The 266039-nt window shown below is 38.4% G+C and overlaps 2 protein-coding genes and 1 non-coding gene across 12 annotated transcripts; 1 reads left to right on the forward strand and 2 right to left on the reverse strand.

Moving 5' to 3' along the window:
- Positions 1 to 1560: 1560 nt before the first annotated feature.
- GAB1 (GRB2 associated binding protein 1) lies at positions 1561 to 142392 on the reverse strand. Of its 10 annotated transcripts, XM_023582652.3 has the most exons (13): positions 141522 to 142392; positions 48316 to 48610; positions 32655 to 32880; positions 32278 to 32358; positions 28400 to 29001; positions 27035 to 27120; positions 26542 to 26845; positions 18144 to 18275; positions 15553 to 15642; positions 13451 to 13544; positions 12389 to 12512; positions 6215 to 6322; positions 1561 to 5044 (listed from the first exon to the last, which is right to left on the reverse strand). In XM_023582652.3, exons 1-13 carry the CDS (start codon positions 141591 to 141593, stop codon positions 4886 to 4888), a joined length of 2373 nt encoding a protein of 790 aa, XP_023438420.2. In that variant the 5' UTR covers positions 141594 to 142392; the 3' UTR covers positions 1561 to 4885. The 10 variants fall into 10 exon arrangements, with proteins under 10 accessions (XP_023438420.2, XP_023438421.2, XP_004471979.2 ...); XM_023582653.3 differs by lacking the exon at positions 32278 to 32358; XM_004471922.4 differs by lacking the exon at positions 18144 to 18275.
- Positions 92534 to 92639, forward strand: LOC111758785 (U6 spliceosomal RNA). The gene has a single exon (XR_002792941.1). It is a non-coding gene; the product is annotated as a U6 spliceosomal RNA (small nuclear RNA).
- A 95569-nt stretch (positions 142393 to 237961) lies between the features above and the next one.
- LOC101432069 (small ribosomal subunit protein uS10-like) lies at positions 237962 to 238294 on the reverse strand. The gene has a single exon (XM_058286897.2). It carries the CDS (start codon positions 238292 to 238294, stop codon positions 237962 to 237964), a length of 333 nt encoding a protein of 110 aa, XP_058142880.1.
- Between the last annotated feature and the right edge of the window lie 27745 nt (positions 238295 to 266039).

The following is a 266039-nucleotide window of genomic DNA, read 5'->3' on the forward strand; positions in this document are numbered from 1 at the left end:
ATAAATTTCCAACTGACAATTTCAGTATATAAATTATCCATTTAAGGTCTTAAAACCCAACTGTCTGAAAAATTTTATTTGGTAGCAGAAAATATCTACAACTGGATCTTTAAAAAAGATGTGCAAGAGGAGAGAAATTTATAAATTTATACCTAAGACTTTGCTGTTGAAATTTGGTGTTTATCAAACAACCCATTTAGGTTATTAAAAATTCATACAAAACCATATGCCTTATTATCTAAAGGAAGCAGAAACCATGTTTATCCCCCCACTAATCAGTTTGTTGAATCTCATGATAGAGACTACACTGAAACTAAAAAAAAAGGAATATTTTCAGTTATTTCAAACTGTGGTAATAGATAAACATATTTAGACAGACTAAATGAGCAATTTTTTCAACAATCATTACAAGTGATTTCTCATCATAACAAGTGCATGATGTCTACAATATTATTTACACCATGGCCTTTCATATCATAGCTGTCAGTTTTTAAAACTATGCACAAATTTACGTAACATACTAGATGTTACTGACAGTAATTATAATAGGATATATGTCTGTGTCCACTTGATTTGGTTGTAAGTACGATCTCTGTCACTGACTTGATTGCATATATGACACTGGAGAACAAGACCTACTAGAATGACCCAAAGGTAGGAAATAGGAAGGATCGGCCCATCTCATTGTTTTCAGAACTCTAAAGGACTTGTACTCATTCCAATCACTGATATCAACACTTCCCAAGGACCAAAATTAAGAGGCACCCAAGAGTGTTTGGGAAGACCCAAGAATTATGGTGTCTATTATAAAATGTATATAATGCACAGGTATTTAACATTTCAACAAAGTATTACAAATACTGTTTTCCCTAAAGAGGGAAAGCAGACGAATTTCCCTTAGTAGAAAAAGTGAAACAAACCCTGGTGTTCAAAAACAATTTTCGGTTTAAATACAGCTATGAAGAATCCAGAAGAAATTATAACTTATAACCTGAATGTACAAGTATAGAAGTATTTCCCTAACAGTATTAGTCTATGATTTAATACAATGTTTTATATATATTATATATGTACAAACACACACACACACTCATAGTACCTTTATGGGATTTTCCAAAATGCTCACAGTCACTTGTATGGTATTTTTTTTTTTTTTTTACCATTTCCCCCTTTTATTCAAGGTCTTTTAAAAACAGTATTGAAGACATATTTGATAATTCAAATGCACAATGCCAAAGTGAAGCTTTACATATCCAGTATAAAACAGGAGGTTGTTTTTAAATTATTAGTACCCACTTGAATGATTAACAGACTTTACTATGTGCTAGGCAATGTTTTAAGTGCTGTATAAATATTAACTTATTTAGAGGTATTAGTTTACTAATTTTCCTTAAATTTTAATATAAAGAAATTTAAATAATGTGTTTTTATAAAGATTAGTTTTCCCCCTCCTCCACCTCCACCCCCACCCTGTTTTTTTTTCCTTTCTGTGTCCATTCACTGTGTGATCTTCTGTATCTATACTTGTATGGTATTGATAAAAATAACGATAAAAACTTATAGAGTCCATAAAAACATCTTTATTAGCTTACTAAGTGATATACCCTAGGGGTTAAATTAACTTAAACTTTTCAAGTTTGAATTTTGAAAGCAGAACTTTGCTTTGGTATTTAAACCTTCATAAAATTTTAGTTTTTCATAAAAAGGTATAAAAGTTAGAGAACATTAAACGTGGGGGGAAATACTTCTAATCTGTCTAACATCATACCGTCACGTGGTTAAGAAGTGGTTTTCAACCCTTGCCCTACTGAAACCTACCTTCATCTTCTAAGGGGAGTTAGGGGCATATTAAAAGGATATGATTAAAATTTTGTTTTTATAAGCGCATATTTTAAAAACTTAATAAAAGTGCATATTCTAATGTGTTACATACCTTTTACTATACTGGGGACTAGTGATGTATTGACTTGCATTATTAGGATAATTTATTCTTGTATAGTCCTTGGAGAACAATCTCATCTATCTTTACCAAGGTATGTATTTAAAACCTGTTACTATTGGCAATTATATCTGTGAGAATCAAAATTTTCTTGATATTATGCAAACAAAATAAGGTACAGAATAAATTACTGAGGTTTCACCAACTAGGTGTAACACCAATTTCACATTTATGTTATTCAGAACTCTTACTATTCTTAGTAATGGATTCAGATAAGTAAACATAAATATGTACTCAAAATACATTTATCCTGGGAGCAGATGTGGCTCAAGCAGTTGGATGCCTGCCTCCCAACATGGGAGGTTCGGGTTTGGTTCCCAGTGACTTCTAAGAGAAAGTGAGCAGACAGACGAGGGAGCCGCTTGCGGGGAGGGGGCGATACACATCCTGATAAAATGGACTTTTTAGGCTTTATGTATTAGAGTTACATGTAAAATTTCATTTATGAAATGATTCTCCTGATAAAAATTATTTGGAAAATACACTATAAGAAATTGACTTTTAATTATTTATGCATATAATGTTTAATGTGATTTAGTTTTCTAAAGCAAACTTTCTTTCCAATACATTTCAATTCTCAAATTATCCAGCAAAATGAGAATATTCTACAAACTGGTGTTCTGCAGCTCTTCAGAAAATGGTGAGTAACATAAAAAATTAAGGCAAAATCACGTCCAAAATATGGCGCCGCCCACACTTCCCGTGCCGCTGACGACAACAGAAGCGGACAAAGAAACAAGACGCAGCAAATAGACACCAAGAACAGACAACCAGGGGAGGGGGGGGGGAGTTAAAATAAATAAATAAATCTTAAAAAAAAAACAAAACAAAATACTCATTATTGGTTTAGTTCTTTCTGACAGGCAATTTTAAGACACAGTTTTTTCTTTTGAATTTATCATATAATTATTTTTGTGTCTTCAACCTCAAAAAATGTTCATGCTCCAGGCAACACAACTTAGTATCTGTACATAAACTGTGTTGTGTGTTTTAATAGTTTAGGCAAATTTCAATGACTTTAATTTTTATTTTGTGGTTTCATTATAAAACAGCTTATACACCAAACTCAAACAATCTTTTTTATTTAAAAATCCACCTCAAAATTCATTTCTGGGTTTTAGTTTTTGTTTAAAAGAAGCAAACATTAAATGCATCAAATGTTACTAGTCTACAATTCATCTTGCTACGAACATTTTTAGTTTGTGGATTGGGGAAATAAACCCACTAGACTGATTAGGCACAGTACTCTGGTCCAACAGGCCAGAAATCAGGGCATGTCTGTGTACTCAGGCAACATTCAGAGGTCTGATCTGAGGGAGTCACACCTCTGCTGGGGGCATTCAACTCTGTGGCCCCTCCAAAACGTATAAGCACTAGGTCAATGCAGAAGAGATCCTATGTAACAAAGCAAAAGAGAACAACTACACTTGCTTTCTAAATTACACTGCAAAGCCAAAACAGATGAACAAAATTGTAGCCTCACTCTAATTTATGGTTTTGCTACCCATACGTCACAGGACCATGCTATAGGTGAGAAAGAATTATAAGATTCCTTTGGTGGTTTCAGAAATACGGTTGGAAGGGGCCCATGACTATAAGATTTCACATTATACCAAGGCTCCAATGTTTGTTGAATTGGGGCAGTGAATATAATCACAGTACAAAATCCTTAATTTTTTTACTGGAAAAGCAACAGGTGCTACATATAAGAATCACTTATATAACCTCTATTTTTTCCAAAAAGGAAGATATAAAGTATTAATTGCATAGGGATTTAAATATAAGGCCAAGAAGAATATTAAGTAAAAAAAAAAAGATCACAAAAAGGGCACTATGGTGTCAAAAGAGAATTTTCATTGTTATAGTAATAAATCTGAATTACTGCCTAATTAAAAATCACAGTATGTTGCTGTAACTAACAGTGAATGCCAACTGTTTCCTTAATTCCAAATTGGAAACCAATATTAGGACTAACAAGAACACAACTAAAGCTCATTGTCTAAACCTGATCAGTGTATTAGCACATTGAGTGCCTGGTACGTACCTGATTAGTTATATAATCTACCTTTTGTAAATATAAAGCTTAATACATGTTAACAAGTGTGAAAGCATATCATCACTGCATGCCAGCAGTGATTTATAGGCTTACTGGATAGTTTAACTCTTCAGCCTTTAAAGAGTGCAAGATCCCACCCGGCAGAATCTTCACCCAATGAACCAAAAACACTGTAATTAACAAAATATAATAAAATTCCACCATTAAAACCTAAATGTACACGAACCAGAGAGCTAGGTCCTGAAATCAGTACATTATCCTCAGCAATGCATGACAAGTCCAACTATACTCTCTGTATTTTCAGCTACCCAATGTTTCAGGTAGAAAGTTCAATTGTAAATCCACTTCTCATTTAATGTTAAACTGTAGTTTAAACAACAATTTCCAAATCTAAAAGTAGCTTAATTAACTTATTATTGTTATAGAGAGTAGTGTGAGGAGAAGCAGTACTCCCAAAGGAATTATGTTAAGGTACATTGGAAATACCCAAACCAATATTTTAAATGAAAAAGTGCATAAATACAGTAATAATAGTACAAATGTGTTAAATGGGCAACAAATGTTTCTCTGGGAGCTAAACAATACTATTTTTGTACATTATATACATGTTATGAATTGTTCAGATACCACATAGCACCATTTAGCATCGCTGCTGCTTGATTATGTCTCCAAGGTCCTTTGACTTCAACTCTACTCATTTGAGGATCTACCTAGAGTAGAAGTCTCAAGTCACCTTCAGTCAAACACTGCTATGGATGTGGTTCTGTTATCAGGATTTTTTTTTTTAACAATTCTGTTCTCTGGTATTAAGAAATGGTAAAGAAATAGTTTCATTTCAAGCTCTTGGTTGGTGTTTCAGATTCGGTGGACTGTCTCCCATCAGTCCAGGCTTCCCGGGTGCTTTTTAGTGCCAGGGTCTTCTGTTGGTCAACCACAACATAATCCACTCTCTCATCTGCTACACTGCTGCTGGAGCCACTGCTCTTTTGCTAAAAAGCAAAGGAAAAGAAGTTCCATATGTAAAGGAGTATTTCTGAGTGAAAATCAGTTCTTAAACACACAGGGAACACTCTTGAAATTCTACTGAGTGACAAAAAAATAACTATCTCCATTCAACCACGTTGTCTCTTCCAACTATACACTATTTTTTTTCCTTTAATTTAAAATTATTTGTATTTTAAGTATTCAAACTAATGAACCATTCACAGATGGAATTCATATAATCTCAGCATATATGTTAGCATACCCCTAGTTCATCTTAAGATACAAAGCCTGCATCTCCTTTTAGGCTTTAGCTTAAGATTGGCTTTTTTTTTTTTTTAAGAAGTGAGAAATATTTACTTTCAGAGCTAAATAATCTCTTTTGAAAAACAATAGTTCAAGAATGGGAAACTGATAGGCTGAAGGGCCTGCTTCTTACTAGCTAACTTAAATATAATTATTGTTGCATTCATTATTGGGCTCACTAGAAAGTGAGGGCAATACCCACAATGTAAGGGAAACAGAGGGAACAGTGAGCTTATAAATGATACAGACAGGGTTGTTTTTAGGACAGATGCCAATTTCAGTAACTTGATCAGGAGACTGGGCCTTTGGGCCCTAGTTAGGAGGGGTTGCTGAATCTGTGATCAAGTGGTCCCAGGGGTAACACCTACTAACAGAAGCAAATGCAAATCCTTTTGAGAGCAAATTTAGATCCTTAAAATTCCCACAGATATGTTCAACAAAAACAAATTCATAATAAAAACTTATACAACAAACAAGGAAACAAGACACCAAGAGCTTAAGTTAGCAGAAATAGACAAAGATCCCTGCCCTTATGGAGTTTATATTCTAGTGGTGGAAGAGAGATAATAAATGATGACTATAATACGTAAGTAAATAATTCAGACCCCCAAAGACTTCAGATATTGAAATCACTGCATACATGGAATAAAGTATATATGTATAAAATGTTTAAAGGCATTAAAAAATAAAAGTAATAAAGTAACAAGGAATAAGAAACTATTAAAATCAGCAAGATATTATTTGAAAAACAGCCAAGCAGAACTTCATTATAGAAATGAGAAAGAATTGAAGTTAAAAACTAAACAAATTGATTAAACTTAAGAGTTGAGATATGTGAGCTAACTGTATTTATAGAACAAGGTTTCACTTACCGTGGATTTCCCAGAATCTAAATCTAAATCTAGGTATTCCACTTGTTTGTCTTTGGGCTTTATCATAGGACTGCTTCCTCCATCCTGACTATTACTGCCAAAAAGATTCTGTAAACATAAGACACATAAAAAATCAACCTGTGAAAAAACATGAGACATACTGCTCAGTTCTTTGCCATTTACTGAAGCTTAAATATTTATTTTCAAGAGGGTACCACTGGAAGAAATTTCTGCTTAGAAAGTTAAACACCCTTTGAGGATTGGGTAAGAATGAAGTAATATTTCAAAAAAATGATTAAAACTCAGTTTTTGTTAAGTATAGAACTACCATATGACCTGGCAATTCCACTTCTAGGTATATACACAAAAGATTTGAAAGCAGGGACTTGAACAGATATTTGTACTCTGAAGTTCATAGTGGCATTATTCACAATAGTCCAAAGATGGAAGCAACCTCAGTGTCCCTCAACTGATACATGTATTTTATACACACACACACACACACAATGGAATATTATTTAGCCACAAAAAGGAATGAAGTCCTGATATGTGTGACAACATGGATGTATCTTAAAGACATCATGTTAAGTAAAATAAGCCAGATACAAAGGATAAATATCATATGAACTAACTGATTTGAGACTAGACTAACCAAACTCAGAGAGTCAGAATCTAGAATATAGGTTACCCAAAGGACAGGGTGGGGATAGGGAAAGGGAAGTTAAGGGTTAATCATTCCTATTAAGATTTATTTGGAATGATGGAAATATTTAGGTAATGGATGGCTGGATGGTGTGATGGTAGGACAACATTGTGAATATGATTAACAGCAATGAAATATTTATCTGACTGATTAAGAGGGGAAGTATTATGTTGCGTATATGGTAACAGAATTTTTTTTTAATCTACAGAACTATACTACACATATAGTGAACCATAATTTAAATTCTGGACTTCTGTTTATGTATAATATATAAAGATGTGCTGCTGTCAATTGTAACAAATGTTCTACGTCAATACAAGGTGCTGGTAGTGGGGTGGTGTATAAGAATCCTGTATATTATGTATGATTTTTCTGTAAACCTACAACTTCTCTAATTAAGAAAAAAATGATAAAAAAAATAAAATTTGGCTCCTTAGATGAAGCTAAGTTCAAAAATTAAAAATTACTTTCAAAGTAAGATGCTATGGTTAGTTATGATAGCTTAACTGGAACATTATTAAAAATGGTATCTGTACTTGATTGTATTTTTTGCTACAGTATTCTTATACTCCTTGATTTAAAAAAAAAAGAACCTTCTGTATTTTACTGAAAATCTTTCAAAATAAAATTAAGCTAGAGTCAGTATGTTAAGATTATGTATAATGATTGTACTGGCTAAACCTACTTTGTTTCAACCGTCTGGAATTTTTACCACTTAATGGCTTCTGTCTTTTCTTAGCCTGATCCCTTCCCTCCTAATAGAAATTTTACAATAGAAGGATTTCTCTTACTAAAAAAAAAAAAAAAGATGAACTAGGTTAACCGGAACACAAAGACCATAGCTCAATAAAAATGAAAGTAAGCGATGCACTTGCATCCCAAGTACCCCCACTAACTATGTCAGTCTAAAAGTGCTTCAACAAAAGTGCTTCCATTCTATGACTAGTTGCTGGTAACCTCATCTAGAAATGTTCCTAGTCCTCTCAGGGAAGATTGGCTATTCATTGGAGACTCTCACTCTTGAGCTCTCTACCATGTTGCTATTACTATTCTTCCTCTGTTATCGCAGATACTTTTGAAGAAAATCGTAATGTAAAAAATTTTAAATTTTATAGGAACAAAACAAAATTTGAAATCTGGATACATCTAGTTCTATTGATTCTTTTATACTGTTATTCTATTTCTTTTTTTCAGATAATACAGAATAAGCTGTGTTTTGGTAAAGGACATTCACTGGAAAAACACTGAGCCTATTTCCTCACTGATGTTGCCCATATGAAATCTTTTTGTGAACTAGGTAAAAGTGCTCCTTTCTCTGGGAAGACACAGCTCTGTGCCAGGGCACATAACTTGGCGACTGGGAACTGGTCTAGAGCTCATGAACTTTCATACTCTCAGTGCAGTAAAAAAACAGCACACTGAATGTGATCACCCTATTTGAAGAAACAGAGTTTTAAAACCAAATTCAACTACTGCTAGTAAAACATGAAAAAATATTGTCAAGAACATGTAAGGCACAACAAATACAAGCAGGTTTTGGTGCTTATGTTGAACCATGCCACCCTATGATCCCCCACTTTTTTTTTCTTAATTCATAAAAACATGAAGAAGCTGGAATCACCATCGAATTTCTGAATGATTTCATATTTTGCTCTCATAGAATATCATGCAGCTGTGAGTATGTGTGTGTATGTGAGATTCTTTATTTACATGTGATCCGTGAAAGAAACCTATAACCCACATTGCCCTGGACAGTAACGCTAAGAAGTGTTCACAGTATTATGAAGTTAAATAAGGAACCCATGCGTTTCTATGACTTGCACGTAAAATTCCAATAACTTGTTCCTAAAGAGAATTTCTCAGAATTACTAAATTATTTTAGTCTCTTTATTACTTAGAACTGGAAAATTTTCAACTTTCAGTGTTGTTAAAATGTGTGCCTATAATGAAGTCTCTTTTGCTCTTGACCTAATCTCAAATGGGAATAGCTTGTCTCTTGCCTTTGACCCAGTGTTTCCCAAAAACAGTTCAGACAAACTCTAGGATTCTAGTTATTATAACTGTTCTGTGCATTAAAAAAAAAACATTCTGGGAAGTGGATGTGGCTCAACCAGTTTGGTGCCTGCCTACCACATGGGAGGTACCAGGTTTGGTCCTGGTACCTCGTAAAGAAGATGAGCAGACACCACACCTGCCACAATGAGCTAGACGCCGAACCTGCTGCAAATGAGCAGACGCCTAAACGAGCAGATGTCTCAATCCAGGAGACGCCACAGCCCACAGGGAGTGGATGTGGCTCAGGCCATTAGGCACTCGCCTCCCATGTGGGAGGTCCTGGGTTCAGTTCCCCGTGCCTTCTGGAGAAGGTGAGAAAAAAAATGAGCAGACAGATAAGAGAACCATCTGGGAGGGGGGAGGATAAATTAAAAAAAAAAAAAAAGTAAACAAATCTTTAAAAAAAGCCCAACATATGTTAATGCTATTTTTTCCTAAAAAGAAAATACATAAAGTTTTTGAAAGTAATTTGTTATTTTCATGTAAGAATATTTATGTCTTTAGCAACAGTATACTATAACTCAAATTTCAGGTGTCAAATTAAGAGTTTACTTGTTGAATGCATGACTTCTAGTCATTGCACAAGTGACTAGGCAACATTTACCAATTTACAGTTACACTATACATTGCACCTACCGCATGATCACTAGTCTAGAAAATGTATCACGCTTTAAAATGTCTATTTACAGAATTTAATATTCATTGTATGTATATAAATTAGATGTGTCAGATCCTGTTTCAGCTTCTCTGGCACTTTTTTTAACTGACTTTATCATTCTAAGCACACTTTAGAATTTGTGAACATCTGTGGTATGGTATTCCACCAATATATTAATTCCTCAAATCAAGGTGGTTTGGAAATATTGCTATAATTATTACATTATTTTAAAAAAAAACTTATATGGGTTACAATGAGCCCCTGCCATTGGCAGCATGTGGTGAGGGAAACGGCACAGTTGACTTTTCTAGTGTACATGGTAGGTGGATATTTTCACCTTGCTCATTTTTGCTTATTTTTTAACACCTGGACACCCAGAGTTTAAGTACTTCAGAAATTCATCAGCTTGTGCTTATTTAGTCTCCTCTACTGGGCAGATAAAAGTACTTGTCTGACTTTCTGTCAATTATAAAAGAACTGATATTTTTATTTCCTTTGATTTTCTGACTGTAATTTTTTTTCCTTTCACCTAAACACCCATGATGAATCATATTTTTAAGCTTTTCTATAATATGTCCTTTTCAAGATTTTTATGGTTATTTACTATATTTGACAAAGGATAAACTCTTCAATACCTCACAAAAGACTAATTACTTTTGTAATAAGAAAAAAATTTAATTCAATTACCTAAGAATGAAAACTGGTGACAATATCTACTCTGGTATAGCATTTAGGCTTTACTTAGATCCTTACTAGAGACTACTGACTATAATGAAGAAAAATATAAAGTTAATAAAGATAATAAGATACCATTTATCAAGTCGAGAAAGCAAGAGAGCCAATTAATTATTAATTGCCTAATCAAATTTGCTCTGCTGTAAAAACTTAGTGAAAACATTATTGACATTGTTTGATGATGATATAAATATTTATTTTGTAAAGATTTATTTTATTTATATCTCTCCCCTTTCCCACTGTTGTCTGGTCTCTGTGTCTATTCACTGTGTGTTCTTCTGCATCCACTTGCATTATCCGGTGGCACTGGGAAACTGCGTCTCTTTTTTTGTTGTGTCATCTTGCTGTGTCAGCTCTCCATGTGGGCACTGCCGCTCCTGGACGGGCTGCACTTTTTTCATGGGGGGCAGCTCTCCTTGCAGGGTGCACCCCTTGAGCGTGGAGCACCCCTATGCAGAGGCACCCCTGCGTGCCACAGCACTCCTTGCGCGCATCAGCACTGCACACGGGCCAGCTCCACACGGGTCAAGGAGGCCCTGGGGATCGAACCCTGGACCCTCCATATGGTAGATGGACTATCAGTTGAGCCACATCTGCTTCCCCTGATATAAATTCTTTAAATCCTATTATTCATTTTTGAACACTTTATAATTTTGTATTTTAAAGTTAACTAGTTTAAGCACCAAATAAAGCTTTTCATAGCATTTCATTATGTTTCCTGACAATGTACAGTTGTGAGGAACCTGTTTTTTTTGCCTAAAGTCTATTAAAGATGAAAAACAAATCCACTGATAGAACTGGCTGGGTTTTATATTTTTGAATCTTTAAACAGAATTGAAGAAAATAAATCCACTAAAATGTCACTCATTTCAAATTTTGACATTAGATATTTGCCTGTCTTGACAGATAGTACCTTGTCCCCTCTGTACCTGCTTTCCCCTCTTCCACATGAATGGGAATTTTAGCTGGGCCCACTGGCCCTCAAAACAAAGGCTATGTTTCCCAGCCCTTTTTTTTTTTTTTTTAAATCTAAGTGTGGGTGCATGCAGACTAAGTTCTGGTCAACAGTCTGTAAATTGCTGGCAACCTTCTTTAGGAGGCAGTTGGCCTGCACCCTTTGCTGCTGCTTCTCCCTTCCCTCCATTCTCTAGCTCAGAATGTGGATTTGTTGTCTGGAGTGTCATCATGTTCTAGGACCACGTGGGGCGCATCCAGGAGATGGTGGATGGGAGAGCTGGAGGAGGCCTGTCTCCCTAGGGACTCTGCAGTCGAGGCTAGCACAAACAGCTTGGATTGCCTCTAGACTTTTACATGAGACAGTAATAAAGGTCTGCTTTACATCACTGTTCTTGATTATTTTCTATTACAGCTGAACCTAATCCTGAGTGATACATTTATCTACTAAAATAAAAATAACAGGACAAGATTTAGAGTTCATTTCAGGGAAAGCAAAAGCAAAACGCTAAAAAAATTAAAACTGGTTGTTTTCTTAAACATCTCAAGTATTTTTTGGCAACTATACGATTTCTAAAAAAAAAAAAACACAGTATTTCCTATGATTACCAAAATACTTGTGTTTTGTGGGAATACAGCCAATCTGAAACAAATTATGTTTCTAATCAGGTCTTACTGAACCTTTAAGCCTTATTTAATGGTGCATTATTGAAGGATTATCAAATGACCTTTTGTAAAAGATGATTTGACCATAAGGGTGCCATGACATAGACCTGGAGAACTGCATTAGAAAATGATTCCAGAATAGAGTCATCTCTTAAACAGCACCAAAGATCAAGCATATCTTGAAATAAATATGACTGGAAAACTTCTTTGATTTTTAACTAATTTAAACCTAGTTTACAGATATTGATATTACACTTTGATTATTGGTTTTGGATTTTGCAATGCTATTTTTCTCTTAAACACAAAGAAAGATATAAGGATAAGCTTTATAGCTTGGAAGAAAGGTGCTAATGATTTAAAAGGGCTGCTCAGAAAGAGAGAAGTTAATGAAGAGTTTACATACTGCGTCTTCACCAGTCAGGTTTGGGTTCATGGGAACATAATTCTCTTCACTGTCATGTGAGTCACTGCTTGAAGTTGTACTATGCACTGAATCTGGTCGGGGGGACAGCGGAAACCTAGAGGCACTAATTATCAGAAGTTAGTGTTTCAAATATAAACCTTGGTGAAAACGTTTAAATTCTCTTTGAAAAACTGTATGATATTTTACTTTCAGAACTATCATTTAGTTTTTTAACCATTTATTATACACATTTATTGTAACATTATAACACAATGTATTGTACACACTCCAGTGCACAACTTTTATAGCTATAGTACAAAAGTATATTCTTGAGCACCAAATTATCTTGTGTAAAACCAAATTAAAAAGTATTACTAGTGACCTGATGATAAGTAGGAAGTCATAGATATAAAATTCCTGTAAAAAGCGTAGTTGATGTGATCACATATTCACACATGTATTCAATACAGGTTTGTAATTTCATGTATTCTTCTCAGTTATATATATAAATTTAAATAAGTATAGTTTAAAGAACCTTGCTCTCCAAATCTTATTACCCCTGTGCTTCCCCTGCCCAACACACATAAGAAACCAACATAATTTCCAGATTAGTGGGTCTCAAACATTTCTGATCTTAAGAACGCTTTTACACTTAAAAACTTCAGAACTTGACAAACTTTAGTTTATGTGGGTTATATATGTATTTATATTTAATGTATCTAATATGAATGTATTAGATAATATATCTATTTTTAATGTATTAGAAATTAAAACAAAAATTTAACATGCAGTATACAAGCATAAATTCTAGAAGGGGTTACAATGTTGATGTCATTACATACGCATAGCCTCTGGAAAACTCAACAGTATCCTTATGAGGAAATAAGAGTGGAAAAGGCAAGTAGCAACTCAGTATTTTTAATAAAAATAGTTTTGATTTCATAGAACCCCAAAAAGGGCAATTCTCCAGTCCATCCTTTGAGAACCACTATAAATATATTCTGTGATAATGAATAATTTTAGATAGTTAATTAAAAAAACACTATATTTTTAAACACTTACTCTCGTGCAAAACTCCTAGTGATGGGAGATCTAACTGGAGCTTGTAATTCTTCCCACTCTGGCAAAGGTTTTATTTCTAAAGGTGCTGGCTTGGCTGTACAGGAGAGAGATAAAGAGAAAGAGAAAGAGATTTTTACCCTAAAGAACTTTGGAAAACAAACATGACCCTCTCTCTATCTCTAGATTTACATTTTATAGCCAGATTCCTCTAAGACCACCTATTTCACAGGGACTTCATTTCACCAGTAAAATGATGGTCATGGATGTTATGTGACTTTCCCAAAGTGACATAGCTAAATAATGAATAAGTGGCAAAAGCAAAATCAGACATTTCATGACAGCTGACTCCACGTCTCAAACTCTGTTACAATATGTTCCTTCTAAATTTAGGTAAATATTTTACGCATATAAACTATTCGAGAACAAGAAAGAGCAATACGAGATAATCCCTTCACAGTTTTTGATTTATACTTTTCATTATTTTGTGAATTCATTTTTTCACTAATTTTATCCTTAACTGTGGAGATTCAATCTTATATGTAAAAATATTTCTATTATTTAATATTGAAGCATCAGTTAAGCATTTATACATATAAAATAATGCATAGAAATGTTAAAAAGGTTTTTTTTTGTAATGGAGGTGGGGACAGTAGCACAACATTATGAATGTATTTAACACTATGGAATTGCATACTTCAAAGTGGTTCAGATGGGAAATTTTATGCTGTATATAAATAACCAGAATAAAAATTTTAAAAAGTCAAATATAAAACTGCACAGAGTGAACCCTAATGTAAACTATGTACTAGTTAGTAGTATAATTATAATACTATTGTTCCATCAATTGTAACAAAGTTACCAGACTAATACAAAACAAACTAAACTTTGCTAAAAACAAACCAAACAAATTAACAGCCAAATCTTTAAAAATAATTCATGTCCAGTCTTGAAACAAAGAAAACAAAATAATTATATTTTTAGACTCAAACTCTGCTCTGAGAAAAGGCTAGAATTATTTTAAACAAATTATCTCATATTTTTAGCTTAGTTTAACCATTTTCTTTATCAAATTAAATAGAATTAACTCTAATATCTTTTATTAGCTTTATTTATAAGTGGCCATTATTTATTTAGGTCATTCTTAAAAGAGACAATTACTAGTACATATCACAGAGTTATTAGTCCTTTTTCTTAAGAGTCAAGACTAAAACATATTTTTCAGAAATTTACGGGTGAGCAAAGAACTAAAATAATGCCATTTATTAATATTAATTATATTTCAGGAGACTAAACATATGAGGTAAATATTTTAGTCACATTTAATCTCATCATTCTAAAGAAAACATTTCATTTTTCCAGGTTCCCTTCTAGTCTTTGTCCGTACTTGCTTAAATTTTAATCATATAATTATAATTACCACGGAACTACAATATAATTGGTTATTTAAAAGGATGATACAGATTCATTGAGGTTTTTAACAGTATTTTTGCCAGCTCGAATATGAAATGTGTAATGTAATTTTCTGAGGACTAAATTGATTTATTATACTGTGTAAAAACAATAAAAACAATTTTGCTTATCTATATATTTAAGATAGACTTGTAGAGAATGTCTTGACTAAAAGTGTTTCTTTAACTCTTAATGCTTTATTTTTCTGAAACCTAAAGGCTAAGAGCAGTTTAGCTGTCAAATTTTAAATAATGGCATAAAGTAATTAATCCATGGAAATGATTCTATATACTGTCTCAGAACAGAATACATAACATTACATTAAATATAAAAATAGGAGATATTTGAAACTCACAAGCAGTTTTCACAAGATTAAAGAAAACAATGTATTGATACCCAAAAGTTATAAGAATAACACAAAAGGACAGGACTGAATATCATAATTAAATTTTTAACATGCTACTGTTAATGGCATAACAAGGAGACTCATATATTTGGAAAGCATTCACTTTAAAATAATGTGCTGGGAAGCTTTATTTACAACAGAAATAGTATTTAAGCGCTTCTTTACTTAAAAACAAAACAAAACAGACAAACATTATGAAGTATAAATTCCCATAGTCCCACATAGCATGCGTTGCTAAAGTACATACCCTTTCTTCTTGTAGCAAAGTCACCTATGGTTTGTGAATCAGTTCGCTCTAAACCATGGGGTTTGGGTCTTAAAATTTTAGGACTTTGACCTAATTGGTAAAAAGAAGACTCTCTTAATATAATGTTATTTTTTAATTGGAAAAATGGATTCTTCAAAAAAAAAAAAGGGCGACAGAGTCCTATGTAGAAATATTGCATTGCAAAAGCATTAATAAAAGCTTACTTGTTGAGAGTTTTTCAGATCTTGCTACATACCATTCATGCTTAACACAATGGAAAGGAAGATACTGCATGCAACAATATAATATGCAGAACACAAAAGATAGGTTTTTAGTGGGATAACCAACCTAGTTAGTTATTTGGGAAGAAAGGAAAATCATGTGCCATGTTAGTTTTTCTTCTAACATGTCTTAGAAAACCAAATAAAGTAAAAAAACTACAAAATTCCTCAGTCACATCTCAATTACAATTTTTTCTTTGAACCTTAATCTGCCTATCTGCCCACCTCTCCACCAAGGCTTTCCAGAGAAGCACGTGGACACTACAATATTTGCGAATTCAAGACCAAAACCAAAACCAATATTTATTTGTTTTCCCACTGAATTCTCAGTGGCTTCCCAGTGACATCACCTTCCAAGGATAAGATGTCTAGATTCTGGCATTGCTGATTATCTAAGCTTCGATTTAAATACTTAAAAAAGAATAAATTCAGTTGCCATCACTTTTCTTTCATTTAATCTTTACCACATACATGTACTGCTGAAAAGCCCTAAGAAAAGTACTGGTAGTACTACTAGTAGTACCAGTAGTTGGCCTCAGGTCTTTTCCCAAAGGAAGCCTAGCTGCCAGAGTAGTAGCACTGCTTGAGTGAGTAATTTCAGCTACCCTATTCTCAGAATTTCTTTTATCTTGAAATCTACAAAGTTGAGCTGACATCTGTTAGCTGGCAAGATTATAATTTGCTGGTTAAAAGCTTATATCTAGGGACCTTATCTACTGAAACCCAAAAGTTTCTTAAAATGCGATACTCTAGGTTAAAAGAAATGAAAACACCAAAATTAGCCAATTTTATAAGTTAGATAATTAATATATTATGCTTAATCAGAAAGAAGGCAGGTCTAAATGTGAGTACCACAATTTGGGACCATGATCCACATTGTACCCCTAATATTTGACCTATCCATGGCATTGTTATGAAAAGAATGGAAAATGCAGCTTTTTAAACTCTCCAAAATGGGTCTTACCCCTTCTAAAAAAAATAAGAGGCAGAGGGTAAGTTTTACAATTAGACAAATACATCTATTTTTAGAGCTGAAAGGTCCTTCAAGATCAAATGCAACCACCTTCGACTTAGGGATGAGCTATCCCCCGAGAACTGAACAGCCTGCGACTCACTAAGGCGACGGTGTTACCCAGAGGTGGAGATAAGGTTGCCTTTAGCCTTCTACCTGCTGAAGGAGTAGTCTACTATACTACATTGTCTTTGTCTCTTTACCTCTTTTGAGAAATAGAGGTTTTACCAGAGACTCAGTGTTTAGAGTAGGAATGTTTGCCTGTTGTTCATGTGTAGCTCCCAGTTTTGAGATCTGACATTCTCTGCTATACAGCCCCTAAGAAATTCAATTAGAAAAAAGAAGAAATGCACTTATTACTACACCAACATATACAGCTGGTAATACTTTGAGTTTGTCTGTTGTTTAGAGCACTGCATCTACCTGAATGCCACAAATGGTTGATAAATGAGTGACGTGATGTTTAATAATTACAATATGCTTTTAGAGCTACTTTTGGTTTGTTGGTGTTCATCCAGTGTGTCCCCTCTCCTCCTTTTCTGAAAGACTCACATTCATTAGCTCTTCAGCATCCTCCTAAATTTTCACTGTGTCTCCTAATTGTCAGACTTTGCATATCTCAGCTTTACACCCTTAGTATCTTTATTTACATTCATGGTGAAATTAGAACATGTAACTATAGAATCTATCTAGTGATAGTTTCTCACTTTTTTTTTTTTCAGGTCCACGCTTCTAGTTGCCTGACATGTCATTGCTAATTATCCTTCCAATATTTGAACCTGAACTTCTAATATTTGAACCTGAACTTCCAATATTTGAACATCTCTCCTCTGAATGAAGGCAACTTCTTACCACTGAAAGCCTCAGTAATAGCACCATTTCCTGGATCCTTAGGCAGAAAAACTCAGAGTTACTTTTAATAGTCCATCTTCTTTGATCATCTGCATTGCCTTCAAATGCTAATAATCTGCCAAGATGGCAACAAAAAGAGCTTTCAAAATGAGAAGCACTAAGTGGAAGGAGTAGACCATTAAGGTCAAAAAGAAAGTTATCCAAGCCTGTATGAATGTTGGCTAGGTGATCAGAGGCATGAAAAATAACAAAGCAGGCTCTTTAAAAAGCTATGCTTAAAGGACTAAAAACAAGGTAAGAACAAACCCGCTGTTTAGAAAGGTAGCGCATAACCTCAATAGCTAACCAAGAGTCACTCAATTTAGTCTTCTCCATCTAGGAGAACAATCTTCAAGCTGAAAAGGATAGAAGAAACAACAATAAGGAGCAATTTAAAGCCAGGTTACCTGAGAAGAGCGCAACAGTGTATCCAGGTACTTTCAAGTTTCTATTCAATGAATTATAATCCAAGAAGCTAAATGATTTTACAGACATGAACACAGAATCCGCATTCTTAATTTTGGAGAAGTCATGGAGATCTGAAAGGTGCCACAAGACTAAGCTATAGGTGCTTTTTGAGTTTTACATATTTTACTGAATTGCCCTCTGCTATGCTATGGTCAGTCCATTCTTTTATCTATTCCCCATGTACAAATTTATCATTTCAAACCCTGTGCCACTTTTTTCCATTCTTCACCATCAGTATGCATAATTTCTTCATCAATCACTGTCTATAATTTTTATAATTGTAATACATTCGCTAAGACTTCTTGAGATATTATGCTTAGATTAATGATTCAAAGGTAAAATTTATTGAGGGTGCTAAAAACTTGTTTAAATCCTCTCAATGATCACAAGGGATGTACAATTTAAAAGAAATTTTAATATTTTATACCAAAGAAGAGGTTAGGGCTTAGTGAGATTAAGTAATTTGCCCAAAGTCACACACATGTTGAGTGGCAGAGCTGGAATTTGAATCCAGGCAGAGTTCATGCCTTGGTCTACATTTTTATTCCAACCTGGAATGCTTATTGTAGTTTTCCTCAGAAGAACATTTCTACTGTTCTGCTTTTGTTTTGTGTACTAATTATGTCCTCCCAACTAAATTTTAAGTACTTCACAAACAGGGAGATGAAGATCTTCTGTGTTACCCATTGTTCCCATTATAGTGAGAGATACAGGGCAAGTCCTCAATAAAGGTCCCCTGAATTATATAAATAGATATGCAAAGTTATTACATTTCCATCATGATGGGTATTTTCTTGTTGGTCACAATGAAAACAAAACATAAAACATGAATGTGTGGTGATGCATATGATGGGGAGTAAGTAATTTTCAAAGAAGTCACATGATGTAAGGAGACACTTATCTACAATGAGTCAAAAAGTAGATGTAGAGAATCAGTGACTCAGATATTACTTTCCCTGCTGTCTTTCTCTCAAATTCTTCCTCATCTCTGTTATCTTTTTCCAAGGTAGTAAAGATCCTCCTTGGTTTTCTTCATAGAAAAAGATCATATTAAGTGAGATTTTAAAAATACATTCAGGGAAGTGGATGTGGTTCAAGTAGTTCGGTGCCTACTTACAACATGGGAGATCCTGGGTTCGGGTCCCAGTGCCTCCTAAAAAAAACTAGGAAGACAGCAAGCTAATGCAACGAGATGACAACGCAACAGGATGATGATCCAACAAGAGGAAACACAACAAGTAGGTAGCAGAGGTGGCTCAAGTGAATGGGTACCTCCTTCCCACATGGGAGGTCCTGGGTTTGGTTCCCAGTACCTCCCAAAAAGAAGACAAGCAGACAGTTAGAGCAAAAACAATGAGGGTTGGTAGGAAGAAATACATAATTAAAAATAAATCTGAAAAAAAAATAAAAGGTTATATATAAAAAAAAGTGCGCTAAAATTCATGTGTATTTTCTACTCCTCAGAAAATTTTAAGGTTCATTTTAGCGCAAAAGTCACAATGTAGAAATGTTACACTGAAATGTTATTGTGTTGCTTAGGCATTTTTTATTAGTTTTATTTCTTTATGTCTTTTCAAACTCAATTCTGCATTTATTTTGCAGACAGAATTGGCCTCTCCCCACTCAGGTCACCAACCACTGGGTACATGAAAAGTCAAGCGAAAATCCCTTGGTCTTTAACTTTAGCTGCTGCTTTCTGGAAACTCTGCAGAGCTTCAGGTTCAGGCTGTCCAGCCTATGGCTGTTTCCTTTTAGTTTCCATGCCTCTTCTTCCACCCTCCTTTAAATTTACCCTTTAATCCCTTTAAGGGTTAAGACATAATGGATTATAGTCAATGTCTAGACTATGTGATCTGCTAATGTAACCTGGAGAACAACCTAGTAAATCTTAATCTCTGATCCAAATCTTTCTCCCATGTTCCTGATCTAGGTATCTAATAGCCTATAGGACACCCCACTTGGGTGTACCACAGGCACCCAAACTAATTGTACAAAACTGATTTCCTATATTACCACATAGTAGATTTCTTAGGAGTCATTCTAGATTCCATTTTCTCTCTTACCTCCTCATATCAACTTTACTTTGTAATGAAAATATAACATAAAATTTTGTTTTCATTACAAAGAAAGCAACTCCCAGGAAGAAAATGGAACTTTAATCTTAGTATCTTCATTATCTAACACCATGGCTCAAAAACACTAGGCATTCAAAGAGATGTTCTTTAAATGAATGAAACAGACCAAAAATCTTAAAAAGCAGCAGACTTTTGATAATTATTTTAAGTTTAATTGTTTGAAAATATCAAGCAATACTTTTAAGAATAAAAAAAAAAAGCTTACATTTTATTTTGAAATGACTAAGGCAAAAGTTTCAAATATAAGACTTATAGACAGACTAAAACTAGATATGGGCTCATCAAATTTCCATTTAGCAAAGTAAGCATACTTACTAATTAGATGTTTTTTTAAACCAGGCTTCTCAATTATCTGACTTTATGATAATTTTATGATCAATTATCAATTATCTCAATTTTCACTTAATAAATTTTTATTAAACACATTTTACAATAAAAGGTCAGAAAGTATAAAGGTGAGGTGGTTCCTACTAATTATTATAAGAAGCTTAAATTAATATGCACTTTGATGGCATGACATGTATAAAACAACCCAGGTATAAATTTGGCAATAATTTTATCTCTTTCATGAATTTATCTTCTTTCACTGTATCACAGAATTACAGAATTTTAAAACTGAAGAGTATTCTAGTTATATAATTTTAAAGCAAGTCTAAACTAACCTTGTATTTTAAAATAAGAAAACTACTTCAAAGAGAAGTTAACTGATTAATCCATTGCCACTGAACTTGGACATGATGAAAACGAGTCTCGGTTAATGGTAGAAAGAGAAGTTAATTCTAGACTTTTGGATTCTTGGTGTGATGTTTTTCTACTATGTATTCTGTAACATCACTGTAACCTATTTTAGTGGCTTTTTAAAACAACAACCAAAAAGAACAACACTATTAACTAGGGAGTGTTTGTTATTTGAATCAAGAGCTCTCAACACATGATCCATAAGCCTTCTCTTGCTTTGATCTCTTACACCATTTGTGTTCTCACAGAGAACATTTGCAATGTCTCAAAAATCAAAGCCCAAGAAAAACAGCGAGTTGATTTTTATTCCAAGGAATTACCTCCATATACGTCAAAAAAAACAGCCTTGCAAACAGCACAAGTACTTCGGTACATGTAATCTCAATGCAAAAAGAGCCCCAGTGCGGCATCACCACTCACGGAACCATAAGCAGCAGAGCAGCACAGAGCAGGGTGCTCTTTTTAAAGAGAAGGCGTTGACATGCTTTAGACATTCACCCCAGAAAATAAAAAATCTGCACGTCAAAATACTGTTTCTCTAAAAGCATGACTATTCCCTCAGAATAAAGTCCAAAATCATCAGCATGGCTTATAAGACTCTAAGGATCCGGTACATGTGTGCCATCATCCCTGTCTGTCCATCCCTCCCACCACTCCCCTCTCCTCTCTTTTTTATATAATCTGAGTACCCTGCTTGTTCTGACTAGAAGATCCATTTTCATTCTGCCCTCCTCTACCATCATTTAATTGCACTCACTCTCTCAGACTTTCCTCAGGGGAGTCTTCCTAATAGTGCCAAGAGCTTACCCCAACCACAGCCCCTTCCACACTAATTGCAATAATGTGTTTACTGGTTTACCTCCTCCAATAGCTTCTTCAGAAAAGTGACCTCTCCTTCTTGTTTTTGGAGACTCAAGGCCTGGCAAAAGGTATACCCTATAACTGGTAGGAACTTAAATATGTATTGAATGAATATTAATGAACTGCCTTTCTCTCAAAGCTGATGGTGTCTCGTCCCACAAATGCTATAAATTTAGAGTACTTTTGCCTGTCCTTTAAGAGGAAAAAGGGAATAAGTGAATGTTGTTTCAAAAGTTGGTCATTTCTAATACGATTCAATGCAGTCAAGCAAGGTGAGGTCATGTTTTGAATAAGCAGATACAATCCTTTTCTGCAAAGTCTACACAGTTATCAAGCATTATTTTCACAGGCACTACTTACAGAAACTCTACTCAAAGTGGAAAATTTATTTTCCGTATTATTTCAGGTTTAGCTTAGCCTACACTATTTGCTCTTCCAAAAGTTTTACAAATTATGCTGTTTTAATAGTCTCATTGCCTATAAAGAGGAATACAATAATGTAATCATAATTATACTTAAAGGTCAAGAAAATTTAGGAACTCCCTGCTGCGTGTTAAGGGCATGCTGTAAAAAGGCACTCCATATTTAAACTATAATACTGACCCCAGAACCTAATTTCATTTGAAGCTTTCTTTAACACTTGTTTATTAAAATCTTAACTACATTTACTGGTGTCATTCATCCATCCTCCAATCATTTATTATAGTATAAAGATCATTTTAATAAAGCACAAATTAAAAAACTTCTTTAAAATAAGTTCTCTTGATGAAACATTTAGATCAAATTTGACTGTGCCCAAAAGACCTACTTGGGGAAACTCCCCTGGAATTTCCTTGTTCCCTACACCAAGGAAAGGATGAAGACTTAAAGACTTCTGAACCAAACTAATATGCAAAAGCACCTTAACAATCTTGCACTGATTTTTTTTAAGAGCAACACAATAACTAATGGCCAGAACTAGTGCAGAAAAAGGCATGAATGGATATGCACAAATAAAACAAATTCAGCATTTTTAGTCCAAACAGCTACTACATCATATTAGGAGACTGAATCGGAGGGAAGGGGGATTCTAGGTAAGTCTGGAGAATAAGAATGGTAGATTCATTTAATGACTGACTTTAAGAGAAGCCACAATAGATATGTTATGGAAATGTTCCAAACTCCAAAAAATTACTCTATTAAAAATGTAGAAGGTTTTAATTGAAGCAACTGAAACATAATTTGACCTGAATTTCTCATTACTCATGTTTTCCCAATATTTAATACAACATGCTCAAATTATGTTTTTCTATTTTATTTAAATAAACAAAACTGTGTTGAAACAGATATTACGGTAACAGAAATAGAATGGGTTAAAATATAGTCACCAAGAGTTGGGTGATGGGCAAAGGGTCTGTGATAATACATTAAGTGTGTGTGTGTTTAGGGCATCTATATATTTCTGCAGCTTCAATTACTCAAAAGTATTCTAAAAACTCATCTGTACTGCAAACTACAGCAGCTGATATCTATAATTGGGGGTATAAACAAGACCAGAATGTCACACATTTACTGTAGACCCTTACAAAGAAGATGATCACAGAAACTGGTCATATTGGACTTTTAACTACTTCTATTGTACTTTGAATCTAATTAAGGTTTACTGAATAGAATTATGTTTGCTTAATGTGACTTCTGGTGCACAAGAGATACTGGAAATAATAGATTAAATCATGTATTTGATGTCACAAAATTTGAAATTAAAATAGACTCATAAGGTACTAAGAATGAGAAGAATTTCATGATCAAATAAGACATTTGTTTTAGAATCTATAATTTTAAGAATAAACTTTGCTACAAGATTGGAATTAGGGTTTTCAAATGTATTTTTCTTGAGGAGTTTTAACTTTGTATAGTCAGATGAAAAAGTTTGCTCTCCAATGTTAAATATTTTCTCCTGCTTCCTCTTGTATTATATTTTTTAAAAAAAGTAGAAGAGACTAAAAAAGAACAAAAAATTACTATTATTTTAGTAACCTCTTTACTGTTTTGCTAAACCTATTCTCCTTTATTTCTCCAAAAATTACTTGGGTACTTCATTCTGGGTATGCTTTCTCTGTTCATTTTGTTTCTAAGCAAATATACTAAATAAATAACCTGGTCAATGAGCTAAGGATTGCCTCTCAATAATTGAGTTAATTTTTAAAAAGACTGGACACAATCTTCAAAAATAACTATGTACTATCTACTCTGTTATGTTCTACTGTAAGATTATTTAAGGTTGGTTTAAAAAGCTAAGATAATTTCTCATGAACTAGAATACATTATGCTTTAATTAGGTGATATAATTATACATATACATACATGTGCTATATATGATACACAGTAGTATACATGCCATATTATACTATATATATATATAATGTAATTCTAGTGATATGGAATACATAGACTATCTCAGATCTACATGATACTAAATGAAACAAACATATCTTTAGGATTCTAAAACTTTTATAACATATAAATACGGATCTTCTCTAATTCTGTATTATGCTTACCATATGGGATCATTAACTATGACCTATAACAGGAATTTTCAAACTGTGTTCAGCAGAGGCTAAGGATGGAACAGGGAGAGGAGCAAAGCATGTAGGTCTTAAGAGTTCCATATCCTTACCGAAACTTACAATACCTCCACATTTATGTAGGACCTCAAAATATAAAACAGTTAAGCTTGGGTTAAAATGTAAAGTGGACAACATATACCAATTACAGAAAAATAAGGAAAGCACCAGTTTAGCACTAAAATAGGTATTTCAATATTTCCAGGAGTTCATGCCCACTTGTATCTTAATTCTTCAGTGATCCATGAACTTGATTACAAATCTATACATATCCAAACATACCTTTGCATATTGGATGCAAAGAAAATGACTAATAATGTTTAAAATGGATTTAGAGACAAATGAAGACAAAAGGAAAAAAATCAAATAAGAAGCCTGTAACACGCATATACCTTCTAAGAGAAACTGTTTTGCTGCCTGGGCGCCTTGAGTGTATGCATGACCATCTGCCCAGCTCTCCAGACCAATGGTGGACCTGACCCAATGGCAGCCAAACTACGGGCTGGCCTACGATCCATCATGTGACCCAGTGTGAAAAGACAAATTAGACCAGCCAAACCTCTCTGAACCATCTGAAGTGAGTAAATAATGAATGAGGCACTTAGCAGCAGGAATCGAAGCTGCTAGACCAAGAGCACATGAAAAGGAGCCGGAAGCAGAATCACAGCCAAGGGGGCATTCACTGCAGGCTTAAGCTCTCGAGTAAGCAGAAATGGTTTTAAAGTAGAGCTTACAGAGAAAAAAAGAGTGAAGAGGGAAAGAATGTACAAGCAGGTGGTGAGAAAACAAAGCAGATGCAAAGACTTGCCAGACAGAATGCAGAGAGAAAGCAGGGCACAGACACAGTCCCCCAGAACCACCTTAGTTCTGATAACTTTCTAGCTCTAACCCAGGGAATCTTTACTTCAAATCAAACCAAACCAACCCTTTTTCTTAAGATACTCAGAGTGAGTCTCAGCCTCTGTTCCCCACAGCTGGAATGCAATTAGAATGAATATTAATGATCTATGCCCAGGTTAATGAGAAATTTACACACAGATTACATGTTCTTTAAAAAAAGGCATACATATAGCACCTGTGGCTTCAAATGTGCTGAAATCCCCTGTGCTAAGTCAGAAATTGAGCCACTCATCACAGAGCCCATTTGCTAACTTATTTGATTCTCAAGTTAAAGTCATACCAATAGCAGGTTGCAACATAACAAGGAGTGTGTGGTTTAACCACTCAAATCCAAATTTTTAAAAACATGGGTAGATATTACCAGTTTGGCTGAAAAGTTTCTTTCACACTGAGTTCTTAATAAACCATGCCAGTTTAGAGTTTAATGTTACTTAAGAAGGCCAGTATGAAAGAATAGACCAGACATGCTTATTTATGCCACAGCACAGGCAGAATAATTTTTAAGAACTTGTTACACTGACAGAATGGAAAGATTATAAAGGCAACCTCATACTCTTAAAGAATTATACCAAGTACGTTGGTCATTTTAAGTCTGATGTGGTACTGTGGACTCTGGAGAAGAGGTTACAAAAAAACAGCTGAAGGTTATGTCTAGCTTGCAGAAGTATTTGGTTTAGTCTATAACACTTTTTAAAAAATTACATTAGTGGACAGAACTTAAAAACTAAGCGATAACGCATATACAAATCTGTATTTCTGGCTTCTCTTGAAACACTAGAAGATCTGCCTGTACCAGCCCTTGTTTTCACAAGTCAACAAAGAACTAGAGTCGAGTAGCAGTCACTCCACTCAGATGGGGCAATGTGTTTCAGTTTCTCCTGTCTCCTGCTGCCAGCTGATCCATGTGGGCAACTTAGTTTGTAACCTCTGCTCAAGAGCTAAGAAACGCATAAATCTCACCTGGGCATCAACTATAATATAATTATTAATCTATAAATCAAAGCACAGTTTTACTCAAATACACTGATGGCTAAGTAATATGAAAGACTTCAGAATTTCTAATATCAATGCTGTTTTCACTATGCCATTGCCCTTTTTACCTTTTCTGTCTGGCTTGAGGTTCCTGTCCACGGGCGGTGGTTCACAGTCTGCAACGGGAACGGGCCTTCGGGGAGGGGTCTTTGGGCTGGACCTGAAGCCCATATGAGCAGGAGGGGGAACTTGCATCCCAAATGAAGAAAAGTCAAATGTCCCTGGTGTCATTGGCACATAATTTTCTTCCTGGATTCGTTCTGTAAAACTGCTGGAATGTTGTCGTGGTGGAGAGTTGGGATTCATGGGGACATAATTTTCATCCAGTTCTTCATTTGACACACTTCCCACTGTGAACACATTTTTGATTTTCTAAAACACACACACACAAATTTTTTAATAAAAAGCATTGTCAAATGTGGAAACACAACTGTAAGTCAAACTTATTCATACAGAAATGAAGGTACTGTTATTCCGTGATCTTGTTTAGTCTCAAAGCAGTAAGTGTGAAGGTTTTGACAATGAAATACACTCGATGATGCCAAGGGCAATTATACTTACAAAGTGGTTATGGAAGCCTTCAAGTGAACTAGATCTGTCACTTGGAAATGTTCGTGGAATATCGTAGAAGTCTTGAGAACTAGTATCTAAAACAAAGAACAAACTATCAACATTTCTTCCCATCTTTACCAGTTCTTGGAGTAATCAGTATTGACCTGTTTTCTCTCTCTCTATCCACACATATACACACACATGCATAAACAAGTGTGCACATACATAGAATTTTAAAAAGATGCTCAGGGAATAACAACATCTTGAATTGGTAAATTAAAACACTAAAAATGCAGAAAACTCATATGCTATCAACACCAATATGTAATTATGACATTGAGTGAATGTCTAAGCCTAGAATGTGATGGGGATATCTGAAGAGGCAGAAGAGAAATTCTTCTCTTAATACTTTCTCATCTTTTGCACCACTCTGGGACTAACTTAGATCTTACTCTTAACCATGTTTTTCACTTGCTTCACGAAGGAATTTAGAAACTGTTACTAAATGGTTAAATACTGTTTTAAGTACTAGTCATGATTCATTAAACTTCTATTTCCTTAATATAGCTGTATAACTCTACCAGAGTACACAGGAAATTTAGCACATAGTTTTTTAGGGTATGTGCATTTAAAACTTAAGCTTTCTATTTTTAGGAAGTTAAGAATCTCCGAGAATAACCCAGATCCACTTTTCTCTTCTCAAGGCATGTAACTTTTGGTGGCAAGCTCTAGGAGATGGTAGAGGAAAAGTATATTCAACTAGCAACAAGAAAGTGGCTAGGGATAAGGATAGAGAAGATTCAGTGCACTCAAAAACAACAACAAAAAACAAATCGTAAACTCAAACGAAAGGCATAATAGCTTGGTTGGAACCAAACATCACCTGTTAGACACAACGTAGAAGTTGCTTTTATAGGAAGGAAGGAAACGGAGCCCAGCAGATGTGACAGAGAAGCAGCCATAATGGCACAAAAATACAGGAAAGAATATGACTCGGAGATGCTTTGTGGCTGGCTTATTTCCTGTTCCTCTGCCCCAAAAGGGGTCTACCCACCCAGGATATAGAGAAAGCGGGAGAGAGGAGTGCACACTTCCTGAGGCAGGAAGGCATTGCCAGGGCCAGACTTCTTCAGGGATGAAAAACCCCAACGTTTTCTCCCTTCCAGCAGAGCATGCAAACAGGCTCATACGCACACAGATCCTTCCACAGATCTACTGAAACTCTGTTATCTTGGCTATATGAGTGGGTAACTGCATAGCTGGAGAAAAAAAAAGACTGCCATTTAACAGCACAGCTTGCTTAAAAGAACAAATAGTCACATAAACATCTTCTATCATTAATCTCTGCTACAATGGGAGCCAACGAGAGCTGACCTTTTCGCAATTTGTTCAGATCCACAGTGGAAATGGTATTGCTACGCGATGGAGGGATTCCTGCTGTAGGTATACAGTAACTACTGTCAGTGTCTGAGGACGTGCGTTTGATACTACACGTTTCCACAGGAGATCGGTCATGAGCTGGATGTGGTTTCGGTGGCCGAGGTGGAGGAATATCTGGAATAGTCTCTAGCTTTGACGTCTGTCCCAAGGTTCCTTCTGGAAATGTTCGTGGAACCTGGTAAGTATTACCAGGTATTGGAGGAATGTCGTAACTAATAGACACATGCCTCACTTGAGTCTCTACACTCGATGTGCCAGATGGGGTATTAAAAACATAGAGTTCTCCATCTGCTTCAGTATTCGATGGCGATACTTTCGGTAAAACATCGTGAGAGTAACTTCTGGGCAGGTTATACAGGTTGGCGTCTACAGAAATAGATGCAGCACGTGATGGTGGAGAGTCATACATCATTTGCTGCTGAAAAAAGCCATTCACTCCTTGTTTGCTCAGGGAGGAAACAGGATTTTTATGAGAAGGGACGTTATCATTGCAGTCTGTTTCAGAAGAGGTGGATTTTGCAGAATCAGCATGTGTTCTAAATAAATATTATTAACGACAGAAAAAGATGTTAATATGATAAAGACTTATGATCTATTTTAATAAATATATTTATAGCTTAGCAATCAAAATGCATGGTTCTTTTCATTGGATTTTTTTGTGTGACCCATAAGATTTAAAGCACATTCTTTAATTTTGTACGATTATAAACCAGACAAAAAAATGCCACCACAAAACCACCAAAAGCATTTGCTTTAATTCATGTCCTGTACCTGAATTAAGGTGTACCTCCAACTCCACCTATTAAATCCACACATAAAACCACAATCCCTTTAGTACTGGAGTTAGATAGGCACAAACCTCTGAGAAAGGTAAAGGATTAAGGCATAGACACAAGAAATAGCTTTTCCTGTGAAGAGCATGCAAAAACTCAGTGGCCAGACAGTTCATAAAGCTGACTGACTGCTCTTTAAACCACCTGTGGGGGAAGCAGACTTGGCTCAACAGATAGGGAGGTCTGCGGTTCAAATCCCGGGCCTCCTTGATCCCACATGCAAGGAGTGTGCTCCGTAAGGAGAGCCGCCCAACGAGAAAGAAAGTGCAGCCTGCCCAGGAATGGTGCCGCACACACGGAGAGCTGACACAACAAAAAGAAACACAGATTAACACACAGCGAATGGACACAGACAGCAGACAACTGGGGGAGGGGGAAGGAAAGAGAAATAAATAAAAAAATAAATCTTTAAACCACCTGTGGGCACACTCCTTGCGCGGGGGACACCCCTGCCTGGCAGGGCACTCCCTGCGCTGCGTGGGCCAGCTCACCACACGAGTCAGGAGGCCCTGGGTTTGAACTCTGTAACTCCCATGTGGTAGTTGGACGCTCTATCCATTGAGCCAAATCCATTCCCCACCCCTGATTTCTGACAATACCCATCTTCTCACCAAACTATGAGTCCCATATTTTTTAATTGCTCAAAAGATATTTCAACTTAATTATCTCTCTATCACCTTTAGTGTGTCCCAAACCCAATTCAATTTACTTCTCAATTGATAGTTCTTCCTGACTTGCATGAAATGTCTTTATCCAGATTCCTAGGCTCAAAACTCGGGCAGCTTTGATTCCTTCTCTTTCATCCCCACCGTCACTCAGGCACAAAGTCCTTCTTTCTGCCCAAGTTTCTCTTCCCCTGCTCTATGCCCACTCTCACCACCCCAAGTTCTGGCTGGCATCTCTGGCGAGATCTACATTAATGAACCCTCCTAACTGGACTTCTTTCCAATCTATCCATGGGTCCAAGACTTCTACTCTCCTGTAAGATCAATATTTTCAAAACACAGTTTTTACTTACTCAGAGAAAAACCTAAAAAAGTTTCCTACAGGCTGTGGAACACTATGAAAGCTACAAACTACTCCACCAGGCTTTGAGACTACCAATAACCTGGCTCCATTCCGTGTGCACTATCTCCTGTCCTACTAGTCCCCAAATCAAACCCTTTACTCCAGGCAGGGTCTCCTCTTTAAAACCCAACACACATACACACACACACACTATCATTCTCACCTCTCCTTTTGCTCATTTCATTTTTGCACAATTTTTTTATCAGTTTCCTCTTCTCCTATCAACCATGGGTAGTTCAAATCTTACTCCACTTCTGAAGCTTCTCGTTATATCACTTCCTTTTTAAAAACCCTTGCACTTTTTCTTCTTAGAATGTTAATGCCCCTAAACATATCCTAACATTTGTACTACATTTAGTTTAAACATGTGAGTGAAAAGCATTTAGGGGTACGAAGAATAATAAAGTTCCCTCCCTGCCCTTGACTAGCTTATAGTTTAGTGGAGAATACATAAAAATATCAAGCTATTTCCAATGCTGTGATAAAACAGAGAGATGGAGGCACAACTAGGATGCCATGGAAACCCAAAGAAACAAATTTAATACAACCTGAGAGTTTGGGGGAGGTTTCCTTGAGGAGCACATTCATGTCTTGGCTGAATCTGCAAGCTTTGCCAAGGCAATTTTTGTATATTATCTTAGCCTATAAATACTTAATGTGTGTATGCTTTGACTTCTTAACAAGCATTACCTGTACACTATGAAGGTGATTGTACATGAGGTACTTAATCTTAAACAGTTTGTACCTCTGTAGTACCTACCACAAAAGTGGGCACACAGTGGGTACTTTATAAATATTTGTAATTCAAATGTCACTTTTGCAATAGTTTTGAGCATAATTTCTACTACCACCGAAAAACTGTGGTACCAGTGAGATCACTGAAAGGCACCATTTAAAATGAAAATGTACTGAAAAATTTCACTTAGCTGTTGGCTTTTAAAATTGAAAAGTAACTGTGAATCTCTATAAAATAAAATCTTAATTAGTAGTACAGACAAAGTTGCAAGTATGTAATTTTAAATACTCACAGCAAACAAGCAAAATCAAATTAGAATTTGATATTAAGTAATGTTGATTTATAACTTTTGTTGTTCTTACAGGTAAAATCCCATTATAAAAATTATAAAGAAACCCATCTTTGGAATATTTGTGAGCTATTTCTATAATCTTAGACAATGGTTTACAGAAACCATCTTGTGGATCTTAACAAATTCTATTAAAAAATTTTTATTAACAAGTGCTCTCTCTGATCCTGGCTTATGTTAACAATCACTTGCTATAAGAGAAAAGGTCAACAAATCTTTTTTGTTATAAAAATAATTATGTTTTTATATCTTAGAACTCTGTTAAAAAATCTTCCATATCTATTATGAATTCACCCCCACTTTTAATTCTGTAAATTAAGATAATAAATATATCCAGTGGACCAGTGATTTTGCTAATTGTCACATAGCTGTGTAGGAAGACAGGCTTCCTAATCACCATTTTCCTGCTCCCTTTTAAAACAATAAAACAACAGTCCTCCAACTCCCTCTGTCACCTCAGCAACATACTCAATATCAAATGACAACAAAGATCAAATTAAAATACCTTATAGTTCAGAAGAGGAGGGGTGCAGGGGCAGAGATGGATGACACAGAAACCAAGGACTTGGGAAAGGCTTTATAACACCTTCTGTCAAAATACTGAACTCCACACATTTTTTTCTACTCAATAATTTGTAAAATCAAGGTTTGGGGAAAGCTCTATTATCGCTGAATATGAAGACTGGAAAGAATGTTTAGAAATATATTTAATATCTTCAAATTTCATCACAATCCCATTTGTATATTCCCTAGAATTTGCTATAATGGGACTTTACCTGTATGATTAATTTCTCACACAGATCCAAAACAACCATGACACACTCACTGCAATGAAATCGCTTTGCTCTCAAAGTCTTCTAGTAGCAGGTATTCCTCTCCTTCTTCAGAAACAAAAGATGACCCTTGGCTGGTTTACAATCACATAAGAAATGGAGCAAGATCACCATTTATAAGTCAGTGAAATCTGTTAAGCAAGTAATACTGTGAGTCTGTAACAAAGACTATGAAATAGTAAACAAAGATTTCCAAATGAGCCTTGTAGATATAACCGTAATTTTCCAAAGGTGATTGAAATTGCTTTTTCAATAAACTCTTGAATATCAGAAATCATCACTGGAGGAAACAAACCTGAAATATAAGTCTACATAAATGGCTTAAGAGTAAAACACACACACACACATATCACACACATGTGCAATTTACCTCATGGGTTCAGGCTTCTTGCTTTGACAGTTGATTAGCAAGAGGTAGTCTTGAGGATCCTCCTGGATGGCAAGAGTTTCCAGGTGTGTTGGAAGGTTAATTAGCTGATATGGAAGAGGTAGAGTAGCAGAGGAAGAATCCACCTGGGTGGATGGTGGGGCTGTAGTTATAGCTAATGGTAAATCAGCTGGTGCTTGTGAGGAGTTACCAGGTGGCTTCACAGCATCTGCAAGCACAAAGGTTTAATAATCACTGTCTCACATTTGAAGAACTTTTTTTTCCAACAAATGTACCTGAGAATCTGCAGACAAATTGTTTAAACACACACAAACAGAATAAACCATGACAATGTCAGTTAAAACAAACACTACCTAAGTGGTAACATTTATGCAGGAAATAATTCTTGTCAAAGAAATCTGAAGAGTAGTGTTCTTGCTCCATTTTAGGGGCTCTAACGCTGCCCTGTTTGGTTTGAAGTTACAGGGAAGACATATTTTTTTTTCTATGATAATAAATAGAAGTGCCAGCCCTTCCAAGGAGACCAATTTTATAACAAGGCCTCTACAGTCCCCTGGTGCTTTGGATACTAGGGTCAGCTCTTTATCTTATGTTTCTTTGCCATTCGGTTTTTTTTTTTTTTTTTAACTCTCAGCAGAGAATTCCTTAGACAGGAATATTTCTAATTCCAGGAGTGGTGAAAATAAAATCTACTCATCTTCAAGCAAAGAGCTCTTTTTAAACATCAACTCTTTCTTTAGCTCATAGCCACTTTTGCCCTTTAGTGGATTTCTGTATTACTTTCATTAAAAGGGGGTTGGCAGTAATTATTAAGCACTACTATGTTCTAAGAAGACATATAGCGAAATTGTATAGAAAGAAGTTGAAAACAAGTTGAAAGCCCAAAATAAAATCCCACTGTAATAATTGATGTAACCAAGTATAATTTTAAAAGCCCAGAAAAAAACTGCTCTAATAGTCTCATTAGGAATTCAAGGCTATAAATAATCCAGAAAAACTAAATGCTCACACGTGAATGAACCAATTTGTTTGTTCATGTTATAACAGAAAAGGCTGGGTTGAAACAGTTTCACAACAAAATATTACATAAAAGACATTAAAAGTAATAAGGAGTTAATATATTTTTACAAATAAAATCAAATGGAGGGAAGCGGACTTGGCCCAGTGGTTAGGGCGTCCGTCTACCACATGGGAGGTTCGCGGTTCAAACCCTGGGCCTCCTTGACCCGTGTGGAGCTGGTCCATGCGCAGTACTGATGCGCGCAAGGAGTGCGTGCCACGCAGGGGTATCCCCCGCGTAGGGGAGCCCCACACGCAAAGAGTGCGCCCCATAAGGAGAGCCGCCCAGTGAGAAAAGAAAGTGCAGCCTGCTCAGGAATGGCGCTGCCCACACTTCCCGTGCTGCTGACGACTGCAGAAACGGACAAAGAAACAAGATGCAGCAAATAAACACCCAGAACAGACAACCGGGGAAGGGGGGAAATTAAATAAATAAATATTTTAAAAAAATTTTTAAAAAAATCAAATGGAAGTCTTTTTGCCGTTATTTCACCAGGGAGGGGCTAATTGTCAGCTGTCTTCTCTGGACAGTATGCAATGAATTAACATTCACATATGTACGACAGCAAATTTTATTTAGCTCATTTTATTTCTCTTCCTCTTAGGCTTAGAAGCTCATGTCTTAACTGTAAAGCTTGAATAACACATTAGTATGGCTGAATAAAACAGGTTATCTCTAATAATGGGTCACAGAAACAAACTGAAAAGGCTCATAACTACTATGTCTCACTGTGCCTTAATTGTAGTAGATGCTCATTAAATGTCTCATTCACTCAGCAGAAACTCACTGAGCACTTACTGTGTCAGGATGTTATGAGATTTTACCACTTAATCTGCAAGAACCATTCACTGACATGTGCAGTTTGGAATGTGCACCTCGGGGAATCTGTGAGCCCTACTAAATACTAATTAAGTTTGAAAACTTTCAGTTAGAGAATCTGGCCTGAGTATACATAAGCTGAGTTAATTTCTATCTTTTTTTTTTTTAATCATTTTTAGGATACTGTTCCATGAACTTTCAAGTCATCATATACTCTCATTTAACAAAATTTAATGCCATTTCCAGGAGTTAATTTTTTCTTTCTTATCTATGGAAGGTGAGTACAGAAAGTGGATTTTTGCATATTTATGTAACTAATGCCATAATTTCACTAAATACTCATAAATACTTGGTGTCATGTTTAATAGACTTTGATTATAAATTGTGTGTATAATGTACTCTTTGAAATGTTTCAATCTTTTGATTCTGTTGCAAATATATGGAGATTTATTTAGGGGAACTTAAAATGCCACCAATAAATCAGTGACTCTGGGAAAATCTTTGGGAACCGTTAAATTTAAGAGAATTATAAAATATTTACCTTTCAAAAGAACTTTATATATATATAAATATAAAACACTGAGAGCAGAGGGATCAGCAGTTAATGTATCCTATAGGCTGTTAGACAAGTTATTTTACATACTTCTTCTCTATACAATAGAGGCATGGTAAAACTGTATAACCCAGTTCAACGTTAAATTCTGACCAAGACTTATATTTACTTCCAGGATGCAAGAATTAGAGAAAAAACTTCCATTATGTTCACCAGCAAGCTTATGAAAAAAAAGCCATTCCAAACAACACTAGCACAAAAGGACTTTAAAAGGGAAGGGGGGAAACGCTCAGAAAATAGACTACATTCAAAGTTTAAGCATTTAGGATTCTTTTATCCATGTTAATCTGACTATACTCTTAGGTCTGTGTATGTGTGTGTCTGTGTGGTGTGTACGTTTATGACTGATTGATTGATTGATTGAGGTACCAGGCCAGGGATTGAACCCGAGACATCATAAGTAGGAATCCGGTGCTCTACCGCTGAGCCACATTGGCTCCCTTGTGCTTTTTGTTTGCTTGTGTTTGTTTTTGTTTTTAGGAGGCACAGGGAACCAGACGCGGGACCTTCCATGTTGGAAGCAAGTCCTCAATTGCCTGAGCCACATCTGCTCCCCTCGGCTTTGTATATTTTAATATAAGCATTGTAGTGTGTGAAAATATTCTCTAATATAAAACTTCTGCCCAAAGTTAAATAACTGGTCTGAAGAAAGTATCTATTTCTTCCTCTTAAAAAGTGATCTACGTCTGTTCTATGCTACAAGCAGCCAAGCAGACCAATTTGTTTTCTACTTTCCTTGGGTTTCTAACTCACAGCTCTTTCTAAGTAATACTGGTATCAAGTTTCTAAGAATCAAATATTGGTTCAGGGTTTGCTTATGTGTGTAAAATTATTTCCCGTCTCTTAATTCAGAAGACAAGAAGAATATAAATAACATCCATTAAAGGCCTAATAAGCTGCTGGAGCAAATCTTAATTGAAATTTACTTAGAAAGTTAGTTAAGTACTGCCAAGGAGAGACTTAACAAGTGTTCAGTGAAGAGAAACTGATTATCATGTGAGGAGATCCACAAATAATAACCTGGCCCATATAACACCCAGCCCATGACACAGTTTTATCCTGTTTGGAATCAAACCCCCTGGTTTAGTGTTCTCATAGAAGCTAGAATACTTAGATAATGCTGCTAAATAGTAAAAATTAACTACTTTGTTTCAACAAAATGGCACAAGAACTCAAGCCCAGGAAGCAATTCTATTCTTTCTTGTTGGTAAGGTATACTTCAGAATTCATGTGAAAGGTTCTCTGATTTTATAACCACTGAGTTCCTGTATCTGAGCACAAGGTGTTGCCCATGATCTTGCCAGAACGGATGAGATTCTTTGAAGATGGGCTATTTCTGCTGAAAGAATATTTTTCTATGATTTCTATTGCAAAATTTTTAAATTTATGTACACAATTAAAAGTAAAGGAATCAAGGTTACTGTTTCTATTGATTACTGATTAACCTATCTGTTGTAGAATAGTCTTTCCATAAAAAGCAGCATTTTAAATAGATACTGTCTAATTAAATTACCAAATAACTAAGAGAGTACAGAGTTATCTGTGATGCTAAAATAACCATCTTCTCCCTTTTGAACACATCATTTTTTATGGAAGAACATTTTATAAAGGTAAATCTAATGAGTGGATAAAATCAAGAAAGAGCAATAGTTGTGATTTTCAGTGAAGTAGACTGTAGTTTTCTCTATTTAATCAAATATTGAAGTTCCTTAATCATAGCTCCATCTGTTTAACGTGTTTCAAATAGAAAATTTTTATATTCTTATTGTCATGACTCTTTACTGGATTATGAAAACATTCATAGAGACTTTAAAATAAACCCTTAGGAAGTTCCCACAAATGATTTTTAATTAGAGGTAATGTGACAACAGAATCACTTGTGGAGCTTATTAGAAATCTAGGTGCCTGGGCACCACCTCAGGAAACTGGATGAATCAAAATCTCAAGGCAGCAGCTTGAAAATGTGTGATAAAATAAAACAAATCAGTGGAGCGGTGTAGCTCAGTGGCTGAGGGTCAGCTTCACATGTACGAGGACCGGGTTCAATCTCCAGAATCTCCAGTACCTCCTAAAATTAGATAGATAGATAGATAGATAGATAGATAGATAGATAGATAGATAGATAGATAAAACAAATCAAAAAGCAACAACAAAAAAATAAATCCCTGGCTGAATTAGTCCTCAGGGAAATGCAAATTAAAACCTCAACAAAATACCACTCCATACCCACTCAAATACCTAAAAATTAAAGACGGACACTACTAAGTACCGCAGAGAATATAGAGCAACTGGAATTCTGATACACAGCTGGTGGAAATGCAGTGATAAAATAACTTTGGAAAACTAAAGCTACTGAAGCTAAATATGTGCATATCCTATGATGTAGCAATTCCACTCATGATATTTGCCCAAAAGAATGAAGTGTTTATATGTTCAGCAAAAGACACGTGAGAATGTTCACATTTTATATTTGCATTAGTTAAAAAGTAGAAACAACCCTAATGTCCATCAACATTCAATGAATCAATAATTTCTGATATACTCCCACAAAGGGATGCTATATAATATGAAGAAGGAACTCCTATTACATGCTGCAACGTGGTTGAGGCTCACAGACATAATATTGGAAGAAAGACATCAGCTCAATGGTTCAATTTATATGAAGTTCAAGAAAAGGTAAAACTGATCTATGGTGACTTAGATGGAAAAATGATTACTAGGAAGAAGCATGAGGAAATCTTTTGAGAGACTGGAAATGTTTCATTTCTTCACCTGAGTAGTGGTTACACAGACATCTATCTCTATGTCTAGATACAGAGTTAGATATATGTAATTATTTTGTAACTATTTTTTGAGACTTTTAGAGTCCTAAGTTATACCTCAATAAAAAAGTAAATAAAAAGAAATAAAAATCCTGCCTGATTAATACTACTTTACAGGATGAACTTACTAGATGTCTAAGAAGACAAGGAGACTAAGAGCAGGAACAAATAATAGAGGTGAATTATGGATATGCCATCCTGTGTGATGACTGCTGGGCAGCTAAAGTTGATCAAAACAGCTTTGTTAAAACCAGAAAAGCAAACAAAAAAAACAAAACAGCTTGGTTTCTAACAAAATGGCTTTTCAATTAAAAGACTCTAAAGTTATCTGAACCTCCTTTCAACTTAACTATTAGTTTCCCCTAGGAAAAATGTTGTATTTGCCAGATGAACTATGTCCAAAGAAAACAGTAATCCTAAACTTAACAGTCAACCTTTTAATCATTTCATTTTGATCCATACTATTTTTTATAAGATTAAAAAAATTAATTTAAATATGGAAAGCCTATTCAGCAAGCAAAATTGAGTGCAGTCTCTCCTCCAACTCAAATATTTTCAGAATCAGTGAATCACAAGTCTTACGGTATCTGAACTTCATGTTGGTATTTGCTTATGTTGGAAAGATATTTGGAAACGTAGATAAAAGAGAGCCATCCATTTATTATCTTTTAGCAGTTTTTGGCTTTAGTGGAAAAATAGTAACAATCATAATAACTAACAAGAACTGACAGCATACTAAATGCTAACTAATGATTATTAACTCATTCAACCCTCAAAACAACCCTGTGAGAGTTTATCACAAAGTTTTGGTCATGGATGATGGTGATGGTGGCACAACGCTGTGAACATAATAACAGCATTGAATTAGATATTTGAATGTGGTTAAAAGGGGAAATTTTAGGTTGTATATGTTACTAGAAAAAAAAAAATAAACCACATAGAATTGTACAACACAATGATCCCAATTGTAAACGATGGACTACAGTTAACAGTACAATTATTATAAAAACGTTCTTTCATGAATTGTAACAAATGAACCAATGCAAGGTGTTAATGATAGGGTGGATATGAGAATTCTGTATTTTATGCTACTGGTTAAGACTTATACCAGTATTTATGTATAGATATGCTGTGTAATCTTGAATTTATTATAAGGAAGTGTAGTTACTATAAAAAATAACACAAAAATCATCAAAGGACATTAAATCTATTGGAAGTGGGAAGTTTTAATGAAGGCTAGGATATGTGTGTGATTTTAAAGTGTCACCCCACAGATTACTTACGAGTTTCAAGGGAAAAATTACTTTGTAAGGAAAAAAATTTTTCTAAGAAAAAAAAATCACAGCTTACAGAATGGAGAAATTGGACAAGCTCTGACTGGAGGATCATTACTAACTAATGAGAGGTGAATGGACATTGTCTGCCACTAATGTACTACCCTAAGAAAGTATCACTTGTGCAATATTTCAGACAAGAAGGCACAACCTGAATCTAATTACAATGACACGTCAGACAAACCCCAAATGAGGAACTTCTACTACAAAAAGGTGGGGGTGGGAGGTGGGGGAGGAGGTTGGTTTCTTTAAAAATGTTATGTCATAAAAGACAAAAGTTTGAAGAACAGTTTCATGTTAAAGGTAACAAACGAGACATGACTACTAAATATAGTACTTGATTATAGATTTGGATCCTTTAGTGGAGGAAAAAGTGTTAAAAAGGACTTTACTGGGAAATGGACTTGGCCCCGTGGATAGGGCAACATGGGAGGTCCACGGTTCAAACCCCGGGCCTCCTTGACCCATGTGGAGCTGGCCCATGCACAGGGCTGATGTGCTCAAGGAGTGCCATGCCACGCAGGGGTGTCCCCCACATAAGGGAGCCCCACGCACAAGGAGTGTGCCCCATAAGGAGAGCCGCCCGGGGTGAAAGAAAGTGCATCCTGACCAAGAATGGCACTGCACACACCGAGAGCTGACGCAGCAAGATGATGCAACAAAAAGAGACACAGATTCCTGTGCCACTGACGACAGAAGCCGACAAAAAGAAGAACACCTAGCAAATGGACACAGAGAATAGACAACTGGGGCAGGGGGAAGGGGAGAGAAAAAAATAAATCTTTAAAAAAAAAAAAAAGGACTTTACTGTGTCAATTGACAAAACTGGAATACCAATGGTATATTAGACAAAATTATAAATGTTGAATTTACTGAAGTTGTTAACTATATGTTGATAAGAGAATATCCTTATTCTTAGGAAATACACACAAAAATATTTAGAGATAAAGGGCCATGATTATGCAACTTACTCTCTACTGCTTTGGGAAAAAAATTATTATAGGGTTGTGTGTATATATATATATATGTATGTGAATGTATCCATATCCATCACATACACATATCCACATACATATATGAACAAATGGCACATACCACAGGAAGCTTTAATACGATTTGAAAGTCTCTATTAATTCCTAATGTATATAATTTAGATATTTGTGAAGTTCCTCCTATAGAGATAAATGGTAACACACAACTCTTCCTTCTCTCTTCACCAGAAAGAATAGAGTTCAATTTCTCATAACTTCTTAATCAGCTAGAGGAAAGTAGAAGATGCTCTCATTTCTTTCTTACAAATGGAAAGACCACAGCACAAAGATACGGTGACATCTCCAGCAACCTCATAATGTGCTAGCTATTTGGCAGGAACATGGTTCCATTTTTTCTCATTTTGTTTCTGAAAAACGGATTATTAAAATTTCAAAATAGTTTCAAAACTATTTTCTGGTAGTTTTTTAGGATAACACTCAAGCAAAGCCAGGAAGGGAATTTTAAAAAGCAGGTATTAGAAGTCTTGTGCAACCAAAATAGGGAACAAACAGAATTTAAACAATGAAATTGAAATTAAAAAGACTATTTGTACACTTTGAAGTTTTCAATTAAAGCAGTTCTTTTTTGCTTTTGCTAAAAAAGAGAAAGAGTGAAAGAGAATACAAATATAAAAGTGGGGGAGGGGGAATGAATCAGTGAATTTGTATTATTCATATTCTTGCAACCTTTTTAAAGTTAGATTATTTCCAAACACATTTTCTTTTAAGGATGTACACATATTATAATCTATTTTTCTGATATATAAATGGTATATATAAGCTGCCTTAAATCCTTATCTAAAGCAAGGAGCAAGGTGGAAAAAAATAAGCAAACCCAAAATGGATTAAAAAATAGGAATGTATGTGTTGAGTATACACATACATGTGGAAAGTTCTGTGTATAGAGACAGCAGGTAGTATGCATACATTACAGTTTCCCCCACCCCTTCATCTTGTAAGATACCATGACTCACAGATAATTTATAACCAACACAAAATCTGTTTTTTAAAGAAAGAAAAGTAAAATTTGGTACATAAAATTTAGTTTGTACCTGTCCCCAATATATTTACAAGAGTATTTTTTTTTTTCAGAAACAGATTTTTACCTAAATGCAGTAGGGTGTAATATAATTTAAGTCAGGTTGCTGAGTTCTTGTCATTGTGGTTGTTCTGCCTATTTTCAAACAAATTCAGTATAGGAAAGTCAGATTTACAAAGCTAATAAATAAAGATGTGACAAAGTTTCTTTCTATTGTTACCTTTCAATGAGTCTTTAATGTACCATTTAATGCTAAAAAAATTCAATGAATAACTTTTTTAGATATATATATGAGGCACATTTTATCTTTCCTATCTTTATCGGGTTGTTATCATGAATTGATGAGTCTTACTGGTATTTCCAAATCAGAAAACCTGGGCTCTTTATCCCAAGAGGAAAAGTTCTCACCACTTGTGCTGATTTCTGTGTCTTGGAGTATACCCAATAGTGCAGACAATTTTGGAAAGAACCAAATAAAAGTGGCTCCATTTGTTAACTTGAGTGTCTATCCATAGTGTTCTATATTGTTGTGGTCTAGATCCAGCTTTTCTGGACTTGCTCCCAGGATAAGCAATAGAAATAGGCCAACCCTTGTTTCAAAGTCTGCCTTCTTGAGGGGTTACCATCCTAATAGCAAATGGACCTTTTATGGCACATATGTCCAGGTAGTTGAAAGGCATCTAGACATAAGGTGATATAGGAAACGATGACAGAAGGTGGTAGTCACCTTTTCTTTTTGCATAAGGACAAAGTTTTTCAATTAAGTGTTCATCAACAGATGAGTGGATAAACAAAATGTGGTATAAACATACAGTGGAGCATTATTTAGCCATAAAAAGGAAAGACTTTTGATAAATACTACAACACGGATGAACCCTTAATACATCATGCTGAGTGACAGAAGCCAGACACAAAAGGACACATCTTGTATTTGTATTTTATGTATATGAAATACCTAGAATAAGCAAATTCATAGACAGAAAGTACATTACAGATTACCAGGGGATGGGCCAGGTGGGCGAGCAGGGTAGGAACAGGGAGTGTGGTAGTTTGGAGCTAGGTACCCGAGAAAAACATGAATTCAAACTTAATCCTGTGTGTGTGGACTCACTGTAGAGAGGACCTTTTGATGAGTTACTTTAGTTGGCCCAGCTGACTCAGGATGGGCCTTGAACCCGACACTGAAGGCCTTATAGAGAAGGCCACAGCAAGAAAAAGACAGCAGCCAGAACCTGTACTTCAATGGAACCTGGAAGACAAGGAAGAAGCCAGTGGACAATGCCACGTGACAGAAAAGTCAAGGACAAAAGACTGCCAAAGGCCAGCCCAGAACACAATAACCTTCTAGGAGAAAGCACTGCCTTGATCATGGCTTAATTTTGGACTTCTAGCTTCAAAAATAAGTTCCCGTTCTTTAAGTCAACCCAGTGCATGGTATTTGCTTCAGCAACCAGGAAACTGAAATGCGGACTCGGTGCTTAATGGATACAGTTTCTGTTTGGGGCGACAGAAAATTTTTGGTTAATGCATGGTGCCAATAGTGGCACAATATTCTGAATGTAATTAAGAGTCTCCTGCTCTGCCAACTGAGCTAGCTGGGCAGATGTCTGAATATGTACACATGATTTGTACACATGAAAGTCATTCAAATGGAACATTTTTATTGTATATTGTTGCCACCACAAACATTTTAAAAATTAAAACTACTTTATTGAGACCTATGGAGGGAAGAAGAGGGCGTGTATATTCTTCTTGCATGTTCATTTACCTATTTTACTAAAGAGAAGACAATCAAACAAAGAATAGCACTTTTGTTGTTGTTTAAATGCCACCGCTGTGGGGGCATTTTGAGAACAGCAACTCAGAGTCAATGTTCTAATCTTTCATCCTGAAATTAGACCAAAAGCCTTTTCTCCAAGTTATTCAACTGCATCCAGCCTTTAGGCTGTGTTTCCCAGCACTTGTTTAGCAGATTTAACAGCTTCCACCTTGGAACTGTAGAACAAAAATAAATCTGCACATTTCCAAGAAAAACAAAAGAAATTAGTCTCTACCCTCAAATCTACTAAATAAAAACATTCATAGGAACCACACACAGTTCAATGTGTTAGAATTTAAAAACAGATCTCAGCTGCCAGCGTTCTGAGTGTTCAATAATAGCAGTGGTCACCTGAGGCAGCGGAAATAACATGGGAACGATATTTTGAGAGGTTCCTGGAATCAAAACACAGGTCAGATTTTTCCCCTTTCCTTCTGTTGTCAGGAGAAAATTATTCTCACAGGGGTTGGGGATGGTTATTTTCTCAGACTACGATATCCAAGCAGTCTACTTCTTCCCACTTCTAGCCTAAAACTAGCTCAGTGAAAAATCATCTAGTGTTATTAGCCAATTTTCAAGCCCTAAGTGGGAGAATAATCAGCTCTCTGAAATGGGAAGAACTTAGGACTCAAGGGATAGATCGAAGTAAAAAGCAAAATACTTACTATTTAGTGACTGGCAGTAAGATCTATCTGGAACCAAGAGAATATAAAGCAGATAGCAAAGTTAAGAACAAAGACATTTTGATATTTACCGTGTCATATTAAACTGTATGAATATGATTACAATATAAGAGTTTTCTGCTGTTCAGAATTTGATAAAGAATTTTAAATGTGAATTTTTTTAAAAAGCATCTAACAAAGTCAGCAACTGCAAATGCCTACAGTGGCCAATTTTACATGTCTTTTTACAGTTTTGTTGCTATATCAAAAACCAAAATTACAGAATACAATAAAATATTTTTTGACTCCTTGATACTAAATAATGAAGGACTGTTCATTTTTCACTGATTTATTTCAGGATACGCAAGCTCTTGAAACAGTATAGTCAGACTTTCTCTTACAGTGGCTATTTGAGGAGACGGCCACAACAGACTTGTGAAAAATCTATAAATTTTTGAATTAAAAAACAAAAACATAGCTACATTTAAAGTATACCTCATGAACTAAATTTAGAAAGTGCTGGCAAAATAAAATCCTTAGGGACTTGTTTTAAAGAAGAGATAAAAATGATTTGTGATTAGCACTGCTGTTATTGTAACCAACTCACAGATCATATATATCAAATTTGATTAATCATACTATTAATTCTGTTACAACCCACTCCCCTTCATGGATATAGTGATAAAGTTCATAAATTGAGAATTTCATTCAACCCTAAAATACTTCTAATCTGTTCTACAAGGACTTGTGAGTTTTGCGACTGAAACAGCCACTGTAGTTTTCAGGCTTTGAAGCGTCACCTTTCCCTTCACTGGTAGAAGGTTTAGAGTGAAGAGAGACATTGGGGCTGACTGATTCTGAGTACTGAAACCAATGGTAATGTTCCCTTAAGGCATTATCAGCTACAGTCACAGAGCTATTTAAACTTGGCCTCTCCTGACTCTCTTAGGACTAAATCAGGTGCTGCTGCTACCTATGCTTATCTAGTCTTTTTCTAGCACAGCATTTCCCAAACGGTAGCTTAATTCCTGGATTATTTGTCTGAGTCACCTACTAGATGGACTACAAGCTTATGAGGACAAGGACTGTCTTTGTACATGCCCAAAGCACCATTCTTCAACACACACACGCACATATGATATGTATCAAAACTGGTGAACTAATGAATTCATTTCTAAAAGCTGAGCAAGGTTTTCTTCTTCCCAGAGCTAACTTGGTCCCCCTGAACCCCTTGGATGAGAAGAATCTTTGTAAGGTGGACAAATGAACCAGATTCCAGGCCTCGAAACTTAAAAACATTAATCTGGGATACCTGAGCCTTAGAAATTCCAAAGATATGTGAAAAGAAGATCTATCTACCCTCTTTTCTTTTCCAAGGTGAGGAACAAGAAAAAATTCCTCTGATTGCAGTCATACACACATTTCTCTGACTCTCCTAAGAGCATATAAAAGCCTTTAATTAGCTAGAGAGCTCTATGACTGAAATAATGCGCAGAAGAAAGAACAAGCCCAAGCTAAGTGGCAGTGGTGACCGGGAATGGTAAAAGCAGCTGTGTTTATGTGACTTCTTTGGTCTCTTCATCCATGCTTGGATATGGGATGGTTTTGCTTTAGTGTAGTTTTGCCTTTGTGTTTCAGGCTGTTTAAACAGTAAAATAATCATAAAGGTTTAAGTGAGACAATTAGAGTTTGACTATGGTGATACTTCTTAAAAAGTGTAATTTTAAAAGTCATTTTAAAAAGTAACATGGGAAAAGAATTAGCTGGAGGGACTTTTATTCCAGTTTTCAAAAAAAGTTAAAAATTTTAAGCCACATAGTGATTAATAATAAGACAGTGATAAATTATAACATATCCATATTATGAGATCATATACAGCCATCAAAAGTACTATTGTAGAATGTTCAATGGCATGAAAAAATGATGGTACTGCATGGTTTAGTTTAACATGTCCATATTTTTTGTTAAAACATAATGTATGCACAGATTAGTCTGCTCTATGTGACAATATTGCAAATGATTTTTTTTGCATTGATCCAACTTTTCTATATTCTACATATATTATGCTTAATAAGGGCAAGAATAATTGCTAACATAAAATCTTTACATAAGGGGAGCAAATGTGGCTCAAGTGGTTTAGCACCTACCTCCCACAAGGGAGGTCCCTGGTTTGGTTACCGGTGTTTGTTTCCTGAGGGAGCAGAAACAAACAACAAGCAAACAAAAGACAAAACCAACTCAGGGAAGCCAATGTGGCTTGGTGGTTGAGTGCCCGCTTCCCACATACAAGGTCCAGAGTTCAATCTCTGGCTCCAGTACCTTAATAAAAAAGAAAAAAGAAAAAAAAATCTTCACATAAACCCTTCTTATTTTGGGGGCTCTCAATTCTACCAAACTCTGAATAGGCTTCCAAAAATTAAACACTCATATTCCTTGACAAAATAATGTGCATCCTCTGAGAGGGACTCTCATTTCCTTTGTTAAATAAGTTTTGGAGAAACATAAAAAGAAGAGATGGAAGAAAATCTACTAGCCTTTTGGATCAGCTGATTCAATACAAGCAACCAGTGGAGACATAAGTCTGGCCTGTATGTTCCCCCAAAACAACATCTAAATTGAAAAGGTAGCAGCTGGCAAAAGAAGAAGAAAGATCACAAGGAAGACAAACTATTTTAACTGAAAATCCATCACATTATGAAATTCATGTGGTGTCTTAATCCAATAATTATCATTACTGGCTAGATGTTAAAGAATCATTAAAAAAAGAACTACCTTATTTCTGACTTTAAAATCCTCTACTGAATTCAAATATAGATGGTATATGCAAATCAAGAAAGTGTTTAACTGAAGTCATAAATGATATACCCATGCCCACTTTACTCGTAGAACACGCTTCATAACTTCACAAAAACAACTGACGCCTTCATTCCACTTGTAAAACAAACAAACAAACAAACCCCAATCTCTCAAGACTCCTGATAATAGGAGCTTTTTTTGATGCTTTCTAGTTTGTTAGTCCCTCCCAGTTAGCCTTAAATCCCTCCCTCCTTCTTCCAGTGCTGTTTCTTCGGCATTCTGGATTCCCTCACCAAGGGGCTTCCCCACACCACCACTATGCCAATCCCAGCCCTGGAAGGCTTGCCCCAGCTGCTGATTAGCTTCAGAGGACAGCGGCATGCTGACCTGAAGCTAATTAGAGGTGATTTATTGTTTCACTTCAGGCGAAATCTTGATTTTTTTTTTTTAAGATTTTTTATTTATTTCTCTCCCCTCCCCGCCCGCCAGTTGTCTGCTCTCTGTGTCCATTCTCTGTGTGTTCTTCTGTGACCGCTTCTATCCTTATCAGCAGCACTGGGAATCTGTGTTTCTTTTTGTTGCGTCCTCTTGTTGCGTCAGCTCTCCGTGTGTGCGGCGCCATTCCTGGGCAGGCTGCACTTTCTTTTGTGCTGGGCGGCTCTCCTTACGGGGCGCACTCCTTGCGTGTGGGCTTCCCTAGGTGGGGGACACCCCTGCGAGGCAGGGCACTCCTTGCGTGCATCAGCACTGTGCATGGGCCAGCTCCACGTGGATCAAGGAGGCCCGGGATTTGAACCACAGACCTCCCATGTGGTAGGCGGATGCCCTATCCATTGGGCCAAGTCCACTTCCCTGAAAATGCATTTTTATAGGTCAAGAATGGTCAAATATCAGAAGTCTTGTAAGGGTCAACTGAATACTTATCTAGGAACTCAATAACATGCTCTTAGTGAGTATGTCTTTTTTTTTTAAAAAAGATTTATTTTACTGATTTCACTCCCCTCCCCGCCCCCCCCACCTGTTGTCTGCTCTCTTGTGTCCTTTCGCTGTGTGTTCTTCTGTGTCATTCTCTACGGCGCTGGGAATCTGTGTCTCTTTTTGTTGCATCATCTTGCTGTGTCAGCTCTCTGTGTGCCCGGTGCCACTCCTGGGCAGGCTGTGCTTTTATCACGTGGGGCGGCCCAATGCAGGGTGCACTCTTGTGTGTGGGACTCCCCTGTGCGGGGACACCCCTGTGTAGCACAGACTCCTTGAGTGCAGCAACACTGCACGTGGGCTAGCTCACCACACAGATCAGGAGGTCAGGAGGCCCTGGGTTTGGACCCTGGACCTCCCATGTGGTAGGCGGACACTCTATCAGTTGAGCCACATCCATTTCCCGAGTATGTCTTCTTACCACTTTCTTCCTCAGGCCATTTATTTAGATATTGCCTGTTAGTTAAATCTCTCTTCCTAAAGCCTAAAAATTCTACCTCCAAACTAATTAAAGGATTCAGTGTTTTTATTTTTTTTCACAAATGTTATTATTGTGAAAAAAAACCCAGAAAATATTGTATCAAGTAACTGAAATAACAGAGAATTTTATGACAGTTTTATAAATGTAGCAACAATGGAGTGCTCAGGTTGCATAACAAAATACTGAACTTACCTTCTTCCGTAGGATTAAACCCACAGATGTCACAAATACAACGAACCCACTTATTCATCTCCTCTTCACTGTCTGCTACCAAGTAGAAAATCCGGTCAATAGTGTTGATATCAAAAATGTAGCTGTTTTCAAACTCTTTTTTGTTAAATGTCAATCCAGCATCAACTTGCTGACATAAATTTAAATCAATAATACGGATAGGCTTCTTGGCATGATCATTTTTGTAATATTCCAAGACATCTGGATCTCCAGTTAAACGGCCACTGCGTAACACAAACCATCTCCTCTTCCATGCCTAGGAACAAAACAAAAATATCCATTTGGTATTATTTTGAGAGGGATTTTTCAAGGAGATACACATTTAACAAACAATTTTATAAAAATATTGTTCTCAGAAAGTCACATACAATGTTTTCTCTTTTTCCATAGGATATTCTGTGACTCTGCAAAACAAAATCTACTAAAGTTTCAATTAACTTAATATTGTGTGTGTGTATATATATATCTAGGTTCTTTTATTAAATTTTCTACTATAAAATATCAAGTCAACAAACCAAGAAAAGTTTGGTTTTACCAAAGATAAATAAGCAATGTTTTTTCATGTGTTAATATCATTCCATAAAGAATATACACAAAGGTGCTTCACAGAGGACTCCAGATTTTAAACTAGAGGTTTCTTTTTTGAGGGGTGGAGCAAAGAATGGGAAAGGGAAAAATAGGATGGCAAAAGCTTCCCTGATTTCTCACATGAAAACTTCTTACCTGAAAAGTAAGCAGAAAAATGAACTTTTGGCCAGAGAGCCTGTTTTTCAAAGACTACATGGACAAGATGTGTATTTCTGAATATGGGATACAACTTTAAGCCTTTATCCTATTCTTGCCAACAAGAATACATTGGCCATATGTACTTAAGACTCACCATGCACCCCATCTATATAAATTCCCCTAAATTTTGAGTTTAATACTATGGACAAAGAAGCCTAAAATTATTTTACTATCACCCTTTCTAAAATCCATATTAGTCAAATATAAAAGCAGAATCAAATGAAACAGTCTAGCCTATTTTAGCAAGTTTCAGCTACCCGATAAGAGGCATTCTCTACTCCAAACTGAACACGGGAGGCTAGATCACCCAAAGAGAACACTCTGGGGAGTGGAAGGACAGAGACATGACATTTTCATGAACCCCAATGGAATAAAATATTCTTACTAGCCACTGCGTATTGCCAATAAGCACCAGTCACAATATCTCAAACCTTTAGTTTTGGAAAAGTATAACAAGGCAAAGAATTTATTTTTTCCAGTAATAACATGGGATAATGATAGTCTTAAACCGAAATGGTGGTCTCAGGAATTTTATTCATACACTATTACTATTCATGTAGTATATATATTGGTGCTCTATATTCAGTCTAATTAAATCAAGAACACTCATGATGTCAGTGCTGTAACGAAGGCCAATTTGCTCAAAAATTTAACTGTATTTCTATGCCTTCATTATATTTTCTTTAAAAATATATATGTATATATACATTTAAAAATCACCAAAAGTAACATTAGTGTGACATGATAGTGTGTCTTTACATTTTTTATTTTTCACAATATTTGATAAACATAATACAAAACGTATTGTGGTGCTAACCTAAAAACTGTTTTATTTTATGCTGAAAAAATACAGGTGAGCAGGGAGAAAAAAGGATAAAAATTAAAATCCACATATGCTTCTCAAATAAATGTTTAGTTTTACCTCCATCTTTACCACATTTTATAATAAATCCTGACATGAACAAATTTTGAGTTACGGTTTTCCGATGCTGTAGGAGGTTATAACAAGATCTTTGGTGGAGATGGAGAAAATGAAAACTTAGGTGCCTGAGTGATCCATAAACCCACACATTTTCTGTTTAGTAACTCAAGACAACTGTATTCATAACTGAATTAATCTGAGAGCTAATTTCAGGTTTAACATTTTAATAAACTTTAAAAATTGTATCCATTCAAGAAAATTGACTACATTAAGTAAATCAATGTGTTAAGCAGTCAATAAGTTATTGACTATACAGTAAATACTGTGCTCAGTATTGGTGGGAAGAAAGATAGGTAGGTATATAATACGATTTCTCAAGGAGTTTACTAATTATGAAGAAAATACTTAGTATATGAAAATATTTGAGAATATGGCAGCCCTGGCAAAATAGCTGCAGAATTATGCTAGATGGACAGGCATTCCTTTGTGAAAAAACTTAATCAAGAAGAGTACTAGAAAAACCACAAAGTCTAAAACTATTATGTAGTTCTTTACTACCATAAAGATTAACTTCTCAACCTGACTACAGCTAAAAAGAAGTAGTAAATGATTGGCGTTCAGAAGGAAAAGGCAGTGTGGAGTCCGGTGGGTATTTTAAATAATATTGAAGTTGTAAAGCACTGCATTCACATGAAATTTGGTCTAGTTACTGGATTATAAAAATCCATTCATTTACTATCCAAGATACCTATTTAATTCAAAATAAAGAAATGCCATTTCTTAATAAAAATTATGTCTCTATGCTATTTTTTTTTTTTTTTAAGGAAAATAAGTATGGAGAAATAGGAAACTTGTACATTGTTGGTTGGAATGTAAAATGGTACAGTCACTGTAGAAACAGTTTGGCATTTCCTCAGAAAGTTCAATATAGAATTACCATATGACCATATGACCTACTTCTAGGTATATACCTAAAATAACTGAAAGCAGGAACTCAAGCAGATAGTTGTGCACCAATGCTCATAGCAGCATTATTAACAAAAAGCCAAAAGGTGGAAGCAACTTAAATGTCCATCAATAGATGAATGAGTAAACAAAATATACACATTCAATGGAGCATTACTCAGCCATAAAAAGAATGAAGTTCTGATACATGCTACAACATGGATGAACCCTGAAGACATCAGGTTGTGTGAAATAAGCCAGACACAAAAGGACAAATATGGTATGATCTAATTTATATCAAATGTCTAGAACATGCAAATTCATAGAGATAGAACATAGATTACAGGTTACCAGCGGCTGGGGCAGTGGGAAGGAAATGGGGAGTTAATGCATAATGGGCTCAGGGCTTCTGTCTGGAATGATGAAAAGTTATTGGTATCAGATGATGGGTAATGCATGGTGATTATAACACTGTGAATATAAGTATTACCACTAAATTATGGGTAGTTAAAATAGGAAGTTTTATGTTATATATATATCATCATAATAAAAAAAAACTATGGAACTCCAAATTAAGTACAGACTTTGGCTAATTTTAAAAAATTCTCTAGAGATACTTCCTGATCAAGCAGTAAGCTTGAAAAGGCAAGGGAAAAGTGAAAAGAAAATACATATTATTTATCTACAGCCATCAAGGAATTGAATCTTTTAAGAAGTGAATTTTCCAGAGAGTGAAGAATAAAGTGTCCATCTTTAAATACAGAAATTACTTTTTAAAACTTTAATGTCTTGTGTGGAAATCTCTCTCAAATGCCTTACTGCATAATTCATTGAACATAATTCATCCATTCCCCAACGGATCAGGCTAAGTATTATGTGTATCAGCTTCTGTACTGCACTTGAGTGAGGCGCTCAGAGGCTGCTGGGTTGTACGGAGAGTGACTTGCCTCTATAATAAACAGTGCCATTTTATCCTGCGTGTGTAGCTCGCCTATTATCATTTTTTTCCCACTGAGCTACACTCATTCTCTATTATCTTTAAAATACTGTTTTCTGTCTTTTCTCTATTCAGTTTATCAATTGTTCCTTCTCCTCCTGAGAGTATTGCTTCTAGGATGCTAAGCTCTTTCCCGCCTCAGGGACTTTGCATAAACACTCCTTAAATCCAGGATGTTCTTTTCCCCAGTCTATCTGGCTACTCAGGCCTTCCCTGACCACCCTCAACATGACATCCCCAATGTAAAAGTCTCCTGGTTGACTGTAGTTCCCCATCTATTACTTTGCTTCCTTGTTAAAAATGATATTGTTAGCATTCAAAGGGCCCTTAGAAATAAAATAAAGCCAAGAAATATGTAGCAATGACTTGAGGTGCACTAGATATATTGGGCTAGCGATTACAGAGACTGAGTAGACATTGCACAAGCCTTGAACTCTGAAAGCAGGAAATTACAGCATTAAAACACAGAATTTAGCCAAGCAGCACCTGCCATTTATTTATTTATTTTTAACATGGCCCAAATGTGAATGTTTGTCTCAGTCACAAAATGAGTCACTCTCATTGAATCTGGCACAGATTAAACTGGAAAACAAAAGCAATTACATAAACTACACACTTTAATAAGGCAGATACAAAGGTTCTCTGGATTATAGTACAAAGCACAATTTAGCCACAGAATAAAGCTTGATGCTCGACAAGAGAACTGACATCAGCACCCTTGCTAATCAAGGCACAAAAGCTTCTCTATGTTTGTCAAAGCACAAAATGAGCCCACATAAATCACTCTTTGTTATCTGAAAATATCTGGGATTCTTAAGGTTTGTGCTATTTTTATCCTTGCTGCTGCACTCGCAGTCCAAGAGAAAACCGCACATCGCCTCACCAATTCTGCAGAGCAGTAAAGGACAAAAAGGGCAAGTTTTCTAGAAACTTTCAAAACTAAGTACCCAAAGCAATTTTTGTAAAATTCACGTGAAAAAAATCACTGTACTATTACAAGCAGGTTTGCTTAAGAATAGCGATGCAAAAATTTATTTTGCTGTCACTTCTGATATTCAACAGTCACTTCAATTCAAAGTTGAATAAATACAGCAGTAACAAGATTTCATCAGCAGGTCCTCATTTTAAAGAAGATTAAAAATAGTATATTCTGATAGTGTCTCAATGTTTCTAGATTAATTTTGGCTACTACATAAACACCAAAAGAGGACAACATGTACAGTTACATGGATATCAACAGAAATATATTCAGATCAGAATTTCTTCACATTACCAAACTAAATAGGCATAATGCTTAGGGTTTTTTGCATTGTGGGTTACCTATTATCCATGCCCAGTAACTATCCAGTGACTATAGGCTAAAGCCCAGGTCTGTGGCATGGCACACAAGGCCCTCTGAGCCCTCCTTTATCTCTTCACCTCACTTCTTGCCCCTCTGCCCTCTACCCACAATGGAAATGCTTGCAGTCTGCTTATACCCTGCTCTCTCCTGTCTCTGGCTCCCACCCCTTGAAACCACCCCTTGAACTCAGCTCAGACCTCTTTGTGGCACCATCACTTGGAGCTCCGTTTCCATCTTCCCTAGATATGTGTTTGACACCCTTGCATGTGTGTTTCTTGAGGGCTGGAGGTCTTATTCATCATTCATCTTTCTTTCCCCATTGCCTAGCACCAAAGAGGTACTCAGTCAATGTCTGCTGAATATGTCCATCAAAAACTCTTGAGGCAAGGATAAACATAGGGAAATTCTCACAATACCTATATGTTATGGGGGTATTATGGGGGTATGGCCATGACTGCAATCTGGTCAACTCCTTCACAATTTGGTTGATAAGAACTGTAAAGCCTGCATAGAGGTATATAAACAATAGATTAAATTTTTAAAAAACTCTACAGATACAAGAGGTATTTTTGAACGCCAATTAAAAAAAAACTTTTTTAAAGTCTCCATATTTTAAGCAAATTACATGTGCTAAACTGAAGACAGACTTGTCACAGGGAAGGTACTTAACAGAGGCTCATGACACATACAGATTAAGGGTATGCACCTATCCGCAAGAAAGTACAGATGGATTTCCATTAGTTAGCAAAGAGAAAAAAAATCTCAGTCTGGATTAGCTCCAATTATCTGCAATGCTACCATTAATTAATTTGCAAAATTTGCCCAATTTGCCAAAATAGCAAATAGGTTCAGTTGTAGAAGGAAAAAACAAAACAAAACAAAAAACACTCTAACTGCTGCATTTGTTTTCTGAGTTCTGTATGGTATTACTGATGGGACACATGTCTGGTATAACTCCTGCCAAGACTCCCTAATCCCTCCCCTGAAATAGCTAATTATTGAGGAAATAGCCCATATGCCAGCATGCAAAAGAGAACAGGTCAGTGTAGCCCAATGGTTCTCAACTCTGACTGCACATTAGAAGTATCTGCACAACTTAAAAAAAGCATTGATTATTGGGGCTTCACCTCAGCCCAACTAAATCATGATCTCTGGGGGGTGGAGGGTAGGGGTGAGCCCAGGCACAGGCATAGGCACAAGTATTTTTAAAAGCTCACAATTCTATTGTGCTTCCATTATTGAAAACTACTAATCCAATCAATAGAATCAAGTTGCTCCTTAAAATAGAATTCCAAAACAACCCCAGGTCTTTTCAAGCTTTTGCCCAGTTCCTTATCTTCTCACACTTCTGCTCTTGCCAATGTTGACTGCATCAGCCTCCTTGGTCTTTGTTCACAACTTCTTTCTGCTACTGGAAACCTAATCCATTCTTCAAGATTCTGTTCAAACCTCCCCTGCTCCTTGCTGTACCTTCTCTGGAGTCTTAGCAATCAATCAGGGACTGCCCTGAATTGTCTCTTGCATTGCTATGGAACAGTTTGGAACAGTCTGTTACATTACTATTTATATTTTCAAACTTTCCAAATGTTTATGAGGTACTTTCCCACACTAGACAAGTTCCTTGAAAGCAGAAACCATTTCTTAAATTTTTTTTGTATTTACACTTCATTATGAGTCCTCAAAGAATCCACTGATGAGATTATTTTAAAGTTTTCTGTTCAACAGAGAGATTACTAAAAGCCAGAGAACTTAAATGAAAAATTTCAGGACAAGAAAAAACTCCAAAGTTATTAGGGTAAAGTCCAGACTCCTTTAATATGATGGCATACAATGTTCTTCAAAACTGAACTGACTACACAGCCAGTCTCTTACCTCTACCTCTTTCGCTCTTCCATGACTTTACATGTTTTGTTTTATCTTGACTTGAAACACCCTTTCTCCCTTGCCCAATGAGAAATACCCTTTCTCTACTCACCTTCAATATCTAGCTTAAAAACTTCGCTTAGAAGGTTTCCTTAACTTCCCCAGATCTGTGGCACTTGTTCCCCTCTCTGAGCTCTCAGATACCTCAGAAGCAGATTAAACAAGCCCATTAATGTGCTCAGAAGCACATTAAACAAGCCCATTAACTTTTAACAGTTCAGAAAGAACTCTGCATCTAAGTTTATACATATGCTCAGAAATTTGCAAAATGTTAGCGTTAAAGATATGTATGTATTCATAAGACGAATATACTACTTTTAATAAAATAGGTTTAAATTTAAATTTCATTAGCACAGTAATGGCTAAATAAATTACAGGATATCTTTACAGTAATAACTCTTTACATAATATTTAAAAAGTGAACTAGGTGTGTGTGTGTGTATATATATGAAAAATGTCCACATGATATTGTTGAATAAAAAAGTTAAATTGAAGTAATGTATATATAGTATGATTCCATTTTTCTGAAAGAATTATGTGTGTGTACACACAGGACATTCACCAACTATACATAGTTGTGTGTTTAATGAACAGGTCTGGAAGGATAACCACCAAACTGTTAAGTGTATCTAAGTTCAGGAATAGGGATCAGCGGGAAAGTTTCATATTTGTACTTTATATAGTTTGGTATAGACTGATTTTCCTTCAAGAAGCTTCCATTTACTATTCTTATAATTTAAATAGTATTACATGTTCTATCAGTGTATGTCTGGAAGAACTATTTTCTCATTACCCTGCAATCAGTGAACAAATTCAACATTTCTTTTAAATATAGAACTCCGGGATACATCTGGAAGGAGTCTTAGTCAGGAAATAGCTTGGGCAAATAAAGTATAGCTACTTTGTTTTAAAAACTGGAACTTAAATTTTTGAAAAAGGGAAACTGGGAACACTTAAAATATAGGAACAAAGTTCTCCTTCTCTTCTTCTGTTAAAGTCCAGTAGTTGTAATATTCATGCTGCTTTAAATTTCTCTAAAAATCTTGTCAGTAAGTGGTAATATATTTAGATATTTAAGTAATCTAAAGTAGGCAGTTTGGGGATTACTCATTAGAAATATTAAATTTCCATAATAAAGCCACCATGGTAAATAAAATAAAGAAAAACAAGCTAACCATGAAGCAGGCACAAAAGAATACTATTTGCTTTAAAATACTTGAGTTGTTTTCCAGGAAGCACCATCTTTTCTCATAGAGCAAAATAAGGAAAAAACAGGCTCCGTGGAAGTTTCCACTCCACTGGCTCTATCATTATGATCATCTGTTCCAAACACACACAAGCCTAAAATTTCCTGTTTTCAAACTATTGTCACCATTTTCTAGTCTTGTGCTATCTGTGCTAACTTTAGCTTAGTAATATAAACAAAAGAATATATTGAAAATAATGCAGAACAATGCCTAGATGTAAGCTTACACTGTTTTATTAACCTTTTGAATATTCAAGTTTATATAGGTTGACTGGATGAAAACAAATTAGGTGGAATGGAAACAATTTCATAACAGCAAAAATTTTTTAAAAAATCAAATAACACATAAAATTTACTGTTGAAATCATTAATAACCTGATGCCTACCTCAAAGTCCAGCATAACTCTTATATAAAACAAACAAAAAGAGCAGTGACAAAAATTCCTAAGTATTCAATATACACAAAATGGTTCTTAAACCTTTTCTGGGTCACAGACCACTTTGCAAATCTGATAAAAGCAATGAAAGCTTTTCTCAGGAAAAAAGCACGCAACCAAATAATATGCACACTTGCAGGTGTTCACAGGACCTCTATGCCACATGTAAAGAACCCTTGAAATTAGGACTTCTGAGCAAAGAGAACAGTTTAGTATGAGACTGGCCTGCCTTGGACCCCAACCAGGGAAATTTAGTTACTAAAACTCCACAGGAAAGCAGTTCACCTCAAGGCATTAACTCTCAACACTTCATTGTGGGGCAGGTCTAGCACATTTTTACTTGTAAGTAATTTAATTTCTCCCATCATATTTCCAAATTGTTAGGGCTATGGGGACATGTTCTAACTATGGGTGCTTTCAAGGCTTCCTGACCCTAAACAGGAGAGAGGCTAAAGCCTGGCTAGGAGTAGACCCAAAATAAGCAGGCAGTGTTTTTGTGACTGGGGATGAAGGCTTGGGATGATAGTGTAGCTAAACCTGTGTTGGAAAGACCACCTGCCTTGGGATCATGTTATCTCAACCTTTTCTCACCACTATGTACAGTAAGATTTGGGGAGCTCACATCAGGGTATGATCATAGGAAAATGGGGTAGGGGAATCACTCCATCTTTTGGTGTGCCTCTGGTCTAGACACAAGTAGTTGCAGTTCATCTTCAATTTGGCCAATTAAGAGAACTTGGGAGCTGTAGTCAGTGAATGGGCAAGTATGTACCTGGTTCAAACTTCTACATATCTCCCTAAGAACCTAAGGAGACAGGAGATGGTGCAAATGTCCACGCAGACTCCTGCCAGTCTAGCTGAATACTACAACAGTGCAATAAAGAGCTGCATGTATAATCCTGAGTTCTAAAAATGCCCATAGCCATTGAGCCATTAATTCTATTTCTGGGAATCTAACCTAAGGAAATAGTGTGAAATGCAGCTAAATGCCTAGCACCAAAATACTCAACACAGTGTTGTTTATGTTAGTAAATAATTGAAACAATCTAAAAATTTAACAGTAGGAAGGGTGACCAATCAGCTCATTTTCCCAGGACTGTCCTGGTTTTAGCACTGACAATCACAAAGTCCATTTCCAGGGGAATCCTTCAGTCCTACCAAACCAGGATAGTCAGTCACAATAGGGGATTGGTTAAATTATGATACACCCCCATAAAGGAGACTTACAGAGCCAAACAAAAGTTCCTTATGAATGGTGTTTTCAAAGATTTTTTTTCTCCATGGTCTGCAAAACTTCCAAAATACCGAGAGATCATGACAAGGAACTAATGTTTTCATTTGGAATAAGTGGAATCCAGAATGAAGGAATACTGGCAACCGCTTCCTTCTTACCTTTTCTGACTCTGTTACCTGTGCTAGGCAGACCTGACTGCTCCATGCTGTCCAAGCACCTTGTGCAAATCTCTATCATAGTTCTCTCCCCTTGCATGCCAATCAGTCCTTTGAGAGGCTGCTTTCCTCCCTATCTTATTCCTTTTTCATCTGAGTGCTTATCATAGTGCAAAGTGCACAGAGGACTGGGCAGTTAAGAGGCATGTTTGGTAACAGTAACCTGAATAAATGAACAAACGAAGGAATATCTCTATCTCCTGGCGGCCCTGATGCTGTTCTTCACTAGTCTAGTGGATCTTTAGGTATAATGGATGATACACCAAACCAAGAGCTGGTCTCCTTTTTGCTTTAAGAGTTCAGCCATGAACTCTACCATATCTCCATTCCTCAAGCCTCAATTAATAAGAAATGAACGTAATGTAATCACGGAGCAAGTCAACATGAGCCACTGGACTGAAACCATGCTAATATGCTAATATTGGAACCTACAACTTCAGGCAGTGCCTACAATATTAGAGGGCTCGTATACTATAGTTACAAAACATTATTTTACTATATTTACCTATACACAGTTTTATAATATATATATATATATATAGTTATACAACATTGTTGCATGTGTTTGTGTGTAATGACATTCCAGTCCTAGATGGTAAAGTGTAATTCCACCAGAGAGGATGAAAGCAAAATGCCATGCTCTATCAAGCAGATTGTCACTGTACCTGCTTAACTGATGAACAAGATGTGAGAACTTTACTTAAATATTGTGGTTATGCAGTAGGAAACAGATATCACATCTCAAATTAAAGGCACAAAATTTTCTAGCACAGATGCAAATTGGAATTGCATCTCCTGAGTGATGCTGGCCAATGTGATGATGAAAATGGCTGCAAAGAACAGCACAGTAGCCACTAGCCACCAGTGGCTAGTATTTATCATATGGACAATGCAGTTTTCAAAGCAGTTTCTTCAACTTGAAAAAGATTAATACCGATCACTGAAGAGACTGCATCTTTAAATAATAAAACCCACAGTGAATGTTTAAATTGTTTAGTGCACTGTAGGCTGTTATGCCTGAGATCCAAACAAGTATGTAAACTTATTTCCTGATTTTACTGTGTTTTGCAAACTTATACTACCCCACAAGTTCATGTCACCTATGTTGTTACTATTATTTGTTTTGTTTTCTTTTGGAAAAGGCATACTTGCTTAACTAAATTGAGATTATTTTAAAACATAACACCCATAACAATCTGAAGTTTTTTATCTTTCACAAAGATATTTCTAAATTCCATTTCTTATTCCTATAGCCAGGTATTCAACCCAAAACAATTATTTCTGGGATAGAACTAGTGTTTTGAGTTTCCAGCAAAACATACAAAAAGATTCATATTTTCTCCTTTACGTTTCTTATGAACATTCACAATTCACAATAACGTAAAACACATATATATTAAGATTTGGATTACACTTAAAAAACAACACTCTGGTATTAAGAAATGTCAACTTCCTATAATTAAATTTACATGTAACATGCCAAAATGATGCCCCGTATAATTTTCTTCTGGAAATGATGCCAATTTTCTTCAGTCTAAAGCTCCCAGAACAAAAGATATGTGGCCATGAAAGTTTTCCTGAGAAAGACACACTTCTATAGAGAGATAAATTATGCATTCTGAAGTAACACAATACATTAAATACAAGATGCAAGGAAGAATAACTCTCCCTAAACAGGAGAAGCAAATACAAAGTTGAATGTAATACAAAAATTACTCTGCAGATAATGAAATCAAGATTTCCGATGCGAAAATGGCAGGCTCAAACCCAGTGCTGATGAGGACACCTCCGCCCCCCGGATGAGGGGTGGGGTTGTCACCTTTTCCCAAAATGTGATTCTTCGGGGAAAATGCTTTTTCATTCATGCAACATGCAAATGATGATCTCATCGTACAAGTAAAGATGTTGACCATTTACCTTTACCTCTTTGTCTTTTCAATAAAGTCCAAGTGCTATCTTGCCCATTCTATGGTGTGTCAGCCCTAAAAATGAGCCTGCCTTTCTATTTCCTGTCAACTTTCCATCTCACTCTACCGCACCCAAGCCCATAACCTTTGGCCAGCAGGAAGTAGACACAATGGACTGAAAATAACAGTGACTGTAAGGATTTGTGTATACATGACTTAATGCTTGAGGACCAGAGCAAACGGTTAGAGTAAAAGAGAGAATGACTAGCTACTTCTATCAGAGGAATATCAGTGTCATTTAGCAGGACCCGATTCATCTTGAACTCCAAATAAAAGTTTACCCAAATTATACAGTTCATAAATGCTAAAAAAAAAAGTATGTATGTGTATAGCAGTACAATCACTGATATATGGATATGTCACGTGCAACAGACACAAGATAGCTTATACACGCATCTGCTTTAACTATGTTAGAACCTTGTGAGACCATCAGAATCATTCACAAAGTGCTGGCATCTGAGGTAACAGGATGGACAACCTACTGTGTCTGACTTGCTAACTTGGAAGTTCACTAAAGTCTGTAAAAGCTAAAAATAACCACATAAACATGTTTACAGCATTTTAAAAATACAGGATCCACACTGTCTTCTAAATATAAATCTTGAGTTCAGAGTGCAGGGATTGGCTTTGGGTTTTCAAAGACGTCATTAGGACAACCCACACTTCACCACAGAAATTCACATTTCAGCATTTTATTTTAAATATAAAACTGCTGGTATTTAACTAGAGTGAAGGATGGGTGGATTTGGAAAAGGAGAAGGTGACCAGGAAAGGAGAAGACAGTGCCTCCTCTCCCATTTAATTAGAGGCCTCAGAATACCACAAACCCCTAACTCTTCATGGTAGGACCTGTCCGTCATGAAATACTGAAAGGGCATATATTCTGCCTGTATTTTTCCACTCAAAACATCCACTCTCTAACCCTGGCAGTCCGTTCTCCCTTCCTTGTTCTTAAGACAAAAGATGCTACTGCAATGATAAGTGTAGAAAGGAAGTCAAGGGGAATGTATACATATAAGTAAAAGTTGGGAAACGGACTTTGGCCCAGTGGTTAGGGCGTCCGTCTACCACATGGGAGGTCCGTGGTTCAAGCCCCGGGCCTCCTTGACCCGTGTGGAGCTGGCCCATGCGCAGTGCTGATGCGCGCAAGGAGTGCTGTGCTACACAGGGGTGTCCCCCGCGTAGGGGAGCCCCACGCGCAAGGAGTGCACCCATAAGGAGAGCCGCCCAGCGCAAAGGAGGGAGCAGCCTGCCGAGGAATGGCGCCGCCCACACTTCCCGTGCCGCTGACGACAACAGAAGCGGACAAAAGAAAACAAGACGCAGCAAAAAGACACAGAAAACAGACAACCAGGGGAAGGGAGGGGAATTAAATAAATAAAGATAAATCTTTAAAAAAAAAAAAACAAAACAAAACTAACCATTTAAAAAAAAAAATATATATAAGTAAAAGTCCCCATGTCCCAACTGGCATAGGAGATGAGGTATGCTGACACAATACTAATTCTTGTCCTATCCTTGCAAAGTGGCAATTCCAAATCAAACACAGGGAAAAATTTCCTACTAAAAACCACAAAGCTAGTATCAACTAAGGCTGCCTGGGCTAGTTGTACTGATAATCAAGAATTCATGGCAAGAGGATGTGGCTCAAGTGATTGGGCTCCCAACTACCACATGGTTTGGCTCCCAGTGCCTCCTAAAGAAGACAGCAAGCTGGTGTGATGGGCAGGCGTGGCAAACTGACACAACAAGAGACACAAGAAGAAAAACATAATGAGAGACACAACAAAGCAGGGAACAGAGGTGGCTTAAGCGATTAGGTGCCTCCCTCCCACATTGGAGGTGCTGGGTTTGGTTCCTGGTGCTTCCTAAAGAAACAAAGACGAATGGGCACAGCAAGTGCAACAAGAAGGGGGTGGGAAGAGATAAATAAATTTAAAAAAAGAATTCGGGAATATTTTATTAATATTTTTTTAAAGGCTATTTGGTTTTTATACAGTATGTGAAATTATTTTTTTAATATTAATTTTGGGTAAAATTGGTTTAATTTTATTCTGTGCCTTTAATTCTATAACTCTTAAAAATATAGCAGCTGTTAAAGAAAATAAGACAACCTTCACCACAGCCTTAAACTATACTTGTATGTCTTAAATCTCAATTTTCTGTACCTCTTAGTTTAAAGTACTATGGTAGAATCTGTATTTCTGGAGGTTAATTCAATGTCCAAGGAAAATGTTCTCCAAAATAAAATCAGGTAAGCAGTGTGAACATTTTCTTCAAAAATTTTTAAAATAAATACACTTCTAGAAACAAAATACTTATTGTTTCAATTGAAAAATTAGGGGAAAATATATTTAATCCCACTGCCATTACAAAAATCTTTATTTTTCCATACTCTCATCTAATCTTTATTCATATACATACTTTTCAGGATCTATTTTTTTGAATGAAGATAAGTGTATATCTTTGGTTTCATGAATCCCATTTCTAACTTTCAGAGGCAAGTTTAAAATTTTAATTAATTAATTTTTCGCTTACTGTGACTTTTTCCAAGTCTTGATAGAATTAAGGAGGTAAAGGTAAGATCCTCCTGAAATGCTTTCTGAAACCCAGTAAAGAAAATAAAATGCATTTAATGATTGTAGAAACACAGATACTAATTTACCATGGACTTTCTAACTTAGGATAGCACCCCCAATACATTCTAGTAATTAAGATACCTAATTATAATGCAAAAAATATCCTGTTATGTCTATTCCAATATGATACAGTATGCAGTTAGTGTTCCACACAAATAATAACTAAGACAAATGTGTAAAAATCCTCTCTTCACAGAAATGCCATCATTTTGTTTACCAATAACAGCACTCACATACTGTTTGGAATGATTTATTAAATCTAATACATGAAGAATTTATTCCAGAAAAAAAGATCCCTTGATATTTCAACTTAGGGTAGGCATTGTAACCTGAAGACATTCTCAGAAGTATTTTTACTAACCAGTTGTTTAACTGTTTATACTTGAAAAATGAAAAGACCAGGTAACCTACTTGTAGTTATCTACATGAACATGTTGAAAAGAAACAAAATATCTCCAGTTAAAATTTGGTAAACATTAAAAAAGGAATGAAAATAAAAACAAAACCCTGTATTTTGTTGAATAATTGACACAAGAAGCTATGCAACGATATTTTCACTCCAGGATTTCAATAAGAATTTTTTATTTTATTTTACACATATATATTTATTAAATTTTCTCTTTTTAAAAAGATACATAAATCACAAAAAATGTTACATTAAAAAATATAAGAGGTTCCCACATCCCCCACCCCCCACCTCCCCACTCTTCCCACATCAACCACCTCCCTCATCATTGTTGGACTCAGATGTGAACTTTCTACACATGCCTCTTTTATCACTTTTCAATAAGCCTTTATATCCTTAGACTGGCTATAGTAAATGACTTTTTGATAACTGGATTTGATTCTCAATGAAGCAAAGAAAAAGGAATAATAAAAAACAACACTTTTAGCTAGCCCCCATAAACATGGCACATATTAAGAGGAAGGGTTTGAAATGACCAATAAGCACATGAAGAAATACTCAGTATCATTAGCCATTAGGGAAATGCAAATCAAAACCACAATGAGATGAGATGCCACTTCATACTACTGGGATGGCTATTACCTAAAAAAAGAAAGAAAGTAAGTGTTGGCCAGGATTTGGAAAAATTGCAACTCTACTCTTGTGCACTGTATAAAATGGTACAGCCACTGGGGGAGTCTGGCAGTTCCTCAAAAAGTTAAACATAAAATTACCTTAAGGGAAGCAGACTTGGCCCAGTGGATAGGGCATCCGTCTACCACATGGGAGGTCCATGGTTCAAACCCCGGGCCTCCTTTACCCGTGTGGAGCTGGCCCATGCACAGTGCTGATACACACAAGGCGTGCCTTACCATGCAGGGATTCCTCCCCATGTAGGGGAGTCCTACTTGCAAGAAGTGCGCCCCGTAAGGAGAGCCGCCCAGCACAAAAGAAAGTTCAGCCTGCCCAGGAATGGCGCAGCACACACGTAGAGCTGACATACAAGATGACGCAACAAAAAGAAACACAGATTCCTGTGCCGCTGACAACAACAGAAGTGGACAAAGAAGAACATGCAGCGAATGGACACAGAGAGCAGATAACGGTGGGGGGGGGGAGGATAAATAAAAAATAAATCTTAAAAAAAAAAAATTACCTTAAGAGTAATTTCACTCTTAAGGATATACCCCTAAAAAATGGGTAAGCAGTGACTTGAACAGATATTCACAAGAGCTAAAAAGGTAAAAACAACTCATGTGTCCATCAGCAGATAAATGGATAAACAAAATGTGGTAAATATATACAATACTTTTCAGTCATAAAAACATATGAAGTTCTAGGGAAGCATATGTGGCTCAGGCAATTGAGTTCCCACCTACCACATGGGAGGTCTAGATTCGGTTGCCGGTGCCTCCTGAAGAAGACGTGCAAGACAGCAAGCTGGTGCAGTAAGTTGATAGGACAAGATGATGCAGTGAGATAACACAACCAAGAGACAGGGAGGAAACACAATGAGAGAAGCAACAAAGCAGGGAGGGTTAAGTGGCTCAGGCAATTAGCTCCTTCCTCCCACATAGCAGGTTCCCAGGTTGGGTTCCCTGTGCCTCCTAGAAAGAAGTAACCAGCACACAACAAATGGACACAGCAAATGCAGACAACGAGGGGTCAAGGAGAACTAAATCTTTTAAAAAAACACCAAACATATGAAGTTCTGATACATGATATAACATGGATGAACCTTGAAAACATGCCAAGTGAAATATGCCAGATACAAAAGAACAAATATTGGATGATTTCATTTACATGAAATGCCTAGATGTTGGAAATTCAGAGAGACAGAAAGCAGATTAGAGGTAACCAGGGGCTGGGGGTAAAGGAAATGGGGAGCTATTGCTTAAAAAGCAGAGCCTCTGTTTGGGGTGATAAAAAATATATTAGTACTGGAAGGTGGTGATGATAGCACAACATTGTAAAAGTAATACACTAAATTATATACTTAAAAATGATTAAAATAATAAATTATTACTCACATGCTACCACAATAAAAAAGGAAGAGGGGGTTTGTTCCCTCACAACTGAAGTCCCCAACCCATATGGCATTCTAATCATTATTAGCAGTTTGAAAAGGCTAATCAGAAAGAAAAAATACCCAGAACTGTAGCCATCAAGAATTCCTTTTGATTTCTCTCATGCTCTAGTCCTTTCACCAAATGGCCAAGACAGCACCCATTATTAGCCATGTATACTCAATCTTCTGGGCTCCCTCTATTCACTTTTCTGTTCTCAAAACCTAAACACACAATGCCTGACAAAAGAATAAGGACTTGAGTGCTGTATGAGTGAATGCATGAGTCTTGATAGCACAGTATAAGGTGAACTCTAGAGGGATCATCATTATAATCATCAGTAAAAAAAAATTAGATATTCATTTTTTTTTTTTTAATTTTATTTCAATGTACATTTATTTTCTCTCTCTCTCTCTCTTTTTTTTTTTTTGAGGTATGGGGACCGGGGAGTGTAACTGGGATCTTTTATGTGGAAAGTCGGTGCTCAACCACTGAACACTGGCTTCCCCAATGTTGGTTTTTTTGTTAGTTTTTGTTTTTAGGAGGTATCAGGATTGAACCCAGGAACTCGTACATGGGAAGCAGGTGCTCAACCATTTGAGCTACATCCGCTCCTCCATTACTAAGAGCTTTGATGGTGAAATGCCAGAAAAGCAAAACATATCCTATGGCAATTAATTAATTGAAGAATGACCATTAAATTTGTATAAAATGCTTACCTTTTAAATGTACAAATAAGCCCACTAAAAAGCATTAAAGAGGCTAATATGTATGAAGTATAACTAAATAGAAAAATTTTCCCTCCAAGGTATCCAGAAGGAGCAGAAAACACAAGGCACAAAGATATTGTGAACTCAATGGACTGATTTGACTTTCCTTTCTTCATTCTTTTGTCTGCCCCCTAGTGGGTAGTTTGTGAGCAGAAAAACTTTAAAAGAATATGCAAATATCAGCAAAACAAAACAAGAAGAGCGTACCATAAACACCCACAAATCAGTCACTGAATAAAAATTAATCTGTGAATGTATATTGAGCACCTTTGTCCCAAAGACAAAACTTTTTTTATCAACTTAGGTAGGTTAACTATTTCCTTGTGTACCTTTGGACTTCTGATCATTACCTTTTAAGAAAAAGCCTACATCTCTAGATTACATCTAGGTAGCATATACTTCCCAGTAGTTAAAAACACAATTTACTAGCTGCTAGTTTCTAGGCTGACATGGTCTGGCTATTTTATTTTTTGGTTTTGGGGAGGACTAGGCATGAGTAACTACAACAAAATCATTTCCATAAAGACAACTGGAAATCTAAGGATTCATTTTCAAAGTAAAGCACTTCAAGTCAAGGAACAGGTAAAGTGAAATCATGAGACACCTTCAATGATGCCAGGTGTGGCTGCGTGACTCTGCCAGAGAAGCATGCTTATCTCCATGGAGATCTTCAGTCTAGAAAGGGGTGTGGGTTTTGTCTATGATCTCATCACCAGCAACAGCAGACGCTCCTCTGAATCAGCTGCTCATTTTAATACTAGTTTTGCACTAACATATACAGCCCTTTAAACATGAAGATGACACTACTCCCAACTTACATAAACAACCAATCACGTGACTTCCCCACCCCCACCTGGTAACTGGAGACACAGATTTGCGAGACAGCCAGCCACGGTTACACAAACTAAAGTCACTGAACAGAACATAAGAAAACGATCCCTAAAGATGAGGTTCAAGTATCTGACATAGACTCTTTGCTTAAGTAATCCAGTAGTGGTGCTATTTCTTAACATCTAGAACCAAAACGCATAATAACTCATGATTATTACAAACAAAATGATTTCTTGCCAGGTGATTTCCAGGTGTAAGCATTCAAACATATATAAAACTCCTCCTGAATCAGCAGGGATTTTATTTCCTAGAACTGCATAGAAATCAAATGAGTGAATCTAAATAAAAAACATTTTGAGATGAATAAAGGCACGACAATAAACAGTTAATTTAATTACCATTTTTAACACTCTTTGGAGAGATGCATTAGTATGACAATTCTGGCATATCTGAAAGCAGTTAGCTTCCCGTAATTCATGACTACATCTTACACGCATGCAGTGTCAGCTTAAAACACCAGCTTTTTCATGTAGGAAACAGAGTAGCCCATGTCAAGGGAGATGTATTACCCAGGGTATATTTTAATAAGGACTTAATAAGCAAATACTCAGGACATAGGAACAGAGCCCTTCCATATTTCTTTTCTCAGGCTGTTCTCTTGAGAATACGTTTTGAATGTTATAAAAGGTGAGAGGAATGAGGGGACAGCAAATGCATCTCCCTGGTCATTTATTTTCCTCTGTGGGACAAAATCCTACAGGGACAGGAAGTATCAAGGAAGATAGAAAAAAACTTTCCTTGTTAATGTTTATCCCAACTTTTCTAACATTGTTCAGATCTTCTATAGAAAATCAAGGAAAGGTAATTTTCAACCAAGGACCTAAAAAGATTTATTCCAATTACGAAGATTCATGAGCCAGGAGGGTAAAGGCAAGAAAATTTTTCTAGCCATCCACACTTGGATATGAATCCTTGGGTTAATTTTCACCCCTTTTTGTTTCACTGCAAAATCATTTACAGATACTAAAACAGCTAAAAAAATCAACTCTCTTAAAATTTACTATGTTTAGACAATGATATCACTTAGTTTTAAAAACACTAACATTATGATATCACTCTTAAAGCATGCTTATACATCTAATGTAATGTTTTGGAGTCTGTTCAAATTATTCATTAAAATGAGTAACAGGAACAAAACAATGAAGAGGCAGCTGTTCCATTTGCAGATCTGATTTGCAGCATGTAGTGTATTTATAGTTAAACACAGCAAAATAGGTTAAGAATTGTTCCTTGTTTCCAAATAATTATATTTTAAGAATTAGTAAAGTATTATTAGAGAATTAAACTTAGAGAAGCAGCACTTTTTTCGTGTGCTATGAAATAAATTTATAGTATTAATCACAACTTGTAATCACCTTTGTCATGTATTTTTGCTTGTTTGTTTAGCATCTTGTTTCCCTAACCAGACTATAAGCACCTTGAGGACTATCCACCAAGCTCTTAGAACATTAGAGAGAAAAAACAGGTGCTGCATGAATTAAAGCATTTACGTTAGAACATCCTAGGAAAATTCACACCTGCAGAGGTTAAAATATCTATTGTACAAAAGAGCTTATCAGGCAAGGCAGCCGTGCCCCAGACATCCCCACCCCACTTCTGTTCTACAGAGAAGCACTTCACTTAGTGGTCACTCCCCCTCCCCACCGTGCCCTTGTGCTGGTTATTCTGGTTTGTGCTCCCACCCATTCTCTGCCCTCTTCTGTGATCCAGGAGGGGTGAGGTGGGCATATGTGTTCCCCTCTCCTGGTTTCAGCTCCTCCCTTCTGGTTGAGGCTCCTCTGGCATGACCATAGCACCCTGGTGGGCGCTCCACCGATCCAGAGCTCACTGGGCGCCTATAGAAGTTGTTTGTTTTTAAATATATTTTTTACTAAAGTATGTCATTCATACATGAATATACATAAACAAGTGTACAGTAGAAGTTGTAAACTTACAAAATAAACATGCATAACATCATACAGGGGTTCCATATATCACCCCACCACCTGTAGAGTTTTTATAATCAGCATTTCCTCCCAAACCCTTCCAACTCTAAGGATGTAAGAACCCTCCCCTAAACCCAGCCCTTAGGTCAAGAAGTAGTCCCTTCATTAAAGTGTGCATTTTAACTATCTGGGCCGAATTCAGCTTACCCTAACAGCAATCCCTCCTATTTCCAAAATTAAAATGCTTATTTATGATTTCTCACTCTTAAACATTACCTATTGACCCCTGGCTTTGACAGCTGGCTCACTTTTTCTGTATTGTCTCCCTCCCTCCTTCCTCCCAATGTAGTGAGCAGTCCCAATCCCTCAACTGGACAGCTCTGCAACGTCAAGACACATACTTAAACCACTGCTTTTTATTTCATCAATCACACAGGACATCCTTTACCTGTTTGGGTACAATTAGTTTCTATCCTTTCCCTCCTATCTTCCCTTACTCTAATCCATTTTCTAATTTCTGTCGCCTACACATATACTTTTACATTGTGAAGGCTGACAGCATTTACATTTAGTTCTTTAACAGTTCAATTGTCTATGATTTTTCACTCTAAAGGTTGATTATTCTAAGAGCTTAAAATCAATAAACAGCATTTACACTGCCATGGCCATGGATGTGTTATTCCCTACAGTACCAGGAAGGGACTAGGATTCCATTTCCTTCTCCACTGTCCAGTGTTGGGTCAGTATCCCATGCCATTCATCGTGGCAGGGTCTCATGCAGGTGTCCTTATCCTTCTTTGTTCCATGGACCTCTTTGCCAGTCAGGAGAAAACCATGGACCCTTTACTAAGTGTATTATTTAATAAATACATCACACCTATACTAACACATCCCCACAAGAATAAGGTGGGTTTTTTTTGAATTTCAGTTAGGATTCAGGGACGCCTGGTTAAGAACCCCTGGTCTCGACCCCATGTCACCAATTGCCTTTATCAGATCTTCAACTTTACCAAAGTCTCCCTTTTCACCACGTAGTTTACTGAACCTCTCCTTTCCCAGTATTTCTGTCCCTCCTTCCCTTCTCCTTCAAAAGGATGAGTACTGGGAAGCAGATGTGGCTCAAGTGATAAGGCCTCTGCCTACCATATGGGAGGACCCAGGTTCAATCCCTGGGGCCTCTTGGTAAAAAAGAAGAAAACATGTGCCTGTGTGGCGAGCCAGTACCCACATAGCAAGCTGGCTGCCCACGTGGGTGTCTGCGCGGTGAGCTGAGTGCCCATGTGGTGAGCCTAGTGCCCACGTGAGTGCCTGCGTGGCGAGCCAAGTCCCTGCACAGTGAGCTGAGTGCCCATGTGGTGAGCCGAGTGCCCACGAGTGCCCACGTGGTGAGCTGAGTCCCTGCACAGTGAGCTGAGTGCCCATGTGGTGAGCCTAGTGCCCACGTGAGTGCCTGCGTGGCGAGCCAAGTCCCTGCACAGTGAGCTGAGTGCCCATGTGGTGAGCCGAGTGCCCATGAGTGCCCACGTGGTGAGCTGAGTCCCTGCACAGTGAGCTGAGTGCCCACGTGGTGAACTGAGTGCTCATGTGTTGAGCCCACGTGGTGAACCGAGTGCCCATGCAGTGAGCCAGTGTCTGTGCAAATGAGTCAGGCAGCAAGATGATGACATAACAGAAGAGAGACAAGGGGAGGGTCAAGGTGAAGAACAGCAGAGACCAGGACCTGAGGTGGCGCAACTGACAGGGAACTTCTCTCCACATCAGAGGTCCCCAGGATCCAATTCCGGTGAATTCTAGAGGAGAAAGATGTGAAGAGAAGATAAAAAGAGACATAGATACAGAAGCTCACACAGTGAATGGACACAGACAGCAAGAAGAGCAGGGAGGGGGTGGGGAGGTGACAGGCCTAGTGCTTGGCTTTCTTCCTGACTTTCTACAATGCTCTCCCCGGAGGTCCACGAGGGCCCAGCACGCCATGATGTTCTCTTCCTTAGTTTACCCCCTCTTTTTCTTATATCCTTAAGTCCTAAGAAAGGGTGTATGAAAGATAAACTGTCAAGAAGGCAGCAGAGCATAGAGGGTAATAATAGTATTTTAGAATTCATTTCTATTTGAAAGAATGTAGTTTTTAAAATTAACATTTATTAGCCTATCCTCTTAGAATAAAGGGAAAAACAATGATATTTTAAAAGCCCTTTCAATTATTTCTGGGGTTGAGTTGTAGCTAAAGGTCTTAACTGCCTGGGTCACGTGGATCCAACAATCCTATTTTTCACCATTTAATTTGCAAAAATACTTATCAATAGAAACTTGGATTTCATGTTCAATTTCCTTTTTCTGTACTCAACTGTCTATGTGGTTAAATACAATTCATTCATAATTTAAAATACTATTCTTAGCACAAAGTTATCTAAAATGACATCAACTGGAAAACTATCTGGATTTGGGGAGGCTATTTTGGTGAAAATAAGTAACTACATTTAATTTATTTATTCATTCAAAATATTTACTGAACCCTTACATGTGTCACTGTTCTAGGTGTCTAAAGAATCATAATTCAAGAAACAAAAATTCCCCTCCCCATACAGGAACTCTGTACTGAATACATGAATTTTCTACAACTGCTCTAATAAAAAAATTTTTAATTAAAATTAAAAACCTGCATTAACTTAAAAAAAATTGCCTCCTTCAGTGAAATTAATTCTATTAATGTGAAAAAAAAATGAACAAGTAAACAAACAGAATTCTATAAATGCTATGAAGACAAATTAAAGTTGCTACGAAAATCTTAACCTTACTTAAATAAATCTAAGGACAAGGGGAATTGTTATAATACCGTCATAGAACGTGCTGTAGTACACTAAGCCACCACCATTTTAACACAGTCCCAGTGGGCACTGACAATTATCAAGCTCTTGGAATCAAATCCTGGGAGCTGGGAGCTTGAAAGCTCTGCAATCTTGTCCTTTCAAAGATCTCCATCAGCTAATAAGATGAGGTAATCAATGTGCGCAGTGTAATCTCAACGCGGGTCCATTACTTAAGTACCCTGACATCGTCAAATGCCCATCCTGGAACACTCATCACTCCACTTCAATATCCATAAACAGAAGAAACAAGCCGAGTTGAAAAAAAAAAAGGAAAAAGAGAATGAATTACACTTCATTATGTTTTTCTCAAAAATGTTTTCTATATTTTGTAAATAACTAAGGTTTGAATTCCCCTACTTGAAAGAGCGAGTAGAAGAAATTAAAAAGGTCTCAGAGAAGATGAAGAAAGGCATTTAGGAACTCAACAAGTTTTGATGATGATGATTAGGGCAAGCAGGCTAAAGAGAAACAGAATTGCTGGGCCTAAAAACTAAATAAAGAAAATACAATTTTGTATACATTTGACAGGTTTTTAGAGGGAAGATGCCTTGCATATAATGTGTGTTCAGTAAACATGACTTGATGCTGAAACTTTATTTCTGCAACAAAAAATAATGAATCAAAAGTATGCAGATTATCTTGAAATGAGAGGAATAAAACTGGACACACAGAATAACTGAGGTGGGATCCCAAAGGGACGAAAGGGTTTCAACACTGGACATTCTTGATCTGAGAAGTGAGAAACCTCTGGCCTCCCTTTGATTTAAATCTTCTTCTACTTCTGCTGACCTCCTTTCTTACTGTTTTGCTGTTTACCATTGTTTCCCTAATCATCCTCACTTTCATGTCTCTGATCTCAACTTTATTTCTTATGCTGGTGATAAACATGAACGTTTTTTTTTTTTAAAGATTTTTTTTTTACTTATTTCTCCCCGTTCCCCCCATTATCTGCTCTCTGTGTCCATTTGCTGTGTGTTCTTCTGTGTCTGCTTGTATTCTCATTAGGTGGCTCCGGGAACCAATTCTGGGACCTTCCAGAGTGGGAGAGAGGCAATCACTTTCTTGCACCACCTCAGCTCCCCTCTTCTGCTATGTCTTATTTTATCGCCTCTGTGTCTCTTGTTGCGTCATCTTGCTGTGCCAGCTCTCCAACATCAGCTGGCACTCCTGCATGGGGCAGCTTTTCCCATGCGAGGAGCCATTCCTACACAGGGCAACTCTCTTGTGCAGGACCGCATTCCCTGCATGGGCCAGCACTCTGTGTGGGCCAGCTTGCCCTCACCAGGAGGCCCTGGGCATCGAACCCTGGGCCTCCTGTGTGGTAGATGGGAGCCCAAATGGTTCAGGCACATCTGTTTCCCAACATCAAAGATTTTTTGTTGTTGCTTTTTATTTAAATGTTTATCACATTTAACAAATGAACTTTGATTATCCTTTTCTTAATGAATAAATGTTATCCTATATTTCTTGTAGTTTTTAATCATTTTATAATGTTTGCATGTGGATGGATCTGCTTCACTTTACTTTTTTCAGTAAAGCAGGTACCATTAAAAAGAAAATGATCCTTCATCCTTTTTCTGTATATATATATATATTTTTTTCTGTATATATATATATCCCTCAGCTGGCTCCCTCGTGTGTTGCTAGTTCTTTGTTCCTTGTTTTTGTTTGTTGTGTTTTTTTGCTTGATGTCTACTTATTGTTTGTCTTCTTTAGAAGGCACTGGGAACCAAACCCAGGACCTCGTGTGGGAGGCAGGTGCTCAATTGCCTGAGCCACATCTGCTCCCTGTATTTATATATATTTTATTATCGAAGTTATAGGGTTAGAAAAAAATTCATGCAGAAAATACAGACTTCCCATATATGTCTTCTTCACACATGCAGTTTTCCCTATTATTAATAGTTTGCATTAGTGTGGTAGCTTTGTAAGAATATATGAAACAATATTAATATCATTACACTATAAACTAGAGTCTATAAAATATATTAGGGTTTGAGTTATAAAGTTCTATGGCTTTTTTTTTTAAGATTTATTTATTTTATTTTATTTCTGCCCCCACCCGCCAGTTGTCTGTTCTCTGTGTCTATTTGCTGCGTGTTCTTCTTTGTCCGCTTCTGTTGTTGTCAGTGGCACAGGAATCTGTGTTTTCTTTTTGTTGTGTCATCTTGTTGTGTCAGCTCTCCGTGTGTGAGGTGCCATTCTTGGGCAGGCAGAACTTTCTTTCATGCCGGGCGGCTCTCTGCGGGGCGCACTCCTTGCGCGTGGGGCTCCCCTAAGCGGGGACACCCCTGCGTGACACAGCACTCCTTGCACGCATCAGCCCTGCATGCGGACCCGCTCCACACGGGTCAAGGAGGCCCCAGGTTTGAACAGTGGACCTCCCATGTGGTAGACTGACACCCTAACCACTGGGCCAAGTCCGCTTCCCTCCTATGGCTTTTTAAAAAAAATTATTCTAATAACACATATGTGACCTACAATTTTCCCTTTTAATCATATTCAAATATAGAATTCAATAATGCTAAGCTAATTACATTCACAGTGTTATGTAAACATCACCAACATTTATTACCAAAAACTTTCCATATCCCCAGACAGAAACTATGTACTAATTGTTAACTCCTCATTCCCTAACCCCACCTTGGCCCATGATAACCTGTATTCATGTTTTTCACTCTGTGAATTTGCTTACTCTAAGTATTTTATATAACAGTGAGATCAATGTTTGTCTTTTCTTGTTTGGCTTATTTTAGACAACAGGATGTTGTCAAGGTTCATCCATGTTGTCACATGTACCAGAAATTCATTCATTTTTACAGCCGAATAATGTTCAACTGTGTGGGTATGTATAATGTTCCACTCTGTGTATAAATGTGCTATATATGCATGTTAACATATGGGTTGCTTTCATCTTTTGGCAATTATGAATAATGATATGAACATTGGTGTGTAAATATCTCTTTGGGTCTCTGCTTTCAATTCTTTTGGGTATATACCCTGAAGTGGGATTGCCAGGTCACATGGTAATTCTACACTTAACTTTCTGAAGAACTACCAAACTGTTTTTCATAGTGGCTGCATCATTTTACATTCCCACCAACAGTGGACAAGTGTTACTATTTCTTCACATCCTCTCCAATGCTGATTTTCCAATTTTTTAAAATACTAGCCATTCCAGCGGGGGTGAAATGGTATCTCATTGTGGTTTTCATTTGCATTTCCCTAATGGCTCTGATTTTGAGCACCTTTTCATGTGCTTTTTGGCCATTTGTAATATCTTCTTGGAGAAATGTTTATTCATGTCTTTCGCCCATTTTAAAAAATTCGGTTGTCTTTTTGTAGTTGAGTTGTAGGACTTCTTTATATATTCTGGATATTAAACCCTTATCAAATATGTGGTTTCCAAATACTTTCTCCTGTTGTGTAGGTTGTCTTTTTTTTACTTTCATGATGAAATCCTTTGGCACACAAAAATTTTAAATTTTCACGAAGTCCCATTTATCTGTTTTCTTTCATTATTCATGCTTTTGGTACAAAACTCTAAGAAACTATTTCCTACCACAAGGTTTTGAAGATACTTCCCTATATTGCCTTCCAAGAGTCCTAAAGTTTTGGTTCTTATATTTAGATCTTTGATTCATTCTTTGAGTTAATTTTTCATATGGTGTGAGGTAGGGTTCCATTTCATTCTTTCACATAAGAATATCCAGTCTTCCCAGCACCATTTGCTGAAGAAAATACTTTTTCTCAGTGGAGTATACCTGGCACCCTCATCAAAAATCAATTGGCCATACATATGAGGGTCTATTTCTGAACTCTCAATTTGACTCTATTGAGCATTATGTATGTCCTTGAGCCAGTATCATGCTGTTTTAATTACTGTAGTTTTGTAGGATTAGGAGGCATGAGCCCTCCAACTTTTTTCTTTTCAAAGATGGTTTTGGCTATTTAGAGTTCCTTATCCTCTTATTTAAATTTGATGATTGGCTTTTTCATTAAATTTTCTTTTCTGCAGAAAAAAGATTATGGAATTTTTATTTTGATTGCACTGAATCTAAATTGCTTGGGGTAGAATTAACATCTTGACTATACATATTACATGAGCATGTAATGTCCTTCCATTTATTTACGTCTTTGATTTCTTTCAGCAATATTTTGTAGTTTTCCTTGTACAAATCCTTTATATCCTTGGTTAAACTGATTCCTAATTATGTGATTCTTTACAATAGTGCTATTGTAAATGGAATTTTTTTTTTCCCTTCACTTCTACATCAGATGCTCATTACTGGTACATCAAAATACAACAGATTTTTCCATGTTAATCTTGCACCTTGTCTCTTTGGTGACTTTGTTTTTAAGTTCTAGTAGCTTTCTTGTGGATTTTTCTGGGTTTTCTATTTATAGGATCATGTTATTTGCAAATAGGGAAAGTTTTACTACTTCCTTTCCTATTTGGATGCCTTTTATTTCTTTTTCTTGCCTAACTGCTCTGGCTACAACTTCTGGCACAATGCTGAGACAGTGGACACCCTTGTCTTGCTCCTGATCTTAGGGGGAAAGCTCAGTCTCTCATCTGACTATGCTGTCAGCTGTGAGAAAAACTTTTAGCCTTTCAACATTGAGTTAGATGTTGGTGGTGGGTCTTTCACATATGCCATTTATCATGTTGAGGAAGTTTACTTCTATTTATCAAGGGGTGCTGGGTTGTGTCAAATGCCTTCTCTGCATTAACTGAGTTGATCATATAGTTTTTTTCCCATCCTGTTAATGCAGTGTATTATATTAATTGATTTCCTTATGATGAACCACCCTTGGGTACTGTGGATACATCAAACTTGATAATGGTATGTAATTCTTTTAATGTACTATTGTATATTCTGAAGGATATTGGTCTGTAATTTTCTTTTCTTGTGGTATCTTTATCTGGCTCTGAGATTATGGTGATATTGGTCTCATAGAATGAGTTAGGAAGTGTTCTTTCCACTTGAAGTTACTTCAGATGCCTTTTCAAATTTGAGCAACATCGGTGTTAATTCTTCAGGAATGTTTGGTAAAATTCACCAGTTAAGGCTTCTAGTCCTGGGCTTTTTTTGTGTTGGTAGGAGGTTTTTAATTACTGGTTCAATCTCTTTACTTTTTATTGGTCTGTTGAGATCATCTATTCCTTCTTGAGGCAGTACAGGTAGTTTGTGTATTTCCAGGAATTTCTCTATTTCATCTCAGTTGTCTAGTTTTTTGGCAAAGAGTTGTTCATAGTATTCTCCATGTTCCTTTTTATTTGTGGGGTCCTTCCTCCCTTTTCATTTCTGATTTTGGTTATTTGCATCCCCTCTCATTTTTTGTCAGTCTAGCTAAGGGTTTGTTGATTTTATTAATCTTTTCAAAGAACTGACTTTTGGTTTTGTTGCTTTTCTCAATTTTTAAAAATTCTCTATTTCATTTTTCTCCACCTAAGTTATTTCCTTTTTTGTGCTTGCTTTGGTTTAGTTTACTCTTCTTTTTCTAGTTCTTCCAATTGTGAGGTTAGGTGTCCGATTTGAGAGTGTTCTTTTTCTCATGTATGCGTTTATAGCTATAAATTTCCCTCTCAGCAACGCCTTTGCTGTATCCTGCAAGTTTTGGCATGTTGTGTTTTCATTTTCATTCACCTCAAGGTATTTCCTAAATTCCCTTCTGATTTCATCTTTGACTCACTGGTTATTTAATAGTACGTTATTTAATTTCCACATATTATGAATTTTTCAGTTCTCTTTCTCCTATTGATTTCTAGTTTCATTCCAATGTGGCTGGAGGTGATATACTGTATGATTTCAATATTTTTAAATTTGTGACTAGTGACCTAACAATGGGCTATCCTGGAGATGACCCATGTCCACTATAGAAGAATGTGTATTCTGCTGCTGTTGGGTGAAGTGTTCTGTATATGCCTTTTAAGTCTACTTGGTTTATAACATCAATCAAGTCTTCTATTTCCTCGTTGATCTTCTATCTAGATGTTCTATCTGTTATTGAAAGTGGTCTATTAAAATTGTTTACTGTGAATGTAGTACCACCTATTCTCCCTTCAAATTTGTCAATACTTGCATCATTTCTTTAAAGGCTCTGCCATTAGGTCCATATATATTTATAATTGTTATGTTTTCTTGTTGAATTGACCCCTTTATCAATACATACTGGCCTTCTTTGTCCCTCATAACAGTTTTTGACTTAAAGGCTAATGTTACTGGATATTAGTACAGCTACCCCAGCTCTATTCTGATTACTATCTACATGGTATATTTTTTTCCATTCTTTCATTGCTTGTGTCTTTGAATTTAAGGCAATTCTCTTGTAAAGAGCATATAATTGGGATATATATATATATTTTTTTTTAATCCGTTCTGCTGATCTCTGCCTTTTGAATAGAGAGTTTAATCCATTTGCCCTTGAAGTAGCTATTGGTAATGTAGGACTTTCTTCTGGCGTTTTCTATATGGTTGTTATAAGTCTTATACCACTTTTGTCCCTCAATTCTTTCATTAATGCCCACTTTCATATTTATTTTATTTTATTTTTGTACTGTACCATTTTGAGTTCCATGTATATATTTTTCAGGTATTTCCTTTGTGGTTACTATGGGGCTTAAATTTAACATCTATAACAATCACAACTGATTTGATATCCACTTAACTTCAATAGCAAACACTGTTCCTATATCCTTTTCCTCCCATGTTTTTGTTCTATTTGTTACAAATGATATCTTTATACATTATATGTCCAAAAGCATAGATTTATCATAACTTTGTATACATTTGCATTTTAGAACCTGTAAGAAGTAATAAATAAAGTTACACACAAAAAATACAATATAATGAATATAATGGTAGTAGCATCTATAATTACCACATGGTTACCTGTACCAGAGGTCTTTATTTTATGCTTTGATCCACTATCTTGTGTCCTTTCCTTTCAGTCTAAAGAACTCCCTTTAACATTGATTGTAGGGCAGGTGCAGTGGTGATGAACTCCCTCAGCCTTTGTTTATCTGGGACTGTCTTAATCTCTCCCTTATTCTTGAAAGAGAGTCTTACTGGATATAACATTCTTGATGAGCAATTGTTACTTTCAGTCCCTTAAATATTTTGTCCCACTGCACATGTCTTATTGGGATTCTATTGTATTAACTCATTGCTTTTCTCTTGCAGCCTTCAGAACTCTTCCTTTTCCTGAGCATTTGACAGTGTCTAGGCATGGTTGTCTTCAAGCTTATCCTGTTTGGGTCATTGCATTTCTTGAATATGCACATTCCTATCTTTCATTAATTTGCTAAATTTACTGCCATTATTTTTTTGAATATTCCTTCTGCCTCCTTCTCTTTCCTCTCTTTCTGGGACTCCCATAATGCATATATTGGTATGCTTGATGGTGTCCCACAGCTCTCAGGTTCCATTCACTTTTTTTCATTCTTTTTTTGTGCCCCTTGGTAGGAGCATATCCTGTTTTTAGGAATTACTATAAAATAGATGCTCTGCCTCCTAGGTACTCTATTGTATGACTTAAAGCAGGTAATCTCTGACCCAGGAGGCTTAGATGTAATAATTTTTCTGACCCTGCTCTAGCTATCTGCAAGCTGCCTCTTCTGCAAGGAAAGTTCTGGGTGGGCAAGCCAGAGTCAATTTTCCTGGCTCAGTCTTTCAGGCTGCCACTGGTTAGACTGGCACAAACATGAAGGCACCCCAGTATGCACATAGGGGTTACTCTGCTCCCTCCAGAATAGGATAAGAGACCCAACATATGAGCACAAGCCAGCTCCATACTGCATCAGGGAAGGGGTAGGAAAGGGGCCAGCAAGGATGTCATGAACTTCTCCTATCATCTTTAAGCTGTGTTTTCCTTATTCAGCACTTGCCCAGTTGCTGCAACCCCCGAACTGTTTTCTGGAGCTTTGAAGAAGAATCCTGCGCCAGTCTTGCTAGTTGTTGCTAGTTGTGGGGGATCAGCATCCTGGAGTGTCCTATACTGCCATCCTGGTCCTCATCAACTCAGTACTCTGACTCTCCATTCTTGATGAAGAAAACAGAAAATGGTTTTGATTACTTGGGCACTCAGTAGCTGAAAGCAAGGACTGTTTCTGATGATCTCTGAAGACTTTTTCTACCACCACAATAATGAAAACAAATTGTTAACATTCACTGAGCACTAAGTAAAGATCAGATCCTGTTCTAAGCACTTCATCTATTAACTTAGTTTTCACCACAACCCTATGAGGTAGACATTGTAATTATTTCCATTTACAGATGAGAAAACAAGTCACAAAGAGATTAAGTACCTTGCCCAAGGTCATGATATAAGTGGTAAAGCCAGGATTTGACCCAAGGTAGTCTGTCTCCAGAGGCCCCTGCTCTTAACCAATTAATAATATACTATTTATCTATGACAGGTGGCAGCAAACTTATTCTGTAAAGGGCCAGGTAGTAAATATATTAACCTTGTAGGCTATACATGGTGTCTGTCTCACATTCCTCTTTTTGTTTGTTGTGCAACCATTTAACAAAGTAAGGAACTAACCAACCTCTGGTTAGTTCTGGTCACTTATTTCATATAAGCCATCAGTTCATTAATTTTTAAAAAAGACAGATTCAGACGGAAGCAAAAGCCAAACTTTCCAGATAAGAAGGCTCACATCCACGGCCTATGCATGAACCCTTAAGAGCTAAACAGCCACTGAAAGAACAAAGGTAAAGATAAGTTACAAAATAGAAATCAAAGAATCGTAGATGGTTTATGGACACATGGAGAGACATACAGCTCACAGATATTAATCAGGTGCAATTAACAGGAATTAATAAGGCAGCAAAAATCTAAATAAATCTCAATAACTTAGTATTTTACAAGGAGTAACTCTGAAGGTTCATCTTCCTTACCCTATCATTCTGATAGACCTACTACTAAAATCTGGTCACTGATATATAATAGCACCTGAATATTAAAACACCTTCTTCTTCAGTCTCTTTTAAGTACTAATTCACTCTTACACTGTCCCTCAAAAGCACTAATTCACTCTTACATTATCAAAAATACTCATTATCCTCCATGTGAGAAACTAAAGAAATTAAGAGCTCAAGACCTCTTAGGAATTTGGAAATCATAAGGATTTGGACTTCAAACTGCATTCTTCCTGGTCATCTAGCAAGGTTCTTAGTAATACCCACATAAAATAATAACATGTCATCACTACTTAATACCCTCTTAAGATTTCAGAAATTTTGAACTAAATTTTGGCAGGTTCCAGATATTTCATCACAATATTTCTTTTAAAAATAAATAGCTCTATAGTAAACAAATGCAGCAAAGTGGTGGGGCACAAGATCAACAAACAAAAATCAGTAGTGTTTCTTTACAGTAGTAATAAGTAACTTGAGGAGGAAATCAAATAAAAAATTCCATCTACAATAGCAACTAAACAAATCAAATATCTAGGAATAAATGCAACAAAGGATATAAAGGCTATATAAATGGAAAACTACAAAACTTTGCTACAGGAAACCAAAGAAAATCTAAATAAATGGAAGGGCATTCTATTCTTATGGATTAGAAGATTAAGCATTGTTAAGATGTCAGTTCTACTCAAAATGATTTACTGATTTAACTCAATCCCAATCAAAACTCTTAACATCCATTGTAGAAATGGAAATGCCAATTATCAAATTTATTTGGGGAACAAATGTGGCTCAAGTAGTTAAGTGCCTGCTTCTCACATAGGAGGTCCCAGGTTCAGTTCCCCAGTGCCTCCTAAAAAAAAAAACAAAAAACAAAACAACAAGCAAGCAAATGAAAAAAAAATAACTCAGGGTAGCTGATGTGGCTCAGTAGTTGAGTACCAGCATCCCACATAAGAGGTCCACGGTTCAATTCCCACCCTGGTACCTCAAAAAAAAAATTATTTGGAGGGGTAAGGGGCCCTGACTGCCAAAATCACCTTGAAAAAGAACAAAGGTGCAAGACTCAAGCTTCCTGACTTTAAAGCTTATTACAAAGCTAGAGTGGTCAAAACAGCATGGTACTGGCACAATGACAGACCATGGAATCAAATTGAGAGTTCAGAAATAGATTCTCACATCTCCGCCATTTGATTTTTGACAAGGCTGTCTAGTCTACACAATTGGGACAGAATAGTCTCTTCAAAAATGGTGCTTGCAGAACTGCATATCCATATGGAAAAGAATGAAAGAGGACTCCTATCTCATACCTTACCCAAAAATTATCTCAAAATAGATCAAAGACCTAAACATAAGAACCAGGACTATAAAGTTCCTGGAAGAAAATATAGAGAAGTATCTTCAGAATCTTGTGTTAGGCAGTGGTTTCTTAGACATCCCAAGCACAAGCAACAAAAGAGAAAATAGATAAATGGGACCTCCTCGAAATTAAAAACTTTCGTGCCTCAAAGGACTTTGTCACAAAAATGAAAAGACAGGCTACTCAATGGGAAAAAATATTTGGAAACCACATATCCACTAAGGACTTAATATCCAGAATATATAAAGAAATTCTACAATTCAATGATAAAAAGACAAAACAACCCAATTTAAAAATGGGAAAGACTTGAACAGACATTTCTCCAAAGAGGATATACAAATGGCTAAAAAGCACATGAAATGATGATCAACAACATTAGCTCTTAGGGAAATGAAAATCAAAACCACAATGAGACACCATTTCATAACCACTAGAATGGCTACTATTAAAAAAACAACAACAAAATTATTATAAGTATTGGAGAGGATACAGAGAAAGAAGAACAACTCATTCATTGCTGGTGACAATGTAAAATGGGACAGCCACTATGGAAGACTAGCAGTTCTTCAGAAAGCTACGTAGAGAATTATCACATGATCCAGCAATCCCACTACTACGTATATATCCAAAACAACTTAGAGCATGGACTAGAACAGATATTTGCACACCAAAGTTCAAAGAGGCATTATTCACAATTGCCAAAAGATGGAAGCAACCAAGTGTCCATCAATTGATGAATGGATAAACGAAATATGGTATATATGTACAATGGAATATTACTCGGCATTAAAAAGGAATGAAGTGGGAAGTGGATGTAGCTGAAGCTGTTGGGCAGTCACCTACCACATAGGAGGCCCTGGATTCAGTTCCTGTTGCCTCCTAAAGAATATGAGTGAGACAGTAAGCAGACACAAAAGGCTGGCACAGCAAATTGATGCAAAAAGATGACATAACGAAGAGACATAAGGAAGAAAACACCATGAGAGACACAACAAGCAGCAGAGGTTCAAGTGATTAGGCACCTTCCTCCTACATGGAAGGTCCAGGGTTTGGTTCCTGGTGTCTCCTAAATAAAACATGAGCACACAATGAGCAGAAGAGACTTAGAGAACAGACAACAAGCACAAACAACGGGGGGGGGGGGGGGGGGGGGGGGGGAGGGGGGGCAGAGGAGGGAAGAGGATGGGTAAAATAAAAATAAAATTAAAAATAAAAAAAAAAAAAGGAATGAATTTCTGGTTCATGTAACAGCATGGATGAATCTTTAAGACATTATGTTAAGTGAAATATGCCAGGCACAAAAGGACAAATATTGTATGATCTCATGGATATGAAATAATTAGAATAAGCAAATTCATCGAGTCAGAGAATCTAGAATATAGGTCACCAGGAGTTGGTTTGGGGGTAGGGAATGGGGAGTTAATGATTAATTTGTGTGGAATTTATATTTGGGTTGATTGTAAAGTTTTGGAAATGGATGGTGGTCACCATAGGACATCACTATGAAGGTAATTAACAGCATTGGATTATATATGCAAATATGGTTATAAAGGGGGAAATTTTAGGCTGTATATATGTTACTAGAATACTTAAAAGATAAAACACAGGACTGTACAATACAGTGAACTCCATTATAAACGATGGACTATAGTTAATAGCACAATTATAAAAATGACCTTTCATGAATTATAACCAATGTACTATACTATTGTAAGGTGTTTATAACAGGGTGGTATAAGGGGGAAAAATACAACCTGATGTAAACTATAAACTATAGTAAATAGTATAATTATAACAGTCTTTCATCAGTTGTAACAAAGGTTACCACACTAATGCACTAATGTAAAGTGTTAATAATAAGAGGGTATTTAGGAATACTGTATTTTTCACTTGAGTATTCTTTAATCCCTCAATTTTTATAATTTAAAAAAGTTACATAAAAATAAAATCTATTAAAATAGTCAAAACAATTAAAAAATCAAAAGCTCTATTTCAACAATGTGGTAATCATTTTGATAAAAGCAACCAGAAAGCAAAAATTTAAACAATTAATACTGGATTTTGACTCTACCAAGTCAGACAGTTCAACACACAAATCCTATCTCTTAAAAATATTTCTCCTTAGAATAGTAAATATTTAGATAAAATTTGATTCATAGTATATACTATTAATTATTTTTGCCATTTTGGCAGAGTGAAAATAAAAATTGAGAAACATATTCCTGCCTTCCTCCCTATCAACTTTGGTCCAAGTGTTTAAAATAACTGCGACTATTTTTAGCACTCAGGCAATGGGTTACTTAAAAAAACAAAAACAGATGACTCCTCTTAAACATCACCCAGTTATCAAGCATATGAGTACTACCTGAATACAAAAGAGTCCAGTGTTTCCTTTTTGGCAAGCCTAAAACTGCAGATTTTTTTTAACAGAATGCAGCAATTCAGGACGTAATTTCATTTCTTCTAATTGTTTTAGCAACTACTAAATACACAAGAATAAAATAACTGGGAGGTAATTTTTACAAGCATCTTTATCCACAGCTTGGCTGTCCTTAACGATCTGTCCATTTATTCTGTTGAGAAAAGTTGCTTACTTGGTAGTTAATTTTTACCTGAAGTACTTTCTTTTAAATGTAGAAACTAGTATGTTGCCTTTGTTTTGCCTTTGGCAATAGTGATAAATCAGAGATGCACTCAATGAGTATTTATGTAATTTTCTTCCTTACATCGCATAAAGTATATCTTTTAAAGACAAAAACCAAGACAAATGTTTTTCCTGTGCAATTGTCCTCTTCTCTGCTTTCATTCTATGCTTTGAAGTAACTACCACACTCCTAGAAAAAGCTTCTTTTAGACCCCAGTGTACTTTGTCCTTGACAGGTCTGATAAGGAGTTACATTTAATTTACTGAACAGGTCTTTCTTGTTAGTGGCTGGCTGAGAGGAAAGAAGAGCAGGGCTAATCAACATTCCTTTCTTTTACCGTATTTCCACTCCTCCTATTGCTTTTTTACCATCCCCCCACCCTCCAACTTTCTATTCTCCCTTAAAATTTACCAAGATTTGAGGTTTACCACTTTAAAAACAAAACAAAACACTATCACCTACGGAAGACAAATTCTGTACTGCAGCAGCTCTTTGCTTCCTCTTCTCCTAGAACAAGGATAGTTAAACCCTACTATTATTCCATATTGAATAAGTTGTAACTGATACATGGCTGCCCATCTAGAAATTACACTTCCCAGACTCTGTGGCAGCCAGATGTGCCTGTGTGATTTAATTCTGCCCAATGCAATATGGGTGGACTCCTCTTCTGGGTCCGGCCCTAAAGGCAACAGGCATGCCACCTCCACACTCTCCCATGCCTCAAGCTGAGACTGATGTGCCCATGACTAGCTTTGGCTGCGTAGATGGATTCTGCTGTGTAGGGATAGCGGAACAACGAGGTGGAAGGAACCTGGGGCCCATAATTTCTGTGAGAAACTTGACAGCCTTGCAAGCCTGTAGTGATCACCACTTTATATGAGCAATAAATAAAGTCGTACCTCCTTTAATTTGCTGTACTTTGGGGTCTCTGCTTCAGAAGCATAGGCTTTACCATCGTTGGTACAAACTCTATATGGAGCACTCTTCTGAGAGCATAACATAAACTATATCATTAAGGAGCCTTATTTTCAAAATGAAGAAATAGTCTTGGAGGGTCGAATGATTTTCTCAATGCTACTAAGTCGTGAGGGACAGTACAGGATCACCTGCAGGTATAAATGATGCAAGTTCATACACCTAACCACCACAGTACAGTGCCTCTCCAAAAGAACCCACTAATTACTTTGCAAATTATCTCATTCTTCTGTCTTATCCCTTAGATGCCTAGAACATAAACACCATGAGCTCAAATGCTAGAGGAAATAAATTACTTTTGGTTTGCTCACAAATACCCTTAATCTACAGTTAGCTGAAGATCTAAATTTGGGTAAAACCGCCAAACTTTGAAGAAATCAGAGAGTAAACCAACCAAAAGTAGCCTTCTGGGTGTAACTTTTTACTCTATTTCTAAAATCCTATTATGATACACACAAAGCCTAGATCTATACCTCATTTAAGCACTATAAGACATAAGGTTATTAATTCAAAACTAAAGCACTTTGGCTGTGTTTAATATTACGTTTATTATGAAAGAGCCCGTGAAACACTGTTACACAACTTTGGGGTTTTCCTTTCAGTAATACAAGGCCACACTTCACTCCTCACCAACTTTTTGAAACTAAAACCAGAAGAGCTGCCAGAGAGGTATTATTGGAAGGGGCTGGCAGGGGTGAGGGGAGGAGGGGGAATGGAATGAATGATAAGCTTCTTTTGTCTTTACATTTCACCCCTTAAAAAATCACTCTGTGTAAGAATCCATTTAATCTTCCAGAAAGCTCTTGCAATTAAATGCCAGAATCCATTTGTTTATTCAAATAAATATGCACTGAGCACTTACTGTTTTTTTGAGGACTATACCAGATATTGGATGTAGAATGGTAAATAAAAGTAGTGTTAGGAGAAAGGAGGTAAAGCAGTAACTATCATGCAATGTTTTTTTATGCTCATCTAACCTTGAGTGAAAATTCCAGAATAAACTGTCCTATTCTTTAATAATTGCAAAATGCACAGACCTCAAGGAAAGAGAACCCTTCCCCTTTCCTCCCAACTTGTCAGACGTCCCTTTGTAAGAAAGGGAGCTTTTAAGGACTATTTGTATTCATGCTTTAAGCATGAGCTTTTTTGTTTTGTTTTTTTCTTTATTTCTTTAGATTACATAAATGTTGCATCAAAAATATAGGGGATTCCTATATATCCCATCCCCCACACACACACATTTTCCCCCATTAACAACATCTTTCATTAGTGTAGTACATTTGTTATACTTGATGGACACATATTGAAGCACTGCTATTAACCATGATCTACAGTTTACATTATTGTTTACACATTGCACCATGCCATTTTATAGGTTTTGACAAAATGTATAATGGCCTGAATCTGTCATTGCAATATAATACAGAACAATTCCAATGTCTCAAAAATGCCCAATGTTAATACCTATTTTTCCCTCTCCCTCCCCTCAGAACCTCTGGTAGCCACTGCCTTAATATCAACCATACAAGTTCTTCCATTATTAGAATAATAATAAGTTTGCTTTAGTCTATAGCTGCATTCCCACCTTAAGTTTGTTCATTCCTTAATCTTGACGATTTGGGGATGGCAATGCCCACTCTTTTTAGGCATGAGTTTTTGAACTCACAAGTGAAACACTACCACTTTGTCTAGGAAATATCTTTCCTACAATTCCTTTCTAGAATTCTGAACATACATTTAAATTTCTAGTGAGTGGATGTGGCTCAAGCAGTTGAGAGCCCACCTTACACATGGGAGGTGCCAGGTTCAGTTCCCCAAGACTCCTAAAGAAAAAAACAAACAAACAGAGAGCAAAAACAATGAGCAGACAATGAGCAGAGGAGGGAGCCAACTCAGAGGAGGAAAAAAAAATTCTTGCTTATCCATCTGCTTCAACAACACTGCCAACTTCAGTAGGTTTTAATTAATAGGAGATGAGTGAACAACATGAATTCTTTGCCAGCATAAGCAAGTATTTCCTTATTTTAGATTCGTCTCCCAGTTCTATGCTATAAAGAGACAGAGGAAGAAAAGGAATGGCACTCCATAGGGTAAATCATTTCTATAAAAACAAAAAGCTAAAAGCAGTTTCTTACATTTGACCGCAGACCATAGAAAGCTGAAGCTGTGAAAATACTACCTTCTGTGAGTATAATGAAAGCGATTTCAGATGATCGTCTGCGTAGTAAAGTATGTCTCTGACAGCCTCATTTAGAAAATGCTCCGATTCTGCCCTGCAGAGTGGACTGTGTGGTTTTACTGCAGGTGGCCAATCTTCTGCACTCAGAGGGAGTTCTGCCCACATGGTCCTCCTTATGCTTCCCAAAAGCACTGCCTCATTTCTGGCTCAGTCTTGGCTTTTCAAGAAAATGTTTAAAACATTCAAATATGAATGCCTTCAAATACTGCTTAAGGTCTTAAGAAAACACTCTGAAAATGTAGTTTCATTTTACTTAGAAACTAGGTAAATAATGCTCTGGGTTTTTAAGATCTTACTTGGCACTCATTTTCAATACAATTATTTGAGCTGTATGTTCATTTCCACCTAAATCCCTCCAGGGAGTTAAGTTAAATTTTTAGTGAGAGACACAAATTTGTGTCAGTGTTTGAACAAACTATTACTGTAACAATGACCAACAAAATAATCACTGGGGACGCAGATGGATGTGAAGACTGCGCAGCTCAGTCAGTTCTGGACTGACACAGAGACACAAACACATTATAGTCTCTGTAAGGAGATCAGAAATGCACCTGAAAAACCACACAGAAATTGGTGAGTGCCGCAAGAGACACAAATAAAGCACTACTGGCATTCAAGGAGGTAGATCTTACCCTGAGGGTGGGGGAAAGAGGTCCAAATACAGAGAGAAAAACATATCAGAGGTACTGAAATGAAATCCTCCCTAGGTTCCAGCACTGGATGTCCCAATCATGTGTCAGCCAGAGTCTTCAGTTCCCAAAGCCTTTGGTTGGAGTAAGGCTGAGGAAACAACAGGAGCAAATGCATGGAGATGGAGAAGGGGGGAGTGTGTGCGAGGTGTTTCTGTTGGGCAGGAGTCCAGAGTGTATTTAAGATCATGAAGGAAAACTGGACAGGGCATGAAGCTCAGGGACAAAGGGTGGGAGGACCTTGAGCGACAAACCAAGGAGCTTGGGCTTTAGTTAGTACGTAATGGGAACACAATGGAGATTTTAAAAAGGGGAGTGGCATAAGAATCACACTTTAAGAGGGTTACTTTGGAGGGTCTGAAGGGGACTGAGACTCAAGGCAGGAAGTCCAGTGAGGTAGCTCAGACAGTAATCCAAGCAATGGGTAATAAAGGTCTGACCTACAGCAGTAGCAGTGGGAGTAAGAGTCAAAAGCAGGGAAACAGATGTGGCTCAAGTGATAGAGCTTCTGCCTACCATATGGGAGGACCTGGGTTCGATCCCTGGGGCCTCCTGGTGAAAAAGAAGAGAAAGCATGGCCACACAGCAAGCCAGTGCCTGTGTGGTGAGCCAGTGCCCTGTGCAAGTGAGTCACACACCAAGATGATAACTATCAAAAGAGAGACAAGGGGAGAGTCAAGGTAAAGCGCAGCACAAACCAGGAACCTGAGGGGGCGCAACTGACAGGGAACCTCTCTCCCCATCAGAGGTCTCCAGGATCAAATCCTGGTGAATCCTAGGGGAGAAAAAATGAGAAGAGAAGACAACACAGACAGCAAAAACAGCAGGGTGAGAGGAAGGAGGAGAAGGGGCGGGGGGGAGGGGGCGATTAAGAAATAAATACATCTTTAACAACAACAAAAAAAAAGAGTCAAAAGCAAGACAGAACAGATAGAATTAACTTGGCTTGGCCATTAAATGGGTATCTAGCAGTGGTATTATGGATTGAATCATGTTCTCCACAAAGACACATTGAAATCCTAACCTTAAATCCTGTGGATGTAAACTTATTTGTAAATGGGATCTTTTGAAGACATTTTTAATGTGAGGCAAAACTGAATTATGGTGGGCCTTAATCCAAAAGGGATTTGGATATGGTCAGTAGTATACAGAATGAGAGACAGTCAAATGAAAGAGGTCAAGACTGCTACAGACTGCTGGCAAGCCACCACCAGATGCTGAAGATATCAGAGAAAGCATGATCCTGCCAACACCTTGATTTTGGACGTATACCCTCCAAAAACATAAGAAAATAAACTCGTTTTGTTTAAGTCAACTAGTCTGTGTTACTTTGCTACAGTAGCCCTGGCAAACTAAGAGAGGTGGGCTACAGGAAGGAATAAAAAATTAGCTTGAATTCGGAGCCTCTATAGTAGGAAAAATAGTACTGCCACTACCAGAACTGGAGAACACAAAAGAAAGGAAAGAGAAGATCATAAATTCAGGTTTAACTTACTGCTTTCCAGACGGTAGAAGACCACCAAAGAGGAGAAATAAGAAATAATCCAATAGGATTGTACAACACAAGATTTATGTTTCATTAATTTTTTAGCTATAAATATTCAAGCATCACTAATATTTTTCCCTTCTTCAGCTTTCTGAACAGTATTAGCTCTTAAACTAAACTATAACAAACTGCCTTAACATTTCAATTCTTTTTTCTATAACTTTTATGCAAAAACTGACTCTTAAGCCCATTTATGGGGAGTAGAAGGGGGAGAAAAATAAAATAACAATGTTGTTTTGTTGTTTTCCCATTTTTAAGAAAGGATGGGGAAAAAGTACTTGAGTTATGTTTCATTTTAAAGATGGAAGGTCATTTTAGTAAGCGACTGTTTCTACCCTTCACCTCTGAGGCTATGTCATGTCTGGCTCCTTAAATCTATCCCTAAACATTACTTCTTCCACCTGCAAATCAACCCACCCCCACCCCACTGCCCCTAGTCTTCTTAAGTACAAAGTCCTAACACTGCATTTCCAAAGCAGTGGCTCATGCTGCTTACCAGGTCCCTTACAGTGGCAGAGACTACTAGTTCCTCTCCAAATATCCATTTCTACTTCTTCTGTAACAGAAGTTAGCAAATTACTTCTCTATAAAGGGCCAGACAGCAAATATTTTAGGCTTTGTAGCAACTAACCAACCCTTTCACAGTAACATGAAGTGGCCACAGACAATTTGTAAATGAATGGACATGGCTGTGTTCCAATACAACCTTATCTACAAATACAGATGGCTAGTTGATTTGGCCACAGAACATTGTTTGCAGACCCCTGTTCTATAGTAACAGAAGCTTTAGTAGGTTGAAGGTTTCATTTCTCAGGTTCCCTTGCAATTAGCTGCAGTCCTATGGCTCTGTTCTGGCTAATAGGATGCAAGTATGTACAACTCCTAGATCATCCCCTTTCTCTTGGGCTGAAAATGAGGCATGGTGTGCTGTCTCTGACTGTGAAGAGGACAACTCACTAAGGATGGCAGAGAAACTAGATGGAAGACCTTTGTCTGTTGAGGTACCACACTAGCTCTGAACTACCTATATATACTATTCTGAGAAAGAAAAAAAGTTCCCAGAACAGCACTTTTAGCTTTAATGCATTATATTTTGGGGCATCTTTTTTCAAACCTTTGTATTTTTTAAGTGTAGCTTAATATGTGAGGTTGAATTCAGAAAGGGAAGTGATTTTGTTCCAGAGCTACAGTTAGCATAGAAGCCTGATGACCAAGACAAACAAACCAATACAGTGGTACGACAGCTCAGAACTAATCTATCACCATCACTGGATAAACAGCTTTCAAAGGAATTAACATCTAGTGAGGGCTTATTCCGTATCAGAAACTTATAAAATACAAGTTCTCATTTATTTTTAAAACAATTTATGATAATTTTTATAGATGAGGTTCAAAGAGGTTAAAAAATATGCCCAAAGTGATACTGCCCCTAAATGGCTAGGCAGATACAAACACTCGGGACACATGGCTCTCAGGCCTGTTCTGTTCCCAAAGCAAATCCGTTGTGTCAAGGACAAGCCACAATACTGTCACTACATAGTCAATCCTAGAGTGATATTTAGAAATGGCTCTGTGATTCTAGGTTTCAATTTTCAAACTGAGAACCACCACTAACATGTACTGACTGATGGTTCCATTTGGTTTAATTACTACCCCCCTTTAAGAGCCAAGTAAACCAAAATGACACAAGGTCAAATAACTTACCCCAGATCTCTTTGAAAGGCAGTGAGATGCCAGAATGTGGATTTCATGAGACAGCCACAGTGGTTGCCAACTTAATTCCAACTACTGCTACCACCTCCTCCTCTGCTGCCATTAGAGGTCAACTGCCCTAATACTTGCTAAACCAAATAAGAGGGCCTGAAAAAGTGGTTTCAAAATACACCAGCAGAAGGGAAGAGCTTCTTTTCTCTCCAGGCAAGGGTGAGCAATCCCATGACATTTGCTGTTGTCCACAGTCTGTCAGGTGTAGCATCTTTTGCGGCTGGGCACTTGGCACCCACCACATGGGGACCATCTGGCTTAGTTTTCCTGACCTGGCAGCCTTTCTAGTCTTGATACTGTCTGGCAACTCAGAGGGAATTGAGTTCACCTCGAAATGACAGCATTGTTGATGGCACTGATTGATTATGGCAGATAAAGCCAAATTCAATTGCAAAAAAATTTAATCTTCAAATATAAAGGGGTGTTCACTTCTGCATGCACATATACTAAAACTGGAACAATACACAGAAGATTAGCATGGTCCCTGCACAAAGATGACACACATATTTGTGAATCGTTCCATATTTTTGTAAAAAAAAAAAAAGTTAAAGGGAAGAACAGTTTCAAAGTTACTTTTTTCATGGCATAATTTGATTTTTGAGAATTTCACTAGCTTAATTAGCTTTAAGTAGCTAATTAAAAATGAATTATTCTGAATAGTTATTGCCATAACGAGGATCATGTAATTAGAATAAATGTTTGTGCTGTTACAGAAACATAGATCTACTTATTGTTAAGTCATTTTTGCTATCTTGAATAAAGCACAGAACTAGCATGTTCACAATTACTTTTATGAACCAATAATGTTTCAAATTAGTAAGGAAAACACCACCCCCAAAATGGACTTTTATCCTTGGCACATCTTTAACTCTTTTCAGGGCCAAACTATAATGGATGCAAAAATGTAGCCATTTAAAATTATAATTTCAAAGAATATTTTGGGATGGGGAAAGTGATCTCACATGCATTGTTATATTAAAAAGGCATGTTTCGAAATGATTTATATAGTCTCGAAAAAGAATAAGTATATATCTATATATCTATACAAATGCATAGAACTTTTTTCTGGCAGTAAAAATCTCAAAATTTTAACTTCAGTTTCTCTATGGGTGGTAGAAATATAAGTGATATTTACTTTCTTTATATTTCTCAAAATTTTCAATATCTTCCATAAAAGTCAAAAGCATATATATTTTAAACTAGGTTATATAAAGAACATCATGACACTAAAGGCACAGCTTTCTCTTTCAATGTCTTCTGAAGAAGGACGCAAAAGGTGATTTGGGGAACAGCACAAACATTTTGCATACAAATCATACATAATGATCTCAGAACCTCACATATTAAAAGGCACATCAAGGGAGTGGATGTAGCTGAAGGGGTTAAGCTCCTGTTTCTCACGTAGGAGGTTCCAGGTTCGATCCCGGTACCTTCTAAAAATAAACAAACAATCGAAAAAATCAGCTCTCATTAGGGAGCGGATATAGCTCAGTGGTTGAGTGCCTGCTTCCCATGTAAAACGTCCTGGGTTCAATCCCTGGTACCTTCTTGAAAAAAAAAGGCACTTAACTCTCAATGACCTGATGGTGGATTCTACAAAAAGAGTAGAGCGGTACCATAACGTATCTAGATACAGTCACTGGGGAGAGGGCTTAGGCTCATTACAACACAGTTATTATCCATCTTTTATCTCCACTAAATCAACATTAAAAATGGAGAGGGGAGTATATGTAGCACTCAAACTTTATGACATATTAGGGAAGAAGCATATTTCCAAGAATTCTAATTCACAATCACTGTTTTCAATTTGAGAATACAGAAGTTAAGTTTAAACGAGGGAAGCAGACTTGGCCCAGTGGTTAGGGCGTCCGTCTACCACATGGGAGGTCCGCGGTTCAAACCCCGGGCCTCCTTGACCTGTGTGGAGCTGGCCCATGTGCAGTGCTGATGCACGCAAGGAGTGCCCTGCCACGCAGGGGTGTCCCCTGTGTAGGGGAGCCCCACGCGCAAGCAGTGCGCCCCGTAAGGACAAACACCCTGCGTGGAAGAAAGTGCAGCCTGCCCAGGAATGCTGCCGCACACACAGAGAGCTGACACAACAAGATGATGCAACAAAAAGAAACACAGATTTCCTGCGCCGCTGATAAGGATAGAAACGGTCACAGAAGAGCGCACAGGGAGTGGACACAGAGAGCAGACAACTGGGGGAGGGAAGGGGAGAGAAATAAGTGAATAAATAAATCTTTAAAAATAAATAAATAAATAAAATACATGACTCTCACAATTTAGCAGTAGGCAAAACCAACTAGAAATCAGTTTCTCTTTCGCAATGGGAGTTACTAAAACCACAGACAATCCCCAGTTAGAGAACAGAGGTCAGAATGAAGTTTAAAGCTGGAGAACATATCTTTTACCCTCAGTCACAAGGCATAAAAGAGTCTAAAGCCACATCTTTTTTTCAGACATTGGAACAAAAAATCTTAACAGCTCATGCTAACAAATCACCACCCTAAGTTTCATACTAATAGTCATATGATTCTCCAAGACAACATCTTTGTCTGTATCTTCCTCTGACAAAGTCTTTTCTTTTATAAAGCCAATAAATAATCAAAAGAAGGCCTAAACTAACCCTTCACTTTTTAAATGATGAAACCTCTTAAAAAGCAAAACAGAACTTTGAAAGAAATATTTCAGGAAAAGGTGAAGGTATGGAGTTTCAGGAAAATGACAAAATTCCATTGCTTTTCCAAATCAACAAAAATAGTTCTCCAAGCCCCAAACACAGAAGCATAGCAGAGAAAAAAGTGAGTTCCCTACAGCTATTACCGAGGGAAGCATACTTTCACTTGCTACTTCAATGTTCTCCATGGAGTTATTTTATTTACAAAGAAAACAGATAATATAAATTAGACTGACTAAGCCTCAAATGCCGTATCTATGTAGCACCTATTGAAAACTAAAACATTAAAAAAAATTTTTTTTTAAAGATTTTATTTATTTAATTCCCCCCCCCATTGTTTGCACTCACTGTATATTGTTTGCTCTCTTTGTCAGTTCGTTATGTGCTTCTCTTCTTTTTAGGAGGCATCGGAAACCAAACCTGGGACCTCCCACATAGGAGGGAGGTGCCCAATGGCTTGAGCCACCTCCGCTCCTCTCTGGTTGTGTCTCTCACTGTATTTGCTCGTTGTCTCTTCATTGTGTCATCTTGTTGCATTGTCACTTTGTTGTATCAGCTCAAGCAAGCCTGTCATGTCAACTTGCTGTCTTGCTTGTCTTTTTTAGGAGGCACCAGGAACCAAACCATGTGGTAGGGGAATGCTCAACTGCTCGAGCCACATCCACTTCCCTATAGCTTTATTAATAAATTCTACATGCATTAAATAAATATTTTTTAACTGAAGCAAAAGGATGATTTTCAACAAAGAAACAACTGTGAAGAAAGCCACACAACAAAACAGTATTAGTCTAACCAGAGAAAAAGCAAAATGACAATCCAAGGCACAAAGGTTGAATGGTAAAAGAGAACACATTAATAAGATGCTAAATAAGATTCTGAACTATGAGCATGAATATGATAAAGAAGGCAAACACATCTTTCATGCAGGTTGCCTAAAATCATACCTTCCCTGTACGTCTGACCTTCATCATCCTGCTCATGACCCGAGTCTAGAAAAGTAATATATGCCTGCAGTAATGATGGCCTGGCCTGTACCCAAGTCAATGACTTCAACTGCTCCTCATTCAAATAAAAGCCATGCAGAGTGGACATGCAGGGAGAATGCAAGAGATTAAAGCCTCTGGTACAGTCTTCTACAAGCAAAGCTATCTCCTATTAAAGAAGTTGGAAAAGAACAATAACAACAAAAAGAAACAAAAACACAGAACAAAAACAAAAACAAAACAAAACAAAACAAAAAATATATATATATAAAAGAAGAAAAAAATAATAGAAGTTGGCCAAGTACTCTTCAGAAACAACAGCCTCCATAGCTGAAAATGTTTTCTTTATAAAGCTTACAGTAGTTCCATGTAATTTTTAAAAACAATCTGCATCAAACTCTAATAACAAAATAAATCCTGTTGTAACTGACTAGAGCAAACTCAGAGAGTAGCTATGTGCCGGTGCTAGCCTAAGGACTTTCCACAAATTAAGGTACTCATTCTCCAAAGATCTGATGAGGTAAGGACTATTAGCCTTTGTTTACAGATAAGGAAACTGAGGCATCAAAAGGTCAGTGACTTTTCCAAGATGACAAATGTGGTAGAGCTGAACCTTGGCTCTTTGGCTCTGAGAGCCACAACCCCAGGCTACTCCTACTGAATCCTGCCTGCTCACTGCCTTGTCTTGTCCCTCATAGAAACCTTAGACACTGCAACAAAACTGTGACGGCTACAATTTTGTTCCTACTTTATGAATGCTGCCTGGATATCAGGGCAAGAGGCACGTGCTAATTTTCATTGAGTACAAACTTTTCTGTCAGTTCCTCCAGAAAAGATAAATGTTCTCATCCATCATTTGATATATGCATCATCATCATCATCATTACCATTTTGCAGATGAAGTACTGAGATTTTGAGGGGTTAAGTAACTTGCTTAACACTAGTGCAAGGTATGCTGGCAGGTAACATAAATCTAGTTGTGCATAGTCCATGTTCTTGCCATTACAAAAGCATCCTACCTCCTTAATCATAGGTTTACCCTGCAACTGGATGACTTATCCAACAGCCGGAGATGAACTCCCATATTGTGACCATTTTATAGACAAGAGCTACTTAGACTATTGGGAAGAACATGGAGCGTGAGGGAAGACAGATCAGTAAAATTCCAACAAAACATACAAAACTCTCAAAGACAAAATTTTCACAATTAGGGAACAGAAGGAGGCAAAAAGCAGTTGTATTTTATTTAGACAAAACTAATGTGGTTTATACTAATCCAAATTATTGGCAATTATTAGCATCCAACATAAGTCTGGGATGTAATTCTGTCCATTATATATTCTGATCATTGTATATCTTCAGACTCTTTCTAAGCTATGATTCTATGAATTGCTAAGGTGCCTATCACATCAGCCAATAAATTAATTAGCTACTATAGCTTGGCCAAGAATTTCTTGAAATAAAAAGAAAAAAGTAGTAGGGATCAAAGGCCTGATGATAAACATAAAAATAAATAAATATATACATACATATATAAACTGAGGCTGTGATTCACAAAATGTACATATATGATGACAGCTTCAGAGTTCGATCTTCACATTTTACACACAAGAAAATAGAGTCCCAAGAATTAACTGACCTTATCTTAATGAGAATCTGTAGAAGAAACAAGAAAACAAGAATGGAACCCAGCACCCTAACACTTGATTCAGTGAGCATTGCATTGTCCAGAGTGCACTCCTTCTAATGATACAGCATAATTCACTATTGTAAGCTTCAAAGAAGAGGGAACTGTGTCATTACTTGTTTTCTTCACAGTTCCTACAAATTGCCTTCCTTAATAAATATTACGAATTCTCCCTGTGGTGGGAGGGGGGAATCAGAAGTGGAGACAACAGAAAATGGCTGCCTTCAACTTCATTTCTGGACATGGAGACTGTTAGGCAGGTACAAAGGTCTCAGCACACAATGTGCCAACCTTACACACAGAAACAGGAGTGGTGATACCTGTGTGGAGAGTTTAAAGACATCCTATGAAAGGACTCAGGACTGGAAGGCAGGAGACATTGGCAAATCAACCTGTCCAGCTTAAGCTTCCTCATCTCTGAAAAGAGTAACCTGTAATTCCTGATCTCTAAGGGGTCTTCCAACATTAAATTATATTATTCGGATTGCTCCTTAAACATTACAACTGAGTTTGACACAAAAAATAACTTGATAAGCCCCTTATGAGTTATCTCTTAATTTGGGGGATTATTGTGAATTTTACCTGTAGACAAGTAGTACCAATTCCTGCCCCAATGAACAAAGCAGAGAAAGGGAAAGCTTCGACCTGCTCTGGCCACTGAATCCTCCTTTCCTTTCCTAACACTACTTCAACCAGAAAAGCCCCTTGGGTTTAGGGAATTAGGCCCACGGTATTTCTAGTTTTACTCCAAGCATCAGTACCCAAAGGGCCAGTCATATCAAAAGCACCACTGGGAGGCTGTGGGCCCTCTGTACAGGCTGCCTCTTTGGTCTTAGTGAGTGACACTTTGAGCAGAAGAGCAGCCAGGGTCTGAGTTGATCAACTGCAGGCCAGCAGCGTGCAGGGCTGAACCCAGAGGCACAAGGTCAGAGAGAGGCCAGGGTCACAGGGAGGCCAGGCTCTAGAGTGTGAGCCCTGCTGTGTAACCTGAGACCTGAGAAGGGGATTAAGACAGACATGGACAGTCAGACAAGGAAAGAACCGGAGAGATTTGGAGACTAAAATATGAAAGAGGGAGAGACAGCAGAAGGAGAGGGAGATTACTTTGGAAGTTTCAATCGACTGTCAAAAAAAGTCACATTGCCTTCTGGGTCAAAATAACATGCATTGATTGTTATTTGTGAGCTAAATGGGATCTTATTAATTGCTGTTAAGCTTAGAATTGATCCTGCTGGTGTGCATATATCAAGAAAAAGAAAGTTCACAGGATTTTCAGAATTAAAGGAAGAACGAGAATTTCTATTTTACATATTTGTATAGAACGGTACAGTTTCAAAGCACCTTCTGTGCTCAACTGCTCTGATCCTCACAACTACCCCATGATATGTGAAGAAACTGAGACTGGAGAGGTTGAGTTACTTGCCTAAAATGCCCTAACTAATAAGTAGCACGTCTTCAGGTTCCCCTGGGGCTCTTCATCCATATACCGAGTCTCTTTCAACCTATTTTTCTTCAAAACCCACCTTTTAAGAGAAATAAAATTCATTCCGTATTCATGTTTTTACTTTTCAATTTTATTTAATTCCAACCATTGAAAGAGGTTGCAGAAACTGTGTTTTGATATGCTACACATCATTGTCCCTTGAACTGCAAAGCACTTTAGTTACATGATGGGTTAAGTAAGCTTTGAAGACCAGCCTGCAAGCTGTACCATGACATATACTATTGTTCCTATGGGAAGCTCTGTTCAAAATTCCAACTAACTAAAAAGGGATCTTTTGGAACACATGTACATGGCCCAAAATAATCACTACTGCAAACTTAAGGAATTTCTTGGATTTCACTTTTCTTTTTCATTTCATTTAAACATATACAGACATATACAGAGCCTGTTTTCATTGAGCAGTACGTATGGTATGAAAAGCTAAGCATTTCAGTGTAACAGAAGAAATTTCATAAAACTCCCACACATTATGATTATGGATCACATAAAGAAGAGGGAAAGTCCCTTTCTGCTTCAAAACTGTGCCAAGACATCTGACATTTTTTAGATAAATAAGCATAATATTGCAATGATTCAGAAAGTTCAAAAAGGACTTCTTGCCAGAATAATTAACTTCTTGAGGTCCTCTAAAAGATCTGTTCTGAGAAAAATGACTCCCTGCCAAGGGATTTCAAACACTAAAAACAGAGCGGTAGGTTTTCAGTTATGAATTCTCAACAATACACATGGTTGAAAGTTTTTCACTGAGAATAGGGTTGTCACATTTAGGTAGATGAAAATAGAATTTTTTTAAAACCCAGTTTATAAAAAGAGATAAATCAGACCATTGTTGTGATCATTACAGCTATTAAAGATAAGTAGTGACCAGAACATTAAAATAAATCCAACTGACAAGTTCTCCTGAGACTTTTTCTATTACCTGATTTATTAAAAATGGATTCACCCCAACTTTCCTAAAATATTCTTGCTGTGCAAGTTCAGATATGACTGTATTATGCTTAATCAAACCAAATAAAAACAAGAACAGAACATCAGTGAATCTAAATATTATACTATCAACTGGAAGCCATTAGATAGATTTTACTCTACCTCAAATAGCAGGTATTGAATAGACCAGGCATCTCAGTATACTGTCATTTTCTCTTGTGCCCTCACTTAGGACAGTCCTTCCAGCAGAATCGTTAAAAAGATAGACTAAGAATGTTAGGGCTCAAAACAAAAAGCAGCTTACATGCATGAGAAACTCTGAATTGCCTAATTTCAGTCACAAAGCGTCTCAGTCTGCCAAACCTCTATAATTTTAGATGAAGTACAACATAAGCCTGTTTAAAGCTGTTTGTAATCAAAAGGTACAAAGTGTGAGAACTAAATTCTCTTGGTTATTGGGATGAATCTTAAAATAACCACAAGCAGCTAATATTTAATTTGGTGTCCTTACCTTTATGTGAGAATTCTTAGTAAGATACAGAACGCCCTTATAAAACATAACTTAGCCTACAGTAGAAATATCTCATCGGACAGGCCATTATCTCTATTATCTAGATATAAAAAGCCAGATTTTTTAAAAAGGCAAATTATTGTTACTTTAAATACCCTTGTGCATCTCTTTTTAGATATATGCACTTAAAATAGCCTAATATGAAGCCTGTACAGTTCCCACAGGACTGTGCCAGGAATCCAGCCATTTTCTAATGAGTTTGCTCTATTCTTTTTAAGCTGAAGAATGTTCAGTATATATTCTACATTCCTTTTAGTGGTCCTGGGCATTAGCTCTTCTCTGATAGGAATCCATATCCCCTCACATATCTATTTCTATAAGCTTATATTTTCTCATTTTTGAATTGCTTGAAAGTACACACTTTCACGATCCATAAACAAATTTAAATATGTACACAATCCTAACACAGTATTACCTCACATACTTGTGATTTTTCTTTTTTGTTTCCGCTGACTCCCCTGTGTCATACTTTGTTTAGGTAGTATGTGGTGGTATGTGCTGGACTGAGAATGTGGATGGGGAGGACCAGGGAAGATGGCATGCTAGATGATTTCTAAGTTATCTTTTAACTCCAAATTTCTGTTACTGGTGGTTTCTCTATCTCAGACATGAGCTCCTGTAGAGCAGTGGCCTCAACCAGAGGTGGTTTTGTCCTCGGGGAACTCCTGACAAAATCTGAAGATGTTTTCGGTTGTTACAACCAGGGTGTGTGTGCTACTATCTAGTGGGTAGAGACAAGGATCCTGCTAAATATTCTACAATGCACAGGGCAGTCCCCACAACAAAGACTCATCCTGCTCAAAATGTCAATGGTGCCAAGGTTGAAAACCCTACAATAAAGTAACAAGGTTGGGAAAATATACGATTTGTCATATTCAGAAAATTGTGGATGCCATTTCCTAAAATATTTACTACCTTTCATAGTCTTAAAGCAGGAAGTGCAGGGACTTCAACTCCTTAAAGGGAAGCAAGAAAGTAATGGACTTATTCAGAGTTCCCGTTCTTTCTTTATCTCCTTTTTCGTCTCATCCATACCTATCAAATGATAGGTTCTGGGAGGCAAGGTGAATAATAAGCCATGGTTCCAGGTGCTAGCATCTAGTTAAGGAGAAAGAAATCTGATAGAGTGGGTAAGTGCTCGGATAGAAAATGCGGAAATGAGGCTTACAAAAGCTCACAAGCTCTTTAAAAGGTCCCTCAAATATCAAAGCTGCATTTAATCAACAGATAGCATTAAGGAGCCTACAATGGCAAGTTTTTAAAATCGATCAATTCAGTTTAAAAAAAGTTATGTTACCTTAATAAAATGTGCTTTCAGTCTCTCAAAATGATGAAAGGTGTTCCCTTTGAAAGGAGTAAATACATAATCAAATGTCCCTCCAAAAAGACTAACAGCATTCCAAGGATCATTGGGTATTCCTGGCCCTACAAATTATTCTGGATTCTTTGTGTAAAAAAAGGTGAATTATGAAGGTTTAGCAGTCAGAGCAAGGACTATACAGAGGGAATCACTCTTTAGCATTCTCTGGGATATAACCAGGGGAATCATACAATTTTTCTTCCAAACCAAGAAAGTTACACGAGGAAAACAGGTGTAAGGCGGACATGTTTTCAACAGAGCTGTGACTGGTATAATTGCACTTCTGAAGCAACCTCAAGGGGACAACGATGCCAAGAACAACCTCGTAACAGCCACTTGTTACAAAACATAAGTATAACTACTACTTTTTTAGTTAACTAAAAATCATTTACAGTCAAAGGGAAAGAAATTCAACATTCAGTATTAAAATCAACACAGAACATACTGAAGAAAATGCCAAATCTGGAAAAACTGAACATACGCTATTTATGAATATCTAAGATTGCCACAATAGTGTATACCAGATGGGGTTTAGCCTTTTCTCTGCAGCACATGGAAAGCCAGAAAAACTGTTAAACAGCTTCTATACTTTAAGTTTAGCTAATATACTGATCTTCCAACTAGCCCAAGCACATTTCTGGTACCTGCAGTCAGTACAAACTCTCAGTAAAAGATCACCTGACTTTATAAATTTGGCATGTTTAACCACATTTTAGTCCATGGACACTTGTGTATTAAGAAAGAGGGTGCTTCAGTAACTCTTCCCCTTAACGTCCCATTGCCAGCAAGGGGTTCTTGGGCATTTGAGGAGAGTCCAAGATGTTATACTTACTCTAGAAAATCCTAGCCAACAGGATACCAAACTCCTTGAAGAACAAAGATATTTACAGGAAAAATAAGGTCATGATTCTAAATCATAAATAGGAAAGCATCTAAAAGAAAACACTGTAGTCTTACAGGGAACTCAAATTAAACAGCAAACCAAAAACATGTATGAGTGCTTTAGGTCCATAATTAAGACTGAATGCAGAAGAGAATTCCCAACCTGTAAGAACAATGGGAAGGCTGCAGGAGGCCCAGAAAGACTGCAGTACAAACAGCAGCACCAGCAGCAGCGACCACGGCGACAGGTCTATATTCCCACTTTCTTTTCAGCTTTATGAGAAGACAAAAATCTTGGGTAAGATGGTACAACCTTCACAAAAGTCAGAAGGCAGAACTATTCAACTTCTATTTTTTCCTCTATGTTCTAGATTTAACCAAGGAACAGACTTAAAACTGGAACTGGTGGCCCATCCTAAGAGGAGGGAAAAAAGGTCCTTTAAATTTTAGCCCCACCTCAGGAAGCAAGGGAACCTGTGAGAAGGGTGGAGGGAGGCATGGGAAGGATTTTGAAGCCAACACTGGCAAGCTCTCTGGAATCACACATGGAGGGAGAAGCTCTGGAAAAGAGGAAAATGATAAGGGCCAAAAAGGGAAACCAGAGATAGGTAAGCTTGGTATCAATTCAAACAAAATTCTATCTTGGATTTTTAAGCAGATAGGCTGTGAAGATGGGGAGTGAGGGGCAGGAAGGAGTGGCAATTGCTATTGTATGTCAAATGTCATGCCAAATGAACCTAATATGTTTTCTGATAAGCCTAGTATCAAGCAGAAATGCTAAAAATAGAATATATCTCCATTTCTAGAAAACGTGGATAAAATGGAGAAATGTAAGATGGATGACAGGGGAGTTCACTGTTATCTGGAATGCCTTCCTAAAAGATTAATTAATGGTCTGGTACCATTATTCTTTTAAAATCAAATAATTATACCAATCACATAAAGTTTGAAAATATGCTTATTAATTTTTTAGATGACACAAAATCAGATGAAAGACAATATTCAAAAGGATCTTAACAATGTAGAATATTGCATGGATGGCAACAAGAGGACATTTTAAGAGATAAATGTCAAATCCTATATTTAAGTATAAACAGAAGTTGTACAAGCAGAAATACTGGAGGCCTGGCTTAACAGTACTTGAACACTGAGAATCAGAAGTAAAACAGCTGTTTAAAAACAAACAAGCATCAATCCTCAGCTGTTTAACTAAAATTAAATAACCAGATCAAGGTTAGAAACCGTCTACTAGGCATTGCCCAAGTTGAAACTGCACCTGGAAAACCAAATTAAATTCCAAAAGCAGCATTTGAAGATAAAATTAATTATCTGGAGAAAGGATAATTATCAAAAATGACTGAGAGTATAGACATTGTATTAGTCTGCCAAAGGGGTGCTGATGCAAAGTATCAGAAACGTGCTGGCATTTATAAAGGGTATTTATTTCAAGAAAAGTTTACAGTTTCAAGGCCCTAAACAGTCCAACTCAGGTTTGCTTTCTCACCAAAGTCACTTGCCATGTGTTAAAGCAAGATAGGCTATCAGCCAAATGGCTTATCACTCCCTGGGGCTTTACCTGTTGAACTATCTCTTTTCTGTCACATGACAAATTTCTCTCCTCTGGCATCTATGGAGCTCTCACTCTCCCCCAGTGTCTTCTTGAGTGAGTGTCTATTTATATTAACCCATCAAGGAGGTGGGGACTCAACCTGAGTCACACTCTACCACTCAAATCAAAAGACCTAAGTTGATTTTATGAGGTAAACTTAAATCCTTTGAATTTAATACAATCAAAGGGTATCACAGCCAGGGGAATGGATTAGTTTACAAATATAATCTTTCTCTTTTTGGAATTTGTAGATAAACTCAAACTGCCCTGCTCTACCCCCTGAATCCCAAAAAGACATTACAATATTTGAAAAACCTTAAATCTTTTCAGTAGCAATGCTAAACACAAAAGCACATCACAATCAGTTACAGGAATATAATTTGTCTTGGGGTAAAGTCCCTTCTGGCTTTAGACCTGTAAAATTTACAAAACAAATAATCTGCTTCCAATATACAAAGGGACAGACATAGGATGAACATTTGCATTACCACAAAGAGAATGTGGGAGGGAAACATGCAAAACAGGTCCCTAACAATTTCGAAGACCTGCAGGGCATACTCCATTAGATTTCAAATTCTGAGAGTTATTCTTAACGTGATAATTTCTTCTTCTCCTTTGGGGCTCCCAGGGAGGGGCACCCTTTCCACAAGGATGCCCAATGGCCATTTTCTCAATTCCACCCTCATCAATCATCTGGGTGGCTACCCTGCTCCAGACCTAACTCTCCAAGAACATTGGTGTGATAGCCACTCGTACCCCAATCTCTGGGGTACAGTCTCAACACCCCATGCCCAAGTACAGTGAGGCAGTGACAGCATTCTCCCTAATTTCTGATTTCTGGTATATAGGCCCAACCTCTTCAGCGCAGTGAGGTGATGACCTGGCCTTCCCTAATCTCTGAGAAACAGGCCGAACTCCCTCAGAGCAGTAGAGTGTCGACCTCATTCTCTCCAACCTATGAGGAACAGGCCCACACTTCTCAGAGCAATGGGGTGGCGACCTAATTCTCCCCAACCACCAGGGAATGCGTTCCACCCTCTCTGTAACATGGGGCAGCAAAACTCTCCCTGAACAATGGGCTGGAACATCAACCCTCTTCAAATGCTGGGGAAAACTCCCCCTTTCCATATACATGAGTGGGATCCTTCTCTCGGCCCAAGGAGATGTCTTAATTCCAGACCTCGGCTTCCACTGGTTCTCCTCTTAAGTTGTTTTCCCTTCATCTCTCCTCTCCATGTCCCTTTTAGTCCAGGCTGACAGTGGTTTTGTTCATACAGATGTCACGAAAAGCTTGTTAGTTTAGCATGCAGGAATCAGTGGCCCAAACCATCAGACACTAAGACTTTCCACAAGTCTTCCCTGGATAACTGCATTTTCAATCTTGACCTACAAGTTTCAAGTTGAGTTAGCTCCTCTAACTAAACTTGGGGGCTTGATTTCTAGAGGCTTGGGATTTCTGTAATCAGTCTCTGGTTTCTTTGTGCCTAACAATTCAGTTCTCAGCTTATCTCCTTCCTCTCATATTCTGCTATAAGCCGCATGGAGAAGCCAGGCTGCATGCTTCAAGTTTACTTTGGAAAGCTCTTCAGCTAAACATCCAGGCTCACCATTTTCAAATTCTGCCTTCCATATAACATCAGGAGTCAATCTTGCTAAGTTCTCTGCAACTTTAAAATAAGGATTCCCTTTCCTCCAGTTTCCAATAATAGCTTCATCATTTCCTTCTAAGGCATTATCAGAAATAAATTTAGCTCCATATTCCTACCAACAGTCTGTTCAAGGTAGCCTAGGCCTTTTCCATCAATTAAGGTGTGTCCAAGCTGAATGAGGGTGGGCCTTAATCTAATAAGGCTGAAGTCCTTTTAAACAAAGAAAACTGGACATAGAAGAGGAAGCAGTGGGGAGCAGCCTGAAGCTAGAAGTCAACAGAACCAAGAAGGAAAAGAAGATATTGTCATGTGCATTGCCATTTGATGGAAAAGCCAAGATTGTCCAAAGATTGCCAGTCAGAAGATACCAACTCAAGAAGATGCAAGTCTCCTAGCCTTTAAAACTAGGAGCCAATAAATTGTTTTTAAGCCAACCCATCAAATGGCATTTGTTTTTGCAGGTAGGAAACTAATATACCTCCAAACTGATGAGTGGGGCAAGTTAACAGCACAATCTGAGCAGGGAAATACAATCTCCAGCCACAGAAAGGTAAGAGTTTACACACCCAACAGATTGTTAAGACCTAGCTAATATTTGCTTGCAAGAATCAGAAAAACATGTCAGGGACAGAGCCTTAAGGGTGTTAAACCTGGAGGTGAAATATAAAGTTAGGTACGGGAGAACTTACTGACATGGGAGCACTGTTTCTTAACTTGGGGATAACATGCTGGCAACATCCTGGAACTAGTATGGTGCTGGAATGGATCCTTGAAACTTAATACCCAATGATGGCCTACAGTAAATGGGGGTGTGACAGGACATTGGCAAGGGCTGAGAATACTTAGGGAAGCAGGTATGTGAGAACAGAGTTAAAATGTGAAACCAAGAACCTACCACATAATTATGTTCCCTGGGAGGGCTCAGAGGACACTGTCCAAACTGAGGACATAAAGAATGATCTGGTGACATCTTTGAGAAGCTTGATGGTAGCAATCTTCTATAGGATGGAGTTGACAAAAGGAGATGATGCCATAAAAACTGCCATAGAAATGAGGTATATCTATGTGAATAACCGGGATGTCCATTTAAAACAGGACTGTCTTTTACAGTACTTATCCTGGACATCTTCCATCCACCCCACCAGATCTAGGCTCTACCTAGCCCTACCCTGTTCTGAGCTTGGGGAGGCTGAACTGTAAAGACTACAACAACTCGTTGCAGTAGGGTTTGGTCAATGGGAAACACTGGAAGGAGATAAAAGGAAGAGAAGCCTGACATCAGGGGACTGATTCCCTGGCTGAGTCCCTATATGATCTCAATGATTGGACTTGCGCTTTGACTCAAGAACTCAGCTCCTATATGGCAGCCATTTCTACACAGTCAACTCTCTTAGGGTTTGATAATGTTCCCTCCTCTTTCTTTTTCAGGTATAGGTATTGGTCCCTTGCCCAACCAACCCCTCTTACTTGCTCTTGTATTCTCCTTACACCCTATATTTTTGTCTTTTCAGTAAATGTTCACCAAATTATCTAACTTGACTGCTGTTTCCCACCAAGACCCTGAGCAAATGTAACATCTAAGTGAGTGCTCATCTATTTTCTGTTTGAACACTTACTGTGACAGGGAGGGAGTGCACTATGTTTTGGAGTTCTCTGTTGGACAGTTCTAATTGTTAGAACTATCTACTTTATATGCATCCAACTCTGTAATTCTTATTCCTCAGTTTTAGTCCTGTTATGACAATAGCACTAGTCCTTTCACTTATTTGAAGCCAATTTTCAAAGACAAGCACAACAGTGGGGAAGCATATATAGGTACCAAGTTGCTCCTTAACATACAAGGCTCCATACTGCCATATGTGACTGACCTGAACAATGGATCTTTAACCTACACAAAACAATACCCAACAATGAACACTCTGACAGAAGATCCACTGTACAGTTTACAGTTAGTCTTGTGTCTCAACACAACTGCCTAAGTATTTTTCTTTCCTGTACATTCTGTAATAGCAGTTTCCTGGTTTAGCAAGTATTTTGGCTTCACATCCAATCATTCCTTCAGAAACAGGAAGCAATGTCAGGTTATCATGCAACAATATCAGATTTTGAACCCCAATGGCAGTTATCAGGAAATCATGAATATATTCTGTTCTTTCTCCAGATATGAGCTTGTGAAAGGGCAACCACCACCAAACTTCTCTTTTTCATACTTTATTACTGAGGCTGACCTTTTGTGGGAGTTGCTGGAGTAATAGGATATTTTCACCTTGGATTGATTTTTACCATACAAAAAGTATATCAAGTTGAAAAATACTGTCTTTTCTCATTATAGACAGAATGGTATAAAATGAAGCAAAACATTGGTTTATGGTTGGTATTTCTTTACATATCCTGGTGTCGTAGCAAATATTAAGCAAATAAAAGATCAGGTAGGAAAAACACACATAAAAGCAGATGAATTTAAACAAATGAAAATAAAGATAACTTTACAAGTTGTTATAAAATAAAGAGAAAAAAGTCTTGAGAACAGGATAAAATATGAAGAAAAAGTTCCACAGGAATCTAAAGCTAACAAACTGCCCATGCATTACAATTAAAATATTTAAAAAATTTTATACACTTACAGAAAATAAGCATATTTGCGGCAACTGCTAAGTTTAAAATATGACCTATAGAAAGTCATGCCTTCCATTGTTTAGATAGGTAGGAATAGAGAAAATAAAAATAAAAGCCACAAAGCTTTTATAATTACTACTACAAATTTTCAAAGTGTTTATAAAACTAAGGTTTAGATATTTAAGTCACTGTCAGCATAATCTAGTTGAAACAAAGAGAACCCCCAGAGTCTGCTGTTTACCTCTTCCAATATCAAGCTGCTGTCTACCCAGGACTCCCTTTCTCTGCTTTTTGACCACATAAAGTAATTAGTCCTAGAATATAAGAAACTCTTTTCCCTGTTGGCAGCAAACCTGCTTACTCTTTTTCTTCTCCTAAAACAGGGCCTACAAGTAAGATCTTTCTTCCCTTTCAAAGACCACGTGGATGTGGTCAAAAACACTAGTACAGAACCAAAGCCCTTTCTACCCTGTACCCAAGAAGTCCACTCTGTGGACTGTGCCATGATCAGAACTTACAGACCCTCATCCAAACTTGCAACTCTACCTCTGACTTAAGGTTGGTTCAAATACGGCTTCAAAAGAAAAGGAAAATGTGCCCTCAGCCCTTGCCTTAGAGGAGAACTTATCATCATAGCCTGTTTTATTAAAGCAACAGTGATAACTGGAACTTACCTCGCTAAAAGGAAAAAGAAAAGCCAACGTTTACTGACATTATCCACATAAGTCATTTCCAATATAGAAGTGAAAACAAATTTGCTCTGGGGATCTCCTGAGAAGAGGTACTCTCCAAACATTTTCCTTATTTTACCTACATATGCTCTTACTCCCTTACTCTATCTTTTAAACTTAAATTTATAAATAAATATAGAATTTCCTTTCTAGAGACATTGAAAATTTCCACGTCCCTGCAACCAGATGCTGGGTCCAGTTCAACTGACATTTATTGAGTTTCACTATGTACCAGATACCAGGTCACTGTACTAATAACATTTTTCCAAAAATGCAGTTATCTTCCCTAATTCCTGAGACAGTTTTGTGGCATCTCAACTAGAAATAAAAATTCACTATCAATTACTCTTAAGTTACAGTCTTACTTTTGTAACATTCATGTGATCTCCAATGATCTCATTCATTCATTTAAAACTGTTTATTGATTACTGGCTATTTGCAAGGGTATTTCTGATAGGAACAGAAATGGCTTTATCTCATAGATTAGAATTTGATATGAAAGACAAGTATATAAATATCAAAAGTAAAAGATGAAACTGTGGTATGGATAAAGTTCTATGGGAATTGAGAACTTATTATTCAAGGGATCAAGAGAAAAAATGTTTGAAAGAAGGGAGCATTTAAGTTAGTCCTTAAAGAAGGAAATAGTATAGTGGAGACCCAGTCATGAAAGTTGTGGAATGTGGAAAGAAAAAGGTGGGAGAAATCAATCTGGAGAATTATGGAGGACCTTGAGGGTCGTGAAATTTTCAATTCAAGAATAAATTCAATCTATTTTGGGTAAACAAAATGTGGTGTATCCATACAATATAATACTATTTGGCAATAAAAAGACTGTACTGATACCTTCTACGACATGGATGAACCTTGAAAACATGCTAAGTGAAGGAAGTCAGTTACAAAAGGCCACATACTATAGGATTCCATTTTATGTAACGTCCAGAAAAGGGAAATCTATAGTGACAGAAAGTAGATTAGTGGTTGCCTGGATCTAGGAGGGGTAACAGCTAATGGGTATGGGATTTCGTTTTTTGGGTTGATGAAAATGTTCTGGAATTAGTAGTTCTGGTGGCACAACTTTGTGAATATATTAAAAACCACTAAATTGTACACTATAAATGGGTGAACTTTATAGTACATGATATATATTTCAATAAAGCATCATTAATAAATAAATTTAATTCATTTTAATGTTACATTTATATAGTTTATGAATACCTACGGTACTGTCTTGTACATATTATTTACTTACAAATATGTATTAACTATGTATAAAGAATACCACATGTACAAAGAACATTGGACATAACAGCAGTTATCATTCTGTATTAACAGAACAAGGAATGTTTAACAGCTCACAGAAACAAATTACTGAAAAAGCTATGTGCTGTTCTTTAACTAAAACCAAACTCTTCCTCAAATGTGAGTCTTCAATTTCCTATAACCATGGAGACCAGCTTCTAGCTAAAGATTGATTTCTATGTTAAAAGAAACTGCTGGAGGAAGTGGACTTGGCCCAGTGGTTAGGGCGTCCGTCTACCACATGGGAGGTCTGCGGTTCAAACCCCGGTCCTCCTTGACCCGTGTGGAGCTGGCCCATGTGCAGTGCTGATGCACGCAAGGAGTGCCGTGCCACACAGGAGTGCTCCCCCCCGCCCCATGTAGGGGAGCCCCACGCACAAGGAGTGTGCGCCATAAGGAGAGCCACCCAGAGCGAAAAAAAGTGCAGCCTGCCCAGGAATGGTGCAGCACACACGGAGAGCTGACGCAGCAAGATGACGCAACAACAACAAAAAAAGGAACACAGATTCCCGTGAGGCTCACAACAACAGAAGCAGACAAAAAGAACACGCAGCAAATGGACACACAGAACACACAGAAGGGTGGGGGAAGGGGAGAGAAATAAATCTGTAAAAAAAAAAAAAAGTAACTGCTAAAATAATGGATAAGAAACTAAAAGGCAATAAAAGTGTAGTTTCTTAGCTGTTATTTTAGAGAAGAAAAAGACTCTAAATATATTTGCAAATTGAAGTTTTAGTTTTAGTTCAGGGATTACTGTGTATAGAGCCTGATCACTAAATGGAACTCTTGATGTAAAAAAAAATAATAGTTATTTCTTTCCAGTTCCAAACAGGAAGAGTCACTAATTCACCTGCCAGAAGCAGTTAATATATTACTTGAATTACAGACTTTAATTGCAAATAAAAGAGAGTCACCGATAATGAGACTTGTCAAAACAGGTCTAGAGTTAACTACCAGGTAACTTTTCCAAGTTTCAAGACAAAATAAGAATTAGTTCCATACAACCCAAGTCATAGCATGGAAAGCTCAAGAAACATTTATATTCTATGCCAGGTATAGAGTTCTGGCTCTCAGAAACTAAGTTTGTTCACCAAGTGCTTATTAAGATATTAATATTAAGATATTAAGAAATGATTTGGGGAAAGAAATATTCCTTACTGAAATATTTTTACTCAACAAAAGAATCCCTGTATATGTACATGCATGTGTATGTGGGTGATGTTGGTAGTGGGGCTAATTCATTAATTCATACTTGCTGTAAAAAGTTTGAAAATTACAGACAATCACTCCGGAAAAAAAAAAGTGTAATCCCAACACCCATATATGTAATCCCTGCAGAATACTTATATATTTAAAGTAAAGCTCCTGTGCCATTTTACTTTTATGTCAATTTTGTGCTGTGTCTGGTTCTATTCTTTATATAATAAAAGCAACAATAAAAATAAATGGTTTGTTCCTGGATTTTTCATTCTTAATAACAAAGAAAAACATAGAATTACTTAAAAGCTGTAAAGGTGGGAGTTGCTGCTATTGTTACTCATGAATGTCAATAATCTTTCTTCATTACCTAAAAATATATTTTACAACAGAACCACATATGAGAAAGAAAATTGGGTGAATGAATAGGGTAATTCAAAAACCACAGAACTGAAGAATTTCAGAGCTGGAAGTGACCTTGTGGGTTGAGTCCAATTCCTATTTAAATGGAAACCTGACTGTGAACTCGCCAGGATAGGGTCCATATTCTATTTACATGTGAACCCGTCATACAAAGCCCTGCATATGCTGGGCACAGTCTATAATTACATTTGAAATAAACTACCAATGTTTGCTGAATGAATGAAATTCATTTTAACATAATAAGTTATAATCTCAGAGGGAAAGACTTTTGGCCTCCGGTCCTTCTACAAATAAATGGCTTATTGTTCATTTATATATTAGTAATGAATAAAAGCCTGAAGGGGAGAACATGTAAAGGCAGTCCCGACTAATGGAAAGGTTGTAATCCAAAAGTTTGTATGTAAATAGATTCATTTGCATTCAGAATGCATTTTCCCATAGAAACAACGTTGTATACTCTGGCTCACTTCTCTGGCCAACCCACAAAAGCCTACTTAACTATACAGTTTCAACAGACATTAACCAACAAGCAGAAAATATTCTATGGGAAAATGTGTCCAGCACCCCTTAGTGGGAACCATCTTCCTGCTGCTGCCCAGAAGGCAAGACATTTAGGAATTAGAGATCAGGGTATAAATGGGTAAAAATTCAGACCAGGGTGAAGAATGGGGAAGTAAAGTTGTCCCAAAGTTTAAAGAGAAAAATGATGGCTTACTCCCCCCTTCCACCTCTCTAATTCACCAACAAAACATATTTTGAGCGTCTTCTACATTTCAGGTCTAATGTTGGGCAGGGGGAAACATAGCAGAGGCCAAAACAGACATGGGTCTTTACTCTTCTGAGCTTACAGTCTAATAAGGGAGCCAGAGATTGAAAGGTTAGAAGAATAGGAGTGTTGTTTGAGGTTTGATGAGCAGAAAAGGCAAAGTATATCAGGAGTGTCAGCTATCATTTCTCCCTTCCTCCTTCCTCCTCCATCCATTTCACCATTGGAATGAAAGGAGATGAAGGACAGAAACAACTAAAAAGCAGATGCAGATGGCGCCTTCAATTTCACCTCTCCTAACCCTACCTCTTTTTATAGATCCCAATACCAACTAGTACAGGACAAATAAGAGGTGAATGGCTTTGGGGCACTATAGTGGGGGGGAAGTGGACTTGCAAACACTGGGGTTGATGCACTGAAGAGAAAGGACTGAGAGGAGGAAAATCTCCATCATCCCCCAAAAAAGGAGAAACAGTGCTGTGATCAGGAATGCACAAAATGAGGCTAAATCAAGAAAAAGCCTAAAACTTCTTTGAGGACAAAATGAAAAAAAAAAAAGAAAGACACTGGGGGAATAAACAGTAGAAAATGTAATTGTACAAATAGGACAACAGATCTTATGGTGATGAAAGGTAAAATGTCAAAATAAATTTTTTACATATTTTTTCATTTTTTATTACCCCCAATTTTTATTTTTATTAAATTTTTTTTTGTTATTTTATTTCTTATTTTTAAAACTACCATTATTATTTCATTTTCTTATTAACTGCATTGGCTATTTTCTTGGCTTCATTTCTGAATAAGTTTTAGATCACAGAAGGGTGACAACCGTGGTAGGAGAGGATCATTGGTGCTGGGGGTCAGTGATGGGGGATACATGGGAGGATGTGCACCTGGGCATACATACAAGGCATATAAATGTGTTCAAATGTTCATGGGGCATTGCCATGGTGGGTGGAGATTCAGAAAATAACTGAAGGAATATCACATTCCCATCTTGGGGAGCTCTGCCACATTCTTTAATGGATCAGCAAAAATCCCCTGAGTACAGGGGCAATGACTAGTGAAGGAGGATGGTCCATTGAAGGGTCCTTGATATTGACGACTGTGCATATGGACCTTTACTCCTGAAATTGAAACTTAGCATAGTCTTATAAGGTGCCTAAGAGTTGTCTCCTGGGATCCTCCTTGTTGCTCACATGTAGCCTTTCTCTAGGCTGAACTCAGCAAATAAATACATTACCTTCCCTCCAGTGTGGGACATCACTCCTGAGGATATGCCTCCCTGGCACCGAGGGATTACTACCAGGCACCAACTAGTAGCAATGCAACTGAAAAAAGACCCTGACCAAAAGGGGGAAAAGGTAAAGACAAATGAGTGTATATAGCTAAGAGACTTCTAAGTGAGTCGGGAGGTCATTCCAGAGGTTACACTTATGCATATCTCAGCAGGATCTCATTGACTGCCAAAGTAGATACTACCCCAAATAGTGGGGCTCCGGAGGGCTCTGGAGACATCCAGACACTACAGTCAGGGCAGATAGCTCAGGAGTTTGGTGCATTGCCAGTGGGCCCTACTCTGGAATTTATGCTCCTCAGAGTAACAAGAGTTGGACTCAGTTGTGTTATCCCTACACATGGCTCTTCTGTCCTTCCATTTGAACCTATAATTAGTACTAGCGTTGGTGGGTGTATGTCCAAGAGACTTAAATCTTTGGGCTGTCCATCTAGCTGGGGCCCTGAATCTCAAGGGAATTGCAACACCTACTCTCCAGTTCATTGTTCTCACTGAGGACAACTAATATGGCGGAGATGATGGACAACTACCAAACCACAGAATTGAAAGAGTCTACAAAATTGCGAACAAGAGAGTCCCATCCATCTGCCCTATGGGATCACAGCCCCCGCTCAATTAGAGGTGGAGTGGGCACCACCATCCTAGAATCTCAGGATTGGGGAATGAACTATGGACTAAAGTAGACTTACCGGTATTCTACTATAGACTTTTTTTGTGATTCTACATATAGAAGAAATTATATCATGTGGAGGCAGTAGCCACTGGAGGGTCTGAGGGCAGGGAGAGGGAACAACAGGTATAATATTGGGGAATTTTTGGAACTTGGGAATAGTCCTGAACTGCAATGACAGATATAGGCCATTATAAATTTTGCCATAACCTATAGAATTGGGTGGGAGAGAGTGTAAACTACAAAGTAGACTTTAATCCATGCTTAGTGGTAATGCTCCAAAATATGTTCATCAATGGCAATGAATGTACCTCACTAATGAAGGATGTTAATGTGGGAAAATGTGGGAGATGTGGGAGCAGGGCATATGGGAATCTGCTATATTTTTTATGTGACATTTGTATAATCTAAGTATCTTTAAAAAAAGAAAAAAATAATAGAAAAAAAAGAAAGAAAATGCCATCCAGCTGAGGGGCCACCTAAGACATGCTGCCCTGAATGTGTAACCTTATAGATATTAAAATATTAAAGTTTATTTCAACACATGCCTGATTTTCTCCATAATTTTCTGTAACCCATTCAGGAATACTTTTATTCTTCCTTGCATCTACATTTTTACTTAGATGCCTATATACACACATGCAAGTTTCTAAAGAGGAGGAGAACTAAATGACAAACAGTAAATAGCTAAATTTTAATCACTCATCCTTTCTGAAGTTTATTTACAATGATGCTTTAAAGTGACAGGCTCCTTTGATTTGCAAAAAGACAAATAGCATAAGTGATTGAAAGATTTCACAAGGCTGTGTAAGAAGGAAAGTGGCAAGCTAGTTTCAATGAGGGCAGATATAACAGACTGAGATGGAATTGATCTAAGTCATACCCAAGGGACAATGGCCTCTGGATCAACAAATGTGACTAGAGGGTAGGATGTAGGAAACAAAGATACGGCCCTAAAAACCACCAAAACCACAGCATCATTAAAAGGAATTAAAAATTAAACACAAAATACTGAGTATTTAACCCAGAATACAGTGGGGTATTTTCATCCCTGCAGCTCAAGTTGGATTTATAGAGAAGGTTAAGATTTAGAGAATATTATTTCAAATTTAAAAAGGTCCCCATAATTTCGAGCTTGGACAGTCCATAGCCATGGCTTATTTTCCACCTCATCCTACTTGAATTCCTGTAGCACCTGGCTCCTGACCACACCCTCCTTAAATTATACACTTGGCTTCCCTAACAAGTTCCTATTCTGGTTCTCCTCCTACCAAGTAAAGTCTACTCTGTGTCTTTTGCAGGTTCCTCTCCTTCGGACCTCCCCCAATCTGGTGTTCTGTAAGGTTCCATCATCTCTCCTCTTATTCTACAAACTCTTCCTGGACGACCTCAATAGTGCCCAAAATGCCCAGGGGCATGTACATTCTTCTGACTTTGGAATCTGAAGCCCTCACCCCAGTTACCCTCCTGAGCCTAGCAGGGTCTGGGAACGTAACATAAAAGGTACTAACCAGATTGTTAAGGGGAAGAGTAAAGAAGCACTCTTAAAATTTTCAGGTTTAAGTCGGGGAACATCTGTGCTCTTTCACAAAAGTTATGTTAGGAGGAAGTCTGGCAAATAGAACAGAGGTTTTGAAGCAGACAGACGTGGTTTGCCATCCCAGCACTTGTCATTTACCAGCTGTGTGATTTGGGGAAGTTACTCTGGGTAGCATTTTCTTTATCTCTAAAATAAGGGTGATGATGTCTACTTTTCAAGGAAGCTGTGTGGATCGGAGATAAAAATTTAAAAATTAACCCATGAAGCGCATAAAAATCGTTTAAAAACAATAGTGCCTGCTCTTACTAAGTCTGTGGATGCCACTGTTTTGAGACAAAATACTGAGCAGTTACGTTTTTTTATGACATTTCTTTCTCATAATTAATAGCAGACATTTTAAGTACTGTAGGAAGGTAGTTATTGCCCTTAGTTTTTGTCCTCCTCCCTTCACCTCCAAATGCTGGATTTACATGATTCTTTTAGATTGTCCATCATCTGAATCCCCCTCCCCACCTTCCCAATTGAAAATTTCAGATAATTGTTTTCTTAGCATCCCTTGCCATTAGCATGAAGGCACATGACCAAACAGATTCATCCTAGATTTTACAGAAAGGAGTTACAAGCAGCAAGAACTGTACAGAAACCTGGGTCAGAGGCTCGTGCAAAAAAAGTTAGTTCCTGAGGAAGCAGTAGTCGCATTTAGCATCCACTGTCACTGGTGTTGGTAGTGCAAGATGCAGTGCCTATGGCCATGGCTAGGCTAGGGAGAGGAAGGGGTGCAGCTGAACAGTAGTGATGCATTCACCAGCCAGTTCTGCCACATGTTACGGTTGCCAGCTTATAAGCAAGGTTCTCAGATCTCCTAAAGAGCCTGTGACTACCTAACATCCTTTATAAACTCCCTTTCTGATTAAACTAGGTTTCTGTTGCTTTCAGCTAAGGATTCTGACTGATGTACCAAGTCAGGTAAGATTTATCGCTTTTGGTCAAAGGCCACTGGGAGATTGACAGAACAAACAAGTACAGTGTGATCCTCCAGTAAGTCAGGGAGTCAGAGTGAGTTGTTGAACAAAATGTTATTTAACACTTCTGAAATCATTGCTTAAAAAGGATGAAAAGATGAATACATCACGCTGTTTTAAGAAAAGTACTAATATGTGATTTATTTTTTCCTATCAGATAATAGAGATGTAATAGTATACAGTACTCTGAAAAGCATTCACAGGTACTTTTTTGCATGCTCTCAAAAAACGTGAATATGTATCTCCCACATAATTATTTACAAACTGTATTGCCATTCTATTAAGCTGGCTTAGTCGGGACCACATTGTGTTCGGTTGATAGAGAAATCTTAAAAATATGCACTCTTGGTGGAAAGATCTGGTAGGATTTGAAATCTGAAATTTTTGAAACTTGATATAAGCATTTAGACTTTACCTTTAGTTAGAATTGATTATTTCTCCTAGAATAATCTAACTTCAGTCATCTTGGATAATGCCCTTAATTTCTCCTAGTCACTATGACTAAACGGTATAGAGGTTCATATTAAACTTTCTTTTTGGGTTTGTTACCGGTAACTTTTACCATTATACTTTAAACAAAAATCTTTTCATTAGGCCCCAGATTGCTGCAGAAATCACATGAAAAACAAAACTTTGGCATGAAAAAAATTATTAGCAGCAAGCAGCAGGATTCTGAGAAAAATCAACCTACAAGAAAACTTTTTTTAGCATGATGGCAAGGGTTTGGGAAAAAGGAACTTACAGGAAAAAGAATTTTTGTTGCCAGTTATTCATTCACTTTTTGTGTGTGCTATTTTTACAATGTCCAAATAGCATTCCTTATCCTAAACCTAATTTTATTTTCTATTTTATTCTGTAGTGGTTATCACAATCTCCTTTTTTTTAAAAAGGTTTATTTTTTTTTTAAAGGTTTATTTATTTTATTTATTTCTCTCCCCTTCGCCCCCACCCATCTGCCCCAGTTGTCTGTTCTGTGTCTATTTGCCGCATCTTCTTCTTTGTCCGCTTCTGTTGTTGTCAGCAGCATGGGAATCTGTGTTTCTTTTTGTTGTGTCATCTTGTTGTGTCAGTTCTCCGTGTGTGTGTGGCACCATTCCTGGGCAGGCTGAACTTTCTTTCACGCTGGGCGACTCTCCTTACGGGGCACACTCCTTGCATGTGGGGTTCCCCTATGCAGGGGACACCCCTGTGTGGCACGGCACTCCTTGCGTGCATCAGCACTGTGCGTGGGCCAGCTCCACATGGGTCAAGGAGGCCCGGGGTTTGAACCGTGGACCTCCCATATGGTAGATGGATGCCCTAACCACTGGGCCAAGTCCGTTTTCCTCAATCTTCTGAATATAAACTCCAATAGTTAACCACTGAAAAAATGGTAACTCCATGAATGTAGATTTTTTAAACTTATTTGAAAAAAAGAATAGGAAAAAAAAAAAGATTTTGGATATCAAAGATATATAAGCAAATTTAAAACAGCATAAATATTGAAAAAATCAGAATCAGAAATATAAACGGTTTAAAGATTTCTAGTTTTGAACTTTTTAAAAATTGATTTTTAATAACATTTAAGGGATTATTCTCTCTCTCATATTTTTAGACTAGGACAAAGTAGTAAATCTACTTATACAAATGAAGTTTTGTCTTTAAGTCACAATTCATTTGAAGCTAGATCAGTGACACAGGACCATACAGGGTCTTTTTTAGTTCTTGTTTTTAAAGAGTTATTTTATTTACCCCCTCCCTGCCCCTTGTTATGTGTACTCGCTGTCTGCTCTCTGTGTCCATTTGCTGTATGCTCTCTGTGCCTGCTTGTCTTCTCTTTAGGAGGCACAGGAGCCACACTCAGGACCTTCCATGTGGAAGAGAGGCACTCAATCACCTGAGCCACCTTGGTTCCCTGGTTTGTTACGTCTCTCATTATCTTTCCTCTTTGCATCTCTTTTGTTTCATCAGCTCACCATGCCTGCTGCTGCACCAGCTTGCCTTCTCCAGGAGGCATCAGGAACCAAACCAGGACCTCCCATGTGGTAGGCAGGAGCTCAATCACTTGAGCCACATCCACTTCCCAGGACCAGGAGGCATCGGGAACCAAACCAGGACCTCTCATGTGGTAGGTGGGAACTCAATCACTTGAGCCACATTCACTTCCCTTTTACTTTCTAAAATCATTAAAAGCCAAAGATTCTAAAACTCCACCTGCCTGGCCTCAAGCAATGAGAACCCCATTTAGGGTTTTTTGAGTTAAGAGTTACTCATGGAATACTATCAAGGTTGCTATTAAATTGAGATCTTTAAATTAGGTTTCCCCAGCCTTAGAGAAGAGGAGTCCTGAGACTGCATAGGAGAGAAAGGTGGTGATGGAGGTGGCACATCACTTTAGATTTAACAAACACCCTTTGATACACTGGGGCCTGATGAAAAGGGAATATGAGACAGACAAACTGCAACACTGAATGGGGTACACAGCCCTACGGGGGATTTAGAAGACTCACACGTGAGGCAATGCACATCTTTCATGAAGGTAAGCAGACAAGGGCAGTGGGTGCTTTAGAAGACCCAATAATCCTGCACTTGGGATTAGTTGAGCAACCTACAGTCACTTAATGCAATACTATGCAGTCATTAGAAATGCTCACCACAAAGCCACATGAAAACATTCTCTCTTTATACACTGAGAGCAGGACTCATCAAGTTACCTTCAGTGTTCGTATGTTGGGCACAGACAGATGAAAATGGTTTCACCCAGTTAAACAAAACCGGTTTGTTTTTGCCTACATATAAAACTCATTTATGGACATATTTAGCACCTATTTTCAGCATCAGACATTTCCAAATCAGACACAGCACGATGGATACCATCTAGATGTTGAAGTGGTCAGCTGGCCAGACTCTAGCATGGCTTCTCGTTTTTTGTCCTATCACTCAGAGAAAAAGGGAAACACGTCCCTAAGAAGGTAGAATCTGGAGCACCTGACAGCTGGGGCCCTCTGCCACATCACTGCTCAAAGCATGGTTTAACTTCCAGTGCCATTCAAAACGTTATCACACATTTACTTAGCTCTGCAGTTTATAGCAAACCTACCAAACGGGACCAGCCAGTCTGGATTATACAATATGTAAACAAGAAAGGGAGACAGGGATCATGTCCACAGTAGAACCATTGAACAGTGGTTAAATGAGTTAAACCTCACCACACTTGAAGGCAGCCTCTTTCTTCACAATGCTTTACAGCTAAAATATAGAGAATACAAAAACCAACTAAGAAAGTTAAATGTATCCCCATCTAGTAAGATTTATTTAAAAGGGTAAAAAAGTCAATCTTTAAATTTCCTTTAGTTTTTAAAATCTGGTAGACCTCCTGAATAACTCATATTTGGAACTAAAATTATTAATGCATTCCAAAGGGATTATCAGAATTCAGTATCTTCTTCCCACACAGAGACATGCTATCGGCTTAAATGTGGGCCTGGTATCAGAACTCAAGCTTCACCTGTGTTGCTTTATGACTTGAATAAATTGTATCAGCTTCATGAGTGTACTCATTTGAAAAATATGACTTTATAGTCACCACTCTCAGAGATACTGAAGATGCAGTAAATAGTGTGACTAATAACAATCCTTAAGTACTCCTATCATACAATAAACTGGCATAATAGAGAAGCTCCACAAATAAAATTAACATTTTATAATTTAAAAGGGAAAATACTAAAATAATAATCAAACTATTCATTAACCCTACATTGCTTCATGAAGATTACAGTCTCCTATAAATTTGTCTCTTAAAGAGGCTGTTACAAATCAACTGGAAATAAAAAGCTATGAAGAGGGGAGCAGATGTAGCGAGGTGGCTGAGTGCCTGCTTCCCACATATGAGATCCTGGGTTTGATCCCCAGTGCCTCCTTAAAAAAAAAGCCATCAAGAATCAAAGTTGTATTTACATAATTAAGAATAGATGGTGATGAAAACGCTCTAAAAATGACTGAAGTGATGAATGCACAAATAGTGATTATAGTGAATATCACTGATTGTACACTTTGGATTTATACTTTATTAATATGTATCAATAAAATTGATTTGTTAAAAAAATTTTAAATCCTCATAAAAAAAGAGTAGATGGTGAACACATAAATGTAAAAGTCACACACGTATTGACAAAATAGCAAGGAAATCACTGAAATTTAACAAGAGCTAGCTGAACTTTATACCTTGAGTCTGGAAATTATAGTAAATATAAATACATATGCTCATTATAATGTTAGAAATGTAAAGCTTCATATAATGTACTAGGAGTTCTTTTTTAAGTTCTCATTTTATATAGTTATCTTTAATAGCTATGATCAAATTCGATATTTATTTTTAATATTCCATATTTTGATTTAAAAATAACTCTTTAGAATCACTTTTCAAAGAGATTTTAAAAAAAACAAAACACCCAAGGGGGAAACAACCTTTTTCTTTGAAGTCTATTAAATGCACATTTAATGTATTATTTCAAAATCATTTTTTTTAAATTTATTTATCTCCCCCCCCAGTTGTCTGTTCTCTGTGTCCATTCTCTGTGTGTTCTTCTGTGACTGCTTCTATCCTTATCAGCGGCACTGAGAATCTATGTTACTTTTTGTTGCGTCATCTTGTTGTGTCAGCTCTCTCTGTGTGCGGCGCCATTCCTGGGCAGGCTGCACTTTCCTTCGTGCTGGGCCACTCTCCTTACGGGGCACACTCCTTGCATGTGGGGCTCCCCTACACGAGGGTGGACACCCCTGAGTGGCAGGGCACTCCCTGCGCGCATCAGTACTGCGCATGGGCCAGCTCCACATGGGTCAAGGAGGGCCAGGATTTGAACCACAGACCTCCCATGTGGTAGGCGGACGCCCTAACCACTGGGCCAACTCTGCTTCCCTATTTCAAAATCTTTACTAGTTGGGAACATCAGGCTGTGTCTTTCCATTCTGAACAGTGTGAGGCAGAGTTGAAAACTGGCCTAACATGTAACCAGAACTCACTGCTTCAGGAACTTCTAGATTCAAATGATGCCCTATTATACCACTATCCCATTATGGTGGGGCAAAAAATCAAGGTAATGGTCTTGAAAAAGCTCTCTGGTAATTTTGATACTCCTCTGACCTGACCCCTCTTGATAAGAATTAGAGAATTAATCATTTGCTGCCTCATCCTCTGACCCTTAAAACCCTCTACATCAAAATGTTTGAGAGCCCCTGGTTTCAAGTGATTATTCCCTTGCCTAGTTTTAGAGCCCAAGGTTGTAGTTTCAGCTGAGGACTGAGAAGACAGTGCCAATTACAAGTCAAAAAAGTACTTCTGAACACATACAGATCCAGGCCAAAGGCTGGAACCTTGTAAAGACAATTTCTCTACCATATAGACTTTTATGATCTGAGCACCCATCAGTTAGGAGTTTACTCTACAAGCACGCTAGTTTAACCTGTCTGTCTTGTGGGTGGCTCAACCATTTGTGTTCACATGATAAGTTGCAGAAGCGGTTCTCCAGCTAGGCTTACAGAAAAGGCTCCAGGACTAATTCTATAACACAAAGACAAAAAACCAGCTGAGTAAGAACCCATACTCATCCATGAGAGATTACCAAGAGGTATTTCTGAGATAGGTCCCATAATATGTATTTTTTTTAAAGTAAAATGTGGAACGAGAAAATCTGAAATTTCTTGGCAATTAAAAAAAGGTTTTTCTATTGGGAGGGTAAAGACAGTATCCTATTCTAAGATGCCTTTCAATTGGAAGCAAAGTGGGAACCACCATTCCCAAATCCTCAAGACTGAGGAAAGAATAAACATAAAGGGGAAAATGCAACCGTGGACTAAAGTAGACTTATTATTCTAGTAATGGAACACTGATATCAAGACAGTGGCCACCAGAGGGTCTGAGGGGAGGGAGAGGGAAGAATAGTGTAATATGGGGCATTTTGGGGACATTGGAATTGTTCTGCATGATATTGCAAAGACAGATACAGGCCATTATATATTTTGTCAAAACCTATTAAACTGTGCAGTGCAAAGTGTAAACTATAATGTAAATTATAGTCCACGGATGGTAGCAATGCTTCAATATGTGTTCATCAATTGTAACAAATGTACCACACTAATGGAAGATGTTGTTAATGGGGAAAAACGTAGGAGGGGGAGAAGGTAGGCTATATGGGAATCCCCTATATTTTCGATGTAATATTTATGTAATCTAAAGCTTCTTTAAAAATAAAATAAAATTAAAAAAAAAAAAAGAAAAAAGAATATCCTATATCATCTTCTAAATCTTTCCCTCCACGAATAAAAAGTAAAACTTTTACTGGCTCAATTCTCTACAATTCTCTCAAAACTTCCCATAGCTCACTGGCAGGCCTCCAAATAGCCTGGCTTAGCTGGCAAACATTCAAATACTGTTATTCACAATATGTTAATGAAGCCAACCAAGTACCTGCATCACTTAACCCTACCCTCCCTCTTTCTTTGGGTGAATTGAACCTGTACAGGTTAAAACAGGTGTGTCAAACACTTGCTAGGTGAGATTACTGCCTTTTGGCTGAATCTGCCAATTTAAAATAAGCATTTAGGGAAAATGGCTCTGCTCAAAAGTATGCTATATTTAATAATGGAGATGGAGTTTCATCATTTTGAAGTTCAAGTCACTCCCACTTCTATCAGTGTAAAAACATAAACATTACCACTTACATTCTTTACATATTCAAAGTACCTTAATGATTCCAAAGTATTTACAAATATTCTTTTTTCAAATAATTTCCCAGTGAAGTATTTTTCATTATAAAAATGAAGAAATGGAAGTAGTGATTAAGCATTGTATAGAAGACAGTAACTGTAATCAAAACAGAAGTGTTATTTTATCATTTAAGTACACCTAATTTCACAGTATCTCTCTGGCACAATATTAAGAATTTTTTGTGGGGTGTACAATGGAATCACAAAGCAACTAGTTCATACATTTTTGGTTTGTGTATATCTAAAAAAATCTCAAAATTTCCCCATAACACCAGACTATCTTAAAATTTGCATGCTTTTTCCTCCCTGCCTCCCAAAAAAATCACTTTGTTTCTTCATCCACTCAGACATTCCACACATAGTCTGAATTTCAGAATTAGGCCATGCAGCTTCATTTTCAGTGGAACAGAAAGTTCTGGTTCCAAAAAAATCTCATCACCTCCCAGTCCCTAAATTAGTCCCCCAGATCACCAGACCTTATACAGGAAATCAGGACCCAATATTTTGAATTTTTAAAAATTAAATAAGGGTTAGAAAGAAAGGTATAAATGGTATTACATACTTTGCCATGGTGACTCATTCTCACATGCTCAAGATTAAACTGAGCACTGAATTTAGGATCAGGAAAGAATTTTTCCTCAGGGGCAAAAAGGGGTGTGGGATTTCCAAACAGACACTGAAGTAGGATCACCCTGTGGATCAGGTGAGCAAATCCCACATAATTAACTTCCTACTACTGTAAAGGAGCAAACACCAGAGAGGTGCACACCTTCCTCAAAGGTGTTTGGATAAGGCCCCTTCAGATGTTTCCAAAGCACGGAGCTTGGAGGGACAAGCAAAAGGGGTTGGGGAGAACCAATGATACTGCCACTGCTCTAAGGGGCAACTAAAATGCCCCTGAAATGTGAAAGGGTTTGAATTTCAGGAATTACACCAACCCACTAAAGAAGGAGGTGGATATGGCAGCCTGGGAATGGCACAAGATTGGGATTCAGGAAGTTTGTAGACTAGTCTTAATTCTGATTGCTAAAACCAAGAGGCCTTAGACTAAGGATATTTCCCTAGGCCTGAATTCCCTAGGTCCTCATTCTACTCATTAAGAATAGCAAAGAATAATAAAAATGCTTCTCCTTCCGTGGCTTTAAGGAACATTTGCCCTTTCCTTAGTTGAGTCATTTTCTTCTCCTTAAGTGTTTCAATAAAAGTCTCAGTTATGAAATTTATTCTGCTTTGGAATACATATTAGGAATACAACAGAAAGGAGACATGAATGTTTTCAAGGCTAGAACATTCATAAAAGTTTAGAAATATTTCAATATCCATTATCCAATATTCCTTAGTAAAAGCACAAGTTTCTCAACATACACAATTTCTGCAACTTGGGGAAAAAAAACAAATTTGTAACAAACTCAGTATACATAAAACCTGATCTAAAAGCCCATCTTTGAGTTAAGAACTGCCAAAATAAGTAGGTAGATATGAAAGATTTAAATATGTCTGGGTATTAAAAATTATAAAATAACACACAGAATCAAAATACTAGTGTACTATGAATTTTAAGTCAATCTATACAGTAAACCAAAAACTGAAAATTTTAAGTATCACAATGAAAATTTATATGCTGTATTTTTTTTTCTTTACTTGGATGACTACTTAATGTTATGCTTCTCCCTAAGGGCATTTATACTTGCTTTCAACAAATACAAATATTCATTTAAATCACCTATAACTATGTTAAACAATATATGGATTAACAGAATAAATTACAGAAAAAAATCTAGAAAAATAATTAGAAATATAAATAGGCTCCTAGGAAAAGAGATCTCCCAAGCATATGTTTTTAAAAAAACACAATAAAGCAAGGAAATAAGGTCACCTGAAATAAAGAAAGTCCTGAGTCCAGCCTTCAAGTCTTAATGCAGAGTGGAAGTCATTGGAGTCTAGCCTTTCTTGAGTTATCAGAATAAATGATACAAGCTGGTTCCAGATCTCCACCGCCTCCAACCACCACCCTGCTATTTACTTTGGAAGAGAAGTGAGCTAACCAAACTGACTTGGTCTCTCAGTGCAGGGAGAGGGTGTGGTAGACACTTCATATAATAACAATAATGACATGAAACACAAAGTTGATAGGAAGGTTCTACGAGATCCTATGGAGAGATGGGCTGGATACTGAGAGGCTGAAGTTTTCCTGAGGAAATAAGTGGAGGAGATGGGAGAGAACATGAAAGAAGGAAGGAAGGGAGGTATGAAAGGCAAGTTAATGAATATGTTACCATAGCTGTGAAGCTTCTAAAGTGAAATCTGGGTTCCTAGCATGTGTTTATGGAAAAATAAACACTACAATGCAGAGGTGGTAAGCATAAGGAAAAAAAATAAATGTATTTAACACGCTGATGACATCCATCATTTTATAAGTTTCCCCAAATTCTTTTCTTTGTTTTGTCAACATTTCTCTTCAAGGTATTCAAATGGAATCATAAAGTTCTAAGGAAGTAACATGTCAAAAAAAAAAGCATAGCTTTTTACAAGCAGAGTGAGGTCAGTAGGTATGTGGAAATAAAATCCTTCATTTAGTTCATTCCTTACATAGTTCGTTCATTCCTTAAATAACCATTCCACTTCATCCACATCTTGACCAATCTTATAAAATAGAACCTGTCTCTCTCTAATATTAACTTTAAAATGAAAATTTATGTTGAAAGAGGTAGATATTAGAATATATATATATAAAAGGCAAAAAAAAACACAGAAAGGTTTGAAAAACAAGGGAACTTCTTTAGTAGAGTAGCATTACTTTGAAGCTCTTTTACAAATCAATCAGAGCTCAACTAACCAAAACTTAGAACAAGCCAGACAAGTATTATAAAGACAATGGGAAAAAATATATGAAATTAGAACTATTTCAGGAAATACAGAGTATACCTTAATATGCTTTCAGATTCAAAAACCAGAATAACCAGAACTTCTGGTATAGAGTTTGTTCTCATTCATCTTTAAACCATCCATAAAATCTTGATTCAGGAATGCACATTCTTTTTTGAAAGATACCTACATAATTCCTTCCTTGATCTTATCGCTAATTTAGAGGTTCTTGGCAAGGGTTAGGTACTTTCTCACATTCTAACCTTTCTAAAAATCCCCTTTCACTTTTGTCATCCTCTAAATATGTCCTCTTTGGGAAACAGTTCAATTTCAATCACTGCCCCCCCACTCTACCAAAACTAAAAATATATCTTTTTAACCATCATAGCACAGTCTCCCTATCTCACAGAAGAGAAGTTAATGTTATTTTCTGAGTTTCGATTCTTGTCTTCTAATTCCATTCTTAAAGTATTTCTTGCCATTGAATTTTCTTTCTTCTCCCTTCTTTCCTCAATTCCCAAATCAGAATTTCTCTAACGAGCACTTGCCTAGACTAACTGAACAAACATGAAGGGGGATAAGGCCAGCTAATCTTCATTTTTACCCAGGTGACTATTATGCACACTGATGAGAACCACTTCCCACAAACCCTTGATTTTGACTAAATCAAAGGACACCAGGACTCTACTAAGTTATAAGTAAGTACCTTCAGAGCATCTGCCAGGAGTACGCACAGTGGCATTTTTGTTTCACCTTCCTTTTTAAATGTAGATGGAAGAGGCAAGAAAGCTTGGAGAGTGGAACATGAACTGAATGTGAAACATCAGCATAAACGCGGACTTGTCAGCCCTGCTCTGTGGCTACTGCCAATTACAGTAGCCAGACCTGCAAGAGGACTGATTACATGTAATTTATAAAAAGTAAACAAGCTGAGAGGCTTGTGAACAATGAATGGTGATAATCAAAGCCAAGTGGTAATAAAAGGCATGAATAAATGACTCAGCAAACCCCCCACCTCAGACAATTGATTATACTCTTGCTAGGATTAGTGAGAGTAAAATGCATATTTTGATAATGACTTAAATGACAGCAGATCTTTGGAAAGAGATTTTGCCTATCATGTAAACCCTTGGGAAAGGATTACCCTGAACCTAGTTCTAATGTTCAAAAGGTCAGCCCACTCGGTCATAAAAATAAATGTTTGGTTCCAGGGATATAACACAATCCTGCATCTGAATTATGCCTTTTAGTGGAAACACAGGGAAATGAAACTAAATAAATATTACAGATCTGAGAACCAAACTTATGAGGGATTCTTCTACAGAAGGGTTTCTCAGCCTTGGCACTACTGATATTTTGAGCCAGATAATTTTTTGTTGTAGGGCTGGCTTGTGCACTGAAGGATGTTTAGCAGCATCCCAGCTTCTGTCCTCTAGATGCTAAGAATACCTCTCCCCCACATTGTGACAACTAAACAGGTCTCCAGACATTGCCAAATATCCCCTGGGGGACAAAACCATGACCCCCATTAAAAAGCACTGTCCTTACACAGAGACACCAAGAGGATACGTGCACGTTAGGTAATCAGTTTGTAGAACATATTTCTGCCATCATAAAAATCTCATGACATTTACTTTTAAATATATATATTAAACACATACCATTTAAAGTATGTAATCTTATTTTTCTGAAAATTTCTAAAAGCACAAAAAGTGTCATAAATGCTTCTGTTACCAGGGACTAAAATGCAAAATCTTAAATACTGTTTTAGTGAGCTATAAAAGTCATTACATTGGGACCCATATGACAACGTAGATGGACCTTGAAGACATTATACTCAGTGAAATAAGCTAGACACAAGGGACAAATATTGTACAGTCTCACTAATATGAACTACATACAAAGAACAAACACTTGGAGTTAAAATCTAGAGTATAAGTTACTAGGAGACAGCATGAGGGCTGACAAAGTATACTAATGCTTAATGTATGTAGAATTTTTAATTAGTTTGATTGTAAACATGTGGAAATGGATAGAGTTGATGGTAACACATTACAGTGAGTTTAACACTGCTGATTTATAAATGTGATTTTGGCTAAAAAGGCAAGTCTAGAGATGTAAACGTCAATTGAAAGAAAGCTAGATAATGATCCAGGGAGGGTAAAACAGTGAACCTGGTGGTGGATGAGGATTGTCCTTAACAGTACAAATACAAGAATGTTCTTCTATGACTAGAACAAATGTATGTACTTATTACCAGGTGTTAAGAATATGGTTAAACATAGGAAAAATACAGCTAATGTAACTTATGGACTATTGTTAACAGCAATATTGTATATTATTGCACCAATGTCAAAGAAAGTACTTAGCAATGCTAAGGGTCAACTAAGGGTAGACTAAGGAAAATGTTCTAAAATTTACTGAGGCAAAGGCAGCACAACTCTGATGAAACTGAGGGCCACGAGTGTACACTTCTGGGTTGTACAAAGCAAGGGGCTGTGTAACAGAGCAAGCCATATGGTGGAAGATGGACAGTGATTAACAGTACAAAGATGAGGAAGCAGACTTGGCCCAGTGGTTAGGGCGTCCGTCTACCACATGGGAGGTCCGCGGTTCAAACCCCGGGCCACCTTGACCCATGTGGAGCTGGCCCATGCACAGTGCTGATGCGCACAAAGAGTGCCCTGCCATGCAGGGGTGTCCCCCGCGTAGGGGAGCCCCACCTGCAAGGAGTGTGCCCCGTAAGGAGAGCCGCCCAGCGCGAAAAAAGTGCAGCCTGCCCAGGAATGGCGCCACACACACGGAGAGCTGACGCAGCAAGATGACGCAACAAAAAGAAACACAGATTCCTCTACCGCTGACAACAACAGAAGCGGACAAAGAAGAACACGCAGCGAAAAAGGAGGGTGGGGGGAATTAAAAAAAAAAACAGTACAAAGATGAGAGCGTTCTCTCACGAACTGTGACAACTGTACAATACTAATATATAGTGTTCATAATAGGGAGGTTTATGGAAAAAAATAGATACCAAATGTAAGCTGTGGGCCATAGCAGTAATGTTTTTTTTTGGTTTTGTTTTGTTTTAAAGATCTATTTATTTATTTATTTCTCTCCCCTCCCCCCCTCGGTTATCTGTTCTCTGTGTCTATTTGCTGCGTCTTCTTTGTCTGCTTCTGTTATTGTCAGTGGCATGGGAATCTGTGTTTCTTTTTGTTTCGTCATCTTGTTGTGTCAGCTCTCCGTGTGTGTGGCGCCATTCCTGGGCAGGCTGCACTTTCTTTTGCACTGGGCGGCTCTCCTTACAGGATGCACTCCTTGAGCGTGGGGCATCCCTACGCGGGGGACACCCCTGCGTGGCACAGCACCACCTGCGCGCATCAGCACTGAGCATGGGCCAGCTCCACATGGGTCAAGGAGGCCCGGGGTTTGAACCGCAGACCTCCCATGTGGTAGACAGATGCCCTAACCACTGGGCCACGTGCGCTGCCAAGCAGTAATGTTTTGATGATGTTCTTTTATAATCTGTAACACATGTTGTACAACAATGAAAGGTGTTGTTAGAGCAGTGATGTAAGGGAATTCTGCATGTTACACATGGTTGTTTCGTAAGCTTACAACTTCTCTAATAAAAAATAAAAAGTAAAAAGGTTTTTAAAAATCAGACTTAAAAACTGAAAATATTTATATGTCAACTGTTTGTCTATATGACATTTTGATTAAAAGTGTAAGTGACTAAAAAACTCACCATTGCAAAAGTGGCACATGGGGAGCAGGTGTGACTCAGTGGCTGAGTGCCTGCTTCACATGTATGAGGTCCCAGGCTCATTCCCGGGCACCTTCTAAAAAAAAAGAAAAAAGGTGCCACATAGCAAAGTAACTTTCCTAGTCCCAATCAGTTGACATATCCTGTCAACTTTATCTCCAAAGAATTTCTAATGTCCCAAGTATTTCTTATGGCCATTTTAACAGCTGGTTGTCTCTCTCAGGCATGGCAGGCACAGGGCCTGGGGCCCATAATAATATTAGGAGTCCACAAAATTGTCTCAATTTTAATTACTTTTAAAATTACTATAAAATGACTATAATAATAGTGAATCTATAACAAATCTAGCTGGCAATATATTTGTCGTTATACCAACACAAAATAAAAATTTTAATATTTTTTGAGGGAAAGGGCCATGAAGGCCAAAAGTCTCCAGGGCTCACGAAAGTCATGATGTTGAAATACCATCTAAAGGGAACATAATTAAACAAGCAAGTATAATCAAGTGTGACAGTGCTAGACGCTGAAATGACAGCATCACAGGAGAACAAAACGGACGTTCCTGGCCCATGCCATCTGTGTGATGGTGGTAAGGGGGAGTTCAGGGAAGGCTCCCAGAAGAAACAGAATAAAAGACAGTAGGTGGACAAGGCAGAGGAGGGAGAAGCAATAATTCCCTAAGGAAAGAAGAATATGTGCAGAGGCCCACAGTCTGAGAGAACAAGGCCAACTTGGGACCTAAAAGTTCAGTCTCACTCAAGTGGAGCACGTGGCAGCCAACAATGCTGGGAAGATGCGGGTGCCACGTCACAGTCCTGAGAGCAGAGAGCATTGCGTACAGATTCAAACGGGAACGGATTTGCATTTCAGAAAGGTCATTCTGGCTGCGTTGATAAAGACAATTCAGAGAGGGCCAAGACTCGCAGGCAGACCAACTGGCTATTGTGGCATCCAAAAGAAAGGCAAAGGTAGCTTAAAGCTGCTCCAAGCAGACTCCAGTGAAATGCAATGGCTTAAACAATGGGAATTTATTAGATTACAGTTTGAGGCCAGGAAAATATCCAAATCAACCATTATCAAGGCAATGCTTTCTTCCTCAAAGATCAGCTGCTGATGATCCCTGGCTCCTCTGCCAAATGGCAAGGCCCATGGTGGCGCCTGCTGGTTTCTCTCTTCTTTTTAGGGTTCCGTTGATTTCAGCTTCTTGATTCAGTGGCTTTCTCGCTCTTTATCTGAATTTCATTCTCTTTAAAGGACTCCAGTACTAGAATTAAGACCTATCCTGAATGAAGTGGGTCACACCTTAACTGAAGTAGTCTCATCAAAGGTGCAACTTATTATACAATGGGTCCACAACCACAGGAATGGATTAGATTTAAGAACATGTTTTTCTGGGGCACATACAACTCCAAACTACCACAGTAGCTTAAGCTACGGAGGGGCCAACGAGTCAAGAGATATTTAGAAGATAAAACTGATTTTGTCACATTGGGTGTGGAGAATGAGAGAGAAAAAAAAGTCAAAGAAAACCTGGCTTAAGCCACTGGATAGAGGGATGGTGGTATGATTCTGAGAAAAGGAACAGTAAGAGGACCAAGCTTAGGGAGAGGATGATAAGACCTGTTGTGGACATTCTGACTAAGAGTTGCTGTGGGGTATCCAGGCAGATAGATATAGGAAACAAATAGATCTCTAGTGAGAAATGGGATAAGATAGAGTCTTTGAATCACCAGGAGCAATTAACTGGGCTTTAAATTCCATAAATGGGCGTCAAGGTCAGCAAACATGCAATTACAATGTTTGTGTGTAAGTCTGTAAGAAAAAAGAAGAACTCAGAGCTTTTATCAACTTTTCAAAGAAATTCAGTGACCTCATGACAGAGGAAGAATTACTAACAGAGAGGGGAGAAGAGCCCATTTAGGGCTAACCTTAGAACTCTAACATTTCAGAAAACCAGAGTAGAGTGTCAAGGAGGTAACAGGAAAGAACATGTTAGAGATGAGGGATTAGTCAGCTCCATCAATACAGCCAAGGGCTCCATAAAAAATAAGAACTGAAAAGTATCTGCCATATTTGGCAACAAGGAGGCCTCTGGAAACCTGAATGGGAGCTGTTTAAAAGGTAACAGAAAAAGGAGTAAGGCTGTATTCCATTATGGAACGAGTGGGTGACAGGAAAGGAAGAGAGGGCAGCTAAGTACACAACCCTCTCAAGAGTAAAAGCAACAGAAATCAGGTCTCAACCTCAGCCCCATCCTTGAGGACTGAATCCATCTTGTAAGGTTCTGGTACAATTTTTCTTGCTGCCTTCACTAAGCCTTCACAGAGTCCTGGGGTTAGCCTGAAATCTTCTAGAGCTTTGTGTTGTATATCATTGCTCATGGTATAATCTGTATAACTGAGTGGATGATATGCCCCTTAGTAGCATACAACTCTTGAAGGGGAGAGACCCTGCCCTCTTCTTCCTCTTCTTTTCAATTCTTTACAGTGCCTTGTTTACAGCAGGCATTCACTCAGTGACGAAAAGGAGCTGACCAGACAGATGTGGAGATCCAAATTCCAGTTCTGGCCCTGCCAGAACAGCTGGTTAAGTTGTATGACCTTGGACAAATCAATTAGTCTCCCTGAGGCTAATTTTAATTTCCTGTAAAATGAGGAGGTTGGACCCCTGACTAGTGGAGGAGATAGGTATAATCTGAAAAAAGATATTCAATATAGCTATTATTTTCATAGTACAAATTATGTAAAGTAAATCTGGATTAAAAACCAAAGGGCAATCAAACAATACATGGGAGGGCAATGGATTAGAAAAGGTTGAGAAATACTGGACTAAATGATTTATAATTTTAGGTTCAAAAATCTACAATTATTTGGTCATGCTTAAAGAGATTGTGCAAGGTAGTACTACACCGTACATTTTAGACACAGAGTACAAATACAATCTTTGTCCTGTGGAAATTAATATCTTATTACAAACACCAAAGAATGATGAATAAATCCACAATTTTCCTTGCAAATAGATCATGTGTACACACCTTCTACTGTGTGCACTCTGGGTCACTGTGAAAATCTAGAAAAATATATTAGGCTTGTTTTTCTTGTTTTGAGCATTAAACGTTTATAAACTTAACCTTTGACAATTTGACTGCTTAAAGGAAGAGAGAGAGAGAGAGAGAACACTGTTCAATAAAACCAACTTAATTTTGTAGCCTGTTCTTTGGAGATAAATGACGTATATACCCAGCACCGATTACTCAGAGCCCTTTGGTTTTTTTAAATTGCATCACTAGGAACATATCACCTTTCCAAATAGCTTACATTCTTACCAGTTCAGTATTTCCTTTTACCTTTTCTTAATGCTTCAAACACTTAGAACTATAAGAGAACTTACAAAGCCCAATACTCCTACACAATCTGGGTCAATTATAACTTAGCCAGAGGGTAGGGGGTTCAAATAATACCTCCCTAAATGAATGAGGTCATCGTTCCTTATCAAGCTCTGCACACCATTGGAATTCAAATCGTTGCAGGTAGGGTTTCACCAAGTATCTCTCTTCCTAATGAATTTGACTCTTGGCTCCTTTGACTTGGGTCATGGCACTGATGGGAATGTGCTATGGACTAGAGCTGAGAAAGCACACCAGGTACTTAATTCTTTAATCAGGTAGTCATCTCAGGGAGGAGTTCTGCCAGTCAGAAAGTGGCCTAACCACATTTCCCAAAACACCAGGTTACTTAAAACTGCATTTCAGGAGAGAAAAAGAATTCACATGCTGTGTGGAACACTATTACTCCTATTTTTGTTTACCACATAACAGTGACATGAATTGACTCCCCCTTCTTAGATAAAAAGTGTAAGAATGTGTGTGTGAAAATTATGACACAAATACTTTGGGATGTTGGTTACGCTTGAGATAGTAAAAGAGGAAGAGGACAGGGGACTGAGACAAAGGATGCTTTTCACCTTTCCTACTAAAAAAGTAAACAGCCAATAAAATTATACAGGGGGAATGGATGTAGCTCAAGTGATTGAGTGCCTGCTCCCCAATACAAGGTTCCAGGTTTGATCCCTGGTACCTCTTAAAAACAAAACAAACAACAAACAAAAAAACCAACTTGGGGTGCTGGTATAGCTCAGTGGTTGAGTGCCAGCTTCCCATATACCAGGCCTAGGTTCGATGCCCAGCCCCAGTACCAAAAATAAAAACAAAAAAATTTATATAGCAACTGATGCATTAAATATAATAAAAGCAGCAACAAAAATAGATTGACTTCCCCACCTTCTTCTGATGTTATTGTCCTGGATTTTCATTTCATTAAAACAGTCTTCTTAATTAAAACTATATTCACCTATTTATTTAATGTTAATTGCTAAATAGCTCTAAGAAATAACAATATCAATTTCAACCAAGCAACATAGAAGTTACTAAACCATGGTGTTCGTTGACATTCTTTCCCTCTTCAGACTGCAGGATGGCTTCCTCTCACATTTCCCTTGAAATGTAAAATGGAATTTTGATTTTTTTCCCCATGTTTTTAAAGAGAGGATAAAACAGTTTTAAAAAAAATGAGTCAAAGCAAAAGAAAATAAAGAAAGAAAGGAAAGCAAAAACAATGAAACAGGATAGCTAAAGCAAAGTTTAGTATTTTTTTCTTCCTTAAAAAAAAGCTAAGTTTTTAAATTGAAAAGAAACTTTTGGACTCTCAGTATATTGTTTTTAATTCATAGAACAATGTAACTATTTGTTTTTATTCTTTTAGGACATTGTTTTTTGAACACCTAACCTAGGCCAAGGACCAATGCAAAATAAAAAGCTTTTACCATAAGGAAAACTTAGTAAACTTGGCATTCTTTTTAGTATATAAAAATAAAAGGAAAACTGAGTTTAGAAATATGATAAAAATTTCTGAAACAAATGTAAATAGATAAGAAAAGAACAATAAATGGTGGGAAAAAATTAAGATAACTCACATTTCCTCAGAGGCTCTATTCCTTTGCAACTTATATCTTCATGTGCAGTTTGCATATAGTAGCTCTGCTAAAAACAACCACATGGAAAATTTTTGTTCCAGATAATACTGCAGGAGAGGGCTTGGCAACTACAAGTTGTAATCAGAATGCTTCAAGAGCTAATGTAACAGAGATAACCAAACATGCACTACAGTGCACCGTCTTAACTATTTTTTATAAAGTGGGCTCTGAGAGGGTCAAAAGCTGTGAAGGCTCTACCACATATGCATTCAGCAATAAGAACTTTTCTCCTCAACTGGGGAGAATGTTGTACCTATAAATAATAAACTGCTTAAAATACAAAAAAGTCTCTTTTTCCAGTTAAGGCATTCTCCTATTATGAATGACAGCACACACACAAGCCTGGAATGGTCAAAAGCTTCCAGTTCATAAAATAACTTTTCCCAGCATTTCAACAGGCCTAAATTTCCATCTACAATTCATTAAGGCTCCTGCAATAATACAGTTGGCAATTGAAGAGGCTACTTATTTAATAAATGTGGAAACCCACAGTACAGTGAGCTGCTTTTTCCCCAGAAGTAATATAAAGGAAAGAATGCTAATTTTATGTATGCTTGGTAGCCGAGGAGAGAATAAAAAGATTTGAGACTTATTAAGTTTTCTGTACTCGGCTGACAGACTGAGATAAAAGGAGTCACAGAAATGTTGTGACTTCTTTCCAAGTTCATATGGCAAATTCAGATGGAGCTCTAACTTGGTAGAAATTAGCCACCATGTTAATGCACAGAATGTGAACTGAGAGAAAACCCTCCATCAACAGTCAGAAGGAGTTTAACGTGATCCAATGGCGTTATTCTCTTTCCTCTAACACTAGCTGGCACACACACAGCTGGGCTAAAATGGCTTCCAAAGTCCAAAATAAGACAGTAGCCCAAGGCAGCCCTGGCCCTCCTGCTGGAACTCAGAAGCAAAGGAATCAAAGGCTCTTTTATTCTTCCTCCCACCAGAACATGCTCCCTCTCTGTTATAAACTAAATGCTTGCCAGAATGAATTATTTAGTTCAAAACAGACATTCAGAAATTTTAAATAACAAATGTCCCTTGGAATTTCAATAAGTTCAGGTAAGCAAACAAGTTGTTTTATTTGTTTGCTTCTAGACTGATATAGAAAATTTACTTGTGGTCAGGTTTCCACCAGGAGCACTAGGTTATGGCAGAAACAGAAACCTCTCAAACTAGAAGTTACACCTGATGTCCAAACTCCATGCACGAAACTGAGGTGTTTTGAAGTGGTTCTTTTCACTAGGATGTCTAAACTCACAGAGTCCTCGCTATTCCTCTAAAACCAGCCTCCTCTTAGGTTTTCCTCATTTCTGCCAGCAGTACCTCAGTTCTTTCTTCTGAAGTTTTACCTGGCCATCACCTTCCCAGCTCCCTCTCATCTGCTCTCCTAAGCCCTTACTGTCCTCATCATTTGCTTGCCAATTAATCATATTTGGCCTTGTAATATCTCTTGTAAAATGATTTCAAGTCCCTGTGTTTATAGCCAGTCTTCACAAATAGATTAGAAGCTCCTTCAGGGCTGGGAGTGGGTCTTTCCCCCACTGTATTTCATGCACAACATGTTACAAAAGGTCAAGAAACATTTGTTTATTCATGCAGTCAACAGATATTGGTTGAACTTCTACTCTGAGCCAGGCACTGCCCTGAAGACACAGCATCCAGTAGAGTGAACTAGGGCAGTCAAAGACCCTGTGCTCAGGGAACTTGCAATTCTGTCAGGAGAAATGCCAGAGGGGCCCCAAAGAGTGATATATTCACTCAACTATTTAAGATGAACAACTGACTAAGATTTATCCATTATGAGGTCTACAAGAAACTCTACAAGAAGAAGCTCCCCCATGCCAAGTAGAACCCAAGGCCCTGACACAGTCTGGGGTTCTTTACATGGTAGTACATCTACCCATAAAAAAGCATCAATGATTGCATCAAATTACCTTAAAAACAAACCAAAACACCTACTAGATATCTCTTTTGCCCATGTTAGTTTCTGCAAGGAAATTACAAGTGCTGGCACTTATATTTTGAATCTATCACCTATTAAACGTCCTCAAACTAAAAATGACTGTATCTCCACATAATTTGTTGACTCCAGAATATGACTTTTACTTAATCTCAAAAAGTGGTTTATCATTTTCTTATACTTTTATAAAGCACATTTACTATGGCAGAACATACTATAAGTATCAATTCATCTGTCAACCAGATTAGACAAGTATAACTCCTGCCTTATTACTGAATTTTGTTCAAAGATGAACTTTTAAAAAGTAATTAAAAATAGCAGAGTTTTAAATCTACTTTCCAAACTGACACACCTTCCTAATGGTATTTTATGAATCCCAAAAGACAGAGATAAAATTTAGAGAACTGGCCAACTTTTACATGGAGAGTTTTGCACTTACCATTAAGCCCACACACAACAAAAGCATTAAGTATCATTAACAAGAGCTTAATGCAATTGCTAGCTGATGATCTTTCTTAAGAGAAACAATGTTCCAGTCACACTTGAAAAGGTAAAAACAAAACATTAGGAATTTGCACTGAATGTTTACTAACATAATGACTACACACAAAAAAATTTTCCTCCAACAGAATAATTACACTACTTGAGTTGTTGCAAGCAAAAACTTGAGAATATGTCTGACTACTGCTGGAAATAGCCAAAAAAGAGGGGCAGGAAGAGCTTCCAGACATTACAGTCCTCTTTGGGGTAGTGACATTACTGAGCAAGGGACTTAGGAAATGTTTAGCACACGTCCTAGGTTGTCCTTGAATCAAGGAGATGCTGACAACTGTCAAAGTTCCATAGGCCAAATGTTTACTGACAGAATCATAACCCTTAACTCCCTGAAGTCTCATTTAACAAATAGGGTATCATGCATTCAAAATATCCTTTCACAGCAAATCCATTCATTTAAAACCATTATCAAGTAACATTTTGCCTATCAGGTGGTCAACAATGTTTCTTCTCATCCAGAAAACAGAACAGGCATAGGTAACCTCCATATCTTTGATCATTAAAAGCAGCTTTAGCAAAAGCAATCTAAGTTGGATATCAACATCAAAAGATCAATAATCTGGGAATGTCAAAATCTTTTGAGCAACCTGACAGTTAAAATATAAGACAAGCCTCATTTATCATATATCGCTCCACCTAATCCTTTCAGCTCCCCCAATTCTGACAGCGGCCCTTCCCACTGTCTTACTGAGCCATCTCTGTGCACTCCGCTAGTTCTTAAAGAAAACACAAAGGCTCTGCTGGGCAAGAAAAACCCTGTCTCCCTCCAGTTGTTAGACCTATTCTTTCCCCATTTGAAATAATTATGAGCCCACTGTCTCCCTAAAGTCTCCCCATGGTTCCAATCTACATTGAGTTTGTTCCTCTAAACAGCTAAAAAATATTCACACCACTCAACTTGGGCACAGAATCATAAATGACTGCACTACTGGCTCAATTTTTTCACATATTCTTGTTTCATCTTCCCAAATACTCAGAAAGCTGCTTGAAGACAAAGATCTGGTCTTAAGCTTCCTTTGCACTTCTTTGGCACATCTGGTTCACAACCCACCTCTTCCTTGCTTTCTCTACAAATACTGACAGAACCACAGAAAGTTACAATCTGAATGGATCTTTACAGTTGATCTAGTCTGAGTCTCACTTTTGAAACAAACCAGATGAGGCCCATTAACTTTTATAGTCCAGTGAATCAGGCAAACCTGAGTTCAAATCTTGCCTCTGGCATGTTCTGGTTGTATAGACTGTTTTCTCATCTGTAAAACAGAGCTAATACCTACCTCATATAATTGTGAGGATTGAATGGGATGAGATGATATATATACATTTTATTTGGACTTTCCAATTTTTGTCCTTGTTAAAAATTTTTGTTTGATTTTCTTCCTGATTTAAAGTACATAGCTGCAAGCCCAAATAGCAGGATTTTTTTTTTCCTACTTATTTTCTAAACTAATGGTGCCTAGTATAGTGCTTGATACTTGGGAGAGACATTAACCAAAACATGGGAAAGAATGCATTAAACTTCTATTATCAGTTCCTAGTTCAGCAAATGATTATTTTTTTAGTTCCCATTATTTTAGCCAATCAGTTCTGTCTTTCCTAAACTGTATCTTCTCAAAATAAATATATGTCTGTATATAAAGTCTCTCTTTAGAACCAAGACCTGAAAAAGAACCCACTGCCTCTCCCAAATTTTTAAAATTAATTCTCTCATTTTTAACCATATTATTCAGGCAAACTATGATAGGTGTAAAGGGAGGATTTGGAAAGACTCAAATCTCTGTAGAACTTTTCCAGGATTTTGGCATCAAATAACAATTGCTTGTCTATAACAAATTCTGGCAGAAAGTAAACCAAAAACTCATTGGTGAGCTGTCAGTAAAGTTAAATATTGCACTTCACTCTCTTGCAGGCAAGCAAACAGTGACTAACTGGATTAACTTGAACTCTAACACTGCTTCGTAGCTATCCTCAAGACACAGGTTCCACTGGCACAAGTGTCAGCACCAGGTAGAAAATTCATATTAGAAGGGACATAAATTTTGCTTCTGAAAACACATTTTACCTGAAAAACATATCTCCATAAGTCAAAAAGTGTCATTTCTTTCCTTGTAGGAGGCAGTGACAAAAGAAGCCAGATGACTGAGCAGAACACAGATTTCCACTAAACTAACGTTGGCTCTTTCAAGGAATAGTTTTCTTAACAGCTAAAACGGTTCATAATACAGGATCTTGTATCAATTACAAAAGTTTCCCTTAAGCCACTCTGGTGTCCTGGAAAAGGATCTCAACACACAGAAATCCCTTCTGGCTTCAGCTGTCCCCTCCTACAGGGCTTGACAGCGCGTCCAAGGCGCCTGAACACCAGCCACCAGGCTCCCCCCAGCGCCCTCCTCTCGCAGCAAAACGCCAAGGCTCGCGGGCCAAACTCCAAATGTCCCTCGATTCAAAACCGCGAAAATGTGAACCCTGCTAAGCAAACGGTAGGGCGCGTTAAGAACTTTCCTCTCCTTTCCTTTTGCGCTGATCTGAGATGCTTGTCTCAAATACCAGTTTTTTAGCCCCAGTCCACCCCAACCCCTCCACGCCACCCATCTCCAGAAGGAGAGAGGTGGTGTGGACCAAAGCGAGGTTTAGCGCTCCCCGGGTAGTTCTAAAACCTCATCGGTTTTCCTAGTGCGGGAAATTCAGTTACACATAATAATGATGCAGACATAAAGAGCGAAGAAGGCTCCTCTCTCGTCCCCTCCCCACCCCGCGCTTGCTAAAAGGAATAACAAAACCGTGCAGCGGGTTGTTCATCTGGAGATCCTGGGCCCTCCTACGGGACAATAAGTCCCAAATGCAGGCCGTGTGCAATCTGAAGGAAGAACCTTGCCCGGCAAAGTGTAAACTAGGGCGTGAGGGTACAGCACCCCGTCCGGAGCCGGATCGGGGGAAGGGGCAGAGAGGAAAAGAGACCGGGATTAAGTGGAAGAGCCAGCCCCGCGCGCTGCCGGCTGCAGCCGCCCGGGCGCGGGCTGGGGAGGGGGTGTCGGCGCGAAGGCCCGCGGAGCAGCCGCCAAACCTCTACTTACATAACGCTTCAACTTCTTCTCCGGGGGGGATTTGCGGAGCCATCCGGAGCAGACCACTTCGCCGCCGCTCATGGTGCGCGCCTCTCGGGCTCCCGGCCGGACAGCGGAGGGACTGAGGGGCTTGCGGCCCGGCGCGCTCCCGACGCAGCCGACGCCTGCGGGCGCTCAGCGGCGAGGACCTGGCTCTCCGGGCCGCGCTCCGGGGGCCGACGGAGCGGGCAGGCTCCCGCCGGGGTCTCTCTCGCCGGCTTCCCGCGTCCGCGCCTCCCCACGCAGGTCCAAGTACGTGCGCAGACACTGGCCGCACCGCCGCCAGCGACAGCTCAGGGTAGGGGCCGCGGGGCTCAGACCCTTTCGGGCGCGCGGCCACGGCCTCCCTTCAGGGCGCCGCCTGGCCGCCTGGCGCGCCGTCCCCCCCCCCCCTGCCTCCACAGCGTTCCGGCTCCGCCGGGCCGGCGTCTTCGCGGGACTCTGCCCCCTCTCCGAGCTGGAGTCTCGGTCCCTTGAGCTCCGCCCCTTCAGACGAACCTCCCCGGAGCGCTTTCCGAAACCCGCACAAACACAAACAGACACACACAATGCCCCCGCGCGGTGCCCTCTCCAGTCGCCGGCTCTCGGTTTCGGTGCGCGCGGCGGACTCCCCTCCTTCTCCCTCCTCGGGGGAGGGTGGGTCACTTCGCGGCGCCCGGGAAGCGGGAAGGAAAGGGGAAGCCGCTGGGCTCCCGCGGGCAGGGGGCGCAGGCGGGGCGGGTCTCGGACTACGGAGGGAGCAGCCGATTCCGCGGCGGAGAGCGAGACGTTGGGCGCTGGGGAAGGTGCAGGTCCTGCCGGAGGGTGGATCCCCTCTCGCCGCCGCCGAAGAGGGCGGGGAGCAGTGGAGGAGCGAGGCTCTCGGCCGGCAGCGCCGGGGAGGGATCCCACAGTCGCGTCCCCTCGCGCTCCTCCCCCGCCGCCTGCCCCCCCGGGCCGCGCGGCAGGTTTTGAGCGCCCGGCCCCCGGCCGGGATCCCTCCCTCTCCCGGCCTCCGCGCTCCCTCTTCCTCCCTTTCCTCCTCCCCTTCCCACGTTCGCGCCCCGCTCCGGTTTCTGCCAGGCTTTCTCGGAAACACCGCCTAAGCGCTTCCAGCCCAAACTACTCGGGCTGGGCGGAGGGCGTGAGAGAGGGAGCGGGAGCCCGAGAGGCACCCTGGGATCTCTCTCTAGTTGGGGAAGCGGGAGCGGGGTCCTCGGCTGCTCGGCGGCGGTTCGGCCGGACCCCGCTGCGGGCTCCGAGCTGGAGCAGGCGGCGGAGGCCTCGGCGGGAAAGGCTCGAGGAACATTCGAATGCTCTATCCCCGGTTTGCCACCTTTGGCTCAGTCCGAGTGCAATTCGGAGTTTGTTCTGCTCTAAACCGGGAGTTTCGGAGGGCGGGCGGGGGTGGGGGTTCTTGACAGCCTGCAAAGCCGAGCGGCCGGAAGACGGTGGTGCTGGGAGCAGAGCGCCACGCCTCCCGTCCCCGCCGCGGGAGACCCGGGAGTCTCGACCGGCCGGCGCCGGGAAGCGCGAGGAGACGGGCCACGGCTACCAGGTTGGGGAGGAGGCGGAAGGGACCCCCAGGGGCTACGTGGGCTGGTTAGCGGAGAGCCCAGCCAGTGTGGTGGGTGCTCTGGGGGGAGCCAAAGGAGCTGATTAGGTATGTCTCTGGGACATTTTGAAATCTCTCATTCCCTCGTTTGTTGTTAGTTTCTTCCACTTGGTATTTGCTTAAAATCTTCCTCTGGGATGTTGAAAGAGAAAAAAGGATGTCCTAGGTCTACTTGCCTACTTGTGTGGGCTTATAATTCTTATGCCTGGTCCTGAGTTTAACATGATCCTGTAATAGAAATATAATGTGTATTCCAATTTATTTATGAAAAAACAAAGTCCTGAAAAATATTTAGAAAGTAATGTAAACTATCAGAGAAGGGTGATAAAATATGAGGAAATAACATTTCTGGGAGAAAAATGACTTCAGGCTTTTTTTTTTAAAGGATCAGACATAACACCCTTGGTTTTTGGTTTGTTTGTTTTTAGAAGGTACAGGGATCAAACACAGGACCTCATAATGGGAAGCAGGCGCTCATTCACTTGAGCTGCATCCTCTCCCAGAATTTTCTTAATAAAGCACAATTCATATTCAGGAGTTCCTGAGTTTCAGAATATTGTACAATTGTGGTGGGAAACTAATTAGGTGCTATAAATCGAACAAGTTAGATTCAGTAATCTAAAATGGATCCTCAGCACTGCTCAGGAATTTTCTGGGGCCTGAAGCTTATTGGTTTGAGGTTTTTTAAAGGAAAAGAGTAGGGTAGTGACAAGACAGTTCCCTATACTCAAGGAAGTGACCGTTCCTGTGGTGACCTCAGTAAAGAAAAGGTCAGCGTAAGTACAGATTGTGATAAAGGTGGTGCAGTGAGGATAACAAAACCTCAAAGTGAATGCAGAATGGATGGAATGGGTCATACCAGATCAGGAGAGAGCCTTCCTTGAGGAGGTAGTTAGCCAGATACTTGAAAGATGTTGAAGAAGAGAAGAGAAACATACTTGTTTTGTGACAGGATTAAGTTATGGAGACCCAAACACCTGGGATATGACCCTGTTGACCAGACTTTAACTAGTCCCTAACGGACAAAGACTCCTCCCAAAGCCCTCAGGGACCTATGTGAGATGAAATGGAGCCCCCTGGGGGCCTCGAGGTGGGGATGGGGAAGTGCTCTGGGGAGAGAGCAGGGAGGCTGCTGAATTAGGCAAGCTCCAGACCCCTAAACTGGGACACTGGCAAGTGACACCCCCATTATACATTCATGAATGACTTCATCATTCAGTAACCTTCCATTAGGTTAATATCATCTCCATTACTGGAATCCATGTCAGAAAATACCATGAAAATAGAACTTATTTAAAGTTATTATGAGAAAAGAAAGCTGCTATTCTAATGCTATCTTCAGTTAAATAAAGATCATGGTGAATTGAAAACAAATCAGAAGAGATGTGGTTCCATTGGGATTTAGAAACCTTCATCTTTGGGCAGGTAATTAGAGTATGGCAAAGGCTTAGCTTCTTCCAGATCTGAGTCATTGCTCAGATCATAGAACACTTGACCTTAGACAAATTACACAATGTCTCTGAGCTTCAGTTTCCTGATATGTGAAATGGGAATGACAATACCAGTCTTTGCAAGATTTTTATAAAGAATAGCAATCATAGAATTTTAAGTGCCTGGACTATACTAGAGGTTGGAGGAGTTTATTGTTTGTTGTTTTTCTCACACTGTAGGGCTTTCCTTTTCTTTTTTTTTTAGAGAGGTACCAGGGTCCACATTTTCATTAACATGTTCCCACCTCACAAAACCCCAACTCTAGATGAACCCAAATCTGCTTTCTTCTGCATTGAGGGTTGGAGAAAGTCACACAACAGGATGGGTGGATGACATCACTATAAATTTTTGTTCATTAACCTCAAATGGATCCTCAACACTGCTCAGCAGGGGCTGATCCTGGTTTTCTTGGGGTGGAGCATATACGGTTTGGGGAGTTGTTTTAAAGGAAAAGAATACACATTTAAAAATACAAAATTAGGAGAATATATATTTAGAATAAGGAAATAAATCACAAACAAATTTCTAGATTCTTGGAGATGCAGATGCTTTTGTCTAAGAGATATAGGTGATTAACCAGAATCCTTACACTGAAAGGCTTTCTAGGTAAAGCCTGGCTGCCCCTTCCACCTCTCCCAGCAACTCCTCTCTCAGAGGGAAGTAAAAGACTTCTCAGAGGCAACTAAAAGACCCTTACCTGGCACTTCATTAGCTTTAAGGATATTTCTTTTGCCCAGCAATCCACTTCTTTTATCTGGACTGTGAACTCATTTATTCCTTGCAATAACCTTTCTTTTTTTTTTAATAACATCTTGATTGAGATATAAATCACATACCATAAAATTCACCTTTTTAAAATGTGCAATAAAGTGGTTTTTAGAATACTCATAGACCATCACCACTATCTAATTTCAGAACATTTTCATCACCCCCAAAAGATGAAAAAAGACTGGTTAGCAGTCATTCTCTACCCCATCTGTTAGAGTTTTCTAGGCTGCTGCATAAATACCATGAAATTGTTCAACCTAAACATGAAAATTTATCCACTCATGGTTTCAAGGTCAAGAAAATGTCCAGATCAAGGCATCATCAAGGCAGTGCTTTCTGCCTGAAGACTGGCATTCTGGAGCAGCTACCAGTGGACTTTGACCCCTCTTTCAGATGCAGGAATGTGGTGGCTTCTCCTACCTTTCCCCTTCTTTTCTCGGTCAGGACTCATCAGTGTCCAGCTTCTTGCTTCCTGTAGCCCTCCCTTCCTCTCTCTCTTTCTCTCTCTCTGACTTTCATTCTCTTATGAAAGACTCTAGTAATAAGATTAAGACCCATCCTGGAGATGGAGGATTAGAGAGACAGAAGAATCACTTCTCGCCCAGAAAAAAATAGAGGACTGGCGGAGACTATCTGGAGGGCTGCTCAAGGCTCAGGACACCAGGGGGAGGCCAGACACCAGCCGAAAGAGAGGTATGAAGGAAAGAAGAAGAATTCTGTGAGTAAAGCTGCAGCAGCAACGGCTAGCGGCCGTCCCCCCAACCTCGGGGCAAACAGTAGACTGAGGTGGCTGTGCACTGCACTGTCTGCAGACAGAGGAGGTTGAAGGGCTCCTCTTCCCCGGGCAGGGAGGGACCCATCCTACAGCAAATTCAGATTATGGCCAGTGAACTTGGTCTGCTGCGTTAGAGGGGTCACATTTCCAGGTGGGGTGGGGTGTGACATTGCACTGAAAGCCCACAGGGGAACTAAAAATAATTTGCCTCCTAAAGCACACTCCCTGCTGCCCTGGCCTGGATACTGAGGAGGCAGAGGGAGAGAGGGTGTGAGCACCACCAATCGGGGAGACCAGCTTCTGAAAAAGTTTGGTCGTGAGGCCTGGCCAGCTCTGAAGACAGTGCTTTTGCACCATCCACCATGGAGTTAAGCAGAATTCATTCCCTCTGTAGCACCTGGGGGTCTGAACTGAGAGGGCTGCCAAAGAGCGCCATCTGCTGGCCAGACCAGAAAAGTGCGTGAAAAGGGAAAAATAATAAATGAAAGAGGCAGTCAGGTGCCTTTACTGCCCCCATCTGCAAGGGCCTGGGAGACTTGCCTGCACCCCATTAGTGGGTCCTTAGCCCTGGTCTGAGCAGTTAAATGGGCAATCCTAAATATCTAGAACAAGTTGAGCCAAGAGTCAAAAAACAGTGGTGGCACTATTCAACAGTAAATCCCTAGGCAAAAGAGAGAAACTGAACATCAGAGTAAACTCAGCATCTGTCATTTCTGACAGATATCAAAACCAAGCATTAAAGTAAACTGAACTTACATCCATATTTTTCATTACTGTATGAGAAAGTGTTAAAATTTTTCAAAACTAAAGAAGCGTATTCAACCAAACTGCTTTGTCAAAACAATTATGCTATTAAAAACATTTTACTTATATTCCTTTAAAATGTATTTTATGTTTCATAATATATATAATTTTAGTACCTGTACATAAATAATAACTACATTGGGGGTGGGAGGAAGACCCATTCTGATTGAGGTGGGTCACATCTTAACTGAAATAGCCTCATCAAAAATCAAAAGGTCCTACTTACAGTGGGTTTACACCCACAGGAAATGATTAAATTTAATGATGTGTTTTCCTAGGTCCATACAATCCCAAACCACCAGACATCATTTACCCCAGTCCTAGGTAATCACAAATCTACTTTCCATCTCTATGGATTTGCCTATTTTGGGCACTTTGTATAAATGGAATTATACAATACGTGGCCTTTTGTGCCTGGCTTATTTCAGTTTGTGTAATTTTCTAAGGTTCATTGATGTTATAGAATGTATCAGTAAGACTTCCTTCCTTTTTATTTGCTAAATAAAATCAATTTCGTTTATCCATTCATCAGTTGGTGGAGATTTGGGTTGTTTCTACTTTTGGCTATTATGAATAATGCTTACAATAATTTAAACTTTCTTCAGACTTCTCAAACTCCAGCCCCTCTTGCTTCTCCATCAACTGAACATGTCTCTTACTACTTCACCAGAAAAACCAAAGTGCTCAGATGGAAACATCTTCTACTTCTAGCCATCAAACATGCAAATCTACCTCCATCTCCACTCCTTCTACCCCCACCCTTCCACTGGCAAATTGAGGAAATTGCCTTCCTCTTATTTAGGCCAGCCCTCCACCTATGATTTAGAATTCATCCCATCATACCTTCTCAATAATCTCACTCTAGGAAGGATCTCTTCTCTCTATTTTGTTTTATTTTATTTTGACTATTTGTTTTTATTTTATTTATTTTTGTTCTCCTCTCTATATTTATAATCCTCTGCTCTCAGTGTAATCTTTCATCTCTCACATGGACTTCTGGCCATATGCTGGTGTATCTATAATCTCTTTCCCCTGGTCCAATTGATTCTCCACTTTTCAGGCAGAGAAAACTTTATAAACACAAATATGATCATTTCAGTGGCTTCCCACTGATCAAAGGATAAAGACCGAAACCTTTATCATGGCCTACAAGATGCATATGGCTCTTCCCTCCCCAGGTATTACCGTCTCACTTTGTACCTCTCTTTCATCACCTTCTGTGCTGAAAAAGACTCAGGTCTTCTTCAAGTTCCTCCAGCACTCTCTTCTCCCTTCCCACTACAAGGCTTCTGTTCTTGCTCTTCCTGTAGCTGGAATGTTGCCATCCCCCCTGCCTGACTTTCATTTTATTCTACTGAGGGAGGTGTTGTTAGTTCCTGCTCACCCTTCAGATCTCAGGTCACCCATCTCTCAGAAACCTTTTCCTCATACCTTTTCCTACTGTCTCATCATCCTAGGCACCTCTCCTTCAGAATATGTATCTTATATCTATTTATGAGATTATTTTATTGATATTTGCTTCTCTCACTAGATGATAAACTCCATGGAGGAAAAGGACTATGTCTATTTTGTTTATTTAGTATATGTGTGCCCCTAATACATAGCATAGTGCCTGCTATGTAAGTACCTAATACATGTTTATTGATAAATGAAAGAAAGAATGAATGAAGTGTTTATCAGGTGACTGACTTGCCAAATTTTATGGTTTTAAAACTGACATTGATAGCAAGAGATGGTGATGGGGTCAAGGTGCTGGAGTAAAAGGGTCTCCTTAGGAACCAGACTCCAGAAGATGACAAGCCTTGCTTCATATTCCTTCCTAAAGGTGGGACTGGTTTACTTTTGTGTTTTTTTCATGTATCTTGTGTATATTTGATACTTTCTCTCTAACAAAAATGCATTACTTTTGTAATAGGAAACTTTGTGTTTTTTTAAAAGATGGTTAATATCATTTAATTAACAAATATAAACTTTAAAAAAGTTGAAGTTTTCAAACATCTGAACATTTCTAAGGAAAGCATCTTAAATAATTTCAGAATAATAATATTCTTGCAATAAGGTTTTTATAGCTGTAACGAGAATATTCTGTTTGACAAAAGAATAAAAATTGTTTTTAGAATATTTAAATGAAGATTATTAGAGGGTTTGATAAATTTAAATACACTATGATATCATGAGTAGAGGTGTCATTTTATTTCTAACCTAATATTTCAAAATTTAAGTTATTAAATGGCCTAAAAGAGTTTTTATTGTATAAAATGAAAACCACAATCGCTTTGTGATTCTGACATGAAACCATTACAAATAATAATATTAGAGTTATTAATACAGAAATTGCCTGTTATACTTCTTGAGTTCAAACTATTTTGGATGAGTAAGAATATTCAAAGTTGAAAACTTATTTAACTGAGTTTTCTTTCAAATCTAAAATTATGAAATGACTACTTCAGATCAATGCCATTTATTAGGCTGAAGTTAAAACTGTAGGTACAGACCGATACATTTGTGGGCATTAAATTGATGACAAGATTGTCAAAATCAAAGTAAAGGTTAGTGAACTTGAATGCATAGTCCTATGAACCACAGAAAGGGAAAAATTGAAAAAGAAATGAAAAGAACATCATGAATATGGTACCATACCAAGTGACCTAATATATGTATAATTGGAATCCCCAAAACTTGTGGGGAATGGAGGTAGGGCATAAAAATAAGAAATAATGGCCAAAAATTATCCAAATTTATTGACCACTGTAAACCCACATATCCAAACACAATATTGCTGATTGAACTTTTAAAATACCTGGGTAAATGGAGAGATATACTGAGTTCATTTATCAAAGGATTTAGTATTATTGAGATGTCAGTTTTCCCACAAATTGATCTGTAAGTTCAACACCATTCCAAATAAATAGCCCCAGCAAGGTTTTGTTTGGTTGGTTTTGTTTATGACAAATTAGCTAGCTGATTCTAAATTCACATGGAAATGCAAAGGACCTTGAATAGCTAAAACAACTTTGAAAAATAACAAAGTCAGAGGACTTATGTTACCACTACCCTATTTCAAGGCTTATTATAAAGCTACAGTGCGGCGGCTTGCTCGGTCGGTAGAGGTGGGGTCTGGCTGCGGACGAGGGGTCGGTCCAGCTCTGGACAAGGAGTCAGTCCTGCTTGGGACGAGGGGTCGGTCCCACTTGGGACGAGGGGTCGGTCCGGCAGCAGACGAGGGATCGGTCTCACAAGGGGTTGCGCGGTTCGGCTGACGGGGTCGCCCGGCGAAGCCGGCGACGAAGGGGTCGCCCGGAGAAGCAGGTGATGAACTGGGGACAAGGGAGGCCAGGCCCTTGTCGGGGGCTCTCAGGACTGGAGGGCGCACGGCAGAAGAACTACCGCGGAGACAAGGTAAACATGCAAGTCCAACTTTATTGAGGGAGAGGCAACAGTTTTATAGGGGCTGGGGAAGGCTGATTGGTCGAAGCCACGCCCTGTTCTGATTGGTTGCCGGCGAAAGGTCAGTGGGCGGTACTGGACGGGGGAGGGGTGGTGGTTAGGGATTGGCTGTCGCTGTTGCTGGGGGAAGGGGCAGGGTTTAGGGATTGGTGGCTGCTGTTGCTGGGGTGGAGGGCAGACTTGAGTTTCCCGCCCACGCCTGGCTGTTGCTGCTGTCGGGGGAGGGGAAAAGGGCAGACTGGAATTTTCTGCCCTGCGCCTGCGCAGGGAGAAGGAAGAAGAAGGGTGCCGCCCCACAAGGCATCGGGTGGTGCCATCTGGGAGGAGGGGCGGCCGCGGAAGCATGGCTGCCGAGAAGGGGAGACCCGAGGGCACTCTGCGCCTATGCCGAGCTTCCTTCAGGGGTGGTGGTGGGCCCAACCAACCACCCTATTATGGGGGCAGCGGAATTAGGCCCTCCGCGGCCGCTCCCCCGCCAGGCCAGCAAACCACACTTCAGCCCGAGGGGTGACCGCACTACAGTAATGAAGACAGTATTGTTTTGGCAGAAAGACAGACAAATGGATTAATGGAACAGAACAGAAAGTCCCATAAATAGACCTATACATACATGGTCAATTGATTTTTTTCTTATGGTCAAAGAATTTTTTTAAACAAATTTTATTGATACATATTAATAAAGAATAAATCCATTCAAAGTGTACAATCAATGGTATTAGGTATAGTCACAGAGTTCTGCATTCATCATTTCAATTATTTTTATAGCATTTTCATCATTCTGGTAATAATAATAAAAACAAAAAACAAATGACAAACAAAAATTTTCATTTCTCAATCTCTCTATGCTTCCCTGCCATACATATGTTATACTTTTTCCTCACTCTAATACATTTGTTTTTAGATTTTTTAAAAACAGTCTTATATATTGAATATTACCCATGTTTGCAGTTTACATGAGGTTTCAGTGTTATACAGTCCCACATTACACTTTTTAGCTTTCCTTCTAGTAATACACATGTCTTTAGACTTTCCCTTTCAACCACCGTCATACCCATAAAATAGCTCTGCTAACACAAACACCATGATATGCTGTCACTGTTTCAACACATTTCCAAAGAAAGACAAAAAAATTTAATTCTGCACACGTTAACCCTCAGTTTTACATTTTCTACCATCATTCTATTTTCTGGTGACCTATATTCTAATTATTAATTCCATGAGTTTACATAATGTATTTAGTTCATGATAGTGCAATCATACAGTATTTGTCCTTTTGTGTCTGGCTTGCTTCATTCAACAGGTTTATACATGTTGTCATATGCTTCGTGACTTTATTTCTTCTTACTGCTGCATAATATTCCATTGTGTGTCTACATCACAGTTGGTTTATCCATTCATTGGTTGAGAGAAAACTGGGTTGTTTCCAACTTTTGACAATTGTGAATAACACAGCTACGAACATTGGTTTGCAGATGTCTATTTGTGTCACTGCTCTCAGTTTTTCTGGGTATGTATTTAGTAATGGTATTGTCAGGGCACATGGCAAGTCTATATTCAAATTCCTTAGGAACTACCAAACAGTCCTCCACAGTGGCTATACCATTGTGCATTCCCACCAACACTGAATAAGCATTCCTATCTCTCTACATCTATTCTAACATTTAGTTTTCTGACTTTTTAAAAGTGGCCAATCTAATAGATGTGAAATTATATCTCATTGTAGTTTTGATTGGCATTTCCCTAATTGCTAGTGATATGTTTCTTTGCCATTTGTATTTCTTCTTTGTACAATTGTCTTTTCAAGTCTTTTGCCCTTTTTTAAATTGGGTAGTTTGTCTTTTTATTGTTTAATTGTATGATCTCTTGATATATCATGGATATTATACCCTAATCAGGTATGTGAATGCCAAATATTTTGTCCCATTGAATTGGCTGCCTTTTTAATCTTGACAAAGTCATTAGAAGTGCCAGAGTGTTTAATTTTGAGAAAGTCCCATTTATCTGTTTTTCCTTTTGTTGATTGTGCTTTGGGTGTAAGGTTTAAGAAACATTCGCCTGCCACAAGATCTTGAAGATGTTTTCCTACGTATTCTTCTAGGAATTTTATGGTTGTCACTTTCATATTTAGGTTCTTCATCCATTTTGAGTTAATTTTTGTATAACACGTGAGATAGGGGTCCTCTTTCTTTCTTTTGGAAATGGCTATTCAGTTCTCCCCGCACCATTTGTTGAACAGACTGTCTGGCCCAGCTGGGAGGGCTTGACCACCTTGTCAGAGATCATTTGACCGTAGATGTGAAGGTCTATTTTTGAGTTCTTGATTTGGTTCCATTGGTCAATGTGTCTGTCTTTATGACAGTACTATGCTGTTTTTACCTCTGTAGCTAAATAGAATGCTTTAAAATCAGCGGGAATCTTTCAACGTTGTTCTTTTTTTTTAAAGAACTTCTTAGCTATTTTGGGCCCCTTATCCTTCCAAATAAATTTGATAATTGGCTTTTCCATTTCTGCAAAAAAGGCTGTTGGTATTTTTATTGGGATTGTGTTGAATCTGTAAATCATTTTGGGTAGAATTAACATCTTAATGATATTTAGTCTTCAAATCCATGTACATGGAATGTCCTTCCATTTATTTAAGCCGTCTTCCATTTCTTTTTGCAATGTTTTGCAGTTTTCTGATACAGGTCCTTTATGTCCTTGGTTAAGTTTATTCCTAAATATTTTATTGTTTCTGTCACTATTATAAATGGAATTTTTTTCTGATTTCCCATCAGATTGAACATCAGTCGTGTATAGAAGCAATATTAATTTGTGTATATTGATCTAGTATCCTGCCACTTTGCTGAACTCATCTATTAGTTTTAGTAGCATTGTTGTGGATTTTTCAGGATTTTCTAGATATAAGATCATACCATCAGCGAATAGTGATAGTTTTACCTCTTCCTTTCCTATTTGGGTGCCTTTTATTTTTTTAACTAGCCTAATAGCTCTAGCTAGAACTTCTGGCACAATATTGAATAGCAGGTGACAGTAGACATCTGTGTCTTGTTCCTGATCTCAGTGGAAAAGCATTTAGTCTTTCACTGTTGAGTATAATGCTAGCTGTAAGTTTTTCGTATATGCACTTTACAATATTGAGAAATCTTCCTTCTAGTTCTATCTTTTTGAGTTTTTTTTTAAATCAAGAAAAGGTGTTATATTTTGTCAAATGCCCTTTCTGCATCAATTGAAAGGATCATGTGATTTTTACAGACTGCCCAGAAATGGCACTGCACACACAGAGACCTGACACAACAAGATGACGCAACTAAAAGAGACACAGATTCTGGGTGCCACAAGAATACAAAGCGGACACAGAGGAACACACAGCAGATGAACACAGAGAGCAGACAACTGGGGTGGGGGAAGGGAAGATAAATAAATAAATAAATCTTTAAAAACAAACAAACAAACAAAAAACATTTAATGTTATTACTGTAATGCCCTTTGTCTTTCTGCTGGCAAATCATACTATTGTCTGTCCTTTTACCCTTTCACTTACCCTTCCTAATAATCTTCATTTCTATGCTCTTCTTCAAGTCTCTTGTCCTTCTTTTTTCCTTTGTTGCAGCACTCTTTATTTATTTAAAGATTTATTTTTATTTATTTCTCTCCCCTTCCCCCCTCCAGTTGTCTGTTCTCTGTTTCCATTCACTGTATACTCTTCTGTGTCTGCTTGTATTCTTGTCAGTGGCGCTGGGAATCTGTGTCTCTTTTTGTTGCATCCTCTTGCTGTGTCAGCTCTCCGTGTGTGCGGCACCACTCATGGGCAGGCTGGACTTCCTTTCACATGGGGCAGCTCTCCTTAGAGAGTGCACTCCTTGTGCATGGGGCTACCCTTCACAGGGAACACCCCTGTGTGGCACGGCATTCCTTGCACACATCAGCACTGTGCATGGGCCAGCTCACCAGGAGGCCCTGGGTTTGAACACTGGACCTCCCATGTGGTAGGCAGATGCTCTATCCATTGAGCCAAGTCCACTTCCCACAGCACTGTCTTAAGTATCTCTTACGATTCTGGTCTTTTGATAACATATTCTAACAATTTTTGTTTGTCTGTGAAAATTTTGAACTCACCCTCATTTTTGAAGGAAGGCTTTGCCTGACACAGAATTCTTGGCTGACAGTTTTCCTCTTTCAGTACCTTAAATAGATCATACCACTTTCTTCTTGCCTCCATGGTTTCTGCTGAGAGACCAGCACTCAATCTTATCCAGAGTCCCTTGTTTGTGATGCTTTGCTTTTACCTTGTTGCTTTCAGAATCCTCTCTTTTTCTCTTATGTTTGTCATTCTGAATAGTAGGTGTCTCAGGGTAGGTCTATTCAGGTTTGTTCTGTTTGGAGTGTGTTGCCTTTCTTGGATATTGATATTTATGTCTTTCATAAGGGTTTGGAAGTTTTTGGTCATTATTTCCTCAAATATTCTTTCTGCTCCTTTTCTATTCTCTCCTCCTTCTGGAACACTGATAATGCATATGTTTGTGCATTTTGCATTGTCATTCAGTTCCCTTAGACCCTGTTCCATTTTTCTCATTCTTTTCTCTGTTCTTTTCCAGCTCAAATGTTCTGTCTTTGATTTCATTAATTCTGTCTTTGAGCAATTCAATTCTGTTCTTATATACATCTAATGTCTATTTAATCTCATCCATCATGTCTTTAATTCCCATAACATCTGTTACTTTTCTTTGCAGGCTTTCGAATTGTACTTTATGTTCACCCAATGTGTTCTTAATATCCTTTATAGCTTTAGTCATATTTTCTTTAAACTATTTGAATTGATTTAGGAGAATTGTGTGATTATCGTTGATGAGTTGTCTTAAATCCCATATCTCTTCAGGATATACAGTTTGTTCCTTTGGCTGCGACATCTCTTCCTGTTTCCTAGTATGGCTTGTAGTTTTTTATTTATGTATAGGCTTCTGAATATGTTGGTGAATTTTCTCTGATCACCAATTTCTCTCTCTTGCCTATTTTTTTTTTTAATACCACAGCTCTTCTTTGATATTTGGTTAAACTTTTTCTAAGTCTTTAAAATTGCCCAGATTAAGTTATCAAAATTGGGCCAGGGACTCACTAATGGGGCACAGATTTTCTCCCAGGAGTTAAGGTACAGAGAGACCCCAAATCAGTTTTTGTCTTTGCAAATTCCAGATCAGCCAGCAGATGGCACTCATTGGCACACCTTTTCACGAGGTTTTTCAATCCCTGCTTTCCTTTATTTTATTTTTTTGTCTGACCAGAGCTGAGATTCAAAGCAAACTCTGCTAGCTGAATTCACTAGAGACCACACCCCCATCTGCCTTTCTTTTTTCCCTTGTAACAGTTGATAGGAAGGAAAATGTCTGTTGCCCTGCCCATTGGCCACAGTGAGTCAGGGGTTTTACCCCAGCTTAATATCTTGGGTGTGGGAAATGGGAGCACTTCCCAGCCACTGTGGGGGTTTGGTAACTCACTTTTGTTGTTTTGGGCTCTTTGTCTCTGTCTTTCACCCTCCTGCATGTTGTGTAGCATTGTCCTGGTCCCCTGACTCCCAAAACAGATCCCTCCAACAGTTTTTGGCTCTTTCTCCCTTGTTTTTGTAAGAGAGTTAGTCTTGCCTGCTTGCTTCGATGCCATCTTCCCAGGACTACGGTCAATTGTGGTTTTTTTGTTTTGTTTTGTTTTGTTTTGTTTTTTGAGGTACCAGAGCCGGGAATTGAACCCAGGACCTCATATGTGGGAAGCCACTGCACCACACCTGCTCCCCTGAGTTGGTATTTTAGTTTGTTTGCTTGTTGTTTGTTTTTATGTTTTTAGGAAGCATTAGAAACCGAGCCTGGGACCTCCCATGTGGGAAGCAGGCACTCAACTGCTTGAGTCATGTCTGCTTCCCTTGATTTTTGACAAAAGTGCAAATACAATTCAAACAAGAAAGTATAATCTTTTCAAAAATTGATGTTGAAGTAATCAGATACACAAATGCAAACAAAACAAAACAAACGTACACACACATAAACATGACTTCAATCCGTACCTTGTATCTTATACATGAATTTACCCACAATATATCATAAACCTAAATGTAAAGCTAATACAGCCTGATATCTTGTTAAAAAAAACTTTTAAATGAATGTACAGGAGAAAACTTGTTTGACTTAGGGTTGGGCAAAGATCGCTTAGATATAACATCAAAAGCATCATCCATAAAAGAAAAATACTGATAAATTGAACTTTATTAAAAATAATGATTGATGTTCAAAAGACACTGTTGAGAAGATGAAAAAACAAGCCACAGACTGGAGGAAAATATTTGCAAATCATATATTTGATAAAGGACTCATAGCTAGAATATAAAAAGAACTTTCAAAACTCATTAATAAGAAAACAAACAATCCCCAATTTAAAAATGGGCAGAAGATTCATATAAACACATTACCAAAAAAGATACACAGATGGCAAATAAGCACATGAAAAGATGTGCCCAACATCCTTAGCCATTAGGGAAAAGTAAATTAAAATCACAAGGCTATGACAGTATACTCTTATTAGAATGTCTAAAATTTAAAAGATTGACCATATCAATTGTTAGTGAGGATACCAAGCAACTGAAACTCTCAAACACTGTTTGTAGGAATGTAAAATAGAAGACCAGATAAAATGAATGTTAAAAATGAGATATAACAGCAATGAGATACTACTACATACCTATTTGATTGACTAGAATTTTTTTAGAAAGTCAATACCAAGTATCAGTATGAGTGCAAAGCAACAAGAACTCTCATTCATTGCTGGTGGGAATGCAAAATGGTACAGCCACTTTGGAAGAGAGTTTAGCAGTTTCTTATAAAGGTAAAGATACTTTTCCCTATGGCCAAGCAATTGTGATCCTAGATATTTACCCAACTGATCTGAAAACTTAGACTCTCACAAAAATCTGCTCACAAATGTTTATAGTAGCATTATTCATATATTCCCTAAACTGTAAACAACCAAGATTTTTTTCAGTGGGTGAATGGATTAACAAACTGTAGGGCATTTATAAGAGAGTATGATTCAGCAATAAAAAGGAAGAAGTCAACAACATGGATGAATCTTAAATATACTTTAAAATGTAAGAACACAGACTGAAATGTGATTTATATGACATTCTGGAAAAGCAAAACCCAGCAATTTCATTCTCAGATATACACCCAGCAGATCTTAGCCTTTTGACAACGATCAAGTGTAGATATACACCCAGCATAAATGTGGACAGATGTTCACCACAAAAATGTACAAGAACATTCATAGAAGCAATATTTATAGTAGGTAAAACCAGAAGCAACACAAATGTCCATCATTAAGTGAATGGATAAATACATTATTATATAGTCCTACAATGGAACAGTGAGAGCAATGAGAATGAATTAAAACCATGAATATAAAACATGCTGAATATCTCAAACATGATATTGAGTGAAACAAGGCAGGTACAAAATTTATGTAAATTTCATTTACATAAAGTTTTTAAAATACAGGCTAAGCTAATCTATGGAAGTCAAGAGAATAATTACCTTGGGGTAAGGGTAGGGATTGCTTCTATTAATAATAGACAGTATCACTGATTTCTTGACATGGGCGCTGGTTGCCCAGGGGTATTTACTTTTGGAAATTCATTTAGCTGAACACTTATGACTTGTGCACATTCTTGTATATATATTTTTTCAATAAAAGTCTTGTTTGTAATTATTTTTACAAAGTAAATATGCATCTATGATCATGGTGCAAAATTTTGCATCATATCATCAGCTCTGTTTCAGAGTAAAGTCTCCTCTGCTCCTATTCTGGGACATGAATATTTTCATTGTGCTTTTCCAGGTGGTAGATAAACTTCCTCAGAAGTTTCTCAGAAAGCTGTTTATTATTTTTATAATTGAGGCATGTGCCTATTTTAGCTTCAAAGAAATCAGCAACCTCTTCCAGACAGGAAACTGCTTGGGAAATGAAATTGGATTGTTCAGGATGTTAAAGTAGCTAGATTCCAGTGGGCAGTGCTTTGACATGCTAGCCAATCTGCCTGTTCATCACTGAGAATTGCCTCCCTTCCTGAACCCATCAGGGTGGATTCTTTGGTCATGATTTTACTCTCTGGTGCTGTTGTCTCTGGCCTACAGGAATACAATTGATAAACTGTGCTAATACAATCAGATTAACTCTTGCAAGAATTTGGAATTGGCGCAGAGACTCTGGTTAGATAGTGATGGGCCTGGACCTGGGAGGTCTGGTATCTCTCCAGTATGGATAAATAGAGAAGTCTGCTGAGGGAAAAAGAGCTGAGTCTTCATCAAACACTAGAAAGGTAGTAAGGCCCTCCTGGTTTCAGTCTCTTAAGGAGTGCAGTTGGAATTCCTATCTTTGGAACCCATCAGAATCCATGAGGGAACTTAAATACCACGCAGCCCCCTCTTTTTTTTTTTTAATGTAACCTGAATGAATTTTTTTCCTTGCATCTAAATTCTTCCTGTCTAAGACATCTGGCAAGTAATAAATCTAAATAAGTAAAAATCTGGGCTGTAGTGGCACATGGGAAGAGTTCTGTCATTGTAGAATCTTAGATTTTCAGTGAAACTTCAAAGTTGTCCAAGCCAAACCTCTCCTCTGTTACAGGAATTCCTTCTATGAGAGAGCCACTCAATCTCTACTTGGCCACTTCAAGTCCTTCCTCCCCTCACCCCTACCTCCCTCCCTCCAACACGTATGTATTGAGTACCTACTATGAGCCAGGTTCTATTCTGGGTGTCTGAGGTTCAGAAACTAAACAAAAATTTAAAAAGACAAATGCCCCTGCCTTCCTGGAAAGCGTATATTCAACTAAGGAGAAACAGGTAGTAAACAAGAACATCAAAGAGTAATTTTCAAAATGTTAGAAGATGGCAAACCTATGGGGGAGGGGGGGTAGGGAATGAGCTGGATAAAGGGCATAGAGAATAACAGTGGTGATGGGGAGAGGAATAAAACGGGGAGACTCACTGAGAACATACTGCTTTAGTCTGCCAAAGGGATGCAATTGCAAAGTACTAGAAATGGGTTAACTTTTATAAAGGGGATTTATTTGAGGTAAAAGCTTACAGTTCCAAGGCCTTAAAAAGTCTAAACCATAAGAGGTGCTTTCTCACCAAAGTCAGCTCCTATTGATTCTGTTGCCTGGGCACATGGTAAAGCAAGATGGCCACTGATCTTTGCCAAGATTTCAGCCTTCCTCTTCAGGTTCACCATCTCCTCTTGAGCTGCTCTGTGGGCCCAGCCTCTTGGGGGCTTTGTGTTTAAGCAGACCTCTAGTTCTCTCTCACAAGACAGGATCAAATATGGCCACTTCCTCTTCCAGTGTCTCTGGGTTTATGTCAGACAAAGCAAGAAGGCGGAGACTCTACCTGAGTCATGCCTAACTGTGCAGTCTGATCAAAGCCCTAAAGTGATCTTTTCAAGTAATCTAATCAAAGAACCCTCAACAGAATTTAATGCAATCAAAGGGTATCACCCACAGGAATAGATTAGTTTAAAAACGCATTCTATTTTTTGGATTCATAAAATAATTTCAAATTTCCACACTCGACCTTCTGAATCCCAAAAAGACAGGTCTTTCCATGTACAAAATACATTCATTACATCACAATATTCCAAAAAACCTTAAGTCATTTCAGTAGCAATATTTAGTACAAAATCTCATAAAAATCAGTATAGGCATGCATTTTGTCTTCGGATAGAAATTCCCCTCTGGCTGTAGACCTGTGAAACTTACAAAACAAGTTATCTTGCAATATGCACAGGAGGGACAGATATAGGATAAACATTTACCGTACCATAGGGAGCGTTTGGGAGGAAAAACAGGCATCATGTGCCCTAAACAGTTCCAAAATTTTGCAGGGCATATACCATTAGATTTCAAAGTTGGACAGTCAGTCTTAGAACAATGTCTTCTTCTCCTTGGGACCTCATGGGGGTCCCACAGACTTGCCCATTTTCTCAGTTCCACCCTCATCAAGCATCTGGGTGGCAACTGAGCTTCAGACCTCACTCTCCAAGAATACTGGGGAGATGGCCACATTTCCCCCAATCTCTGGGGGACAGTCTCAACCCCCTTAGTATAGTGAGGTGGTGGCAACATTGTCCCTAATCTCTGGCATACAGGCTGAACCCCTTCAGAACAGTGGCTGGTGATGTGACTCTCCCTATCTATGGGGACTAGGCCCAATCCCATCAGAGCAGTGAGGTGATGACCTAGCTCTCCCCATCTACCCTCTCCATAGCCTGAAGTGGCCAAACTGTCCTTGAACAATAGGCTAGAAGATCCACCCTCTCCAAATGATGAGGCAAACTCACCCTTTCTGTACATATAGATGGGGTCCCTCTCTTGGCCTGAGGAGATGTCTTAATTCCAGACTTCAGCTTCCATGGTTTTCCTCTTAAAGCCACTTTTCCTTCACTCTCTCCCCTCCCTGTCCCTTTTATCCAGGCTGACAATGGTTTTGTTCACACAGATCTCACAAAAAGCTTGTTGGTTTAGAATGCAGGAAACGGGTTCAAGCCTTCAAACAGTAAAATTTTCCACAAGTCCTTCCTGAATAACTGCATTTTTTATCCTGACTTACAAATTCCAAGTTTAGTTAAGTCCTCACACAAGACGCTATGCTCTGGGGCTTGTTTCCCAGAAACTTGGAATTTCCCAAATCATTAGTCTGTGTGTGTGTGTTTGTTTATTTGTTTTTGTGTCCAGCTGTTTAGTTCTCATCTTATCTCTTTTCTATTGCATTTTGCTATAAGCTGGAAGAGAAGCCAGGCTGCATTTTCCACATTTCCTCAGCTAAATGTCTAAGTTTGTCACTTTCAAATTCTACCTTCCATCTAACATCAAGAGTAATTTTGCCAAGTTCTCTCCAACTTTAAAATAAGGTTGCCTTTCCTCTGGTTTCCAACATTGCACTTACTTCTAAGTCCTCAATGGAAATAACTTTAGGGTCAATATTCCTACCAATAGCTTCTTTAAAGCAATCTAGGCCTTTCCCATCAAGAATATCATAATTCCTTTTAAAAAATACCTCTTACTCATTTATAAAATTGTTCTAGCATTTTTGGTAATTTCAGCATAATGACCTCATTCCCTTGGTACCAATTTCTGTTTTGGTTTGCCGAAGTGTGGGTCTTGATCATCTTACTGGAGTGTTTTATAAATGGGATGAATTCAGGAAGACAGACAGAGAAAAAAGATCCAGGAGCTCAAAGAGTAACTTACAAAAGTTGAGAGAAAAAGCCATGAAAGCAAGAAGCTGAAATGAATGGAACATGGGAGAGAGAAAGCCACAGAAGAAACAGTCAGAAGCTGAAAGCAGTGGAGCCTGGAAGAGAAGGCAGAGACCAACTGACACCATCATTGTGCCTTGCCATGTGACAGGAGTCCAGGATAGCCAGCAGCTATGTCTTCAGGTAGAGAGCTTGACCCAGTGCCTTGATATGGACATTTTTCTCAGCCTGGGAACTGCGAGGGAGTTGCAGGAAATGATGTCAGAGACATTACTAGGGCCAGGTCATATGGAGTCTTGTAGGCTGCTACAGGGACTTTGGCTCTTAGTCTGAGTGAAATGGGGAGCCATTGCAGTGCTCTGAGCAGAGAGACATATTCCAACTTACCATTCAGAAGAATCATTATGGCTTCTGTTTTGAAAACAGACTATAGGAGAACAAGGGTAGCTGTAGTGACATCATAGTCTTCCATAAGGCAACCTGTCTATTGAGTAAAAATCTGGGTCCTTGTCAATTTCATCGACTACTCTAAACTCTGGAAGAAGTTGAAATTTTGTTTAGGGAAGAGGGTGTGGCTCAAGCGATTGAGCTCTTACCTACTATATGCGAGGTCCCAGGTTTGGTTCCCAGTGCCTCCTGGAGAAGATGAGCAAGACAGTGAGCAATGGGCAGGTGCAGTGAACTGATGCAACAAGATGACACGACAAAGACACACAAAGAGAAAAGACAGTGAGAGACAAAACAAACCAGGAAGCTGAGGTGGCTCAAGCAATTGAGCGCCTCTCTCTCACCCGGGAGGTCCCAGGTTCGGTTCCCAGTGCCTCCTAAAGAGAAGATGAGCAGACACAGACAGCAGACAGCAAGTGCAAAAATGAGGGGAGGGGGGTGGTAAATAAATAAAATAACTCTTAAAAAAAAAAGAAATTCTATTTAATTACTTTTCTTAAAAAAATAAAGCATTATCCTTTTACAAAACATAGCTATATATGTTCCTTGGAAAATAATTGGAAAACACGAAAACAAACGTAAGAATCATTCATTATTATCTTTGGTGAGAACCACATTTTTGTTTTCTACATAGCATTCTAAACTTTTCATTATGTGTATATTTACACATTTAATCCTTTTCCTTAACAAGTCTTGAGCTAGTTGAAGGCAGGTATTTATATTTTCTCCCCTAAATATTTCATTCTTTAGGTTAGAGTTTCTTATTTTGGCATCAGTGGATACATTTCAAGTTTCTAAGTACCTCTTGAAAGTGTAAACAAAGTTTGCATGCGTTCTTCTGTGGAGAGAAAATACAAATTTCTTTACATTCTCAAAGGGGCCTGGGATACCAGGGAAAGTTAAGAAACTGATATAGACACTTTTGAACGAAGTGGAGGGGAGAAACAGGGGCCCAGTGCTGCTAATCTTCACAGTGACATTCTATTTCCTGGATCTAGCCCTCCTAAAGCTCAACTTTGTTCCTGTCCTTGGGTTCTATGGACACTCATGTTACCAGAGGTGATATTAAAGGTATTTAAAGCCCGTACTCCATGGGAACCAACAAATCAGAGCACCGGCCAGAGGTCAACAACTGAGTCAGCCATACCTGAATGGCAGACCTGCATACATCATTAGAATTCACTATCCCTGTTTTCCTAAACCAATGAGTTTTCTGTTAAACTAAGAGTCTTAACTGATAGAGAGGCACTGCTCTGGCTTAACAGTTGTCCCAGCAATTCCCTGTGCAACACAGGGCCCAGGCCTCTCTGTCCTGGTCTATTTTCTCTAAGTTGTCTGTGACTGTTAATGACCCTCTTGCAAAATGGAGGTCACAACTGAGCCATCGAATGGTTGCCTGACCAGGTAAAGGTGAGTATAGTGAGATTATTGCTCTGTGTAATTTGGACACTGGCCTATTAATGCAGCCCACAAGAAAATTAGCTCTTTGAGCACCTAAATCACATTATGCTGAACTTGTGATCAACAAAAACATCCAACTTTTTTCACATAAAATAGTCAAGTCATTTTTCCCATCATCTGTATCTATGAAATGATATTTGGAGTCCAAACTCAGGGTGGTTAAATTTCATTTTGTTGCTCTTGATCTAGCCTTCCAACCTCGCAAGAGTTTTTTAAACTCTCCATTATATCATTCCTCACTCTTAGCTTTCTGTCATCTGCAGATTTGAAAATTTAGCTCTACTGTACTCTAGCATGATTAGGCTTGTCTGAAACCAAGTCTGGGAGCATGCCCAATGACAGGAGTCTCAGCTGGGCATCAGATGCTGCCCAATATCTAGAAGGCTGGATTGTGGTCAGACAGCTGAGCTGGCAACAGGCATTCTTGTGAAGACACTGAGATGGGTTTTAGGACATGTCAGAAATCTAGGCCAGGAGCAAAGCTGATTTGCAAATGTAGTGGAAGCAACTGCAATTATGAATTTCAGTAACCCAGTGGGTGGGGGTGGGGAACCAAGTTATACTGGTAGAGGACACAGCCAGGAGCTGCACCTCTGAACTTGAGTGAATGATCACTGCTGACTCCATTGGCCTCACTGGCCTGGCCACTGTGGAGTAGCTCCCTCCCTGAGTGTTTGGGCAAACACATCTCATTCTTCCTACAAGTTGTTTGATAAAAGCATTCATCAGGTTGAAAAAAGCCACTAAAGAACTAGATATTGCTAGACTTCTAAATCTGTGTCGCTGTATTACCATCAGCCCTCATTGCTTGTTGTTGTTTGTAATAATCTCACTTCTCTAACCTGTCCACAAGCATATCAGATCTATAACTGAAGTCAAAATTGTCCCACAGTTATCCATCTCAAGTAGTCTTAGCAAAAAAGGAATCTGATAACTTTGACATAATTTGTTTTCAGGGAACTCACACTCATTTTTTAGAGATCACCGTATCGATTGTAAATGTAAGGTAAAACGTTCTGCTTTAATAATCCTTCTTAGGATTTGCAAATGGCAGATTTCATGTACTGGCTCATGTAATTTTGAAAAGTAAGACTATAGCTGTCCTTGTCCAATACTTTGGTTTGTTCGATTAATGCTCAGAGTTTCTTGCAGGGACCTATTAGCATGTCTGTAAATTTTTCCATACCCTGAAATGTATTTCTTCCAGGCTTGTATCCTTTCTTACAGTCCCATCTGCCACCTTGGGATCAAAAATTTCTTTACAGTGATGACTCTGTCCAAGCACTTAAAATTTTCTTCAATAGGAAATATACATGTGATGAGTAACAGTGTGACCACTAAGGGGTATAACAATAAGACTATCTTGTATATCTTATAGTATATTATCTTTAAGTTTCCTTCTACAAAAGCAAAACATACATACTTTAGGTTATGTTCTATATATGTGTGTGTGTGTTTTGTCTGTGGAATACCTTTGTAGAAATTTAAAACTGCCTATATTTTATGTTTGTCTAAAATAGACTACAATTATTTCAAATAAATTTTCACTGTGCCTTTTATAAATATTTCTTAATCATTTTTTATATACATTGAATAACTATTTTTTATCATCTGCTCCATGAAATTACTGTGCTAGGTACAAATATATATATCAGGCATGATCGCTGCCTTTAAGAAGCACAGAAGATGAGCCAAGTGTACAAATTATGATAACCCAAAATAGAAAATAAGTATGTCAAAAGACGTGCTCAACATTATTAGTCATTATGGAAGTACAAATTAAAATCACAATGAGATAACAGTATACACCTACTAGGATGTCTAAAATTAAAAAGATTTATCCTATTAAGTGTTGGTGAGGACATTGTTCATGGGAATAATGCTTAATGTCTAAAGAAATTTATAAGAGGGAGAGGTTATTTTCACAAGGGGACAAAAGAAAGTTTCTTGGAAGGAAATCTCTAAGACTTCAATTGATAGAAGTAGATTTTCAAGGATGGGAAGCTTTGGGGAAGCAAAAGCAACAAGGCAAGAAGACGCGGGACAGATTCAGATAAAAAAAACACAAAACTACAATTTGGCTGTAGTGCTGGGCCTGTAAAGTGGCTTGGATATTGGAGGGTCATGGTGAGATAAAGGGGGGGAGGGGGGGATGTGTATGGGGCCAAGAGAAGACTGGACACCGTGGCTTCTCTTTGAAGCCACCATATTCCAGGCTCTGAGCTTCGGCAAGTAGGAAAACTCAACTTTATTTTAAAACCAGCATTGTTCAAAATCAGAGGTTGACTGTTAAAAGCAAACCCACAAAGAGTAGGATGATTTACTATACAAGGGCAGGCTTCTGAATCAGACTTGTGTTCAAATCTTGTCACCATATATGAGCTTAAAAGGTTGGTGTAAAAAAAAAACTAACTGCTCTGAGGTTCAGGTTCCACATTGGAGAAGTGTGTGTGTGTGTGTGTGGGGGGGTGCGGCGAGTCCAGGAGGGGGTCAGTTTTCTACAGGCTGCTAAGGCAATATACCAGATATGGGATTTTTTTAGGGAAACATCTTGCTTCTGAGGCCGTGAAAATATTCAAATCAAGACATCAGCGATGCTGTCTTACAAAGGCTAGCTGCTGCATCCTAGACTCCTGCCATGTGGCAAGGTAAAATGGCCAGTTTGCTGGTCTTTTTCCTGCTTTCTCCTCCAGGCTTACTTTCTCTCTGAGCTCAGCCATGGGCGATCAGGCAAAACTGTTTTTCTCTCCCCTCTCCTCTGGGCTGGGGCTCTTCAGCTTCAAGCTGCTCCATGATTCTAGCCTCTGGCCTCTCTCTCTGCCTCTTGGGGTTTGTCTATTTTTCTGCAGATGTAGGAGATCCTCTCACATGGCAGGGTAAAAATGGCAGGCATCCTTTTCTGTGTGTTCCATTTATATAAGACTCCAGTAAAAGGATGAGGACCCACCCTGCATCCCTCAATCACATCAAAGGCCCTTAACTGAATCTAACCAAAAGGTTCCACATAAAATAGTCTTATATGCACAGGATTGGGTTAGCTTAAGAACATAATTTTCTGGGGTCCACAAAAGACTGAAGCCAGGACAGGGAGATTACTATCTATATCATAGTTTTGTGGTGTTTACTATAATATTATACGTAAAATACCTGGCCCATATTTTGGTACATGGACAAAAAAACAAAAATTAGTAGTGAAGAGGTTAATGGATAAATCAAAATACCTATTTATTCATTTACAACTGAATGACATTTTTCTGCAGGCCCCAGAATACCCATGGCATCCAGCTGAATCCTTCCTTTCTGGTATTTGGGCAGCTGGAGAGCTTTATTAGGCATCAGGAGGCTACAACCCAGAACCAAGTTAAGGGAGGGGTATGTCATCTGACCACACAATCCTATGTCACATCAGATCCTTCCTCTCCAAGGAATATATTTGTGTCCACAACAGTCTAGGTCTCCCTCTGGGCCTTCTCTGAGAGATATTTACAACTTCTGGCTTTTCTATTCTCTATGTAGTTAACTCTATTTTCACTAGTATTCATCTTTTCCCAGGTGCAGGTGTAATGCAATTAGGATTCTGCTTGATAATTATACAATCTATCCCAATCCTGCCTCCCAGAGAATACCCCAGGACACCTTGGCTGAATTCTACAGCTTCCCAAAACTCTTCAGTTACACATTACAGTCAGATCACGCTTGACTAACATCTACAGAGTCTAGTCTTAGCCATTACATGAGGTGGCGGAGATTGCATATTGTAGAGCTGCCTGAGTTCAACCTTGATGGATGACATGAGTTTTCAGTAGGCAGGAATGGGAACCTGAGAGCACTCCAAGCACAAAAAAGGCTTGGAAACAAAAAAAAATGGAGCTTTGTTAGTGGGAAATGGTGAGTAGAACTACTTGGTTGGAGCAGTCCCACTCTATGGGTGTTAAGTCATATGCCAGGCAAGCCATTGGTAAGTCATGAAATTCTAATTCCAGGACTGTGAAAGGAGAATTACAAAGGGCTGAGGTCGGGAATCATGAGAGGCAAGGAGATGCCAAATCTAAATAGGAACCAGAATTCAAAGTACAAGTCTGAAGTGCCCACAAAAGATCCTGAAGGGATGCCTTTGAATGCCAGCTATTTCACCGAAGATTTCTAAACCTCGTTTTAAAAAGTAGATTCTCTGAACCCTGTTTCTGCACAAATTCCAGATAATGGTTTAGTCACATTTTTCATGGTAGCTTCTCTTCTCTTCTCTTTTCTTTCTCTTCTCTTTTTCCTTTTTATGAAATTCTAATTCTGGGGATTTTCTAATTGAAAACCTTGATTTAGTTGCCTGAAAATAGATACACCTTTGTGTTCCTGCATAATTGGTTAATTATCTGATTGTTAGTTGTTTGACAAAAAGTTTTCTGGGATCCATAAAAGTCTCAATTACCACCCTTAACCTCCAATACTGCTCTTCTCTGCTCCTAAATTCCATCACCCACTTTAGTCTCTGCAAATGGTATGTGTGGCAGTTTGAAATTATTTTATGAATTTGAAAAAAGAAACAGAATATGTTTTTAAACTAATCTATTCCAGTGGGTGTTACCCTTTGATTGCATTAAACTCTGTTGAGGGCCCTTTGATTCGATTACTTGGTAAGATCACTTTAGGGACTTTTGATTGGACTACATCAGTAAGGCATGACTCAGGTTGAGTCTCCACCCCCTTACTGGGTCTGACATAAACCCAGAGATGTAGAGAGAGACACACAGACACAGGAAAAGGAAGTCACCATATTTGATCCTGCCATGTGAGAGAGGACTAGAGGTCTGCTTAAACACGAAACCCCTAAGGCAACACGTAACCCTTAAGAGACTGGGACCACCGAGCAGCTCAAGAGGAGATGGTGAACCTGGAGGGGAAGGCTGAGTCCTCAGCAAAGGTCGGCAGCCATTTCGCTTTGCCATGTGCCCAGAGAACAGAATCAATATGAGCTGAGTTTGATGAGAAGGCACCTCTTATGGTGCCTCGGTTTAGACTTTTCATGGCCTTGGAACTGTAAGCTTTTACCCCAAATAAATTCCCTTTAAAAAACCAATCCATTTCTGGTACTTTGCTTTAGCAGCCCTTTGGCAAACTTAAACAGAAATTGGTATTAGGAGAATGGCGTCATGCTGCTGCAATTACCAAAATGCTAGAGTGGTTTTATAAATGGGTAAGGAGTATTTTTTTTTTTTTGAGGAATTTTGAGATCCTTGATAGAAAAGCCCTAGATTGCTTTGAAGAGACTATTCGTAGGAATATGGACCCTGAATTTATTTCCAGTAAGACCTTAGAAGGAAATGATGAAACTATTACTGGAAACTGGAGGAAAGGTGATTCTTGTTTTAAAGTTGCAGAGAACTTGGCAAAATTGACTCTCGATGTTAGATGGAAGGTAGAATTTGAAAATGACAAGCTTAGACATTTAGCTGAAGAGATTTCCAAAGTAAATGTGGAAAACTGAGCCTGGTTTCTCTTTGCAGCTTATAGAAAAATGTAAGAGGAAAGAGATAAGTTGGTGCTGAACAAAGAAAGAAACAAAAAATATAGTTATTAACTTATTACAGCTATGAACTATTTGAGGTCAATAAAAGGAAAATCAACAGATTTAAGATTTATTTACTATTTGTCATTTCTAAAAGTTGCATTGTTTTCTAGTCAAGGTTTTATTATCCTATTATTTTATGTCTTAAGATTTTTCATTCAACCATTACACAAATATCTATTATTTTGTAGTGGATTATGAAATTATTATAATCTGGTTATACTTTCTCAGAATTTCTTTTTTAAAATTTACTAAGTTCATTTAAACTTAAGGACAAATGTGCTCCACAAAGATACAAAGACTCTAGTTTCTTTTCTTTTATCCCTGCACATAGATACCTAAGGGGGAAAAATCAGTTAATTAATAAAAACTCACACATTATTAACAATATAGAAAGATAAAGAAAACTCAGTGAAGATACTTGGTCCATCTCCTCTGGTGCCTGTGGGAGAAGAAACTCTGAGACCTGATGAGGTGAGACATGGACCCCCGCCGCTCACCCACCAACCTCTGTTCCACAGAGTAACCTGTGGGCCTTCTCAGAGCTAACATATCCTTTTCTCTCCACAGCAGTAGGAAATAGTTTTTTCCCCTGAGTTTTCATATTCAATGTGCCATAAGGTAAACTATTAGGCATTACTGGTACATTAGTCAGCCAAAGGAGTGCTGATGCAAAATACTAGAAATCTGTTGGTTTTTATAAAGGGTGCTTATTTAGGATAGGAGCTTACAGTTACCAGGCTATAAAGCATATGTTACTTCCCTCACCAAAGTCTATTGCCACATGTTGAGGCAAGATGACTTCTGATGTCTGCCAAGAGTTCAGGCTTTTTGGGTTCCTCTATTCCCAGGGCTCTGTTTCTCTCTGGTTTTAGCGGCTGTGCTCTCTCCACAAGGCAAGCTGTAGACTATCAGGTAAATGGCTCTGTCTCTCTCCCAGGGGCTTCTGCAGTATCTAAAGAGCTATCTTTATTCCTCTGTGTTCTTCTCCTGTGTGCACTTCCCAGGCTCGCATCCAAAACTCCAACTCTCTGCTCTGCCATGTAGTTTTTCTCTGTGAACCCCTGCCCCCTTGGTGGCAGGGACTCACCAAGATTGGACTACTGATGTGGTCCAATCAAAGCCCTAATCATAAGTTAATCATGCCCAGGTACAGACCAGTTTACAAACATAATCCAATACCTGTTTTTGGAATTCATATATAATACCAAACTGCTACAACTGGGTTGGTCTAGAGGAATATGTTCTTGGAGACTCCAAATTTGAGATTTGGCATTCCTTCTAGGGAACACGATTTATTCAGTTACTCTCCACTTTCCTTGTAAAAAACAACATACTAGACCATGTGTGGGGAGAACCAAGGGCAATTTTATAAAAATGTCTTCCATCAAGGAACTCATAGTCTAGTTGGGTTAACCTCCAGGTTGTCTAAATTCTAGGGAGAGTAAATAGTGTCCAGATGTTGAGAAAGGACCCATCTATTCCTGGAATGATTTGTTTGTGGGCATCCATGGCTCTAGTTGTTCTTGCATGCAGATGGCTGCTAAGATGTCCTTTATTCCTAAAGGGTCCGAATGGCCCCTTTAAGTCCTGCAAATCCCTCAGGTACTCCCATGCTATGTCTGAAGGCCCAGGGATTATTCTGCTGCTTACTTGCCAAGCTGAGGTTGAGTATGATGTTCATGTTCTTATTTGCTCAGATACATTTTACAGACAAACTCTTTGGCGTCTTACCATCTCCCTAGATTCTGTCCAGCAAGTATCATGCAGATGCCCATTGCTTTCAGTCTGGTGACCTCTCCAGGATTCTGCTCCAAAGCAGTGTGAGGAACAATCTCTGGAATCCACTGATATCTCTGTGCTCAGCACCACTCCTCTCGTATGCAAAGATAGGTAGCTACTACTACTATCTTTGGAACAAGAGCCTGTCTCTTTTCCCACCTTAATCTTCACACAAGATTGGGATTATAAAGGAGCTAAAATGGCTCTAGGTCCATGGAGACAGAAAGGTCACAAAGAGTCTGGGAGATTCTTAAATTAGCTATTCCTCTCTTTCACCTACTTCTTTAAATTGCCCTAGAAAATTAGGCTTATGAAACCAATCCAGAGATATTTTCTACTTCCTTCCCTGTGGCCAGAGTGCAGGTCTATGTGCTTGAATGAGATAGGAAGAGAAATGAAAAGGGGAGATCCAGAAAGTAAACAGTGGTTAATATTTGAAAAACAAATTTTGCACAACTGTAAAATAAGAGTATGAAGACTAAATGCAACATTACTGAAAGAGATTTTTAGTGCCATACAAACTGTTCCAAAAATAAAGTCCCCAAAGGCCCAGGTGCAGCAAGATGAACCTAGGGACCATCAATAAGAAGGCTGGAAAGATTCTGGAGAGCTTGAATCTAAAGCAAGGAGATCCATCTTAAAATGTGGAACAATATTTCCTAAAGTGGGCTAGGTTTATATAGATACAAACATACTTATAAACAAATAAAGAAAGGCTTCTATGATCAAATGAGTTAAAACAAAATCCATGAATTTTCCCAAATGTTTATAAGTGCCTAGTATGTGTGGGGAACTACAACAATTAACAAGGGATATAGTTCCCACTGAGGCGTGGGAGGCAGATATTAAACGAGACATTTCCAGCAATGGACACTATGACAGGAGAAGTACTAAGGGTATGTGGGAATGTATAGCCAGGAGACGCAACCTGGTCTCCAGTTCAGGAAAGGCTCCAGCTGAGGGAAAGGAATTTTCAGTCCAGCCCTGAAGGCTGAGTTGGAGTTTGCCAGATAAGGAGGTGGAAGGAGAATGTGCCAAGTAGTGGGAACAGCACCTGCAAAGGCTGGGAGGAGAGATGGTGCTGAACATTTGAAGCACTGAAAAGATATCCATGTGGCTGGAATGTAGCCTTATCAGTGGGCTTAGGCTGGAGAAGGGGTCTGGATCACCTCAGGGGTTTTGCGCTTTGTCTCTAGTTTTGTATAGTGAGATGCTTTACATGTTAAGGTTCTCCTGGCTACAGTATGGTTAAAGGAAGGACAGGAATGGAAGCAGGTAAATCCAGTCAGAAGGCTACTACAGAAAAACAATAGTGACTTGAACCAGGGTGGTGGTGTAGAGCATGTAGAAATGACCAGAAATACATGTGTGTATTATGGGGGGTGGGGATGGAGTAGGGAGTGGTGGTCTCACAGTTTTTGATATGAGTAATTGGACGGAAGATTATAAGATACCATTTACTGAAACAGGAAATCTTACACTAAGTTACACATGTTTCTTTACTATAGGATTTTATACATGGAGAGTTTCTAAGAGGATATAATGTGCTGTGTTTTGTAAAGGCAGTTGATTATTAAACCTTTTTTTCAAGAGAATGAATAGCAGCAAAGGCATCATCTATCATTATTAATAACAGCAGCAACCAAAATGGTACCAGAGAAAACACTAGAGCAGGGGTTCTTAACAAGGGATCCATGAGCTTGAATTAAAAAAAAAAAAAGGACATTCTTGTGGGGACATGTTGGTGATTTATTTATTAAATAATAGACAGTGTAGTGTGGACTTAGGAAAGAGTCTGTGGTTTTCACCTGACTGATAAAAGGGTCTGTGGAACAAATAAGGTTAAGAATCTTTGCACTAGAGAATAGAGAGAGGGGATGCTGAATAAAAATAATTGAGTCAGAATTCCTAGGTCTTGGCCAAGTCAGTTGACCTTTCTGGAATTCAGTGCTTCACCACCTAATGAGTCAGACTCATTTTTGCCTCATCTAGGATCCATAACAGTGGGTAAGAGCTAAGGCCACAGAATGAGATGGACCTGATAGCTACTACTTCGCCCTAGCAAGTTATCTAACTTCTCTCTCTCTCTTTTTTTTTTTAAAGATTTATTTATTTACTTTTTTCTTTCCCCTTCCCTGCCCACCCCAGTTGTCTGTTTTCTGTGTCTATTTGCTGCGTCTTCTTCGTCAGCTTCTGTTGTTGTCAGTGTTTCTTTTTGTTGCATCAGCTCTCCCTGTGTGCGGTGTGCCACTCCTGGGCAGGCTGCACTTTCTTTCGCGCTGGGCAGCTCTCCTTACGGGGTGCACTCCTTGTGCGTGGGGCTCCCCTATGTGGGGGACACCCCTGCGTGGCAGGGCACTCCTTGCGCACATGAGCACTGCGTGTGGGCCAATTCCACACGGGTCAAGGAGGCCCGGGGTTTGAACCGCGGACCTCCCATGTGGTAGACGATCGCCCTAACCACTGGGCCAAGTCCGCTGCCTAACTTCTCTTGGCCTTGGTTTGCTTTCATATACTCTGAGGGTTAAGAATATCCACTTCAGTGGTTGTTAACATACAATGAAAAAGCGGCACATGGGTACTTGGTGTTATTTCCCCTTTCCCCTCTCCCTTTGTGAGGAGGGTGACTTGCTCAGAGTCCCACACTGAGGAAGCAGTAGACCCAATTCTTGAACCCAGGTTTCCTTCCCCAAGGTTCATTTTATATCATCTGTCTCATAGGTGCCAAAACAGTGCCAACTCACAGTGGGCAGTGATACTGAATCTTGTTCAAATTCTATTCTCTAAAATGATGAGACACCCCCCCACCCCCGTCCTTCTGGGCCTGCATTTCCTGCTGTTGCTTTTCCTCCTCTGTCTCCACAAATAGCCTTGTGTTGTTATGCCAAAGGAATCTTGGCCGGTGCCCTAGATTCAGCACTTTGACCTTTCTTTGTGACCTTTCTGTCTCTGTGGGCTTCAGAACTGTTTTAGCTCCTTTATAGTCTCAATCTTGTGTGAAGATTAAGGTGGGAAAATAGAAAGGCTCTTGTTCCAGAGATAGTAGTAGTAGCTACCTATCAAAATCCATTCCCCCTCCTTCCTCAGTAAGAGAACTCTAGTTTTATTTATAGAAGCAAAGTGTGCAGCTAAAAGGTTACCTTTTCCTGCCTATTTTGCAGTTAGATGCAGCCCTTGGAATCCATTCTGGCTAATGAAAAGTGAACAGAAGTTTTTGGTTGAGATTTAAAGGGACTAGACAACTGCCTGTGTTGCAAGTGTAAAGGCTGGAGCTTCACATTTGATCATAAAGTGACCTTGAGGAAGGAAACTGCATGATAAGGAGGCCTCAGCACAGAGGCAAAAGGATCCTGGGTCCTGGTGACAGCAAGTCACCATACCTGCCCTAGGCACTTGGACGAGCCATGTGGTTTCAAGGTCGTGATAACTTGATCATGCTGAGTGTTAATTCTATGGGAAAACTGAGGATCAGCCCCTGGCTCTGCCATGGCAGGACCATGCACTATGCCGTAGAAGCCCTGAGTTAAAAGAAAAGGCTCTGGCCTCTCTTCTTTCCATCTCTTAACTGTAACACTGAGTTATAGTTGCTGTTCTCTTGTGTGGTAAGTGTACAAATGGTTGTAGGTGCAACTCTCAGTAGCAACTTAAACTCCAGGACAAAACAATATGGTAGTGAAAATAAATGGAGAAATTATATTTTCCAGACCTCCAGTGGCTTTGAGAAGGCAGATACTTCTGACCAGCGCCCAGCCCATGCTCTCTGAAGGCAGAGTGTGAGGGAGAGGCAGCAGGTGGGCAGAGGCTGCAATGTGGAGGTTTGCCATCACTGCTCTGGGTAACCCTAAATGCCCATCACTGCTCTGGGTAACCCTAAATGCCCACAGGGGCAGAGTTGTTTTTTTAAAAAGATGTATTTATTTCTCCCCTCTCCCCCCCCACCCTAATTGTCTGTTCTCTGTGTCTATTTTGCTGCGTGTTCTTTGTCCACCTCTGTTGTTGTCAGTGACACGGAAATCTGTGTTTCTTTTGTTGTTGTTGCATCATCTTGTTGTGTCAGCTCTCTGTATGTGCAGTGCCATTCCTGGGCAGGCTGCACTTTCTTTTGCGCTGGGCAGCTCTCCTTATGGGGCGCACTCCTTGCGTGTGAGGCTCCCCTACACGGGGGACACCCCTGCATGGCACAGCACTCCTTGCAGACATCAGCACTGCGCATGGGCCAGCTCCACACGGGTCAAGGAGGCCCGGGATTTGAACCACGGACCTCCCATGTGGTAGACAGACGCCCTAACCACTAGGCCAAGTCCGCTTCCCAGGACAGAGTTTTGAGCCTACACTTGTAGGAGATGAATGACAGATAATGGAAAGAAAGCAGGAGCAAAGATAGAAGGGGCCAATATAGTTAAGAGGCTAAGCATTCTTGGGGAAAATGCTAGGAGGTCCTGGAATTGTACAGGCCACGGTTCTCGGAGTTCAAACAAAGTTTATCTAAATCTTCAAGGGTCAGCAAAGGTCTCACTTGGGAGCTAGTTCCCAGGAAAGGAATGGCAGATACTGCCCAAGGGGCATCAGATTAAAGTATTGACCATCCAGGACCCTTGGGCAGTATCTACTGTTCCTTTCCTGGGAACTAGGCCCCTGCCTTGACTCTGACACAATCTGGGTGGTAGTAGCTGTTAGTTGCTTTACCCGATGTTATTCCTGCCTTAGTCCTTGCATGATTTTGTTCAGCCTTCGCAACAGCGTGAGTAGTAGATGTGTCTCTCACCAACCTTAGGGAATGTATTTTTATCTGGGATTGGGATTGGACTACATCTGGAACCCATTTCTAGGCAGTGAATGGTACCTGGGGGAAGTCTCCTCAGGCTTCTAGGAAATATTTTTTTCTCCATGATAAGAGAGAAGGATATAAGGACAACCCATGTCCCTCCCTTTTTGTTCTTGGTTGCTGTATGAAAACAATCCTCTTGTAGCTGCTATATTTATCTTGCAACCTTCAGGGGAGACAAGATCAGCATTTTAATGTTGGCAGAGGTGTACAGCTATGCACCATATTAAAAATTTTTTTAAATCTGAAAAATTCTAAATTTGAAAACACGTCTGGTCTTAGGAGTTTTGAATAATGTATTCTAGACCTGTAGTATAATTTGGATCTTGCTTTAGGTAATGAAATCCTATTTCCAGGGGTGAAGAGTCTCCACACACTCAAGAAAGCATATTTTTCCATACGTTGACAAAGACGAAGCTATCCTCTATTCAGGATCTCCCTAGATTCTTCACCTCACAGAATTCAAGCTGACAAATGAAGAGAAGTGACTGGCTACTACCCATCAGAATTCGGGGGTAGCTTCTTCCTCAGGATATGTTTGTTGGCGTGAAGAAAACCTCATCCAATGGTTCACTTAGCTGGAGGCCCTGTTCCTTCTCCAAGATACTGTGTGGAATGAAGTACCACAATGAGGGGACAGAGAAATCAGTTCTCCTCTTTCCTGACCCTGGTTGCAAATTGCACACTGAAATATACAGTGATGATGTGCGACTTATCACTTCTCCCTGAAGCATCTCATTTCAACAAATTTCCTATTTTATAATAAAGTTCACTATCTCTGCTTGGATAACAAAAACCTGTTTTAATAAGACCTATATGCTTTTGGTGGCCCACAGCAAACTTCTAAGGGCAATAAATTGCATCTTAGAAACACAGGCTTTTAGGAAATGTGTCTACATCAGGACTCTGGGGCATTTAAATGTAGAGGGATTTGCAAAGTTTGCACTTTTCATTCATTAATGCGATGTAGCTGCCAAACTTCTCTTCCTGTTAGTCACACAGGGAGGGAGGGCTCAACACAGTGGGCTAGTCATAAATTACGGTATGTCTTAGAGCAGCCTAAATGTAATATCAAGGGAACCATAGATCCTAGCACAGGTTTGGTGAACAATATTTGATAAATTCAAATCTATTGAAAAACCACGTTTGTAGAGGAATGAAAGATTCACCCTATCTTTAACTTCAGCAGGCCAAGAATTAAGCTTGTCCTTTATCTAAACCAGTTTGAGAAGCCCAGAATTTGATGGCTATGAATGGTCTGCTTTTGTAGCATTCCATAGGAAAATCACTACGATTAATTGCTTGTTTAGACTTGATCTGTGGGTCTTAAAAAATATTTTTTAAAGATCCCTGTGAGAATCAGAAGAAATCTCTGGACCATCTGACCAGAAATTCCCACAATCTCTTATACAATGGTGCATACAGTTTCAGAAGGTTCTTGAACCCTCTGAGGCTCATCCATAATCCTCAAGTTAAGAATCTCTGCTCTTTATACCAGAAGCTCCTTGATGATAACAATTATGTCTAATTATGTCTATTCTGCATAGTATCCCCCCTCATGGTACCTAATATCCCATTACATACTCAGAAATTCTAGTCAGTGTTTCCTGACATGAACTTAAATAATAAAGTTCCTTTCTATTTTTAGATTGTCCTTTTAACAGTCCAAGGTGTTTATTTGATCACAAATTCAAATATCTCCTCTGAGATCCGCAATGTATCATTATATTGCCTTGATGCTGGAAAAATAATTTAAAAAGACATTCCTTTCTCTTTTCCAACCCCATCATTACCCTGAATCAAATTTATCCTTAAGGAAAATTGAAAATGCAATTGCTGCTGCTGGGAATTGGGCACTAGCTGTAAAACATCTGCCTCAGGTGGACTTTATTTTATTTTATTAACAACTTTATTTCAAACTCACATAAATAAAAGAACAGAAAAAGGCAGTTCAACAAGTTATAGAAACATTACTCAGGTGGACTTTTAAAGGTCACAGACTTTACTTATGTATTCCCAGATCTACAGTATAAAAGGTCCCTGCAGGTGTTGCACTGAGCAATTCCAGGGGGCATCATTCACATATACTACCATGTGGACCTGAGTTCTTACCCATGAATGGTAATTCTGCCATTTCTGACTTATCACTGTGCTAGAGAGATGTATTATCTTCAGAGCACCTGGCAGGTAAGATATTATCTCCATTATTCACTTGAGGAAACAGATACCCAGAAAACTAAAGAACTATGCTTGAAGGCATAAAACTGGTGTATTAGCCAGCCAGAAGGATGCTGATGCAACATATCAGAAGTATGTTGGCTTTTATAAAGGGTATTTATTTGGGGTAGAAGCTTACCAGGCCATAAAGCATAAGTTACTACCCTCACCAAAGTCTGTTGCCATGTGTTGGAGCAAGATGGCTGCTGAAATCTGCAAGGATTCAGGCTTCCTGGGGCTCCTTTTTCTCCCAGTTCAGCTGCTCTGGTCTCTCTATAAGGACAGCTGTAGACTATCAGGTGAACAGCTTGTCTCTCTTCCTGGGGACTCTGCCATGTCTAATGGAACCTTCTCTCCTTTCTTCATGTATCTGCTTCTCTCTGCGTTTACTTCCCAGGGCTCCAATATCAAAATTCCAACCTCTCTTCTCTTCTGTGCAGCTTCTCTGTGAGTCTCTGCCCATCAAGGGGGTGGGAACTCAACGTCCTACTGACATGGCCCAATCAAAGCCTTAATCATTATTTAATCAAGTAAAAGTAGAACCTCTGAATACAATATAATGTAATATACCCAGAGGAACAGACCAGTTTACAAACACAATCCAATATCTATTTTTGGAATTCATAAACAATATCAAACTGCTACAACTGGTAAGTTGTAGATCACAGTTTCAACCCAGACTTTTCTGACTCTAAACTTCTGCACTTAGCTACTATCTTTACCTTCTTTCCCTTGAATATGTGTATTTTCTAAATAAATTTAAAAGAAAGAATTTACACAAATCCTTCTCAAACTCTTCCAAAAAAATTGAAGAGGAGGGACCACTTCCTAACTCATTCTATGAGGCCAGCATCACTCTAATACTCAGATAAATATATCAGAAAAAGAAAATTAGTCTAAACTATGAATTAGTTTAGAGAGATGAATAGGGAAGAGATCTATTATCCTTCTTTCTATTGCTGAGAAAAATTCCCAGGAGATGGTGTCTGAAGGACTTCAGGTTATCGTCGCTTCCACAGATATTAGCCAATTCTCCTACTGATGGGCAGGAAGACACCTCTGTGCACAGTTGTTATTTATTGTAGAAGCATTGAATTAAGCTGTTCAGGGTTTAATAGAGTGGCCCTATGAAAAACTGAGAAGCAGGTGGTCATTGTCTTGGGACCCTCATCTTTTCTTTTATCAGCCTTGTACCTGGGTATTGTCACTCTTTTCATGGGGAAGTATACTGATATGGAGTGTTTTTGAGTTTTCCCACTGACCTATAAGAAAGTAAAAGAAGGGCAGAAGGGGAAGACATGTGGGAGAAGAGACTCACAGAGAAGCATATTGAGGCTGGAAAGTTCTAAATCTGAGACAGGTTGTGTGTGTGTGTGTGTGTGTGTGTGTGTGTGTGTGTGTGTATTTGGGGGGAGGTGGATGTAGGAGGGACACATGCAAGCTAGCTAAAAAGAAAATTGTTCCTATTATCTATGGTCTGACTCATCCAGAAGCTGCCTTGGGGCCTCCCAGGATGGAGGGGAAGGATTCATTTTCCTAGGCTGAGAACACTAACCGTATCATCCAAATCTGCCATTTCGGCTCCCTGAGCTCTAACTGGCTTGTTCCCTGGGAAAACCAAGAAATAGTTAAATCTGGACAAGTTACTAAAGAACCTAAAATGAAGAAACAGATACTATTAAGTTTTATACTTTCTAACTGGACCTTGATAATGGAAAGAGATCAGCCTGGAATTTATGCCCTAACATAGGGGGACCAGAAGAGAGTTACCTCTCTTATATATGGGGTGGAAGCATGAAAACCAAGGGCAAGCCTTACCTTAACTTTATCCTACCCCCAGGGAAGAATTAAAGTCTCCTGGAAACTGCATCATGCCTCTGTGCAAACTACCCCAAATGAACATGTCCCCTTTTCAAGCAGTTCAGGACCTTTTGGAGTGCTACCTCTCTGCATACAGAAGGCTGGATCCCTGACCCCTGGCGGCAGTAGTGGTGTGAAGAGAAAAGCCTCAGCAGCAGTCTTTGGGTGAGGTTGGATGGTGGGGAAATCCCCATAGCAGACATCCCCATAGTAGACAAGGATTCTCATCACTGGGCAGCATCACAACTAAATGAAGGCAAAGTGCAAGAAAAATAATCTGAACTCCATATTCAAAGCAAGGCAAAGGAAGAGCCCTGAAAGATGAAAAGAGTTTAAAATTTAGCCTGTTCTCTTTTTCCATGGAGCAAAAAAAGGACATTCTAGGATTATTTTTCTCTTCTACCTTTCTACAATTTTTTCCCTACTTTCATTAAAAAACTCATTTATTGGCCATCATAAGTGCTCAAGACACTGTGCCACATATCACTAAAAGTACAAAGATGACCCATGGTTTCTTTTCCTGTGGAAGTTCTAATGGTGGGGGTGAAAAGTATTGAACTCAAATAACTGTAATGAAAGAGGCCATCTATAAGTACAAAGACAGTGATTGAGCAGATAGGGACAAGTGTCTTGTTGGGGCAGGATCAGGAAAAGATACCCTGAAGAAAGTAACATTGGAAATGGGCCTTGAGAAATGAATAACAATTAAATATTGGGAAGAAGACCGAGGGTTGGAGGTATGTCCCTGGAGGAAGAAAGAACTTGAGCAAAGGCCCATGGACAGAAAAGCCTGGTGGTATGACTTAGAAATAGCAAAGAGGCTATTGGGACTGAGGTATCTGGCCCATTAGAAGTGGAACTCTGGAGCAATGGTCTGCAATAATCAGTTCTTCTGACATCACTGGCATAGCCTGGCCCCACAGCAGGGGCCGTTAGAGCCATGACTTGGCAGAGTACAGATTAAATGTTAAAGAATAGATAGCAGTGTTTCCTACAGCCTCATCTGCGTTTTCTCTTCCCACTACTCATATTACCCCCTCCTTCTATTTCCAAGTATTGTAGGAAACCAGCTTGGGCTTCCACTAAGGCCCAGTAAGGGCCTTTCCATTCATTCTGCTTTGGAAAATATAACCTTGGATTTTAAAATACAGAAGGCACTTTCTGCCTTCATAATCAGTAAAAGACAGCTTTATGTAACTTTTGCTTTTAAAGTAAATACCAAGTTTAGCATCTCAGTTCCTAAAAATTGCTTTAAGTGCTCCAGTGCTAAGCAAGACAGGATTTGCCAGCTATTCCGCGACCCTCAGCAAGGAGCATGTTAAACAAAGACCATTTTGACTACTTTACAGAAAAAAAAAAAACTTTAAAAAGTTTTTTGATATATATTATTTGATGACATATTTGGGGGAAAATTATCCCATTCAATTCTTTTGGCGTTCAAGAAGTCACAGGAGTCTTTGAACTCCAATGGGTTTTATTGGTGTTATTCCTTCCCTGGGTGAAAGGTTGTTCATGGAATGACTAAATCTCTTTATTGAGAAGAAGCCACAATAGCAGAAAAGCTCACCGAGTCAAAACTTGGTAATGTTATATCAGACTTTGGCAAACTTTCATATGGAGGATGCCAAGTCACCAACAGTCTCCTGATTGATTGGGACTCAAATGAGGGTAAAAAGTGATACAGATTCAGGAAGGGATCCACCTAAAAAAATTATTGGCCTAAAAATTTCCTTGTAATACCAGAAAGTTGCTAAGTTCTTCCTTTAAAATACTGATATCTCTTTGAAGAGTTGAACTCATCTGTCATTCAAGTGGTACAAATTACTCGGATAACATTTTCCTCTCATTTTGCAGATTGAGTCCAAGAATATAGAAGCATTGAGGGTGTTGATAAGAAGTTGGTAGAGGGAGGAGAAGGGTTAATTTTATAAGGGATGATTGCCTTAGCTACTCTTATCAGATTCATTTCTACTTTTACAGGGGAGGTGACAAGTACCATCACAAAATCATTAGGTCTTTGGACAAGGGACCACATCAGGGCTCTGGAAAAACTTTGGTAGCTGGAGGGGAGCTCTGAGGGCCTGACAGAGGGGATAATGTTGTCCCTGGGAAGTAGGAGAGGAGGATGGGAAGATTTTAAATCCAACATGACCTACTTTACATTGCTGCTTGAGGATCTAGTGATGGGAGTCACTCCTTGCCATTGGGAAAAAACTGCAAATTACTTGTTCCCCTCTCAGGATCTCTTCTAAATAAGTATATGAGTGGCTTAAAAGAAATTAAATATTGTAGAGCTGGTTTGAAATCCTCACACTCCCCTTGTAACAAATTAGAGTGACTCATGAGAAGATGGTTACTTTGGATTGACGCAGGCTGGGATGCCGATCCTGGTTCTGCCAGGAGTGTGCTGTGTGATCCTGGGCATATGACTTAACCTTGCTGAGCATTCTTTTCTTTTTATTCCCCTATATTAGTAGGGGCAATAATCCTTTTCAGGATTGAGGTGAGAACTACATAAACTAATGTATGTTAAAAAGCTCAGCACAATACTATAGATAAGTACTATATTTCTTTGACATATATATGGAATGATATATTTCATTCCATTTTGGAATTCTGGAAGGACAAGCTCCCAGTGAAGAGCAGAACATTGGGGTCATCCTTGACAGGGCCCTCCATATCTCCTCAGCTACAACTCACACCTCCAGGGACCCATTCTCTCAGAGGACCTGGGAGCCTTAGAAGAAGCAGATTTTAGTTTACTGCCAACTAGAGCAGAGCCTTTCCAGAGCTGTCCCAAGCCCAAGGCATTTCCCTGGAACTGGACCAGCTGTGAATGGAAGAGGCCTGGCGTCACTGTGTTTGGTTTGCTTTGGAGTTTCCAAAGAACCTTGCCAGGTTCCTGCCAGACGATGCTGTACCCTTTTTCTCTCAAAGTTGTTTATGTTAATTAGTCAAGGCATCTTGGAGTAGGAATTCTTCATGCAGAGGACATTTCCCATAAACATTCCAGCCCATAGCACATCTTCCAAGCTAAAAATATTGTGTGTCTTATCCCTAAAACTTTTTAAATTGCCATTTAAGCATAAAATAGCAATAATTTGTACATGCTCCTTTTTTTTTTTTTTTTTTAAGATTTATTTTTTATTTTTTATTTATTTAATTCCCCTCCTCTCCCCCGGTTGTCTGTTTTCTGTGTCTTTTTGCTGCGTCTTGTTTCTTTGTCCGCTTCTGTTGTCGTCAGCGGCACGGGAAGTGTGGGCGGCGCCATTCCTGGGCAGGCTGCTCCCTCCTTCGCGCTGGGCGGCTCTCCCTATGGGCGCACTCCTTGCGTGTGGGGCTCCCCTACGCGGGGGACACCCCTGTGTGGCAGGCACTCCTTGCGCGCATCAGCTCTGCGCATGGGCCAGCTCCACACGGGTCAAGGAGGCCCGGGGCTTGAACCGCGGGCCTCCCCTGTGGTAGACGGACGCCCTAACCACTGGGCCAAAGTCCGTTTTCCCTGTACATGCTCCTTAACTGAATGTTGTTTGAGGTGGGAAAAAAAAATTGATAGTTATCCCAGCAACCATCTAATGCATTATAGAATTAACCCCGGCCTCTAAGTTGCATCATTACAAGAAGTTTCAGAAACCATAGGTCTGAAGACGAAAATAAATGGGGAGATACTATGTGTTGTCTCTCTTCTCTTTTGTGCATGGTTCTCTGGGATGGTAGAATAAAAATTCTGGAACAATGATTTCAGATGTGTCAGTTCCTTTATCATATGGTAAATATGTTCGTAAAGCATAAATCACTTGGCAAAGTGTGCAACTATAAACATCGTTAATGGCACAGCTAAGCTTAGCCCTACTCCCCGACAAAAAGGAAGGTTGGTAATGAAATTGGGTTGCCATGATAAGGAGTAGAGTTTCTGTGGGAGGAGGAGGTCAACTTTTTTATTCTACTGCTGGGACTACCCTTTGGAAGTGGAGAGGGTGTTATTTTGCTTTTAGATTTTCCCCTCTTTTTTCCCCTGTGGCTGGTACAACAAAAGATGGGCCTGCGGTAGCCTATCAATTGGAAGGGGTCCCTCGGATCTTTGGAAGTCCTAGAAGGACCCAGAAAGGGCCCTTGAAAAGGGGGCTTTGGCCAGCTGCTTTGTCCTGGAGTAGAAGTGCTCTTTTCTTTGACTTGTCTCCTTCTGCCTTGGGAATTATAAGACTGACCACAATGTCTGAGTGTGGGTCTGTGGTAGGCTTTCTCAAAGTGTGGCCTCTGAACCAGCTGTATTAACACCACCAGGGAACTTGTAAGAAATGCAAATTCTCAGGCCCCACCCCGGTTCCCATGGGTCAAATGCTCTGTGGGTGGGGCCAAGCAATCTGTTTTAACAAGATAGCTGATGCAGGCTAAAGTTTGAGAACCACTGGCCTAGGAAAAGTTCAGCCTCTTTCTAGGCTATGCTTTAATTAGATAGAAGGGCTGTTCCTCCCCAGCTCTATACAGAAGAGATGTGTAGTCCAAACTTCAGTAGCAAGCAAAGTATACAGGCATGAGATGACTCTATGGATATGCCTTTTTGGCATCTGTAGCAAGAGTAAAGGGCCTTGTTGAGGATTCAGGAATTTGACTTTTGATAACATAATTTAGACACTAGCTCTGTCTTCCAAATTTTTTTTTTTGTACCAGCAGCTAGCCACTCTGAGCTCTATCAATGAATTAACCATTGGTTTGTTGGAAGATCTTATACAAGTCATTTTCCACGCAACAGATAGAGTACTTCTAGCCAGGGCAAGTCAAGATTGTAGCGTTGGGTTAAGCTAATATTGTTCTTTAATCAGTGTGTATACACACTGGCAGGGACTTGCAATTTACTTAAACATGCTGAATATCCAAGAAGAGGCCATATGAGATAAAACATTTACCATGTAGCTAAACAAAATTAAAGCCAGATAATTGAGTCAAATTTTAAAGAGAATGAGTGTTTTCCCATTCTTTCACTCTTTGTTTGTTTTTTTAGTTGTTGTTATTCTTTGTTGCTGCTGCTGTTGTTATTGGAGGAGGAAAATGCCATAGCAAAGACAAGTGAGGTTTAAGCATCTCAGGTCTGGCACCTACCAGCTGGGGCAAGTTGCTTCGCTTCTGAGTCTCATTTTCATCATCTATAAGAATGCATTAAGGGAAGCAGATGGGGCTCAGCTGATACAGCGTCCACCTACCACATAGGAGGTCCAGGGCTCGATACCCAGAGCCTGCTGACCTGTGTGGTGAGCTGGCCCACATGCAGCACTGGCGTGTGCAAGGAGTGCCATGCCATGCAGAGGTGCCCCTGTGTATGGAAGTCCCATGCACAAGGAGTGTGTCCCACAAGGAGAACCGCCCCACACAAAGAAATGCAGCCCATCCAGGAGCGGCTCTGCATACGCAGAGAGCTGACGCAGCTAAATGATACAAAAAGAGACACAGATTCCCGGCGCTGCCTGACAAGAATGCAAGCGGACACAGAAGAACACACAGCGAATGGACACCGAGAGCAGACAATAGGGGTGGGGGTGGGGAGAGAAAGAAATAAATCTTAAAAAAAAAAAAAAAGAATACGTCAATACTTAGCTTCGAGCAATGTTGTAAGGTTAGAGATTCCAGACAACCCCAATAGTCTGCCTTAATGGAGAAAAGCAAGGGGTATTCCAAAGAAAATGAGTTTTTCTTTGGCTTTGGAGGCATCATATGAATTTCTTTTCCCTACAGATTTATCTTCCTAATTTTTCTTAGGCCAAAATGGAATTCCTTTACATTTTGGGGGTCTGTGAGGGTTGCAGGAATGCACCTGAGGGGCAGCAGTTTGCCAAGAAGATGTACAAGTCTATTGCAGATAATTTGAGACCTGCCTGACTCTAAATGGTTGATCAAGTCAAGGGTCACAGGCTTTTGGAAATACCTTCAGTGCCTCTTTATGTGCCTGCCAACCTTCTGTCTGTGTGCCAGATGGAGGGAGCAGAGAGAGGTGTGGATCAGGCTGAATGCGCCAGAGAAGACACGCTCACATGTTGATGGTGGCCAGTTCTCATAAACGACTGTTGCAGAGACATGATGGGAAAATGCAAGGGTCATTAAGACTCACTTTACTTATCTGCCAAATAGTAATATAGCATATATTTCACATTATATTCCTAAGGATGAAATGAAATGGCTGTGTGCAGTCAGCACATACTAGATTATTTTATTGTGGGGTCTTTTTAAGTTCTAATTGGCCTTTATTGCTCTATGTTTCATTTTTCTCTCCCAGAAAAGCAATCTTTTCAGTATGTAAAGTATAAAAATATATTATTTTTGCCTAATATATCCTGCTCTGACCTGCCAAAACAGAAAATATCCTCATTTCTTGAGGAGAGCTACCTAATCATTTCTCTTATTTCACACCCCAGAAAATAGCTATAGTCTGGTCTTTTCTTTCTTTCTATGGTAAAAGAAGAAGGGCCAAACACCAAACATTGACTCAGTAAAACTCCCGAGTTTCAGGCCCTCATTCTGCTCATCTGTTAGAATACAATCAGTCCAAAAAAAGGATAGGACATCTCGAAGCATCCTACATCTGCTTTTGTCTCAAAGTCCAAGTTACTTTGTCTCATTTTCTTAAGAATCCTGTTGTCTGTAGCTGTTATTTGTTCTCTTTTTTCCTTGAAATATGGTAAATCAATATTATTTTCCTTGATGATTATTTTACTAATTCGCATATATTGACAGGTTCCATATTAACTTGTTTATTCACATTTGTTTGTTCCTTCACCCTAAAAATAGGCTATGGTGAATGGCAGTATGGTGATGTAGAAATCATGCATGCTTTTGAGTTCAATAGGCTTAGATTCAATAGACTCAAAAGAATCTGTTAAATGCCAACTGTGTGACTTCAAACAAATCACTTAAACTCTCTGGATTTCAATTTCCTCATCTATAAAAGGGGAATTATGCTGCCTACTTCATAGAACTATTAAGTAGATTAAAGATATGTATTTAAAATATGTTGCACAAGGTAAGCATGCAACAAAATACAAGTATGATTGATTCCTGACACTAGAATCTCTAACGTTTGACAGAAGAGTTATACTCTTTATAATTACCCTCGAGGTATTGTCGTACTCTTTTTGCAGAGGAGGGAATGAAGGCTAAAAGAGGTTAAGTTCTATGCTTAAAGATATGCAAGTAGAAAATGAAGAATAAGGATTCAAGCCCAGATTTTCTGACCCTTGATTTAGGGCACCTTCTATTACATTCCAGCTGCCTTGTTAGGATGAAAACCTAATTCTTGTGGTGTCATGGAACCAAAAACTGTGAATGCCATACACTTTACCTTCAGCCTCGAAGTATAATTCCTTATAAATACGTAATGGTTTCTCCTTTAGACTATGCAAAATAAATTTTTAAAAATTCAAAGCAGAGCAGGACCCTGGGCATTCTTGTATTCTTCAGAGTCCAGCACAGGCCTTGGAGTCAATGGGCACAATAAATATGTTCAATGAATACATGTAGTGCCAGATGGTACAGGTTTATACCCAGCTTTGTGTAATAATTAGAATAGCATGGCATCCCACGTCCCATTTGTGTTTCCCTGAGTTCAAGTTTTAAAAATATCTTTTTATACCTGTCTCTTCACAAAACGCTCAAGGTGGTTCATTGCTCAAATTAATCTGTACCTGCCTTCACTGACTCATCTGTAGGGATTAACAAGTTCATATGCCAATGTGAAGAATGTAATGCCAATGTAATGAAGAAGGAGGGGACAGGCATTTTAAAATTTATCATGAGACAAGCACTGACATAACAAAAAGATTTTATGCAAATGAAATGTTCTGGTTATATCCACTAACAAAAAATATATGTTGCAACCATTTCTAAGCAATACCTTGCAGAAAACTGGTATAGTTGAGGGATTGACCAGGTAACAAAATCTAAAAGCACGCAGCACATGGACTCCTCTTCCCACCCCCCCTTCCCCACAAGCAGCTTTACACTTAGCAAAAGCTTTATCTAGAAATGATTCTGCATGTGCAATTATAGGGTTAATTCTGGTGTATTTCATGCTATGTGAACTTGGCCCTATTGAGAGAGGAGTTAAGTCTCAGAATTCACTTAGTGAATCCCAGGAGGAATACCATCTGACAGACCTCCTCAACACAGCCACCCAGTCAGCACTGAGTGAGGCAGAATTTGCACTGACAGTGATGTTCTGGTGTATATGTTTTCAGAGGAATAAATCAGGGACGGGGAGTGCTCTGAGAGATGAGTTTCCACTGAAGTAGGGAGCAGTGCAAGGGTCACGTGCTTGGAGCTCTGGAGTCATCATTTTCTTCTTCCAGTTTTGCGCCTGCTTTTTTGGCTGGGTGCCTGGATTTGTCATTTAGAACAGTGGTTCTCACCTGGGCGTGATTTTGCTCCCCCAGGACACTTGGCACTGTCTGGAGACATTTTTGGTTGTCACAACTGGGGGGCAGGAGAGTGGTGCTCCTGGTATCTAGTGGGCAGAGGCTGGGAATGCTGCTAACTATCCTACAGTGCAAGACAGCTGCCCCCCGCCCCCGCTCCCAACAAGGAATTATCCAGCTCAAAATATCGATAGTACGGAGGGTGGGAAACCCTGATTTAGAGACAATGGTAATATCCCGAAACTACCTCCACCCCCACTGGAATGTTAGAGATTTTGTTTTTGTAGAATACTTTGAGATCCTTGGGTCAAAGTTGCCGTATACGTGAAAAAAAAATCATGTTGCTACAAGTCGCTAGGCCTCAGTGAAGCTTGCTGACAGGGTCTGACTCAGCTCCTTTCCACATTTTAAAGGGTTATCTTTTGCTCCCATTGGGGTCTGTCCTTTTTTTTAAAGTTTCTTTCTCTTCCTAATGTATTTTGAATTGTAGAGGTTTGGTCCTTAGCCACGTAGTTATCTAAGTCACTTCTGGCATATAGTCAAGATTCTTAAAGAACATTTTTCTAGATGGTCTTGGTTCTAGGCTAAAGGATTCTTATTTTCCTGAGGTCAAGGAGCCAGGAGAGCCTTTAAAAAGGATCCCATTGCTGTCTGATCCAACAGCTCACCCACATGTGTGAAAGAGTTAAAAGACCAAACAGCATTTCACTGGCTCCTTCCTTCCTTTTGCTCCCAGAAAAAATTCTCTTCAGCAGTCCTTGGGGAATCACACTGAGAATGACGAAGACAGGAAAAAACAATTTTCAAAGCAGACACTCTCAAGAATAGTGTTTATTTTTTCTGGAACCATCTAGGAAAAAAAAAAAACCCAGCCTCACAGACAAGATGATTTTAAACTGAGCCTGCTTCTGATTTAAGTCATTTCCTTTCTGCTGGCCTGTCAAAATTCAGCTGCATCCTATCAAGTTGTTCTGAAAACCAGATTGGTGCATGATGTATTTCAAAAACCCCTTTGACTTTGGCAGACTATAGAAAATTTCAAATGTGTCAGAAATCCAAGAGGATAGGGGAATGGAGAAATGGAGTTTATTTTCATGGAAAGTCAGTTGTGTACTTAAGTTGCTGGGAATATTTTCCCTAAGAAAAGATGAATTAAATAAGACCAAGGATTGGGGGGAAAATTAAACCACTGAAGGTCAGGCAAGGAAATAGAATTTATACTACAGAAAATTTATTTTGGCATAGAAAGGACTACCTCATTATCCAAGGGAAAGCAGTTTGCTATCTCTGTTCATATTTCATCTGAGTTCAATGAATTCCTTTAGTGGATGACAAAAGTCATTAAAAAATATTGAGATATGGACTCTTTCTCATGGAGGACAATGGAAGAATATCAATGTGAATATTGGAAGAATATCCAAGGAGGCTTCTCTGAAAGTCAGGAAGCAATGAGCTCAAACAGGCAGTTGGGGACTGCACCATTGCTCTCAGCCCTACCTTTGATGTCCTCAGAATAGACATTTCTCTAGAGTTTTCTTCCTTCCACTATTTGAAGGGAATTATGGGAATACAATTAGTTTGTGCTGATGACATTAGCATTATGAATAATACTTGGGGGCTAGATTTAGGATGCTGAAAACTGAACATTGCATTCCCAGAACATTTCACATAATGATGACAGGATGCCAGGTCAGCAGTGATTGTCCAAGGAAACGTAGGCAGCAGAAATACATTAGAAATAGATGTTAAAAAATGACATACTTACAGAGTTTTGCAAGAACTTCATTTTATTCTCATTGTGGTATGGTGGTGCTAGCTCTGCCATAATTTTGTCATTTTCTATTAATAGAATTATAGAGCTTGAAAAAAAATATTGTTTTGCTGCTACTTAAGTATGATCTCTCTCTCAGCTTCTTATGATTCCTGTAATCAGTCATGGAGTTGGCAGAAATTCATGACTTATCAAGAAACCAGCAGTCGTTTTTATGTTCTTGTTTTGATCATTCCCTTCCATGTAGGCTAAATGGAGGGCTATAAATAAGTCAAAGAAGAAAGTAACTTCATCTGATTGGTAAAGCATTAAGGTAGGAATGAGATTTTTCTTACAGGCTGGAGCTGCAGTAATGAGATTTAATTTTTGTAGGAGAAGAGCAAAGAGCTGTGGTTCAAGATTATTGTTTATATCTTGAGTGGGGAAAGAACTCCTGCTAAAGCCTGGATTATTTTTGAAAGATGATATTAAAAAAAAAAACTTGCCATAAATTAATCACCAAATTAGGGAGCAAGATGAGCAAGGGAGCAGGGTTTGGCAAACTTTATCTTAAAGGGCTAAATAGCAAATGTTTGCGCTTTACTGGCCATTTGTGTCTGTAGTAACTGCTTAACTCTGTGTCCTTGTGGTGTGAGAGCAGCCAAAGACTGTAAGGAAATGAATGGGCGTAACTGTGTTCCAATAAACTTTATTTATGGATGCTGAAATTTCATGTCATTTTCACATAAAAAAAAATTTATTCTTCTTTTGATTTTTTTTAGCCATTTAAAAATGTAAAAATCATTCTTAGCTTGCAAACTGTACAAAGAGAGGTGGCAGACTATATTTGACACGGGGACTGTAGTTTGCCCACACTTGGTATAGAGAAAAGCGTAGTCATTTTGGAATCAAATCTGTGTTAGAAGTCTACTACTATTATCATCTGTTTTAAAAAATACTTTTTCATTATATTTTATTATTCCACACTTTTAAAATTTTCTGTATTTTATTTCTTATTTTCAAAACCATCATTACATTTCACTTTCCCACCAATTATACTTGGTTATTTGTTGACTCCATTTTTGAAGAAGCTCCCGACCACAGAAGGGCCATAGTCATGACAGGGGAGGACCGCTGCCGTGGGGCGCCCACCTGGGGCGTACCCACAAGGTATGTAAATGTGTTCAAGTGTTCATGGGCCCCTGTCCCAGTGGGTGGAGATCCACGTGACAACCAAAGAACACCAAACTCCCACTCTGGGGAGCAATGCCGCACTCTCCAACAGGACAGCAAGAATTCCCCAAGCACAGGGACCGTGACCAGGGAAGGAGAATGGTCCACCGACAGGCCCCTGACACCCTTACTTTATAATTTTTTTGTTTATTTTTTATTGTTTTGAGCCTTTACCTTTGAAATTCAAACTCAGCCCAGTGTTATAGGGTGCCCAAGTGTCACCTCCTGAAAGCCTCCCTGTCGCCCAAATGTGGACTCTCTCCAAGTCAAACCCAGAATATAAATGCATTACCCTCCCCTCAGCATGGGTCACAGCCCCAGGGATCACCCCTCCCCAACCCACAACGCTCCCCACCCCCCAGCACCAGGGACTGCCACCAAGCACCAACTAGCCGTGCAGCTAGAAAAAGACCTGACTAAAAGGGGGGAAAGTTAAAAACAAATGAGCCTATATGGCTAAGAGACCTCAAAGTGAGTTGGGCAGTCATTCCAGAGGTTATACCTATGCACGTCCCAGCAGGGTCCCACCGGCTGCCAAAGTGTAAACACCTCCAAGACCTGTGCTCCGGAGGGCACCGGAGACACCCAGACCTAATACCATCTTACACTAACATGTTGCTTGGTTTGTCTGGGGACAATCCACTTTCCTAAGCTTCTGTATCCTCAGATGAAAGTGGTATAATTACATCTCCTATTCATGGTTGTTATGGAGATTTAAAAAAGATAGCCGAAGTAAAATGCCTAGTACTTTGCCTCCTCTCCCTTAACAAATGGTGAAAAGATAATGGAAACCACTATCATTAATTACATGTACCATATATCAGAGGCATCCACTTTTTGCAATGGGGTCATGTCAGTATACATTTCTTTGAAAGAGAATATAAGATCAGATTTTCTCAGCTCTGTCACTTTAGTTTTATTTCCCAAGGATTCTCTTCATCCAAATATATTTCTGTGGTCTCCTATGAGAGTCCATAAATCCAGACTTGATGTGAACTCTGGCCTGTTTTGCCTTTCCCACATGAACTGATAAATTAAAATTCAAAACTTGTTTTTCCCTGAGCCTTCTTACATTCCACAGGCAGACATTTGTCAGGTTTAAACAGCAATGTAAACCAGTGAGTTGCTGTGTTCTTGGTTTGCCCTTCTCATTAGACCTGGCAGGACAAGATTCTTTGGTTTTACTTCAGGGCCTAATGTCTGTGACAAAGCAAGAGATAATCATGGGAATAGTTTGCCTGGCCCGAGCTAGTTGATGTAAATGTGTACCCTGAAGAAACTTTATTTAGAAGGGGCCTTCCCGTCAAATTCTTCAAGGTACAAGCATTTTTCCAACCCCTTAACTTCTGAACATAGCTTCCCCAGGGAACCACCAGCCTCAAGTGTGTTCAGCTGAACTCAGATGCTTAGTTTGAGGAAACTGAAAGGAGTACTTCTAATTTCCCATCTCTTAATCTGACAGCAACAAATCAAATTTGGAGAATTCTAGTCCTAAAACCAGGACTAGAGCAAGGGCTAGTGCCTTCCTTGCCTCAGTTGCATAATTTAAGGGATGCCAAAAAAACTCAGTAAATAAAATTTACTGCAATATTTAAAAAATCAAAATTAATGCAAGAAAAGCCATGATGAATAAAATTACAAAATTGCAAATAAAGACAGGATCAACAACAGTACTGACCAATCTGTATTGGAGCCCAAGGATGGGAGTCAGTAGATAGTATTTAGACTTCTTCAACACTATTTCTCTTTCAGAGGCTGTGCCTAAAATTATTATTATTATTATTTTAAAGATTTATTTTTAAAAATTAATTTCTCTCCCCTGTCCCCCTCCCCTCCCCAGTTGTCTGGTCTCTGTGTTCTTCTGTGACTGCTTCTATCCTTTTCAGTGTCACCGAGAATCTGTTTCTTTTTGTTGCGTCGTCTTGTGTCAGCCCTCCATGTGTGTGGCGCCATTCTTGGGCAGGCTGCACTTTCTTTTGCACTGGGCGGCTCTCCTTACGGGATGCACTCCTTGCATGTGGGGCTCCCTAAGTGGGGGACACCCCCGTGTGGCACGGCACTCCTTGTGCGCATCAGCACTGCAAATGGGCCAACCCCACACGGGTCAAGGAGGCCGGGAGTTTGAACTGCAAACCTCCCATGTGGTAGGCAGACACCCTATCCATTGGGCCAAGTCCACTTCCCCCTAAAATTATTAACATAATTAAAAATATTGACTTAGAAATTGAGTTTGTTCTGTTCCACTATTTTGATTTTTTTAGATTTATTTATTTACCCCCATCCGCATTGTTTTGCACTTGCTATCTACTCTTTGAGTGTTCTTCTATGTCTGCTTGTCTTCTCTTTAGGTGGCACCAGGCACCTTCTGGAGTGGGAGAGAGGCACTCAGTCTCTTGCACCACCTCAGCTCCCTGGTCTGCTGTGTATCTTATTGTCTCTCCTCTTTGTCTCCTTTTTTGCGTCATCTTTTTTTTTTTTTAAGATTTATTTTTATTTATTTAATTCCCCTCCTTGCGCGCATCAGCACTGCACATGGGCCAGCTCCACATAGGTCAAGGAGGCCCGGGGCTTGAACCGCGGACCTCCCATGTGGTAGACCAATGCCCTAACCACAGGGCCAAAGTCCGTTTCCCTTTTGCGTCATCTTGCTGCACCAGCACTCTGGGCAGGCCAGCTCAACACATGGTCCAGCCTGTCTTTCACCTGGAAATTGAACCCTGGACCTCCTATATGGTAGATGGGAGCCCAATCACTTGAGCCAAATCTCTTTCCCTCTGCTTGTTTTTCCCTTCTTCACTGCTTACTCTCTCCTTTCCACATTCTTTCCTTTCTCCATCTTCTGGTCTCTCCTTCTTATTCTATCACTCATTCACATTTCTTTTTGCTACTTTCTTTCTGCACATTCGTTTAAACCCATTTATTCTTCATCAGATTTTGCAAGGAAAATGATCAAAGACATCTCTTGCATTTAATATAACTGAGTGGTTTCCTGTAAACCCCATAGTAACTCCAAGGCTGTAATGCCTTTCCTTCATGATGTTTTATGTCCTCTTGGCTTTAAGCCGACATGATGACCTCCTTAACAATTCTCATGATTCCTTAGAGTTTGCAAGTCTCCAATCTGGAAAACATTACTCCAAGTGAAAGTTGATAAACCACAATAAAGCCTAGGGATTTCCCTTTACTCTATCAGTGGCAATCTTAGAGTAAGCATTCATGACTGTAGCTGGCCACTCCTGATAGTTACCAGTGCATTCTTTAGAGAGGAGTGTTTGAAAACCAAATGTTTGAAGTAAGCACCATTGGGATGTATAGGGCTGTTAATGTGGCAGCATCTGGGATTTGTAATCTGAACAAAAGCTCCCTTCCTCTTTCTTAATCTTTATCCCAGATGGGAGAATGGCTCAGTACCAAGAAAGTTTTAGGTTTTTCTTCCCAGGGAAAGCTAAGCCAGAAACACAATATGCCACAGGAAAGTGACCATGAGAATAGGGGCCAGAGTTTTCATATATTCCAGGCAGTGGCTGGAGTACCATGGGGACATAACCTCAGATGATGGATTTATAAATGCAAGCAGTTACGTTAACACTGATTAAATCCAGTCTTGAGATTCTACGCAGATAATCTTGCAGAATGATGATTTCGAGTATTTTTTACTCTTATCCAGTGTTTAAAAATGTGTTTGGCTCCTCTGTTCCCAAAAAGTATGTTATGTTATAGTTCCTTTAGCCCAGAAGTTTAAGCTCTAAGCAATAAAATAAACATGTCATGTTTATTCACATATTGCCCCAATCACAACCAAGTGTTTTTGTGGTTGGTTTGAAGTTCTGATTTGTGGGTTTCTGTATTTATTTTTCTTTTAAGAAACAATGTGAATTCTGTGCTGGGGTGGGGTAGGAGTTGGGGAGTTGGCTCTTTCCAGACGTTGGGAGAAACTGAATTTAGTTCCTCTAGGCTTGGAAGGCATCTTACATTAAATAGAATTCAAGATGATCTTGATTTTTCTTGGAGCTCAGGCAGATAGGAACCAGTAGCTTCTGAGGTTTAATATTCATTAGAATCTCCAAGGGGCTTGTTAAAACACAGGTTACTGGGCTTATCCCTAGTGTTTTTGATTCAGTCGGTCATGGTGAGGACTGAGAATTTGCATTTTTAAGTTCCAGATGATGCCCATGCTGCTCGTCCAGAGACACTTTGAGAACCACTGGTAGTGAGTAAAGATTTCTTATCTTTACTGGTTTACATCCTCCTTTGAGAATCCATAAAAAGCTGTTAGAATTCTCCCCAGAAAACTCCATGAACAAAAAAGTGAAATTTTGTATTTAGTTTCAGGAGTTCAGAGATCCAAATTAAAGACACCCCTATTATATTGCTTACTTTGTGATGCCTCCACGTTATCCCCAACTCTAGGGTCTGATTCTTCATGAGGGACTGCAGCCCAACCTGATAAGATACCATGGGACACTGACTTCAGGCATGACCTAATGGAGGTATCTGGATGTTACTAAGACTCTTGACGATGGAAAGGATTTTTTAGAAAAAATCAGTGATTTCCTTTAAAACAAAATATTTAAAACTCCAATTCACTATTTTTACACAGTTTGTTCTGATACATCACGGGCAATTAATTCAGTGTTAAATTAATCAAGTAAACAATAAACCTTAACAAAGTTGACTCTGAATTAAAGGATAAGGAAAGCTGAGCACCCATAAAATATATTGAATGCATATATTTAAAGCATTGTGTTGTATGCAAGTTTCATGCAATTATTTGTTAAGAAAGGGAGGAGAGCTCTAGCAAGCAAGTAAAGAAAAGCTAATCCTCTCAAAATATTATTATTTGGCTATCATAAGCTATGGTATAAGGAGAGAGCAGAATGAATGCGAAAGTGTGCTTTTTGGTCAGAAGACAGTCTTGAACCAAGCATTGACATTTACTAGCTGTGTAACCCTGGTAACCCTCCGGAGCCCCAGCTTCCTGTAAAATGAGGATATTCTCTATCTCACAGGTAATTTTGAAGATAAGATATTTACGTAAACTTGCCTGGTATTGTACTGTATATAGGAGTCACTCAATAAATATCATCTTCTGCATAAATTTTCCCAAGGCTCAGTACTATTCTCTTTGGTCCTCGGGAGTGGTTCTTTCCTCAAACGCTGGTGGTCCCCACACTTGCTTGTGTTGATCAAAACTCTGCTGAATTCTTGAAGGGGTCCTGCTGCAGATCTCCGGAGTTTTCTTTCTCTGCTGTTTTCTGCTCTCTGGTTCCTTATCCGGGAAACTCTACCTATGTTGGTTTCTCTAGACTTTCAGCTCTATCTCTTCAACTCGCGAAGACTTCTGGGCTCTACCTGAGATCCCCCTCTGCTCCTTGAGCTAGAAACCCTCTCAAAGGAGCAAGCTGGAGCAATTGTAGGGATCATCTCATTAATTCCTGCCTCTCAAGGACAATTGGCTTTGTTGCTTGACATTCAGTGTTTTGTCTTTTTTTTTTTTTTTTTTTTGGTTGTTTCAAGCAGTACAGTAAATCTATTTTCTGTTATTCCATCTTGGCTAGAAATGAATTTACATTATTACTATTAACTCTCTTGCTTTTAATTCTGAAATATACATACAGAAGAGAATATAAAATACATATGTAGATTCTTAATGAATTAAACACTTCTAAGCACCAATCAAGCTATAAATTAGAACACTGAAAATATATTAGTATTTCCCTCTTTGCTCTTCCTATTCCATCCTCTTCCTTTCTTTCCAGAGAAAAGTATTTTCCTGAATTTTATGTCTGCCATTCACTTTTTTTTATAGTTTTACCACCAATGTGTGTAAGCTTAAATATAAATATGTATATTTAAGCCCTCTACCTCTTACTAGTCATCTCTCAATCCCTCTCTTTCCCCCACCATACAGTGCCACTAATCTAATTCCATCTATCTATATATATTTATAGTTACATTTTAAAATAATATGTTTTTTAGTCCTGCCTGTTTTTGAATTTTCTTTAAATGGAATCATAGTTCCTGTATACCTTTATGGCTTGCTTTTTTTAAAAAAATTGCACATTGTATTTGTGATACGCATCCAGGTGGATGCCATTCCTCATTTTCATTGCTGATTAATCGTTCACATTTTACTTATCCATTTTGCTGTTGATAGTCTTTTTTGCTGTTTTCAGCTATGTCCATGCCAAAATCTATTCATTTTAAAAATAAATAATTTTAATGTGTAGAAGATCTATTTAAGGGAAGCGGACTTGGCCTAGTCGTTATGGCATCCATCTACCACATGGGAGGTCTGCAGTTCAAACCCCGGACCTCCTTGACCCGTGTGAAGCAGCCAAGGCGCAGTGCTGATGTGTGCAAGGAGTGCCGCACCATGCAGGGGTGTCCCCGCATAGGAGAGCCCCATGCACAAGGAGCGCTCCCCATAAGGAGAGCCACCCAGTGTGAAAGAAAGTGCAGCCTGCCCAGGAATGGAGCCGCACACACGGAGAGCTGACATAACAAGATGACACAACAAAAACAAACACAGATTCCCATGCTGCTGACAACAACAGAAGCGGACAAAGAAGAACACGCAGCAAATAGACACAGAGAACAGACAACTGGGGCGGGGGGAAGGGGAGAGAAATTTTTAAAAATCTTTAAAAAAAAAGATCTATTTGATTCCTTTTAAAATCCACTTGTTCCTTTTAAAGAGTTTCTTTTTTTCATGCAAATATTTTCTAATTGTCTCATATATCAAGTGGGTTTTTCTAGACAGTATATATTTAGATTTGTTATTCATGCTTTCAATCTCTGCCTCTCAGTTGTATTGCTTAGATTGTTTATATTTAATGTAATTATTTACATGATTGAATTTAATTCTAACAGCTTTCTATTTGTTTTCCCATCTTTAACTTGCTCCTTTTCTCCTCTATATGGACTATAGTTTTCTTTCTGTACTGTCTTTGTGTACAAATCAGGGTTATACTGGACTCATAAAATGAGTCCAGAGAGTTTCCTCCTCGTCTATGTTCTGGAATAAATTGTGTAAAATTGTTAATTCCTCTTTAAATGTTTTGTAGAATTCTCCAGTGAAACCATATGAACCTAGAGATTTCTTTTTCAGGACCTTTTAAATTATGGTTTCAATATTCTTGATGTGTTAAGTATTGTGGCAGTTTGAGATAATTTACAAATCCCTGAAAGAGAGATTATGTTTGTAAACTGTTCTGTTCTCCTGGGTGTGATACCCTTTGAATGCATTAGATTCAGCTGACATGTCTTGATTAAATTACTTGTTGAAATTAGGGTATTGATTTGACCATGTCAGCAGGGCATGACTCAGGGTTGATACCCCGCCCCCTTGGAGGGCTGATATAAATGGACACTCACTCAATAAGACACACAGAAAGGGAGAGAGAACTTGGTCATTTTGGTCCTGTCATGTGACAGAAATGAGAAGGCTCAAACAGCTAAAGCCCCCATAAGAAAGGTGAGTCATTTGCCTGACAGCCTACTGCTGAGATCAGAAGAAGCTGGGGCCACGGAGCCGTATGAGGAAGAAGAAAAGAGAGATCAGGCAGAGATTGTTCACCATCTTGCTTCAGCACTTGGCAAATGACTTTGGTAAGAAAGCAGCCTTGAGTTGGGCTCTGTAAGACCTTGTTACTGTAGGTTTTTACCCCAAATAAATACCCTTTATAAAAGCCAACATGGGAATGGATGTGGCTCAAAGAGTTGAGTGTCCACCTCCCAAGTGGTAGATCCTGGGTTTGGTTCCTGGTACCTCCTGAAAAAACAAAAACAAATGAGAAAACCAACTCAGGGAAGCCAATGTGGCTCAGTGGTTGGGTGCTGGCTTTCTATATATGAGGTCCTAGGTTCACTCCCCAGTCCCCAGTACCTCAAAAAAAAAAAAAAAAAAAAAAAAAAAAGCCAACAGATTTCTGATACTTTTCATCAGCACGCCTTTGGCTGACTAATACAAGGGTTCTTCAGATTGTCTATTTCATCTTGATTGACCATTGGTAGTTCATGATTTTTGAGGAATTTGTCAATTTCTTATAAGTTGTCAAATTTATGAGCATCAAGTTTTTCTTAGTTTTTTTTTTAATGGCTGCAGATTCACTAGTGAGATTTTCCTTTCCTGATATTGGTTATTTTTGTCTTCTCTTTTTGTTTCTTTCTCAGGCTTCCCCGAAATTTAGCAATTATGCTGAGCTTTTCAAAGAACCATATTGTTGTTTTGTTCATTTTCACTGTGGTTTTTCTGTTTTCCATTTCACTGATTTCTGCTCTTATTTTTATTGTTTCATTTCTTCTGCTTGCTTCGGGTTTGTTTGCTCTTCTTTTTCTAGTCTCTTGAGGTAGGAACTTAAGTTATTGACTTGAGACCTCTCCTTGTTTCTAACATAATCATTTTTTTTTTTTGCTATAAACTTCCCTCTCAGTGCTGCTTAACAACATCCCACTAATTTTGATATGTAGTGATTTCATTTCTATGTATTTTTAAGATTTCCTTTGAGACGTCTTCTTTGATCTATGGATTGTTTTGAAGTGCACTGTTTAATTTCCACATGTATAGAGAGTTTTCTGTTATTGTTCTGCTATTGATTTCTAGTTTGATTCCATTATGGTCACACTCTATGTGATTTCCATTTTTAAAAATTTGCTAACGTCTGTTTTATGGTCTAGCATATGGTATAACTTGTGAATGTTCCATGGTCCTTGAAAACAAAGTATAATTTGCTGTTGTTGGGCAGTGTGTTTTACATATGTCAGTTAGACTTGGTTGCTGATCCTTGTTAATTTTCTGTCTAGTAGTTCTATTAATGCCTGAGAGTTTGGGTATTAAAGTCCCTAACCATATTTATGGATTTGTCTCTCTCTCTCTTCAGCTCCTAAGTTTGGGTTTAACATATGGGTCCTGGCCTATTTGATTTGATCTAATTGCAAAGGTAGAAGAAAGGATAATCATGTTTGTCCTTAAGTAATTTCTTTAGCACATAAATCTTTAGTGACTTGCTATTTTTCACACAGCAGATCTAATACAATCATTAACTGTATACTTTTTCTTTCTGTAAGGTTGTAGAAATGCCCCCCTTTCATTTCTGATTTGAGTTATTTGCATCTTCTCTCTTTTTTCTTTTTGTTTTCAATATAGTTGAAAGTTTGTAAATTTTATTAATCTTTTCAAAGAATCAACTTGTAATTTCACCCACCTCTATTGTTTTTTTAAAATTCTCTCTTTCATTTATCTCTGCTGCACTCTTTGTTATTTCCTTCCTTCTCACTTTGGATTTAATTTGCTCATATTTTTCTAGTTCCTCCAGGTGTGAGGTTAGGTTACTTATTTGAGACCTTTCTTCTTTTTTAACATAGGCACTTACAGCTGTAACATTTCTCCTGAGCACTCCTTTGCTGTATTCCATAAGTTTTGGTATATTCTGTTTTTGTTTTCATTCATCTAAAATTATACTTTCTAATTTTTCTTGTGATTTCTTCTTTGACCCATTGGTATAGAATAAACTATATTGTTTAATTTCCACATATTTGTGAATTTTCCAGGTCTTCCTCCTTTGTTGATTTCAGCTTCATATCATTGTGTTTGGAGAAGATATGCTGTATGATTTCAATATTTTTAAATTTATTGAGACCTTTTTGTGATCTAATATATGGTCTGCCCTGGAGAATGACCCATGTGCACTTAAGAATGTGGGGAAGCAGATTTGGCTCAACTGATGGAGTGTCCGCCTACCATATAGGAGGTCCAGGGTTCGAACCCAAGGCCTCCTGGCCTGTGTGGTGAACTAGCACATGCGCAGTGCTGCCATGCTCAAGGAGTGCCATGCCATGCAGGGGTGTCCCCCATGTAGGGGTGCTCCCCATGCAAGGAGTGCACCCCACAAAGAGAGCTACCCTGCATGAAAAAAGTGTAGCCCGCCCAGGAGTGGTACGGCACACGTGGAGAGCTGACACAGCAAGATGACACAACAAAAAAAAAGGACACAGACTCTCAGAACCACCAAGAATGCAAGCAGACACAGAAGAACACACAGCTAATGGACACAAGAAAACAGACAATGGCGGGGGGGGGGGGTGGTGGGGAGGGGAAGGGGAGAGAAATAAATAAAATAAATAAAAAAAAAAGAAAAATGTGTATTCTGCTCTTGTTGCATTAAGTGTTCTGTATATGTCTGTTAGCTCTAGTTGGTTTATGGGAGTGCTCAAGTCCACTATTTCCTTATTAATCATCTATATAGTTATTCCATGATTGAAAGTGGTGTATTGAAGTTTTCTACTATTAATGAGAACTGCCCATTTCTCCCTTCAAATCTATCAGTGTTTGCTTCCTGTTTTGGGGCTCTGTTTTCAGGTGCATATATATTTATAATTGTTATATTTTCTTGATAAATTGACCCTTTTATCAAGACATAATGTCATTCTGTATCCCTTTTAACGGTTTCTGACTTAAAATCTAGTTTGTTTTCAAATAGTACAGCCATAGCCACTCTCTTTGGCTAGTATTTGCATGGAATATTTTTCCAATATTTTTGTTTTTAATCTACTTGCATCTTTGGATTTAAGATGATTCTCTTTTAAAAATCATAGAGTTGGGTCATGTTTTTTTATTCATTCTCTTAATATTTGCCTCTAGCATGGAGAATTTAATCCATTTACATTTAATATAAGTACTGGTAATTCAGGACTAACTTCCGTCATTTTGCTATTTGATTGTTCCAAGTCTTATACTTTTTTGGTCACTCAATTCTTCCATTACTGCTTATTTTTATATTTAGTTGATCTTCTGTAATGAATGCTTTAGAATTCCTTCTCATGTCCTCTGTGCATATTCTTAAGATATTTTATTTGTGGTTACCATGGGCCTTAAATTTAACATCTAAGGGAAGCAGATGTGTCTCAGGTGACTGGGCTCCCACCTTCCACATGGGGGTCACTGGTTTGGATCCCAGTACCTCCTAAAGAAGACAGTAAGCTGGCACAATGAGCAGGCACAGTGAGCTGACACAACAAGAGACACAAGAAGAGGGAATATAATGAAGAGACACAACAAAGTGGGGAACAGAGGTTCCTGGTGCCTCCTAAAGAAGGCAATCAGCTGACATAATGGGCAGATGTAGTGAACTGACACGCCAAAGTGACGCAACAAGAGACACAGAGAGGAAGGCAATGAGAGGCACAACAAAGCAGGGAGCAGAGGTGGCTCAAGTGATTAGGCACCTCCCTCCTTCATCGGAAGTCCTGTGTTTGGCACCTGGTGCCTTCTAAAAAGAAACAAGGAAGATGAACAGACACAGCAAGTGCAAACAATAAGGGGAGTGGGGAGAAATAAATAAATAAAATAAATCTTTAAAAAATTTAACATCTAAAAATGTATAATGATCTCATTTGATATCAACATAATTTCAATAGCATAAACACCTATGTTCCTATATTCCTCCATTTCCTCTCCTTTATGTTCTTGTCACAAATTAAATCTCTACATGTTATGTGTCCAAAAACCATATGTTTATCTTTATTCATTATGCTTTTGTCTTTTAGATCCTTTAAAAAGTCAAAAGTGGAGTTACAAACCTAAAATTTAATAGTACTGACATGTATATTTACCCATGTAGTTACCTTTAACAGAAGTCTTTTTTTCTTCATATGGTCTTGATCTACTACCTTGTTTCCTTTTCTTTCAACCTGAAGCACTCCCTTTACCATTTCTTGTAAGGCAGGGCGAGTGATGATTAACTCCTTCAGCTATTGTTTATCTGGAAATGTCATAATCACTCCTTCATTCCCGCCCCCCCCCCCAAGATGTCTCCCTTATCTGTTTACTCATTGTTTTTGCTAGTTGTTTTTGCTCATTGTCTGCTCATTGTTTCTTTTTTTTTCTCATTGTCTGCTTGTTGTCTTTCCTGATATAAAATCCTTGGTGAGCAGTTTTTATCTTTTGGTACATTAAATGCCACTACATTCTAGACTCGTTTCTCATGTAAAATAAACACTTACTCTTATTGAGGCTCCCTTGTACATGTCACACTGCTTCTCTCTTGCTGTTTTCAGGATTCTCTCTTTGTCTTTGGCATTTGGCAGTTTAGCTATGTGTTTAAGTATGGACTTCTTTGAGCATGTCCTGTTTAGAGTTCATTGGACATTTGTGAATGTGTATATTCATGTCTTTCATTAATTTAGGAAGTTTTCAGCTATTATTTTCTTGAATTCTTTTTTCCCCTTTCTATCTTTAGTCTCCTTCTGGGACTTTATAATGCTTATATAGATATGTTTGATGATGCCCCACATGGGTCTTAGGCACTGTATACTTTTCTTAATTCTTTATTCTTTTCTCTTTCTATTTCTCAGACTGAACAATTTCAATTGTCTTATCTTCAAGTTCACTCATTCTTTGTTCTGCCAGCTCCAATCAGCTGTTGAACCACTCTAGAAAATTTTTTATTTCATTTATTGTGGTGATTAGCTATAGTATTAGTTTGATTCCTTTTTTAGAATTTCTATCTCTTTAAATTCTCATTTTGTTAATTTATCATTTTCAGAACCCCTTAGTTCTTTGTTTTTAGGTCATTGAACATATTTAAGACTTTTTTTTTTAGGTACTGAGGCCTGGGATTGAATCCAGTACCTCTTATGTGGAAAACCGATGCTCAAACATTCAGTGACATCAACTCCCCTGAGTTGTTTTTTACATTTGTTTGCTTGTTGTTGTGTTTTTTGTTTTTAAGCGGCACCGGATCAAACCTGGGATCTCTTGTGGGGAAGCAGGTGCTCAACTGCTTGAGCCATATCTGCTCCCAATACCTTTTTTAAAGTCTTTGTGTGGTTTTAAATATTTTTAAATTATAATGTCCAAAGTCTGGCCTTTTTCATTGATGGTTTCTGATGTTTTATCTTGCTCTTTTGAATGGGTCTTCATTTCTTATATCTTAGTATGCTGTATAATTTTTTTTTGCTGTACACTGGACATTTTGATCTTTTAAGGTATTACTTTCATAATTTAGTCCTTGAGGTGTCTGTTCCTTAGGTTTTTTTAATCAACCTAGTGCTATGCAGCAATTTTCTTGAATGTCAGGAGCTAACCAAAGCAAATAATGCCTCTCAGAGTCTTCACAGGTTGCTCTGTTAGTTGGTGCTCACCTTCAGAACTTAGCCATTCTAGCAGTGAAACTGAAGAATAGCCTGATGTGTCAGCATGGATCACTATGATCTTTTATGAGCATGCACCTTGTCCATGGCATGTTCTCATGGCCCTAGGGATTCTCCCATTTACACAGATCCAAATGTCCATCTTCCCCCTAGGAAATAATCTTTCTTCCTGGTTCCAGGTTCTCTGTTGCATGTGTTAAGACTTGTAATCCTTTGCTTCAGGCTCCTGCAATTTGATTACTTATACTGTTTAGCTTATATACAAGCCACTTCTGAGTGTAAGTCAAATTCTGGGATGTCAAGCCAGAGATGAGTGTACAGGTTCAGTTCTTCTGGATGCTACCAGACAGATTTCTACAAATGTACATGCACCCCAGTATGTGCATAGTGGTTTTTGTGATCCCTCTAGAACTGAGACCAGGGACTATCCCTGAGAGCACGTGCTGATTCTGCTCAAAGTAGGGAGTGAGACAGGTCAGAAATAGTGCATTGGGGTTTTTCTACCATTTTTAAGTTGCTCTTTTCTTGGTTTGGCACTCTCCCATTGTTGCAATCCTTTAACTGTTTTCTAAAGATCTGAGAAAGATGATACTACCAGTTTTTGCTTGTTTAAAAATTCATTAATTTATTATGTAGGCGTTTCATAAACTATTTGAGATTTTTCCTTAAAACATAGGAGGAAGTCAGGAAAATGTTCATCAAAATTCAGAATGCAAATGATATTTTCTGCTTCCTCGAGTATTTGCTTCTTTAATTTGACTTACCCCTAGATGAAGGCAATAATAAGTTCTTAAATTGTGCTACTATACTCTCAGCAGTTGGGAAAGAATTGCAAGAGAGAAATGTGAAAATTAGAGTTAGAGCCCAGATTAATTAAAGAAAGAGCATAAACTCAGCATATAAATATATTACTTTCCTTCCAGTGTGGGACCTGACTCCTGGGGATTCACCTCCCTGGCACTGAGGGATTACTACCAAGCACCAACTAGTGATGCATTTGGGGGAAAAAAAGACCTTGAACAAAAGAGGGAAATATTAAATACAAATGATTTTTTATGGCTAAGACATTTCTAAGTCAGTTGGGAGGTCATTCCAGAGGTTATGCACATACATTTTCAGGAGGATCTCATTGTCTGCCACAGTAAACAGTGCCTCCAACAGGGGGGTTCATGAGGGCTCTAGAAACATTTAGGCAGTATTTACAGTGCAGACAATCTCAGGAATTTGGTACCCAGTCAGGGGGCCTTACTTTGGAATATATGCTCCCCAATGTAACAGAGTTAGATTCCTTTATAATTTCCCTACACATGGTTCTTCTGTCCCTTTTATTTGAACCTATAGTTAGCATTATACCTGTTAAATATATGTTCCACATACTTAAATCTTCAATTTGTTCATATGTTGGTTGAGCCTGAAACTTAGCAGAGTTGTAACCCCTACTCTCCAGTTGTTTGGATTCACCCAAAACAACTAACAAAAGGATGATGATAGACAAGGCCCATCCCAAAAAACAGGGACTATCTACAATGCAAGTAAGACAATTCCATCCACCTGCTCTATGGGATCTCTCAATTGGAAACAGGGTGGACATCACCATCCCCAAATACTCAAGATTGAGGAGTGAAAAAACATAATGAGGGAATGCAAGTACAGACAAAAATAGACACTATTTTTCTAGCAATGGAAGAACTTGTGACATTGATATGAGGGTTGTGGCAGTTTGATATTACTTATAAATTCCCAAAAGAGATATTACATTTGTAAACAGGTCTGTTCCTCTAGGCATGATACTCCTTTGATGTATTAAATTCAGAGGGTTCACTTTTACTTTCTTAAATCAAGATTAGGACTTTGATTCAACCATGTCATTAGGGCCTGCAGGGTTGAGTCCCTGCCACCTTGGTGGACTATATAAAGAGATGCTCAGTTAAGAGCATGGAAGTAGATACACAGAACACAGGAAGGGAGACAGCTCCATAGACACGGCAGAGGCCCAGGGAAGACAGATGAACCATTTGCCTGACAATTTATAGCTGACTTTGTGAAGTGAACAGAGCAGCTGAGCCCAGAAAGAAACAAGCCCAAGAAGAGAGACAAGCCTTATACTAGCCTACAGCTGAGATTGGGAGAAGTTAGACCCACAGAACTTTAATAGGAAGAGGAAGGCTAAACCCTTGCAGATGTCACCTGCCATCTTACTTCAACATGGCAACAGAGTTTGGTAAGGAAGTAACCTTGAGTTATACTCTTTAGGGCCTTGTAATTTCACCCCAAATAAATACTTTTTATAAAAGTCAATAGATAACTGGTACTTTGCATCAGCACCTCTTTTGTCTGACTTAATACAAGGGCAGTGGCCACCAGAGATTCTGAGGGGAGGGAGAGCAGAATAGGTGTAACATGGGCATTTTGGAAACATTGGAAATGTCCTTCATGACATTGCAATGACAGATACAGGCCATCATATGTTTTGTTAAAACCTATAAAATTGTGCAGTACAAGGGGTAAACTATAGACCATGGTTAGTAGCAGTGCTTCAATATGTGTTCATCAATTGTAACAAATGTACCACTCTAATGAAAGATGAATGAGGAAAAGTGGGAGAGGCAGAAAGAGTGGGATATATGTGAATTCCCCTATATTTTCTATGTAGCATTTATATAATCTAAAACTTCTCTCAAAATAAAATAAAAACACAAAAAAGAAAGGGTGTTCTTGCTAGTAATAAAAAAATCAAATTCAGAGTTGTCATTTTATGCCACCTGCAATGAGAAAACTGTCAAGTAGGATACAAATATATAGCAGGAAGCATTTCAAGTCAGCCTACCCTCCTTTTAAAGGGAGAACATATAGTAAAAGCTACAAAGACATTCATGTCTCTTGATCAAGTAATCCTACTTCATATAATTTTCCTAAGGAAATATTTTGACAGCTGTAAAGCATCTGTTTTTATCTTTAATAGAAAACATAATTAAAAAGACAAAAGAAATTCAATAATATGGGAATAATTTAGTAAATTGTAGTATATCAACAAGATGGATTATAATACAACCATTAAATATAATCTTGAAAGCTAGGTAAGGATGTAAAAATGTTGTGTTACAGTGTTTTTTAAAGCATAATAAATAATATAGTTATATATAAATTATTTTAATGATAGATAAGGTATGGAAGGTATATGAAAAAATAGTTTTTGGAGCTAGGTGGAATTGAGGGCAATTTCTTTCATTTTTTCAATGTTATTTCAATGTATTTTACTATTCATGCCAAGCATTGTGCCTTGCTAACATCATTACTTATGCATAAAATGAAAAGTTTTCCCTTTCTCCAAACATTGTGTAGAAATAAGAATTTTGCTTTATTTTATGTTCTTATGCTAAATAATCTGAGCAATGGAAAACTCTTGAGGAGGACATAGCTAAGAACAGACAGGATCAACCTCACAAGGGATTTGCATGTTTAGAACATAGCTTATCAAGGCCTTAGCGGAATGGGAAGCAGTCATGGCTCAACTGATAGAGCGGCCTCCTGACCTGTGTGGTAAACTGGCCCACGCGCAGTGCTGCCGCATGCAAGGAGTGCCATGCCACGCAGAGGTGACCCTGCGTAGGGATGGCAAGGTGTGCTCTCCGCAAGGAGAGGCACCCCAAGTGAAAAAAGCGCAGCCCGCTCAGGAGTGGCACAGCACACACAGAGAAATGGCGCAGCAAGAGACACAGCAAAAAAGAGACGCAGATTCCAAGTGCCGTCTGATAATGCAAGCGGATGCGGAAGAACACACAGTGAATGGACACAGAGAGCAGACACTGGGGGGGGGGGGCGGGGAAGGGGAGAGAAATAAATAAAAATAAATCTTTAAAAAAATAAGGTCTTAGCAGGGTTGATGAAATAGGATCTAAGTGGCATTAGGGTGGTCAACATTCTTCCTAAGCCATACTTTCTTCCTGTTGTCCTACTAGGCAGTCATTTATTTCTTATCCTTGGAAAGGTTTCTGACTTAAAAAGTCCTTCCTTAGGCTTTTTGAAGTTGACTTGTAGGCTGAGGTTGTGCTCATAGACACACCACATGTATTGCTGGGAAAAGATCTCAATGGATAAAAATAGTTCCTACTCTTAGAATGTTAGTCCTTTTTTGAAGAGAATATAATTTGTACAATAACAACATCTGAAAAATACTTTCATTAATACATTCAGATGAGGACATGTTGGAATCTGATATAAGTGGACAAGGGCTGGGCTGAAGCATGCCAGGAATGAATTGCTAGGTGAAACAAACACATTAAATTAGCCTTCCATATTTGTTTTTGTCCTCAAGATAAGAATGCTAAAGAACAACAGTCAAGTGTAATGGTAACATTGAACTCTCATTCAGAAAGAGCCATGTCCTTCAACAGAGCTGAATACACCCCCAGAGAAAAAGGTCTGCATTAAGTGTAAGAAATCTAATGATCTAGCCACAAGAATGGTAAACTGCCATTTGGGGAAGTGAGATAGATCACAGAAGTCCATACAGAAATACACTTAGGAGAGAGAGTGATTCTCAACCATGACAGTACCTGCCCTGGCAGGCATATGGAAATGTGGGGGTGTTGGCAGAAGGCTCTGGGTTCTGGGCTTCTAGGATCTTGGCTTATGTCACATAAAAGAATTTAAGGACGTGCCATAGGGTAGGCAAGGGAGTAAAGAGTTTATTAAGAAACAAGAAAAAGAGTACACAGTCCTAGACATGGATGCAGGTGTGCTGCAGAGAAAGACACACACGTGGGGCTCCTGGTTAGGCCTTTTAAAAATCATTCCTCCTGCCCCTTCATAATGTTGGGGAGGGGCACCAGCTGTTTGCAGTTCTGCTTGGTTGCCCTGCCTGTTAGATCTCACGGATAATGGTGAGGCCTTTTGTTTGAAGGTATCTGGGGCTTCCCCTTGACCCTAGAAAGAGATCTAAATAGGATCTTGTGACCAAGGTCTCACAGCATCTTTCTGGCAGCCTTCTTCTCAGGAGGTTTCTGGAAGGGGTCTTATGGCCATGTGGTCTGCTGGCCATGCCTTCTGCTGGGTCTTCAGCAGTGACCCAAGCCCTCCTTTCCCTATACTAACCTATCTCAGTGTTGTCAGAATGATTGGGAGATGCTAATCAATTTAGTGAGTAAGGACCAAGAACACCAAATTTCTAAATGTTGAAGACTATCTTGCACAGTGAAAACTTGTTCCCCATAAAATTCTAACAGCACCCTTGGAGGGAAACACTATCTTGAAAATTCAAATCCAGAAATATCTTGAAATTCATTTTAAAAAATGGAAAGATTAGAGGGACTGCAGAAGAATAGCTCACTTCTCAGAGTGTTGAATTTTGTTGCAATGATTAAGGATTCAACAATTCAGGAATGCTCCTAGTATATTAGGAAAAACTTTATTGGAGACTCTTATACAACATTTTCCTGGTAAATCCCCATGAAAGAGGAGCTGCTTTGGATTTCTAGTGAGTAGCATTCTGAAAATGGAGATATTGAAAGATTTATTTTAGAGAGGAGCCTTCAAAAATCAGCTTTCAAAAATATATCTGGTGGAGTGAAACAGTGCCTGAGTGCCTGCTTCACATGTATGAGGTCCTGGGTTCAATCTCTGGTACCTCCTATGTATTTGTGTGTGTGTGTGTGTGTGTGTGTGTGTGTGTGTGTGTGTGTATATATATAAAGATGGAGGATTAGAGAAGCAGAGGGGTCACTTCTCTCCCAGAAAAATAGCTAGATGACAGGCAGAGACTTTCTGTCTGGAGGGCTGCTCTAGGGCTCAGGACACCAAGGGAAAGCAAGACACCACCCAAAAGAGAGAGCGGTGAGGTGGAAATTCTCAACTGGCTGAAAAATCCCATGAGTAAAGCTGCAGAAGCAGCAGCTGGTGCCCATCCCCCCACATTTGGAACGAACAACAGGCCCTCGACTGCAGCAGCTGTAGACTGCAGTGGCTGCAGACTTCAAGGGTTGAAGGGGACCTCTTCCCCAAGTAAGGGGACAGGGAGGGACACAACTTACAGCAAATTTAGATTTTGGCCAGTAGACTTTGTCTGCTTCACTGGAAGGGTCACGTACTTCCAGGCTGGGTGGGGCTTTGATATAGTTTGGACTGAGAGCCTGCAGAGATCTAGAGATAAATTGCATTCTCCAGTATCCTCCCTACTGCCCTGGGCTGTTTACTGAGGAGGCAGAGGGATGTAGAGTGCAGTCTGCCAACGGTAGAGAACAGCTTCTGAGAAAGTTCCTTTATGAGGCTTGCCTAGCCCTGAGGATGTTGTTTCTGCACCACTCATCTGCACCACCTGAGGAATTACTCTGAATGCATTATCCCACTAGCACTTGGGGTCTGAGCTCAGTGTTTTGCCAAAGATCACCATCTTCTGACCATACCAAAAAAATGCATGAAAAGGGAAAAATAATAAATAGATAAGAGGCAAGCAGGTACCTGTACTGCCCTCCTCTCCAAGGCCCTTGGAAACTGGCCTGCCCCCATTACTGGGTCCTTAGCCCTGGTTTGAGCAACTTCTTCTAAATATCTAGAAGAAGTTGAACCAAGAGTCAGAGAATAGTGGTAACATGTAGCTACTTAACAGTAAATCCCTAGGCAAGAGAGAGAAACTGAATGTCAGAATAAGCTCAGCATCAGAATCAGATGCCTAGGCATCAGCAAAAAATTACAAACCATACTAAGAAAAAGAAAGATATGTCTCAGGCAAATGAAAAAATCAAAGCTCCAGATGAGACATAGGACTTGAAACAGCCAATCAATGATGTTTATACAAATCTCCTAAATCAAATCATGGAGTTAAAAGACAACAAGGCTAAAGAAATAAAAGACATTAAGAAGACACTGGATGAGCACAAAGAAAAGTTTCAAATCTTGGATAGAGAAATAACAGAGCTTATGGGAAAGAAAGACACAATAAGTGAGATTAAAAATACAGTAGAGCCACACAACAGCAGATTTGAAATCAGAGAACAAAGAATCAGAGACATGGATGAAAGAACAACTGAAATTGAAATTGCATACTCCAATTAGACTAAATTCGAAGAGACCTAACTCAAAACACATAACATTCAGAGTGCCAAATGCCAAAGATAAAGAGAAAATTATTAAGCAGCAAGGGTGAAGCAAAACATCACATTCAAGGAACATCCAATAAGACTTAGTGATTTCTCTTTGGAAACTATGGAGGCAAGAAGGCAGTGGTATGATATAATTAAGGAACTGAGAGAAAAAACACCAGTCAAGAATTCTTTATCTGGCAAAGTTGTCTTTCAAATATGATGGTGAGTTTAAAATATTCACAGATAAACAGAACTAGGAGAGACATATACAAGAACCTAGCTTGCAGGAAACACCAAAGGGAGGTGTGCAATCAAAAAAGAAAGGAGAAGAGAGAGAGGCTTGGAGGAGAGCATAGAAGTGAAGATTGAGAAAGGGTAATCAAAAGGATTACGTCAGGAGAGCCGCTCAGCGCGAAAGAAAGTGCAGCCTGCCCAAGAATGGTGCCGTACACACGGAGAGCTGACACAACAAAATGATGCAACAAAAAGAAACACAGATTCCTGGTGCCACTGATAAGGATAGAAGCGGTCACAGAAGAACACACAGTGAATGGACACAAAGAGCAGACAACTGGGGCGGGGAGAAGGGAAGAGAAATAAATAAAAAATAAATCTTAAAAAAAATGCCTATGTTAAAAAAGAATAAAGAAATAAAATCAAAGACCTAACTGAACCCTGGAGGAACTAGAAAAAGAACAACAACAAAAAATCCCAAAGCAAACAGAAAGAAAGAAATAACAAAGATTAGAGCAGAAATAAATGAAATTGAGAACAGAACAAAACAAAACAAAACAAAAAATAGAGATAACTAACAAAACCAAAAGCTGTCTCTTTGAGAAAATCAATAAAATCAACAAACCCCTAGCAAGAATAACAAAGAATAAAGTAGAGAAGATGCAAACAAATAAAATCAGGAGTGAAGGTGGGGCATTATGACTGACCTAACAGAAATAAAAAGGATCATAGAGAATTTATGAGAAACTATGACAACAAATTAGACAATCTAGATGAAATGGACAGATTCCTAGAAAAGTATAAACAACCTACGTTGAGGACAAGAAATACGGGAACTCAACAAACCAATCACAAATAAAGAAAATGAAGCATCATCAAAAATCTTCCAACAAAGAAAAGTCCAGGATCAGATGACTTCACAGATGAATTCTACCAAAAATATTGAGAATTAATACCAATTCCTGTTTAAACTCTTCAAAAAAATTGAAAAGGAGGAAAACTTACTCAACATGTTTTATGAAGCCAACATTCTCCTAATACCAAAGTCAGATAAAGATACTACAAGAAAAGAAAATTACCAAACAATCACTTTAATGAACATAGATGCAAAAATTCTCAGCAAGATACTTGCAAATAGAACCCAACAGCATATCAAAAGACTTGCACACCACAACCAACTGGGATTTATTCCTGGTGTGCAAGGGTGGTTCAACATAAGAAAATCAATTAATGTAATACACCACATTAACAAATCGAAGGAAAAAACTGCATAATCATCTCAATTGATGCAGAAGAGGTCTTGACAAAATCCAGCATCCTTTCTTGATAAAATCATTTCAAAAGATAGGAATAGAAAGAAACTTCCTCAATATAATAAAGAGCATATATGAAATACCCATAGCCAACATCATTCTCTATGAGGTAATGTTGAATGCTTTCCCTCTAAGATCAGGAAGAAGACAAGGATGCCCAATGTCACCATTGTTATTCAACATTGTTCTAGAAGTTCCAACTAGAGCAATTAGGCAAGAAAAAGAAACAAAAGGCATCCCAATTGGAAAAGAGTATGTAAAACTCTCACTATTCGCAGATGACATGATCCTATATTTGGAAAATTCTGAAATGTCTATAACAAAACTATGAGCTAATAAATGAGTTCAACAAAGTGGCAGGATACAAGAACAACATGCAAAAATCCATTGTATTTCTCTACTGTAGTAATGAGCAAGCTGAAGATGACATCAAGAAAAAAATTTTATTTACAATAGCAACAAAAAGTCTCAAGTATCTAGGAATGTGAAGGATCAGTATTCAGAAAACTAGAAAACAATGCTAAAAGAAAAAAAAAAGACCTAAACAAATGGAAGGACATTTTGCGTTCATGGATTGGAAAACTAAATACCGTGATGATGTTAATTCTACACAAATTGACTGGTTCAATATCATACCAATCAGAATTCCAACAGCCTTCTTTACAGAAATAGAAAGGCCAATTGCCAAATTTATTTGGAAGGGAAAGGGGTCCCAAATAGCCAAAAATGTCCTACAAAAGAACAAAGTTGGAGGATTCATGCTTCCTGATCCTGAAGTATATTATAAAACTACAGTGGTCAAAAAAGCATGTTGTGGCATAAATGTAGACACATTGATCAATGGAATTAAACTGAGAGTTCATAAATAGACTCTTCCCTCTTTGGTCAACTGATTTTTGATATGCCTACCAAGACCACTTTTCTGGGACAGAATAGTTTCTTCAACAAACGGTGCTGGGAGAATTGGATATACATAACCAAAAGAATGGAAGAGGACCCCTAGCTCACTCCCTAGGCAAGAATCAACTCAAAATATATCAAAGATCTAAACATAAAAGCCAGAACTAGAAAACTCCTAGAAGATAATTTAGGGAAACATCTACAAGAACTTGTAGTAGGTGGGGATCTCTTCAATCTCTTACTGAAAGCACAAGCAACAAAAGGAAATATATATATAAATGTGATCTCCTCAAAATTAAACACTTTTGCACCTCAAAGGACTTTGTGAAGAGGGTAAAAAGGCAGATAGTCAATGGGAGAAAATATTTGGAAGTCACACATCCAACAAGGGTCTAATATTCATGTTATTTAAAGAGATCCTATAACTCAACAACAAAAAGACAGATGACCTGATTTAAAAATGGGCAAAAGACCTGAATATACATTTTCCTAAAGAAGAAATACAAATGGCTAAAAAACACATGAAAAATTGTTCACCATCATTGGCTATTATAGAAATGCAAATCAAAGCTACAATGAGATATCATATCATGCCTATTAGAATGGTCACTAGCAACAAAACATAAAACTGGAAGTATTGGAAAGGAGGTGGGGAGATAGGAATGCTTATTTACCATTGGTGGAAATGTAGAATGGTAGAGCCACTATGGAAGACTGGTGGTTCCTAAGGAAATTAGATATAGATCAGCGATGCAACCCAGCAATACCACTACTAGGTATACACCCTGAAGAACTGAGAGCAGAGACATGAACAGACATCTGCACACTGATGTTCATAGTGACATTATTCATAATTGTCAAAAGATGGAAACAACCCAGGGTCCTTCAACTAACAAATGGATAAATAAACTATGGTATATACATGATTGAATATTATTCAGTTGTAAGAAGTAATGAAATCGTGAAGCATATGACAATGTGCATGAACCTGGAGGACATTATGTTGTATGAAGCAAGCCAGGCACAAAAGGACAAATATTGTATGATTGTACTATTATGAACTAAATATAATGACCAAACTCATAGAATTAATAGCTACAATATGTCACCAGAGAACAGAATGTGGTTCAAGAATGGAAAGCTGAGGCTTAATCTGTGCAGAATTGATAAAAAATTGTTTGAAAATGTCCCGAAATGACTAGAAATAGTGAAAGCACACCATAGGATCTATAATTAATAGCACTAACATTTGGTTTTGATAGTAGTCTTTTTTTTTTGTATGTTTGTTTTATTTTTTGAGTAATGAAAATGCTCTAATGATTGAACTCATGAATGTGCAATTCGGTGATTATACTAAATGCTATCGATTGTATACTTTAGATAAATTATACGGTTTTTTGAACAACAAAAAACAGTAGGGTTGGTTGGGAGAAAAATACACCAAATGTAAGATATATACTAGAGTTAGTAGTAATACTTTGATGATGTTCTTTCATGATTTGTTACAAGCGTTTCACAACAATGCAAGGTATTTGTGGTGGGGTATTGTATGGGAGCCCTGTATGATGTTATATGTTTGTTTTTTAATTTCACCACTCTTATTATGCACCTATTGTTTATGTATGTTCATATATTTATATATACTTTAATAAGTTGCTTTTAAAATGGAAAAAGAATGCATATAAAAGTTAAATTATAAAAATTTGCTTTCTGTGACCCTGCAATACCACTACTGGATATATGCTCAGAAGAACTGTGAGCAATGACACAGACATCTGCATGCCAGTGTTAATAGTGGTGTTATTCATGATTACTGAAAGTTGGGAACAACCCAAGTGTCCAGAACTGATGAATGGATAAACAAACTGTGGTGTATTCACACAATGGAATATTATACAGCTGTAAGAAGAGACGAAGTTATGAAGCATATAACAACATGGATGAAACTGGAAGACATTATGTTGAACAAAGCAAGCTGGATGCAAAAGGACAAATACTATATGATTGCATTACTATGAGCTAAACATATTGCGTAACATATTGTATGATTCCATTTATATAAAACGTAAATACAAATTAACTGACAAAGATGAAATTAGATTAGTGGTTATATAAGGCTGGAGAAAACATGCTAAGGGGTGTATAGTTTTCCTTTTTGGAGTAATGAAATGGTTCTAAAATTTTTTGTTGTGATGAATGCACAACACTGTGATTATACTAAAAGCCATTGATTATACACTTTGGATAGATTGTATGGTATGTGAATATATCTCAATAAAACTGCTTAATAAATTAATAAATAATTGTGCAAGAGTAGCCAGAAATAGCAGCTTTGTATAGCAGGGGAAACAGAGAGAGATTGAGAGGTAAAGAATTTTCTTGTTTATTTTTCTGGCTTATTATTATTATTATTATTATTGACATAATCAAAATGCTCTAATAGTGATTGAAGTGATGAATACACAACTATGTGATTATGTCAATACCAAATACCATTTATTGTATACTTTGGATGAATTATATGCTTTATTATTAATAATTAACAATAAAACTGATTTGTTTAAAAATGTATTTTCATCAATTGTAACAAATGCAACATGTTAATAATAGGGTGGTGTATGTGAATCCTGTATTTTTATGCATGATTGTTCTGTAAACCTACAATTACATTAACAGTGAAAAAAGAATAAGATTTCCTGAAAGTACATCATGAACCTTAAACATATATATATATATGTTGGAATTTTTGCCAGTTTTTATAATTTCATCTAGGCTTGTAGGGATGGTAAATTTGATGACAGAGAGTACAAGTCAAAGAGATATGGAAATAATACTTTTCATTTACATTTTTCATTTTGAGTCTAATTCTTCCTCAAAAGAACCTAACTTTTTTTAGGCTTCTTTCCCACCCCCACCCCCAATTTGGGGATAGCTGGGTTTATGCTAATATGTTTGGTGAAGCAGCACAATAGACTTTTAATTAAGTATCTTAAAATGAAAGCTACCACCTTTACCTGGTGAACCGATTGTATATAAGGAAGTCTCTGCCACACGTAGTCTTCATATGTTTGTTTTTTGAAAAGACATACTTGTAACCATAACTGTGGTTATGTTTGCTCCACTTGTTTTAAGATTTGACTAAGCCTTTTTGTTTTAATCTCCTTTTCTCTGTGACAGATTATTCATTATTATGGAGGATTATATAAGGGATAGATTAGTCTAGGAATAATCCTTCCTTAATTACATTTTACATTACATAATAATGGAAAGCATAATTTGAAGCACACCACCCTTAGGCTGAAGGAAATTAATACATTAAAAAGAGAAGTATTATCAACTTGTTTTCCTTCCATATGTTGCTAATGTATTTGAAAGTGTTTGCAACTCTATATTGAATTTTCCCCATATTAGAAATTTTAATCTCCCTTAAAAAAAAATTCTCTCTCTCTTTTTCTCTCCCTCCCTTGTAAAAAGAATCCTAATGTTTTAGCTAATTCTCAATGTATTTTTAAAAAAGATTTTATTTATTTATTTATTTCTCTCCCCTCCCCACCCCGCCCCGCCTCGCCCGGGTTGTCTGTTCTCTGTGTCTATTTGCTGCGTCGTCGTCTTTGTCCACTTCTCTTGTCAGAGGCAAGGGAATCTGTTTCTTTTTGTTGTGTCAGCTCTCTGTGTGGGTGGCACCATTCCTGGGCAGGCTGCACTATTTTTCGCATTGGATGGCTCACCTTACGGGGTGCACTCCTTGTGCGTGGGGCTCCCCTACGCGGGGACACCCCTGCGTGGCAGGGCACTCCTTGTGCACATCAGCACTGCGAGTGGGCCAGCTGCACACGGGTCAAGGAGGTCCAGGGTTTGAACCGCGGACCTCCCATGTGGTAGACCGACACCCTAACCACTGGGCCAAGTCCGCCACCTCTCAATGTATTTTTATTCTTCAAGTGATTATCTTTACTCACGTTGAGTAATGGAACTTGAGGTGAAGAATAAGTAACTTAAAAGTCTTAATACACCATTCTTGCCCCTTCATTTCTCTCCTTGCACAAGCTCTGCCATGTTATTTTTGGCTAAGTTCTCTGTTACTGCTAAGTCTTCTGGGAGAAGTGGTTATTCATTTTGGGCTGGCCATGGAGTATCTTCCTAGGTGGCTTTTTGGAGCCTGCATTTCCACTGCTCTTATAGGGAAAAAAAAACACAACAATTCTCTATGATTGGATGGAAAAAGATAAAAGACAAAACGCAGTATTTTTCTTAGTTTACTGATCAAAATAAGAATCTGAAACTTGCTCCTTTGTTGTTTTTCAGCACTCCCCAACCCAAAGAAAATGATCACAAGAGGAAGGGAAGGGTGGTTTCATTCCATTTATGAAGCCAAGATCCCATTCCCAGAGGCAGGCATTCCTTCCAGAGCCAGAACATAGCTCACACAGCCTGGGTGGCCAGGGCAGCTCCATTTTGGACCAATGGCCTGAGGGCCAGGGAGTGGCCAGAGCAGTGAGAGAAGTTGAGGTGTTTGAGGCTTATTCTTCCTTTCACTGCCCAGAAGGCACAATTGAGAGTTTCAGGTTGGGAGGGCTGAAGAAAATTGGTTTTTGTTTTGTTTTCACTATGAGGAATATAGCTACATTATCCCACTATCCACTATTCTCTTTAGCTCTCCTTCTAGAGTTTACCATCATCCCCTTCCCTACGACAGATATCATTAACCTCAAAAAGAGTTTGTAATGATCTCTTTAGCTGAGACAAGAAAATTTACAAGTTACCCAAAGATACACATTTCTGCTCCCTTCTGTTAAATTCTAATAGAGGCTTATCACATGCTGTTTTTGTTGCCTTGAATGCCCACTGCTTCCTTCTCTGTTCAGAGAGGCTCTAATAAGTTTTCAACCTCTTTTACAAAACCTTCCCTGAAAGCCTCCATCCTTCCCTCCGCAGGTTGTTCTGCCCTCCCGGTACATCAAATAATGCACCCTGGTAGAAATAAAGGTTTATTAAAGCATCATTCTCTAAGCGGTCCTCAGGCAAGTGCTTAAATCGTTGAGCTGAATTTTCTATTGGGATCTTAGAAACAGTCCTTCTCACATTGATTCCCTCTCACCCCCACCCCCAGATTGCAGGATCGAGAAGCCTGGAAACTACATTTTCCAAAGTGCTTTGGCATCAGATTTCTAGTTTTGGTTCCAGCAAAGGACACACTCCTTGAGATGCAGAGCAGACCAGAAGGCAAAAAAGTAGGTAAGAGAAGCCATTATTGCTTCAGCAGTTGTGGGCAAATGCGAGCTTCAGCAAAGCCAGAAATGAGGCTTTTCCAGAAACTTATAGGTATTCTTTGAAGTTACCTACTTTGGTGTTACAGGAAGCTGAGATCATTGGCAAAGTCATCTTCCTGATTTCCTGAATGCTGTGAGGAGCTTCCCTGACCTTTATACTCCCAGCCCTTACAGTGGCTTTATAAGCCTTTAATTCTCTGTATTAAATTCCTTCCTCTTTGAAATACTTAAGAGTGGTTTCTGTTTTCTGGACCAAACCCTGACTTGGTTATCTATAAAACCAAGCAGAAAAGTTATTAAGTGCGAAAGGGTGGATTTTTAGATAAGAACTTCTTGTTACTACTCATCAAATCTCAGATGATTAAAACAGGAGTCATTTTTTCCCTCACACTATTCACACGCTGCTCATCCTCCTTTGTGTGTTCCATTCAGGTTTTATCTCGTATCCATATTGTGATTTGCTTTTCATACCAGAGCTCTTTCAGAAATGGCAATGATCTGCACATAGTAGGTCCACAATATATGTTTATTGAATTTCTTTAAAAATACTATGCCCAAGCTTTAAATTCATTTTGGATATAAATTTGGCAGCTGAATAGCAAACAAAGGAGGCCACTACACTTCCAAAACTGTTCGCAAAATGTCTTATGCTTACATATACCGAGGGATATTTTATCACTCAGTGTGAGTCATGTTGAGTAATTGCCTGTTCATTCATGCATGCGTTCATCCGTTCAATAAATATTTATTAATCACCTACTGTGTGTCAGGCAACACTATAAGCACTTGGAACACATCATTAAACAAAATAGGCAGAAATCTCTGCACTATTTTTCTCACTGCTTTGATTTCATCTTGAAACCTAAGACTGGATTCTATTTGCCATGCCTTAAGTGCTTTCTGTTCTGTGCTTCGTTGTGACTAAGACAATTATTCCTGGTGAGATTTTGCAGACAAAAATGGAAAAATGATTCTCCATGTTAGGAAGAAGCACAGAGTCCTGGGTCCTACTTGTGAGCCTCATCCTCCTGGATGCTTGTTATAGGGGTGATGCTCTCCTTTTTCCTTCCTAGCTGAGATTACATACATACGAAATAAATTTCTTCCTGTGTGAAAATCCCAACTCCCTCTTCTTAATTAGTAACAGTAGAAGTTAGGCACAGTTTCTCTTCACATCTTGACCAAGTGTTGCTCTCCTGGGATGGATAACATTGCCCATAGTTTATAATATTGCTCTTATTGTTTATGTGCAGACGTAAAATAGTCTGGAGTGGTTTCTTATTCTATACATTGTTTTTGGCATTTTTCCATGAACAAGTCCGCATTATCTTTGCTCATGTGCCACCTCTGAGTTGTTTCTGGTATGAGACTGACTCATTGCTTATGACTAAATTTGGTAAATTTCCTTTGAAAATATATTATAAATATTCCAAAATATTAGCAGAATAGTTGAGAGTAAATACCAGAGAGTATTGCCCTCGTGTACATATTTTTTCCTTCTCAGTAAATGGAATACATGGAGACAATTTAGGAAGATTTTGCTTCTATTCAGAAGTAAAAGAGCCTAGGGTAGTCCCTATATTCCTGGTGATTCCAAAGAATGACCAGAGGGAAGCCAGGGCTGATTAGTGGTTCTGGCTGATGAAATGTCCAATGCCAGGGAGAGATTGCCCCTACTGGAGCCTCTGTTTCCTGCCTTCCACTGAGGGGTGACGCTGCTGAGAAGGGCAATGCTGGAAGCGGTGTGATAAGATCCATCGATACTGGCCAGGAGTACAACAGGAATCCAGGCAACATCATGGCCCATTTCCAGTCCAAAAGACATTTGGCCAATTGGGATTTGGCTTCCTTCAAAAGAACCCGTGATTTCAGTCGTAGCACAGGTCATCCGAACTCAGATTGAAAAAAAAATTTACACCCATTAGACAGCATGGATTATCTTTTCAGAAGGGGGAAAGCCTATGCTTCCAGATACTTATACTCTGTGTCCAAATTTGTAGATAGAAAACAGTAAAAAAAAAAAAAAAAAAAAAAGAAAGAAAGAAAAAAAGAAAACAGTAAGTCGGGCCAAGTGCATTTTACAGTTTGCATCTTTGTTGACGCTCTGCATATAGAAGCAGACTTGAGGAAGGTAGAAGAAAAAACAAAGAATTTTGAAGGGAGTGGGGAGAGAAAAATAAGCAAGTTAAGGAGAAAGGCTTTTAAATTCAGTGTTGAACTCCACTCCCCAACTCCCCCCACCCCGCAAAAAAAAATAAACCACAAGGGAAATAATAACTATGAATTGTGTTAAATCATCAAAAAAACAACTGGGCAGTTAAGAGCTAATTTTCATATTCTTTCCACCCAAGCTGTTTCAGGTGTTCCAAGTCGGAGGCCCTCTGAGAGGGGCAGAAAGAGGACACTTAATGGTTCCCTCCCTTTTGTCACCTACTTCCACTTTATTCCAGTCTATTAACATGATGTTCTGTGGTTAATTATTTAAATAAAGGAACATATTTAAATACATCTAAACATAAGAAGGCATAGCTGGAGATGTTCCAGCTTTGCAACCGTAGTAGGTGGGATGGCAGTAGAACTCCCCTGGCCATCACATTCCAGTGTTTTCCCTCGCCAAGGGTTGGTACTGAAAATGAAATCCTAAGCAAATATTGGCTCAGTTAATGGGCACAATTACTGAAATGTCACAAACTTCAATCTTGCTCTGCTGTTCAACTTCCCTTCCACATTCAATATCCAACCTTTAAAAATACACATTTACTGAGCAACATTTACTTTAGCAAGTTTTCAAAAATCCTACCAAATTGGTAGAAACATGTTTTGGCTTGGTTCAGGCAGTCAGCTTCTTCTTTTCCACTTCATTTTCTCCAAATTTTCCTCTCTTATTTTGGGAATGTGCCAAGGGCAGGAAAGCATGTAGGGAGGGTGTGGAGGTAGGAATTGGGAAGGGGGAGTTCATATATAATATCCGGAGTATCTTTTCTGAGGATGAAATCTCCTCAGGGAGTAGCCATAATTATTTACATACAAGCTGACATACTTTAAAAATATTATTTACAGCAGGGAAGATTTGAAGAGATTGTAATTAAAACCATACACAGTGAATGAGATAAAATTTGGAGGAAAATTAAAACAGACCATCAGTTACATTCAGATTTTTATAGTAGTCAAAGCAAAATATATATGTAAGCGTATATCTACTGAGGTCTTGCAATGTGCCCAGCTCTGTATTAGAACATAGAAAAGCACTATGCATAATAATGTCCAATTATAACATCTTTGATGTCTTCATCCTGAAGAAAATTTGGTGAAAATTAGCTTTGTTTTGATGATACTGAATATGATATTTAAAATATACATTAAGCATAAGTCATGTCTGTGGAGCTGTAAACTTTGTAATCATGTCTAGGACATGACAAGGTCTGTTATCATATGTAATTAGACAGCAAACCTTGGAGTGGAGACCTAATTCACAGTATTTACTGAGGGTTGAAAGGCCATTTAAGGAAGCAGATGTGGCTCAGGGGATTTGCACCTGCCTCCCATATGAGAGGTTCCAGTTTCGGTTCCCTGTGCTTCCTAAAAAAGCAAAAACAAACAACAAATGAAACAAACAGGGAAAACCAACTCAGGGAAGCTGAGGTGGTTTAGTGGTTGAGTGCGGGCTTCCCACATACAAAGTCTTGGGTTCAAACCTTGGTTCTTGGTACCTCAAAAAAAAAAAAAAAAAAAAGAACTTGAGCCACATCCATTCCCCACATAATCTTAAACTGTAAAACCCTCACCTCAGTCTTCTCCCATGGATTTACTCTTATTTTGCTCATTAAGACATGGGTCTGAGGCAACATGTCACTATCCCTCCTGTTTTGGATTTCTGGGTAGCCTTGATTTTTACTCTTCTATGTGATAAATAAACAAAAGGAAGAATTCAGGGAGGACACTCAAGCTTTTTGAGCAGACTGAGGTGGGCTTCCCCCAGCAACAGCTGGCAGATTCTTGCATATCACTCTTCATTCCCCTTATTCCCCCTATTCCATTGCAATAAGGACAGGTTTCTTCAACCCTCATCTCGGAATCAAGCATCCCTTCTTCCTGCATTTGTCAGGTGAATAAGACCTTAGCATTCATACCATCTTCATCTCGGTGGTTATATATACATATGAAAAAATTCGCAAGTTCTTCACTTTGGGTAGCTGCATTTTATTTACTTTAATATATGTATCTATAATCAATTTTTAAAAGTCCTAGTATTCAGTTTCTTGGCAGTTTCTCTCCCTGCTCAAGACTGGCACAAGAATGACCCTTCTACTCTACTTTTATTCTGGGGAAACACTGAAGGTGGGACTCTCTGAACCTTCTACAGTCTGCCATTGCTCCTCGGTCTCTGAAATACCTCTTTTCCTCAAAACTTATGAAATGTTTCTAATGCACAATTACATTTCCTCTTCACCAACCTTTTCTGGAAGTTCCAAAAAACAAAACAAAACAAAACTACTACATTTTGCTGCATTAAAAAAAGCTTCTATATGCCAAAAAAAAAAACAAGAGTAAAATCAAAATATGGGTGGAAAGATAAATAAAAGTGGAAATGTAGTGTCCACAAGTCAACGCCAATCATGAGCAAAGGGCTATGTCACTAATATAGAGTTCTGGCCTGTTTATAAAAGAGCAGTAACTCAATAGAAAAAATGGGCCATGGATGTGAACAAAATGTTCCATGAAACTTAAAAGCCAAACAAATGAACAGTGCTCATTCTCACAGCAAGGGGAATAAAAATGACACTCAGATACCATTTTTCAACCTATCAGAGTGGATAAAATTCAAAAGTTAGATATCACATGATATTAGTGTGGTTGCAGGCAAAAAGGGCCTGTCATATATTACCTGGGAGGGAAAATTTTCAAGCTTTTATAGAAGGCAGTTTGACAGTACCTATAATTACAAAGGCATAAGTCCATTGACTGAGCAATTCCATTTTAAGGAATTTAGATGAAAGATATACTTTTGATAGGCAAAATGATGCCAGTTTAAGGTAACATCATTTTTGTAATAGAAAATTAGTAAAATAGTAAAATATTGTATAACCTAAGGATGAGTCTGGTTAAACAACTTATGGATACTTACTATAAATTATTAGGTAGCTGTTAAAATGTGAGAAAGCTCTTTTTGTTTTACCGTAAAAGAAACCAAGTTATTGTCAAGCAAAAACCCAATGGGGGGAAAAAGGGGTGGGGGAAGCTGGGGTAGCTCAGTGGTTGAGGACAGGCTTCTCACATATGAGGTCCCAGGTTAGACCCTGCTACCTCAGAACAAAAACAAAAACAAAAACCACCAAAAACAAAAACCCAATCGACAAACAATATACAAAATCAAAATATGCTAATAGTTGTATAAAGGACGAGGGGAAGAAATATAATAAATATAGGCTAATCTATACATACACATACTCTGGAAGAAAAACCAAGAAATGCAATACAGATATTACCTGTGGGATTGTAGGAAGAATTTTCACTCTTTTGAAAAAAATTATTTTTATGTTTGAACCTTATAATCATGTTACCTATTAAAAATCAAACAACTATCCTGACAACCATAACCCTCCTTTGTGGCCCGCAATGACTGAAATATATACAGACTTTATTTCATCGTCAGAGAGAACGAAGTCATGCTCAGCATCAATTTTGAACACACTCATGATCTTATACCCTCCTTCTAAATCTGAATCTCTTTCAGAGCAGACTACTCCAGGACACACAGAAACTCAGTCCGATAAGCCAGAAATCTAGATGTTACCCTTAAAAATTGTGAATCCCTTTTCCCAACAAGTATTCCAACAACAGGTCCTACAAATTTTAATTCCTAAATATGTACTGAATTTATCCATTTATTTTCATTCCTGTTGATACATTTTTTTAAAAAAAGATTTATTTGTTTACTTTATTTTGAAAAATTTATCCCCCTCTCCCCCAGATGGTTCTCTTGTCTGTCTGCTCACTGTTTGCTCACCTTCTCCAGGAAGCACCGGGAACCAAATCTACGACCTCCCACATGAGAGGCACATGCTCAATGTCCTGAACCACATCTGCCATGGGTTGCATCTGCTCATCACAGTGGGGGTGACATCTTCTTGTCTTTTTTAGGAGGCACCGAGACCTGAACCTGGACCTCCCATGTGGCAGGAGGCACCCAGCTGGTTGAGCTTTACCACTTTCCCCTGCCGATAGCATTTTAATAATAATCTCTATCTAGGTTCCTGCAATAGCTGTCTTCTTCACTTGTTCCTAATCCTCTTCTTTCATTTTCTTCTCTTTTTATGTTAATGTGAAATATAAATACACATACTGAAAAGTGCTTGTGGTGGATACTTTGGGTAGCTTCCTGGCTCATTTTACCAGTTGGGGTACCTGTCCCCAGGTGCTGCTCATGATTTATAGCTGCCCTGTCTTCTGGAGGATACTGTTGCCAAATCTAGCTGCCTCACCTGGATGGCCTATCCTTCCTGCACTTTCTGCCCGCCAGCTGCCCAGACCAAGACCAATGACTGAAATGGGAATAAAAAGGATGCCCCCTTTGACTCACACTGGGATTTACTCCATTACAACTTGATTTCCAGAATTCCCTGTGGGATTGGACTGAGTCTGGTTTCTAGAGACCACAGTCTTGCTTAGCTTTTCTCCTTGCCCTATCCTGCTTCCTTCTCTCTCTTCAACCCCCTCCCTTGAGAGCATTTCCCCAACAAATCCCTTGAATAAGAATCCTTGCCTCAGGTTCTGCTTCTAAGGAATCCAACCTAAGACAGTGAATAAAACATACTATTTAATTTATCAAATTATTATAAAATAAACACTTAAGTAAGATGATCTAAAACTGAAAATAAGGCAAAGAGAAAGCATGTTCCTAACATGGTCCCAAAGACCTTGCATGACCCAGCCCCCTCCCGCCTCACCAGCTTTTTTCTCCCCCTGGGTCCAGTTCTAGAGGGCTTCTTACGGTGGTGTCCTACAGCCTGATGCCACAAGACTGTCTATCCTGTTCCTTTCCCTGGTGTACACTCTCCCCCACTCCTTCAAATCGTGTACTTTACTCCTATTCACCAGTAAGACATCAGTTCCTTCAGATATGTTCAGGACCCCTATGATCTGCTCTTCTAGCACTGGGAACCTTTAATAATTCAAAGCACTAGTTATATTTATGACTATATTGGTTTAAAGTCTTTCTTCAAGTAGACATGAAAGGCAATTCCATCTCTGTTGATAAACTCCACTGTATTCTCAGGGTCCAACACAGTCCCTTGCAGGGTTGGTGCTTAATAAACATGCAAGGAATGGATGGATGAATGAATGAATGGGTCTGTCCAGATCTGCTTAGAATTTGTGTTTGGGGCCCAAGGAGGTTAAGGTTATTAGGTAGAGACTCTGAAGTAGTCATAATTTGTCTTGTGTAGCCTCACCTCCCATCTTAATACATTCTTCCCTTTTTAGTTCTTTGTTCCTTTCTTTAGCCCTGTTTCTTCTGCCCTGGGAGTTCAGCACTCTGCTCTTGCACTCAGCTTCTCCAGTCTCTCTGCAGACACAATTGCATTTACGCGTTAGTGAAGTGTTGTAGAACTTCTCCCAGTTGGATTTTAAAGAAGGACCCACAAGAAGGTGAGTATCCACCATCCTTTCCAGTGCTGCATGGCACAGAACTGTTAAGGCACGATGGTGCCCTTGCTAACTGTTTGGGCAGCTGTGACTGGAAACGTTTTGAAATTAGAAAGCATCATGATTTCTGTTCCCTGAAACCAAGAAGTGCTGGATATGGGAGTTTTATTATCTGAGGAGATTTTCTTCCTGGTGACATGGCCTGAAAACTTACTTATTTGACCAAAAATAACAAGGTTTCTGAAGAAAAATAAAGAGTTCCTTCAGTCTTCTATCAAGATAGAAGGGAGATGAAAAAATGAGACCCTTGTGGATAATGCAGAGTACAAGGCATCCTTCACACAAAGTGAAGTGGAGAGGGTAGGACAGAGGAGAGGAAGCAGAAAGCCCTCCAAAAACAGAGGAAGGAGAAATTTGAGAAATAAAGTATCTAAGAAGGAAGGACAGGAGCCAAGAAAGAACTGCCAGCATATCTACTCTTTTATGGTAAGGCAGTGGGAGCCACTGAAACTTCTGAAGTGCAGAGCAGAAGGAGTTAACACTTTAAAAGATAGTAGCAGCAAGCAAACAACCCAACTGCCCATCCCTGGAGACTAGTCTAAAGAAGCATTGTCTATCTATACAATGGGATGATTCTCAATCTGCAAAGGAATGAGGACTATATCTGTATAGCTCTAAGGAACGATCTCCAGAATATATTTTAAGTAGAATAAGTTAGGTGGAGAAATATATATAATGCATATAGCAGGGACTTCTGGGAAGATGGTGGATTAGAGAGACATGGAACTCACTTCTCTTCTAGAAAACTACCTAGAAGATAGGCAGAAATAGCCTAGAAAAAAAAAGTTCTAGGGTTTAGGACACCAGGGGAAGGGTGGATAGCACTCAGAAGAGAAAGAGGAACAGGAAAAAAATCTCAACAGAAAGATCATGTTTCCAGGAAGGAAATCTCCTCAGATAATAATTTACAACAGCATTTTTTAATGAATTTGGAACAACTAATTATGAAAACTATTTGGAAGGGCAAGGGGCTCAGAATAGCCAAAAACATATTGAAAAAGAAAAATGAAATTGGACCAAACATACTACCTGATTTCAAAGCATCCTACAAAGCTACAGTGGTCAAAACTGCATTGTATTGGCACAGGGATAGACATACTGACCAATGGTACCAAATTGAGAGTTGGTCAGTATATACCCAAAGCACAAGCAATGAAAGGAAAAATTAGATAAATGGGACCTCCTCAAAATGAAAACTTTTGCACTTCAAAGAAGTTTATCAAGAAAGCAAAAAGGCAGCATACTCAATGGGAGAAAATATTTAGTAACCATTTATCCAATAAGTGCCTAATATCCAGCATCTATAAAGAAATCCTATATCTCAAAAATAAGAAGACAACCCATTTAAAAAATGGGCAAGAGATTTGTAAATATTTTTCCAAAGAAGAAATACAAATGCCTAAAAAGCACATGAAAAGATGCTCTACATCACTATCAGGGAAATGTAAATCAAAACTACAATGAGATATCATCTTATATTTATTAGACTAGTGGCTATTAAAAAAAACAGAGAACTTGAGTGTTGGAAAGGCTATGGAGTAGAGGGAACATTCATCCACTGCTGGTGGGAATGTAGAATGGTGCAGCCAGTGTGGAGGCCAGTTTGGCAGTTCCTCAGCTCTAACTATGGAACTGCCATATGATCCAGCAATCCCACTCTGCTGGGTAAATACCCAGAAGAACTGAAAGCAGAAACACAAACAGACATCATGCACCAATGTACATAGCAGCATTATTCACTATTGTCAAAAAGTGGAAGCAACCCAAGTATCCATCTACAGATGAATGGATAAGCAAATTGTGGTATTTACATACGATGGAATATTACTCAGCTATAAGAAGGAATGCAGTATTAACACATGGGACAAAATGGATAAAACTTGAGTATCTTATATTGAGTGAAGTAAAACATTAACTGAAGGACAAATATTACGTAACCTCACTGATATGATTTAAAGAAATTGAACAGACTTACAGAGCTAGAGTCTGGAAGACAGGTTATCAAGAGCCAGAAAGGGAGTAGAGTGTGATGAGCCAATGCTCAATATGGGCAAGATCTATGATAAGGTAGAAGGGGGTGGTTGGGCAGTGGATGGGGATGGTGGTGCTGGAATGTGAGAGAGAGTAGGGTAGGGGGGTTATGTTGGACTATCCATAGAACTGGGGATGGCTGGAGGAAGGAGCAGGTGAATTCTAGAGATTTGTAGGTCTGTGATTAAACTACATGGTGGGAATGTTCTTTTGGCAAATATGGCAGGGGAGGGTTACTGGTGCAGAGCATTAGGGTTGGAGGGGATATGTGGAATATGAAAGTGGTCTTCTTGTCATAGTGTGTTATCTCAGGGGGTGGAGACCCACACAATAAACAAGAAAATACTCAACTCCCATCCTGGAGAGTCCTGCTATGTTCTCAGTTAGAGGTGCAAGGATCTCTTGAGAACATAGGCAGTGCCTAATAAAAGAAAACAGACCAATATGTCCAATCCTCAGTACTAATGCATGTAACTATGAACCTTATTCTTCAAAATTTGAAACTTAGTGGTTACCATAGCTCCCAAAGGGAGAGGGAGGGAAGAACAGAATAGATAGAACATAGGGCATTTTTGAATTGTTCTGCATAATCTTGCAATGACAGATACAAGTCATTATAAATTTTGCCAAAACCTATAAAAGTGTATGGTGCAAAATGTAATTCATAAAGGAAACCACTGAGCATGCTTAATAGAAATGCTTGAATATTTTTTCCTTAATTATCTCAAATGTACCATATTCATATAAGATGTTATCAATAGGGGAAAATGTGAAAAGGGGAGGGGGTGGGATATAGGGTAAATCTCTTATATTTTCTATGTAACTTTTCTGTAACCTAAAGCCTCTTTGAAAATAAAGCGAAAAAGAAATAAGACACTGGGGGAACATACAGAAAAAGTGGTAACTGTATATAAAAGATAACATATCTTCTGGTGATGAAAGACATTGCAGGAAGTGATTTTATTTTTTATTAATTTTTAAATTGTTAAATTTTATTCGTTTTTAAAAATTATTTTAAAATTATTTTTATTCATTTATTTTTGGCTTTGTTTTGGATTGCAGAAGGATCGCAACTGTGGCAGGGGAGGTTCGCTGGTTGGAGTGTCAGTGATGGGGGGATGTGTGGGGAGAGGTGTGCCTGGGGCATGCCATTGTAGAATATAAATATGTTCAAGTGGTCATGGGATATTGTTTCAGTGGGTGGAGACCCACACAATAACTGAAAAAATATTGAATTCCCATCCTAGGAAGTCCTGTTACATTTTCTAATAAGGCAGCAAGAATCCCTAGAGTACATGGGCAATGCCTAGTGAAGGATAGACCAATATGCCAGGCTCTTGCCACGGTTGTACTTATGAACCTTGTTCTTGTGAAAATTGAAACTTAGCTTAGTATTATTATTATTTTTTATTTCTCTCTCCCCTTTCCCATCCACCTTCCCCGCCCCCCCCCCCCGCACCAGTTGCCTGCTGTCTGTGTCCATTCGCTGTATTCGTCTGTGTCCGCTTATATTCTTGTCAGTGGCACCAGGAATCTGTGTCTCTTTTCATTGTGTCATCTTGCTGCATCAGCTCTCCATGTGTGTGGCGCCACTCCTGTGCAGGCTGCACTTTTTTCGCGCTGGGCACCTCTCCTTATGGGGTGCACTCCTTGCACATGGGGCTCTCCTACGCGGGGACACACCTGCATGGCAAGCACTCCTTGTGCACATCAGCACTGCGCATGGGCCAGTTCATCACATGGGTCAGTAGGCCCTGGGTTTGAATCCTGGACCTCCCACATGGTAGGCGGATGCTCTATCCATTGAGCCAAATCTACTTCCTACTTAGTATTATATATTGCCTAAGAGCCACCTCCTGAAAGACTCCTTGTTGCTCAAATGTGTACTCTCTCTAAGCCAAACACAGCGTATAAACTCATTACATTCCCCCCAGCGTGGGACTTGACTTCCATGGATGAGCCTCCTGGCACTGAAGGATCATTACCAACTGCCAACTTGTGATGCATTTGGCAAAAGACCTTGACCAAAAGGAGGAAATAGTAAATACAAATGAGTTTTCATGGCTAAGAAATTTCAAAGTGCTTTGGGAGGTCATTTCAGAGATTATGCTTATGCACGTCTCAGGAGGATCTTATTGTCATAGTAAACAGTGCCTCAAGCAGGCTCCTCCTGAAGGCTCTAGAGACATCTAGACACTATATGCAGGGCAGACAACCTCAGGAATTCAGCACCCTATCAGTGGGTTTTATCTTGGAATATATGTTCCCCAATGTAATAGACTTAGACTCATTTAAAATTTCCCTCTACATGGTTCTTCTCCCCCTTTTATTTGAACCTATAATTAGCACTATACTTGTTAAATATAGGTACCAGAGACTTAAATCTTTGGTCTGTTCATATGCCAGTTAAACCCTGAATCTCAGCAGTGTTGTAACACCTCTTCTATTCATCAGACTCATCCAGGACAACTAACAAAACAATGATGATGGATAACACTCATCCCAAAAAACAAAGTATCTACAGCTCCAAGCAAGACAGTTCCATCCATCTGCCCCATGGGATCTAAGCCCCCTCTCATTCAGGAACAGAATGGGCCTCACCATCCTAAAATCCTCGAGATTGAGGAATGAACAAACATAAGGGGGAATGCAACTATGGACTACAGTAGACTTACTATTATTCCAGCATGGAAGATCTTGTAACATTGATATAAAGGCAATGGTCACCAGAGGTTCTTAGGGGAGGGAGAAAAGGAAGAGTAGGTGCAACATGAGGGCATTTTGGAGAATGGAATTTTCCTTCATGACGTTGAATGATGGATATAGGCTATTATATATTTTGTCAATACCTATAAAAATGTGCATTGCAAAGTATAAACTATAATGCAAACTATTGACCTTGGTTAGTAGCAATGCTTAAATATGTGGTCATCAACTGTAACATATGCACCACACTAATAAAAGATGTTGTTAATGGAGGAAAGTGGGGGAGGGGAAGTGGGTGGGCTATATGGGAATCCCCCTATATTTTCAGTTTATTATTTATGTAATCTAAAGCTTCTTTTAAAAATAAAAATAAAATAAAATACAAGCTAACTAGTCCCCACTGTAGAAGTGTTGATTCCCAATTATTTATTTACTTTTGCATTGTTTTTTTGTTTTTTTAAAATTAATTTAATAAAATTAAACAAGATGAATCAACCAAACAGTTCCATGAAGACCTTAAAACAAACAAAAAAGCTCCTAACCATTCTACATCTCTAAACAAAATAAGACCAGAGGTATAGAATTTTTTTCAAAATGTGACTTTTACTAATAACATAAAAAAAATCTGCCTGAACAAAGATGTGGGCAGAGCGCTTTTCTGTTATAAAAAGGGATAACCCCCAGATCCCCATCAACCTTTCCAGAAATTGTTAAGTCTCCACAGAGGAAGGTGGCCTTTTTACTCTCAAGTAAGCAAACTTATGCCATACATATGAAAAGTAATTTAAGTATATATTTTTAAAACAGGGTGTGGCAGTTTTGATATTATTTATGAATCCCCCCAAAATGGAAAGATTATAGTTGTAAACTGGGTTGTTTCTCTGTGTGTGAAACCCTTTGATTGTATTAAATTCAAAGGTTTTAAGTTTACTTGATAAAATCAATTTAGGGCTTCTGATTGGGCTACATCAGTAAGGGGTAGCTCAGGTCGAATCCCTGCCCCTTTTGGCCTATATAAACAGAAACTCACTCAAGAAGAGTCATGGAAGTGGAGAGAAACTTTGTCATTTTGGTCCTGCCATGTGACAGAACAGAGAAGATTCAAACAGCTAAAGCCCCAGGAAGAGAGATGAGCCATTTGCCTGATAGTTTGCAGCCCAAAAGAAGAGAGTACCTGAGCATCTAAGAAGGTCCAAGAGGCCATGCAAAGATTGCCGGTCATCTAGCTTCAACATGTGGCAACAGACTGGTGAGAAAGCAGCCTTAAGTGGGACTCTTTAGGGCCTTGTAACTGTAACCTTGTACCCCAAATAAACACCCTTTATAAAGCCAGCAGATTTCTGGTACTTTTCATCAGCACCCCTTTGACAGATTAATACACAGGGTAAGTGGCAATAAATAAATAAAAAAAATATATTTGAAGAGAAAAAGATATACATTTATAATAGTTCCTTTATTTTATTTTGTTTATATATTTTTTATGAGGTACTGGGGATGGAACCTGTTGTACATATGAAGTAGATGATCAACCACTGAGCTACACCCACTCCTCTCCTTTTTTTTTAAACAATTCAATTTCATTGACACACATTAATAAAGCATATTGCTCATCCAGTGTGTTTGATCAATGGTATTTGGTGTGGCACATGATTGTGCATTCATCACTTGGTCATCATCACTGGAGCATTTTCATTGTTTCAACAGCAATAATGATAAAAAGCAATAAAACAAACAAGCAAATGGGAAAGTTGTCCACCTCTCAGTCTCGCCACGCTTCCCTTGCTGTACGTGACTTCTGTTTCTGGCTATTCTTACACAGTTATATGTTTGTATGTTGAGCAGTTTTATTGAGATACATTGATGTGCCATATGATCAATCCAAACTGTACAACCAATAACTTTTGGTATAATCAAAATGTTGTGTGTTCATTGCCACAGAGGATTTTGGAACAATTTCTTTGCTCTAGAAGGAATGACTCCACACCCCTTGGTAGTCCTTCCCCAACCCTACAAAACCACTAGTCTAGTTTCTTCTTTATACATTGATTTATATTTGTGCTTTATATAAATGGAATCACACAATTAAAAAAAAACACATTAGAGGTATACAAAAGCAGACTTAAAATGATAAAAGAAAGAAAAAGTGATACAGATGAAAGAACAGCTGAAATTGAAGAAAGAGAAGAACAGAGAGAAAAGAATGGAAAAAATTGAGCAGGGGTTCAGGGAGGTGAATGATAACACAAACTGCAATAACATATGTGTCATGGGAGTTTCAGAAGAAGAGAAGGGAAAAGGGGCAAAAAGAGTATCTGAGGAAATAAAGGCTGAAAACTTCCCAACTCTCATGCAAGAAATGAATTTATATGTCCAAGAAGCACAGTATAGCCCAATCAGAATAAATCTGAGTAGACCTACTACAAGACACATACTTTTCAGAATGAGAAGCAAACTATCACATACAAGGAAACAGTAAGACTTTGTGCAGATATTTATCAGAAACCACAGAGGCAAGAAGAGAGTGGTTGGATATAATTAGGATACTGAAAGAGAAAACTTGCCCACCAGGAATTCTTTATCTGGAAAAATTGTCCTTCAAATATGAAGATGAGTTTAAAATATTCACAAATAAACAGAAACTAAGATAATTTGCAAAAAAACAAAAAAGAACCCACCTTTGCATGAAGTATTAAAGGAAGCTTTATATCCCGAAAGAAAAAGACAGGAGAAAGAGATTTGGAGGAGAGTATAGAAGGAAAAACAAGCAGAAAGGATAACCAAAAGAGTAAATGGACAAATGAAAATTAAGATGACATATGAAAACCAAAGAATAAAATGGTAGATGCAAATCATGCATTTACAGCAATATCATTGAATGTGAATGGATTAAACTCTCCAATCAAAAGACATAGGCTGACAGAGTGGAAAAGAACACATGAGCCATCCATAGACTGCTTACAAGAAACCTACCTTAAACCCAGGGATATCAACCAGCTGAAAGTGAAAGGACGAAAAAAGATATTTCACACAAATAGTAATAAAAAAAGAGCAGGGAATATGCCATTCCCTAGTAAGGGACCATGACATTATATTGGGCCTCAAATTTCGGGGAGTTCTGGATCACAGAGTGTTTCAACAATGGCAAAGGAGGAATACTGGTATGGGATACCAATGACAGGTGATATATGGCTGACAGGGAGCTATACAGAACATATGTCCAGGGTGCATGGTAATGATTGGATATACTCATGGTGGCAACAATTGGAAACCACAGCAGGGGGGGTACTGGGTTCCTGGCCAGTGGTGCTCTGTCGTGGTCCCTAGGGGAGCAGCGACAGTCTCCCAGGTACAGCGGCGGGGACCGGGAGGGAGTGAGGGTTCAACGATGAGCCCCTGATGCTAATGACTATGCTTGTGAGCTGATAAACCTAAAATAAGAACAAGACCTAGAGCAACATTGTGCCAGGGAATTTCCTCCTGTCAGCCTTCATGTTACTCAAATGTGGCCAGTCTCGAAGCCAAACTCAGCATGTAAATGCAATGCCTTCCCTCCAGCGTGGGACATGACACCCGGGGATGAGTCTCCCTGGCGACGAGGGACCACTATCAAATACCAACTGATAATGCAACTGGAAAAGGACCTTATACGGAAGGTTCAATGCGGATCAGCAGAATATCCATGTCTACATAAAATACCATGACTTTAAAATGCTGTTTGACCTAAAGTAAGGGGGAAATGGAAAGGAGAAATGAGTTTATATGGCTACGAGTTTCTAAAAAAGAGTCTGGAGGCTGGCAGAAGGATTGCCCTCATGCACAACTGAGCAGAGTCAGAGAGACAGATAAAGCAGATACAACCCCCAGATAATAGTTCCTTTGAAGGCTAAAGAGACCCATGAGAGTTATGTTCATGGCCGATGGGGTTAACTATCAGGGCAGATGGCCCCTCTTTGGAAATGGTGTGTATGTGTGATGAATCTGGACTCAGATGGGATCTCCCTTCATAAGTCTTTCATGCTAATGTGCCGGAGGTGCAGTTAACGTTGGGGTTTAAGATATATTTAGGGGATTTGAATCTCTGGACCGACAATGTGATAGCCAGGTCCTGAGCCTCAACAGACTCCAGCACCTACAATCTGATTTATTGGACTTACCACACTCAGCTAAGATGGAGTTGAAGAAGGACAATCACCACACCGTGGAGCCTAGAGTGATTACAACTGAAAATGGGAGGACTGCATCCAGCATCCATGTGGAATCTGAGCCTCCTCTTGACATAGAGGTGCAATGGACACAACCAATCCAATGTCCACATAGAAGAGGTGGCATTGGATTGGGAAAAGTGGACATGGTGGACGATGGGTATGGGGAAGGGCAGGAAGAGATGAGAGGTGGGGGCGTATTTGGGACGTGGAGCTGCCCTGGATGGCGCCTCGGGGGTGATCACCGGACATCGTGGATCCTCACAGGGCCCACTGGATGGAATGGAGGAGAGTGGGGGCCATGATGTGGACCATTGTCTATAAGGTGCAGAGGTGCCCAAAGATGTACTTACCAAATCCAATGGATGTGTCATGATGATGGAAACGAGTGTTGTTGGGGGGGGAGAGGGGGGGTGGGGGGGGGGTGGGGATGAATGGGACCTCACATATATATTTTTAATGTAACATTATTACAAAGTCAATAAAAAAAAATTAATTTAAAAAAAAAAAAAAAAAAAAAAAAGAGCAGGGGTAGCTATAGTAATATCAGACAAATCATATTTTAAATGCAAAAATGTTGTAAGAGATACAGAAGGCCAAGACATATATTAATAAAAGGGACAATCCACCAGGAAGAAATAACAGTCATAAATATCTATGTACGTAAGAAGAGTGCACCAAAATATATGGGACAAACTCTGGCAAAACTGAAAGGAGAAATAGACATTGCTACAATAATAGTTGGAGACTTCAACAAACCACTCACATCATTATATAGAACAACTAGACAGAAGATCAACAAGGAAACAGAGAACTTGAACAATATGATAAGTGATCTGGAAATGATGGACACATACGGAATGTTGAATGCCATATCAGTGCATTATACTTTCTTCTCAAGAGCTCATGGGTCTTTCTCCAGGATAGACCATATGTTGGATGAAAAAGCAGGTTTCAATAAATATAAAAAAATAGAAATTATACAAAGCACCTTCTCTAGTCACAATGGAATGAAGCTGGAAATCCATAATAGGCTGGAAAGGGGAAAATTTGCAAATATATGGAAGGTAAAAAACAAACTCTTAAACAATTAGTGGGTCAAAGAAGAAACTGTAAGAGAAGTTAGTACATTTAATGAGACAAATGAAAGTGGGAACACAACTTAACAAAACTTACAGGATACATCAAAGGCGGCACTGTGAGGGAAATTTATAGCCATAAACACCTATATTAAAAAAGAAAAAAGAGCTAAAATCAAAGATCTAACTGAACAACTGGAGAAGCTAGAAAAGGAAGAGCAAATGATTCCCAAAACAAGCAGAAGGAAAGAAATAATAGATTAGAGCAGAAATAAATGAAATTGAGAAAAAAAAAATAGAGAAAATCAACAAAACCAAAAGATGATTCTTTGAAAAGATCAATAAAAGCGACACACCCTTAGCTAGAAAAATGAAGAGAAAGAAGACACAAATAAATAAAATTAGAAATGTAAGGGGGAATATGACTGTCCCCACAGAAATAAATAGGATCATAAGAGGCATTATGAGAAATTCTATGACAACAAATTAGAAAAACTTGATGAAGTGGACAAATTCCTAGAAATGCACAAACAACCTACACTGACTACAAGAAATACAGGAACTCTGGGAAGAGGATGTGGCTCAAGTGATTGGACTCCTGTCTGCCACATAGGAGGTCCAGGGTTCGATTACTGGGGCCTCCTGGTGAAGGCAAGATGGCCTGTGCAGTGAGCTTGCCCATGTGAAGTGCTGACATAGCAAGATGACACAACAAGAAGAGACACAGGAGAGACAATAAGAGATGCAGCAGACCAGGGAGCCAAAGTGGTGCAAGAAATTGAGTGCCTCTCTCGTACTCCAGAAGGTCCCAGGATCAGGTCCTGGTGCCCTCTAAAGAAAAGAAAGCAAATAAAGAAGAATGGACACAGAAAGCAGACAGTGAGCATGAAAACAATGGGTGGACTGGGGAATAAATAAATAAATCCTTAAGAAATGAAGGAACTCAACAAACCTATCACTTTTTTTTTTTTTAAGCAACTGACAATATTTATTAAAATAACGGACTTCTGCAATGGTGACTTCAACCTATACTCCTGGCTCAATACCGATGGAAGTAATCTGCTTAACAATCTCAGAAGGACTGTGCAAGTCAATGAGTCGCTTATGGATCCTCATCTGGAAACGATCCCAAGTCTTTGAACCTTCACCACAAGGCGTTTTCCTTGTAGTGATTCTTAGAGTCTTGGTAGGCATCTGAACCGGTCCCTTCATTTTGAGGTTCTTTTCCTTAGCGCCTCTAATCAAGTCAGCACAAACCTTCTCCAGAGACTTCACGTTGCGGCTGGTCAGGGTGATCCTAATATGGTGAATAGCCGCCTCTGGTTCCACGGGGGTCTTACCAGTGTCCTTAAAAGCCATGGCTGTGGTGAGGCTTCCTGACCAACTTGTTCCTCGGCGAGGATGAACAGTGGTGAGTCAGGAGGACCAGGGAGCCGAAAGGCGGCTGCTATGGTGACCACGTTTTCCTCGAAAAAAGCTAACCTATCACTTTTACTTTTTATTTATTAATTTTTAAAAAGATTTATTTATTTATTTCTCTCCCCTTCTCCCCCCCCCCCCCACCTCGATTGTCTGTTCTCTGTCTATTTGCTGCGTCGTCTTCTTTGTCCGCTTCTGTTGTCAGCAGCACGGGAATCTGTGTCTCTTTTTGTTGCATCATCTTGTGTGTCAGCCCTTCATGTGTGCGGCGCCATTCCTGGGCAGGCCGCACTTTCTTTCATGCTGGGCGACTCTCTTTACAGGGCGCACTCCTTGCCGTGGGGCTCCCCTACGCAGGGGACACCCCTGCGTGGCAGGGCACTCCTTGCGCGCATCAGCACTGCACGTGGGTCAGCTCCTCACAGGTCAAGGAGTCCCCGGGTTTGAACCTCGGACTTCTCATGTGGTAGATGGACGCCCTAACCACCGGGCCAAGTCTGCTTCTCTAACCTATCACTTTTAAAGAGAGTGAACCAGTCATCGAAAATCTCCCAACAAAGCAGATTTGACTCAACTGATAGAGTGTCTGCCTACCACATGGGAGTTTCAAGGTTCAAACTCAGGGCCTCCTGACCTCTGTGGTGTGCTGGCCCGCATGCAGTGCTGATGTGCGCAAGGAGTGCCATGCCACGCAAGGGTGTCCCCTGCATAGGGGTGCCCCACGCTCAAGTAGTGTGCGCCATAAGGAGAGCCGCCCCGTGTGAAAAAAGTGCAGCCTGCCCAGGAGTGGCACTGTGCACACAAAAAGCTGTTGCAGCAAGATGATGCAGCAAAAAATAGATGCAGTTTCCCAGTGCCACTGACAAGAATACAAGCGGGCACAGAAGAACACACAGTGAATGGACACAGAGAGCAGCAACAGGGGTAGGTGGGAAGGGGAGAGAAATAAATAAATAAGTCTTTAAAAAAAAAATCTCCCAACAAAGAGAAGTCCCAACCAGATGGCTTCACAGGTGAATTCTACCAAGCATTCTGAGAAGAATCAACACCAATCCTGCTTAAACTCTTCCAAAAAAAATTGAAGAGGAGGGAAAATTACCCACACTATTTTATGAAGTCAACATCACCTTAATACCAAAACGAGATGAAAATATTATAAGAAAAGAAAATTACAAATAATCTCTCTAATGAATATAGATACAAAAATTCTCCACAAAAATACTTGCAAATAGAATCCAACAGCATATTGAAAGACTTATACACCATGACCAAGTAGGATTTATTCCTGGTGTGCAACAGTGGTTCAATGTAAGAAAAGCAATTAGGGTATCCAGCACATTAACAAATTGAAGAAAAAAAAAAAACAGATGGTCAACACGATTGATGCAGAAAAGTCATATGACAAAATCCAGCATCCTTTCTTGATGAAAACACTTAAAAAGATAGGAATTGATAGAAAGTTCCTCAATATGATAAAGGGCATATATGAAAAACCCACAGCCAACACGGTACTCAACAGGGAAAGGTTGAAAGTTTTCCCTCTAAGATACGGAACAAGACGAGGATGACCACTGTCACCACTGTTATTAAATATTGTCCTAGAAATTCTAACTCGAGCAATTAGGCAAGAAAAAAAAAGGCATTCAAATAGACAAGAGAAAGTAAAGCTCTCACAATTCATGGATGACATCCTCCTCTATTTAGAAAATTCTGAAATGTCTATAGCAAAGTTACTTGAGCTAATAAATGAGTTCAACAGTGGTAGAATACAAGATCAACAAGCAAAAATCAACAATGTTTCTATACACTAGTACTGAGCAATCTGAGGAGAAAAGTGGGAAAAATTCCATTTATAATATCAACAAAAAGACTCAAATACCTTGCAACCAATTTAACCAAACATGCACAGGACCTATATTTAGAAAAATACAGAAAATGCTAAAAGAATTAAAAAAAGATCTGAACAAATGGAAAGATATTCCAGGTTCTGGGCTGGAAGACTAAATATCATGAAGATGTCAATCCTACCCAAACAGATTTATAGAGTCAGTGTAATATCAATCAAAATCCTAACTTCCTACTTTACAGAAATAGAAAAGGCAATTACCAAATTTATTTGGAAGGGAAAGTGCCCCTGTATATTCAAAAGCATCCTAAGAAAGAAGAGTGATGTGAGAGGCTTTCACTGTCTAAACTTGAAACATATTACAAAGCTACAGTGGTCAAAACAGCATGGTATTAGCATAAAGAAAGACACATTGATCACTGGAATTGAGAGTCCAGAAATAAACCCTAAATTCCATGGCCAATTGGTTTATAACAAAACTACCAAGTCCACATTACCAAAGCAGACAAAGCAGTCTTTTCAACAAATGGTGCTGGGTGAACTGGATATCCATAACCAAAAGAATGAAAGAGGACCTTTATCTCATTCCCTATACAAGAATCAACTCAAAATGCATCAAGGACCTAAATATAAAAGCCAGGACCGTAAAACTACTAGAAGAAAATGTAGGGAAACATCTTCAAGATCTTATGATTAGTGGTGGTTTCTTGTATTTTACACCCCAAGCACAAGCAACAAAAGAAAAAATAGATAAATGAGACTTCCTCAAAATTAAACATTTTGCACCTCAAAGGTGGACTTCAAATGCAAAAGGGTGATAAGGCAGCTGACTCAGCGGGAGAAACTATTTGGAAATCACATATCTGATAAGCATTTAATATCTTTGGTACATAAAGAGATGCTACAACTCAACAATAAAAAGACAAAAGACCCACTTAAAAAATGGGCCAAAGAATTGAATACACATTTGTCCAAAGAAGAAATACAAATGGTGAAAAAACACATGAAAAATTGTTCAGCATCACCAGCTACCAGGGAAATGCAAATCAAAGCTACAGTGAGATATCATTTCACCCCTATTAGAATGGCCACTATTAAAAAGCTAAGAAACTGCAAGTGTTGGAGAGTATGTGGAGAGATAGGAATGCTGATTTTCTGTTGACGGGAATGTAGAATGGCACAGCCACTGTGGAGGACTGTTTGGTAGTTCCTTAAGAAGTTGAATGTAGATTTGCCATGTGACCTGACAACACCACTATGAGGTATATACCCAGAAGAACTGAGAGCAGTGACATGAACAGATAGCTGTACACTGATGTTCATAGCAGTGTTATTCAAAATTGCCAAAAGATGGTAACAACTCAGGTGCTCATTAACCAATGAATGGACAAACTGTGGTGTATACTTATAATGGAATATTATGCAGCTATAAGAAGAAATGAAGTCTGAAGCATGTGACAACATGGACCAACCTGGAGGACATTATATGGAGTGAGGCAAAAGGACAAATACTGTTTGACTGCACTATTATGAACTAAATATATTGTACAAACTTGTGGAGTTATTAACTAGAATGTAGGTCACCAGAAAATAGAATTAAGTCAGAGAATGGAAAGCTCAGGGGTAACCTGTGCAGAACTGGTAAAAAGGTTGTTTGTTCATCTTTGGAACTGAATAGAAAAGATGAAAGCACGTCATAGTGTTTGTAATTAGCAGGGCTATTATATGTGTATGACAGTGGTTGAGAGAAAATCTAAGGTAATGAATATTGCTAGAAGGAAAGTTTAAAAATGTAACATGGGACTGTCTAACGTAGTAAAACCTCATGTGGAATATGAATATGGGTAATATTACATATATAAGACTGCTTTTCTTTGAAACTGAATAAATGTATGTTAATGCTACAAGATGTTAATATCAGGCCAAAAAAAAATGCTGAGTGAAAGAAACCAGACACAAAGTACTACATCTTTTATAAACCCTAAATGTAAATATAAATCAATTTATAAAGATGGAATTAGATTAGTGGTTATTTAGGGCTGGGGAAGGGTGGAAGAAATGAGAGATGACTGCCAAGGGGTGTGGAGCTTTTTTGTACTGATGAATGTACAGCACTGTGATTATAATAAAAGTGATTGATTGTACACTTTAGTGGATTGTACTGTTTGTGAATATATCTCAGGAAAACCACTTAAAAATTGCATGTTTTTCTAAGGGACAGATATGTACACACACACACTATATTTGCCTTTTTTAAAAAAGAAGGATAAATTATAAAATTAAACATCATACTGATTAATGGGGAAAGCAATAGGATGAATAAAGAGATAGAGGTTGGTTTTTCTTGAATAAGCTATGTTTTGTAGTATTGATTTTGGAACCATGTATGTGTTTTACATAGTTATAAAATAACGTTTTAAAAAATAAAAAAAAAAAAGACAGATGAATCTGTGTATTGTTACAGGCATAACCATATAGTTTATTCTAAATAGAATTCTTATGTTTTAATGATACAAATGGAAATATTTTGGCATGAAATGACAAGATGCCTGAGATTGCTTCAGAATTCTTCTAGGGGTAAGGAGAAGTGAGTGATGAGCATTTGAAGGTTCATTATACATTTTGTCTTCTTTTTTATATCTTTGGATTATATATATATATATAGTATATATGTTATATATACTACAGTAGGAAATATACAGTCCTCACTGGATTGTATATTAGTGAGATATATTAGCAAAATCTTTTTTTTTAGATTTATTTATTTACTCAGTTTATTCCTCCCCTCCCCCCATCCTGCTGTATCCACTTGCCGTGTAATTGTCTGTATCTATTTCTCTTTTTGGTCTTCTCATTTTTTCTCCTCTAGGATTCACCAGGGTTTGATCCAATCCTGGGGACCTCTGATGTGGAGAGAGGTTCCCTGTTAGCAGTGTCACCTCAGTTCCTTGTTTCTGCTGTGCTTCACCTTGACTTTCCTCTTCATCTCTCTTTTGTTGTGTCATCATCTTGCTGCATGACTCATTTCATGGGCAGTGGCTCACTGTGTGGGCACTCTTGCCATGTGTGCACTCAGCTCACCACACGGGCACTGGCTCATTGTGCAGGCATGCTTTCTCTTCTTTTTCACCAGAAGGCTCCAGGGATCGAACCTAGGTCCTTACATATGGTAGGTGGAAGCCCTATCACTTGAGCCACATCGGCTTCCCTATTAGCAAGATCTTCTTTGCTTAGTTCTTTTATTCAGATGTGGGTATCCATATCCTCTCCCATGAGAATCAAATGTCTAGAGATAAGGTATTCTTTTAGACCATGAAAGAATGATAAAGCACTTAAAGAGATCAAAATTTAGAGGTTCATGAGGTCAGATGACTTAGAAACAGCAAAACCAATCTCCTTCCTTTCATCTTTTTTTTTTTTTTTTTAAATTGCTGCTGCTGTCACAGCCTAGTTCTACCTTTTTGCTAGTTCATGCCTTGGCTCTTGGAGTATCTATCCTCTCAGATCTTCCCATAACATAAAGGTAAGAGAGCGGAATCACCTCTATAGTAATACACTTAGGACCTCCATAAAGAGAGGTGCTTTAAAAAGGGTATAAACAAAAGTCCGAGAGTGAAGAGGCACTATTGATTAAACCAATAATCTGAGTTTATTTATGTCTAGTTAGGTATATGGTGACTTTTGGGAACAAATTTTATAAATAGAATTACATGTACATGATGCAAAATTCAAAAATGTTTTACTTTGCTGAACTACTGAAATGCAATATACCAGAATTAGATTGGCTTTTACAATGGGGGTTTATTAGCTTAAAAGCTCAAAGTTCTGAGGCCATGAAAATGCCTAAATCAAGGCATCGTCAGGCCATACTTTCTTGTCAAAGGCTGGCTGCTGGTGATCTGGGACTCCTCTGTCGTATGGCAAGGCATATGGCGGAATCAGCTGTTCTCTTCCTTCTCTCCTGGGTTTCATTGCTTCACCTTCTGGCTTCCTCTGGCTTTCTCTCTCTTCATCTGGATTTATCCTATTTGTAAAGGAGTCTGGTAAGAGAATTAAGATCTACCCTGGGCCACACCTTATTGAAGTTAGCTAATCAAAAGTTCCCACCTACAGTAGGTTCACTCCTACAGGAATGGGCCAGTTTTAAGAACATGATTTTCTGGGGGGTACATCCAGTCTCAAATTACCACAAAAAGCTACAGAGAAACACAGTTGTTTTAGTTTCCTTGGCTGCTCCGGCAAATAACAGGCAATGGGTCAACTTAAACAATGGGAATTTATTAGTTCATGGTTTTGAGGGTAGGAACAAGTCCAAATCAAGGCTGCATCAAGGCGATCCTTTCTTCCTGAAGACTTTTGTCCTGGGGCTGGCTGCCGGTGATCCTTGATCCTGGGCTCTTCTGTCACACAGCGGCCTCTCCAGCTCTTCCTTCTCTTCCAGTTTCCATTGACCTTCAGCTTCTTGCTGTGACTTTTCTCTCTTTGTCTGAATCTCATTCTGCTTATAAAGGACTCCAATAATAGGATTCAGACCCATCCTGATAGGGCTGAGCTGCCTCTTAACTGAAGTAACATCATCAAAAGGTTCTACTTAGAGTGGATTCATACCCACAGGAATGGATTAAATTTAAAAACATATTTTTTTCTGGGATACATACAGCTCCAAACCACCACGAGACTGTAAAGAATAGGTGTCACTTCTATTTCTAGTCTCCAGTTCTCTCCCTGGAATCACTAATCCTTATAGTTTATTGTATATCCCTCCAGAGATATTCTAAATATATTTGCAAAACATTATAGTCCTATATCCCAAATGGTAGTATATAAAATATAATTTATTGAATAATCTATATCTTTCCCCAATGCTGGGGGGAAAGTTTTACTTTGGGAGTATTATTTACCCAGCCAGAACAGAAAAATATTATTGGTCTCATATCTTATGTTTCTTAGGTTTTGAAAAATTATTTCTTGATTTTGACCACTCAAGCAATTTCATTTTCCAGATGGATACTGAGAGGACTGCTTAAATAAAGGTTTAAAGTAGAATGCATATGATTCCCTTAATAGATTTCAGTGAGCATTTTGTTTTGGGATCCTGGAGTATCCTAAAATTGACATTTAAAAAATTAAGAAAACTAGACAATCCTGCCATTGTCTCCCTTCTCCTTCATTTCAGAATTGTAGGTTTCTATGAAGATCAAACCCATGGAGATTTTTTGTTTGTTTATTTATAGCATCTTTATTTATACTTACCCAAAACTGAAAGTAGCCAAGATGTCCCTCAAGAGACAAATGGATGAACAAACCACGATTCATCCATATAATGGAATATCGTTCAGTGATACAAAGAATAGACCCATCACACCCCCATGGGGATCTTTAATTAAAAGTTACTTTGATTTAAGTGACAGTCTGCTAGACCTTTGCAGGAAGGGGAAGCCAGGAGACCAGGTGGGAGAGAGGGAATGGGAAGGAGAGAATGCAGGACTCTGAAGTCCAGAGAGGGCCTCCCTTCCTTTGCAAGCAAGTCTTACTCCCCCAGGATTCAGCACTCCAGCTTCTCTTCTTAACACCTTTCACAGGAGAAGAGACCATGCTGCCCGACTGCCAATCTTCCAACATCCTTTTGATGGGGACTTTTTTTTTTCCTTCTGTAGCTGCAGAAGGAAATGCTCCCTCAGCATTTGCAACTACCTAAAGAAAGAGTAATCACCTGAGTTTTAGTGTCGACCAGCTTAGGTTTATAACATTGGTATGATACAAGATATTTATATTTTGCATTATGCAGAACTAGTGAAGGAGAAAGTCCTCAGGGGACTAGAGGCCTTTATCAGTCATTAAATTATCAATTGTTGAAAAGTATATATTAAAACTATTAAATAATATTCTACATAAAATTGCACTTTTAACTATGAGATAAATTTTTGTGTTGTAATAATTGAATATATTCTCCTGAAGGGGGATATTACATAAATAAATTCCTGAACTTGACTGTGAGTTTCTCAAAAGTGAAATTAGTGTCTTATTCACCTTGTAGTCCCAATATATACCTAAAATATTATAAATGGTAAATAAATGTTTTTGATATTTGAATGAGAAAAAAATAAAATAGTGAAAACCCAGCAATGGTCCTTGAACCTGCTACCCCTGCTTGTTCCTTTCTTTTTTCCTCTTTATTCTTTTTTCTTTCCCACCCTCACCCTTTCTTCTCATTAAGACGACTAGTCCCTAAGAAACCCTGGTCTTTCCATTCTCATGGAAAGATCGAATCTAAAACTGGTCTCACGCAATGTTGTCTCCTTCTTTCAGAAAGACCCCAGGAATGGTTTTCTTTCCAGGTTTTTCACACTGAAGAAAGTAATGAACCTATTCCAAAAAGTCATGGGCAGAAGAGCCAGCCAACTTAAACAGAGGTCACAAAAATGCATCCTTCTAATGGTCAAAAAGTCCAAAAATTAAATAAATGTGCAGAAAACCCCACAGGAATTTAAAGATACTAAAATTACTAAACAAAATAATATTTTCCAGTGGATTTTGGCTCTGCCTTATAATTAAATAGATGAAGGCATAATTGAATCAAATATTTTTGTTTAATTCAGTTAAAAAATTAGTGTCTGCTTTCCTCAGATTGAGATTTTTACGCATTATTCTGCCATTCCCACGTACTGCAGCCTTACAAGTTCTAATATAAATTTCTTTAATTATTTGCTACCCATTTTGGGAATCACAGACTGTGCCAAAGGGGATCTCTTTTCAGAGATTTTATTGCAAAGTTAAGGAAAATAGAGAAATGAAAATGTAAAAAATCAGAGTTATCAGTGAATGCTATTAGGAGCATACTCTGGACTCAAAATAACTTTCAAGAATGAAAGTATCCCAATCTTTTTTGGCTTTATGACTCTGTCTGATTTGCACAAATGTGTTATCTTGCTAAGGTAAATTTTCTCCTGTCCATGTTCTCTGTTTAGCATAGAGATACTATTAAGATGTCATAACGAAAAGGCACCTGTTCTCTTTCCATTATGTGTGACTGTGTTTTATAGCAATTGCTTTACCCGGAGCAGACTTACAAGTGTCTCCAATGCAAGCACTGATTTTATGGAAGGCCAATCTTAGATTTGTTACATATAGTAGGAGGGTCATCATTTGGAATAGATGACCTGAGAAAACCCATGAGAAAACTCAGTCTTTGTATTAAGATAAAATTTCATTAAAATGGACTTCTTCTAATCTTGCTTTGCAAGAGAGTTTAAGACACAGAAGGGAAGTATATAATAATAGTTTGACCAGTGAGCCCTGTGTCTGTGCCAAAGGACATTGGCAGCTCCACTTATTCAACTTGCGGGAGAGGGTTTGTGGGGAGAGTGGGGCAGAGCGGTTTTCTATGGAGATTCTGTATATGTGTATGCCTCAGGGTTTTTGTTTTGTTTTTTCATTGCCAGTTGTCAAAGAAGCTGTCTGAATTTAGCCAACTTACTTTATCTCTTTTAGTGTCAATTACATCCTGTGTAAAATAGGAATAATAATCTGTTAGAGTTATTGTGAGTATTGATAAGATAAAAAAGTGCAGAATACCTAGCTGAAAGTTTTATTTGGGGTTCTCTTGATTGCAAGGATAAGAACCTCATTCAAATGACTTTTGGGAAAATAAAGATTTATTAGAGAATCAAATATATGGGAAGCAAGGAAATACTGAACCAGGGAGGAGAGGACCTGATGTGCCTCTATGGATTAGCCATTCTGTGAATCTCTCCTTCTCTTGTGCTTTCTCTGCCTCTTTCTAAACCTGCTCGATTCTTCTCTGTCAACCAGTTCCTTTTCCTACAGATTACTCAAATGGCCGTTCTATTCCCCAGCATACATCACCACTACCCTCTCTCTAACCTCTTGGTTTTATTTTATGAAAGGGATTAGTGATCAGCCAAATTCATCTTTTAGAACAAGGAAAGAAGTCATGGCCTGTTGGCTGGTCTATGAATTGGTTGTCCTTGAGTCCGGTATCCCTCAGTCCATTCCCGAGGTGGTTCAGTGGAAGGCAGGAAGAGAATTGGGTAGTACAGTGGAAGGCATGAGGGTATGTTCTTTAGCGTGAACTCTGGATGGGCCTGGCAATGGTTAGTAACTCAATGTTGGTGTTCAGTTGGAACTGCATAAATGTTTATTCTCTTCACTCTTCTTTCCATTCCCTTCCCCCTGAGTCACTGTCTTCCCAACACCAAGACATCAGGAAAGGGAATTACAGGATCAGGATTACTAGTGAGGGATGCCCTCTAGCTATCCCTCTGTTCAGTACATATTCTTCATTTTTCATGTCAGCAGAGGAGGCTGTTGGTGGAATGAACAATACTTACACACTTTGGCCACACTATAGCCACTATGTCAGAAGTGAATCATCCTATTTTTACAATGCAGTGGGCAACAGCAGCTATGAGAAGTGAATTGGAAATGGACAATGAATGTTATGAAAGATACCAAGTCACTGTGACAGATGTCTCTTCATCTGTTCTTTTGGGATATCTTATTATCTTTGAGAACTGTCCATTTGGACAGTGATGTACATCATGTACAGCTTGTTCTAAAAAGCACCCTGAAATTCTCCCCCCCACCCCCACGAAATCCAGCCCTGGCTCTCCATCATCCCTGCTGGTGTAGAGCTTCATCAAAACAAAACAAGAAGTATTTGCTTTCTCTTTGGTCCAGAGGGAGGTATCTTTTTCTATTGTCTTAAAGTCTCTGCATGTACTAGAATAGCCAGGTCTACTTCACGAAGATGGACCCCTGACAGCTTTGCTTCTGTTGCATGACCCTACTTTCTTGGCCATAACTGATAAGTCTAATGGTGGCCTTAAAAGAAAATGGAAAAGGAAATCTACCCACTGGGTGGAATTTTGTGCAGTACATATGGTATACTTTGCCTAAAAGGAAAGATGGACAGAACTTAGGATATACACACTTATCCATGGACTTGGAAGGAGAGAAATTAGAGGATTGTTGATAAAGGTTTAGAAAGGACTATGAAGACAGAGCTCTCAAAATGGGTTCATAATCTAAAAATGTATTTCTCATACAAGTGTTCACAAAAGGCTCTGACTTCTTAAAATATTCTTATTAGGTGGACAAGATGATCCCACCTGTTAGTTATGATCATTCCTTTCCCAGGGCAGCCAAGAACATGTTTGTGAACAAAGTGGCAATGGCGAATAGAAACTATACATGGCTTCAACAGCCTAGACTGCCCTCACCCCTCACTCATGCTGGACACCCACAGAAATGCTGTATTATAGTCAGTGCTCCTTTTTATCTAATCTATGTGAGCTGGCTAAAGCAAATCAAGAGAATTAATTCCATGTCTGAAGAGATATCCCAAGGGACCCAGGAGCAATAAGATCAGGAAGGTGAATAAGGAATAGATTCAGGAAATGGAAAGTCAGGAATTCAGGTTAGGCAGACATCCCCCAAAGTGTAAGGTACTTCTCTTCACTTACCCTAACCCATGTTTTTCTTGACACACTGTCCAGACATTTCTTGACCATTTTTGTCCATTAACTCCTTTAAGACTCTGATAATTTTGACCTCCAAAAAAGGACCCTGCCTAATACAACCTGTGTTCAGTTCATTTCCACATCCATCTGTTAGGTGTTAGGTGTTATGATAGACATTGGGAGGCAAAGATGAAAAAGGCATTTCCTCAGAGGGAATGCAACATAGTTGCAAGGCAGTCATTTTCCCAAATACACAGATACACAGAATTAACAGTGGATTGACGTCACTTGCTTAGCACCTAATAAAGATTGTGTTAAATATACTTTTTTAGAAAGCTATTATGGGGAAGTGGATGTGGCTCAAGTGATGGGCTCCTGTCTACTATATAGGAGATCCAGGATTCAATTCCCGGGGCCTCCTGGTGAAGGCAATCTGGCCTGTGTGGCAAACTGGCCTGCACAGTAAGCTGGCCCATGTGGAGGGCTGGGCTGCGCAGGAGTGCTGGCCCACGTGGTGAGCTCGCCCAAGCAGAGAGCTGGCGCAGCAAAATGACGCAACAAAAAAGAGACAATAAGAGATGCAGCAGACCAGGGAGCTGAGGTGGTGCAAGAGATCAAGCAATAATCCATATGTCCATTTTCCAGGCAACCCCAGTGTTAGGTAACAACACTTGTTATTGGGGACTTCAGTTTGAAGAACAATGAGCGAATAATTGTGGTCTTTATAAAGAGAATCTTCATAATTAACATGTATGATATTGCCAAATAGCTTTCCAAAGAAGTTTTATCAACTTATACTTCTAAAAATAATTGACTTTCTACATTCTTACCAATTTTTGACACTGTCAGTCTTTTTGTTTTTTCATTCTAGGAGCATGTAATGGGGCATCACGATTTTATTTGTATTTCTTCATGATTAGGGAAGCTAACCTTTTTGTATGTTTGTCAGAAATATGGATGTCTTGAAGAGTCTGCTCAAGTCTTTTGCTCATACTTCTAATGATTGTCTCTCTTTTTTGTTGAATTTCATCAGTTTTTTAATATATTCACTTCTAAGAGTTACAGATATCATCTACATAATCTTTTAGAAGTATTGTTTTGCATTTCAATTTTGAATTACAACTCATCTGAAATATATTTTTAAATATATTTTTATACGTACTGTGAGTTAAGGACTAAGTTTCTGTTATTGTTTTTTTTCCTTTAACATGGGGTATCCAATTGTCTCTCTATCATTTATTGAAAAGACCATCCTTTCCACATTTCACTGAAATGCCACCTTTGTCTAGGGTGACAGACTCATCCCAATTTACCAAGCACTTTCTTGGTTTTAGCTCTGAAAGTTCTGCATCCTGAGAACACACTCAGTCTCAGGAAAATTGGGAATGGTTGATTACCCTACTCTTGTGGTAAATTAATTATTCATATACGTTTAGGTCTATTCTAGATACTCTCTTCTAAACAGAAGAATAAATCCATACTGTCTTAATTTATTGTACCTTTAAACAGTCTTTCTGTCCTGTAAAGAAACTCATCTTACCTTGTTGTTCTATTCTAAGACAGTATTGCAGTATTGGCTATTTTGGAATTTTTTCTATTCATGTTTTAGAATCAGCTCCTCAATTCCTACAAAAAAAAAAAATTCAAGATTGGCATTGCATGGATTCTATAAATTGGTTTTGGAAAAATTTTATATTTATAATATAGAGTATTCTAAGTTGTGATTTATTTAAGTCTTCTATATTTCCCAAATGATATTTTGTAGTATTCTGTGTAGAGGTCCTATGCATATTTTAAATGATTTACTTGCATAAAATTTATTTATTTATTTATTTATAAAGATTTATTTATTTATTTATTTCTCTACCCCCTCCCCTTCCCCCCGCCTGCCCCAGTTGTCTGTTCTCTGTGTCTATTTGCTGCGTGTTCTTTTGTCCACTTCTGTTGTTGTCAGCAGCACGGGAATCCGTGTTTCTTTTTGTTGCATCATCTTGCTGTGTCAGCTCTCGGTGTGTGCAACGCCATTCTTAGGCAAGCTGCACTTTCTTTCACACTGGGCGGCTCTCCTTATGGTGTGCACTCCCTGCACGTGGGGTTCCCCTACGTGGGGGACACCCCTGCCTGGCAGGGCACTCCTGCGAGCCTCAGCACTGCGCATGGGCCAGCTCCACACAGGTCAAGGAGGCTGGGGGTTTGAACCATGGACCTCCCGTGTGGTAGATGGACGCCCTAACCACTGGGCCAAGTCCCCTTCCCTAAAATTTATTTATTTATTTAATTTTTTAACATTTATTTATTTATTTCTCTCCCCTTCTCCCCACCCCATTTGTCTGTTCTCTGTGTCTATTTGCTGCATTATCTTCTTTGTCCGCTTCTGTTGTTGTCAGCGGCATGGGAATTTGTGTTTCTTTTTGTTGCATCATCTTGTTGTGTCAGTTCTCTGTGTGGGCAGCGCCATTCTTAGGCAGGCTGCACTTTCTTTTGCACTGGGCGGCTCTCCTTATGGGGCGCACTCCTTGTGCGTGGGGCTCCCCTATGTGGGGGACACCCCTGTGTGGCACGGCATTCGCGCGCATCAGCACTGCACATGGGCCAGCTCCACACAGGTCAAGGAGGCCTGGGATTTGAACCGTGGACCTCCCATGTGGTAGACTGACACTCTAACCGTTGAGCCAAGTCTGCTTCCCTAAAATTTATTTTTTATAATACTTTCAACAATACTGGTTTTTTTTTCATCAAATTAGTTTTATTGATACATGTTTAAAAATCATACCGTTTATCCAAGGTGCATAATCAATGGTATTTGGTATAATCACATAGCTGTGCATTCATCACCTCAATCATCACTAAAACATTTTCATTATTACAGTGATATTGTTTTAAAATTTCATATTCTAAATTTGTTCCTGATCTATAAAGATGCATTTGATTTTTGTATATTGTCATTATGATTCAGGGAACTTGAAAAACTCACTTATTAATTCTAAAGCTTATACATAGGTTAAATATTCACATATTAATTATTTTGAATTCTCTACATAGATAAACAGGTGGATGGCTTGTGGGCTATATATTTCTTTATCCCATATTTGCACTGCTTTTTCTGGAGGAGAATCTTGCACCTGTCTGTTTGGTATGTGCTGGATGCATGGTGGATGAAGCAGGAGATCCAAATTGCTGCAAATGGGCACAGTGAATCTTAATCTTTTCAAGGCTATCCCTCATTACCTGGCTATTCTGTAAATTGAGCCAGTGGTGCCAAATCCATTTCTAACATTCTTCATTCCATTGTGACAATCCAAGTTTCAATCTAGTATCATTTTATTTCAGCCTAAAGAATTTTCTTTAACATATCTTGCAGTGCAGTTATTCAAGGAAAAATTCCTTCACTTTTATTTGTCTAAAAATGTTTATTTAACTTAAAAAAATATTTTATTAGAGAGGTTGTGAACTTACAAAACAATTATGAACATGTGTGGAATTCCCATTTAACACCCCCCCACCAAAACACTACATTGTTGTGGAATATTTGTTACAGATTATGACATAATATCATCAGATGATTACCACTAACTATGGTCTATAGTGTACATTTGTTATATTTTCGCCATAGTCCCCTATTATTAACACAGTACATCTTTGGCATTGATGCAAGAATATTACAGTATTGCTGTTAACTATAGTCCATAGGTTACATTAATTGTATTTTTCCCATGCTTCTCCACATTTTTATCACCTTGCAATAGTGATGTACATTTGTTCTAGTTCATAAGAGGACATTCTTGTATTTGTACTATTAACTATAATTCTCATTCCCTTCTGGGTTCACTGTTACTCAGTCCCTAGATTATTCTCTAGCTTTCTTTCAATTGACATTTACATCCCTAGACTGCCCTTTTCAACCACAATCCCACCTATAGACCAGCTGTGTTAATTGTACTAACTATAATGTGTTATCATCAACTCTATCCATTTCCACACTTTTACAGTCAAATTAATTAAAACTTCCACATACATTTAGCATCAGCACATCTTCTCTGCCCTTCTCTTATCTTCTAAAAACCTATACTCCAGTTTTAACTACTTGTGTTTATTCTTCATATTTAGTTCATGTTAGTGAGATCATGCATGATTTGTCCGTTTGTGTCTGGCTTATTTCACTTAACATAATACCTTCAGGGTTCATCTGTGTTATCAAGTGTGTCCCGATTTCATTTCTTCTTACAGTAGCATAGTATTCCATCAAATGTACTACATTTGTTTATCCATTCATTGGTTAATGGATACTTGGGTTGTTTCCATCTTTTGACAATTGTGAATAACGTTCTTCCATTTATTTAGGTCTTTTAAAATTTCTTTTAACAATGCATTGTAGCTTTCTGAAGACAAGTGCTTTATGTCCTTGGTTAAGTTTGATACTAAATATATGATTCTTTTGGTCACTATTGTAAATGGAATTTTTTTTTTCTGACTTCCTCCTCAGATTGCACATTACTAGTGTGGAGAAACACTACTGATTTTTTCATATTAATCTTGTATCCTTCTACAATGCTGAAATTGTTTATTAGCTCTAGCAGCTTTGTGGTAGATTTTCCCAGACTTTCTAGGCATAGGATCATTATCATGTGTGAATAGCTAAAGTTTTGCTTCTTCCTTTCCTGTTTGGGTGCCTTCTATTTATTTTTCTCGTCTGTTTGCTCTAGCTAGAATCTCTAGCACTATAGTGAACAACAGTGGTGATGGTAGGCACCCTTGGCTTGTTCCCTATCTCAACAGGAAAGGTTTCAGTCTTTCACCATTGAGTACAATGTTAACTGTGGGTTTTTTATTTATGGCCTTTATCATGTTGAGAAAGTTTCCTTCAATTCCTGTCTTTTGTAGTAGTTTTATAAAGAAAGGATGCTGTATTTTGTCAAATGCCTTTTCTGTATCAATGGATAAGCTCACGTAATTTTTCTTCTTTGATTTATTTATGTGGTGTATTACGCTGATTGATTTTCTTGTATTGAACCATCCTTGCATGCCTGGTATAAACCTCCCTTGATCATAATTCTTTTAATTTGTTTTTGGATTCGATAAGGAAATATTTTGTTGAGAATTTTTGTATCCATATTCATTAGGGAAATGGGCCTGTAAGTTCCTTTTTTTCATAATATCTTTCTCTGGCTTTGGTATTAGGGTGATATTGGCTTCACAGATGAAGTTTGGTAGCATTCCTTCCTTTTCAATTTTTTGGAAGACTTTTAGTAAGATTGGTATTAAATCTTCTTTGACTGCTAGAACTTACCTATGAAACCATCTCATCCTCAGCTGTTGATTTTAGGGAATTGTTTGATGACTGTTTCAATATATTTACTTGTGATGGTTTGTTGAGGTCTTCTACTTCTATTAGGGTCATTGTAGGTTGTTGATACATTCCTAGGAAGTTTTCTATTTTATCTACATTGTTTAGTTTGTAGGCATACAGTTGTTCATAATATCCTCTTATGAGCTCTTTTATTTCTGTTGAATTAGTTTTCATTTTTTATTTTATTTATTTGCATCTTCTCTCTTTTTTACTTTTCACTCTGGAAACAGATTTGTCAATTTTGTTAATCTTCTCAAAGAAACAAATTTGGTTTTGTTAATTCTCTTTTTGTTGTTGTTATTCTCTATTTTATTTATTTCTGCTCTGATCTTTGCTATTTCATTCCTTCCTCTTGCTTTGGGATTAGTTCACTGTTTTGTTTTGTTTTTCCAATTTCTGCAGCTGTGTAGTTAGGTCATTGATTTTAATTCTTTCTTCTTTTTTAATGTAAGCATTGAGGGTTATAAATTTCCCTGTCAACATTGCCTTCACTGCATCCCATAGATTCTGATATGTTGTGTCCTCATTTTCACTCATCTCAAGATATTTATTGATTTCTCTCAAATTTCTTCTTTGACCCACTGATTATTTAAGAAAGTGCTGTTTAATCTCCATATATTTGTGAATTTTCCCTTTTAGCACCTGTTGTTGATTTCTGGCTTTATTCCATTATGATCAGAGAAAGTGCTTTGTATAATTTCAGTCTTGTTGAATTTATTGGAATCTGCTTTGTTAGACCACATATGGTTTATCCTGGAGAAAGATTCAGGAGCACTTGAGAAGAATGTATATCCTGCTGTTTTAGGGTACAATGTTCTGTATACATCTATTAGGTTTAGTCCATTTATCATATTATTCAAGCTCTCTGTTTCTTTATTGATCCTTTGCCCAGATGTTCTATCATTGCTGAGTGTGGTGTATTGAATCCTCCAACTATATTGTAGAGATGTCTATTTCTCCCTTCAGTTTTGCCAGTGAATTCCTCATGTAATTTGAAGCATCCTAGTTGGGAAACAGAGCTCCCCTCCTATCCTATTGGGGGTTTGGTTGGAACCACAGGTCTCTGATTAGTTAGTTTGTGTGGGCCAAAAGCACCTGGAGTTGCCCAGAGAGGCTGGGGAGACATCACTTACCTCTAGTCTTCTTGGGGGGTAGGGGTAGAGCCAAAGGCACCCAACAGTCCAGTTCTTTCAGGCCAAAGGCACGTCCAGTTGTCCAGATAGGCTGAGGAATCACCAGCCCCTTCCTATCCTATCTGAGGGGGGCAGGGGTAAAGTCCCAGGCACTCAAATCAGTCCACGCAGGCCTCCAGGCCAAAATTACTGCACTTGTCCAGAGAGGCTCAGGTGAAACAGTTCCTTTCCTATCCTATTGGGGAGCAGTGACGGATCTACAGTTTTCCGAGTATCCTGTCTATGTGGCCTGAAAGCACCTGTAGTTGCCCAGAGATGGTGAAGAAACACCAGGCCTCTCCTATCCAATTTTATTTGTTGTAATTACATATTTGTGTATTAATCACTTCAATCATTCTTAAAGCACTTTTATTATTCCAGCAATAATAATAATAAACAAAACTCATCACCTCTCAATCTCTCTATGCTTTCCCTGCTGTATATAACTGCTATTCTTTTTCCTTCTCTCTAGTATATTTATATTTTGTAAAAACAATCTTATATATGCACTATCACCCACATTTGTGTTTTACATGAGGTTTTACTATCTTATACAGTCCATTTTACAGTTTCTAGCTTTCCTTCTAGTAATATACATGTCCTTATTCTCTCTTTCTCTCTTTCAACCACTGTCACACCAATATAATAACTTGGCTAATTACAAATACCATGATATGCTTTCACCATTTCTATTCATTTCCAAAGATTTACAAACAACATTTTTACCAGTTTGTAAAGATTACCCTCAGCTTTCTATTCTCTACTGTCCTTCTATTTTATGGTGACCTATCTTCTAATTATTAACTGTATGAGTTGCACAATCTATTTAGCTCATAATAACACTATCAAACAGTATTTGTCCTTGTACCTGGCTTGCTTCATTCAACATAGTGCCCTCCAGGTTCATCCATGTTGCCATATGTTTCATGATTTCATTTCTTCTTATGCTGCATAATATTCCATCATGTGTATGCACCACTATTTGTTTATCCATTCATCAGTTGATGGACACCTAGATTGTTTCCAATTTTTGACAATCATGAATAATGCCACTGTGAATATCAATGTGCAGATGTCTGTTCGTGTCTCTGCTCTCAGTTCTTCTGGGTATATATCTAGTAATAGTACTGCCTAGTTACATGGCAAGTTGTGGCACTTTGATATTATTTATGAATTCCAAAAAGATATCAATTATGTTTGTAAACTGGTTCCTCTTCGCATGATACCCTTTGATTGTATTAAATTCAAAGGTTACATCTACTTGATTAAATTAAGATCAGGGCTTTGATTTTGCCATTTCAATAGGACATTGAGTTCCCAGCTCCTTAATGGGATGCTCACACAGAAAAAAAACATGGCAGAGGAAATGACAGCTCATTAGACATGGCACAGACCCTGAGAAGAGAGATGAATTTGATAGTCTACAGCTGACCTTGTGAAGAGAACAGAGCAGCTGAGCCCAGAAAGAAATGAGTCCCAGGGAGAGAGATAAGCCTTATGCCAGCCTACAGCTGAGATCAGAAGAAGCTGGGACCACAGAGCCTTAAGAGGAAGAAGGAAGGTTGAACCCTCGCTGACATTGCCTCCCATCTTTCTTCAACATGGGGTCAATGACTTTGGGTAAGAAAATACCTCTTATGGTACCTTGAATTGGACTTATTAGGGCCTTGTGACTGTAAGCTTCTACCCCAAATAAATACCCTTTATAAAAACCAACAGATTTCTAGTACTATGGATCAGCATGCCTTTGGCTGACTAATGATACATAAGACTATATTCAACTTCCTTATGAATTGCCAAATAGTCCTTAACAGCGGCTGTACCATTGAATATACCCACCGACAGCAAATAAGCATTCCTATATCTCCCCATCTTCTCCAACATTTAGTTTTCCAACTTTTTAATAGCAGTCTATTAGGTGTGAAATGATATCTCAGTTTTGATTTGCATTTCCCTAATTGCTAGTTATGTTGAACATTTTTTCATGTGTTTTTTTGTCATTTGTAATTCTTCTTTGAACAATTGTTTTTTTCAATTCTTTTGCCCCTTTTTAAATCAGGTAGTTTGTCTTTTTATTGTTGAGTTGTATGATCTCTTTGTATATTATGGACATTAAACCCGTATTGGATATGTGATTTCCAAATATTTTCTCCCATGAGTCATCTGTCTTTTCACCCTTTTGACAAAGTCCTTAGAGATACAAAAGTGTTTAATTTCTGGACTTGACCCAGTGGTTAGGGTGTCCGCCTACCACATGGGAGGTCCGTGGTTCAAACCCTGGGCCTCCTTGACCCATGTGGAGCTGGCACATGCACAGTGCTGATGCGCACGAGTGCCATGCCACGCAGGGGTGTCCCCCTTGTAGGGGGGGCCCCACGCACAAGGAGTGCGCCCTGTAAGAAGAGCCACCCAGTGCAAAAGAAAGTGCAGTCTGCCTAAGAATGGCGCTGCCCACATGGAGAGCTGACACAACAAGAAGATGCAACAAAAAGAAAGTTTCCCGCGTCGCTGACAACAACAGAACTGGACAAAGAAGAAGATGCAGCAAATAGAAACAGGCAACTGGGGCGGAGAAATAAATAAATCTTTTAAAAAAATTTAATTTTAAGAAGGTCAAGCTTATTTACCCTTTTCTTTTGTTGCTTGTGCTTTGGGTATGAGGTTAAGAAACTACCATCTATCACAAGATCTTGAAGATATTTTGGTACATTTTCTTCTAGGAGTTTTATGTTTGTCACTTATATTTAGGCTCTTGATTCATTTTGAATTAATTTTTGTGTAAGGTAAGATGCAGAGGTTTTCTTTTCTTTCTTTTGGATATGGATATCCAGTTCTCCTAGCACCATTTGTTAAATAGAGTCCTCTGGTTTAGCTGGGAGAACTTGACAGCCTTATCAAAAATCACATGACTGTAGATGTGAGGGTCTATTTCTGAGTTCTTGATTTAGTTCCATTGGCCAATGTGTCCGTCTTTATGACAGTATCATACTGTTTTTATCACTGTATCTAAGTAATATGCTTTAAAGTCTGGAGGTGAGATTCCTGCAACTTAGTTCTACTTTTTAAAAGATTTTTTTTGCTATTTTGGGCCCCCTATCTTTCCAAATAAATTTGATTATTGGTTTATCCATTTCTGCAAAAAAGGGTGTTGGAATTTTTATTGGGATTGCATTGAATCTGTAAATCAGCTTGGGCAGAATTGACATTGTTGGAGATTTTGGCCCGAAGGGTATCAGGAATGAAAAGAGAAAAAGGGAGAAGGAAACAAAGAGAAAGAACGAGCGAGCTGGGATCAGGGGGTCTGTGAGTAGAGACTGCTCCGACAACTTTATTGTTCAAAAGGGGCTCTATATATACCCCATTCTATGTGAGAACAAGCGGCAACATGCAGTTAACTATCAGCATTACTCATAGTCTAAGGAATTAAAAAATCTTATCTTAAGGTACAAAGTCTAAGTGTTCTATTTACTACAAAAGGTATGTGCTCATCTTTTCTTTCAGCCTTTAACAGCTTCATCTTGTTTGCTGGGAGCTCTTAATTACTGCATTCCTTAGGTTGCAAGCATAGCCATGGCGACAGCATGTCTCTCCTTGTGAGGCCCTGTGCCTCAGTTTCCAATAGACATCTTTACCATATTCAGTCTTCCAGTTCATGAATGTGTATTGTCCTTCCTGCAATTTCTTTCAGCAATGTTTTGTAGTTTTCTGAACACAGCTCCTTTATGTCCTTGATTAAGTTGATTCTGAAATATTTACTTAGTTGCTATTATAAATGAAATTTTTTTCTGATTTCCTCCTCAGATTTCATGTCAGTAGTGTATAGAAACACTATTGATTTTTGCATATGGATTTAGTATCCCACTACTTGCTGAACTTATCTATTAGTTCCAGTAGCTTTCTTGTGGACTTTTCTGGAGATTCTAGATATAGGATCATATCATTAAGGAATAATGAAAGTTTTACTTCTTACTTTCCTATTTGGATGCCTTTTATTTCTTTTCTTTTTTTTTTTAAAAGATTTATTTTATTTATCTTCCCCCCCCCCAGTTGTCTGTTCTCTGTGTCCATTTACTGCATGTTTTTGTATTTGTCTGCTTCTGTTGTTGTCAGTAGCACGGGAATCTGTGTTTTTTTCGTTGTGTCATCTTGTTGTGTCAGCTCTCTGTGTGTGTGGCACCATTCCTGGGCAGGCTGCACTTTCTTTCACGATGGGCAGCTCTCCTTATGGGGTGCACTCCTTGAGTGTGGGGCTCCCCTACGTGGGGACACCCCTGCGTGGCATGGCACTCCTTGCGCACATCAGCACTGCGTGTGGGCCAGTTCATCACATAGGTCAGGAGGACCTGGGTTTGAACCGTGGACTTCCCATGTGGTAGACAGATGCCTTATCCATTAGGCCAACTCCGCTTCCCAGCCTTTTATTTCTTTATCTAGCCTAATTGTTCTAGCTAGACCCTCTAGCACAATATTGAGTAACAATGGTGATTTTGGGTATCCTTTTCTTATTCCTTATCTCAGCAGTAAAGCTTTCAGTTGCTTACTATTCTAGTGGAATGTTTTTCATATATGCACTTTATGATATTGAGAAACTTCCTTCTATCCCTATCTTTTGGAGTGTTTTTCTGAAGAAAGGCTGCTTTTTTTTTTTTTTTTTTTTCCCAAATGCCTTTTCTGCATCAATTGAGATGATCATGTGATTTTTCTTCTTCATTTTATCAATGTGATGTATTACACTAACTGATTTTCTTGCTTTGGATTACCCTTGAATATCTCAGATAAAACCCACTTGATTGTGGTGTATAATTCTTTTATTGTGCTTTTGGATTCAGTTTGCAAGTTTTTTGTTCAGGATTTTTTTCATTTATATTCATTAGAGATATTGGTCTGTAATATTCTTTTCTTGTAATATTTGTATCTGGTTTAGGCATTAGAATGATATTGGCTTCAATGAATGAGTTTGGTAGCTTTCTTTCCTGTTCAATTTTTTTTGGAAGTGCTTGAGCAAGGTTGATATTAGCTCATCATTGAATGATTGGTAAAATTAACCTGTGAAGGCATCTGGTCTTAGATTTTTCATATTTGGGAGGTTTTTGATGTCTATTTCATTTTCTTCACTTGTGATTGATTCTTGAAGTCTCCTAGTTCTTCTAGGGTCAGTGTTGGTGGCTCATGTGTTTCTAGGGATTTGTCCATCTCCTCTACCTTGTCTAGTTTTTTTTTTGTATACAGTTTTTCATAGTATCCTCTTATGATCTTTCTTATTTCTGTGGGTCCAGTGCTAATGCCCCCCTTTCATTTTTGATTTTATTTGCTTGTGTCTTTTCTCTTTTTTTCTTTGTCAGTCTAGTTAATGGTTTGTCAATTTTGTTGATCTTCTCAAAGAACTAACTTTTGGTTTTGTTGATTCTCAATTGTTTTTTTGTTGTTGTTGTTCTTGATTTCATCTATATCTGCTCTGATCTTTACTATTTCTTTCTTTTGACTTGATTTGGGATTAGTTTGCTGTACTTTTTCTAGTTCCTCCAGGTGTGCAGTTAGACCTTCAATTTTAGCTCATTCTTCTTTTTTTAATGTAAGCATTGAGGACTTTGCAGTGTCCCATAGGTTTTGATATGTTGTGTTCTCATTTTTATTCATCTCAAGATATTTTCTGAATTTGCTTGCAGCTTTTCTTTGACCCACTGATTATTTAAGAGTGTGTTTTAAAATCTCCATATATTTATAAATTTTCCTTTTTTCCATCCATTATTGATTTTCAGGTTCATTCCATTATGATCTGAGAAAGTGTTTTGTATAATTTCAATGTTTTTAAATTCATTCAGACTTGTCTTGTGACCCCGCATATATTCTACCTTGGAGGACCCATGAGCACTTGAAAAGAAAGTATATTCTGTTGTTTTGGGGTATAATACTTTATAGATGTCTGTTAGGTCTAATTAATTTATCTCTGATTCTTTACCCTCTGTCTAGATGTTCTATCCAATACTGAGAGTGGTGTATTTAAGTCTCCAAATACTATTTTATTTTTTATTTTTTTTTAATTTTTTTATTTTTTATTGACTTTGTAATAATATTACATTAAAAATATATATGTGAGGTCCCATTCAACCCCACCCCCCCACCCCCCCTCTCCCCCCCCCAACAACACTCGTTCCCATCATCATGACACATCCATTGGATTTGGTAAGTACATCTTTGGGCACCTCTGCACCTCATATACATTGGTTCACATCATGGCCCATACTCTCCTCTATTCCATCATGTAGGCCCTGTGAGGATTTACAATGTCCGGTGATTATCTCTGAAGCACCATCCAGGGCAGCTCCATGTCCCGAAGACGCCTCCACCTCTCATCTCTTCCTGCCTTTCCCCATACCCTTTGTCCATTATGTCCACTTTTCCCAATCCAATGCCACCTCTTCTATGTGGACACTGGATTGGTTGTGTCCATTGCACCTTTATGTCAAGAGGAGGCTCAGATTCCACCTGGATGCTGGATGCAATCCTCCCATTTTCAGTTGTAATCACTCTAGGCTCCATGGTGTGGTGGTTGTCCTTCTTCACCTCCATCTTAGCTGAGTGTGGTAAGTCCAATAAATCAGATTGTAGGTGCTGGAGTCTGTTGAGGCTCAGGATCTGGCTATCACATTGTCAGTCCAGAGATTCAAATCCCCTAAATATATCTTAAACCCCAACATTAACTGCACCTCCAGCACATTAGCATGAAAGTCTTATGAAGGGAGATCCCATCTGAGTCCAGATTCATCACACATAAACACCAGCCAAATACTATTTTAAAGACATCTTTTTCTCCCTTCAGTTTTGTCAGTGTGTGCCTCATCTATCTTGGGGCACACAGGTTAGGAGCATATTTAGTATAGTTAATCCTTCTTGGTAAATTGCCCATTTTATTAATATATAATGACATTCTTAATCCCTTACAACAGTTTTACACTTGAAACCTATTTTGTCCTATATTAGTATTGCTACTCTAGCTCTTTTTTGGTTACTATTTGCATGGAGTATATTTTTTCAGCCTTTTACTTTTAACCTGGTTGTTTCCTTACTTCTGAGGTGGGTCTCTTGTAGACAACATAGAGATGGCTTATATATTTTTATCCATTCAATCAGTCTATGTCTTTTGATTGGAGAGTTCAAGCCATTAACATCTAATGTTATTACTGTAATGTTCTTTGGCTTTCTGTTGTCATATTGTATTATTGTCTGTCCTTATATCCTTTAATTTACCCTTCCTAATAATCTTCATTTCTACACTCTTCTCAAAGTCTCTCACCCTTGTTTTTTCTTTTCAGGCTACAGCACTGCCTTTAGTATCTCTTATAATTCTGGTCTTTTGGTAGCATGTTTTATCAGTTTTTGTTTATCTGTGAAGACTTTGAACTCACCTGCATTTTTGAAGGATAGTTTTCCAGAATACACAATTCTTGGTTGGCAGTTTTTCTCTTTCAATACCTTAAATACAGCATACCACTTTCTTCTTGCCTCCATTGTTTCTGATGAGAGGTCAGCACTTAACCTTACAAGTTTCCCTTGTATGTGATGCTTTCATTTTCTCTTGCTGCTTTCAGAATCCTCTCTTTATCTCTGATACTGGTCATTCCGAATAGTAGGAGTTTCAGAGTAGATCTATTCAGATTTATTCTCTTTGGGATAAATTGTCTTTCTTGGATGCTGATATTTATATCTTTCATAAAGATTGGGAAGTTTTCAGTCTTTATTTCCTCAATATTCCATTCTATTCTCTTTTTGGGACACTGATAATGCAAATATTTGTGTGTTTTCATTGTCATTCAATTCCCTGAGACTCGTCCATTTTTTCCCTTTCTCTTCTGTTTTCCTGTCTTATCCAGTTCACATGTTCTGTCTTCAAAATCACTAATCCTGTCTTCACGCAATTCAGTTCTGTTCTTATGTGTCTCTAATGTATTTTTAATCTCTTCCATCATGTCCTTCATTCTCATAAGGTCTGTTACTTTTCTTTGCAGGCATTAAAATTGTTCTTTATGCTCACCCAGTGTGTTCTTTTTTTTGTCTTTATTTATTTTTTAATGTTAAATTAAAAAAATATGAGGTCCCCATATTCCCCCCACCCCCCTCACCCCACTCCTCCCACAACAACAACCTCCTCCAACATCATGGGACATCACTGCACTCAGTGTGTTCTTAAAAACCTTTATTTCTTTAGTTATGTTTTCTTTAAATTCTTTGAAGTCATTTAAGAGAGTTGTGTAATTATCACTGATTAATTGTCTTAAATCCCGCATGTCAGGATATTTGGTTAGTTCCTTTGACTGGGCCATCTTTTCCTGTTTCCTAGTATGCCTTGTAATTTTTTGTTGATGTCTAGGTATCTGAATATGTTGATGAATTTTCTCCGGCCATTTTCTGTCTCTTGCCATTTTTTTTTTTCTTCCCCGCAGCTCTTCTTTGATATTTGATTCAACTTATTCTAAGTCTTTAAAATTGCCCAGCTTAAGTTATCAAAATTGGGCCAGGAACTCACTAATGGGGTGCAGATTTTCTCCCAGGGTAAGATTCAGAGAGTACCGTAAACAGTTTTTGTCCAAGCAATTTCCAGACCAGCCAATAGATGGCACTCATTGGTGCACTTTTCCATGGAGATGTTTCTGTCTAGGCTTTCTTGTGTTCCTGTGTTGAATCTCCAGAGTGGATATTCAAAGTGGGCTCTGCTGAGCAATACACTAAAAAACAGCCCCACAACTCCCTCTCCCTTTTCCCTTGAAACAGCTGACAGAGAGGAAGATATCTGTTCCCCTCTCAGTCTGCTTCAGTGAGTCAGAGGTTTTAAATCAAGTTAATATCTTGGGGGTGAGGGGAATGGAGCCCTTCCCAGCCACCATGGGAACTTGGTCACTCATGTTTGTTGCTTCAGTTCTTTCATCTGTCTGCTTCTCACCCTCCTGAGAGTTGTTGCACTGTCTTGGTCTGCTGATCCCCAAGGCAGTTCCCTCAGACAGCTTTTGGCTCTTTCTCCATTGTTTTTGTGAGAGCATTGACCTCTGCCTATTAGTCCAACACTATCTTCCCACAATCCTCCCCTTCACTTTCATTTTGAAATGTCATTTTCAATGAGTATAGAATCTAGGTTGACAGTTTTTTTCCTTTCTGTCTTTAGATGTCATTCCATTGTTTCCTGGCTTGCATGTATTCTGTAAGAAGATTGCTGTCTTTATATATTTTTTCAATAACAGAGGTCATAAACTTTTCCTGTAAAGGGCTCTAGTAAATGTTTTAGGATTTGCAGGCCATATGGTCTCTGTTAAAACTACTGAACTCTGCCATTTTAGTGTGAAAACAGCCATCTGTATACAGACAATACATAAACAAATGGAGTTGGTGTGGTTCCAATAAGACTTTATTTACAAAACAGGTGGCAGAGGGAAACAGATGTGGCTCAAGTGATTGGGCTCCCATCTACCATATGGGAGGCCTGGGTCCAATTCCTGGGGCCTTCTGGTGAAGACAAGCTGGTCCATGCCACAGAGAGCTGACGCAGCAAGATGATACAACAAAGGGAGATGAATGAACACAGAGAGCAGACAGCAAGCACAAAAACCACAAAGGGGGGGAGGGGAAATAAACATAAACAATAACAAAAAATTAAAATGGCAGCTTTCTTTGAAAAACAAAAACAAAACCCCAAAACAGGTGGCAGAATCGATTCAGCCTGAGGGTTATATATAGTTTGTTGACCTTTGATCTATAGACAATGTACATTTTACCCCTAGTTACTTTAGAATTTCTACTTAAATGATTTGATTATGATGCACCTTGGTGTAGTTTTCTTTACGTCTAT

Source organism: Dasypus novemcinctus, chromosome 1 (assembly GCF_030445035.2).
Source record: "Dasypus novemcinctus isolate mDasNov1 chromosome 1, mDasNov1.1.hap2, whole genome shotgun sequence".
In the NCBI taxonomy this organism is placed as follows: Eukaryota; Metazoa; Chordata; class Mammalia; order Cingulata; family Dasypodidae; genus Dasypus; species Dasypus novemcinctus.

What these genes read in the sequence shown, in the direction of transcription:
- LOC101432069 (XM_058286897.2), bottom strand. Translation starts at nt 238,294, where the DNA reads ATGGCTTTTAAGGACACTGGTAAGACCCCCGTGGAACCAGAGGCGGCT.
- GAB1 (XM_023582652.3), bottom strand. Translation starts at nt 141,593, where the DNA reads ATGAGCGGCGGCGAAGTGGTCTGCTCCGGATGGCTCCGCAAATCCCCC. An exon ending in AAGAAGCCTGAACCCATGAG is followed by an intron (nt 32,359 to 32,654) that starts GTAAATTGCACA and finishes ATTGTAAACCAG; the next exon opens with CCAAGGGTCATCTTTTGTTT. An exon ending in TAGATTCTGGGAAATCCACG is followed by an intron (nt 5,045 to 6,214) that starts GTAAGTGAAACC and finishes TTTGCTTTTTAG; the next exon opens with CAAAAGAGCAGTGGCTCCAG.